The sequence below is a fragment of the Felis catus genome, chromosome F1, assembly GCF_018350175.1.
Source record: "Felis catus isolate Fca126 chromosome F1, F.catus_Fca126_mat1.0, whole genome shotgun sequence".
NCBI lineage: Eukaryota > Metazoa > Chordata > Mammalia > Carnivora > Felidae > Felis > Felis catus.
Window position 1 is genome coordinate 56,761,930 of NC_058384.1, and position 243,793 is coordinate 57,005,722.

The window sequence follows — 243,793 nt, forward strand, 5'->3', positions numbered from 1 at the left end:
TGTTTTCATGAAGCCAACCTCCCACATTTAAACTCACCCACTAATTATGGGCACAGCTGAACAACTTCAGAGAGTCGAAAATGTGTTCAGTTAGCAGGAGAGAGGTGTTCGAGATGTCTCAGCAGATAAGTGTCGTGACCGGTAAGATTAACTTGGCACCAACGTACAGGACGAGCTCGAAGTCGTAAATACCAACGGCAGGAAAAACTCTTTAACAAGAGATAAGGGCATAAGTAAAAGTAATAAAAACGCAAGGGATTAAATGCAAGAGACTTCACGGAGAGAAGCAACAGAATTTAGCAATTGGTACAGTGTTTTTCAACAGAGGAGGGGCGCCTGGGTGGCTCAGTCGCTTAAGCATCCCACTTTGGCTCACGTCATGATCTGGCGTCTTGTGAGTTCGAGCCCCGCATCGGACTCTGTGCTGACAGCTCAGAGCCTGGAGCCTGCGTTTGTCTCCCTCTCTGTCTGCCGCACCCCCCACCCCCACCCCCCGCCCATGGTCTTTCTCTCTCTCTCTCTCAAATGGTAAATAAACATTTTTTTTAAAAAATTTTTAATAAAATAAATAAAAAGGGGAAGAAAAGAGGATGGAGAGGAAAAGGATTTCACTATAAGGCAGTGGTTCTCAACTGGGAGTGCTTTTGTCCCCTCGGGAATATTTTTCAATGTCTGCAATTATTTTAGATTTTCACGACTGGATTGGTCGAGGTGCTACTGGTATCTAGTGGGTGGGGGCCAGGGACGCTGCTCAACATCCTCCAATGGGCAGGACAGCCCCCCTTCAACGAAGTATCCAGCCCCAAACGCCAACGGTACCCGGGTTGAGAAACCCCGCCTTAGAGGGATAGGAAGAAAAGTCGTACCTTTGACCAAATTAAGAAAGTGAAAAGGAGAGAAAGAATTTTTGAAAGAATGGGATGAGCTCTGTGTTCTACACATTGCGTTCCAGGAGTTCAGAATACATATAGGCTGGAATGTGCAACAGCCAGTAATGCAAAAAGTATGTAAACATAAGCTTCTCGACTTGGTTGGCTACGGCACTGTACGGGCAAGACCTCGGATTTTGAAACCTTAACTGAACACCAAGCGCGGCTCAAAACTTGGCTCTGCTTTCTCGTATGACCACGTAGGTCATACAAAGTATTGGGTAGTACGTATGTCCTTCCCCTTCCACCCACCCTCATGCCCCAACCAGCTTTCCCCGCGTCACCACCACCTTCAGCCTCTGCTGTGATCTTGGGGCCTCTACCCTGCAAGACCCTCGTTCATCAAACCCACCAAGCACTGGGTTGTCTCTGCACAAAAATGGTTGAGGAAGAAAGACTAGAGATGATCTCTTGGGCACAGAGAGTTTTCAATGTTGGGAATAAAAAAGATAGAAGACCATGCACAGAGAAACACATGATGGTCGTGACTTGGCTGAGCTCCGTGAGCGAATACATGGGCAGCAGAACAAAAGCCTCTGCGCCTTCTTCCTGCTCTGCCTAATTGATTCTTCCCCCAATAATCAAGGAGCTTCTTTGATATCATGTTGGATTCACAGCAGAGCAATTCAAAATCACTAAGTAAAAACGGTAGCAAAAACAGCCGCTTCCAAGGCACATAAACGGGGCTTTTCTAGCAAATATATCCTCTGGTTCTATGTATTTCATCCCATAAACTAATAGTGCAAGCATGTCTCCTGCCTACTGGTCCAAGAAAGAAGAGTCTTCTTGGAGGATTTGGACTCACCTCCGAGTAAGGCTCTGCGTGTTGGCCAGTCTCATCTTTTTTTTTTTTAATTTTTTTCCCCGAGACTTTTCTATTTTTATTGATATTTTTTCTTTTTCTTTTTTTGTGAATATAATGTATTGCCAAATTGGCTTACGTACAACACCCAGAGCTCATCCCAAGTGCCCTCCTCAATGCCCATCACCCATATTCCCCTCTCCCCCACGCCCCCATCCACCCTCAGTTTGTTCTCTGTATTTAAGACTCTCTTGTGGTTTGCCTCCCTCCCTCTCTGTTTGTAACTATTTTTTTCCCCGTCCCCACGGTCTTCTGTTAATCTTCTCAAGATCCACATGTGAGTGAAAACATATGATATCTGTCCTTCTCTGACTTATTTCACTCTTTAATGAAGAGGGTGACTGCCCTGGCAGGCACCCCCTCGAGACTCCCTCACCAAGAAACTGTTTGGCTTGGCTGATCTTCACCAGTGGCTTAGCCACTGCAAATCACCCACTGTTCGTGTCAGCACTGGGCTAGGCTGTTTTACATGCTGAGTCATTTGGGGCAGCCAACTCATTGTCTCCCGTACCTGCCATGGACATCTACGAGGCAGCTCTCCCACATCTGCTTCTTATTCGTGGCCGATGCTAAGTGTGCTGTGTGATGTTTTGCCAACCTAGAACCTCCCCGAACTTCTACACTATACCAATTAAAGGGTAAAAGTATTTCCCTCTTTGTAATGTCAGGGTCTAGCATTTACTTAGTGATAAAGATTATCATTTGACTAAGGATTTTCAGACTGGTGGCAAAGATCTCTATGATGAGATAATCTATCAATTGTGGTATGAATTGTGCTTTCAAATCAAGCCGGCCCAGCAGTCTGTCCCGACATGATACGCACCTGGTTTAGTCGCTTTAGGGTTCCTATCAGTTAGAAGGTTCCTATGCTTTCAGGCACCAGTCCTAAATCATGAACGTGACTTAAGTGTTGGACTTTTGAGTTACTGTTCTCCACTGGTTTGTTGCTTTCATCAGTTTTTTTCTCTTTTGCATGTTTTTTTGTATACGTCTTAGTTAAAAATGCCTTTTAGTGCTTGTTTATATTACATAGGAGGATTAGAGATTAAGTCAGTCAGTGTTTCATTGGGTCAAGTGACTGAAACAAGACCAGAACAAGACCTAGGAAAAAAGGAAATCATCAGAGAAGATTACAGAGTTGGGACAGAACCACTTCTGTGCATGTATTTCTGAATTTGAAATCAAGCTTGTCTTTATGTGAGTTTAAATTTCGCATTTTATCACTTGACCTGGACAACGTAAAAAGAGATATACTAGTAGTCATGCGTCTGTCCCTTTGTCCAGTCTTTTCTGGAATGGTTCCTTCCATTAGTTCCCAAGAAACTTGCTACGTGTTTTTATAAATGAAGAGCACATATTCCAATGAAGAAGGGTCCAATGGCACCTGCTTCCCATCAACACAACAGGGAGTGGATGGCCAAAATTTTGTTGGGGACAGTTCAGTTGGGGGTCCAGGAAAGCCTCAGATGTCAAGGATTGTCTGGCCTGCCTATTTCTCCAGCCTCATCTCACACCACTTGCCCGCACGTCCTTTTCTCTCCAGCCACACTGCCCTGCCTCCAGTTTCAGCCATCGGCTGTTCTTTCATATCCCTGAACCACTCTACCCAGACCACTGTCCAAAATGCCTTCCCCAGAGTCCCTTTCTCTGCTTGGTGAAGTCCTACTTGTCTCTTATCTGTAATGATGGAGATAATATTCACACATACTTCAGAGAAATGTTATGAGAATCCAAAGAAACCATCCATGATCCTCAGAATGGTATCTGGCCTATTGTGAGGATTAGGTACACTTCCGCCGTTATCATTACTGTTCTTTCTAGACTCAGTTCAGGTGCCACCACTTATGCGACAACTTCCATGAATCCTTTCCTGCCTATTCCTGTGTGTGCTCCCTGTGCACCGAACGTGCCTCTATTACAATGAAACAATAACAAGTATAAGGAGTGCTATTAGACATCCGAAGTTCTTACAACATTAATTGCCACCATAACACTCTGAGGGGGTTGTACTATTAGTCTCATTTTAGCAAACAGCAAATAGGTTGAGCTATTTTTTCCAAGGACTAACAGCCAGAAGATGACTGACTCAAAACCTTGAATTCCCTGGCTTGGCAGCCCTCTTCTACTTTATCGCACCGAATTTTATGGGCTATTTTTTTGTCGTGCTGTCATTTCTCCCCATCAGATTGTAAGTTTTTCAAGGACAGAGATTTGTTTGTCGTTACTGTTGTTTTTGCCAGATCCTGGCTCTCTGCCTAGTGCAAAGCACTTGTTCAATAAATGTTTGATAAATTAATACATATCCAAATTCCCACCACACAAAGAAGAAATGAAGAGTAGAGAATCTTATCAAATTAAGCTGAGCCAGGAGAGCCAGGAACTTGTAGTTCTCACTTCCTGCCTATATTTTATGGTTAAGACCAAGCTCTGGACCCCCAGAGATTCTGTCTGACTAAACTTCAGCTGCACACACAGTCTTATCCCCCTGTAAACAAGGTACCATGTGGTCCACTGCTGCATAAATCCAACAGAGGAAAGTAGTTGGACGGGAGATGGCTCTTCCCTGTGAAAAATCTACTTAGCAAGGAAACCAACCAGAGCATGACTCATGCCTGGATTGCCTTCCCTCTCCCTGCTGCCGATATATGTATACTACTCCCTTCAACTCCAAGCGGCCCTCCAGGTTGCCCCCTGACACCCCACACCCACATAAGAACACAACATGTTCTGCCTCCATGTTCCCGCAATTCTCAGGTGGACTATTCAGACTATGTTACTGTGTTCCTCTTCATACATTAGTTGCAATCTTCCCTCTCTGTTTCGTGGTTGTAGTTTGTCTCCCAGATTAGATTTAAAACCACAAAAACCCAGTTCCCTAGCCCAGACACATGATGGACCCTCAGCAGATCCTGGATGATTGATTGGCTGGGTAAGTGGATGACTGAATGAGAACAAAAGAATAGAACTAGTTCAACAAAACTCTCTCATTCTGTTTCCATCCTACCCAGATGCTGGCCCATCAGGAGCCTGCCAATAAATCCTGGGATCTACACCCATCCTAGCACAGTTACATCCACTGTAACTATTCAGTATCTTGTAATATAAACATAATTGTGTCTTAGTCTTCGTTTTGACCACCACAACTAACATAGAGCTGGGTACACAGAGATTCTGAATGAAGGGTAAGTGAAATCAATCATTCAACAAATATTGATTGTTCCAAGCTTTGTGCTAGAATACTGCAAGACCTACAATGACATTTTTGATCTCTCTAAACACCCCAAGGCCCCAAAGTCTTAGCTATGAGTTCCCCTTCTGCTCCACCGCCCCAGAAGGAAAGGCTCCCCACCTTCTAGGTCCTCTAGCTGGACCAGCTGCATTCTACCTAGTCCTCAACTGAATTGGTTTCACCTTCCTGCCAGCCCACAAAGTATTCAAGCAAGCCAATCCCACATCCTCCGGGGGAAAACAAGGGTCACTTCACCTGCTTGTCTCCACAAAGCCTGCCTCCCGTAGCCCCTGCTGGTTCCCCTTCCTGAGTGCAATCCCCACATGGCCCTGGGCAGCATGCAGTGTCCTGTCCCCTCCACCCCCCCCCAATGTGAATACGTGTAACTAATAAACTGCCGTCAATCTCACCTGAACAGTGTCAGGGGTTGAGTGTATGACTATCTCATACTATTTATGGCAGGCGATCACTCCTTTCCCAGTTGAGGTGAATGAGATGTGATTAAAATGATTTTAGCCATGATCTAGAGAACCGAGTCCCTGCCTCACTAAAAACTAGGATTCCTATTCCAACCAGAAGCCAAATGTACTGGCTCCTTCTCCTGAGATGAACCCTGAATTCCTAAGAGGGAAGCTAGCAGCGTGAGTGAGGAAGGTGAATAAACCTTTGGAGAAAGAGGGCTCTGGGGGGTGGGCAAGGCCTGCAGGGGAGGGAGGTACCACTAGCCTGGAGAGTCAGCCAGGCAGAGTTCTAGGCATTAATGATGGAGTTCCTGCTCCCAAGGTGACGGTGTTCTCACAGAGGAAAACAAAGGAACAAATAAGATCATTGCCAGCACTGTGAAGTTGAAGGATGGAAATATACTAGAGCTACAGTTAGCTCATTACAGCCATCGGGCCAAGACCTATTTGGGTGCAGCCCACAAATAACCTTTTAAACGATTGCAAAAAATCAAAAGAAGATTAATATTCCATGACATGTAAAAATTGTACAAAAGTCCAATTTTGGCATCCATAAATAAAGCTTTATTGGAACAGAGCCATGCACATTCACGTATGAATTGTCTACGACTTCTTCCACGATATCAGAGCAGCGGTGGGTGGACAGACGCTGCAGGGATTACAAAGCTGTAGATAGTTACTATCTGACACTGTACAGAGAAGGTTTGCCTCCCTCTGTGTTAGAGCCACGGGTGGGGACAGGGAGCGGAAGACTGGCAGGAACAGGCCACTCTGAGGAAGTGGCTTGAATTAAAGCTGAAGGATGATAAAGGGTGGCCAAGTGGAGGTCTGGAGGAAGAACATTCCAAATAGAAGAGAAGCAAACACAAGGATCGTGATACGGAAGCTAGGCTGGTGAGCCCATTCATTCGACAAAGCAGTTCTGAGGCCAACATCATGCCCAGCACTGTTCTAGCTATGGAGGATAAAACAGAGACTAAATAGAAGTTCCCTGCCCCCGTAGCCTAAATTCTAGAGGAAATGAATGAATGTATAATTAATTTCAGGGAGTGATAAGAGTTCATAAGAAAAGGAGACAACCGGTTATAGAGTGAAAGGAAAAGGTATCTGTTTATTGACAAAGGCCTGTTAAAAGCAGCACACTTGACATGAGGTGGAGGTAAAGAGGTGGGGAAAGACACGTCATGATCCACCGAAGTGTCCCAGGCAGTAGCCACAACAAAGTTCAGGGGTCCAGAGGCAGGGATGGGTTTGGCATGCTTGAGGAACAGCATGATCAGGGGCACCCGTGTGACAACAGCAGTGGGGAGAGGGCACCATAAGAAGCCGGAGAGAAACAAAAGCCAGACCTAGATGTTCTGTGCATCACAGTCATGTAATCTGATTTACATGTCTAAAAGAATGTGGGAAACTGGTGAGTGAGCCGTGGGAGGGCAAGAGTGGCAGTCAAGAGATCAGAGAGAAGGCTGGTGAGTCTGTGAAGAAATGACACCATTTACTGGAGTAAGAACATGGCAGCAGTGGTGAGTAGTGGGTGGATTGTTCCAACGTAGAACCAACAGGGCCTGATGCGAGACCAAGTTTTAGTCTTCAGTTGCTGCATAACAAATGGTCATACACCTAGCAGCCTACGAGCAACATACATATTTATGATGTCACAGTTTCTATAGGTCAGGAGTTCAAGCACAGCTGAGCTGGGTCCTGTGCTTAGGTTGTCACAAACCTGCAAAGTACCAAACTGGCGTTCTCTTTTCTGGAGTCCAGAGTCCTCTTCTAAGCTCGTGTGACTGTTGACAGAATTCACTGCCTTGCAGGCGTAGGCTTGAGGCCCCTGATTTCCTGCTGGCTGTCCAGCACTTACCACCCTAAACTCATAGCGGTTTTTGCAGTTCTATCACATGGCCCTCTCGCAATACCACAGTTGACTTACTCAAGACCAGCAGGAGAATCTCTAGCTTCCGTCTGGTAAGTCAGAGAGAGATACATAAAATGTAAAGAGATCACAGGCATGACTATCACCTTTGCTGGATTTCTTTGGCTAGAAGTAAGCCATAGGCTCCACCAGCACTCACAGAGGAGGGGATTACAGTTTCACTGGGACTCATCTTAGAATTCCTCCTATCACAGATTCCACCTAGAGGGTGACTCCAAGGTCTCATATGCTGGAGCATTTGGGTGGAAAGTGGGTTCATTTATGGAAGTGAAATAGGCTTGAGTGTGGGAGAACAGATTTGGTGGGGATAGGGAACGGCAGGGTAAATAGGTTGTTCAGTTTGGATATATTAAGTTTAAGGTGCTTACTGGACATCCATTAAATATGTCAGCTAGGCTTTTGGATATATAAACCGGAGCTCAGACAGGAGATCATCCTGGATATTTCAATTTGAGGATGATCAGCAAACGTAGATGGCATTCAGAGCCACACCCACACACATAAACTGGATCGTCCTGGTGATTAGGGGATGATAGGTGGATAAATAGAGAAGAGAAACAGAATAAGCAAGACCGCAAGAATCTCCAATTCAATAAAGATCTCCTTTCAATAAAAGGTCAGAAAGAAGAAGAGTGTTTTAAGGGCACCAGGGATTTATTTTAGTCAAGTATGATAAGACATATAGACATGGAAATGACTGTCAGGAAGAAAGAGGTTTGTTACACTCACAGATCCCTAGAAACAGGAGGTGTGGTGCACCATGCAGGACCACACAAGGAAGTACCAGCGTCAGTCAGAGGCAGAGGAAGTGAGAAGGAAAATGTAGATAGGCAAGAGTTTTCCTATGGTTTCCATGGGAAAGAATGAGCAAGGCAGAGTAAACCGGTTTAGGATTGGCTAGTTTGAATAGGTTCAGTAGACTCTGGGGTATACGAGGGGTCCCTAGTGGTCTGGCACATGGCCCTAGGTGATTACATCAGGGGAACATTGCCCTGAAGTGTAAGAGCTCTGTGAGACCCCAGTAAAGAAGTTGATTGGGGGTTATGGGCTTTGGATTGGTTGGTTTACATTTGAAAGGTACACTCAGGACTGAGTTGTTTATTATCTGACCCCGGAGGGAAGAGTCCCTTCGTTCTCAGCAAAACCCTGAATGCCAAAGCATCAATATAAAAAGACATGGTTAATACAAGGGATCATCCAAGGAGATGAGAAGTAACCAACAATGTGGGAGGAAGAGGGGAAGTGTGTGATGCCTAGAAGACTAAGGAAGAACATGTTTTCCAGAGAAAGTAAACAACTACACTCTAAGCGAGGGATAAGCAAAGGTCGAAACAGAAAATCAACTACTGGATTTAGCCAGATGGAGTCATTTGTGGCTTTACCCAGTATCATGCATGGTGGGAGATAGAATCTATTTAGAATGGGTCGAGGGGAGAATAGGCAGATGGCAAGTCTAGACAATGGTTTCAAGAGGAGCTCTTAAGAGTAGCAAAGACATGAGGCGGTAACAAGAGGTGGGTGCTGGGAAATGGGGAGCCTTCTAGAAGATGGATCTTATTAAGACCAGCTTATGTGCTGACTGGAATGACACAGAAGAGAGACACAACGGATGGTGTAGAGGAAGAAGGGTAAAGGAGAAGCCAAGTCCTTCAGAAGGCTACAGACAATGGGATCCCAGAGGGAATGGAGGGAATATTACCTGTAATAAGAGACCCATTCTTATGCAATGATCTGCATCACTGTGTAAATACAGACACAGGTACACAGGGGGAATTGAAGTAATTCTCACCTGGTTCCCCCTATACTGTCTGCGAAGTGTGAGATGAGATAACCACAAGAATGGGAGAAAGAACTTACCAGATGTTTGGTAGGATGATCAAGCAGAAAGAAGTGCCCTTCGGAGATTTGTCATCATCACAGGTTAGAAGTATAATGGGTAGACTACTACCCAGCAGTTGCACTACTAGGCATTTATCCAAGGGATACAAGTGTGCTGTTTCCAAGGGACGCATGCACCCCCATGTTTATAGCAGTACTATCAACAATAGCCAAAGTATGGAAAGAGCCCAAATGTCCATCGATGGATGAACGGATAAAGAAGATGTGGTATATAAATACCATGAAATATTACTCAGCCGTGAAAAAGAATGAAATCTTGCCATTTGCGACTACGTGGATGGAACTGGAGGGTCTTATGCTAAGTGAAATTAGTCAGTCAGAGAAAGACAAAAATCATATGACTTCACTCATATGAGGACTTTAAGAGACAAAACAGAGGAACATAAGGGAAAGGAAACAAAAATAATATAAAAACAGGGAAGGGGACAAAACAGAAGAGACTCATAAATATGGAGAACAAACTGAGGGTTGCTGGAGGGGTTGTGGGAGGGGGGATGGGCTAAATGGGTAAGGGGCACTAAGGAATCTACTCCTGAAATCATTGTTGCGCTATATGCTAGCTAACTTGGATGTAAATTTAAAAAAAAGATAAAAAATAAAATAAGTTAAAAAAAAAAGTATAATGGGTAGAAATTTTTTTTAAAAAAAGGAGTCTTGGCTTCAAATTTTATAGCAAATCATTTTAAAAAACGAACAGACGACATCTTCTAGCATCTGGTTTAGGGGTCTGTGAATTTTGTCTGTCAAGGGACAGATAGTAAATATTTAAGGCTTTGCAGGTCACGCAGTCTCTGTTCCAAGTGCTCATCTCTGCCACTGCAACGTGAAAGCAGGCTTGGGGGGGTGGGGGGGTATAGAAGTGAATGAGTGTGACTATACCCTGATAAAACTTAATGCATCCACACTAGAGTTTCGATCTCGTGGCATTTTCATATGTCATGAAATGTTTGTCTTCTTTTGATTTTTATTCAACAATTTTAAAAACGTGAAACACATTCTCAGCCTGCAAGCTGTAGAAAAGCTGGTGGCAAGCTGGATTTGGTCCGTGGGCTAATTAGGTACTCAGAGCTGGGGGTAAACTTATAGCCAAATGAAAACAAGCATGTTCAATTCACGTCAGCTCAGCAATTATCGAGCACCTGATATGTACACAGGCAGTACGCCCAAGGATTCTAAGTTATTTGGAGCTCATGTGAATTCACCGGATAAGAGCTGAAAAGGCAATGCAACTGGATTCCCGTGTGACTTATAAAATGATCTCACATTTGCATCAGTTGAGTATATGCTATTAAATTCTCCCACCCATGAAAGTTACCAGCTTCACGATATAGAGCGTGTTTTCAAAGGCAAAGGAAAATAACACACAGTGTCTGCTCAGTGCAGTGTTTTTAAACATCCATAACTTTGTTATTTCAAAACCAAATTTCTTCAAACAAGGCAAAGCACACGTCCCTTACTCAGGGTTATGCACCAGAGATGCCAAGTTTGAAATTTCCAAACAAAGCTGCTTTTGAGTAATCCAAAGACAAAAAAGTATTTGAAAAATCTCTGAACTGCTGGACAAATAGCATTTTTTTCACCTTTCGGTAACTCTGAAATGGGTAAATGGACTTTCATTTACTTTCCAAAGTAAATCCATTTGGGAATGAAACTGAGAAAGAAAAGCCAGAGAAATCTTCCATGGATTCCATTAATTGCTATTGATGCCCAGGGCTTTAGAGGAAGAAAAAAAAAAAAAAAAGTACTGGGAATCAAAAGATTTGGATTTCTAACTCTTAGTTGGCTGCAGCCCCTTCTTAATATCACACATTCCCTATAAAAATGGGCTCCCAAAAGATTCCTGGTAGGATATAGGAACATCACCATGAAACATCTTTAATAATGCAGTGTCCCCATCAACCTAGGGTGGGAAGTCGGAGCTTAAGCAGTGAGGAAGGTGATTTGGCATCTGTTGGAGGCCAAGCAGAGTGGGGAGATTACCCACATGGGAAGGGGTGTGAGATAGGACTGATGAGCGAAGTAAATATATTGGGATGAGAGCCAATGTTCTAGTGCAAGAGAGAGGATTTATAAATACAGAAAGAGAGAAAGCAACATATACTCTGTGGTGTTGAATTGGAATTGGAGATACCAAAGTAAACTCATAGTTTTCTGTATACATAATAGACACAGATACAAATAAAGACGTGTGTGTCTGTGTCTGTGTATGTGTACATTCACACATGTATCCTGTAGCTCTGACCACCGAGAGGGTTTGGGAGCAGCCACACACCCAAAGCAAACAGCACACCAAGTACTCTAGCCTTCTAAATACCATTCTCCACTAAGAACAGTTAGGGTCCCTTGGAGAACTGGTGGATTCCATGGCTAGAGCGGAAACAAGGAAAGCTTAAGATGAGCCTGAGCCAGAGGCAAGGAAATACTCAAAGAATGCCAGGGACATGGTAAACAGACATGGAAGCCAGATTGAGGTTGCCACTGGTCCAATCTGGGACAATTTGAGTGTCAAAATAATTACAACAATGAATGATAACTCATTGGATAAATAGAAAACCATGAGTTGCTTCAGATCTTAATTAATTACAAGTCTAATGAAGAATGGGATGTTTACATAGTTTCAAAGTAACTCCCTACAATATATTTATCAATTACAAAGTGGGGGAGAAGTTGACAGTGGAGAAGTCTGGCCGATGCCAAGATGTTCATCAAGTTGTCAAAATGACTGCCATCAGTAAAGGACAAAATGAAATTGTGCCCCACCTAATAGGGTGCGGTAAAAAGAACAAATAGTCTTCCTCCTTCCCAGCACACAGTACGATTGTTCTTCCTCAGTTTCTTCGTTAGGCATGACCCTACGACTTGGCCAATGAAATGGGAGCTGAAGGTACATGAAGCATTTCCAGACAAAAGATTTAGGAGCCAGATTCATTGTTCCCACCCTCCCCCCTCCCTTTTTTTTTTGAACTCGGTCTTGGTAGGTGGGAGCATGTGTTAAGATAGAACCTCTATTGGCCTCAGTCCACCGATTACAATGAGAAGAGCTCTGTGCTTCCCCCAATCTACCCCACCCTGTCTGCTTCGGACATGTAACAGGACAGGAAAAATAAATCCTTGCTGTATTAAAACACTGTTGTGGTGGTTGTTTGTCAGCTCAGCATAATTTACTGACCAGTACATGCTTGGTTGATAAAGTGGTTTGATTTGCGTGTTTGTCTCCTCAATAAAGTATAAATTTCATTAAGGGTAGGGATGATACCATTTAATTTGCACCCCCCAAAATCTGTTTTCTCGTGTCTTACTCCCAAAATCAATGGCAACAGCATCCACCCAGTTCTTGAAGTCAGAAAACTGACCCCACGCGTCTATGTCCTTCTAGATCTTTCACCTGTCCACCTGATCCTGTCCATTGTACCTTCTTAATACCTCTGGAATCTCGCCATTCATTTCCAACCTACTGCACTATCTAAAAGCAGAATAACACCTTTTCTTGCACCAACCTCTCTAGTCTCTTGGCTCCTGGACTACCCTGCCCCCAGACATTCTCCACACTGCTCTCAGAGCTGTGATTTCTAAAATGCAAATCCAGCAATGTCACTCCCCAACTTTGACCACTTCAAAGGCTCCCATAGTCTTTAGATAAATAAAGTCCAAGCCTTTTATATTATGATAAACGAGGCATATTCTGACCAGGTCCCTGCTAAAGTACATGTTCCCTGGGGGCAGAGGTTTTTATCTGTCTTGCTCACTGCTGTATCCCTGGCATAGCACAGAGCCTGGTCCATCAAAGGGATTGTATAAGTTGTCGTTAAGCGAATGGTCTTTGCTTATCTCCAGCCTGACTCAAACTGTTCTCCCTCTCCCTCTCTACCTGGGGCTGTGTGAGCCCCAGTCACAGTCAGTCCTCTTTAAGATACACTTCCTGCTCCCTTGGGCTGGAATGTACTTCCTCTGGCAGCACCCAGGACTGACATCTCAGGTTCCAAGTCTCAGCTCGAAGTCACTTCCTTTCAGAGGGAGGAAGTGACTTATTCCTTATCCATCTTATCTAAAGTAGCCCCCACCCCCACCTCGTCCCTCACGTACCATGTCTTCCTTTTATATCTTTCTTAGCACATTTCACAATGTATTATTACCTATTTGTTTATTTTCAAGTACTGTTTATCTTCCCCCTCTAGGAAGTAAGACCTCGAGGACAGTACGTCTTGGTTTTGCCTGACATGTAAGAGGCACTCAGCAGATAAATGAATGAATGCCGATTTGGCCCCCGTATCTCCCTTCCTAGCTAATGTGGGGCTGCACATCCTTTTCTACGAAGTGATCCATGTGAAACTTCAGATTTTAAGATTTTAGTGGCTTTTCTCACCTTACTACCAATTACCACGCAATATAGCTGTGAATGAGATTTCTTTATTAAATATCACTTTTAGCTACCTCGAATATTCTCCTGACACTGACCTTTCCTCATTACCAAGCCCTTCTCCAACACATAAAACAAAGCTTTTGCTATAAACACCACATACTGTAATGGAATTAAAATGTCACCAACATAAAAAAAAAAAAGGCAATATTTTAATGAACTATAAAATTTTCCGACAAAATTTTGAAACGGTTAACCATTGATAAATCCAAAACTCTACTTAGAAGTGTGCTGGGGGTGGTGGGAATGCCTGGATGGCTCAGTCAGTTAAGCATCCAACTCTTTGATTTCAGCATAGGCCTTGATCTCATGGTTCATGCGATCCAGCCCTGCGGCAGGTTCTGTGCTGACAGCACAGAGCCTGCTTGGGATTCTCTCTCTCCTTCTCTCTCCTCTGCCTTTCTCTCTCTCTCTCTCTCTCTCTCTCTCTCTCAAAATAAATAAATAAACATTAAAAAAAAAAATAAGTGTGCTGGGAAGCATTTGTTGTCCACAACTATGGCTTGAGGCAGTCAGGTTCCCCCCTTATTTCCTGAGGACTCACCCCACCCTGCCATGTTTGCATTTGACTCTTTTGATCACAAAGAACAGAGAGCTACTCTAGTTGCCTCAGGACATGAAAGCTTATTGTAAGAATGTACCTGGTAATAAAGAAAATGGGAATGTCAGCCAGGAAGCTGGCCTTCAGTGCCATTGAAGAGAAGATAACAACCAGACTCCTTGGAGAAAATGGAAGTGGGGAGACAAACTTAAGGACTGTTCTAGATCCAAAGCAATTCTGTAGATCTCAGTAGAGAGATTTCTAGATTTTCACTCTAAGGCTCTGCCCTCAATTCCACTCACCTCCTCAGTTTCTGTTTCTTTGGGCATTCGTCTGCCTGTCTTCCCACTACAAGTGACTCATCACCTCTCTTCTCTCTCTTAATAGATTCTTAGATTCAGCTTCCTCACAACCTCAGCTTGCTCCAGACATCTCATGACTATAACACTAACTCAGAGTCTACTCTTTGCATTTCTTCGCCTTTCGTTCCCAGCCGTACCTGAAATCTGTCCTGCCTTCCAACCGAACTTACCTAAGAATGACCTGCTGACTGACATAGCTCTTTTGGTCAGAGCATCTCAGTCGTTCAAGATGGAACAGCAGCCTCCAGGTCAGCGCTTCCCTATCTTTGCTCAGCTATGCCTGGGAGGAGGACCAAGACGTGTGGCTCAAAGCATGGCTGGCTAGAACCACCCCAACAGCAGGAGCTGAGATTGGCACAGCGGCCCTGAGGAGGAGCTGTGAACACACATGGACCATGGTTACATGTCCAATACTTAGCACTTAGCACGGATGTATTTGTTTAATATTTTGACAACTGTATTGTATTATAACTGGCTTCCTCTGTAATCTCATGTGCTTATTCTATGCATCTAAAGCTATTATTCTGAGAAGGCTTCCATAGACTTCACAAGACTGCCAAGAGAGTCCACGTGAGGGGGTTTTGGAGGGGTGGGGGTCCAGAGCGCAGCCGACGGCCAAGAAAGAATTCTTGAAGATGTCTTTGGTGCAAAAAGGTGATTTTATTATAGCGTGGGGGACAGGACCCATGGGCAGAAAGAGCTGAGCTGGGGCTGTGACTGCTTATATACTGTGGAGCTGGGGGAGGGAAAGTCAAGAGGAAGTTTCTTAAAGAGACTTCCATATGCTAAAGAGGATTTACAGATTACTGGAGGACAAGCTAAAGCAAAGCATTGTCTTTAAAATAGTAGGGAGTTCCTGGAGATTGGGCTATTGATAAGATTGGCTTTTCTTGTAATATTACTAAGATGTTTGTAAACTGCTGGAGACTCTATCAGTTTAACCGTTTGTCTTCCACCCTTTCCTTTGTTCTTGGGTGGCCAGGACCTCCTGAGGAATATTGCACAAATCCCACCTGGGGGTGGGGGAGGGTTGTGCTAGTTTGTGCTTGGCCCTCAGCTTGCCTTATGGTCCCTCGTCACGTGGCAAAGGTTAAGATCCCCTGCCCTAAACCTAGATCACCTTGAGAGCACACTGTCTCCTTCTCTGCTGTGCCCTTAAGGGTCCAATATAATGCCTAGCATGGAATAGGCATTAAAAACATGCGTGGAAATAAGGAATACTTACATTCCCAGTATCCCTAGTATCAAAAACCTTGCCTGGCCCATGGGAGGCACGCGAAGGAAGTTTTTAAATGAATGACTCACCATCTGAAGCTCCAGCTTGCTGGCCCTTGGCCTCCCCACCCCAGTCTCACGCAGCTGCCTCTGCATTCCAGCATACTGAAGCAAGGAATCATTTATCAAGTAGGCTGGTACACTATCAACAATCAACTTTTACCACAATGCAAAATCCTCAGTCGCTCGTAAATTACTTCAGGATAAACACCAGGCCTTGGAGTGAAGTGCGGCCATATTAATGAACAATACCCGAATCTAACGAGTGGTTTCTAACGTCTGGAGGGCCTCCTCCAGGGAGGATTCTCCAGGACTAAGGATAGGCCTGTTACTCAGCCATCCGTGTTCCAGGCCCCACAGACTACAGTTTCTCAAGCCAGCTGGTGAGAGTCAGTGAGGCGATCTGAGGACTTGGATGGATTTCTCTGTCTGCAGAGTTAATTGGCTCATATGGAGACTGAACCTGTGGCCTTGATTTCCTTAGCCCCAGAGCCTAACCAGCTGAGCTCATCATCTTCACCACCTGAATGGATTCAGAGCCTCACAGAAAGGAGCATAGCCCAGAAGAGATACACAGGAAGCCAGAGTGATACAGAATTAAGCGGAGAGAGAACTCTTGAATGACATCCTTGATATTTCACTTCCTGCTCGTAGTAACGGCAAAGGGCTTCAACATTACCACCCCCTTTCTACACCACCCAAACCCTGACCCTTGAGTGCATGGCAGCAAAGAACAATGAAGGTCATGTCCTCAAGTATCTTGCAAGATGGCTGGCAGTGATACCAAGAAGAACTAATCCAGATTTTTTGCTACGATATATTTTGAGTTTTCTTTTGCCAACTTTTTATGAGCGTTGCTTTTGATCCACCCAGAAGAGTATAGGAAGACCAGGGTTCACATCCTGCCCTCCTCCCCAGGAAAGCCCTTCCTGACTCCATGCAGGGACTTCCCAGGGCTGTGATGTGCTCCAGGGGATAGGAGTTTACCGATGGCTTTGGATGCACCAGAAATAGTACTGGGAATTTTACATCTATTACTTAATTCAACTCAGAGGGAATTATTTTCAACACCTTCCTTCTAACCTGCCTTTAGAATTAGTCCTTAAAAGTTAAAGAGTAGATGAGCTGGATACATTCATAAGTGAGGAGAAGCAGGAAGCTAATAGAATGACACATGTGCTACTTAATTCTTACTAGGGATCGATTTATCAGGCTACCCATTGTCATTCTGGCCATGCAGGAAAAAACTGTCAACGGGATGCTGAGATTTTAGGGTTTTCTTTATTGAGATCTTTCTGCCAGGAATGAAGTTAACACTATTAGAAGCATAATAAATTTTGAAGTGGACAGGAGGAGACGAGAGTTCTGGGAACCATACCACCACCAGGATGTCATCACGTGGGCTGACGAGAGGGCACACGAGAGGATGCCTGTACATCCCGGAACAGTCTGGGCTTGTGCTGGCTGTCCTTGAATAATTTTTACAGCCTCCTTTCCACTCTCACATGTGTCCCAGTTTGCATGATCGTGGGCCAAAAGACTCAATAGTCTTAAGATGTCAATTCTCCTGAAATTGATGCACAGAATCCACAAAATTCCAACCAAAATCTCAGCAGGCTTTTTCGTAGAAACCGTCAGACTGATTGTAAAAGTCATATAACCACACAAAGGGCCTAGGAGAACCAAAATGGCTTTGAAAGAGAAGAACAAAATTGGAGGACTAACAGTACATTGGTTCAAGCTTCTTATAAACCTACAGCACAGGGTGATATTGATATAAATGTAAACAACAAAACAGCAACAACAAAAACAATGAAAATAATAGAAAGGCCGGAAGATGCATTCATGTGGACAACTGATTTTTTTAAAAGTACAAAAGCAATCTAGTGGAGAAGAAATAGTCTTTTCAACAAAAATGCTGGAACAGTTGGCTGTTCATATGCCAAAAAAACTGCACTTTAATCCACACCCCACACATCATACACAAAAATGTACTCAAAGTAGATCATAAGCTTAAAGGTCAATCTAAAACTGTAGAACTTCTAGAAGAAAAAAGTAAAAGGAAGCCCTGACTTTGGATTAGGCCTTAAAGAACAAATCAATAAATCAGATTTCATCAAAATTTAAAACTTCTGCTCTGGGAAAGACACTGCCATAGAATGAAGAGGTAAATCACAGGAATGGGGAAAAACCTTCACAATTGTGTATCCAATAAGGGCGCTGTTATCCAGCACATATAAAGAACTCTCAAAACAGAAGAAAACAAACCAGTGTCTTTTTAACGGGCAAAAGGTTTTCACAGACACTGGATCTGAGGAGATACAGGGTGGCAAATATTCACATAAAAAAGATGCTCATCGTCAGTCATCATGAGTAAAAAAATTAAAACCACAATGAGATACTCCCACACACCTATTTAAAATAATGACCATACCAAAATAAAATGAAATAATAAAATAAAATACAGTCCATAACAAGCATTGAATGGGATGGGGAGGAGCTAAAATCTTTGTCCTCTACGCTGCTGGTGGAAATGTAAACTTTACTTTAGAATTTAGAGCGTAAAAATACTTCAGAAAATGATGTAGCCGTTTCTTGAAATGTTAACGGAGATACCTACCTTAGGAGCCTACCATTCTACTATTTACCCAAGAGAAAAGAAAGCACGTATCAATGCAATGAATTATGCATAAATATTCAGGGAGCTTTATTTGCAATATCCAAAAATTCACAAACAACCCAAATGTCCAGCAGCAGGTGGACAAATGAGCTGCGATGTATCCATGCTCTGGAACACCAGTCGGCAACAGCAAGGAATGAACTATTGATACAAAACACAATGAATCTCAAAATAGTGATGCAGGGTAAAAGGAGTCAAGCCATAAAGAAAATCTACTGCATGATTTCATTTATGTGAATCTCTAGAAAATGCAAACTAATGTATAGTGACGGAGAAATCAGTGGTCGCCAGGGGGGGTGGGGGGCGGGATGGGGAGGCGACTATTTGGAGGGGACGTGCAGAAACTTTGCCAGGGGGGTGACGTACAGGTGCATCGTCCTGATTGTAGTCAGAGTTTCATGGTTTCATGGGCATATGCATATATCAAAACTTAAAGATTGTACACGCTGAATACGTACAGTTTATGATGTGGCATTTGTGCCATAGTAACACTGCCAAGAAAATGTATGAGTAATTTGGCCAGATCTCATGTGAGTAAGTGATAGGGTTGGGATTTGAACCCAGGTTTCTGGCTTCAGAGTCCACGCTCTCAAGTCTAAGCCACTAAATATATAAAGTGTGGCTACTACTACCACGATCATTATCATTCTCCAGTCCTAAGCCTCTCTTCCAGAGATACTGACCCTTAGCCCCAGAGAAACAAAATGACTTGGCAAATTTCCCCCATGAGTGAGCAACAGACCAGAGTCTGTTCCTGCATTTCCTGATTCCCACCCCGGAGACGGGGCCCTTCTTCTCTGTGATGAAACCCCTTGCCACAGTCAATGCGGGACACAGGGTGCTACACGCAGCGAGGAAGCACCCCCTTAAATCCCGGTGCCGCCACCGGCTGAGTAAGTATGGATTGCTCATGTGATGTCTTACTGGGAGTTGAGAACAAAAAAGGCCTGGTTTGGATGACAAATTATAAGGCCACTTCAGCAATATATGACCCTGGGACACAGGAGATCGCCAAAGAGGAGCAGAGGACATTAAAAGGAGAGGTGAAAAACTGAAGACCATTGTCACCACTTCAGGACTTTGCCCAGCCTGGACTCTGAGAACAGTGTCACGGGTCGGAGGGCCCATCACCCCGTCAGCCTGTCCCAAGGCGCTTCCGGAACCCCACCAACAGGTGCTGAGAAACACAAAACTCCAGTTACCATGGCTTTCGTGTTGACAGGCAGGGAAGTGTCCACCTTAGAAAGCCTTCGAGAACTTTTCTCCCCAGGACTTCAGGGAGCCAATACTGTAATAACAAGATCCAGGTTTTATGTTTTTAACAACACGGTGACAGGAAAAAGTCTTTCTGGCATCTCAGGTATTCTCCTTCCTGCCCTTGTATTCCGTTCACTTCCTTCATTCCAACCACCAAACAGCTCTTCAGATGGAGACAGTGAGGAGACCTCCCTTACGCCCTTCCCAAATCCGTATGATCAATCTCCCCACCCCGCCCCGCTCATACATGCACACACACACGCACACACACAGACATACACACACACACACACACACACACACACACACACACACACAAGGAGAACTATGTAGGCAAGTTTCTATTTTAGTTTGGAGCTCCTCCTTAAGAAGATCCTAAAACACAAAATCAAATGTAAACAGTTTATTTGAGAGGAAATCGCAAGAAACACTGTCAGGGGAATGAGGAAGTGAGATGGGGAGGGGAAGACAGCCAGTTATAGGGTTGTTATCAAGTAAGTCATCGCTGCGGACAATTAGAGCTTAACCCCCCTGCCGTCTCTGGGAGCCAGAGCAGAAAATGCACCTCCCGGTCGTGCCACCAGCTGAGTAGTGACGGGGCTGAGCTATTTATACACTAAAGCCCAGCAGTCATCGACTGAGTCGATGCCGCCTTTAACAAGCTGAGTCTAGTGAGGGAGACAGAAACGTAAACAGTATAAACTCCTCGATGGCTGCTCTGTGTCTTATTCAGCCTTAATCTCAGCCTGTCATAGGGTGGCTTCCTGGCACCGAGAGCCTCTTATGCTGAAGGCAAAGCAGGAGGCCAAAGCGAGATCCAGCGACCCAAGAGAGACTTCAGGCAAAGATATGCAGGTACGCATTGGGAAGCTGGCCGTCGTGCACCGAAGCGGTAAGACTAAGGGTGGGACACAAAGAGTCGCTTTCCTAAGGTATTACAGCATCACTTAGCAAGCACTGACTAACATATTTAGTGGAGCATGCCCACCAGATACTCATGGGCTCACCCACATTTCCCAGCCATGTAGCCAAAAGACTGTGAACAGAAGTGACATGCATCATTTCCAGGCAAAAGCATTTATGAGTCAGTGTGCAGCCCTTTCGCCCTCCCTTCCCCTAGAAGAGCAAGCCCAAAGCTATACATTCCAGGGTAGCTACAGGATGCGGTCATACTGGATCCTGGTGTTACCACTGGGAAAGGAGCTGATCTAGAAGGCATCGGGATCCCCAGCCAGCTCTGTGGAAAAGAGAAACAAACCTACATGTGTTCAGCCTCTGAGATTTCCAGGGTTATTTGTTACTGCCACATAGCTTAACTGAACCTGTCTAATATGCCAAGATCTTTTGTCCTGATTTCAATTTTATGTATTCGTTCAACAAATAATTACAAAGACATGAACTGACATGTGATTACTATGTCCCAGGCAATATTTTTGGTGCTGGGGAAATAGCAGTGGACAAAAGGACAAAAAAAATGTCTGCCCTTATGGATGATCATAGATACTAGTGAGAAGTCCCTCTTGCCATAAAGGAAAAAAGTTTGTTTCTCTTCACAGGAGTTGTAAGAGGTGCAATAGGAAATAAGCATCTAGAGGGAAAGATGTTCTGGTATTTTGATAGGAGGAAATCCGTCAGTTGATATGCATGAGGCAAGGCTGTTAGAGAACAAGAAAGGAAAATCTCAAGGCGAACTGCTTTTTGCATACTGTTTCAACATTTGTTAAATACCCATCACGGACCAGGCTTGATGCTGGATGGCAGAGATCAGAAGATAACTGAGAATAACACCGTGCTTCCCAAGCTGAGTCTAGTGAAGGGAGAGAAATATACACCACGTATAAATTCCTCAATGGCTGCTTTGTGTATTATTAAACTTTGAATCTCGGCCTGACATATGGTGATGCCCAATAAACGTTTATGAAATCTACTAATGATGACATACTATTGTTTCACTTGATCTGAAAAAAAAAAAAAAACGACATTAAAAGAACAAATCAACCCACATCTCTGCATATCCTTGCCCTCAGCTTTGCAGAGCAGTCCTAACGAGACCAGGGCTGTGACTTCCTACGTCAGTCCCGGAGTTCATGGCACATGGCTCTGCAGTCAGCTGAAAGCAGTCAGCTGAAAGATTGGGCTCTGGGGATATGAGCATCAAAGGCCTAACAGCTGTTCAGAGCTCAACATGAACTTGAAAGCTGGACACAATAATCCATAAGATGGAATGTTAGCCCCCGGGACTAAAACTCAATCAGCAACGTTCCATTTGAGGCATGTCCCGTCTACATACATCACTGCAAATCCCAGCACTGCGTTGCAAGGACTTGCGAACATTTCAAGAAACTAATACCTCTAGCGTTGCCCCAGTTTTAGAGAGAAGTAGAGACGCTGTGTGCATCCAGAAAAGAAGTCAGACGGGCGCATTTGTTATGTCTCGGGATCCCTTGTTGCCATATTCTCACCTCCAGAGATGTTCTCTGCCATCCACACGCCTCTGTCCTGCTGGGACTCTCTTGGTTTCTGTAATAGGTAAGCAGATCCTGGGGAGAGTCGCTGGCAGATTGTGCTTTGGGGAAACTGCCAAGCTTCGGAGCTACAACATCTTTTATGAATTACCACAATCAAAATAAATCAAAGTTGTAGAAACGTGTAAACATTTACCATTGAGCAACACAACTTACAGCAAAGTTGTTCTTCCCCTGAAAACAGGGCACCCTCAACCTCTTCTTTTCCAGGAAACATGACACGTTCAGGAAATCTCCGACCTAGGAGTCACCGCTCATCCAGGGGTCTGTGAAGAAGGTGAGCACTAACGCCCCCTGATGGACCCCGTCCCATTACCCAGATGGTCTGCGGTGTATCACCTCTGGCCATCCTTGTACTCACTGGCCCCCATTTCTTGATGACTGTTTCACTGCTGGCAGATGAGCTCTAGTCAAGATACAGAATACCTGTAAGGGCCTGCTCCGGGTCACCAGCCCCTTTTATCCTCAGGTGAATTCCTCTCACTTAGCTAACAGCGCTGTCTAGCCAGTAAAAAGCTCTGTGAAATCGAATCCAACGCACCGTATAGCTTAAGCCACCCCTTGCTGCTGGATATACAGCCTACCCTGTATCTTACCCCAACAATTGGAAATCATCTTCCCTGACCCACTCACAAAGCATCCGAAACCAGTTGCTTCTCACCACTAGTCGTCTATTTTTGGAAATAACTGCAAAGTGAGCATATGGTCAGTCACAGTTCTGACTCTTTAAAACAACGCCTGTTGAGTTTTCATCTTCTCCCCTCCCCGCCCCCACCCCCGCACCCAATGACTCGATTCTCTTTCTTGGCCACCCACCCCCTCCCGTGACTTTAGCCCTAAGGATTGTTTTTCCTTCCTTCATTCCCTCCCCACCCCAAATCCTTACCCTGGTACCACAGCAAACCACATCTTACCTATGTGGAATGCAGAAGAAACGTTTGCCTTTGGAGATTAAAAAGTCCTCCCGCCAATTAAGTAAACACTGGCCACACCACAGAGCTGGTATGTTATTGCAGAGCGCCAGAAAGCACAAAGCCAGAGTTTTGGGCAGAGTTGTGTCAAAAGGAACCTCAGGCTTTGGCCTGGACTCCAGGGAAGAGACGAAAACGCACTATGCACACGTCAGAATGCCAACTACACGTGCATGCGTGCATGGCTACGGTGTCAGAGGACGTGATCAAACAACAGGATCTTCTTAACGAATAGCTTGTGGGATTCCCTCTCCTCCTCCCAGAGGGGATCCAGGCTGAGATCAAACACGGCATCTTTGGAGGCTCCTCTCCGGCAACAGCAGGCCGACGCTGGAACGATGTTGTCAGTCGGGCATCTTCACAGTCCGGTGCTTCGGGAATTGCTGCACAAAAGGCCGCGAGCCAGATGGTGCCACAGGGATCAGCCAAGTGCACATCTTTCCCGAATTCTTAGGGTTGTGGCATTCTTAGCCACGACTGTACAACAGGACGGTGGGACCGGGGAAGGGTTACATGAGTATTTTCAGTGCACCTGCGTTTCGGTATGGACAACTGGCGACTATCTAAGATGAAGTGTTAAGTTCAGATATGCATCGTTGAGCTAAGGCAGGCCGTTCGGAGAGGGAATGCGGCACGCCGCTCCCATTCTGTGCTGGATTTGCCTAATGGCAACAAGAGGGTCATTTCAACTCCCCTTCTCCATTTCCCCATCCTTCAATTCTTCAATAGAGCACCTGAGAGGACCAAGAAATAAGAAGGTTCCCCTGTGAAAAGTGCCCCCAGTATACCCATGGAAATTTACTCAATTATTAATATTTAAAAAAAAACACCCCACTGAGAGTTTCCATTTTTCCCTGGGTTCTTAATATGGGGTTACTTTTGCCCATGGCATCCAAAGGTGAGTTAATTTTATTAAGAACATTTTGAGACAGCTAGAATGTCAGAAGTTGACACTCCCTTCCCTCCAGTCCTCCATTCCTGGTCACACTGTTAAATGGCAGCTGGCCCCAAAAGCCAACCGTGCCTTTTTTCAATATCTCAGCCATTCTGTGGAGAGCATTTGTTTCCCATGGCTGCCAAGGAGACAATCTGGCTCTAATTTCCTTTGAAGAAGAGCCCGTTCTGATGAGTCAGGTCTACATTGGGAATAATTAGGTCAAATAAAGGAGGCCTTCCAGCTGCCTGTGGCATCACTCAACACCCCCATGTTGCAGATAAAGGAGACAACGCTGGAACAAAAGCAGAGGTTATCTATTGTGAGTTATACCTACCTCTTGCCCAGGGGATGTTATCAAAATGTATGCAAGGTAACCATGTCTCCTCTCTTTGCATCTGGAAAAGTGAACACTGATCCACATGATCGTGTGCTGGTCCCACTGCCTTCCCAGCCTACGAGAGAAGGCTCCTGTCCCGTGAGGCACTACCAACCAGCTGGAAGTTCTCAAGATGCCTTATGTCACATTTGCCCTTCTGCCTTATGTCACATTTGCCCTTGTGGTCTCCCCGTCACCTTATCCTGGGCTGCCACGACCACTGGCAGGAGAAAGAGGAAATTCAGTGAGGTTGGAGTCATACGCCAGGTCTTGTCAGTTAGTGTCAGTTCATCATTCAGGCAAGACTCTCGGGTAGTTTACCAGTTCGCTCAACAACCCATACACACAGCAGATTAACCCGGGCTCAGATTAGAAATGCCAACCTGCTACCCGGATTCAGGAGCTCCCCCCTCTCCCCCAGATCTGAGTGGCAGGAAGTGGGGAACGGAGAGAAAAACCATTATAAAATAAGCTAGCCTTTCATCCAAGAGTCTCATTACTTAGGGGGGTGAGGGGAGGAATCTTTGTTTCTCTTTCTCTCTCATCTCTCTCTTTTTCTTTAACTTTATTCAACTATTGAGCAATTATTATAATGGAAGGGCTCTCAAAGTTTGCACCATGGAATCCCCCCAACCCGGGATTTCGTACCCAATGTTGATGTAGGTCACGGTCCTCCTGCAAGGGCTGATGATACATCCCACCCTCCATCAGGCTGACCAGATCACGTGCTCTTTCCAAGCAGCCTGGTCTCGCAAAGATCCCGCCCCTGTTTAAATCGAAAGCACCATCGGAAGCAAGTGGATTATCTTGAGATGTGCTTGGCGTGTCTCCCCACGGGTTCCATTATTTTGGGTTACACCAGCTCTACAAAAAAATGAGGAACTTTCTATCTCTTAAAAAGTAAAACGAGGAATTCAGCTTACATCGAAGTAGCAGGAACAGAAGTACTGCCTCCCAGCCCGTCCTTCCCAGCTGGCTATGGGACTTGAGGCATCTCATGCCCACCAGATGGTACACGGTGCCTGAGGAGAAGCCCAGGGAGGACAGAACAGCTGTGAACCTCAAAAATGAGCCCGGTTTCAACTCCGCTGGGGCAATAGACTGTCAAAGAGTGGCTCATAAAATAGCTTTTTCATTTAGTCACTCAATAACTAATTACAGAGTGACTGCTGGGTACAAGGCATTTTTCTGCCCCTGCTCCCCCGCCCCAGGTGTGAACACCAGCCCTGCAGTCCCTCCAACGTACAGCAGACGCTAAATCCAGGAGGCGGCTCAGGCACCAGAGTAATTCGCAGTTATGGGAGGTGAGGAAGCCTGGCCCCGGGGGGCTCCGTGGAAAGTGGCAAAGTTGCTCACAATCCATAATCCAGCTCCTACACAGTCCTCCCCCATCCCCCTCACCCCCACTCCCACCATCCTCATTTCCGCTGACATGAAATCTCCAGGTCTAGGCTGAGAGCCCTAACCCCACACTGCCTGCGCATTCACCCAAGAGAGAGAACATCACAACCCTAACTGAGGAGGAATTGCTTTTTTTTTTTTTTTTTAATCTCCTTGCAGCCTTTAAACAATCTCATTCACTTGCCTTGCCCTAATCTAACTTCCTCTCCCGGGATATGTCTGCAAGACTCATTACTAAGAAATGCTGGCCTCGGCCACATCATAGGCTTAAGACTCCAGCCCCTCTGCTGCCATGAGCAAACCTCAGCTGTTCCAAAGCGAAGCCGTATTTCACCTCTCCCAAGAGGCCAGATCGAAGCCACACTACAGATTCCAGAAGGATGGGCAGATGCGGGGTAAGAAGGGAGACTCCCTCACTGGGCCAAGGGAGCCGCCTCGGGTCCTCTGTCCTCCAAGAGCACACGGCTAGCTTTGTTCCCGTGTCCCAAACAGGGTGCAGCATGGTTCATGCACGCACCAAGTTCGGTGTGCCGTTCAGGTCAAGGGCGGGAGTGATGTGTGCGCCTGTGTGCAGCCACTATAGACTGGGGCTGGGCTCAGCGAGGTGAGTAGAGGGAGGCGAGGTCCAGCAAGGCCCATTAATTCATAGGAGCGTTGTCTTAGCTGGCTGGACTGGAAATGAATTCATAGCCGGGCAGCCTCGGGGCCCTGCTGCTGCAATCTGGGGTGGGGACCACAAAGAGTTTTCATTGCTGGTCATACAAATGGAACAAAACTTTCAAACGCAATTTCCTCCTGTTTTTTCCCCCACCCTGTGTCATCTTTAATCTGTGTTGGGGAGGATGTGAAGATCTTGGGTGGATCAACAGCACAGAGGAGAAGGAAAATCCTGTGATGTGAAATATTCTCCAGCAAGAAAAGCAATCGGAGAAGTGACCGCGAAGCCACTTCAGCTGTTTGTGTGCTCTCTCTCTCTCTCTCTCTCTCTCTCTCTCTCTCTCTCTCTCTCAGAATCCCTCCGGTAAATAGTTAAAAAAAAAAAAAAAAAGATGATGGCTTTGGAGCGCATGTTTTTACTGGAATTGGAAGGGGTTTTATCAAGAGAAGTCCAGAACACTCCCTTCTCACCTGAAGGAGGACAACACCATCCGCCCTCCCCTTTGCCCCCATTACAGCACCAGCTTGGGGAAGAGAGCTCATGAGCTCTTCGCAATTGCCCTATTTGCAGACTGAAGCTCCTTTGCTCAAAAACTGATGAATACGTTTTCTTTTGTGGCATGAGAATAGGTGACCTTTTCCCCCTGAATTCCCATCCTGGGGGCCAGGGAAGAGAGCCCAGGATCCCTTCTCTTGGCCCTTGCACCGTGGGAAAGAGTATCCAGAGTTGAAAAGCCTGAGAAATGCCCTGGAACAGCTTTGAAAGTCACTCAGCGTGAGCGCTTGCCCTCTGAAAAATCATCCCCGTTGTATCGCGACAGGCACGCCTCGGGGTCTGTGACCCGGTCCCAGACACAGAGCTGATTCCCTGTGTCAGCAGATTCACACCACTTGTCTCGCTTCTGAAAACAGTTTCTAAAGAATTATCTGGTGAAGTCAGTTTCCTAGGAGAATCCATCACATCTCCCCAGCAGATATTTCCACCCTTGCAAACCATTAGATAAACTTAAAGAACAAATTAGTCCTCACTGTCGGCCCCCCCCAGCCCTCTCCAGGCCACCACTTAAATCATGCTACTTTCTCAGTGGATTTGAAGCAAGCTTTCAGATCGGAGCCCTCCAACCAAGAGCCCAAGGACATAACTCATAAGAACAATCGCCCAACAACTGTCTCTTCAACTTCTCCCATCTGGTATCTGCTCCCTTGTGAATGGGGCACCCACCAGCAGGAAGGGTTAGGGCTGGGGTGAGTTAAGTCTTGAAAAGAAAGGGGTGACAGAAAAGGAGCAAGATCAAAACGGTCCCAGGAGGCAAGTGTCGGTCAAGGGCTTTGAAACCCTTCAAATAGCTACTTCTGCTCTGTCTTGATTTTGTCCCACTCTCCAGTGTTACATACCTGCCACCCTAGAAACCATGAGCTGTGCGTGGCCACTGGCAATCGGCTGCTGGTCACTTTATAAAAGAATCTGCTCCTGGCCAGAATCAGAACAAAATCTACGTTGATTCACTTGGTATCCCTAAACTGAATTAAGCATCAGAGCGGCACAGTAGGCTGGGAGAAGGACAAATTTCGATGTCAGGTAAGCCCGAGTTCCACGTTTTGCCTCTGACACTGGTGGTCAAGGCAGGCAAGGTGGTCAAGGCAGGTTAGTCACAGAGTCTCTGCTGTCTGCTCTGTAAAACCGAAGTGGTTACATTTACCTTGTATGACTCAAATAAGAATAAAATGGGGGGGGGGGGGGGGGATGAAATGACAGTAGCTATTTAACACACTTGATGGAGTGTCCTAATGAATAGCACCTAGTTCCCTGTGTCTTTGATGTACATACAGCCATAACTGGGATCCCATCATTAAAGTGGTTCCGACATTTTGACTTGGTCTCGGTTTCCTTTATAAGTTAACAAAAAACGCCAATAGCCAGCCCGGGTACCCATAATCGTTGTAACATTTATGCACCAAGATCATAACAAGGTAAATCACAAAGGCAAGTTATTTCACACAAAAAAGGTAAAGGGAAGGCTGCAAAGAGACGAGAAATAAATTCATAACTTTAGCTGCACATTCTCTCAGAGAAAGAGGTCTTACTGTATTTTAATATGTAATTTTAACATATTTTTATACAGTATAGAATATAATATTATAGAGAACATTTATTGAATTGTAGAATTTCAGGGTCATTTAAGTCCAAATTCTTCACTGATACCCGCATACCATGTGAGATACTCTTTACTTTTAATAAGTATTTTTATGTTTATTTATTTTGAGAGAGAGAGCGAGAGAGCAGGGAAGGGGCAGAGAGAGAGAGTCGGAGACAGAGAATCTCCAGCAGGCTCTGCATTGTCAGCACAGAGCCCAAAGCAGGGCTCGAACTCACAAAGCATGAGATCACGACCTGAGCTGAAATCAAGAGTTGAATGCTCAACCGACATGAGCCACCCAGGTGCCCCCAAATACTCTTTACATTTAATTTACTCTTTAGAATGTTTTTTTAAAAGGCTATCTGAAGATTCCCTGAGGTAAACAAGATAGTCACAACCCAAGAATAAGAGGTTAAAAGCGATGAGGGCAGGTAACTTGAGAGAATCCTCTCGGTTCATAGGTACTGAGCTGTAACTGGATATATGCCCTATAATTTCTCTTCAGAAGAGATGGGTTGGAAAGAACTTACAGATCTAAATGTAGTGGTCGTTCCCTCGTGAGCCATGGCCACTGCCGACTGACCGTGCGGTGAAAGGCGATGCTCAGTTAGTTGGCCCACTCCTGTGTTTCCCAGAGCGTGGCCCATTGCGTCCAAGTCCCCTAGGGAAGATGCGGTGGTGGGGGGTGGATATTGAAAATGGGACTCCAGCCCTGAACTCCTGAACAGAATCTTTGAAGATGGTTCTGAAATTAGCGTTTTGCACCAAAATTTGCATTTTTAATAAATTCTGTGAAACCCTATCTGTCATGTGAAAAAAAGGGATGAGACAAAACATCATAGTCACTATTGGAAAGAGGCAAAAGCAGCTTACGTATTAATGGAGAGAAAGAGGAAAAACAGAAAGCCAGTCATCTTCTTAATGTGTGGATGTGTCATAATGTGTCATTTAAAAAGCACCCCTGTAACTCATTCCCATTTCAACTGCCTCTGGGAGAATCCAACTAGAAATATTGCCCTACGCTTCTGAAATGACTCTCAAAGTTTAGTCACATTTAAAATAAAAGGGTAGACACAGAAAATATTCATTTGCCTCCATGTATTACTCAAACACTCAATATTGCATTTTTCTAAAGAGTCCAAACACGAAGTTCTTTAGAGAAAGAAAAGACTACTGGGGAAAAAATATTGTTTTGTTGGGTCTGAATGCATCTTTCTAGAAAACCAATTATGCTGCATTCAGGCACAGGAGGATAAATTCTTCAGAAAGATTCTTAGGAGATAATAGTAGTGAATTGTTGAATGTAAAATCACAAGCAGAATTTTTTTTAATTTCCAGGAAGAAGAATCAGCACCCTCTTCCAGTTCATGGAGAGATGGGGAAAGCATGAGTAATATTTGCCAAAGGATAAGTGCCTCCTATTCATTCTATTCTAACGTAATCTCCTGAGAACCAAACTGTAAAACTCTGTCACAAGTGAAAATAAAAAGAGTAAAAACATGATAGAAATCCAAATCCACACCACCCATGAAATGAAGGTTGCAATTTCACCTTGGTCATTAGGCCACATAACCTTATACTTACCAACAGTCCTTTTCACTTTCCTCGTTCCTATGCCTCTGTCACACCCTTAACCACATGCCATCTGCCTAAAAGCAGACTGAGGAGATTGTCATGCTAAGATAATGAGATAAAAGTCAAGATATACAAAGCACTACAGAATCCTTAGAAATTAGAGGTAATATCCACCTGGGGTGATAAAGAAAGAGTTCATAAAAATGATATTTTCAGAGATAAGAAGAGTGAAGTTCAACAAACAGAGATGAGATGACTGAGAAAGGACATTATAGAAAGAGAGAATATGAGTAAAAACGTGAAGGTCAAAAATGAGGGACACAAGTAAGAAAGGCTATGGCTCTCTTCCGCTTTCCCTCCACGTATTTCATCAACCTTTAATCGTCTCTATTAGACTCTTTCAATATCTCTCCAACCTGCTTAACATTCAATTCTCTGTATCATTATTCTCATTTATACCCTCAGTACCTTTCTCCACCTAGACTATTGTGACAATATTCTACCCACTTCCTCATTTTTGGATAAATCTACTCACTGCTCAGTTTCACATAGATTAAAAGCAGGATTGGATCTCCCAATGCCTACTGAATAAAGCCCTAAACCCCTACTCTAGTATTTAATGTTCCACTCTGTCATTCTAGTTTTTGGTCTCAAAGTTTCCCTTCACACAGGTACACAGAGGTCAGATAATAAGTGAAGAAGATAACAAGAGGACTGACTCTCAATTAAATAGCTATGGATGACCTTTGAGAGCCCACTCTCAACAGAGTGGTGGAAATAAGCCACAATGGATATGGCAAAAAAAAAAAAAAAAAAAAAAAAAATGAGGCATAACAGTGAGCTAAAGAGGTGGAAGTAGCTAGCTAGTGTAGATAATTTGGGGCGGGGGGGAATTTGACAATAAAAATAATATGAATAATAGGATGTTATGCCGGGAGAGTTCGGAGTGCCAAGGAATGGCTTTTTGGTGCTGATGGTAGTAATAAATGGTGATGGGAGTAGTAGATAGTGGTGGTGGTGGCCCTGTTTGTGCTGGGTAGGAACTGGAGAGAGGAGACTGAGTCCCAGGTTTCCCTCTCCAAAATCACAGCAAAAATAAGAGGTGTTCACCCACAACCACAGAAAAGTGGGGAACAAGTCAAAAGCCCTTACCAAGCCAACAATCTACAGAAAAATCTTAAAAACATTTATCAGAACCATGACTTTGAGTAGCAAATTTATTTCAGCATATTTGGGGAGAGGAAGAGGCAATGTCAATTAAATATAAACTTATTTATGTATTTGCTTATTCCCCAAACTTGTTCCGGAAAGAATCTAAGGCAGCCACAAAATGCTAGGTGCTGGATAAAAGCCACCACAGCCTGGAATATGAGCTAAACTCCCTTGGCCACCAGGGCTATAAGACCCAAGCAAATAGATCGTAAACAAAGAGCTCAAAGCACCAAGCTCTTAAACAGAAGGAATAAAACTGAAGGACCATGATGAGAAGGGGCAGGTCCCCCAGGTGTACCTGAGTGCTGAACTGCTTCCCACCACATCAAAAGCAATGGCACAGCCCCTAATTCCAATTGCTGAAACATTTTAACAGCTGGGAATTAAAATAAGCTGTCAGCCAGCTCAAAAAGATTTTTTAATTCAAAATAAATCAGGCTAACAACCTGCAGATGTTTGGAAAGAAAATGTTTGGGTGACTCATTTTCAAAACCCAGTTCCCTAACTTTGCCATTTCAGGGTTTCTCAATGACTGCTACCTGCCCTTGGTGTCTAATCAGGAGGCAAACTTATGCTGGCGTTCTCAGACTCAACACCGGTCTAACATGTTGATGATCATGGATTCCAACTGGTAAACTCAGCTGAAATCAGGACCCAAGAGCAGAATCGGTCAGATTACTGAACGTGTTACCAAGTCTCTGGATCTCCAGGGATCCTTCAGCCTCTAATGATAGACAGAAATACTCAAAAGTTCTGCCCCAAAGTCTTTGTACTCAGGTTTGCATTAACCTTTGTGCCACATTTCTTAGAAGAAATTGGGGATAATATCAGTATGGGTTGAACAACAGAATAGAAACAGGGAGAGAATAAAAGGGAAGAAGAGACTGTGGGAGCAATGAACAATATTGCGGACTCAAGATAAATGACCCAAGACAAATCAGCTCCTCAGAGCCTGGTCTGAGGACAACATGGGAGGCGTACACATCAGTGAGCTGCCCTTGGAGTAAGAAGAGAGTTTCAGCTTCTCCACCTGAGGACCATCTAGGTCAATTCCATTTGGCCCCTTTCAGCTGGTAAATATAAAACAAACCATAATAATACAGTGATAAATCTGGTTCTAAAATCTGGGAGCTGTTGGTTACCAAAGTGATGAGGTGGGAGGTATTAGATTGCTGCCAGGGAGCTGGGGGACCCTTCACCCGTTCATACCCAGCAGGTGAACTTGCCCCTCCAGGAAGACCTTTCCTTCTCCTTTATGTCCCCTGTCTTAGTTCAAGTGGCTATAATGTAGTGACACAGACCAGGTGGCTTGTCAACAACAGAAATTTACTTCTTATAGTTCTGGAGGCTGAGAAGTCCAAGATCAGGGTGCCGTCACAGTCAAGTTCTAGTGAAGACCCCCTTCTGGGTTGTAGACTACCGACTTCCCATGTGTATTCTTACCTGGATGAAAGGGTAAGAGAGCCCTTTTGGGTCTCTTTTATAAGGGCACTACTCCCATGCAGGAGGGCTCTGCTCTTATCATAAACTAGTCAGCTACCAAAGTTCCCACTTCTTAATTCCATTACATTAGACGTTAGGATCTCAACATATGAACTCTGAGGACAAATTCAGTCTCTAGCACTCTCCTGGCCTCAAGTCACCAGTGATGGGAAGTTATCTGTGGCCTCTGTTCTCACCTCTTTTGTACACCCATAGGTGTTTGCATGTTCCCCGCCGCCCCACTGAGGGTCTTGCACACGGCAAGTACAACAATGATCTGCCTCCGATTCTATTTCCACCTCATCCTTGAAAGCAAGAGCTGTGTCTTGTCATCTTTGTACCCCCAGCACCCAACACGGGACCTCACATATAGTAAGCAATCAATAACTGTTTGCTGAATTATTCAATCAAGTCCATTCGGAAGAAAATTATTATTTTTAAAAAGAGTAAACTGAAAAGTCCCAAAAAATGTTCTTTCGATAGGTACATTTTCCCAAAATTCTTGATGACCTGGCCTCAATTAAAATTATCTCCAAGGCCAACAGCTGAAAAAATAATAGAACCTCTTCAGCTAGAGGCTGTTTGGTCAAACTAAGAATGAAAAGAAAGATTTCTTAGAAACATGATACATTTATTTCTACCTTTGGAGCTTCTTCATGTCTCACTGCTACAGCAAATATTAGTCTCCCTGAATCCTTTTGAGCCAGAATCCAACACAAATGAAAGGTAAAAGGTCACAGAGACTTAGCTATAAGAGAAGAAAAGGGAAGCAGGAATGATGTGTTTCGCATTTCATCCTATTTGCTTTTCTCATCACATCCATGTCAGTGAGAAAGGGGTAAAGGGTCTTGACCGTCTTACATACCACTGAAGACTGTCTCACCAAAGACTCAACCTCCTTGAGAAATGAAAATCAAATTATTACCAAGGGCCTATTCCTTTCTAGAAAGGGTCTTTGGCCAAAAAGACATATGTTGAGCTTGATTCTCTTCTATATTATAGAAAATAGACTTTCTCCAGCCATGATTATATCAAATCTAAGTTGTCAAAATCAAGTACCTTTGTGTTGACCCCACCACTTACTAGTGATACCACCCGGGGCAAGTCATTTCATTTAGTTAGTTAGATGTCACTTAAATTCCTGCTGTGTACCAGGCGCCATGCCAGATGCTAGAGATATAATGGATAGATGGATTAGAGATCTTCTTTGACCAGGGCGCATGGGTGGCTCCGTCGGTTAAGCGTCCGAGTTGGGCTCAGGTCAGGATCTCGCAGTTTGTGAGTTCGAGCCCCACATTGGGCTCTTTGCTGACAGCTCAGAGCCTGGAGCCTATTTCAGATTCTGTGTCTCCCTCTTTCTCTGTCCCTCCCCCACTCTCTCTCTCTCTCTCTCTCTCTCTCTCTCAAAAATTAAAAAAAAAATGTAATGTTCTTTGACCTCACAGAGCTTAATCTGCTTCTCCCCATCTTGGCACCCCATAATGGTAAACTTGGGTCCCTGATGCAAAGGGTTCTAATTAGGAATAAATAAAGTGCCCTGTGTCAGGTGCCAGATGCAATACCTAGAAAGTAGTATGGGCTCATTAAACGGAAGGAACTATTATTATGATTAACCAATAAGTTAATGTCAAAAGTATTATAAACTAAAATATAGTACAATTATACAAAATATAATGTTCCTGTTATCATTCCTATTATAGAGAATTTTTAGAACAAATTGTTAAAACCGGTATTCTGTTTCCATCAATTAAAGATACAGCATTTTACACACATTTAAACTTCCAATGTGGCTGTTCTGATAGACGAGGCACACCCAGACCTAGAAAACATTTTGAGGAACCCCATCTCCTACCACTCTCCGTAAGTCCTCTCAGTACCAGCTACCCCAAACGGCTTGCAATTCCCTGATAAAACAGACACATTCACCCTGTATCCAATGGGATCCTGTACAGACCCCAATTTTGTGGCACCATTTTACAGTATGTGGCCTCACCCAGAACTCAGGTGTTTGAGGACAGGAATCATGTTCTATCTTAGCTTTCTGTGCCTCGTGGATTCTCACTCAGTTCCTGGTACGCGGTAAGGATTTGGTCCCTATATGCCCATTATTTTAAAAGTAATGATTAGGGGCGCCTGGGTGGCTCAGTCGGTTAAGCGTCCGACTTCAGCTCAGGTCACGATCTCGCGGTCCGTGAGTTCGAGCCCTGCATCGGGCTCTGGGCTGATGGCTCGGAGCCTGGAGCCTGCTTCCGATTCTGTGTCTCCCTGTCTCTCTGCCCCTCCCCCGTTCATGCTCTGTCTCTCTCTGTCTCAAAAATAAATAAAACATTAAAAAAAAAAAAGTAATGATTAAATGAATTACCAAGAGGGAAAAAATAGAATATGTTATTTATGCCTTACTCATCTTCTTATATGTAAAATCAATCACATTAGAAGAGTCTATTTCCTATTCATCTAGAATTCAAAAAGCATTTACTAAGGACACAATTAACTGTTGTGTGTGCGACCATATGCGAGACCACATGAGTGACATAAAAATGACATAAATGCTGCACACAGAGTACACAAATTGTCAACTTTGGGGGCTATGAGACACTTTGGAAGTCATATTATTCAAAGCTATCATTTTGTTGGTTTGGAAACGGAGGTTCCCAGAATTTGATTTGCCCCAGATCAAAAAAACAATGTCAACTGACATATCTTATACACTTCCCACAAACACTTCACAGGTATTATTTCCTTTAATTCTCAAAACCACACTATGAAATAAGTACTAGTATCCTCCCCATTCCATTGGTGACAGAACTTAGTATTAAGGTGACTCAGTGACTTGCCCGACACAAAGCCAAGTCTAGGAAGGAGGCTGTGTGACCCACTGTCCATTTCTCGGGCCACCTCTCCACATTGACTGAATAACCTGAAATGATCCAAAAGCAATATATGAGCAGAATTCCAAGCAGGAACGCTGCTAACCCGGCACCTGTCAACACTGTGGAGAGTTACATCAGCACATGACAGAGACCGCTGGTTCATCCCAGGAAGGCTCCCGACTTCTCATCTCTCTTGTTATTTATTAAATGAGATGTTGGTTATTTTCATAAAAGGAATAAAGAAGGTGCTCTTTCTCTCTCTTTGCCCCCACCTCCCTTCCTCCTTCTCTCTCTCCCAACATCCTCTTTCTCTCCCTTTCTTTCTCTCTCACTCTCTTTCCCTCCCCCCTCTCCTTCCCTCCCTCGGTCTCTTTCTCTATCTCTCCGTCTCTCTCTGGCACAAAAATGGAGGCAGAAAGAACATGTGTGGGGCCACACGCTTAGAATCAGACCATCTCCCAAGCCACGCATTCACTCGCTTCAGCAGAGTAGGACACGCCAGAATCCACTGTAAATAACTGCCCTTTCGCCGCCCCCCTGCCTGCCTCCCCAGATGCGATCAAAGTTCTTAGTTAGGGAATTAAACTCCTCTACGAGCCACTCCTGCCACCTAGTGTGAAGAGCTGCAGAAAAAATAATTTGGGTTGATAGCAGAAGAAACACACTATAACCTCCAAATTGCAAAACGTTTTCAAATAAATACCGTTTAATTTTTATATGCTACAAAACCAATGAGCATCTATAGGTCAGCTGCAGTAAGTTGAGGCCATGATTTTAAACCCGCTGAAGGCTTTTTGACAAAATATTGCAAAAGAATGCATCATGAGCATAAGTTCCAAGATACGCCACGGTCACTTTGACATCAAAATCACGTGTACAAGCTACAAAAAATTTCCAGCCAGCAGGGTTCAATCCAATGAGATTGTACTTATACCTACTACAAAATCGTTTTCCCTAAGAAACCCCAGCTCAGGAGAAGCACATTTTCCCTGATGCTGAGACATCAGAGAATCATCTCTACACTTGTTTGCTGTGTTGCTGTTATCCAGATAGAAAGGGCACTGTAAGACGTAAGATAACATTTTCCAAAACTTCCTTACAAGAAATAAAATGTGTTTTGCGTGGCTTCCCCAGTATCACCTGTCAGTATAGGCTGGAGACAACCTCTTGGTGAAATTCAGTGACAGCATCTTTTGCAAGAGGCCAAAACACCTCCCAAGCACACAGCTTTCTGGTAGTGTGGTTTTACACAAAGGTAAAGTGAGATCGTGGAAAGCCTGATTCTGTCTTTCAGGAAATCCTCAGTAAAAGCTTTTCCTCACAACTGGCCACGGAAAAAGATGGGACAAGAGAGAGTTCAGGTTTATAACTTCTGGAGACAGCCTGGAGTGCAGACAGTTCATGATACTGATGAATGAAACACTGATTTCCTTCAACAATCAACCAGGAAGAGGGTAGGGCTACTGTCCCCCGTGGAAACTAAAGAGCCAAACAAGTCTCATGCCTGTGTGGATACACAACCCCCCTCCAAGAAAAAAAAAAAATAGAACTAGTATAGTCACTCTGAAATCAGAGTGAAATTCGGCAGCTGAAACTCACAGCACTTGGCCCCACCTCAGCACCTCCCCCCTCAACCACACAAGCACCCACATACAAGCGGCGTGCACTGTCCTCTGCGTCTCTCCGGTTATCTAGAGTAGGAAATATAGACCTCGGTGGGGGGGAATCGCCGGACACCAGAGGGACAGTCGGATCCGGTTCACGGGCTGGCAAACCATCGGTGACTAGTGTGGGCACAAGGGAGCATGAGAAAGAAACAGCCTCTTCAGCGGATCCGGTTACATCACAGAGGGTGAAACCACTTCAAAGCCCAGATATTGGCAGCCCGAAGCCCACTAAGGATTGAAATGAAATACTACCTATTTCACCAGGCCTGGAGCAACGAATCAAACAACTTAATTCCTCCGCTGAGCCTCGGTTAATGATCAAGAGGCTCGTCTCTCTCTGGCCCGCTCGGCATATTGACTGTAGTTTGTCTTTATGTGCGTGTTTCATTTTTTGGAAAGCTGCACGAGATGATGGAAAGTCATAAATTAAGGAGGTATTTTATGGGGGAGAAAGGCTATTTTTTTTTTTTTTTTAGTCCTGCCACCTGCAAAGTCCCGTTAGAGCCACAGCCGACAGAAGCTGAAATGTCAGAAAGGGATGGAGGCAAGAAGCAAGAGTCCGTACTCGAGGAATGTGGCTCTAGGCCCAGGAATCCAAACGGGTTATCGCGGACAATAATTCTTTAAAAATATTTTCCAAGAACGGAGGCTCGTATCCCTAATCTGAGATTGTGTCGGGGAGCTCCTAAAACTCTATTCCAGCATCTTGCCTTGGAAGGGTCTAGAAATATCAAGGAAAGATGAATTTGAAAGCGCACAGAAGTCCTCTTAGACAGCTATCCAGCATTTCTTCCACTTTTCTTTACCTCCTGCTGTCCATTGGGGCTGTTCCCACTTCCACGTCACTCCCGTGTCCAGATTAGAGCGCTATTCCTCTTTTCTAACAGTTCCTGAAAGCCCAGTTCTGCACCCAACACCCACAAGAAAATTTCTCTTGCAAGTCACTTAGACTTGGAAATCTTTTTCCTAAAGCCCCATCAGGATTATAAGCCACCTATCATGTATGTTAGTTTCCTCATTGTTCATGTGTTGGCTCTATTTCCAAAAAGATGATTCATTCTTTAAAAGTGTTATGTTCAGGAGTCCCCTAGCACCTTTTTAGCCCAACAACATAGTAGCCACTAAGTAAACAGCTGAGAGTTGACTTTAAGTTCTAGATAAACTATAAAATTTAGCTTGAACTGGGGCACCTGGGTGGCTCAGTCAGTTGAGCGTCTGACTTCAGCTCAGATCATGATTTCACAGTTCGTGGGTTCGAGCCCCACATGGGGCTCTGTGCTGACAGCTCAGGGCCTGCAGCCTGCTTCAGATTTTGTGTCTCCCTCTCTCTCTTCACTTCCCCCACCCATGCTCTGTCTCTCTCTCCCTCAAAAATAGATAAACATCAAATAAAAAATTTTAAATTTAGCTTGAATTGGACCTCATACCTCTACTCGGGATGTGACCAGGCAGGGATGTGCCCAGCAAAATAATTGCTTCCTCTGACACAGAAGTGAGTTTGCATGGTTTTTTATCATTTACCATGGCCCAAGCTAGAGATTTTTCTTGTCTTTGTGCTCGAAAATGACAAATTGCACCTTATATATTTAGAAAGAAAACAACAGCTGCTTAAAGAAAGGACACAAGAAATTGAAATAAAGGACTTTCCACCCCGTTTTCATCAAGTCCTCAAAATTGGAGCCACCAGCCAAGTTCAGTACAAACAGCACGTGTATGAGAAGGGCTGGCAGGATCGGGGCAGTTTTGAGAAATTGGTGCCTAAGGAGAGAGAGAAGGCTTTTCAAGGCATGAGCCTATGTATTTAAGATGACACCTGCCCCTCGCTATGGGACCAAGAACTTTGCTGCAAGAAGAGAATAAGCTCAGGAGAAAAACTGACGGGGCTAAGAAACCAGACTCAAACTGAGGCAAAGCCAGCCCGAGGCACAATTTGCAAGCAGGCAAGGTTGGCTGAGAGCACTCTTGTGATCCCCCTTTCTGCACCTGTCTTTCCTCCTTCCACCAACTCTCCTCCAGGTAGGTCCTCAGACAAACTGCTGGATTCCAGGACGCTCGGCTCTGGAATCCAGCCCTCCTTTTGTAAGGATCCCTCACACTCTGGGATTCTCATTCCACGTATCAAGTACCTGGTTTGGAAAGCAATCTAATCAACTCACAGAACTACAAAATTTCTAATCCAAAAGCTTACTTAGAGATGGTTTCATCTGACCCCCTTACACCAAATGGAGGCCGCAGGGCTGGAGTGATTAACCCAGTCTCCCATAGCTAACTAGTAGCACAACTGGTACCACCCCGGAAGCAGTCCTTTGTTCTTCCTGCCACACCATTCAGTAACTTATCCAATAATATTATCCAATAATATCCAATAATATTATCCAATAATATTCACTGAGCACCAAGCATGTTCCACACCCTGTGTTAAACGCCAAACTGAGATCACCAAAATGTTATAGAAGAAAGCTCAGTATCATTGTTTAAATCATTTACTCATTCAATAATAATTCGTTGCAACTTCTAGAAGAAAACAGAGGCAGGAATTTCCTTTACATCGGTCTTGGCGATGGTTTTTTGGATTTGACACCAAAAGGAAAGCCAACAAAAGAGAAAACAAGTCAGAGAAACTACATCAAACTAAAAAGCTTCTGCACAGCGAAGAAAGCCATTGAGAAAATGAAGAGGCAACCTACTGAATGGGAGGAAATATTTGCAGATCACATATTTGATAAGGGGTTAATATCCAAAATATATAAAGAACTCATACAATCCAATAGCAAAAAAAAAATCTGATTTTAAAATGGTCAGAGGAGGGGCGCCTGGGTGGCTCAGTCAGTTAAGTGTCCGACTTCAGCTCAAGTCGTGATGACATGGTTTGTAGGTCGAAGCCCCGCGTCGGGCTCTGTGCTGACAGCTCAGAGCCTGAGCCAGCTTCAGATTCTGTATCCCCCTGTCTCTGCCACTCCCCTGCTCACACTCTGTCTCTCTCTCTCTCTCCAAAATAAATAAATGTTAGAAAAAATAATTTTTAATGGGCAGAGGATCTGAACAGATGCTTTTCCCGAAGAAGGCATACACATAGCCAACATAAATCAGTATATACACATCATTATATACACCTATCTAGATATGCCATCATATAGATAGGTAGATATATCACTAGATAAATAGATACACATACACACAATGGAATATTATTCAGTCATAAAGAAAATGAAATAGGGGCACCAGCGTGGCTCAGTCGATGAAGCATCTGACTCTTGATTTTGGCTCAAGTCATGATCTCGTGGTTCATGAGTGTGATCCCCACATTGGATTCCACACTGACAGTACAGAGCCTGCGTGGGATTCTCTCTCTCTCTCTCTCTCTCTCTCTCTCAAAATAAATAAACTTTTAAAAAATGAATGAAAAATTGTTATTTGTGACAACATGGATGAAACTTGAGGGTGTTACGCTAAGTGAAATAAATCAGACAGAGAAAGATAAATACCATATGGTCTCATTATATGTGGAATCTGGGGTGGGGGGGGGGTAGCTAATAGATACAGAGAACAGATTGGTGGTTGCCAGGGGTGGAGGTGTGGGAGGATGGGCAAAATGGGTGAAGGGGGTCAAAAGGTACAAACTTCCAGTTATAAAATAAGTAAGTCATGGGGGTGTAATGCACAGCACAGTGACTATAATTAATAATACTGCATTGCATATTTGAAAGTTGCTACCGGAATAGATCTTTAAAGGTCTCATCATCAGAAAAAAATTCTGTTAAGTATATATGGTGATGAATGTTGACTGGACTTACCATCATTTTGTAATATAGGCAAACATCAAACCATTACGTTGCACACCTGAAACTAACATGATGTTGCATGTCAATCACACCTCAATTTCGGAGGGGGCGCCTGGGTGGCTCAGTCGGTTGAGCATCTGACTCTTGATGTAGGCTCAGGCTACAATCCCAGAGTTTACGATCCCGGGGTCTTGGAATCAAGCACCGAGTCAGGCGGAGCATGGAGCCTGCTTGAGATTCTCTCTCTCCCTCTGCCCCTCCCTGCCCCTGCTTGCTGTCTCTCTCTCTCTCTCTCTCTCTCTCTCTCTCTCTCTCTCTCACGCGCTCGCTCAAATATATATCTATATCTATATCTACCTCAATTTTAAAAATGATTTTAAGATAATAATAATAACTTACCAAATATACACCAGGTGGTAGATTCTACTTCCAAGTTCATTCCAAGAACGTCTGAAACTTAATTATTGTGATGACTTTGTACTGTATCGACTCAGCTAGTCTGGAACTAAGTTTCCCAGAACTCCCCCCTCACTATGGTGCAGGTTAGGGTTGATCTCTCAAGGGAAATTTGCCTGGGATTCAGAAGGCAGAAGTGAATTCTTGGCCGTGATGTTCTGAAAGTTGGTGTAGGTGCCGGGCACGGCTGTAGGGAGCTACAGGCTCATCCTACGGGGGGGGGGGGGGGGGGGGGGGGGGGGGGCCACACCTGCAGGTCTTCTAGCTTCCACCAGATCTGCAGCTTGAGTTTCCTCCCGCCCCGTATGCAGCCCTGGGGTGAAGCGTCCGGCTCGTTCCACGGGTCACGCTGGTTTGTTCAAGTTTGCAGGTGATAGGAAACAGCGGTGAGTTCAAGGTGTTCCTTGCCGGCTGCAGTGGCCCTTGTTCTACTGTGCTATTTCTTGGCCAGCTGCTTCCCCCGCTTCCAGCTCTGTAGAACCATAGGTTTGCCGTCAGACCAGACACAGAGACGACAGCGGTCCATAGACCCCTTCGCCAGCTCCCACAGGCGTGCAAGGTCCCTTCAAATCCCTTCAAAAAGTAAAATAAAAGACTGCTTCATCTCACGCATGGGGGTGGTGGTTCTCCTTCCCTATCTGAATCCTGATGCAGAAAAGCATCCTTAAATCTCCTTTAATCCAGTGTTGGTGACACACTAGTAATATACAAACTCCTAAAAACAAACTTGTAGTTTCCTAGTGTTGACAAATTATTTTTATTATACAAAAATAAATATGAATATATATTTATATGTAAATATATATAAATACTGATATATAACTACAAACTAAAATAAACCTTAAACTTTAAATACAAATAAAACTAAAAAAAATAGGGGCACCTGGGTGGCGCAGTCGGTTAAGCGTCCGACTTCAGCCAGGTCACGATCTTGCGGTCCGGGAGTTCGAGCCCCGCGTCAGGCTCTGGGCTGATGGCTCAGAGCCTGGAGCCTGTTTCCGATTCTGTGTCTCCCTCTCTCTCTGCCCCTCCCCCGTTCATGCTCTGTCTCTCTCTGTCCCAAAAATAAAAATAAAAAAAAAAAAAAACGTTAAAAAAAAAACTAAAAAAAATAACCACGAAATTCAAGTCAGTTTCACTGATTTGTGCCTCGCAATGTCATTTTGCTGAAATGAAGTCATGAGTGAACCTTCAGCACAGGTTATTTTAATATCTTGGGACTGCACCACCAGGTGCCATGTGATGATTTAATCCTTGTGACCCTTTCTTCTATTCAGATCATCACAAAGGTTTCTTTTTATACAGTTTTCTGAGTTGTCACATGCCTGTCATTTGGTGCAAATGCATCATTCGGTGATAAATTTAAACTCGAGATTCAGGAGTAAATAAGAAGTTAACTTTGCCACTGTCTGGGTCTCCCTCCTCGATCCCTCCCTCTCCCTCCAGTTCCTCCCTGGGGACACAATCTTGTCCAGGCTTAGCTGGATTCCTCGTTCTGGCTCCTCAGAATCTGACTAAATCAGTCTTCCCCAAGAGAACAAGGCTTTTAGCCTCCTCCATGCAAGACCTCTGGCCAAGGGAAGGCTGATTCTTTATTGACGACGAGAGTAACACACCCAGTTTCGCCATATGTTGGAAAATTCCAATGAAAGCCTCAAGGATGTTTTCTCTACTTCTTCAGAATAACTCGTGTTATTAGCCACTGACACACAACTTCCAGTCGTCTGGAAATTTCATCCTGGAAGGCCTAACCCGAGTCCACAATCACACTAAGAAGCCTGCAAGGAGTATGAAAACGTCAGCCCCCCTCCCCTGTCCCCTCTCCTGCCTGGAAAGCTACTATGCGCCTAAGGGCGTGTCCGCCACACAGAAGAGTGTGACAGCACAACTCTGAAGTTGGATTTAACCTCCAGGCACCACTGAATCCATATGATTCTAGCAGAGACTCTCGCCAAGACTCAGACACACAGTATATTTGCGATAATGGTTATTTCTAAAGGCTGGCTTCTTTGTTGCAGTTCTACATGTGAAGTGTGATGAAAATCTGTGTTTAAACCTAAAAATTGTTTCTTCCTTTGCTTCCCTGGGTCCAACTGATCATCAGTGAACCAGTAAAGCAGCTTATGGTCTCACCTCCCTAGATAAAATTTTAAGCAAGAGCTAATCTATTCAGATGACGTCATGGATGACAGATGCATAAGGAACTTTTAACAAAAATTGGAATGGCGCCCAACGTTGGTGGCAACTAGGCCACCCCCACCCCCATCCTCTAGTCTCACCCCCAGACACAGGGAGGCACAGCTGGGCTAGGACTCCCAGAGCTGCCTTGTTAGGTGCCCAGACCAAACAAGCATGGCTGTTTCCCTGGAGAATTTCCAGAACATCCAGGCACCTCTTCCAAGACTTGTCCTCACTGTGGGAAGTTATCGAACTTGAACAAGATGAAATCAAACACAAAAAAAGAAGGATGATTACAATCATTGTGACAGCCGCTATTTCCTGAGCCTTCTCCTGGGCCAGGTATGGCCCTCAACCTTTGGCCAACAGTCTCCTATTTAATATTCACAGAAACCCTTTATTTTTCAAATAGGAAGCTAGAGCTTAGAAAGGTGAAGTCCCTCTTTGCCTGCCCTCCCACATAGGTCAATGAAGAAGCTGGCCCCGTCTGACCCCAAAGCTCAGCCCTTGGCCATCATTGCCCCCTCCTTCACTTGGCATGGCTGGGATAGTATGATTCCACTCTTCTCTGGGCTTTCTGAATTTTATTATAACTTTGATAATTTATTTTTATTTTTTTAATGTTTATTTATTTTTGAGAGAGAGAAAGACACAGAGTATGGGCAGGAGAAGGGCAGAGAGAGAGAGGAAGACACAGAATCCAAAGCAGGCTCCAGGCTCTGAACTGTCAGCACAGAGCCTGATGCGGGGCTCAAACCCACGATCCGTGAGATCATGACCTGAGCCAAAGTCAGACACTCAACCGACCGAGCCACCCAGGCACCCCTATTATAACTTTGAAACCTCTTTCACCTGCCCATTCCCAATCGAATGATTAACAAAACTCCCTGCGTATACTTTCTTTTTTTTTTTTTTTCAACTTTTATTTATTTTTGGGACAGAGAGAGAGAGAGCATGAACAGGGGAGGGTCAGAGAGAGAGGGAGACACAGAATCGGAAACAGTCTCCAGGCTCTGAGCCATCAGCCCAGAGCCTGACGCGGGGCTCGAACTCACAGACCGCGAGATCGTGACCTGGCTGAAGTCGGACGCTTAACCGACTGCGCCACCCAGGCGCCCCACTTTCTATATTTCTTCTTAAATGTCTTCTTAATGCTGACAGCCAAGAATTGTTTGAACCCCAACATGTGCCAAACAAGGTACATCTTCCCTTGTCCTTTAGCTTCAGACTAGCATTTCCTAGTTTGACAGGTGTGATGGTTAATCTCACGGCTGTTAGGCAGACACTTTCATTTGCTAATAACCAAAACCTTATTTAATTTGTGAACCCAGGTCAGCAGGGACCGTGTGCTCCCTAATGCCTTGCCTGGTGCTTGGCTCAATAAACTGCATAAATGAATGAAGAAAGGCAGGGAGGGGAAGAAGAGAAGAGACAGATGCTTAAAACTCCTCCACTCCTGGGGTGGCTCGGTCGGTTAGGCGACCGACTTCCGCCCAGGTTATGATCTCACGGTTCGGGAGTTCGAGCTCCGCGTCGGGCTCTGTGCTGCCAGCTCGGAGCCTGGAGCCTGCTTCCGATTCTGTGTCTCCCTTTCTCTGCACCTCCCCTGCTCATGCTCTCTCTCTGTCTCTCAAAAAATAAATAAATGTTAAAAAAAAATCTTTTTAACCTCTCTCCTCCTGGAATGCCAGGTATAGAGATGCACGGTAGCCGCCCAGGATCGGGGAAATCTGGAAGTCTTCTCGGAGGAGTGGGATCTGGCATTGAAGAACACGGAGCATCGGCCATCGAGGACCAAGGGCTGAGGGAAGCTGGCAGGGAGCCGGGACACGTGCTTTTCCGTGCTCTTTGATGCAAGCCCCACAGTAAGCCCGGGCGATGGGCAATCTCAGTGAGCCCGTTTTTTACAGAGGAGAAAATCGAGACCCTTTAGAAGGGTTAACTGACTTGCCAAAGATCACAGCTTGTAAACCATGAACCCCAAAGTCCTCTGTTTTTACTGCGGATGGTCAAGCTAGCAGGCTGGCCACTTAATGCATAACACTCCTCTATCGTTCTTAAAAGTTGCCAGGTTTTGCAGATCCTTGGACGATTTGGCCTCTGTGTGAACAAAGAGGAGTTTGTTTTCAGGTGCGTTTTCTTTTCATTCTTTAGGCTCTCCTGCCCTCCTGTGGTTACACCGAGTTATAGCCACCTGGGCTTTCTTCACACATCGCAGGGAACACTGATCTAATAATGAGCAGGAGGGGGAAGAGGAGGAAGCATGGGTATATTAAATTATATTTATATACAAAGAGGCAGCGCACGCATGTTTAGAAAGCCCCGCTCAAGGGGAACTGAATGTCGATGTAATTCATGGAAAGTAAGGAACAATGCAGTGGGGGAAAGCACTGGTCTAGACAAAGCTGCTATTTCAAGTTTTGGACCCCGCTGACTTGTCTACCTCGCTACAGTTTTGCCGGTTAGAAACAATGTCTTCAGTCAGTTATGAAACAGACAACAGTCTGTCCCCAGAGAGAGGACATCTGCATGAACCCTACAGGCATGTGAGAACCAGACCTCGTCCTTGGTCTCAAACAAGTATTTGAGAAATGCCTGCAAACAGCAGTAAGCACCAGTTTTGCCTTTTATTCTTCAGAATTCTTTCTAATTTCAGAGGAGTGCCAGTGTGAAATGGACATCGCCCCATCCCAGCAGAGGAGACTATGACATACGGCTAACTGAGAGCATTCCATTATCTAAGACAAAAGACCTTTTATTGCCAGGAAAAAAGGCCAACATTCATTGCTCTTAGTAGAGACGGTAGGAAACTGGAATTAGAGCACACAGTGAAAAATTTACATCAGATGCAAAGAGGAGATTTCCAAAGGGAACGTGAATGGTAGGGTAGTGGGATGCAAAGCAAACTGAACTCAGTATCTAGAGGGCTGGAGGTTAGTTCCCACTCTGCCACAAGCCAGCAGGGTGACCTTGAGAGGGTCATGCCACTGTTCTCAGTCCCCTGCTCTGTGAACAGAGTCACACTCGGTGATCTCTCACTGTCCATTTAATTCTAAATGTTCATAAGCCTAAGATCCTATGATGCTCCTCTTAGGAGGCTGCCAAAGGGAGGCAGAGGGGAGTGGCAGCGGGGAGAGAAATATTTTAAATTGTTTCCATTGGTTTGGACACAGATGTACTTGCAATCAAGGGCATGACCACAATGACCTTTTCAGATGACCTTCTATTCCAAAATCGAGGGAATTTGGGGATGCTTCTCACAATAGAAGCATCTTGCCTGATGAATAAAATCCCAGCATCTCAAGATTTTTAAACCTTAATGGTCACCTACTGCAACCTTCGGACTGATATTTAAATCCTACCACTGGCATTCATGCTCCTTCTTAAATACTTCCAATACCAAGGAACTGGTTCTTTTCAAGCAGGCTTTGAAAAGCTGGTCTTTTTTTTTTTTTAAGTGTTTATTTATTTTTGAGACAGACAGAGACAGAGCATGAATGAGGGAGGGGCAGAGAGAGAGGAAGGCACAGAATCTGAAGCAGGCTCCAGGCTGTCAGCACAGAGCCTGACGCGGGGCTCGAACTCATGGACCGTGAGATCATGACCTGAGCCGAAGTTGGACACTTAACTGACTGAGCCACCCAGGCGCCCCTGAAAAGCTGGTCTTTAGAGGGAAGTGACTTCCGCATCCTTAGCTAACGTCTGCCTCACTCTAGCTGCCAACCATTGGTCTGAGTTTTGTCCTTGGAGTCAGAGAGAAAAAAATCTAATTCTTCTTTGTCTTAATAGTTATTCAAATATTTAAAGGTATTTATCAGTTTCCTGTAAGTCTTCTCATCTAGCATCCACAATACGTTCAACAACTAATCCCCGTCTAGCTTGGTTTAAAGTCCCTCTGCTGTCTGGAATGTTTTCTTCTGACCACATTTCAAGAGTCTGATATGATAGTTCGGGAGTTCGTGCAGCATGGTGGTCAAGGGCATCGATTCTGGAGCCGTACTACTGGTGTTCAAAATCGAACTCTAGTTAGAATTTGCTGGACATCAGAGAAGTTACTATCGGTATAAACCTGGGCAAGAACTTAGACTTTCCAGTGTCTTCTTTTCTGCATCATAAACTTTGGATTAAATAAGTTAATATGTATGAAGCACTTAAAATGATGCCAAGCACAATGAAATTGCTCAACAATTGTAGCTGGTATTATTATTATTATTACAAAAATATGGCTTCACTCAATCACCTCCCTCACTGTAATTATATCACTTTATTAATAAGCACTTAAGAATTCATTAGGTTTTTGGGTACCTGGGTGGCTCAGTCTGTTAAGTGTCCAACTTCAGCTCAGGTCATGATCTCACAGGTCATGAGTTTTGAGTCCCACATCGGGCTCTCTGCTGTCAGCCCAGAGCCCGCCTTGAATCCTCTGTCTCCCTCTCTCTGTGCCCCTCCCCTGTTTGCACTCTCTCACACACAAAAATAAATAAGCATTTAAAAAAAAAAGACAAAAAAAAAAAGAATTCATTAGGTTTTTTAGTGCTCACCTGTACTCTAAAGGAGGTACAACGAACTTCCTATCGATTAAATAAATCACCTATCACCTAAAACCTCTAAACTATTTTTATAGACCAGACTTCTAAACTACACTTTTCCCATATTGTACTCAGTCAGAAGGGGCTCTAAGAGAGATGTTTTCAACCAGGTGAATACAAAAGAATACCTTCTGTATTTCAACACACTGAGAGATTTTGACAGTTGGGGTAAATCTTTGGGGTTGAATTGGTGATATGTAGACAAAAACCTAAGCAAACCAAAAATAGAATTTTACCAAGCCTAGGAAAAATAAAACATCATGCGAGAAAAATACTTGTATTTGCCACCATTATAGGACCACTCTGTTTTGCATTTATTTTGTGACCAGGGTATGGAAGAATTGGAATTTCAAATGAGTGGGAAACAAACAAAATTTTTTACATCACATTTTATTCACACCCTGTCAAATCTTTTCTTCCCTGCTTAATAATAAATCCTTTAATACGTCGAACAGGTCCCATAACTTTCCAGCTGCTTGCAGTCATTAAAACTCAGGCCCATCCTGTAACAAGTCTGGGCTCATATCTGATTCAGAACTTTCCTTCTCCCTCACTGCAAGTCAGGCCTATAACATGAGGGATTGGAGTGTGAAGGGAGCTATGCTTTTATTGTCACGCCACCTCCTTTGGGGAAGGGAGGAGGGGAGTATTGGTGAAGGACAAACATTTCTTTACTTAACAGGAGTCATGGAAATCCTCTCTCTGGCCAACCCTGACTGGCCAGCAAGGCTAGGCATGTTGGGAAGTGCCCAAAGTTGACCCTCCTGTGGGGTTCACGAGTGTATTGACTAGAGGATACCAGAAGTTCCTCCCCACAATATGGCTCACGCTACATGGATCCCCTGATATGGGGGTCCTACTCTGGCCTACTCTTCTGTCCTCGCAAATCCCGTCATAAGAGGTCCATCCAACAGCCCTGGCCAATGGGGTCCCCGTATCGTGTGGGTGGCCCACGTATATGGAGTTTCAGCAAAAGGGCTCGGAACCAGCCACCTCCCGTGGAGTACCCTCAACCCACTAGAGACTCAAGTGCACCTCCCAGGCCAGTCGGTGCTTGGAAGGCCAAGGCCTCCTCCTCAGCTCTGCGGGCTCCTTCCAATCCCTCCTCCTTTCAGCAAGTCTGAGGCCCAGGGTGTGAGATGCCAATCTCCCCACCTTGCAGGGAGCTGCACACCCAGCTTCACAAATGATTGTCCGAGGGGTCCTTTCATTTGATGTGAGGGAAGGAAAAGCACCCTCGTGCTCCCTCGGGGGAGGTAGCAATCCCCTTGTACCGTGAGCACTGCACTCCCGACAAGGCCAATGACCAAAACCTCCCCGTCTCTTGGCACCTTATGGAAACTGACAGCATCCCCCTTTCAGTGCTTTCATCCTGTGTTGATGTGGTAGCAGCAGTGGCCAGGAAGTCTACCCCCTCCTCACAGGCCCCGGAGGGAGGTGCCTGGCTTCCCTTGGCCCCTTCTTAAAAGGTAGTAGGGCTTGTAGTCACAATTCTGGGACAGCATCTGCTCCTGTGTCTGTCTCCCCAGCTAAACTGTGTGCTCCTTAAAGACAGAGACTATGTCTAATTCCTCAGTGTATCCCAGTCCCTAGCACAGCCCCAGATGTATGACAGGTCCTCCATAAGTAGAGACTGCTTGAAGTGGGATTGAAAGAATAATTAATGGATGGATGGATAAATGGACAAGTGATGATAGATAGATAGATAGATAGATAGATAGATAGATAGATAGAATTGATAGATATGAGATGGGTGGATGGATAGATAGATACATGCATACATATAATTGATAGATATGAGATGGATGGATGGATGGATAGAGATAATTGATAGATATGAGATAGATGGATAGATAGATAGATACATATAATTGATGGTATGAGATGGATGGATAGATGGATGGATAGAGATAATTGATAGATATGAGATGGATGGATAGATAGATAGATAGATAGATAGATATAATTGATAGATATGAGATGGATGGATGGATAGATACATATAATTGATAGATATGAGATAGATGGATGGATGGAGATAATTGATAGATATGAGATGGATGGATAGATAGAGATAATTGATAGATATGAGATGGATGGATGATAGATAGATACATATAATTGATAGATATGCGATAGATGGATGGATGGATAGATAGATATAATTGATAGATAGGGGATGGATGGATGGATGGACAGACGGATAGATAGATAGATAGATAGATAGATAATAGGACCTCTTTCCAGCTCCCATTAAAATTCACAAAATAAACCACTGCTGGTCTTGTGCGTTGATCTCAGCCTGAGACAACACAGGCCACCACGGTGAGAACTTCATTTAAAAGCCACCCTAGAATTGATAGTTTCAGCCTCTTATCAGCCTTTTGTATTCCTTTTCCTTCTCATTCTCTCGGGCTTTATTAACCTCAGATACAAGGATGTTTACATTATACAAAGAAGAAGAAAAAATGAAATACTCTCTTTTTCCATCTAAAATATCTGAATGATGGGGCACCTGGGTGGCTCAGTTGGTTGAGCGTCCAACTTCAGCTCAGGTCATGATCTCACAGTTCGTGAGTTCAAGCCCCACAAAGGGTTCGCTGCTGTCAGCACAGAGCCCACTTTGGATCCTCTGTCCCCGTCTTTCTCTGCCCCTCCCCTGCTGTGCTCTCTCAAAAATAAAATCAAAAACATTTTTAAAGATGTCACCATTCTGGGATGGTATAAAATAACCCTTGAATAACTGTCAGAATTCCACCTTAGAAGTGCTTTCTAGAAGTCAGATCTGGAGGGGGACAAGGACATAAAACCTGGCCTGCCCATTGCCAAGGCTTTTCATTTACTTCTTCCTAAAGATCCACCTTCCCAGGAACATAATCCATCCTGAGCCATGAAGAAGGACCAGAAATCAAGAAACAGGATGCACTCCTGATCCTCCCACCGCCTCCTGTGAAACTAAACAAGTAATTCTATTTGGTTTCCTCATCTATAAAATGAAGAACTTGAACCCTACGAATCTTAAAAGGTATCCACTTCTAAAATTCTATAATTTTAAACTCTAGCTACTTATGACAAGTCTGACAACAATAGAAGCTCGTCTCGAAAGAGAAAGTAATTTCCAAGCCAAGTGTGGTAGGCTGAATAATACCACCCCCCCCCCAAAGAGGCCCATTGTCCTACTCCCTGGATTCTATGAATATGTTACAGTACATGATAAGATAGACTTTGCAGATATAATTAAGGTTACAGACCTTAAGGTAGGGATAGTTTCCTGAATTATCCAGGTGGGCCCAATCTAATTAATTAATCTAATTAATTCCCTGTGCCCTGAAAAACAGAGAAATTTCCTCAGCTGAGATGTGGCAGAAAGGGAAGTCGGGGATATTTAAAAGGTGAGAGGGACTCCGCCCGCCCCTGAGCCACACGGAAAGCATGGGGAGCATGACGGCAGCCTCTAAGAGCATAGCGGGCAGCCAGCAAGAAAACCGGGACCTCAGTCCCACAACCACAAGGAACCGAAGTAGGTCAGCAAACCTGAAAGAGCTTGGAGGCAGATTCATCCTAAAAGTCTCCGAAAGAGAAATACAGCCCTGCCCACATGTTGGATCTTTTAGCCTACTGGCAACCTTCATACTGCTCCCTTTGAGAAACTTCTAGCATTCTGGGGCACCTGGGTGGCTCGGTCAGTCAGCTGAGCGTCCAACTTCAGCCGAAGTCATGATCTCACAGTCTGTGAGTTCCGGCCCCACTTCGGGCTCTCTGCTGTCAGTGCAGAACCTGCTTCAGATCCTCTGTCCTCCTCTCTCCCTGCCCCTTCCCCGCTGGCACGTGCGTGCACATGTTCTCTCTTGAAACTAAATAAAACATCAAAAAAAAATTTTTTTTAAGAAACTTTAAGCATTTTATTACAACTTCCTCTGACCAAAGAATTAGGACTCAATTACCTATTGCATGACCCTATTCCTTCCCCAGTACAATGCTTGTTCCTTAGAGAGTGATAACTGTGTGCCAGTCACTATGCTGTGCTAGGTCTGTGTTTTTCAAACCGTGGATCATGACCCACTGATGGGTTTTTAAATTAATTTAGTGGGTCATGACCAAGATTTTTAGTAATATGAAATAGCATAAAACAGAAAATAGCAGTGCATTGCACATAGGAAGGATAACTATTGTTTCATGAAAGTCTTGGTAAAGTGATGTGTGTCTCTCTCTGTGTATATTGAGGAATGCCAACCAATAAAGTAAAAAATGTATTTCCGGGGCGCCTGGGTGGCTTGGTCGGTTAAGCGTCCGACTTCAGCTCAGGTCATGATCTCACAGTCTGTGAGTTCGAGCCCCGCGTCGGGCTCTGTGCTGACAGCTCAGAGCCTGGAGCCTGTTTCAGATTCTTTGTCTCCCTCTCTCTGACAGTCCCCCGTTCATGCTCTGTCTCTCTCTGTCTCAAAAATAAATAAACGTTAAAAAAAATTTTTTTTAATGTATTTCCTACTACAGACTATGGTTGAAAAAATTCCAAGTGCTTTCGATTCATCCTATCACTTAATCCTGACAACTACATATAAGGTAGGTACTGTTATCGCCCTCAGTTTGAAGATAAGAAAACAGGCTGGGGGAAGAAAAAAAAAAAAGGTTGAGCAACATACTTAGGATCAAGCAGCCAATAAATAGTAGATCTTGGATTCAAATCTAGATCTGGTGATTCAAGTCCATGTTCTTAACCATATGCTGTCTCTCTTTAACAGAATTAAGAAACAAAACAAGAGGTCTTGTCCAAAGCTATGTTCACACCTGTTGGCAAATGGCTTACTACGAAGGGAAGACACATAAATATCCTAGACTAAGGTCCCACCTGCAGAGATCAGCTCTTGAAACCCTTCCACGTAAACCATATTTAGGATGAAGACTGGTTCGTAATATTTACGGAAATTGGACGTGCAGAAATGATGGCAATGCCAATGAAGTAGCAGCAATATTTTCCCCCATTGTTGCAGTCAGCACTTGGCAGGGAATTAGCGTCTCTCTCGAAGGTGTTTGGGCTCCCCCAACACTATTCATTTCATCTTTCCATGACACATTGATTCTCCCAAACCAAACCCTACCCCCCCCCCCCAACTCCCTACTCCTACCCATCTGGGCAGACAGCGGGCATGCTGAGCCATGCAGTCTTTCCAGCGGCCAGCCACTCTGCCATGTTCAAGCTGTGCGCTCACGACCTCCCCGAACCCACCCGCACACGCGGCAGTGGAAACGGAGACGTTCACTCCAAAAGCCTTCACGGTGTCTTTCGTAAATTGTGCACATCCTTAGAACTAGAATGTGAGCATTCTCTAACATTCCTCTTTCTGTCCTACACTTCCATGTCTGTCCCCCCCCCCCCCCCCCACACAGTTTGCTTCTGGCAATCTGACTTCATGAGAGCATCATGGAACAAATCAAACACATAAAGCCATCAAGCCATACTTGGATTTCTTCTTCATAATTTCTTTTTTTTTTTTGAAAGAGAGAGAGAGAGGGTGCAAGTGAGTGAGGGTCAGAGAGAGAGGGAGAGAGAGAAAGAGAAGTGGGGCTTCACCCGAAGCAGGGCTTGTGTTTACCTGATGTGGGACTCAAACTCACAAACTGTAAGATCATGACCTGAGCAAAGTCAGATGCTTAATGACTGAGCCACCCAGGCACCCTCTTCCTCGTAGTTTCCAGTATTGGCATTAGAAACATAGGTAGAAAAATATTTTAAAGAAATGTGATTTATTTTTCCTCATATCATCTTCTTATCTTTCCTACTTTTTTGTGGCAAGAAATCTGTTACGGAGGGACATATCACAAAGAAACTCCTGAGAATCATTAGAAATTATCCAGTCTCAACTGGCCAAATGATACAGATGCTATGGAAGTTAAAACCAATTCTTTTCCCTGCGCCATGTGGCGGGTTGAATGGCCTGTCGGCTTTTCGGGTGGTTTTGCAGATCAGACCCAGGCAGGTAAGAATGATTACGATTCCCTTTACACTCCAACATGAGTTCTGCCACTTTGCGAGGATGGAAGAAAAAATGAAAAGCTTAACTGTGCAGCCAAGGCTTGGATCACGGTGACCAGCCAGACGACCTCACCCCTGCAATTACACCCTGTGAAAATCTGCACAGGAATAAAAACAGATCGACCCAAAGCACCGCATTTGGCACCTGAGTGCCGCGCATGTAAAAGGAGTAGAGTGTGTTCCTTTAAATTACATTATGATAAGTAAGGCCCTGATTCCTTCAATCCTTCCCATGGAGGTTTGCAGGGGACAAGCGAGTCCCTTTTATATAAACTGAGGAAGTCTTCATTCACAGCCAGAGACAAAATGCAGCCCCTCTGTGGAGCTGAAGTCTGGAGCCAGTCTGGAGGCCAGAGTTCACCACCTCCCCCGTCCCCCAAGACCCTTAGAACTGCAGTTAATGAGGTGGCCATAAAAAGCATCCAAAAGTCATCACAAGCCCTCATGGGTTTCTCCCCTGGGTAAAGGGAATCTAGTCCTCGAGCAGAATGCCTGAAGAATGCCGGGTTGAGAGAACAGGATTCTTTCTGGGCCTCCGAGCTTTCAATCACAATCCCTGGGTGGCCGGGTAATGATTTGGAGTTACCTTCAAGCAACCAGTTCAATCATTTTGACCGACGCAAGGTAGATTATTTGGCCAAGCATAAATCAATCAAATCTGATGTTCACATTGATCGGCGAGTTCCATCACCTCAGCGCGAGCCAGTTGAGAACAAAGGCACATCCTTGGTGGAATTCAGAAGGATAACAAATTTCTCAGATAGGGGACAAAACCAGTTTCTGACACAAAGACTAATGGGTCGTTTCTGGCAGCCAGACAGCCGGCAACCACAAGCCTCCAGACCCAGCAATTGCCCTGGGTGCTGCATCTGGGGATTCCTCGGGCCTGTGCATTTTCGGGAGCTCCCACCCCCCCGCCCTAACGTACCGACTGTACTCTGACCTCACCCTGGGGCAGCCTGGACCACTTCATTTGTTAAAAATACCCCAGAACCGTCCTAATTTCAGAAAAAGTGGCCCAGTTGTAGCCAATGGTGATGTTGTCGAGGAAGCCAGCAAATCAGGCAGCACAGATTCTGGCCCAGCAACGCAATTAGCTGGAAGAGCCTTCTGCCCCTGGAAAGGCTTTCTGAGCTTCTAGGCATAAGGGACATAAGGAAACATGCCTAGGGGCCTTCGTGGGGACCGTCTAATCTCTTTGTGGCAACAGAGCCCCAAAAAGAGAAAACAAAATGTAGATACACAGAGGGTTCATCCCGCCGATTCCGCCTTCTTTTCTCAACCAGCCTCCCCACCACATGCCGATGGAAACGAGAAACATAGGCTTTCTTAGAAAAAGAGCTAAAACTCCAGTCTTACCCATCACCTATCATCTTAGCACTACCCTAATTCTTCCAGCAATGAAGCATGACAGTTGAATCTGCCAGCAACCTTACCCTCCCTTGACCTTGGCAACACTAAAAGAGCACCACTTTCCCACTGATCTGAGAGTAACTATTTGAATAATTACTCTAGATAATCACCACAAATAAACTTTCCCTCTCTAATAGTAGCTGTTCCATTTCTGGATTTAATGTTATTCACCTTCTTCCAAATAAACATCATTTCCCAATGCCTGGAAAGTTCCAATCTTGTTCCAAATTTACATATTACTTTTCCATTATCTCAGGGCAGCAATAATAATAATAATAACAGTTACAACATCTTCCTTCTCCTAGAAGAATCCTGGCCACTTCGTGCACTTTTCTGGTTTGGAATTCTCTTATGGGCTTATTTTTTTTCTTTCTCCTCCTCCTCCTTAGTGGAAAATGTTACTTCTAGCTGCTGGATTTAATTTAATTTAATTTAATTACAGCATTTTCCACACATGCCCACAGGCTCTTGGTAATAGTTGCATTTTTAATAAATCTAATATATAATAATGACTTTGTTTTTAATTTTCCACTGAGAGTTGGATCCTAGGTTGAATACAGAGCTCCAGACAGGGGCGTCTGGTTCACTCCATGTGATTGAGTTTCAGGGAACCGAGGGGCTCCTAATTGGAAAATGGCTGTGCCTTCAACCTCTATCCACACACACCTGTGTTTAATGTCCTCCGCAAACATCCCATAGGATGTGAAATGACCAGTCTTGAGACAAAATGATCAAATAGGTTGTGCAGGCACTCCTCAGGCTGGACTGTGAAAGGAAAATGGAGGCGTGTAGACGTTCCCCGGCCAAGACCATTATAAAAAATGATTTTGTGAACAGCACTCCTCGATGAAGGCCTTTACTCAGGGACCTGCTGCTCTCCACCTGTAGCCACATCATTGGGCCTGTTCAGAGAGGTAATTAAATATAATCCAACCAAAAGATGAATCCTATGACCTTCACGAAGACCATTCCATAAGCACTGTCAATGTTCATTGCTTGGCTGCTTGATGACTGCTGGGCCATGCTCAGTTAATCCAGCTATATGGTAAATAACAAAGCTTAGGGTGTTTCTTTCCTTGTCTTCCTGCCCTATCCCAGGTGCTCGGTAGAGAGCCCAAGACCACAATAGGCTCTCGATACTATAGAAGGTTACTTTTATTGGGTGCTTGCCACGCATCAGACCCCATTCTGAGCATGTCACCTGTATTACTTCATACAAGCTTCTCACTCTACAGATGAAGAAATGGAGACCTACAGAGTCTAGACGACTCGCTCAAGTTCGCCCTGCTGGTAAATGTCAGAATCTTCCAACTGCAGAGTCTAAGCTGTTAACCACCGGGCTGCGCCTACCAACTAAAGCCCAGCAGAGCAAAATCTGTAGCAAAACACTCAGAAAGTCCTCCACTGTCTTAATAGACAGGCGCCCTCTCGGGACCAAGCATAACAGACCCATACTCTCCTAGCCAGTAATTGAGATCTGCTCATTGAAAACTTCGCTATGGATTCCAAGCAGCTCTTAGAAAACTGAACAAGCGAGACAGACCAGAGCTTCCAAATGAAGCTAAGAGGCTGTTGTAGCCTTTCTCACTTACCTACCACCGGGGAGCAGTTTTCAACAAGATGGCGTAGGGGAGCAGTTCCCCCACGGTACCCTGGCAACCTTCTGTGGGTCCACTAGACCATGCAGTTAAAGGCTTGAAGCACAGGTCGTCTGAGTCATCTCAAAGCATCTCACGATCTTCCCAGAACACAAGAGCACGGGAGGCCCGTGAGGAGCTGCTACCAGGCCATTGCCCACTCACCTCCCTGCCTCCCCTGGGAGGCTGTCACGAGACAGCTCATCATGGCCTCCCAGGGTCTGATGAGGTATGGGGTCTTTGGGAGTGCCTCCCTCAACGCGGAAATGTAGAATATAAATCTACGTGGCTGCACTCTAGGGTTGGCCCTTGGGCAATGGGGGATCCATAACTCCATAACTTGCGTTGCCCTTCCTTGTGTGAGCGGTGAGGAGCTGCATACCTATTGTCCCTTTTGTTGTATGTGTAAGTAGCAGATGGTCTGAATGGGAACATGGCTTGTTTTATCTGTAGCAGCCTAATCAGTCAGGCCTTGGCCTTACGTTGTGTCTGGTGTGTGTCTGACAAACCGTCCCATCCAATGTGTCACCTGCTCAGAGAATGTAATGGAAATAAACCAAAAAGAATGTGTAAATAAGTGCTCTCGTTTCAACTGACAGTGAAAACTAATACCCCCTCCCCCAGAAAATTTATATATATGTATTAAAGACGCACACACCAATTTCTCCTAAAAATATCCCTGAGAGAAATAAAAAAGCTGCTAACCTAGGGGCATTTGCCTCTGTTTGCCCTTTGTTGAGCAAGCTAGCAGTAATTGGGGAAAATAAATGCAAATGCATTCAGCTCAACAAAATTAATATTTATTTTCTATAAACAAACTCAGTAGAATTCTCAGTGGGCACTTATTTCCACAGCAGAATTTAAAATTAATTCTCCATCCTGGATTTCAGAATCTGTGTGAATCCAAATGCTAAGATGCGTCTAAGGACAGATCCCATTTACTCATCAGGTCTCACATGGGCCATAACAATAAAAAGAACGCAGGGAACTCCCTGTTACATGGCAGGATTTGAGAATGAACTGTTCTGGTTAATAAATACAAAGATTGCCAATTTTCAAACAGCTATGTTCAAAGAATATGTGGAAAAAGGATTAACATTGAAAGTGCCGTGAACTTATTTTGAACTACTTTTGGTGATTCAAGAGTCACTTACAAGACAAAGGAAATGAATAATTATTAAGTGACCTAATTACCAAAGAATAGAGAGGAAAGAACAGTAAGGGAGACCATTCTTGTCCTAAAGACCCAGACAATCTGTTGGAGACAAGGCTTTCATTAATCGCACTAGAAAACAAAGTAGCAGCAGCAAGAGCCTCAGAATTACCTCTGGGAAAACCAATTCTCATCCATCAGATAGGCTAGGGGCGGTTGAAGATTATCTGATGAAAGAATGGCCACATTTTCGCTTTTTAATTTTTTCAAGGGCCTTTCCAGTTCGCCACATTGATCAGCTGGTATAAATCCCAGGTATAATTGGCCTCATGGACAGCGTATACAAAGGAAAGTTAAATCACTCCCTTCTGCAAAATATAAATGTGTCTGACACACCTAATCTCACTGGGATACTCACCCACAAAAAAAGTTACTACGAAGTCATCAACCTTTCCAGTTGGACTCCTTAACTTTGTTTTATTAAGAATGATGTCATGCACTACTCCTTAGTTTCTTTAAAAAAAAAAAAAAAAACTGCATTTCTTTCCCCATAGAAACATCTAACCATAAAGATAGTCTTCAGGCTGCAGCCATTTGAAATTTATCCAGTAGTATTCAAACACACGAGGGAGAAGGCCAGAGAGGGGAGAAGGGGTGGGGAAGAGGAAGATAAATAAACAGATGCTAGAAACAGGAGTTCTCCTTATGAAGCCCTTCAGAGGGAAGCCGCTCTGGTAAATACTTAACAAACACCTCATTTCATCTCATTTCACAAGTTCAAGTCATAGAGTTTATTGTCTCTATTTAGTGATTGGGAAGCTAGCTTTGAAAGGTGTGAGTAAATGAGCCAAGATCAAAATGGCTCACACCTTGGCCTACGTCTCTTGCCCTGCCCGGCCCCAGCCGCTGTGCACTGGCACCCAGAACCGAGTGAGCAATTTGCAGACTGCGTATAATGCCCAGGGTCTTCAGCCAAGACGTCAACACCTCTGAGCTCCTGACTCTCATGGCAGGACAAGGGGGCCTGAAATGGGGACAAAACAACAACCGGGAGACCGGGAAGAGCCAGGCTGCTACAATGGACCAACCTGTTTCTCCTTCCCGCTAAACTCCTACCAGTGTAAGGACAGATGTCCTTTTTGCTTAAGTTTCATCCCCTAAGTTCCTAGGTTGCTGCTTTGGGCACAGGGGGCTTAGAAAAGCTTCGTCAAACTGACCTTCACAATTCTTTCTGCTCCTAGAACAGGTTTATCCAGTGAATGGGAACACAATCGGACGTAACCAAAGCACACCTTTCTCCATTTCCCTAATGCCTCCCAAACCCACCCTGTAACCAAGTCCTTTCTCTGTCCCCAGATGTCACCTTGGGCAGATCCCACGCCTTTTCCCGAGCACTCTTAGAAGATATAACATGTAATTGATAAGCACCCAACACCAGTCCAGATTAACATTACATCCAAATTTCTAGGTAGTTGGAAACTGTCCCCCTCATCTCTGCCTGCCCCCACCCCCCACACACACACTGGCCCAATCACTGAGGCCATGGGGGAGGGGAAGGTGGTTCCCATTGCTGATCTACTTTCTCTCCAATCTGGTACCTGCTGTTCCTCTAGTATCAGGCCCAGGAAGAAATAATAAGAGGACTGGAGCAAGAAAGTCACATTTGAACAGTTTCATATTTGGCATCCAGCATACTCTCTTTTTCATAGATCTTTGTGGGTTCTTTAGAGACCTCTCTGTTGGGACACCGGGGTTCAGCCAGTTAAGCGTCTGACTCTTGATTTCAGCCCAGGTCATGATCTCACGGTTCATGAGTTTGAGCCCCGAATTCTCTCTCTCTCATTCTCTCTTTGCCCCTCCCCCACTCACACTATCTCTGTCTCTCTCACATAAATAAGAACCTTTAAGCAAATAGTTTAAAAAAAAAAAAAAAAGACCTCTGTCTCCTTAACAAGGGCCATGCTTCGCCTCCTGCTGTTCCCCTACAACAGGTCCATAGACATGGGGTTGCGAGCATTCAACCCCTCTGTGCAGTTCCTATGCCTCGCCAGCAGGTTCTACCAGGAGGGATACCTATAAAAACAGTCCCTTGCGTTGGCTCCCCACTGGGTTCCCAGAAAACCTGCCCATTTCCCACTGTTTGTGTAGATAGAAACTATTCCCAGAACCTCTTCTGTCTCCTACCAACCAGGTGCAGGCCCAGCCTCAACCTGCCGGCTGCACACTTCCCCCGGAGGGGTCCTGACCATGTCTTTTATTTTCTGTTTTCTGATGCTCAAGCATCTGAGGACTTGCTGACCCCTGAGAGACTGAGCCTCGTAGCGTTAGCCAGTTCCTAGAGATGGTAAATAATTTACCTGTGGGGGCAACTTTCACATGCAAACCAACCAACAGAGCCCACATCTCCACACACCTCCTCCATCAGACCCTTATCCACCAGACCACGATTTACCTGCCCTAATCACACCAGAATCAGGCACCAATCAAGTAGAGGCAGCCTCTAGGCCCAGAGCCCACTAAAATTATTCCTACTGGCTAATTCTAAACCTGCTTACTCTGCCTCACCGTTCCTTCCCGCAGAAACCGTGAAAAAGCCTCCTACCCATAGTTTGTCCTTGTGCCTGTTGACTAATCTGGTGCCTCCCTGTGTGTGCCCACCCCCATGGTGTAGCATGCCCTGTCCTCTTGGGAACTCTGAGTAACAGCCTATCTTTTCAATGACAAGAGTCTCCTGATCTGCTAGCCTTTTTATACCTCGCATTTTCTATTGATACCCTATATTTTACACAGAAGGGCATCAAACACCAGACCCTCTGTTTCCCAAGCTCCCGGGAACATTTACTCAATTCCCTGAGGCCCCGTGCTTGGCTTAAGTTGCAGGGACTCATGCTCAACCCACTCCCCTGGGGAGGAGTAAGGACAGGCTACAACCCTCACCAAAGGAATTCATACCCTCCAGCCTCTCTTTGAACAACCTCCAATGTCTTTCATAACCTTGAGGTAAGTGATAAGTGAAAGGTAACAGAATCATCATTATCAGCTCCGGGCATTGGCTAAAATGAACACGAAAGGGTCTCTTTTTTTTTTTTTAATTTTTTTTTTCAACGTTTATTTATTTTTGGGACAGAGAGAGACAGAGCATGAAGGGGGGAGGGGCAGAGAGAGAGGGAGACGCAGAATCGGAAACAGGCTCCAGGCTCTGAGCCATCAGCCCAGAGCCTGACTCGGGGCTCGAACTCCCGGACCGCGAGATCGTGACCTGGCTGAAGTCGGACGCTTAACCGACTGCGCCACCCAGGTGCCCCGAAAGGGTCTCATTTTAATATCCCCTCACACAGCCCTCTTGGCTCCATGGGTCTCTCCATTTTGGAGCCTTTGGAGAGTCAAAGTTCTCAAAGTTATGTCTAGAAGGAGCTTCAGTCATCAGCTACGAACTCACTCTCGTTTTACACATGGAGAAACTGAAGCCTTCGATTAGCGCAGTTTTTGTTCCAAAGTCTCACAGGAAATTAGAAGAAAGCAGAAAGAAGGAAACAGACAAATAAAGCAAAGCAAAGCAAAATAATCCGAGGGCAGCAATAATAAAAACCCCACCTAAAAGCTGGCCTTGGATTAATGTACCAAGGTAGACATCAGCTTCCCCGAGTGGGGGCTCGGTCTCTGTGTTCCAACGGGCCCCTGTGCACATGTCACTGTGACCCCTTGTGGTCGCTGTTGTCTTGCCCCTTGTCTCCTTCCTAGGCCCTGAGCTGCTTGAGGACAGGATCCACCTTGGCTTCAAAAATCCATCAAAAATTATGGGGCACCTGGGTGGCTCAGTCAGTTAAGCCTCCGACTCTTGATTTCAACTCAGGTCATGATTCCAGGTCATGAAATCGAGCCCCATGTCAGGCTCTGTGCTGACAAACCAGAGCCTGCTTGGAATTCCCTCTCTCCCTCTCTCTCTGACCCTTCCCCCCTCATACTCCCACGCACACATGTGCTCGCTCGCTCCCTCTCTCACTCTCTCTCAAAATAAATAAATAAACATTCTTTTAAAAAAGATCCTGGAATAAAAAAATGTGAACAAGATGTGGTTCCTGCCCTCAAAGAGCTTGCAATCTGATTTCAGCAGGTAGAGGATGAGGGGGGTGAAAATAAACAGATAATGTCAATATAAAGCAGTAAAAGTAATCCCTGCAGGATGTCCAAGATCACGTGCGAGCGTAAGAGGATAGCCAACCAGGCGAAGGAGGTCTTCCTGCAGAATGACAGCTTTGTCTTAAAGGATGAAGAGGAATTAACATGTAACACTTGGAAAAGGAAGGGACGTCAGAAGGTGCTTGGGGCAGGAGGCAGGGCCTGAGACTAATGTCACACTATGTGCCCAGAACCACCAGTTACTTGATCTCCTGGAGAGTCGAGTTCAAGGCCAGGAGCAATGGCAAGTAGGTGACGAGGCAGCCTGGGTAGAGGAAGGGAGCAGTGGGCCACCTGAAAGAGAGTGCTGCAGAGAGGAACACAACTGCACACGTGTAGACTCCTGACAAGCTATGCTTTTCTAAATGTATCAAGTCAAATTCCCATTCTTGGTCCCACTTCATTTAGCTCCGTGGATTCCAGAACCTGCAACACCGATTTGATCTGGTTTAAATTAAGACAACCTCCGATGAATCAGGCCAATTGGTTACCCTAATTGCTCATGTCGCCATTATTCCAGCCTAGTGTTGTATGTGGGCCTCCTGAAGGCACCAGAACAGAACCAGGAAGAACTCTTTACCGAGTTGAGACCTTGGCAAATCCTTCCTGTGCTACGTTTTATGTGGCGAAAAAGAAAATGGTTTTAATTATTTGCTAACTATGGTGCCTCCTCCTCTAAAATGTAATGCGGATTTAATCCGGGAAGTTCAAACTGGCATACGTTTATTTCATCACATTCCGTAGGGATCGATTTAGGGAATAATTTTACTCAGTGGTGGAAACAAAAAAAGTACGCGGGCCTGAAAATTCAAACTCCACCGGCCAACAGGCAACTGGTTTACAGCATGCAAATGCCTTAGCAGGCATCCCCACGGAAATCATTTTCCCTTCTCCACTTTGAATTAGTCCTTTGGAGCTTTAAAACTTAAAATCAGAAGTTTCCTTTCACCAAGGGTCAGCCCTGGAAAATTGTTCCCTACCCCACAAAACATACTCCCTTTTGGGATTCCCAAGCTGAAGTTGATTTCCTGAATTTACCAAATGCTTATTCTCATTACTGTTTGACGTCCTCTAATTGAGGAAATTCTCTCTTTCCAAAGGCGTAACTATTTCCAACAAGGTCCCACTGTTTCTCTGCAAGAAGCACGCCAGGAGAATCACGGCTATACATTTCAATGCTTTCTTATTTCTGCCAGCCAAAGGAAGGAACTTCACCAACATCATCCCCTCCCTCCATCAAGATTTACTTATTTCCACATCGACACAGGAACCAACAGAGAATAACCTGATGATTCCCTTGAGGCAAGAGGCTTGCAGGCCAAAGTTTTAAATTACTGTTATTTATTCCTTCTTCCATCTATTATAAGACATCTCCACAATTATCTCTATCTCCTCACCCACCCAAGTGAAAAACTTGACTCAGGGCCAAAGGTTGGGGGCGGAGGTTGAGGGAGGGGTGGGGTAAGCCATTTTAAAGGAATGCCAAATAACCGAAGCAGTGTATCGAAAGTCAGCAGGATGCTTCTGGAATGGTGTCATAATTACAACTATTATCTCATTAGGTTTGCATAGAAAGCATCATGCTTGAGGAAAAGAAAAGCTCAGAGTTAAAAGGACTCTCTCACGGTTATAAAACTAGAAAATGGCAAATTATGGAGCTGGAGTCTTGCAGTCTTTAGGCTGCCTGACTCCACACACAGCTCCACAAGGCACAACGTTCTTGCCAGTGTGCCTGCCATACTAGAGAGGAAGTGAACACTTCCCGTGCTAAGATCCGATGGGAGCCGTGGTTGCATTTCAACGATATGTGTCCCTCAAGACATAACAACTGCTGGCCTGGATGGAGAAAAAAGGGAACACCTGGGCACCGTTGTTGGGTTGTAAATTTGGGGAAATTGTGTTGGGGAAACAGTGCGGAGGATCCTCAAGAAATTAAAAATAGAACTGCCACATGATCCAGCAATTGCACTTCTGGAAACGTATCCATAGGAGATCAACACACTAACTCGAAAAGATGTCCTCATCCCCACATTCACGGTGGCATTATTTACAATAGTTAAGACCTGGAAACAACCCAAGCGTCCATCGATAGATGAATGGGTAAAGAAATTGTGGTGTATGTACACGAGGGAATATTATTCAGCTGTAAAAAATGAGGAGAGCCTACCATCTGCAACAACATGAATGGACCTCGAGAGCATGCTGCTAAGTGAAATAAGTCAGAGAGAGAAAGACAAATATTATACGATCTCACTTACATGTGGAATCTAAAAAAGCAAGACAAAGCTCATAGAAAAAGAAATCACCCTTGTGGATACCAGAGGGAAGGGCTGCGGAGGGAGAATTGAAAGGAAGATCATCAAAAGTTACAAACTTTCAGTTAAAAGATAAATAAACACTTGGGGCGCCTGGGTGGCTCAGTCAGTTGAGCGTCCGACTTCAGCTCAGGTCAGGATCTCACACTCCGTTGAGTTCGAGCCCCACATCGGGCTCTGTGCTGACAGCTCGGAGCCTGGAGCCTGTTTCCGATTCTGTGTCTCCCTCTCTCTGACCCTCCCCCGTTCATGCTCTGTCTTTCTCTGCCTCAAAAATAAATACAAATTTAAAATAAATAAATAAGCACTAGACACGGAATGCACAGCATGAAGACAAGAGCTAACACTGCCGTATGGTACCTGGGAAGCTGTGAAGAGAGTAAATCCTAAGAGTTCTCATCACGAGGAGAATAATTATTTTTAATTTTCTCCTTTCTTCTTTTTTATTATGCCATTTTGAGATGATGGATGCTAATCAAACATCAAACCGGCTGCAACAAACATTTCACAATATATATAAATCAAACAATCACGCTGTATGCCTTAAACTTATACGGTGGTACACATCAATTATTTCTCCACAAAACTGAAAAAAAAATGGGGTCCTCAATAATCAGCACTATTAAAATTATATAAACCCCACATTTGTAAAAATCAGCTCAGCCGTTATACCTTATGATACTTTATGACTTGCTAAATAAATTCTTCCTGAACTGAAATGCAGCCCTTCTGTAGCACTCTTTCCCTACTCAAATAATTGCACTGACATCCCATTAGCAGATGATGAAGTACAAATGCTTTAGTGAGTATCAAAGCCCTTCATTTTCAAACAGGGACTCAAGGCACTGAACCCGATGGGCCCTTCCGCTTCCCTAAGCTGGAGTAGATTGTGGTGGACCAAAGCTCAGATCTAAGCAGTCTGCTCTATAACGGTTGGAACTCAAGGGTAGTTCCCTTGTGTCTACTGTTGGCATGTTTGGAATTTTACCATAATAAGAAGTATTGTTTTAAATTATAGTCTCATAGTACACTGTCTCCCAAACTTCATAATTTTGGCCTAATTGTATATGTATAATAATACATATAATATTACATATAGTCTTTTTCTTTTCTTTTTTTTTTTTTTTCAACGTTCATTTATTTTTGGGACAGAGAGAGACAGAGCATGAACGGGGGACGGGCAGAGAGAGAGGGAGACACAGAATCGGAAACAGGCTCCAGGCTCTGAGCCATCATCAGCCCAGAGCCCGACGCGGGGCTCGAACTCACGGACCGCGAGATCGTGACCTGGCTGAAGTCGGACGCTTAACCGACTGCGCCACCCAGGCGCCCCTAGTCTTTTTCTTTATATCGACTTTAAACTGACCCACTGTTTTAACAAAACTTGTGCTAATAATAATATTCATGAAATCCTAGGTTTAATATGCTAGCGATATCATCTTCTAATATACATTAAAATCTAGATGTTGACTATCAAAATAAAAATACCTCTACATATGACATCAACAGTAATCATTCATACTAACAACGGTATACAAATCCTACTTCAGGAAATGCCAATAGGAGAAAAGTATTGAACCTTGGCCCTTCCTTATTAAGAACATCAAGTTCTTGGGGCACCTGTCTGGCTCCGTTGGTAGAGCATGTGACTCTTGATCTCAGGGTTGTGATTTCAAGCCCCATGTTGGGTGTAGAGATTATTTTAAAATAAAATCTTTAAAAAAAAAAAAAAGAACATCAAGTAGTTTAGTTACATTGAAACGAAAGGGGAGTTGTTGAGGAGAAAAGTAAATACTGCCTTTGTGAAGGCTGACTGGGGCCAAGCTGACAAAGATCTTGAATGAAACTCCACTTTGGCAATTTCTCGGTTATTCTGTGTTTTTTCATGACCTCAATAGTTTTGAGAAGTACTGGTCAGGTAATTTTTTAGAATATACCTCAATATGGGATCATTGGGTGTTTTAATCCTAATTAGACATGGGTTGTGGGGTTTGGGGAATCCACAGAGATAAAGTCCCTTTGCCATTACATAGCTGGGTATGTGACAGCAACACGAAATCACCAGGGGTGTTCACCTTGATCATTTTGGTTAAGATTTATTTACTGTAGGGTTACTGGTTTTTTCCTTTTCTATATCTATGGCTTATAGATGAGTCACTAAGTCCAGCCCACACTTGATTGGGGGTGAAAGGGGGCAGGAGAAATAGGTTCCATCTCCCAAGGGGTAGAATAGCTACATATATTTGGAATTCTTCTGTAAGGAAGGTTTCTTTTATTTTTATTTATTTATTTATTTATTTATCCAATTATTTCTAGCACTACGGGCTCACGCATATTCATTTCATACTTCAGATTACAATTGAGTACTCTATGTATTTTTTTTACTTATTCGAATTGTTCCAGCTCTGGCCATCAGGAGCTCTTTCAGGCCTGTGCTCTTGTCCCTTCGTCATGCCTCTATCCTTTTGTGGGTTTTTTTTTTTTTTTTTTTTGAGCACTTCTTTGCCTGCCACTACAGGGTTCTCCAGGTAAATCTTGCATTTTCCCTGCTCTATCCCTAGAATCAGCCATTTCTCCAAGGAAACCTGGTCCATTTTATTGGAAAATGGTACTTAGAAAACAAGATCGGGATGCTTGGTGTGCTCATGCTCGTGCAGTATCACTGCTTCTAGATCAAGACGCTTCCTTCTAAAATATAAATAAGAAAGAGCGATGGGGGTCGGGGAGGAGATCAGACCAATGGTCTCTGGGTTTTTGTTGTGTTGATCCCAGTAAGGAGCGGAGCAGTGATTTACATTCTGGCTTCTCTTGGAAAACAAAATAAATCCTCCAGTTTAGTTAGTTGGGAGGGACAATGAAGGTAGGTGACCCAGAGGATGCCAGAATTGGAGTGAAATAGAATATGGGGCAAGGGGGCAAGCCACGGATGACAGTTCACCCTTCACATGGAGGACAGGCCGGCTCTATGCCCATTGTTCCAGTATAATTATTAATAGCACCCTTTTCACTTACAAAAGTGTCCCAATTTGGACAATTACTAATCTGGTCACCCTAGAAACTGCCTTTGTGATGGCTAAATCGCTGACAGAAAATTGAGGGTGTTTTACCAAGTCAAACAACATAACCATTATTTTGTACCTCTTATAGAAATTTCCATGAAGATTTAAACCATTTTTTCAATATTCCTTGGATTTCAAACGTGCTTCTGTTAAACTTTCTGGCACCCAACTGGCCTCCCTGGGCAGTGGCCTCCAAAGAGGTGAAGAGTGTCTATCTGAAGAGCCCATTGTTTTCTAGGGCACCTGGGTGGCTCAGTCGGTTAAGCGTCCGACTCTTGATTTCGGCTCAGGTCACGATCTCACTATTTGTGAGTGACAGTCGCACCATGGGCTCTGTGCTGTCAGATCCTCTGTCCCCTTCTCTCTCTGCCCCTTCCGTGCTGGTTCTCTCTCTATCTCAAAAATAATAAGTAAATTAAAAAAATGAAAAGTCCATTGTTTTCTGAATTAATTAACCCCAGCAACTTTGCTAGATTTATAATCTCTGAGCTGCTTCCAATCAAAGGCCCATTTGGTGCCCTAAAGAGCAAATATGACAAATGGGAAGGAAACAATGTACTTTCTAATGATCTTTTCTTACTCTCGCTCTCCTTGTCAGCCAGCTGTGTGGATTACACGTTCACCTTCTGGCCACGCCTTCCTCCATGATGTGTCCTTGCCATCCTCCAAGGTGCCATCTTGAAGGACAGATGGGGGGCGGGGGGGGGGTAAGCTGAACTCCATCCTCTACGATTCAGATTTTCAGATTTGGAATTGACGTTTCTATAGCAAAAACTGTTTTCCTCTCACATAAAAAAAAAAAAAGGCAGAGAAAATCGTACAATGTAATCTGAACACTCTACTTGTCCACCCAACAAGTAAAAACTTCCGGTATTTCCTGGCAACGGCAGAATGCGGGGAAAATGCAACGTGCCAAATTTGGAATCTAGACGAACACTCACTTTTAAATAGGTTTTATAAAGCAATACTAGCTCCAGGAATTGTGGTCCCAGAAAATTTAATCAACTGCAAAAGAGCCATAATCATTTGGGCAAGTTTGAGAATTAAATGGTTTGAAATATTTGGACTAGAAGGGTCTCCTGGTTTCTTTCAAACTAAGTTGCTCCAGCCAGGGTTACCTAAGTGCAAGCTAGCCTAGGTGACATTTTTATATTTCCAGGAAGCTCTTGTGCCAAGATTCAGCCCACAGAGAATGATCAGGTCTTCATTAAAACTCCCAGAAGTAGGATTTGAGACCAGGAAATAAGACATTCTCACTGCACCAACGTGTTTAGCACCAGGGCTCAAATTATAAGAGCTGCTCAGGAACTAGGCCTCAGTCCTGGCAGAGGGTATGTTATAAAACCCGAAGCTCCTACCGCGGCTTCCCTACTTCCTGCAGTAAGGAGAGAGGGTCGGCCTGGAGGTCAGAAGGCAGGTGTGAAACAGCCTTGCTGGAGTGGCTCCCTCGGCCTGGCCTCCTGAAGAACTGAGAATGAATGCGGGCCAGAGCCAAACCCGGGAACATCTGGGGAGCCGACCTGAGGTTCCCAAGTGGTGACCCCTCCACCCCACTCCCACCCCCACCTCTTTCTTCCGCCTCAAGGTCAGGCATCGCCCTGGGATGATCTTGCTCAGGGTGGGTATCAGAATCACCTGCAAAGCCTTTCACACTTCACATGGCCGTGTTCACAACTCAGATCAGTAATTCCAGCAAGAGTTGCATCAGCCACGCACATCACTGATGCCGTCCTCGCTGGGTTTTGAGCAAAGCGAGAGAAGATAGGGTGTCAGTGCTGGGCTGTAGGTCAAGGAGGCTGGCGCTCTTGTTCTGATATAGCTCTTAACCTACCACGTGATTTGAGATACATTGCTTAGCCTCATTGGGATCCAGTTTTCTCAAGTGCAGAATGAGAGTTTAGAGTAGGTAAGTATGGTGTGATGGGAAGTACACAGGACCAGGAGTCACAAGTCCTGATTTTAAAACCAGAGCACATAACTTAACCTCCCTCTGTCTCAGTCTCCTTTCCTTTGAAATGCGGGTGATGGATGCCAATGTCTTTATTCCAAGGCTATTTTGAGGGTCAGATAAGATGATGGGAGAGGCCTTTAAAAACTATTGGGGCACCTGGGTGGCTCAGTCACTTAAGCATCCGACTTCAGCTCAGGTCATGATCTCGCAGTCCGTGAGTTCGAGCCCTGCATCGGGCTCGATGCTAACAGCTCAGAGCCTGGAGCCTGCTTCGGATTCTGTGTCTCCCTCTCTCTCTGCCTCTCTCTTTCTTTCTCTCTCTCTGTCTCCCTCTCTCAAAATAATAAACATTAAAAAAATTGTAAGTAAAAAATAAAAAAAGCTATTAAGAGATGCATAAACATACAGCTTGACTCCCTTGTCGCTGCTATTATCATCTAAGCTTTCTGCGTTCTGAACTCATGATTCCAAAGATTTTCAAAAGGGAACAATAGTTACTGTCCATGACACTTCCATGGCTTGTCCACGGTCTTGTAGCTATTCTTCCTTGAGATGGGATCTTAGAATAAAAGAATGAACCAAAGACTAGTGCCAATAGCCACCCCTGCTTTGCTTTAAAAAAGTCCCACCTGTCCACCAGCGGCTGGGTATTTCAAAGCTATTTTTCTCATAGTAACCCTCATGGGATGCAGAGAGGACACAGAAAATACTTATGTACTCTGCAAGTGTAAGGAATGGAATTTGGGGTTGGGAATATTCTGCATGTGTTTTTCTTTTTGTTTGGGGGTTTGTTTTTCCTTTGTTGTGTTTGTTTTTAAATATTTATTTATTTTGAGAGAGAGAGAGAGAGAGAGAGAGAGAGAGAGAGAGAGTATGTGTGAGTGAGTTGGAAAGGGGCAGAGAAAGAGGGAAAGAGAGAATCGCAAGCAGGCTCCACACTGTCAGCACAGAGCCCCACGTGGGGCTCCATCCCACAAGCTGTGAGATCGTGACCTGAGCGGAAATCAAGAGTCGGTCACTTAATCGACTGAGCCCCCAGGCACCGCCTGCCCCACCCCGTGTTGTTCTTAACCCCACCAAAAGTGTCACCCTAGACACTTGTAGAGCCAGAGGTTCCAAGTTGGTGTTCCTGCTTTTAAACTTTGGGGGATGGGAGATGGTTCGTGTGGCAAAGGTGTCACAGGTGTGGACATTTGTCAAAACCTATCAAATTGTGCATTTTAAATATGTGTTGTTTATTTCGTGCCAGTTTTATCTCAGTAAGGGTATTTTTGAAAGAGGATGTACGGTGTTCGACACAGACAAAACATCGTAAAAGATGCATTCCAACTGTTAACCGTGGCTGTGGGACTAGAGGGTCTGGCTGGGCACAAGGGGAGCAAAAAAGAAAGAAGCTTTGCTTTTTACTTTCAGACGCTTCTGTGTTGATTGATTCTGTTACATTAATCGTGGATTCCAAATTCTATAAATTAATTTCAAACTTTGCCATTTAAAGTTGAGAACTTTTTTTTCAAATTGCTTATTTTAACATCTTACTTTCCAACTGTATAGATTTCTGAAAGGGAACGAGGCATAGAGAAAGCCATGTTGCTACAGGGTATGGAATGGACAGGGAAATTGTACTGCAGAGAGCCAGGCGGTGAGGGGCAGACCCAGGTGGAAGGCTCCAGAAGGAGGCTGTGAACACCCAGGAATAGCCTGAAGCACTGCTTCCTAGCAGCTTCAGGAAGAATGGAGAGGCCACACTTCCACATAGATTCTAAATGCTGATCTGATTCCCAGGTCGGCCCGGGGTAGGACCCAGGAATCGTCATTATGACCCTCAAAGTGATTCTGATGTGTGGCTGGGATGGGGAACCACGGCCTACCATGGTATCTAATGATGCTTTAAGTTCCCAAAATCTAGACTGGTGATGCTCAGTTTTATTTAGAGTAAAAATGGTCCAGTAGATGGTGCTGCTGTCTCTGAAACTGAACTCAGGAACCATCCAAAGTGCGTGCGTCTTTCCCATACAATGAGAGCTCGGCACAAACACGGAGGCCAGGCTGTGGAGAGATCTGACTAGCAATCAAAGAGGTTTGAGTTCATTGTCTATCCACTGTGTGGTCAGTCCTGCTGTGAGCAGGAGAAAGGGACAATGAAAGGCATCTAACAGAAAAGTTCATTTGAGGGACACCTGGGTGGCCCGGTTGGTTTCAACTTTGGCTCAGGTCATGATCTCAGGGTTCGAGAGTTTGAGTTCCACTTCGGGCTTGCTGCTGTCAGTGCTCAGCTCACTTGGGATCCTCTCTGCCCCTCCCCCACTCATGCTTGCTCTCTCTCGCTCTCTCTCTCTCTCTCAAAAATAAATAAAAACATTAAAAAAAAAAAAAGAAAAGTTGGAAATGCCAGCTGGTGCAGCCACTCTGAAAAACAGTATGGAGGTTCCCCAAAAAACTAAAAATAGATCTACCCTACGACCCAGCAATTGCACTACTAGGCATTTATCCAAGGGATATAGGTATGCTGTTTCGAAGGGGCACATGCACCCCCATGTTTATAGCAGCACTATCAACAATAGCCAAAGTATGGAAAGAGCCCAAATGTCCATTGATAGATGAATGGATAAAGAAGATGTGGTATATAAATACCATGAAATATTACTCAGCCATGAAAAAGAATGAAATCTTGCCATTTGCAACTACGTGGATGGAACTGGAGAGTATTATGCTAAGTAAAATTAGTCAGAGAAAGACAAAAATCATATGACTTCACTCATATAAGGACTTTAAGAGACAAAACAGAGGAACATAAGGGAAGGGAAACAAACATAATATAAAAACAGGGAGGGGGACAAAACATAAGAGACTCATAAATATGGAGAACAAACTGAGGGTTACTGGAGGCGTTGTGGGAGGGGGGATGGGCTAAATGGGTAAGGAGCATTAAGGAATCTACTCCTGAAATCACTGTTGCACTATATGCTAACTAATTTGGATGTAAATTTTAAAAAATAAAAAAGAAAAGAAAAATAAGTTAATTCGATAGAAAACTGAAGGATGGGTTGTAGAGGACAGTGATTTTTCAAGAGTGAAAACTCAGGACCTTGAGCTTGTAGAGTTTACAGACAAGTAATAAAACTAATAAATATCGTGTTGAGTAACTATCATTGTATATTATTGCAGATAATAATCAGTAAATTATTCATATAATGTAGTATTACTTGTTTATTATTACTATAACTACAAGCACTCTGTGACGGGACTTTTTTCTTTTTTTAAGTAGGTTTCACACCCAGTGCACAGCACAGTGTGGGGCTTGAACTCACAACCCTGAGATCAAGACTTGAGCTGAGATCAAGAGTCCAATGTTTGACGGCTTCACGGACTGAGCCACCCAGGCATCCCCTGTGCCAGGACACTAAAGCACTCTACATAATGTTAACTGTTTAGTCCCCACAACAAAGCTATGAAGTAGGACTTCTTAGCCTCCCAGTTTTACAGATGAATAAACAGGTTGAGTAACTTGCCCGGAGTCACCGGCTGACATATACGTGATGGAGCTGAGGCTCAACCCCACGTGGTCTGGGTCCACAGTGTGCTGTGATCGCCTCCGCCACATGGCTTTATGTTGTCCAGTCTCAGCGGTAAATAACAGCCACGACGACAATAATAATACCATGGTGCAACGAGAAGGAATTCACGTAATGAGTCGGGCCTTCCTTTCATGGAATTGAAGGAGAGCACAGGGCACATGGCATTTGAACTCCCGAGGTCATGTGGGCCATTCTTATTCAACACAGAACCCCCTTTTATAACTTTCGTGAATGGTTATTATAAAGTCTAATATGGGCAGTAGGATCACCTTCTCCAAAGATCCCATCTCTTCCTCATAAGCACGTCTTCCTTATTTGTCAGAATTTAAGACAATGTAAAAGTTTCCTCTCTGTGTCCTCCAAGTAGGAGAAACAGAGTGTTCCTCCATCTCTGCCCTCCCACCTGCCCTCTTTCAACACGGCCACATCCTGACTTCCCACAGAGACAGGGACAAATCGGAGGTAGAGGAGCGTGGTATTTATTCTTTAGATAAGAATGCGTTTGTCATCGTTCATTTGTATTTGCATTTCATTGCGAAGTGTGCAAGTCACTTTTTCCTGAAGGCTAGACTCTCTAGCTGACCATCGTTCGGTAAAGTACAAAGGTGTAGTGAATGGCAGAAATTTGATAGTAAGAGAAAAGAGAGAGAGGAACCACGCATGAACGGAACTGTCACTAAGCGGACCAAATAACAAGATACAAACAGGAAGTTTGTGGAACTTTCCAACTCCCAAGGGCTGTTCCTTCAGAACCATCATCAAACAACATGCTAATTAGTGGTAAGCTCCTAAATGAAGATCAAAGGGATCACTAGACTTCCCAATCTATTTAACTTGAGACTTTTCTGTTGAAAAATTACACACACACACATACACACACACACACACAAAACGCATTGTCATTTCGTTTAAGTCCTTGCTAGCTATACGACCTTGGGCAAGACACTTAAAGTTTCTTTGCCTTAGTTTCCTTATAAAGAGTATTGCCCACCTTGTAGGAGAGTTGACAACAATAAATGAACGAACACATGTAAAGTGGTTAGAACCATGTCTGATACATGATCGATGCTTCATACATCTTAGCTCTTACGTTTATGTTACTTATAACCTCATTTGAGTCACACAACAACCTCATAGGGAGGTGGGTACAGAGCAGTATTTCCACTAACAACTAGATTTCACAAAGGTTATGAGGCTTTCCCAGTCACACAGCTAGCGATCTGCAAGAGAGGAAGAAAAGCAATCGATGTCTGGTAGACAGTAAGTCAATGTTCACAGCTGCTGTCGCTGTCATGGGACAGTTCTGGGTTCAGTCACAGATTTTCTGACTCGAATCCCAAGTTGTTGTTCCTGCTTTCTTTCCTTTGTGTTTTTTTTTTTCCGCAGTCAAGTTTCTATGGTGCATAGGAACATAGTTTAAATCTAGAGTCCTAGCCAGATAGCATACGTGACTCCTTTATTTATAAAGGAATTTAAATGCCCAGATTATCCAAGTATTAATAAGGCAAAGTAAACTTAATGCCTCCAGTTAAAATGAAGGCTTAAAAATTCCACTCACACCAAATTCATACTCACACCCTTGATCGGCTTCATTTTTTAAATTTTTTATTTACAGGCAATGCGTTGTTGTTGGGTTTCTTTCTCTACGCTTTCAGAAGCAGACCCAAAATGTTCATACTGATAAATAATGCATTGTTACTTTTTTTAATTAGATTCCTTTAGGATGTCCACAGGATGGAAAGAAATAAGATCGAGGGGTGTGGAAGAAAGAAGCAATGGAAACAAAGCCAAGTAAGTGAAAGTTGGGTTCAAGACATCATCACTCCTTTCCATAATTTTCAGAAGACACACTAGTCTCTACATCATGCTACACTCTGGGACTCTCATTTTGCAATTATGTATGTGTTTGAAAGCTGGATTCTCTGGGTTTCGGTAAGAATCAAAGGGGGATATGTATTTATATAAATCTTGATGTTTTAACTTCAAATCATTAGAAGCATAAAGAACTTCCTAAAATAATAATTACAATAAACACTTAAGTCCTTTGGTAGGCTTCTTAAAAATAAATGCAATAGTAAAAAATAAAGAATATCATCTGTATTAGGCATTCCATGTAGCAGGGATAAATATCATAATGTACTAGGTACTCAGGGAATACGATTTGACTCAGATCTCTGAGTTTCTTTGTATGAATACTTCAATGTATTTTTACGTCGGTGAAGAATTTGGTCCTTTTTAAAAAAAAGTGCAAATTGAATTTAGGATGAATACTTTTTCCTCTGGTGACAATTTTTGTAGAAAAATAGATCTACATCCTCCATTTTCTATCATTTTTAAATGCTAGATTATGGGTTTTAATCTATGCACAAGAATCCAGATGCAGGACAGGTGGGTGCTCTTGGGACAGACGTCCCAAGATAGATGGTATCTGAAGACTAGGATTATGGAGGGTTCAGAGAAATCCATCTTCTTTCGAGGTTGGTGATGAAGGTGGAGGAAATCAAGGCAAACAGCCCAAAGTACATGAGCTGGGAGAGTGGGTCCCAACCCCACCTCTGATGCGACAAAAACCTGACCACTGTGCCGTCTGCCACTTGGCTACAATTCTCCCCCATAAGTCAGCCGTGCGTGCTCAACACTGACCTAAATGTCTCCAGATAGGAAAACACGGGCTCATTCCTTTCCCCTTTGTGGAGGGAAGAGGGATGTGTTTGTTTGTTCATTTGTTTGTTTGGAATTTTCACAATTCAGCCAAGAAATGAATCTAAACATGCCACTGTAATGAAGTAGCCACTATTTGTATTCTTGCATTCAGCAAAAATAAACGAGAATATTCTTCCCCTTGTTTCTAGGTAACCTCGGAAGCCAGCCTTGGGAGCAGAGGAAGCCTCCCGTCCTATGGTGCCCGCATTCCCTTTCGCTGGCCACAGGAGGCCTCCAGGCAATCGAGAGCTTTCCTCTGCTGACAAGGGTCTCCAAGGGAAATGGCTGCAGAAACAACGAGTTGTGTGAAATCAACAAAGGCTGTGTGTAGACTGCGTTCCTCCAATTGCCAACAAAGATGAGAGAAAGCTTGGACGCTTAAAATGACCCTCTTCAAATAGGTTCAGCTGTGACACAGGTGTACGAGGCTGTCCGTTCATAGGCTTCTCGTTGAAAATATTTGAGAGTCACCAGACAAAAGGAAAAGCCTGAGAATTGTCCTACTTATCTGTCCCTTCTACCTGAGTATCCCAGGCTTACTCCTCCTTCCCCAGAGAATTGCTTTCAGAGAACACCCTTAAGCTGAGGAAACTGACCGCCAGACTCTCTCTCCTGGGCAACTCCAATTCAGCAGCTTTTCTGGGGCTGTTATCACACTGGGGTCTCATACCTAAGGTCACCAAGTTTGTGTGTTATCACCCCAAGTGTTTGCTTTGGCAAACCTTGGTTGTGAGGTTAATTTAGCTACACATAATCACAGTATAAGGGGCCTGTGTGTGTGTGTGTGTGTGTGTGTGTGGCAAGCAAAGAGGAATTCACTCTTCACAGTTAAGGATCATAACCACGGTAATGGGGCGCCTGGGTGGCTCGGTCGGTTAAGTGTCCGACTTCGGCTCAGGTCATGATCTCACGGTCCGTGAGTTCGAACCCCGCGTCGGGCTCTGTGCTGACAGCTCAGAGCCTGGAGCCTGTTTCAGATTCTGTGTCTCCCTCTCTCTCTGCCCCTCCCCTGTTCATGCTCTGTCTCTCTGTCTCAAAAATAAATAAACGTTAAAAAAAATTTTTAAAGGATCTTAACCACGGTAATATCCCAGAAGACAAGACCCAGGGCTCGTATGTCTTCACAACGCCCACACACCTCACCACCATCTCCAGCGTGCGACGGCATTTTTCACACAGGAGGCGCTCAATCCATATGCAGAGAAATGTTGAAGAAGTGAGTCTGTTTTTATAATTAAAAAAAAGTACTCATTTTTCTATTTCCATTTCATTTGGTTGCTAAACAGATAAAACTGCAGAGGAAATCACGTTTTGTGGTGACTCATGCATAATCCTGCCCTACGATTTTTTCGAAACCTGTATCCATAGTTGTAGAGGAGGAGCTGTGGTTGAGTCGCAGTAGCACCAACGAGCCAACGACTACCAGGAGGAAGCATGGGAACCAACGTTGAGTGAGGAGGAAGAAGAGCCCAAGATGTGTGGAAGGCAGAGAACACGCTGCCTTTGGCATCAAAACAACCGAGAGCTGGATTCCAACTCGAGCTGTTCTTTGGACAGGGTGATCTCACTAAGCCTTAGTTTCGACATGTGTTAAATGGGGAGTCATGATGCCTGGTCTACAGACATGTCGTGAGGATTCAGTGAGCAAACTTGGGAAGGCATGTGACCTATTTTCTGCGAGCAAATCTTCGGAAAGTTTGGATTCCTTCATAGCGGAAAGCTTGTGTGAGGGGCAGAGTGCCACGTGAAAACATGAAGGTTCATTTGCTTTAAAAATAGGTTTCAATTGAATGCAGCACATTTCCTTTTGACCAAAAACATTCAGTTTTTGCTACTTTATGCACCCAGTCCCAGAATTCAAAGGCTCCTCCAATCTGCAGTCTTGGCCATCTCGTAATACGCTCCCTTTCCTTTCTTCCAGCAGTAGACCCTCCACCCAGGAGACAAATCTTCTGCGGCCACAACCCATACAGTACCCCGAGGATTAAATTCAGTGTGTTCTGTGCATTTTGGCCCACCCAAAGCCAACCTTCCAGAGTTTTCCATCTACTGCAGCCATGCTCACTGCTCTGGGCGCCCCTTGGAGCCCTGCTAGGCTGTGCCATCCCAGGACTAGCTTCCCCAGCATGCTATGGAAGCTGTGTCTGAGTAACCGAAGCACCTTATGCATCCTCTACTTTTTCTTCCTGGTCCCTTTATTTCCAGCGATGCGGTCTATTGCCCGTCTTAGGTTGATGTGATATCAAAATCCCAAAAGTAACATCACTGGATCCTCACTAGAGCTCATAGAAATGTCGTCCCAGTTTATCGTGGCTCAGGAAACAGAGATGAGTGTCTTGCTATCTTTCTGGTTAGCGGTCCCCAACTTGAACTTTACAGTCTAACAAGAGCTATTGCTTTAGCCGTTCTCAAAATTAGGGGATTCGAGCCAAGTCCACATGTCAGTCCGGCAAGTGGAATCTCTGTTAATCTGGTTGACCGTAACATCAATTTATCCAGAAAGTACTTATTATCATGTATGAAATGGAACTGCCCATTTATCTCATTCTGCAGTTTGTGTGAAGGAGATGTCTAAACACACAGGTTCTGGTTTTAGGCTGCCTGGTTTTGAATTCTGGTTCAGCAAGAACTGGGTGACCTCGGGGAAATTTCTTAACCTCTCTGCCTTAATCTCCTAATTTGAATTTAGCCCATGCCTCATGCATAATAAGTGCTCAATAAATATCAGCATCCGTATCATATTCATATCAATATTGCTTTCCTTCGTATTCTCCTTCCCCTGGTTAATGGGAATAATGGTTTGAAAACATCTTTAAATTCTCCCACTCTCCCTCTCTGCCTGTCTCTCTCTCTCCCTCTCTCTCAAAATAAATAAATAAATTTAAAAAAAAATCTCCTTTAAGTAAATATTGGTCTCTCTAGGGAAAACTGGCCAGTCACTTAGATTTCTTAGTCTTTCACGCCCTCACCCCTTCTCCTCTCCAAGGCAGCCTCATGAAGAGGTGTGGGTTGCAGAGCCTATGACAGAAGGGTCCTAAGCCATGGGGTCCTTTACCTCCTCTGGCCTCCCAGGAGATTTGTCTTCCGTGCAGGGGCGAGAAGCCCTTACTGGGTGCATTGCTGCGTGTCCTACAATTTGCAACTGGTAAACTCAGAGTCATTTTGTCTTGGTTCAGAGACAGGCCCCGCTCCCCGGGAGCCAGGACCACCCTTCCTTCCTGATTCTAGCTCCTCTCCATGCCCCCTCACACGACAGACCCCCTCGAGGTCCAGGCGTGACTTCCATCTTCAGCTCCAGCCTGGATCACCTGCCCTGCAGGTGCTGCTACAGACCCATCTTGCGTTCCCCGCTCTCACTCCCTCTAGCCAAACCCCCAGCACGCCTTGGCACCATTTGGTCCTACGCTTGCCCTATATAGACCAAGAGAAACTCAGGAAAGCTAAGGCTAAGGATGTTCCTCTGCCTCTCAACACAGTGATAGTGAGCTGCTACCACATTTCATGTTGACGCCAGGGCAACCTGGAGACTTTCCTATTTCAGACGGTGAGGACAGTCCCCCGCGGTCATTGGTGTTCTCTTCGATTTAGCGAACACATCTCTTCTTTCCAAGGCGAAACCCAGAGAGGGCAAATAAAAACCACCCATCCACCACTGTCCTCACTCTCTCCCCTTCCGTCCCTGCTTAATCCTCTGAACTTTGATGTCATCATTATGGCAAAGCAAGACCAGTGGCCCCGGTGGGTAGTGTCTCGCAGCTGGCCGTTAATAATTTTTAAAGGGATAACAAAAGAATCTAGGAATCTCACTTTGATGGCAGAAGCTGAATATTCTTTCCCCTACAGACAGAAAGAAGCCCCAGGCCAGTCAGGGAGGACAAGAATTCTGAACAACAAGGCAGAAAAATGCCTAAATATATGCCAAGATACGCTTTCATTTTCTGTGTAGGCACAATGTTGGAAGAAAGAGTCCACACGAAGATAGATAAAGAATGTTTCTTGCTAACATTCTGATCACCAATTACAATTCTGGTCACCAATTTCAGTGCGGGGGAGGGGGGGCGTTTCCCACCACCAATAAGTAATTCCAGCTGTGTGTCCTACAATTTAACTCAGTTCTGACACTATCTACCTGGAGCTGGCGTCAGATCCCACAGGTTAAGGGCTCAGTCCTACAAGACACCCCCTGCCCCTCCATTTCAGATGCCCCCAGGTTGTCACCTGTGCTTCTGACAGGCTGTAGATTGGAGTTTCCAGTGACTCCTTCCGTGGGTTCAATTTATCTGCTAAAGCAGCTCACAGAACTCAGAAACATTTTACTCACTAGATCACTGGTTTCTCATAAAAGGATATAACTCGGGCGCAGTCAGATGGAAGAGATGTGTGGGGAAATGGTGAAGAGGTTCCATGCTCTCAGAGAATGCCATTCTCCTGCACCCCCGCCAGTTCGCCAACCAGGAAGCTATCAAACAGGCCTTTTTAGGTTTTGTGGAGGCTCCATCCCAGACGCATAATTGATGAAATCGTTGCACCTGTCTCCTCCCCAGATCAGGGGAATGAGAAAGAAAGTTCCAATCCTCCTCGGGAGCCTGGGTGACTCAGTCATTAAGCATCTGACTTCGGCTCAGGTCATGATCTCACTGTTCATGAGTTCAAGTCCCGCTTCAAGTAAAACATGAGCCCTGGGCGAGCCCTGCTTCTCTCTCTCTCTCTCTCTCTCTCTCTCTCTCTCTCAAAAAAAAAAAAAAAGTTCCAATCCTCTAATCTCCTGGTTGGTTTCCCTGGCAACCAGCCCCCCCCTTAGGTGAGAGCCAAAACTCACCTCATTAACATAACAAAAAACACCTGCATCTCATCTCTCCAGAAATTCCAAGGGTTTTTAAAGCTCTGTGTCCGAACGGAGGAAAAAGACCAAACATATATTTCTCCTTATAAGCCACAATATCACACTTGCCCTCAAAAGTCTCCCAATAGAGTCAAGTCACCTGGTCGACTCACAGCTGACCTTAGGTGTTTGAGCCCTGCCGAACCCACCGCGGGCAGCAGACCCACAGAGCTGGAAGCAAACAGAAATGTTCCTTGAAGTATGCCCTTGGGGTGGGGGATGGGATGGTTGTTTATTGGCAATAGATCACCGGTTCGGAAAGTGATACCAGAGGGCAGAGCCGCCACGACAGAAACCTAAAATATGTGACATTGGCTTTGGAGCCTGGAGAAGAGCAGGAAGAAAATAGAAAGGCCAGCGGGGAAACCGCAGTGAGCAGACCTCGAAAATAGAACCCCGTGCTGCGTGGTGCAAAAAGCAATGGGTGAAACGGTCACTTTTGGCAATTTGGAAAATAGGAAAAACCTCTGCATTTGAGCACGATGATTTCCAGGGCAAAATGCTCAGAGTGACCGCTGGTCACTCCCGGGCGCGTAAAGTATTGAAAGAAAGAGATGAGCCGAAGAAAAACTAGCCTGGTTGCAAGAACAGTTAAAAGGAACTATAGAGAGGTCAGAACTTGCTGACTTGGAAAGTAAGTTTCTCATCTCTGGCCTCCCCAGCTCGCTAAGATTCTCACAGTAAAAGAAGCCCTGATAACAAAGATCAAAATAAGGCCGTGACTCTAAGCTCCCTTATTAAAACCCACTGTAAGAGTTCAGACAGTGCCTAGGGAACCCTCTCACCCAGACAAAATGAGTTATACAAATCTTAAGACTATCAGTCCCAGAGATGCCGAATCCCTAAATAACAATAAAGAAGTATTCAGAGGCCCATCTCAGAAATAATTGTGAATATGGCCTTTATTCTACGGAGTGATCTTGAATCATATTCACAAGAAGGCTACACTATTTTTTTTTTAATTTTTTTTTTCAACGTTTATTTATTTTTGGGACAGAGAGAGACAGAGCATGAACGGGGGAGGGGCAGAGAGAGAGGGAGACACAGAATCGGAAACAGGCTCCAGGCTCTGAGCCATCAGCCCAGAGCCCGACGCGGGGCTCGAACTCACGGACCGCGAGATCGTGACCTGGCTGAAGTCGGACGCCTAACCGACTGCGCCACCCAGGCGCCCCGGCTACACTATTTTTAAGGGAATTGTAACAGGTAAAGTGTCACCAGCCTGAGCTAAAAGTGAATGAATTTGCTCAAAACACAAAAAGGTCTCAGGGACCTCACATTCTTAGGTCGGGGTGAAAAAACTGCTGAAATGGCATTTTTTCCACTGCCCTCTTTAGAGGTGGCAAGTAGGATACAAAAGAAAGTATGTCTCAGAGGGCAGAGCTTAAGGGCCAAGAGACATACAGGACGGTGCTCCCTGCGGAGCCCCCAAAGAGCCCAAGCAGGGCCTATCAAGGCACACTCCTCACTCTGAGAGGATCTGTAAGCATCTTCCCAAGGAGATTTCAGAACCTCCATGAACCATTGGCTGCCATGTGCCTCCGCTTTTTGAATGAGTGTTTATTGCCATTATCCCGTCCCCTATTTCACTGTTGAATTTGGGGGGTGGGGCACAAGGGACAGCGTTATCTTTTTATTCAAAGATCTTCAGATTGGGGCGCCTGGGTGGCTCAGTCGGTTGGGCGTCCGACTTCAGCTCAGGTCACGATCTCACGGTCCGCGAGTTCGAGCCCCGCGTCCGGCTCTGGGCTGATGGCTCGGAGCCCGGAGCCTGTTTCCGATTCTGTGTCTCCCTCTCTCTCTGCCCCTCCCCCATTCATGCTGTGTCTCTCTCTGTCTCAAAAATAAATAAATGTTAAAAAAAAAATCAAAGATCTTCAGATCAAAAGAAGATACACCTAAGAGAATAATAAATAGCTATGATATAGACAATAAATGGCCCAAGTCCATTTCACAGTGGGTCCAGGGAAACCATGGCCTTACGGCTGGTAGAACCTTCACACTGGTTCCCCGATTTATGGAGCAAGGGACAATAAATGGCCCAAGTCCATTTCACAGTGGGTCCAGGGAAACCATGGCCTTACAGCTGGTAGAACCTTCACACTGGTTCCCCGATTTATGGAGCAAGGGCCTTGTGGTGGGAAGAACAAAGCGAAAGCTTCTGGCAGTGAAGGACAATAAATCAGTAGAAATTCCTCAGGGCATCAGAGATTATCGCCACCATCAAAACCCTGAAGGGCACCTGGGCGGCTCAGTTGAGCATCCAACTCTTGATGTTGGCTCAGGTCATGATCCCAGGGTTGTGGGATCAAGCCCCACATCAGGTTCCGCACTGAGTGTGGATCCTGTGCGGGATTCTCTCTCTCTCTCCCTCTGCTCCTCTCCCCTGCTCACTCATGCTCTCTCTCTCTAAAAACAAAACAAACAAACCGAAAACCTGAAGGATACGGGAGCATAGAGCCTCATCATACCCTCCACCAATTTGCCTGTCTGACCTCTGTAAAAATGAGATAGACAGTGGCAGATAATGATGAACTACCACACACTTACTGGATGATAGCCCAAACCACAGCTGCTGGGTTAATACTGTGTCTGAACAGGAGCAATCAGCAGCCTTCATCACTCAGTATGTGCCTAGTACTTTGGTGAATGCTTCTTATCTTTTTTTAAAAATTTTTTTTAATGTTTATTTTTGAGAGAGAGAGAGAGAGACAGAGTGTGAGCGGGAGAGGATCAGAGACAGAGGGAGACACTTTTTTTAAAATTTTTTTTAATGTTTATTTATTTTTGAGAGAGAGAGAGAGACACAGAGTGTGAGCGGGAGAGGATCAGAGACAGAGGGAGACACAGAATCTGAAGCAGGCTCCGGGCTCTGAACGATCAGCACAGAGCCCGAGGCGGGGCTCCAACTCACAAACCGTGAGATCAGACCCGAGCTGAAGTCGGACGCTTAACTGACTGAGCCACCCAGGCACCCCAGTGAATGCTTCTTATCAACAGTAATCTGTAGCAAGGATCGAAAGCAGTTTGCCCTTACATAGAGCAAACACACTGTCTTGCATCAAGGTACAGATAATTCTCGTACTCTTCATCATGGCAAGTTCTGTAGGAATCCCAATCATCTTGACATTTTACGGAACTTCATTCTACTCCAGTACATGTATAAAACCCTGGTTGGCAGGAAGTGTCTACCACACTAGATGCTTTCGTACAGATCCAACATTTCTGATCTCAGAGCTCTCTTTACCCTCTTAAAAACAATTGTAGATGCCAAAGAGTTTATGTAGGTTATATCTTTCAACAGTCCCCATATTAGATATTAAAATTTAAGATATCTTTACAATATTTATTAATTCCTTGAGAGATAATAAACTCAATACATATTAACATAAAAAACACATTTTTTAAATGCTTTTATTTATTTATTTTGAGAGAGAGAGAGAGCATGAGCAGGGGGAAGGGCAGAGAGAGAAGGAGAGAGAGAATCTCAAGCAGGCTCCGCGCTCTCAGCAAGGAACCCAACATGGGGCTCGATCTCACGATTCGTGACCTGAGCCGAAATCAAGGGTCAGATGCTCAGCTGACTGAGCCCCACCCAGGCGTCCCTAGAAGCCATATTTTTATTAACAATAACCGTGTTCTCCAAATAACAACAAAAAAGGGAGAAGAGTGGCATTTACAGTTTTGCAAATGTCTGGCTTGATAGAAAACAGCTGCTTCTTCATTCAACAGATTGTTTGGGTTCAAGTCTAAAGTCTATGAAGAATTGTAGTTGGAAAAAGGAGTATTTTGATAGACATTTAAAATAATCATGTATATTCTTCTTTTTTAATTTTTTTTAAGTAATCCCTACACCCAGTGTGAGGCTCGAACTCACGACTCCAAGATAAAGTATTGCATGCTACCAATGAAGCCAGTCAGGCACCCTGGATATTCATTCTTCTTTGATACTGTACCAAAACACAAGAAATGACCACTTCTTTAAAGTTAGTTGCATTGAAGAATATGAAACCATATCAATGAGCTTTTACTCTGTAACATTAAAACTCATTGGTCTGTCTCACATTTTATTTTTTTTTAATTTTTTTAACGTTTATTTATTTTTGAGACAGAGAGAGACAGAGCATGAACGGGGGAGGGTCAGAGAGAGGGAGACACAGAATCTGAAACAGGCTTCAGGCTCTGAGCTGGCAGCACAGAGCCCGACGCGGGGCTCGAACTCACGGACCGCGAGATCATGACCTGAGCCGAAGTCGGCCACTTCACCGACTGAGCCACCCAGGCGCCCCATGTCTCACATCTTAAATTAGTCTTTTACTTACTGTGATTTTATGGTATCATTGATCATTTGGAAAATATTAATTCTTTGAGTTATGCAGGTATTCAAATATTGAATATTGTATTGTATTATACAATATCAACAAATTGAATTCATTAACATTACCACCACTCTAATCAGGAAAATATCGAAGTATTGGGAAACTTTCACTCCTGGGTAAAGTGGTCTTAAACTGAGCTCATTTTGATATCATGGGGCCCATGATTCTCTACAAGGCTAAATCACAAGAATCCGCTCATTTGAGCATAAGCCAAAGGCTGTGGGCAGAGCCGGTAGCTGGGGCCGGGAATATGTAATAAAAAGAAGAAAACATTGTTATTATGATACCAGCATTTAACTATACTGAGGAAGATAGATTCAATTCATAAATATTACCTATTCATCTTAAGTGTCAGTGTTGATTAATGGAAAGTTTTATTACAGAAAAATAAGACAAATGGGGGGCTTTTGTAGAAATACTTTTGTTACCTTCTAGACACTTGCAATTACATTATTATTATGCAATTACATTATTATTATGAAACTCTAAGAGTTTCACTTTGCTTTTCCTAGGTGGAGGTGTTGTCTAACGGAGATGCTTAATTGACACATTTTAATGATACATTCTGATCATTACTTACGGTTATTATGAGCCTGTTTGTGTGGCAGCTAAGACTCTTTAAACCAAACTGTTCTCTCAACTTTAAAACACTAATTCAGGGGCGCCTGGTGGCTTGGTCGGTTAAGCGTCTGACTTCAGCTCAGGGTTCAAGCCTCGCATCGGGTTCTGTGCCGACAGCTCAGAGCCTGGAGCCTGCTTTGGATTCTGGGTCTCCCTCTCTCTCTGCCCCTCCCCTGCTCATTCTCTCTCTCTCTCTCTCTCTCTCTCTCTCTCTCAAAAATAAATAAACATTAAAAAAAATTTTTAAACACTAATTCAAAAGTCTTGTTAAATAAAGTACAGAGATTTTTAGCCAAGTTCCTATCCAATTACAATATAGATGATTCAAGCTTAGAAAGATGAAATTAATTAAACCCGTATTTAAACCATATGTATCCAAAAAGAACCCTTTAAAACACACAAATGTTTCCTGTGAAAAGGGTATAAAGAAAAGCAATATCTATTACAGTCTAGCCTCTCATATATGATAATGCTTTTTATAAAAATGACAGGAAGTTATTTCCTAATATAATGCTAAATTATTTCTTTTCTCTGGCTCCTGTGGAAGTAGAAAATAAGGAACATGCCTGACTGCCAACGCTGGTGTTAATTAAGCCTGTGTCAACTATGAGACTGGTTGGGAAAAAAAAAAAAAAAAACTATGACTGGTTTATTATTTATAGCCAGATCTCTTCCACCATGAGTTCAAGGCAGCTTTTAAATAAATTTATTAGGCCCTGACCCTCGAGATTTTAACTCCTGGTAAACACAGTGATGAAGATGTCCCAGTCATGTTGAAATGAACATCTATATTAGGTGGAGATCTATTTTCAGGTATAAACGCAAAGACCTAGGTGAATTTAAAACTCTCGGTTTTTATCAAGATCATCCTCTCTCTAGCCCTGTCGTCTTGCCCAGCTGCAATTAAAAGCTTTCTGGATTCCTTATTTTGTTCACACCAGGAAAATTTGATCTGTGTAAAAAAAACAAACTCCACCAAAACGTATTATGTGTTCAACTCAAGAAAAGACCACCTCTGGATCCTAAGGGCTGCTGAACGCGGCTCAACCGTTCTTCCCTGTCATCAGCCTCCAAAGTGCTCAGAGTACATTTCAAAAGTTTCAGACGCTGACCTTGGAAGGCTGTGCTGAGCCTTGGCAACCACGGGAAGCCCTCCTTTGCGCTCTTGAGGAAGTTAATATTAAACCTTATGGTTTTAGGAGATGCCTTTGCTAATCTGGTTACATCTATTTAATCCTACGAGAAAATGCCAGGCATTTGAAATGTTAAGAATAATGACTACTGAAAACTTGGCCACACAAAGGGAAAGATCGTTCCAGGACCTTAGATAACACCGTAATACGGCAGGTTCTTTGTTTTTTTATGAGAGTAGCACAAATGTCATACGACTTTATTATTTTATGATCCTTTGAACTCAAGGACCTGCTCCTCCCTTCTTGCATGAACCCATTAAACCCTTCTGATATCACTGGATTGGTGGCAAGGCTTTGATTCAATTTCCTTACACTGTACTTCTGATAGACACAGCGAAACTGCTCATTCACTGTGGTCATCAAGTTCAACGGGAAGGTGGAGTGCCTGGCAGGCCCCATAGATCACTCCCTACTGAGTGGTTCAGAACCAGGGTGAGGCAAATAAAGCACTGGGGTGGCGGGGAGCAGAACTGATGTAAAAAAACCCTTAGTAGTCAAGATAAATTATATTTCTTGTGAAATATTTTTGAAAACAAAAATTGATGCAAAAAATCCATGAAGAGCAAACTGCCAAAATTTTAAATAAAGACAGAATTGGACACGTCCTTGCCTAATTTGGCCTCATTCACCTCATCCCAGTTCAGTCCCTTCTGTACCTTCTGGCCCTTTGATTCACTCAGTGATCCCCAAAATTCCACACTTCAGAACCCCCCCCCCCCTTTTTGTAATATTGTTTGCAATTAAAATGTAAATCTCCCAGAGGGAGCAACATATGAAATCTCAGCAAATTATATCCTAGCGTCAATCGGTGTACCAAATGCCTTCCAAAAAACAGATTTGGGGAAGGCTGGAAAGAAAACAAGAGATTATTCGATCTGGGTATTTGGGGACAGCAAGTAGGACCCAGCAAGTTAAAACCATTTTTGTTGCTGATAAGTCAAAAGATTGAAGCATCATTTGTTGTATATTCTAGATCCTGGACATAAGGGGGCGCTACCAGGCCATTGGTGAAGTTCTGCCTATAACTTCCAAAACTCACTAGAATCTGTTGTAACCCTGGGAAGAAAAAGCACAGAATTTTTCTCAGCAGTTACACTCGGCACTTACCGACTTTTTGCAGCTGCTGTGAATATATCTAACTACAGAGGCTTTGTAAAAACTCATACAATTCAAGAGGACCTATAGGAACTTTCTTTGGGCCACAGGGTGAGTAATATGCAAAGCCAGTATAAAAATGCATAATAATAACAATAACAATAAGGCTACCAGTTTTCTTCCTTCATAGTCATCAGTTGCAAACAAGGTCATTTTTAAGATTGGTTGCAGTATTTTACATGAATCTGAACTCCCTTAAAATTTCAAAGATGTTTATTTTTATTTATTTTTTAATGTTTTATTTATTTTTGAGACAGAGAGAGACAGAGCATGAACAGGGGAGGGGCAGAGAGAGGGAGACACAGAATTGGAAGCAGGCTCCAGGCTCTGAGCCATCAGCCCAGAGCCCAACGCGGGGCTCAAACCCACGGACCCGTGAGATCATGACCTGAGCTGAAGTCGGACGCTCAACCGACTGAGCCACCCAGGCACCCCTGAAGCTGTTTATTTTTAGTTAGGTGTTCAATAGGTTACTTTCTCAAGCAATGATAGACAGTATCTCAGGCCACCGATGCCCCAAAAAATATGCAACAAATAAGAATTTACTCAAAACATCCCTGTAGCTTCAGTAGGATTCCCCCTCTATCTGTAGATACATATTCTCTGTCCTCCAAACAAAAAGTGATTGTTTCTTTTGCTTTTAACTAAATGCAGCAAGTACATCAAATTTACATGAAAAAAGTGCTTTTTTTACCAAAAAAACAAATAGTCTCTTCTTTGCATTTGTGGTGATTCTTCCCCTTTTCAAAGTGTCTGGTGATGGATGACCATGGTGTTCATTCCTCAACCTTTCCTGTTTTCATTGTCCCTGGTCCTACCAAAAAAAAAAAAAAAAAAAAAATGCAAATGTACACAGAACACATAAAATACAGACCTTCTGAAACTAAAAGCTAATTTTCAGGGTTGATACTTAAATGAGGGGGAGTCCCTTTCCTGGAAGACAGAAAATGGTTAAATCAATGCCAGAAAACTCATAGACTATCTCCAAAGTAAGTGAAATAGGCAAACTCAGGTAGGGCCAATAGGAATACAACCACCAATGGCCGTAAATCAAGGAAGCAGAGAACTCGGCAGATCAATCATCATCTTACAAAACTAAACTTTTAGAGACAATGTGATTGGTGTACAACATTAAGTTTCATAGCAGAAAGTTGCAAATAATATAGAGGAAAATAAGGTATAAATTCAGAGGGAAAGAGGAAGGAATGGTGAGTGTCTTCTGGAGTGAGAGAAATGAACTTAAATGTCTGTATTTTATCTTTAGTCTTAAGGAAACTAGAGATAAAATATGGGCATAATATACATGTTTCTTACAATGTGAATTGGGTGAAATTCACAGGATGTTTCAAGTTGATGAAGATGAAAATAGGTATTTAACAAATATCAATAAGTGTAATACACAAAGAAGTAAACGTTTAAAACAATAGGTTAGCAAACCTCCAGAAAAATGATTTCTTAGAAAATAATTTAGTGGAGGTGGGGGAAGTCTTATTCAATTTAAAATCTGAGAAGATCTTGGGCAGTTTTTAATATTGATTTTCAAATCACCTCTGGTGTGTTCTCTTTATTCTAGAAACTTAGCTCGTTGTAAACTGCTGCATACTAAATTTATCCATATCAAAAAATTATTAAGCTAATTGCTAATTAGTTATTTTTCCAAATTTTCTCTTTCTTTGTTTTTACACGTAGGCATTGATAAACATGAATGGCTGTTTGGACAAATTAGAGCTCTATTTAGACATGCATTAAACACAGCCTATTCCTTTGAAAGGCGACTTTGGAAATCCTGATTTTGCTTGGGTAAAAGCATCTTGACACACCTGTAAAGGAGAAAGCATGACCTTAGCTCACACACAGTACCTAATCCTAGGCTGGGTTTAATTAAAGAATAAGCTCTTCAAAATTGTCTGCTCAGCCAATTGGGGGGGGGGGGGGGAATTTTTCTTTGTAGCTCAAGGAATTTCAAGTTTCTAAATATTTAGAATATTTAAAATACAGAAATATTTTATTTACTAAAGGCTAACGTTTGAAACGTTAGCATTTGATAATAAAGAGTCTTTTTTTCTTGACAATTTGAAAAGCATTAACTCTTCATTGGGTGGATAAATTAATATACTCAAGTATCATGTTACAAATATATTTTCATTAAAGGTTACAAACAAAACTATAATCATATCAGAAAGATTATTTTTTTGTCAAATTACTAAATAGCTTTTCAGATGCGCTTTTTTCCAAGATCAAAAAATAGTCAAGAAATAAGAATATTTCATTGCACTCTAACCACCTAGGTAAGCTGGTGAGAGATGTTCACAGTTCAAAATGTTGAGCTGTTCAGCCATAACTGGAAGGTCATTTAATTTTGACTAAGCCATTTTCAGAATAAAAGCAAGTACAGCCCCATTACACAACTCAAAAACATTAAATGAAAAAAGTCAGAATGTGCTAAAAAAATTTTTAAAGGGTCCCATTCAAGTTTGTAGGGTATATAAATTTAATACCTCAGGAATAAATAAATAGAGAATTACCCTGAAGGGGAAATGGAGAGGTGTTGATACCTTTGTTTCACCAAGCTTATTACAACTGATCATTCCTGAATTAAGGGAGAGGTGATTTTAAGGATTAAATATTTTTAGCCTTTAAGATCATGCTAACTTCTTCTGGATGACATGAGATTCCTAACGGGAGGTAATAGATTCCCAAGAAAATAAACAGGATTTTAGAAGGTTTAGGAAAAAGACACTGAATTTTATATTCTTCAACTTGTTTCTATTCCATTTTATACATATAGGAAAAAGTACTGAACTCCTAAAGTTTATGTCATCTAAATGCTAGTTTGATGTAAAGTTATCGTGGTGCAGATATAATAATTGATATTGAGAAAATAAATAAACGCGCACAAGTTAAATAATATTTAACCTGTAATCTTATTGTGACCAAATGTGTTCTTGATTCTACAACAGAAAATTAAGTCACTAAGTACATTGTAAGTTTGGCAATCAAATGAATGTTTCATTTTAAAAACATTTCAAGTTGCACACTTATTAGTGAGTGTCATATTTATAACTACATATTGAAAACTGTCTTCTTAAAATCCTTAGCTTCCAGGCAACCCCTTATACACTAAAGGTTTTAAGAAATGTAACAAGATTATTGTCAGCAGGAAATTTGGAAGTAAAAAGTTCATCTGTTAAATGTAATTCTCCCACAAGCCGTTACTACTATCAGGGATTTCTTTTCCCTTAGCCGCTGTATCAAAATGTTTGGTTGATGTTCTTGGCCATTTTGCAAATCAAAAGTAAATATCTAGGGGCGCCTGGGGTGCCTCAGTCATTGAACATCCGGCCTTTGATTTCAGCTCAGGTCATGATCTCACGGTTCATAGGACTGCGCCCCGTATGGGGTTCCGTGCTGAGTGTACAACCTGCTTGGGATTCTCTCTTTCCCTCTCTCTGTCTCTCTCAAAATAAACATTTTTTTTAAGTAAATATCTAAATAACATTGCATTGGTATCAGTTATCTTACTGTGTAACCAGTTACCATATATAATATATTCATTTTCTCTAATATTCTAAAATAATGAAATGTCTGCCTTATTTATAATATTTGTTATTTTGGGGTAACTTTTTAATGGCATCTGCATCCTTACTATTTTATGAGTGAATTAAATTATGTGATATAAAAAAAAATTAAATGTGTCCAGGAACTAGTTAAAGCTAAATGGAAATTGTCTGTATTCTGAAACATTAGGTAATCTAATAACCAAGACTTCTGTCTATCACTTGAAGCCTTTTTGTAGTCTTTTTGGAATAAAACTAACATAAAATTATTTGTATTGCATCTGATAATTCTTCATAGCCGTTACTCTAGCTGATCTTTGACAGAAAAAAAAAAATCAAACAGCATAGCCTAATTAATAATGTAGCAAAAAGTGCATGCCCATGAACTTTGTGCCCTTTGTATGGGTTTTTTTGGTGGCAGAAGGGGTTTGGTTCTCTCTGTGTCTGATGCCGGTTTTTTATTGGACTTTTTACACGCCCCTTTCTGTGTGTATTTACAGTATAGACCAGCTGCTAAAACTCATCAATAATAATGGTCTCTCTGTGTTTAAACTATAACAAGCTAAAAGTATTTTACTGGCCTTATCTCCTGAATCCTCTCTGCCTCTAGAAATAAGGATAATAAGAAAGACTCTTTCAGCAATGACAGCAGTGTTGTAATTTTTTTTTTCAAAGCATGACTGTGAAAGCTGGGCTTCATTTGATATTTGAGGATAAACAGCATTTGATATCCTTGCTTGCCATCTCTGGAGAGGCACTGTAGCATCACGGTCAAGAGCAGGGGCCACCAATTGTTCTCATCTGTCAAACGAGAATGAATACGTGCTCATTATTTTTTACATGATTACATGCTTTTCATGAACTTGCATTTAATCTCATCAAAGTGGTAGTTTTATTCTCCCAATTTTGTTGATGCTGGGTATCCCAGCTCTCCTTCTGTGGTCATTTATCTTCAATACCTTATTGTGGCAGAAGGCAACAACTTGGAACTCCAACTTTTATTTCAAATCTCTCTTTTTTCCCTTTGCAACTGATTTACCTGTTTAAGTCTTATCGTGGCAAGCTGTCAAGTACTAACTCATCTGTATTTGTGTTTTCTATGTGACCAGCCACTGCAATGGAGATAGGATGACTATTCATTTGTGATCAAAAATAAAGATGCCTGATTCTAGCATCTTATTAACAAATTGTGCTTGTTAAAGAATGTACATTTTTTGTGTTATCTTATTCACCTGTTACGGGAAAAAAATCCAAATGAGGGTTTTTCAAGGCATGAGGTATCTGCCAATAAATGGTCAAAATGGAAAAGTATATTCCCCTGTCAAATAATAGGCTGAAATAATGTTTATTTGAAAAGTATCACATGAGAATAGAAGGTCATTCATTAATTTACTTAAAAAATATGTAGTGATTATCTCTTATTTGCTGGAATAAACTAGAATTCAAAGCAGGTCCTATAATAGTGGTGAAAATTTATTATAGTATCAAGGAGCAATTTTATGAACCCAGATTAAACCTTTTTTTCCTCACCAAGGCGTCATTCTAAAAGTCTGTAAAAGTGACATTCAGTTTTTGTTGCAACCCTTATAGAGTTGTCGTAGGGTTATAATAACAGCTAACTCCCTGCACCAAAAAGTCGGGTCCACACCCTTGCTAAGTAAACCAAGAATAGGAACGGATACATTAGGAGGCAATAAAAAGATCCCTGGCCAACTTCATGCAGTCTGTATCATTTGGTTGCCCTTGTTTTTAATGTCTTCTGCCATCTCGAGTGAAACAGATCACTGTGTCTACTCATCTTTTTTCCTCTAAGGAAATACACGTGGCAAAGAGACGGGTGTCTTGTAAATCTGTAATCATGAGTCGAAACTGCACCAAGTTTCTTTAAGAATCACAGTGCATTCCCGCTCTTCCTGAACCAAAAAAAGCCTGCCCTGGGAAGTGATTGAAAACGGAGATTCTGCTCCTGCATTTCTCAGTTACCTAGGCAGCTGGAGCTTTTTCAGCCCAGTCTCTGAGAGTCCCTCCAATGAAGTCTTTTTAGCCAGGGTGAGAATAATTCTTTTGAGTAATACTATTAACTGCTCTATACAAGCAGAAGACTGGTTAATGCTCAAGAGACTGAGGAGAGAGACAAAGATCCTCTTTCTTCCGGAAAAGAAAAAGAGGTTAAAAAAAAAAAAACAAACTACACCCATATGTTTTATATTCGAGTAATAGATAATGAGAATATCTCAAGAGGAATTTTTGAAGACGAGAGGAAAAAGAAAAGGAAAAAAAGATTGTCTTCAAAAGAGTAGAACAACAGCTGATATTTCAACAGAAACAGCAAAAGACAAACGACAAAGGAATAATATATTGAAATTCTAAAAGAAACTGACTGCTGACCTAGAATTCTGTAGCTGATACAAAGACTTATTATAAAGCTATAGCAATTAAGACAGCGTGGCACCACTACACGGATAAAAGGAGAGACCAATATAAAAGGACAGAGTAATGAAACAGACCTACGTGTACATGAACACTTGATCTATGACAAAGGTGACCAGTGCAAGAGCACTGGGGTATCTGATGTCCAATAAATGGTACAGAGTCAATTGATTAGCCGTGTTGGAAAATGAATAACACTTAACCCCAGCCTCACCACATATACCTATACTAATTCCAGGAGAACTGCATACCTAAATGTGAATTGTAAAGCAGTCTTTTGAAAATACCATAAGACAGTCTTTGAGATCTTGAGGTGGGAGAAGGCTACTTGAATAGCAACTGTATAAAAGAGGGAAAACTGACAAATTGAATAACATTGAAATTAAGAACATCTTTTTAGCAAAAGACCTCATTCAGAGAGTGAAAAGGTAAACCCCAAGTGGGAAAAGAGGCTCTTAGCACATACAATTAGAATAGCTATTGTTTGTTGATTAGGGAACGGCCACATTTCTTTACCCCCTTCCTCTGTTCCAATGCATCGACATGCCAGCCAGCCAGAAGGAAGGGGGAAGGATTCGCACACCCTACTTCGATAGACATTACATTTTCCAGACCCGTCACAAGGCCACGCCGAGTTGCGAGGAAGAATAGGAATGTAGACTTTATTCTGAGTATCTGTGCGGCCAGCTACCCCTCTGGGTTCTAGTAGTGAGGAGAGAGAGGAGAATGGCTACTGAGAGGTAACTGGAAATCTCTGCCATGTTCTTTAAAAAAATTTTTTTTTAATTTTTTTTTTAACGTTTATTCATTTTTGAGACAGAGAGAGACAGAGCATGAACGGGGGAGGGTCAGAGAGAGAGGGAGACACAGAATCAGAAACAGGCTCCGGGCTCTGAGCTATCAGCACAGGGGCCCGATGCGAGGCTCGAACTCACGGACCGCGAGATCGTGACCTGAGCCGAAGTCGGCGCTCAACCGACTGAGCCACCCAGGCGCCCCTCTGCCATGTTCTTGATTGGACAGATACTTTCTGGTGAAATTTAAGTTAACAGTCTCAAATTCCAGGCAACTGACTTGAATTTCCTAAGACTTTGAAAACCTTAAATTCGTGTTTCCTTTCCTATTTTTTTACATGTTCCTTTACCAAATACAAGAGCTTTATGAACAATCTTAGGAAAAATCTATTTTCACAGCTGATAATTGGATCATCGATGTGGAAGATTATAAACCAATTGTTACATAGTACTGAGTCGGACAAATTTTGATTTCTAGTTTGGGAAATGCCCCTAAAAGAAGGAAATTGGTGCTTAGATCATAATCTGCCTCAGCAGGCAGATTAGATTCTTGAATTGATTTATTTCATCTTTAGGTGCTAATTTCAAGAGCAAGGGAATGGAGCTGAATGTTGGCTGTCTTGAGAGCCTTCTGGGACTTTAGAAAAATCAGATATATGATATAAAAGATAAGCTGTGGAGTCTGCAGCAATACCACACGAGAAGAACTTTAGTCTCTGGGTAGGTAGCCAAAGCAAAACCTTTAGCCCCAAACACAAAATTCACGGAAATTTTTCTCAAAACAAATACAAGGCTTCCATTCAGGAGATTATAAGACCGGAGTTAAGACAAGTTCAAACATCTGATAAAATGCACAAAACCATGATTTGGCTGACTTAATCCTTGCTAAATTTCACCACACAATTAAAATGACAAGAAATTGGGGCGCCTGGGTGGCTCAGTCGGTTGGGCGTCCGACTTTGGCTCAGGTCATGATCTCGCAGTCCGTGAGTTCAAGCCCCGCATCGGGCTCTGTGCTGACAGCTCAGAGCCTGGAGCCTGTTTCAGATTCTGTGTCTCCGTCTCTCTCTGACTCTCCCCCCTTCATGCTCTATCTCTCTCTGTCCCAAAAATAAATTAAAAAAAAACGTAAAAAAAAATTTTTTTTTAAATAAAATGACAAGAAATTAAGGCCATCTAAATACCCACAAAGCAAGCAGAAAACACATCCATTTTAAGAATGACATTGTTTTGATTTAGAAATATACATAATTTGTGTATATCTGTTATGTACCCGTTAATCCAGGTTATATACTTATGAGTAGGCTTTGGTGCCTGAATGCCTGGGTCTATTTCCTGCTCTGCCATTTAACACTTGTTTGGGGCAAATTACTTATGTCACTGGTTTTTAGTTTTCGCAACTAAAGGTAGGAGTAAAGGGGATACGTAATAAGAATACCAGCTTCATGTGATCATTTGGAGGACTCAATGACAGTACTTGTAAATTGCTGGGAACAATAACCCTCGAGAAGTATTATGATTATTGTTATACATACAGAGAGCTTACTCAGGCCCCACTTAAGACCAAATAAATACGAATCTTTAAGGATGAGGCCCAGACGTAAAAGTGCCCCAAATGACTCCAATTGGTAGCCAGGGATTAAGGTGATATGACCATGAACGGATCGTGTTATAATGTAAGCCTTCAATTGGAAGCTCGCATATTAATATGTGAGCAGTCTTATCTCTAAACGCTATAATGACTAAGGATTTTTATTTCTTTTTTGTGTGTCTGTGTGAGATGATGTGCTTTTCGGTGGTTTCCAAGTTTTCTACAATGAACACACTCATAAAAATGTTATTTTACAAATAAAGTATACACAGCTATCATATTGCCAAACGCCAACAAATGGCCTTGCACTCAAAAATGGTGCACCATTGAGATCAGTTGCACGAAGCAGACATTGTAAAACAAGACACATGTCACAGAGGCCAGAAGGGAGATTGAAATAAGATTTTGGACAGGAGTCCAGGGAGAAACAGCACCTCCAGCTGGGGGATCCATGTGTCAGCTTCGTACAGCATCTGGCGGAAAGGGAAGCCAAGTCATTCCAGTCGAGAGACAACGGGAGCAGATAAGTGCACAGAGGCAAGAAAGAGATGTAGACCATGGAAACAACATGACGGGTGCTGAGGCAGAGAATGGCATGATCAGGTGTGTTCTTTGTAGAGACAGCTCTGGTTGCTTTGTGCAGGACAAACATCTGGAAGAATAGAGGTAGAACAGGCAGCAGAGCATCCTCATGCTTCAGTAATGCCACCTTTTCATCGTCTCCCAGTCTCTGCCCTCACCATTGTTTTTTTTTTTTTTAACTTTGCCACCTGTTCACCTTCTAATCTTGCCATCATCCCGGTAAATTCCACTATACAAGCGGATTACCCCTCCGACAGGCTGTGCTCCAGTTCTTTGACCCCAAAGACTTTCACCTGTGTTCCACAACAGCCATCCACTCTTGGGACCACTTTCCACCAGGAACTGTCCCACTTCTGCAATCGTAAACTTCCATTTCCCGCTCCTAGACATTCATCCCTCATTCCCTGTGCACCCTGGTCCTCCTCTTTGACCTCTTTGAGTCTTCCCTCTGGGATCACATCCAGCCGTTTCGTCCTTCAGAGCAGCTGTGTCAATGTTCGCTACCTTCCTCTGGCCCCACCTCGAAGCTACACCTTCTCAAAAGCATCCCACTTCTGAGTGGAAGAGACCACCGTAAGGGGACACTTTCGATGTACTTTCCCTCTGCTACCAATTCACCTGCTCTTTACTGCTTTCTGACCTCAAGATGTTTTTCCTCCTAAGCAAATGGATATTCTTATTCCCATTTTACACACCAGGAAAACGGAGATGAAGTCACCTTCCCAAGGTCCCCACAATTAATCGGTTGAGGAGCTGTTATTGGGAGCCAGGCCTGTTTGACACCAACCGTCAACTAGGCATGCAGAAAAGGAGGAGCAGTGAAATCAAACACCCTACTTTGCAGGTTCGGCTAAGATTATGGAAACAACATAAGCAAAGCAACCTGAAGTTCTCATGACATGAGACCCTGTGTTATTGTGGTGCCTAGGTGAGTTGGGGGTGGTGACGTTATCAACAGAGTTACGGAGATCGGGAAGAAGAGATGATTTGGCACAAGGGATAATGTTTTTAACATGTTGAGTTTGAGGTGCTGATAGGGTCTCCACACGGAATGTTCAGCAGGCAGTTAAGAGCAGATCTCTTGAGCTTAGGAAAATAGTGAAGTGTGTGGAGATAAGATTTGGAGCCATCCATGGAGTGAAAACCACTGCACAACCAAGTGAAAGCATACACTGAAAAACAAGAAGTGGGTGTCTAGCTGGCTCAGTCGGCAAAGCATGTGACGCTTGGTCTTGGGGTCATGAGTTTGAGCCTCACAACCAGTGTAGAGACTGAGGAAAGAGTCTAACTCATCAATGACCTGCAGTCAGGTCATTGAATTTCTCTGTAACTTTTCGCGTATCTACAAAAAGGTGAATAGTGATTTCTGACCCTCTACTATAGGTCATACTTTGTCTTGTATACATGATAGCTTATGCCAATAATTTATACTTTGTTCAAGAGTATTTTGCACACTACAACGTTCTATTCAGATTTACTATTAGCATCAAATTGTTAACCCCACAATGTGGTCTTTTTTTAAGTTTCTTTATTTTGAGAGAGAGAGAGAGAGAGAGAGTGGGTGAAGATGGGCAGAGAGAGAGGGAGAGAAAGAGGAAGAGAAAAAATCCCAAGCAGTCTCTGCACTGACAACACAGAAGGACAGCACAGGCCCTACTCAGGATTCAAACGCATGAACTCTGAGATCATGACCTGAGCCGAAATCGAGTCCGATGCTTAACCGACTGAGCCACCCAGGCCCCCCAAAATTGTCTTAAAAGATTTTGGTAATGGCTCAATGTCTTGCATAGATAATTCTCTAAATGGGAATATTTTCATTATGTTAATGTCTTTTTTTAAGAGAAAGGGGAAAAATCCATCACTGATTAATTAATACCAATTTAGAATGAATAATCATTTGACTTGGGCTAAGCTGGTGACCACTTCTGCATTAGCTTTGGAGAGTTCGTTTCACACACACTTTAAAAATGATAGTACTCTCCAACTTTAGAAAATGAGATTACTCTATTTACCATGCCAGTCCTGCCCTATACTCAACACTTGGCTAAAGTCACCCCTCCAGGGAGCCTCCACTCACTATTATAGCCTCAAACTATCCCCTCTGCCTCCAAAATGGCAGGAACATTTGAGTCACTTATTTGATAACAAGACATTCCCACTCTAGAATCTGCGGACTCAGTAGACTTAGATTAATTGCCAATTAGACCAGCCAAAGATGAGATTAAATATTTTCAACAGGTGAAGGAAGAAACCAAATTCCCACTGTTTTCAGGAGGTGGGGGTTCTAAGTTTGATTAAGGGATTTCCCCAGTGTCTCCCAAGGACAAAGTTTCACAGGTGGGATTTGAACCCTGCATGGAGGGAGGGCTTCCTGACCTCTTTCCACTGCTCCCTTTGCCTCCTGATTCCCCAGTCAGATAAGTACGTGATGAGTGACAACTTTTAAATTCTATGCATGGAACCATCCACAGAATAGGGACTCAACAAACGTGTTTGCTGAGGCAGCAGTTGAGAATGTGGAATCCGTAGAAAAAGACCTGAGTTAAACAGTGAATTGACAGAAAGGAGGAAAAGGGATCACGTGACCAAAGATTCCACTAACACCATTTTCACATTTACTCCTTTTTTTTTCCTTCCCCCTAATGATATAAATTTGATTGAACTTCACATTTTATTCAGGGAACTTTCAAAATGTATTGAAACTGAAGCCTGATTACTAGATCAAACAGTTAAATTAGGAGTTATGACTATTGTGATTTTCTAAAGCTTTCGCAACTAGTGAAGTACCAGATGTTAGAACTTTTTACTATAATGGTTTGCTATACTTAATACATTAATCTTATCTACCCATATGAGCAGACCCAGCAGCAACTTGTCTTAGCTCAGGGCCTGACGCAGTCATTCTTTTTCTTTTCTTTTTTTTTTTTTCAACGTTTATTTATTTTTGGGACAGAGAGAGAGCATGAACGGGGGAGGGGCAGAGAGAGAGGGAGACACAGAATTGGAAACAGGCTCCAGGCTCCGAGCCATCAGCCCAGAGCCTGACGCGGGGCTCGAACTCACGGACCGCGAGATCGTGACCTGGCTGAAGTCGGACGCTTAACCGACTGCGCCACCCAGGCGCCCCTCTTTTTTTTTTTAATGTTTATTTATTTATTTTTGAGACAGAGAGAGAGAGAGTGAGCAAGGGAGTGGCAGAGAGAGAGGGACACAGAACACCAAGCAGGCTCCTGACTGTCAGCCCAGAGCCCGATGCAGGGCTTGAACCTATGAACCGTGAGATCGTGACCTGAGCCAAAACCGAGTCAGATGCTTAACCGACTGAGCCACCCAGGCACTCCTTAGTCATTTCTTTTGAAAAGTCTTTTCTAAGTTCACATAATGATCCACCTGCCATGAATCTTTATTTCAGTCTGACTATCTGCATTGTAGCTGTGTTCTCTGTCTCAGTTCAGAAGACTGATTGATTGAATGATTGATTGATTGATTGATTGATATCACACATCATTTGAAGCCCTAATGAAAGCTTTGGGCACTCACTACAGAAAGTTGACACATGCACATATGTCCAAAGCTTGACATGTGATTCCAAGGACCCTCTGACAACCCATCTGTAGACCTCTGAAGAAGCTGTGAACCCCCAGGTAAGAGTGCCTTTCCTTATGCATTTGGAGCATCACAAACCCAGACACATGCTGAACTAAAGATCCATCAAAAGCTTCCTTCATATCTCATCTAATATCTAGGTGAGCACACATGGTAGGCACTTAAAATTCTTGCTTTCATGGAGAAACATAATAAAATAGTCTTGGTATTTTTAATTACTCCTTGTTTCCCACCCTCCTATTTTCACTAGCTTTCCCCCAAATGAATGAGATTTCATTTTGTGTTTGCAAAACAAAACAAAAGCGAGCAAACAAATGACTGTTCTTCAGTGGCCATCAAGGCTTAAATTGGACAAGCAGGGTCTCACAGTGTCCCACTTTTGTACTGTTTTGGAGTTAAGCTTTAGGGAGGAGATAGGAAAGGCACATGGAGCTTGGAAGGGGAAAATGATCCGGGGTCTGATTAGAAGACAGGGGATAATAGAATACCTTGCATTTTATGGCATTTCATAGTTTTCAAAACACTTTCACATCTATTATCCATCTATCGTCTTACACGACAACACCCACCGTAACCCCATAAGGCAAGTGGGGCAGGCATCGTTACCCTTCCCTCACTTTACTGATAAGAAACTCAGGTCCAGACGGTTTCATGAATTACCCAAGATCTTAAATGAAAGAACAGGGATTTGAATGTAGAGTTTTAGACCCAGACTCTGCTTTTCCCTACAGTACAGAGGAAGAAAAGAAGAATGAGATATTATAATTTTTTTTTAAGTAGGGGTGCCTGGGTGGCTTAGTCGGTCAAGCCGACTTTGGCTCAGGTCATGATTTCATGGTCCGTGAGTTCGAGCCCACGTCAGGCTCTGTGCTGACAACTCAGAGCCTGGAGCCCACTTCGGTTTCTCTGTCTCCCTCTCTCTCTGCCCCTTCCCCGCTCGTGCTCTATCTCTGTCTCTCAAAAATAAATAAACGTTAAAAAATTTAAAATATATACATTCATGAAGGGAGAGGGAGGACTTAAAAAACCCTTTCAACCAAGAAGCATGAAACTTCATTTCCAGTTATGATATCAAGGCATCTATTTTCTAAATGCTTAACAAATCAATATTTTTCCTTAAAATGCAATTGCCCTTGTATTAGTCACAGAGGTTTAATCATTTGTGAAGAATAAAGTGGCCCTATCTTTACCAAACGACATTGTAATCACTTGGGTAAACAGTCTGGAGCCATTACAATTCCTTACGGGATAATGGGTTCAAAGTTGTAAAAGCTGGAAATATTTTACCACACGAATGCTGCTGCAGGCATTTCCCATTTGGAACCAAAGTTGGCCCTCCCCGCGGTTACATCTTGCAGGTCAAGAACCTCACTTGATGAAACATACTGACTGAGTCACCCAGGTGCCCCAGGAAGACATGTAGATTTTTACAGACACCTACTGTGCCTTGATAACCGTTAATTTTTCTAATACTCTCAATATTCCCTGGTCCTGATGTTTTGCAAATGAGAGAGCTGAGAATCACTGAGAGGGGAGAGAATTAACACGTGCTAAAACTTACAGTATGATGGACCTTTTACATTTCTCTATCATTTTGATAAAGGTTTAGTGATGTGTCCAGAAATGTGTAAATGATCAATAACGAATCTTGCATTTGAGTTTTGTCTGACTCCAAACCCTTTATGTTTTCCATCACGTGACTACCTCCTAAACTTCAGTCATTCAAACGCCATCTTCATGAGTTTTTGCCAAAATCTTATACTATATGCTCTATTATTTCTTTAGAGGCAGTACAGTTCAGTGGTTAGGACACAGTCCTGAAGGCAGTGTACCTAAGTTTCAATCTTGGTGCTGCCTCTTACCAGCTTTGTGACTTTAGGTAACTGACGTGACCTATGGATGTTTCCTCATATTTAAAATGGGGGGGGGGTGAGTAATAGCACCCACCTCATAGGGCTGTTTTAAGGATTAAATGAACTAATACATGTTAAAGTACGAAAGCCAGTCCTTAATCAAAGTTAGTTAGTATTATTTCAGAATTTCCTTTATTTAAAAAAAAAAGTTTATTTATTTATTTTGAGAGAGAACACACGCATGAGCGGGGGAGGGGCAGAGAGAGAGGGAGAGAGAGAATCCCAAGCAGCCTCCACGCTGTCAGTACAGAGCCCAACGTGGGGCTCAGTCCCACAACCATGACATCATGACCTGAGCTGAAATCAAGAGTCGGACATTTAACCAACTGAGCCACCTAGGTGCCCCTCAGAATTTTCTTTAAATCGGGCTTTTGCTACTTAAGCGAATGTATTAAAGGAGAGATTTCATAGCACAACTGTGATATTATAAGTTTCATGTAATAGTTATACTTCAATAGACATTAAAATAAATACATAAGAGTCAAAGAAAAGGGGTGCCTGGGTGGCTCAGTCGGTTAAGCGTCCGACTTCAGCTCAGGTCACGATCTTGAGGTCCGTGAGTTCGAGCCCCACATCAGGCTCTGGGCTGATGGCTCAGAGCCTGGAGCCTGCTTCCAATTCTGTGTCTCCCTCTCTCTCTGCCCCTCCCCCGTTCATGCTCTGTCTCTCTCTGTCTCAAAAATAAACGTTAAAAAAAATTAAAAAAAAAAACAAAGAAAAGATGTTTGTCCATGTATCACCTAAAATCATTTCCATACCTAGGTCCTACTTTAGGAATATGTCCCCACTCCACACTGTTTCCTATCTATAAAGAAAAGAAAAGAAAAGAAAAGAAAAGAAAAGAAAAGAAAAGAAAAGAAAGAAAAAGAAAGAGAGTGAGAGAAGGAATGAGGGAAGAAGGGAGGGAGGGAGAGAAAGAAAGGAAGAAAGAAAGGGAAAGAGACAGAGAGAGAGGAGGAAGAGAGGAATAAGGGAAGGAAGAACATAGAACTATATGATAAAAGATGTGTTAAATAGATTAAATATGTGCATTTCTGTAGACCTACCCATCCACATTTCAAGGTATTTTACAAACCCCAGAAAAATAAGTCTAGAACTTCTAGGTCCTGTTAAGAACTTAAAAGATTAAGGAATGCTTGAGGGATCCTAATACAATCCAAAATTTCTACTATTCCCCAAAGTCTGATGCTGTGAAATTTTATGTAAGAGCTTTTACTATTTCAGTCCGTTTTTCCACCTATAAACTGGATAGAACTCCAGCCTCCCACCTTACATCAGAGTTTTAGGATGAAATGGGGATTTATATTAAGATTGTTTAGCCTCAAGTTTTGTTTTGTTTTCTTTTGTTTTGTTTTGCTTTGTTTTGCTTTGCTTTGTTTTGTTTTTAACAAGAGAACTGAGATTGAGGGCCAAAGGACAAACAGAATGTAATTTAACATTTCTTCAAAAAATACTGGATGTTTGAGGTCCTTTACCAGATTGGGAAATGATATTTTCCAGAATAAATTCCATCTTCTTTGTATATGCTTTCATAGTCTGACCACCCATGCCACAAACCACTTTTATGACTGAACTACGTTAAGTTCGGGGGAAAATGTTTATATCGTAATGTGATTGCGAAGTTATTTTTCTTTTTTCTTTTTTTTCCAAATTTTAATTTAAATCCTAGTTAGTTAACATATAGTGTAATATTGGTTTCAGGAGTAAAAACTTACATACAAGCCATTGCGATATCAATAACCAAGTCTCCATAGTAGCCATTTGTTCTGATCTACTGAGCTACACTCTCTGTCTTACAGCAAATGTTCTTGTTTCCAAAAGCCACTATACCCTTTCCCCAGTTGCCTCTTCTCCTTCCATGTCGTGATATCTCAAGTCTAACGTGCTGAAGAGAATTGAGTCGCTAATGCCGTCATGAAAGGAATTCTTAGTGGAGACGCATGTGGCCAGGTCCTGTTGTATAGACTTGGCCTTTGAGGAGACCATGGCGGCTGGGGTCTATCTTTAGAGGAAGTATTGTCTTCCACATTTTTAAGCCAACAAGTTGTAATTACGCGCATATTGTGTGTCCATCCCTGTGCCAAATGCTGCAGTGGATTCTGAAGTAGGAGACAGCTCAAGATAGTGAAAACAGCCAGGCACTGGAGTCAAAGAGACCTTGGTTCGAAACCCACCCCCACCACAACTGAAATAAGTGTATCATTTCAACTCTCTGAGTTTGATTTTCCTCACTACTAAAAGAGTGAACTGACTTTGCAGGAGTTTTATGAAGATTACATGAGACCATATATGGAAGTCAAGTACCTGGCACATAGAAATGTTGAGTCAATGTTGTTGTTAATAAGATGTAATCCAGGGGCACCTGGGTGGCTCAGTCGGTTGGGCGTCTGACTTTGGCTCAGGTCATGATCTCGAGGTTCCTGAGTTCGAGCCCCGCATGGGGCTCTGTGCTGACAGCTCAGAGCCTGGAGCCAGCTTAGGATTCTGTGTCTCTGTCCCTCTCTGCCCCTCCCCCACTCATGCTCTGTGTGTGTCTCTCTCTCAAACGTAAATAAACACTAAAAAAAATTTTTTTTTGAACTTTAAAAAAGATGTAATCCATGTACTCAAGGAACATACTATCTATTTGAAGAGATGAGACACGTAATCAAATATTAGATGGCGTAGCATTAACAATAGGTTCCACTGAAATTCAGAACTAAGCAAAATACTTTTGAAACAAATGACTACTTTAAATAACTTTTCTCTGATGTTATATGAGTATCACACACTCATTATAAAAAAAAATTATCGGGGGTGAAAAAAGTAGAAACATTGTAGTGACATTAATTCCAAATTCACACACATGTAATACCCATACAGTGGTAGAGTAATGCCAATGGAACTTAGGTTAAAGTCCGTATGATTTTCTAAAGGAAGTAAAATTCATCAATAAGAGAGTAGATATTTAAGTTGCTATGGTCTATGGTCATGATAGAATACTATCTAGCTATTAATAAAAGTAGAGTGAATCTTGTATGTCTTGACTTGGAAAGACAGCCAGAATATATTGCTAATTTAAAAGAGCAAGTTGAAGAACAAAACATAGGGTGTGAAGACATATTTTATTAAGCATGCTTTCCTTGGAGGTTTGAAATTATCTCAAATACTTTACGTGTATCTGTATTTTTTGTTTGTTTGTTTTAGTACCATTCAGTAATTTTTCACAGTGTTCTAAAGCAAAAAGAATAAAGTCAGTCTTCACAATGGAGAACTCTTGGCCAAAAGTTTGGGGGAGGAGGGGGAAGAAGCTGGTTGTGGTCTAAGTTAACACTAGATGGTGCCCCTCATCAGTGTCTTTTTGAAAAACACCTACTGTGGTCTGATGGGATAGCAACTGTACAAAGTGGCTAAAATATATTTTAGAATCATACATTATGTATCTTGGTTCATTTCAAAATCAACTGATTTTCAAAACCAGTGGTTTTTAACCAGAGCTGGCCGTACAAGAGGAGTATAATGGATGCATGCTGTTTTAAACCGGTTAGCGTGTGTACGTGTTTTTGTCTGATTCAGCCCGTTCATCATAAATCTAAACTCATTAGGATTGATGTACCCGGGCAGAGTAGCTAAATGGTATGTAGATGTGATCTCTGTTGTCAATAGAAAAATCTGATTCCATAAACCCTGTATTACTCCTCAAAACAACACAAAACAAAAAAAGGGAGGCAAGGGATAAGGAGGAACAAGAGACATCAAGAACCCCAAAGTAGCAAAGGACCCTATCTTATCAAATGAGCAATGGGTCTCAAAACATCTGTTTCAGCTGAAATGACCGGCAGAGGATGTGGGTGTGACAGCCCTACCCCCAGGCACTGGACACAGGAGATAAGAGATCTGCTCCCCCAAACCTGTTGACTCTTGGAAACCACAGATATCTCGCCAGTGCATTCTTTTCACGGAAGACTGGAGGGAGAATTCTAATCTGTACAACGGAGCCTCGTTTGAATGTTTGTGTCAAAGGACAGAAAATACCTGCGTGATAGACCATGAGGTGAAACGACATTTCACCGTTTATTTTCATTCATTCATTCATTCATTCATTCAACAAATATCTATTGACGGTTGACAGACACCCAGGTATTTGGATAATAGTCTGGCCACTCACAAGTCATGTGACCTCACGCACATTAGCCAGACTCTCTCTAGTACTTATTATTTGAGACTGTCATGGCAGTCATTTGTACCTTCTGACCCCTTTTACCTATTTTGTCCATCTTCAAACCTCTGCCTCTGGTGGCTATAGTGACATGAGAGTATTTCCTGTGAATGCCTACAAAGAAGAAATAAACGTAGGCATCTGCACGTCTCCTAATTATGATATTTAAAGGGTTTTTTTTAATAGTCCCGTGATGCAAGCAGATAAAATGAGGCAAAATGAGAGAGTGAGTGCATTTGATTCATGTCCTCAGATGGACAGTCACGGAGGCAGACATACACAGAGGGACTCAACAAAAACAGACGACATTCTGAAATCACAGACTCTTTGCCGGGAACGTGCATGATCTCGTGTAATTTTCCCAACACCCCAACAGGAGGTATCATGCCTCCTGTAGAAGATACGAAGGATACTGATGTTCCAAGAGGAGGTAACTGGCTCAGGGTCACACAGCTTCAAAGTAGCCTTTTAATTGGGATTTAAATGCTCACAGCCTGCTTCATTAAAGCACACAAATACATTAAGTATCAAAAATATAAGAGGCAGGAGGCCCCTTGATATCTAGAAAACGGCACCTAGAGTTCAGCCGTGGTGTTGCCAAGGACTGCGTTGGAACTCAACGCAAAGCCAGAATGTTCTTCTGGTGAGCACAGTCTCTCAGAAAACCAGCACCAGATGCACTGGCCTTGCTGCGATGGGCACCGAGTAATGTGCAGACTGTCGAATCACCATGCGGTACCCCCGAAACCTCAGGACACGTATGCCAACTACACTCCAGAAATGACAAAAAATAAAGACGGGAAAACAAACAAACAGAGAAGAGTCCACTCTGTGCTCTTGTCTGAGCACAGATGAGAGGGAAAAAAAGCACTCTGCTAAGCACAAAAATACCAGTCTTGGATACTATGAGTGACTGCTGCTTTTGTTGTTGTTGTTGTTTTTTTACCAATTAAAACGTGAGCCTTGCTTTATTCCTGCCACCTTATGGGTAGGATTTATTAAAATACCCAGTCACACAGGGAACAGATTGGTGGTTGCCAGAGGCAGAGGTCTGGGGAGGGGCAAAACAGGTAAAAGGGGTCAGAAGGTACAAATGTCCGGTTGTAAAATACATGAGTCCTGGGGATGTCATGTACTGCAGGGTGACTGGGGTTAATAATGCTATAGTGCATATTTGGAGGTTGTTGAGAGAGCAGATCTTAAAGTTCTCATCGCAAGAGCAAAAGATTTTGTAACGATGTGGGGTGACCGATGATACCTAGATTTGAGGTGATCATTTTGCAACACACACAAATATTGAATTGTTATGTTGTACGCCTGAAACTAACATGTAGTTGTAGTACAATTATACTTCAATTAAAAAAAAAAAAAAAGGACCCCGTCGCAGAATTATCCCCATTAGGATAATGCTGGCAGCATCCTATCCCGGATGAAGCCCCATTTCCTTGAATCTTCCTCCAAATCACCTGACACAAGCCCAGATGTGATACTAAGTCCTGGGGGACACCCTTTTGCTGAAATGCTGGACGGTTCCCCCAGGACATACAGTCCTCTCCGCATCGAGCATGGAGCCCACTGGTCCAACCACAGGTGAGTCCCTGGTGGCCTCGGGCTGGAAGTCAGGGACAGAAATGGACATTCAGCCAGATTCACACGAAGCCCTCACTGCCTCTGCCCAGAACCCTGGACCCAGTAAACCTGTAGCAGTAATATGCTGTTGAAGGTGCCACCCTGCCTGAGAGTTGAGGTCTTTTGGGACTGGACCCTGGTGTTAGGATGAAGTCCTTCAACACTGGGTCTATTTTATTTTCCTGGGAATAAGATGTCCCAGGATTTGGGGTCATGTGATCAGGTCTGTGTTGTTCTCTAGTGACGTCATAAAATATGGCCTCTGCCCTCCAGGAATTTTTTTTAAGTGTTTTTATTTATTTTGAGAGAGAGAGAGAGAGAGAGAGAGAGAGAGCGAGCATGAGCAGGGGAGGGAGAGAGAAGGAGATTGAGAGAGAGAGAATCCCAAGCAGACTCTGCGGGGTCAGTGCAGAGCCCAATGTGGGGCTCGAACTCATGAAACTCTGAGATCGTGAGCTAAGCCAAAATTAAGGGTTGGAAGTTTAACAACAGAACCACCCAGGCAGGCCCTCAAGGAATTTTAAATCTGAGTACTGACACTCAGGTTGGTCTACCCTATACATTCTTGGCATTTCTTTTGTGAGTCGTGAGTTAAAATAAGAGTAAATCAGCTTGAAATCTTACCTCTTAAAGTCGGCATTTTAAAGATCTATCATTCTTCCAGTATTTTATGGAGCTAGGCCCTGTGCTGAGCCCCACGTGGGCCACCTCCGTTGCCCTCACAACAATCTCAAGAGGCAGGAACTATCATTTTCTCCACTTCTGTAGATGGCAAAATTGAGGCCTAGAGAACTTTTTCTTACTCACGAACAACATTCTTCCTGAGGTCAAGCAGCTCATCGGTGATAGAGCCAGGGTTTAACAAGCAGGCCACTCCCGAAGCCACCATGCCCAAATGTTAAGCTACACTTCATAGTGTATGTTAATTTATATAATAAAATCTCTCTGTAAAGCACTTTTCTATGACGCAGGCTTAGCGGTACCATGGGCCAAAACATGTTTCCCCCCTTAGGAAGTACCGTGCGGTCCAAGAGTCAACGGTAGAAAGCAAAAGCTATAAAGCAAGCATTAAGCATCACTCCTTCCAAAAGCGTCATAGTTGTTTTTCTCTGAATACCTTGGGACATCGGAATATGGTCACAAACTCACAGCAGGCAGAGGAAGTCAAGGAAAAGAATTAATCCAACATTTTTAAATGTCATTGAAGTTTTCCATGACGTGTTGATTCTGCAGCGCAGAAATTGGAACTTCTTGAGCCCCCTAGTTCTTTTGAACTTGAGTGTTTCAATCTCTTTTGTTAATTGAAAACAAAAAATGCTTGCTTTCTTCCAGGGATGGGGGGTGGGTGGTATAGATATTTCCTATGCCCTCTGTTGGAAGAGGGTAATAGTGAAATGTCCCAAAGAAGGACACGTGAAAAGAAAAGCCCAAAACAACACAAAATTAGGCAAATTCAGTCATGAAGAAAGAAGGAACAGAGGTTCTTAATCTGGGACCCAGGGATGCAGGTCAGGATCCCTGCAGGTGTGGGCAGGGCATATGCATGTATGCATCTGTGAGAAAAGAATCTGTATCTTTTATCAGATCCCAAAGGGTCTGTGGCCCAATGAATACTACTCTACAGGACTTAAAAATGAAAATCAATGAAATTATGAGGCAAACAAAGCCATCTGTTTACACAACAAATATCTTAAGACACCCATGACTGTCGTTAAGCCCAGTACAGCGGACAGGGTCCAGCTTCCTGGGGCAGATAGGAGACCTGGTTATCATCGTCCCCACTACAAGCCTGTATCAACACGGCCACTCTGAGAATTTGCTCCCCGCCCCCGTCCCCTCCCTCCCCTGAAACAATGCAGGCAACAATACCACCAGCCCTTGGTTGTGAGTCCCGTACCAACTTAAATACCACCAGCCAATTTCCTCCTGCATCTCCAAGCCTAAAAGAACCGGTGTGATGTGCCCGATATTTTTTTTTTAAGGTTTGCTTTATTTTTGAGATAGAGACAGAGCATGAGCAAGGGAGGGGCAGAGAGAAAGGGAGACACAGAATCGGAAGCAGGCTCCAGGCTCCGAGCTGTCAGCACAGAGCCCGACGCGGGGCTCAAACTCACGGACTGTGAGATCATGACCTGGGCTGAAGTCAGATGCCTAACCGACTGAGCCACCCAGGCGCCTCAATCAGATATTTTTACTCTATATTGGAGCTCAGTGTTACGGCACAGCCGTATTTGTGACCATGTGGTTGAAACTATGAGGCGACAGAGAGTCTGTTCTCCTTTTGCTTCACAAAAAGATGAGAAAATCACGGCTGTGCTTCCAGGCACAGGACACGTCCATTTCCGAGTGTGCTCCTGAATCAGGACCCCAGGCACAGAAGGGTTGTAGTGTGTCATCCACAGGAAATCACCCTGTGCGGCAAAGTGAGACACTAACACAGAAAAGGAAGAAACTGGCAATAAAACAGAGAGAGAGAGAGAGACAGACCAGAAAGGAAGTAACTTAGTGAATGCAAGTTAAAACTCGAAAAAGTAAAATGTCTTTTGAGCATGAAAGGAATAGGTATGATGATATTCACCCCCCCGACTCCCACAACCCTCTATTTACTAGTCTACACAGCCACCGTCCTCACACCCTCTGCTCGTCTAACTTCCGTGGGTTTCCTTGTGCTGGAGAAGATAAGGTTTGAGGACCAGGCGGGTGAAGGAGCTTCAGTGACAGGCTGACTCTGTCCTTCCTCCCGGAGCAGAGGGAAGCAGGAGGGTTGACAAGAAGTTTGCAAGTGCGGAGGGGCTGGTGGAAAGGCCTCTGCTACAGCACAGACGTGAGGTGATCCAGCCGAACCCGAGAGATGGGGACAGGAACAGAGAAGCGGGGACTGACATCGAGTCCTTGAAGGAAACGTTCACTGAGCACCACGACTAGTTAGACCCAGGATGAGTGAGAGGAAGGCAGCATTAAACACGGCAGCAAGGTCCGAGCAGAAACGCAGCGAGGAAAGCTGAGTGGAGAAGTGGGAGAAACTCCCTGGGAACTGGGAGCATCTGCAGACCCGGAGGACGTGCCCAGCTAGTGGAGCTCAGGACTCCCGGCAGGACAGGAGATGAGAAGGCAGAAGCTCCAAACACAGAACAACAAAGCAACACAAAGTTTGGGGGGGGAGGGCGTCTGGATAAAACGGTCCCCGTGAATATTCTAGTCCCGGTGTTCCCCAATCGCCCCTCCCCCAAAACCACCACCCCCCCGCCACGCACACATACAGAAGCTTTGGGGCCAGCTGCCTAAAGAATGAAATCTAAGCTTTCAGGGCGGATTGTCCTTTCCCTCTGTCTCCACCCATGGCACTACTCCAAGGCCAATTTCAGTGCCAAGTCTCCTGTGAAGCCTTTCCTCTTCACCCTCACCCAGGTTGATTGTACCTAGTTAGCTTTAAGGCTAGTTAGCTCTAACCGGTGGCTAACCGACAAAATGGAATTACAGAGATGGGAGGAGGCAGGAGAAGAACAGGAAGAGTGTGAATGCCCGCTGGAAAGTGTAAGAGAACAAAATCAATTGACGTTTAGCTCGCTCTCCTATTTCCTAAGGATTCCTACAACAAACCCCCAAGAAGGGGAACACAGACCATCATTTAAACAAAAAACAACCAAGTGCAATGGAGTTAAATGATCTGTCCAAATCCTGTAACTGGTAACACCAAGAGTTGAACCTCTTCGTTCATTCATGTGTGTATTCATTTATTCATTCATTCAATAAATATTTATTGGTGCCAGGTCCTGTGGCACTGTTTCAAGCACGGGATAGGGGCTGAAGAACACAGCTGTGGATCATCCATAGCCTTATTCTAGTGGGACAGACAGGAAATAAAGAAGTAAATGTCTAATAGAATGTTACAAAGTGACAGTGCTACGGAGAAACAGGGAACGGCGGGAGACATCGAGGAGGCAGGGTTCCCCACTAGATGGAGTAGTCAGACATTCTGTACTCTGAGCCCTGAGCTCAGCCCTCTGTTCCTCTTCGTGCTGACAGAGTGGATGGTCACGAAATGTATACCTCCGTCTCATTTCAAATGCTGCCCAGGGCTTGGCATGTGCACCCCTGAGCACCAGAACCATTCAGCACAAGATCCCCCCCCCCCCACCCACACCAGGCTGTAAGTAGGTCTCCTTAACCTCCCCCAAAGTTGTACTGCCTTACTTAGCTTCCAGTGTAGACGACAAACCCCCTGGAGGCAAGAACCCCTCGCACAGTTTCCAGTAAGGGTATGCTGGTTATCAGCTTATCAGATTAAATAAAAAGCAACTGGAAGAACTGGAAGACTGTTCCCCTCACTCAATATTCATAAAGGTGACAGTCAGCTCTTTGGAGAGCTCCCCACATCTATAGGACTTCTCCAAAACAAGCCCAGCCTCTCCACCATTCCCTAACCCCTAGGAGCTCCCCTCCTGCACAAGCCCTATTGAGTAGCCCCGCCCCCAGGAAGCCCCCCTAGAAAACCAGATCAGTCCAGGCTGCAGTAAGTAGGCAGCTGGGTCAGTCTGGGTCATTTTTGCCAACATGGGCCAGGTGACATTGCAGGTGGTGGACAGTGGCAGAGGGGTATGAAGAAATCACAAAATAAGGATGCAGAAGTAGTCCCACTTTACTAAAACCCATCTGAAGTGTTACTGAGTGATAAACCAACTAGACTCAGGGACAAAAACAAATGAGTTCAACCACTCTGAGCTTTCCATCTGATTTCCACAAACATCTCAGTCATGTGTTGTTGTTGTTTATTTATTTACAGCACCATTGAACATCTTTCGCTTTTACAGGTATGTGTATGTGCATACAGGGGGAGTTCACATGCAATTAGTAATGCGCTATTTAAACTTGACATCTTCAAGTCTGAATAGTTCCCACAAATGTGACAATTACACTTTGGCAAAATCGCCTGTGAGGACAGAAGGAAGACTTCAAGCAACAAAACTCCATAATACTGTAACATAACTTCGGACCTCCTGGAAGGGTCACTCTCCCTCGAAAACCATCATCCTTCCTGGATTATCCCCGCTAGACAGCAGGTTCATCGCCTCTGACCTGGCTTTGTACCAAGAGGAGACATCCAGCAATATCGATCCATTCAGTGATATTCAAAAACGTTCCATGTAAACAAAAAGGTCCAGAATAAAACACCTGAGAAGAGACGCTCCTGAACATGACACATAACGCATTAGCTAATCTCCAAATTCATAAGAACATTTAGATTACGGTGAGGATTAGGGTCTGATGCAATTTCCATTTGCGCCACGGTTTCCCGATTCAGTAACTTCATTCCTACCTGCGACGACTCACGTGCAAATACACTCAGAAGCACAAATAAGTAACAACCGATCAGGTGAACAGCAGAGTTATAAAACAGGCATAATCATTATTCAGTCTAAATTCAAAACCCAAATCAGGTCATGTTTCCTCATTATTTTTCTGGGACAGTCTTTTTTTGTAGTCTTTAACTGTAACGGTGTAAAGATACATTTAAAAGCAGGAAATATATTTTGTCCTCCTGGGAAAAAATGCGGTAGGATTTGGCAAAGGATTCAGTTAACCACAAATAATACAGATTTTTTTTTTAACATCTGAACTTGTCCTTAGCACCAAGATGAACTGCTTGTCCTAGAACCAATAAAAGACTCATCATCAAGTTTAAAACTGATGGAGAATTAAACACCTTAGCCCCAAGAATCAATCATACCAGTATTTTCTGGTCTCCTTTTGTAGTTCCATCATCAAACTGAAGACATTCATGAGTTGAAGAGGTCATGACAGAATAGTGACAGCAAATGCTTTTTTCTTCATTTCCTTCACTGTTACATTGACTGATCTGTATAATCAGATTTGTAAGGCCTTTTTTCCCCCAAACTATATCTTTTTAAATGTTCAAAATTCCTATGTAGAGATAACTGTAATTTTGATGAGCAGTTTGATCTCACCTTTAAAAATATTTTTTTAAGTTTATTTATTTTGAGAGAGAGACAGATAGCATGAACAGGGGAGGGGCAGGGAGAGAGAAAGGGAGAGAGAATCCTAACCAGGCCCCACACTGTCAGCACAGAGCCCAATGCAGGGCTCGAACTCAAGAACCATGAGATCATGACCTGAGCTGAAATCAAGAGTTGGACGCTTAACCAACTGAGACACCCAGCCTAAAATTCATTTTTTAAAGAATGAATTCTGCAGAACTGATACTATTAAAATGAATACAGGGCTCTCGAAGGACTTTTGTCAGCAATAACTCTCACCTACCCTTAGTTTAAGTCAGTAACTCAGAAATAGAGACAAATTTGCCCCCAGGGGCTGTAGCAATGCCTGGAGACCCACAGAGGACACCCTAGACTTTTAAAAAATTATTTTCATTTCAAAAAAAAAAAGAAGGAAAGATTTCTGGAATGAACCTGAGCACACAGGAACACTAGAAAGTGAAATGACAGCATTTTTCTAAACCCAGAGGAAAGCAGTGTTGGGTAAAGCCACTGTTCAGCAGGCCCTAGAGCCACCAGGCAAGACTGACTCAACGAGAAGAAAGTTCCTGCATTTCCTTGGGAGACTTGAAATGCAGGACAACTAAAGAGAGAGTAAAACTCAAGTAAAAATATCGTACTGCAGGCATCACGATGACAGAGGATGTCACGATGACTGCCTGAGATGACAGAGGAAACCACTTAACCCCATACAAAAATATTGCACTGAATGAGCTTGTTTGAACTCATTAAATGTGCTCTAGCTGTCTTAAAAGGGATTAGTTCACAATGACTCTACTCCATAATGCGGTATGTGATTAAGTGGTCGTCAAGCTACCTCTGTGGTAAATTTGTTACATTTAAATTGAGTGCCTTTTCCTTTCCTAAAAAATACTTTAGAGAGTAGAGAACATTATCTGGATGTAAACTAGTCTGCATTTCTTTAGCCAGGGGCACAGAAACTAGAAAATTATAATCTTTTCCTTCTAATAAAAAGCCGAATGATGGGGACCAATTGGAAGTGAGGGACAGATTTCCTCTTTGGCTCCAGTCAAGGCATCTCAACCAACATCTGTCTAGATTTTGGTCCACTTATCACCGTGGTGAGTTTCAAAGAGAATCCCCTGGGTTTTTTTTTTTGTGAGTGCATGCCATACTTTTAAGATTAAAGATAAAAATGTTGTCTTATATTTTACCCCTCTTTTGGCTATACACTATCTATAGACTAGTCCAACAAACTCCTAGGGACAAAAACGTATTTGACTAATTCATGGCCAATTTAAACTCAGATAATAAATTTTCAAGGAATGAAAAAAAATTCTTATCCTACTGATCACAGATGCTTACTTATTTCAGCCTAAGAACGGACACTAAGACATTTGTTTAAACAGCATTAATGCTGAAAAATGTGGGTGCTTTTTGCGTTACCAACCCAGGATTTCTGTTTGAGTACCGCACAGATTTACAACAGGACTCTGTGTCTAAAGCCTAAGAGATGATCGTTGTCAGTCAATTTTGCAACCCATCGGGGTCTCTCTACACATAGACTTTTCCATGAAGTTACTAGTTGGCAACTCTACTAAATACTTTAAAATATGTCTAATGGAAGAAAAGTCAATCCAGCTTATTTTTGGCAGGAAGGAATACTCAGTGTCATATATTATTCTCTCCCAGAAATATCCATTTTCTCCTGATAAATGCTACATATATCCACATGATCATATAAAAGAAGACTCAAAGGAAATTTGGACAAATAAGTCATTAAGCAATAAATGAAAACAATCCCAACTGGACTGATTCTACAAGACAGAATGTAAGTATTGTGTCATACTTCAGGAAGTAGAAATATTCCCACACTTCCAAATGAAAAAAAAAAAAAGCATTTGTGTATTAAACATTTGAAGCACCCTATAGCTGTAGTTCAGTTCACAGCAGAAAGTAAACACTAGTTTTCTCTCCACCCTGCAAAATGAAGAGGTAGTCAGGAGGCATTTTCTTCCTGTCTTCCCCCAATAATCTCTCCTTTCTTTGATGTTCTGAGACTATTTTCTACTTTAATAGGTATTCATTTTGCATTTATTTGAAAACAAGTCAAAGAGCAAAAATTCTGCAGTGACAGGACTACCCAACCTTCCTCTTTTATGATCTTATGATGGAATGAAAAAAACATTAGCTAACATGGTTCTTTAGTTTTTTCGATGTACTTGGCTATGAGCTCACCTGAGAGTCAGCCACAAAATCGAATCCCTTTAAAACAAAAACTACTTTGAATCCTGTGTCCACAGCCATTGAGTCCCAGCCTTCAATGTCCCTGATACGTATGCTGGCATGGTTTGCTTTTTGAAATAAATGTTCAAACTAAAACAGTGAGTTTGTTGAAGAGCAGCATGAGATACCCAGGACGACGTAAAGGAGTTCACAGTCACATAAAAATTAACAGACACATGCAATTAACATCCCAAACAACCAGCCCGTTGATGAACACAGAGCGTGCACACCATGAATTGGACCAGTGCCTACAGCCAGCAGAGGTCCTTCCACAAGCCCGAACACCTCGTCTATACTGTCTGTGTACGTCAGGACAAGATTAAAAATGTGTGCTGTTGACATAATGTTGGTCCTCCTGAGTTTTGCTCAGAGCTTGTCCGTGGTCACTCAGACAGCTGTCCAAAGATACTTCAATAGCCACTTCTCTTGTTACTTGTCCACGGAGACCATCACTTGGGTACGTGTCCAGAGGGGGACAGCCATTGTGCTCTGCGCAGCCATTGACGTGGGCCAGAGGCAGGGCCCCGGGCGGGCAGCACAGCTGTTTCTCACAGCCCTTGGAGATGCAGGGTGAACTACAGAGCAACAGCAGATCCTTCTGCTCCATGGTCTCCTTCAAGTCCACGTGCTCAAACTGGATGGTCACATTGTGGATTCCCGCATTGTGGAAGATTTCTCGAATTTTCATACTGGCGTCCTGATAGCCCCTGTCCTTCCGATACTTGATGTGCAGGGTGGCGATGATCTTTCCACTTATAAGTTCCCAGATGTGCACTTCATGTACACTGCTAACCCCGGGCACGGCCGAGAGTTTACTCACTAGAACAGAGGAGAGCAGACAAACACTAAGGCGCGTGCTGTAGTGGAAACATGCATGGCACCCACCACGGGAGGGACGTGGGCCCTGGAAGCATTCTCAGCACCCCGATGGATTTCAAAAACACAAAGAAAAATAGCCGGACCTGGACGGGTACGTTTTCTAGTAATCTTCTTTCTCCATTCAGAATCCCTGTACCATCCCTCATCAGCCCATAAGAGGTAATTCAAGAAAGTAAGTTTGAGCACTGGGTGTTGTATGGAAACCAATTTGACAATAAATTTCATATATTAAAAAAAAAAAAAAGAAAGTAAGTTTAACAACAACCCCCCAAATCCCCAAGGTTGTTGAGTTTACCAGGGAATAGACACCCACATGGGCTGTGTTGGGAGCATGAAGCAGGATGCCTTTCTGAAAGGGGAGAACTTGGCAATAGGGACCAAAAACTTCTCCAGCATCCCTAGTGCCAGGAATTTAACCTAAAGGGAAATACCCACATGTTCACGGACAAAAATGAGTTGAGCGATGTTCTTTGCATTAATGAAGAAATGGAAACAAGGGAAGAGTTAAATTGATTATATAAAATATGATACAGCCATTAACAAGTAAGGTGCATATTTAAGGATATGAGAAAAGGCATATAAGCTATCTGTAAGTGAAAAAAAAACAAATAGTTTTACTGTGCATATGGCATGATATTTCTTCTTTCTTTCTTTCTTTCTTTCTTTCTTTCTTTCTGTCTTTTTTTCACAAACATCAGTGTGTATACACACACACACACACACACACACACACACAAACACACAATTTTTTTAAACAGGAAGTAAGCTTCACACCTAGCACAGAACCCAGTGCGGGGCTTGAACTAATGACCCAGAGATCAAGACCCAAGCTGAAATCAAGAATCGAACGCTTAACTAGCCACCCAGGCGACACCCCACACACACAAATCTTATGCAGATAAAGGCTTGTTTTATTGAATGATTGATACAAGATATTAAAAGTGGTAATTTCTGGGTAGCAGGATTACGAGAGATTTCTAGTTTCGTACTTAGGCTCTTCCATATTTTCCATACTTTCTCAAATGAGCACGTATATAGAGAAATGGTTTTGAAGACGGATTATGAGCAAAGACCCTGTAGCCAGCTAGGGTTTGAATCCCAGTGTAGTCATGACCTTGGGTAATTTACCTAGCCCCCAGAGCCTCAGTGTCTTTATCTATAAATTAGGAATAATAATGATAGAATCGCATAGGTTTACTTTAAGAATTAAAATGGGGGCACCTGGGTGGCTCAGTCGGTTAAGCACCCGACTTCGGCTCAGGTCATGATCTCACAGTCCGTGAGTTCAAGCCCCGCATCGGGCTCTGTGGTGACAGCTCAGAGCCTGGAACCTGCTTCAGATTCTGTGTCTCCCTCTCTCTCTGACCCTTCCCCGTTCATGCTCTGTCTCTCTCTGTCTCAAAAATAAATAAACGTTAAAAAAAAAGAAGAATTAAAATGAGTGAATATAAAGCACTTAGAACATTACCTAGCATGTAATAAGTACCTTACAAGTGTGTTATTGTTATTACTATATTTTTTAATTTTTTTTTAATATGTTATTTATTTTTGAGAGAGAGGGCATGAGCAGGGGAAGTGCCAAGAAAGGAAGAGACAGAGATCCGAAGCATGCCCTGTTCTGACAGCAGAGAGCCCAATGCAGGGGTCGAACTCACGAACTGTGAGATCACGACCTGAGCCGAAATCAGACGCTCAATTGACTGAGCCACCCAGGCATCCCATTACTATCTAATTTTTAAAAATGTGTTTAAAAAAAAAAAAAATATATATATATCATTATATATCATTATATATCACTATATATCACAAATTGGTTTTGATATGTGTATCTTTTTCTTCAACTGGAAAACAACCTTCTAGAAAGTAGAGACGATGCTGTGTATCTGTGCCTGGATATCTCCTTCCCCATCTCCTACCTCCTCTGCCTGCGGCATCGGGCAAATAGTAGGTTGCAGGAAATGAAGCCTGACTATTTTAATTCTGCAGTAAAGCAGCCAGAGAGTTGACCGCACCTACCAACTCTGAGATTCTAAACCAACAATGGTGCCAAAGAGGCCCCCAAAGGCAGAAAGAACATCCAGGAGAAAAGACTGCAGGAGAAGCTCCAGCTATTAGCAATGGCGCAACCAACTGGTCCCAACACACGCTATTAAACGTGGGTTTGGCAGGGCTATGGCCCTCATCAGACAGTCACACTGCAAATCACACCTTCCTTCATAGAGAAAAGCCTAGCCATGGCCATAAAATGTATTAAGACCCATTCAAACCTCATTTCAGGAGCTTCTCATGAAGTAAGGTCTTCTAAGAGGCCTGGGCTCTATCTCAAGTTTACGGGCTCACTGGTGGGGCAGTGAGTGTATAACACAAATATGCACGAAAAATGTTTTTTTACAAAAACATAATCTCCGTTTAGAAACACTAGAGATGAAGCTGCAAATTCAGTTTCTCACCAACATCTGGATAGTTCCCATTTAGAAATTCTGCCAAGTCTTTAAAATACGTATCCTCAGATACACATAACTAAGAGGAGAGTTTGACCTTCTGTTTGAGCAAAGCAAAGAAACAGATTTCATTACTGAACGAGGTCATGAATTCAGGTTAAAACATGAAATACGGTCCTTTTTACAGCGTTACAAGAGACCCGGTGACTTGCATGCCCATAAAAATCAATTAAATAGAATGCAAGATCTAGAATATAAAGGAATGATTTATGTTTTCAGAATAAGGAGAGTAAAAACCAAGTTCTTGGCAGGGTAGCCTTCTTTGCATTAAATCTTTGACACAAAGGTAAAAGCTGAGGAATAGTTACTGCCCAAGCACCATATTCTCAAAAACTTGCAGCTGAGTCAGAGCGCCATGAGTCGTAAAGGACCTTTGGTTCTTGGAGCTGTGAGTCATCTTACTAGGCTACAAAACATATGATGGATGTCTCTATTGCTTGGTGATTTGAAGTATTTCAGGACACATAAATCAAACACTACTCTGAAATAATCCTGGCCCTTTGGCCTGAAGAACATCAAGTGGGCATGGTTCTAGATAAGAATCATCTGACTTACTCAGCTCCTCCGTGTTGACTCCTTTGGGGACCATCTGCAGCAGAATGGCAGCAGTCTCCTTGATGAGTGGGAAGGCAGATGACAAAATGATGGCGACCATGATGACGGTCAGGCTGGGGTCTATGTAGCACTGCCAGTTACATGGGTCCTCGCCTTTCAGGGGACGCACGTAGAATATGATGGCCGTGACCACCACAACCACTGACCCCAGGGCGTCGCCCATCACATGCAAAAGGACACCTGCCAGGAAGAAAGAAAGACCAATGAAGCACAGATCCAAATTTGGGGGCCATGTGACACTCAGGGACCTGGGTTCCCAAGTCTATGAATACCAGGTGCTATTTGCTTTCTTTTTGGTTAGAACAGCAGGATGGGTTTGAATGGAAAAAAAAAGAAAGGAAGGGCAACTACTTCACAGGAAACAAAACCCTAGGCCACCATCCCAGGACCCAGAGAACCTGGAACAGCCTAGGAAGATTCTGAGCCGCACGCACATCTGGGGAGAGGGGGAGAGGGACTGTGCTTGTCCATAGTGCTACATCATGGCCATCTGTCACCCATCAGAAGGCACCGAGCTGGCAAATGGAGGCTGTGCAAATGGTTTCTTGTTCTTTCAGACAAGTATCTGTGATTTAAATTGTTTTAAACATTTTTAAGAGGAAAGGGAACAAAGATATATCACGAAAATGGTTCCTTTTATTCCTTGTCTTGCCTCTCCCTTCATCCATTTTCTCCCTTCCCTACATGACTTTGCCTACTGCTCACTTAGCCAGGGTCATTCAAACTGGATCTGGTTCAGGAGATCCTTAGGAAGACCCTCCAGCAAGGGCACCTGGGTGGCTCAGTCGGTTAAGCACCAGACTCTTGGATTCACCTCAGGTCATGATCTCTTAGCTTCATGGGTTCAAGCCCTGCATCGGGCTCTGTGCTGACAGCATGGTTCCTGCTCGGGATTCTCTCCCTCCCTCTCTTTCTGCCCCTTCCCGACACGTGCTGTCTCTGTCTCTCTCAAGATAAACTTTAAAAAATTTTTTTTAAAAAGGGGCATCTAAAAAAATAAAAAATAAATAAAAATTAAAGTAAAAAATAAAAAAGGGGCACCTGGATGACTCAGTCAGTTGCGCATCTGACTTCAGCTCAAGTCAAGTTCTCGTGGTTCGTGGGTTCGAGCCCTAGAGGCATACCATGTACGCATTCAAGAAAACACTATTTTCTGGTTGGTCAGTCATAACTCCCATGACATAGAGTAACTTCTGTCTTTTACTTAATAATAATTGTAATGCTGGCTAACATGTATGCATCAGATGCTATTGTAAGTATATTACACATCTTTACATATTAAGTCCATTTAAGGACCCTCTTAAGTGGTGATTCTCTCCATTTTACAAATGAGGAAACTGAGGCATGGAGTAGCTACATAACTTATCCAAAATCACACAACTAGAAAGTGTTAGAGTGGGGATAGAAGTCTGGGTAGTCTGACGAGAGAACCAGTATGCATCCTGTCTCATATAACTCTTGCATTTCAATTCCGGGTTTTCCTTCTAAGAAATTTCACTATCAGCTCCTAAAAATTATACAAAATAGCTTTCAAACTTGTCTTTCCCATAATCCATGGTCGGATGCTTAACCGACAGCCACCCAGGAGCCCCCTCCTCTACCCCTGAGGTCTTTCTTACTGGAAAAAACAATTAGAAAGAAACATCTCATCAAAGGAGACTTATTTTCAAATGATGTTAGGATTGCTGTTCATCTATTCATATTTACAATGAAATACAAAAGCTAATAATCTTCCTGACACTCTGTTACAACATTTTTTAACGTATCACGGTTGATCCCATTAAATAAAATCAGCCACTACGACTGATGAGAATTTTTAAAGGATCGTGCTTTCACTGTGCTTTGCGGAAGCTGGAGCATGTTTCTCAGAAGACATTTGTTTTACTCCATTTAAATAAGAGAAACAGTCATGAAAATCTAGAAATGATTTTTGTTCACAAGAATCCTCATCAGTTGGTGTTCCCCTGCAGATCTGGGGCGGGAGGGGTTTCTAAAGAAGTGGTTTAAAGGTCAAAAATGTGGGGTGCCTGCACGGCTCAGTGGGTTAGGTGTCCAACTTCAGCCCAGGTCATGATCTTGCAGTTTGTGAGTTCGAGCCCTGCGTCAGGCTCTGTGCTGACAGCTCAGAGCCTGGAGCCTGCTTCGGATTCTGTGTCTCCCTCGCTCTCTGCCCCTTCCCTATTCGTGTTCTGTCTCTCTTTTCTCTCTCAAAAATAAATAAGCATTAAAAAATCTTTTTAAATAAGTAAATGTGAAAAATGTAACCACTCAGTGGACCGGCTACGGTGGTGAGGCAAGCCACTGGGCGTGGGGGTGTACAGGCAGTGTGGGGCACTTGGAAGGGGCAGAAATGTGAAGTAGGAGCCCAGGAAGCCAGGCTTGCCTCCGCTTTGAGCCTGGGTGACTTGGGAAGTCACCAGACTCTCTGGATCCTGTTTCCTTATCTATAAAGTGCGCGGGTAGAGTCCACTCCTACTGAGGCCTTTCCAGCTGTCACATTCTGTCTGCCTTCTCCGAATCGTGGCTCCAGACGGTTCAGACACAGGCCCGAGGGGAGGCCAGCCTTCCTCATGGCCTGAAGGATGGAAAGTCTCCCGCCAGCCACAGCACGGGCACTGACGGGCACTCACCCTCACTCAAGAGGTGCAGGGGTGAGCCTGGCAACTCCACCCACTGCCTGAACGACAACAGCTCCCACCTGGTGGGATTCTTACAAGTGCCAAGTGACTCCTTCAAGAACGGGGCCTGGCACAAAGCAGGCACTCCACAAACGTGGTGGCTGCTGTTCCTCCCGCGTCGTCGCCCAAGCACTTCACAACAGCCTCATGAAGTAGATATTACTAGCCTCATTTTAAAGATGAGGGAGGGGCGCCTGGGTGGCGCAGTCGGTTAAGCGTCCGACTTCAGCCAGGTCACGATCTCGCGGTCCGTGAGTTCGAGCCCCGCGTCAGGCTCTGGGCTGATGGCTCGGAGCCTGGAGCCTGTTTCTGATTCTGTGTCTCCCTCTCTCTCTGCCCCTCCCCCATCCATGCTCTGTCTCTCTCTGTCCCAAAAATAAAAAAAATAAAAAAAAAAAAAAAAAAAAAAAAAAAAAAAAAAAAATAAAGATGAGGGAATTGGAGGCTTCGAGAAGTCCAAACACTTGCCTATGATAGGAGTCAAGACCCCAAACTGAGGCATCTTAAGCCCAAATCCCAATCCTTCAGCCACTGCATCATTCACCCCTGTCAGAGGCTAGAGGCTCACAGTCCTTGTGGACCACAGGGCTCAGCCACGTACAGCAAGGTACGTCACCTCTGACATCTTTGCACCCAGGATCTCCAACAGCTCTAGACCGAAGATCAGCCACATTATACAAGTTTCCCATACATTATGCTTCCCAAACAAGGTCACGATATCTATCAGTCCTGCTCGTAATTCTTCGGCATCTTTCCACCTACCTGTTCTCTTTCTCTGCAACATAAGCATGGATAATTAACACAACGCGCTTTGAAAAGTTAACGTGCTATGAAAAACCTATGATATATAATATATAGCATATATTTGATGGATATTATATATATGTGTATATATACATACATACATACATACATACATACATACATATATATATATATTTTTTTTAAACCGAACCTAAAGAAAGATAAAGGATAATGATTTTTCATTACAGATTCTCTCTTTCCAAAAAGACTGACCACCAAGCACTTTAGAAAATCCCCTGTTGCGGTTCAATTTTTTAAAACTGACCCACTTAGAAATGTTTAGGAGCTCATGTGTGGTTGTTACTATTGTTTGGGGGTTTGGGGGCGCTTTTTTTCTGATTTTCCTTATCGATCCATCCTGGGTACCACTTTGTAAAAGAGAAGGGGGCCTCTCAAAAATGAAAGTGTCTCCTGGATGATTACTTTTTCTGTGTATTATTTCCAACTAAGTCCCATCACAGGCTTCCCCAAATCATCTGAAAGTAAAGGGTTGCATAATCTTTGTGGAAATACTCAAAGCCAAGATCGGGGCTTCTCGAATCACTCTGGAGCCAATTCTCCGCCCAAGAAGGTGAAAGAGAGAAATGCTGGGTACAGTGTTGGTGTCTGGGTGAGAAATGCACCCCTGAACTCCCTGACTAACCTTTGCCCAGCAGTACCTGTGACCTTGAGCACATGGTAGAGGGAAGACTAGTAACATGCCTTCCACGTGCCTCACCAGAACCTCCACTTTGGGCCTGGAAGTAGAGATTCAACTGAGCCAACAAACCCGTCCCAGACACGGATTTCTGGCAGAAATAAATGAGGTCCGAGGGTCACTCGGCAATGCCACCTTGGATGCAAGCCACCCACTCTCCTCTCACCGTTCTCAAAATATATTCAACTGAAATAGGTCGCATTTGACATTAGCAATAGCCGGGGGTGGGCAAAATCAAGCAAAGTAATAGCATGCTGCTGATCTGCGAGGCTCTGGAGCAGGTGGCATTAGCATGGCTCTAAGTGGAGCAAAGATAAATCATTAGCGACCAGTGTGTCCCTCAGAATCGATGCAGTGATTAGGCAAGAGACGAGGGTCATAGTCTATTCATGCAACTGGCCTACTTTCTAACACACCTTCTTAAAAGGCAAACAGGAAAGAAGGGCACAGCACTGCACACTCCTTTGACCCAAAAGTAATCCTACCTCTGATATTCAGGGCTTCCGACTTTTTCTCCTTTTTCATAGTCTCTTCTGGCTCATTCTGGGTGTTCAGAGAATCACCTGCATTCAAAGAAGAAACCTTGTGTTGTGTATAAGTTCTACAAACAAAAAGAACCAATGGACTCAAAAAACAGTTTTTGTTATTTTAAACTCCCACTAGCTCATCAGACCCCCTACCTCTCCCCCCCCCCTTCCCCAACACACACGCACACATATACCAGAATGGTACATTTTGGCCTTGACATCAGCCTTCATTCACACTCCTATTCAAGTTAAAAAAAAAAAAAAAAAAAAAGAGGCAAGTGGGAGCCTACCCCCATCCCCAAACCCGGTAACCCCCAGGGGGACAGAAGAATGGGCAAAAGGGGAGGGAGAAAACAAAGTGCAGACAGCATCTAAGGAAGGGGCAGGGCTTGGGGAGTGTTATCTGTTGCCCAATGATAACGGATTTTCAAGACAATCAATACTCCAAAGCAGATAGAATAAGGGGAAGGGGAAAGAGGCCAAAAAAGAAAAAAAAAAAAAAAAAAAGAAAAAAGAAAAAGAAACTGGAGAATACGATAAGTTAGAGGCAGAGAATTAAAGCCGGGCTGCAGAGGAAGGGAATTAAAAAAAAAAAAAAAAAAAAAAAAAAAAAAAAAAAAAAAAAAAACATGGAAGCAGCATCCGCAGCCAAGCCAGAAGAAGAGGGCGTGAATGCGGAGGAAGGGACGCGCCGGAGGAGGGAAAGGCAGAGAGGTGCGGAGGATGCAACCGAAAGGCACCTGCTACGTTGGAGAACACCGTCGCCCCCCGCTCCTCCTTCCGGTCCGCCGAGGCCGCGCCGCGCGGGGACTGGCCGGGGCCGGGGGCGCCCCGCGGGGCCCCGATCGCGCGCGGGGTGCGGCCCTCGGTCGGCGGCGGCGGGCGGCGGCGGCGGCGGGGGCCCCAGCAGGCGAGCCAGGCGGCGCAGTCCTGGAAGATGAGCAGCCCCAGCACGTTGACGGCCAGCCCCAGCGCGCCCACGATGAGCACCAGCTCGGGGTCGTCGATGCGCTCGGGCCGCGCCAGGCGCAGCACGGCCTCCACGGAGATGGTGAAGCAGAGCGCCGTGAGGAAGACGGCGTTGCTCAGCGCGCCCAGCACCTCGGCGCGCGCGTAGCCGTAGGTGGCCCCCAGGCCCCCGCGGGGTCGCCGCGCCACGTAGCCGGCGCCCAACCCCACGCACAGCGAGATCAGGTCGGACAGCATGTTGAAGGAGTCGGACAGCAGCGCGATGGAGTTGCCCAGGTAGCCCGAGACCAGCTCGGCCACGAAGAAGGCGACGGTGAGCACCAGCATGAAGAGCAGCCGGCACGTCTTGCCCGAGTAGCGGCCCATGTCGCCGGGCCCGCCGCCGGTGGGGGCGCCCCTGCGCGGCCCAGCCCGGTGCCCGCCTCTGGCCTCGCTGCCTGCCCGGCGCCGGGCTTCTTATAAGGCGGAGGCAGAGCGCCCCCGGTCCCGGCACGTCCAGAGTCTAAGGGAGTGGCCGCGGCGGCAGTCTCTGAGGGCCCTCGGGCCGCCTGCGGGGCCCCTTCCCCCTTCCCGCGTCCCGGCCCCACTTGGCAGGTGGCCACGGGCCAATGTCTGGCCTTCTAGGACAGCGCGGGGCAGAGACGGAGCTGCTGGGGAGAGGGGGCGTGTCTGCAGCGCCCTCCTCCCCGACCCCCTGAGGCCTGGGTGGGATTCACCCACCGACCCCGCTTCCCCAGTCCCTCCCATCCCAGTGCGCCGACTGTTGACTCTGGGCGATAAGGACCTTGAGCTGCGGGGTGTGTGCTCTGCGGCGAACGTGGACACCTTCGCGTAGGTGCCCAGACGGGGCTGGCATTGTAGATTCCACATTAACCCAGGGAGGCCCCGGCCAACCCTGCCCAACCTTCAGGGCGCGTCCTGCTTTGCCTGTCGTAAAGCTGGAGCTGAGCCCTCACGTAGCATCCCCACTCCACTACAGCCCGTGGGCTATTTTATTCTCTCGACTTGCGCATCGCCTTCGCGCCAAGAGCGGGTTATCGGTGCTGTCACCCCCTCACGGCACAGTGTCATCCCTGTCCCCCCCCCCCAACCAGCACCTTCACTCACAAGGCCTCCCACCAGGTGAACTGCGGGTGGCCCTGGAAGAGAGCACGGATCATACTTTTGTACGTTTTGTTAAAAAAAAAAAAGTCTTGAGGATCCAGGAGAAAACAAAAGAAACTGGAGAATACGTTAAGTTAGAGGCAGAGAATTAAAGCCGGCTGCAGAGGAAGGGAATTTAAAAAAACAAACAAACAAGCATGGCACCCTACAGCGCTCAGAAATGCGCTTTCCCCGTGGTGGGCACAAGTCCCTTGACCTCCGAAGAAGCGAGGCCAGGCCTCCTCTGTGTACTTGCCTCATTTTCCATTGCAGAGAATATTCTACTCACCCCCATGTGTCCCTCAGAGAATGACCTGGTACTCAAAGTTCAATCGCCTGCCCTCCATGAAGGTTTATTCCAAATAAAGCCTTTCCTGTTGACCACAGGCTCAGTTCCAAGTAAAAGTTATCCAGAAGAGAGCTGTCCCCAGGACTCTGGGAGAGGCCGAGCACCAGAATCCTTGACGAAGGGTGTTTGCTGTTGGGTGTTCAGGGAGGGGTGGTGGGAGAGCCCACGATTTTCTTTCTTGGTTTGTTTTTGTTTTATGTTCTTTTCTCATTCCCAAAAGGATCTGAATGTGAAGTCTGGTGATCTCTATTCCCCCTCTCCTGTTCCTAAGCCCTGAACTTTAACCATTCCTGAAACACATCTGGTTTGGGCTTGGAAAGAAATGTGTCCATTTAGCAGCACGCTCTGATTCTAGCCCCGGTCATTGCCTTAGCCTTATGAAACATGATCTTGTCTTTTAACATTCTCTAAGGGTCTCTAACAAGCATCCTTGATCCGAGGGTGCCACCTTACACAAGATGAGCACCCAAACTCAAGACGCCCATTAAGCATTCCCTCCCCGCCTCCAGGAAAATATCCCTACGCTGAGAACTTGAGGAAACTGATCATTTAAAGTATCTCTAAAAATTAGTATTAAAATGGTCAATAATTTAAAAGAAGCAAAGAGACACAGGTTGATGAAAGTTTTGAAGCTGTCTGGCCTTGGACAAGATCCTTAATTCTTTGGGCTGGTTTTCACTACTGTAAAAAGGGAATAATAATGGGGTCTTCTCATATGTTTGCGAGGATTAAATGGGTTAATAAGTATAAAGTGATTATAACAGTGCCTGGCACAGAGTAAGCACTCCATAAATTGCTAGCTGCTTATTAAAAAGAAAAAAACAACAGGAAGAAAAAGAAGGTGTGGCATGAGGGGGAGGAGACTGGGCAGGAGGAGGACGGAAGGGCAAAGTGGTTCAGGGGGCCACGTTTCATCGTTAGCATGCTAGTATTGACATTAGCATCACGGCAGACGTGTAGCAGACTGTTGAACTACAGATGTCTTACTCTGATACGAAGAAAGATATCCCAGTTTCTGGCTTATACTGTCTTCAAACTATGAAGCCTTTGACACCCGTAAGGCGGGACAGCAAGCAAAGCAGTCAGAACAAGACAGAAGCCTTGTGCAAATCCCTTGAGAGTTCTCCCACAGTCCCTGCTGATTGCATTTCTTTGTCATTCACAACTGAAAGAAAAGCCCGAGGTCAGCAGAAATATATCACTTGTGCCTGTTACCCAGTCGTTCTCCTAACTGAAGGCAGATAAGAAGAATCATGTCGCTGCCCCAGGAGGTCAGTTGATGGAACTAGAAAGCCAACAGGCAACTGAGGAAGCCTTGGGCTTGGAAAGCTGTGTCTGAGGGCCCCTGCCCAGGGCTGGGCCTTCGAGACAGGCTGAGAGTGGCAATAAAATGCACTTAAGAAAAATGTTTTGACTAGCTAACTATGATTAGATGGATGGATAGGTAGGTAGGTAGGTAGATAGATAGATGGGTAGACAGATAGATATAGTTTATATACAGGGAGAATATATATAATCTAAGTTAATTGACAAAAATTTAGGCTGTGTCTTACACTTTCCTGTATATGATGAGGTTTTGAAAGGTTTGTTTAATGGGCTTTGACTGTCCGGCCCTGTGCTGAGCACTTTATAGGCATTACCTCACTTCATCCTCACAACTGACTCATCAAATAAGCACTTATTTTATTGGTGAAGAACCCAGAACCCAAAGATTTTAAGTCACTTGTCCAAGATCACACAATATGTAACTGATAGAATGGAGATCTGATCTAGGCATCACACTCTAGGGCTTACAGTCTTCACCCCCATATTATCCTGATTTGATAATTTTCCACACTCCTTTTGTTCTTTTTAAGTTTTACTTTTATTGGCATAGAACTTGATGCACTACAATTTACGAAGTCAGAGATTGTAACACTAAACGTTCTTCCTACACTGGTATTGACTCAGAAATTAACAAACTTTTCAGGAAATTGAAAAAGCAGCTGTTTTTGTTTTCGTTTTTTTTTTTCTTTGAATTTTTTTAATGTTTATTTATTTTTGACACAGAGAGAGACAGAATATGAGCAGAGGAGGGGCAGAGAGAGGGAAACACAGAACACGAAGCACGCTCCAGGCTCTGAGCTGTCAGCACAGAGCCCGATGCAGGGCTTAAACTCACAAACCTCGAGTTCACGCCCTGAGCCAAACTTGGACGCTTAACCAACTGAGCCACCCAGAAGCCCGTTTTCATTTTTTTTCTAGTTGACAAGAGATGATGCTAGTTTTGAGGAGGAGAACGGACATCTGGTCCGAGGCACCAAACTCCTACTCTTATAAAAGAGGTAGCTCCTTTGTCCCCTAGCTCCTGCCTCCAGATTTTAAATACATCATCAGAAGCTGGATGCTCCTCACCCTTAGCCCAGCTCCAAACCCGCAGAGCATGATATATCATGATGACTTCCCAGAAGAAAATTGCCTCTGTCTCTCAAACAAAACAAAAAGGGGTGGGGAGGCACCTGGGTAGCTCAGTCCGTCGTTGAGTGTCCGACTAGATTTTGATTTCGCCCCAGGTCATGACCCAGGGTCATGAGATGGAGCCCTGGGCATGGAGCCTGCTTGAGATTCTCTCTCTCTCTCTCTCTCTCTCTCTCTCTCTCTCTCTCCCTCTGTCTCTCCCCAACTGGCACTCTCTCTCAAAAAAAAAAAAAAAAAAAAGGAAATTACTTCTCCAGGCAGCTGAGAGATCTTGTGTACACATCAGCTCCTTTTGGCAAATTTATATAACATGTATATTTGTAGCACTTCGTGACACAGATACTTTTTATACCCCAAGATGCACATTTTGCATAATGCACATGTCTCTCGAAGTGTCTTAGAATACAATTCCACTTACGAGATTCTGTACTTGAGGTGACCGCATTGTTTTTGATGATAGAGGCATGCGGTGTGAAAGAGGTAACAAGTAGGTGAGTGGTCAGCTCCACTGTGCCCGGGGCCGTTCGGGGAGGGATTCTCGGCAGCACCGTGAGCTGTGGCCCACTTGGAAGGGGCAGCTCCAACGTGACTCTGGAGCGTGCCCGTCAGCCAGCCGTGGTCTCTCCAAAATGCCGCTTTCTTGCAGCAGAGTGATGTGTCTGCTTCTAGCACTGGGCCCGGAAGTGGTAAGAATGCAAGCCCCATCATAACATCAATGATACAACCTGCTTATTGAATGAACAAACAAGCTCTAGATAATTTTAAGTTTGTATTCACTTTAAGAAAGCTTGAAAGAGAGAGTAGCATCGCAGTTATGACTTGACCTTTGGAGTCAGACTTGGAACCAAATCCCAGCTCTGATGTTCACTCGGGTGACCCGGGGCAAGTTCCTGACAACCTCCCCTTTCCTCGTGTGTGAACTAAGGGTAATAATAGTACGCATCTCACGGGGTTGCCATGAGGCTTAAGTGACCAAACATCTCAATTGCTTAGTGCAGTGCCAAGTTCATAAGAAAGGCTCACTCAATAAGTGTTAATAAAAAATAACTACCACTTTGATTTGTAAATCCAAGTGTAGGGAGGGAGAAACATTTCCTTTCTCCAAAGGATCCACACAGAGTTACTTTTAGAGAAAAATGTGTTTAAGGAATGGTTTGCAACTTAATCTAAGGAGCAGTGAAACTTATGCAGATATAAGATAAACTATTGTTGAGTTCCTACAGCTGGAAGGGGAGTGCCATGGTCCAAATGTTTGTGCTCCCACCCCAAATTCTTATGTTGAAATCCTAAACCCCATAGATGATGGTATTAGGAGGTGGGGCATTTGAGAAATGATTGGGTTGTAAGGTGGAAACCTCAAGAATGGGATTTGTGCTCTTATAAAAGAGACCCGACAGAGCTTTCTAGGGCTTTCCGCCATATGCAGACACAGCAAAAATGCTCTGGCTATGAACCCAGGGAAGAGCCCACACCTGACCGTACTGGTATCCTAATTCCGGACTTTCATCCTCCACAAAGGTGAGAAATAAATTTCCGTTTGTTGTGAACTACCCAGTCTGTGGTATTTTGGTAGCAGCCCAAATGGACTAAGACCTAGTGTAAGAACCCAAGTTACTAACTGTTGAGTGCATGGGTATAAACGAATGACTTTGATTTCTATATCCCAGGGATGATGGGGTTGAGCTGTTTGACACATTTGGCCGGAACAATGCCATGTTGGTTGGGGTCGGCTTGTCTTTGTGGGCACAGCGGCTCTGGTCTGTGTGCTTCCTACCATCTGCAGATCTCAAGGGCTCACCCGGGTACTCGTGGGACGAGCTGTGTGTGAGGTTTGAAGAGGGAAGGGAAGGGAAGTAAGAACAATCACAAGAAAGGGGATCTGGCTATTGGGACGAAGGGGAAAAGGATCAGAGGCAGAACTGGGGATTCAAGAAGCACATCATCCAAAACTCATCACTCACTGACAGTATTTGGGTGTGATTCCTTCTACTTGATGAACAGGAGGAAAAAAAATTTTTTTTCAATTCAAATGGAAGCAAAACCAAAAAACCCTCAAAGTTGCAAGAAACAGGGAGAAACTCTCCCTCGATGTTGATTCCAAACCCAGTAATAGTTTTAGTTCTAAGTTATGTCCGCTGTCACTTAATAATTTACAGAAAGCCTTTACGTGTGTTATTTAATTCCATCTGAAATATTCTCACACACACAGACTTCTTCACTGCTAGATTCACCTTAACTTTTAGACCATAGTCGTTCCACTTTCTACAGACTTGGTCACCTGTGGTCAGCTGTGCTCTGGGAGGTGATCCTCCTGACGCGAAGGTCAATGGCAGCCTGCCACTACGTCTTGATGCCTACGTCATTTACCTGCCTTCATCTCATCACCCAGGCATTTTATCATCTCACATCATCACAAGAAGAGAGAGTACAGTACAGTGAGATATTTTGAGAGAGAAAGAGACCACATTCACATAATTTTTATTACAGTTCATGTCTATAATCTATTTTATTATTAGTTATTATTGTTTATCTCTTACAGTGCCTAATTTATAAATTACACTTTACCACAGATACATATGTAGAGGAAAAAACACAGTTGATATAGGATTCGGGACTATCTGTGGTTTCAGGTATCCACTGGGGGTCTGAGAACCATATCCCTCATGACTACTGTACATGAAAATGAGAAAGTCCATTTGCCCGAGAAGTCATAGGAATAATTGTGGGGGTTTAAATAAAACCTATAAATAATACCTTCGCCTTTATCTGCCAAACGGGGTGGTTCAATATTCAGGGTTCTGTAGTGGAGAGGTGTGGGTTTTGGAGCCACTCAAACCTGGGATACAATCTTGGCTCCATCAGTTGTTGGCAACTGGGCAAGTCACCTAACTTTTCTGAGGTCTATGTTCTCCTCTATAATCTGGAGGTAGAGATATCCTCTCACACAGTGTCTGTGAGAATTAAAAGGAGATAGCATAGAGGAGACACTGCATGATGCTCTCATGGTAGACAGCTGGCAAAGAGCGGATCCTCTCCTTACCTTCTGGCTGTCGTCATTCCCAGGACTACTGTTGACTTCTGACGGGTGCCAATGGGGAACCCCCTTCCCAGTTATTTAGATTACTATTTTTTATAAGATCGTCTATTTCCCTTTGGTTCCAATAATCCATTTAGCTTACAACTAATTAGCTATTGATTAATAAAAGGTATTATGAATGTAAAATTGATTTAATATGATTAAATAAAATATTTTAAGACTATAAACATATTCAAAACAAAATGTTTCATAAACCTAAAATTCCAAACTTCGCAGCTATCATTATTACTACACTTCTTTGTCCATCATGGTTCTATCATCTCTTATCATGTGGCAGAAGGTCAGAGAGAATCAGCATGATGGAGAGACATAACTTTATGACTATCAAAAAATCAGAAGCTATGTTAAATATTACAATGAGGTCTGGAGGAGAACTAAGATTCTTGACCTCTGACACTAAATTACCGTACAACTTAGTCAGCAACTAAACTTCTGAGCCTTAGTTTCCTAATCTGCCAAATGCAAATAAGAACCTCATACTACTTAGGGCATGTACATGTTTTAAACATCAAATAAGACAATGAAGATACAAACATGAAGACAAAGAGAAGGCATAGCTGTTGTTACAATTGTGGAGCCACAATCACCATAAGTTCTAGAAAGCGAGCACTGTTATCTGTAACCACCGGTAATGTACAAGGGTCAGCCAAGGTTTTAGGTTGCCTGACCCCCCCCCCCCCCCCACCACCACTTCCTTCTGGTAAGAAGTTCTGTCCTCTTGGACACAGACCTAGGCATATAACTGAGGCTGAGCCAAACATAGTTCCTCATTCCCTGGCCACCATGCGTGATTCAAAGGATGGGCGCTTGATCCAAGGTGGACGGACCACAGTTCTTCTCTTGAGGTTTTCAAAATATATCAGAGACAGAGAGAGAGAGAGAGAGAGAGAGAGAGAGAGAGAGAGGTTCCTTTTCTTGACTGGTTACTAAGCAGTGAGGAGGTGACTCAGAGCCCCTAATAATCATGTCTCCCCCATGCTGGGCTCTGCGCTGACAGAGCTTGGGATTCTCTCTCCCTCTCCTTCTGCCCCCCCCCACTCGTTCTCTCTCTCCTTCTCTCTCTCTCTAAGTAAGTAAACATGTTTAAACAAATAAATAAATGGCAGACTAAATAGGATTCCTCCCCCATGTTGGAAATTATTCCCACTCCATTTTTCTGTTCTCTCCAAAGGAAAAACTCCTGAAAACACTGTCAGTCTTTACTTCCTCAAATTCCATTCTCTCTGTCACCCATGCAATGCCACCTCCATCTCCATGACACCACTGGAAAGGCTTTGTGAAAGCCTGACTCACGACTTTCTCCTGCCTGAATCCACTGGTTTTCTGTGCTCCTCTCTTGGAACTCTCTGCACCAATTGTTACTGAAGACCTTGCTTTCCTTTTTGAAGACTTTCTCCATTTGATGGCTCAACAATGCAGCCTCCTGGTTTCCCTTCTATCTCACGGGTAGTTCCTCCTCCTCCTCTAAGTCTCTAAATGTTGGTGTGTCCCAGGATTCAGCCTTAGGCTCACTAATCCTGTCTGCCTATGCTCATTCCTTTGGTTATCTCGCCCAGTCCATTCTCCAGGACTTGGCTCATGCTATTCCCACCTCCTGGAACAGTCTCTGCCCTTCTCCTCCTCATGCCTTAAGCCTCAAAAGCCACTTCTTCAGGGGGTCTCCCCTGGTATCCACTCCGTCTGTGGCCCACAGGATGACAGGAAATAAAATAAAGAATAGATTAAATAATAAAAGAAAAAGGGAGGGAGGAAGGAAGAGCATGAATGAAGGAACATGGTTCACACTGGAGCTCACAGCTTCTTGTGTTAAGGAGACTCTCCATTCCCCAAGCTGTGCATCTCCACAGAGTCACCTCTACAGGAGTAACACTCCTGATCTCCTTCTGTCGCTTACCCAGCTTTTCTTGGAAGCAGGGTAACTACTCCGGATTACTAAGTGTGGGAGAAAGACTGGCGCATGCTTGGCTGACCTTTTCTGGCCTTTCTTTTTCAGATTCGCCTTCCCGCAGAGACCTGCAATCCTGGTCTGCAGGTCCAGGAAGGAAACTGCCTGGGACAGACTCTGCCCCGTGGAGGGAGGTCTGGGATGGGGTGGGTGAGTTTAGTTCTGGGATGAACTATTAAGCCTTTTGCTGCTATACATCAAAGCCATAGTCAAAGCCAAAGCCATACCTCTAATAAAGTTGGTATTATGCTCAACTGTCACCTATATCTTACGTAACAATGGTCTCCAAACCTAGGAGAATAAGAAAGGGGTATTATTTATTACTCCCTAAAGCCTTAACATACTGGTGAGTGGGCAGGAGCCTGGAGAAGGATTAAGCTAAGAATGTACAGGCCAAAGTAACACAGGGTGACTGAAGCGTCTGGAGGGACAGAGCGGGCGCTGTAAGGTTTTAAGGCTCCAGTAAGTGTGAGCCTGGCAGCATTTGACCGTGGCAATCACAGGAGCCTATTGCCTACAGAAAAAAAATGGCTGTTGTTATAGCTGCAGGGCTGTTTTAACAGGTCCTCGTGAGCGTGAGTTTTCAAGACTGGTTTTACTCTATGCTTCAGACTTAATGTACAGTGAGTGAGAGGGAGAGCATAGTTTGCTCTCACAAACAGTAAGGCTGCACCAGAGGAAGGGAGTTTTCCTGAAGTGAGATAGATGCAAAAAAGAAAGGGAAATGCACACATATCTAAATATTCTTAAAGAGGGGATTAGCTCAGATCAGGTTCTTTGGTTCCCAAAGAAATCCTTCAGTTCAGAAGCAGAAAGGCAAGATTTCAGACAGCTGACTGGGCTCTGGAATGCTTCCATCACCACCAGAGAGAACCAGATCCAGGGAACTATTAAAAGTCCTCCTCTTAAAGCTGTCAATACTGTCTGAAATAAAAGCAACTGGGGAATATAGGATCTATGTGATATTCCTCACCCACCCCCGTTGTGTGCTGGGTGTGCGGAGAACAGGTCTTTTGTATCTCTAGTTCACAGATTTTCAGATGGAGGGGAAGACACTCAAGGAACTTCATCCGAGGAACCCCATTCACTCGGGCCTTGAGTAAGATGGAAGGAGCCAGGGCCTGAAGCTGATGCCCCATGAGATGAGACTTCAGGGGTCCTGGGGAGTGGATTTTGTACATGGGAAGTGACATGAACTGTTGACCTGAGGGCAGTCTGTGCAGGTTGCTCCTTCCAAAGATGGGCACAACCATATCTTCTATTCTACATGTTTTCCCACAGGGTGACCTTGATGCTCCTTCCATCAGAAGTGGGTTCACGGGCTTGACCTCCTTCTATGTTATCACTTGCACGTAATCTATAGAATCTGAGGTTGGACCAGAAAAGGCATTGAAGCGTCTACCTTGTTTGATGGGACACTCGTGTTTGAGACCCTGAGATGCCACATACAATGTCCTGAGGCCACCCCAGCGTGAGGAAGCCAAGACATTGAGACCTTCCAGCCCACGAGCCAGACAGATGATGGTGCCACCACCTGCCACCAAATCACTACCTCACTTCGTAGTCTTCCCAGCTGAGGCCCCAGACATCATGAGGCAGAAAGGCTGTTCCCACTGGCTCCTTTGCAAGTGCCAGGCCACAGAATCCCAAACATCATAAAATGATTGTTATTGTATGCCACTAAATTTGTGGTGGTTCATTACACAGCAACAAGAACAAGGAACCACTGGGTAAAGATTGGCACAGACTTACAAAGCTTCCACAAAATTCGGAACTATTTGAGAGGAGAAGCCTAGGAAGATTAGAATAGAATATTTAAGGCATTGTTAGATGAGCTTCAAATCAAAACGGTTACTGTGGATGCAAGGGTTTGCTTGTGTCCTGTGGGAACGGGTCAAGAGATAGACAGTTAGGACTCCAGGACAGGCACAGGGAGGATGAGACACACTGAAGGGGACTTAGGGAAGATATGATAGTTTGACCCAGGTCTGGGTTACATTTTTTGTTAAGTGGAAAATGCTTTTCAAATGAGGTGATCCAACTCAGAGAGGTGAGAGTTGACAAGATTTATTTGGACAACAGTTGCTTTTGGCAGACCCAGAAAACAGTGACTTCACTTTCTCACTGTGCTAAGAAAAAAAAAATCTATGTGGGAAAAACAAATGCCTGACCCAAAAAACAATGGCAAAGTAAAAAGAAAAAAGGTCAACAAAAATGCCAGCCTCACATGTGGTAGAGAAGGAAAGGGAACAATTTTAAGCAATTGATTAAACCATTTCATCACTGACAACTCAACTGAGCCTTTCTGAGGAAAGAACACAAAAAGGAAGCAAAACCCCAGAAGCACCTCCCAAACTTCAGAACAGAAGATTCACGGGATGATATGCCACTCAAGGCCTGAAACATCCCACAGCTGTGGAAAGACAGTATCTGCAAGAGCATGAAGTAGGAGCTGGAGCCATGGGTCGATCTTCAAACCTTCAAAATAGCTTCAGCTCAGAGACCCGCTAAGACTGACACTCAGGCTGAATCACAGGTGGAATGAGGGAGAAGCTTCCTCAGGGAGCAGGATTCGCAGGTCTAAGTGGTTCTGAAGCTAGAGGCAGCGGCGATGGTCCCTGAGGTACAGGATGGGAAAAAGCCCACTCACAGGAGACTGAGTGTAAACAGAGCCAGAAACCGGAGGTCAAGATGGAAATGGAATTCAAAATCTTCTTCCCACCCTTCCTTCTCCTCTTTCTTTCTTTCTTTCTTTCTTTCTTTCTTTCTTTCTTTCTTTCTTTCTTTCTTTCTTTCTTTCTTTCTTTCTTTCTTTCTTTCTTTCTTTCTTTTTCTTTCTTTCTTTCTTTCTTTCTTTCTTTCTTTCTTTCTTTCTTTCTTTCTTTCTCTTCCTTCCTTCCTTCCTTCCTTCCTTCCTTCCTCCCTCCCTCCCTCCCTCCCTTCCTCCATTCCTCTCTTCCTCTCTCCCCTCTCTGTCTCTCTCTCTCTTACACACACACACACACGCACGCACACACACACGCGCACACACACACACACAGATTAGGAAGAAAAAGTGCCACAAATAAAATATGGAGCCTAGGATGTCATTGCTGCAAATTTCTAAACTCTGTGAGTAGGCAGTAATATTTTAAATGTCACTCTCTGGGAAAGGATGCAGTGTGTTTACCAGATATGGAAATTTTAGTACATAATTAACCTCTTGTTGTGAGGTCTCTATTAGTGGAGTTAGGTATGCAGGTCTGGGTCGTGGCCAGTCTGGCACCATCTCTTTGGCATCGTGGAGACACAGAAAACAGGAGGGTGCCCTCTGTCTGCCGTCCTTTCATCTGACAGCCTTGAGTCTCTGCTATGGTCCTTACGTGCTAATAAGGGCCTGGTTTATCCTAAGTATTGAGTTCTGAGAACCTGAATCTATCTATATTAAGGGCTCTAGGTTTGGGTTCTGTAGTTCCATTATGTAGTTCTGTCAGACTTCTTTGAACTCTTCAAAAAGTGTGGCAGGAAATTAAGAAAATACTCAGAGGCCAAAAATGTAGGAAAAACCAAAATCCAACCAGAAGAGTTGAAGCCAGAATCTGACTTAAAGATATCTTTCTGACAAGAACAAGTGATTTTAATAGCCATATAGACACAGATGGCATAAGAGACAGAACTTACATCCATGCAAATGGGAGAGTTGGACCAGAGATCCCCTCAAAGATCAATCACTTGGTGAAAGGTTGAAGTGAAACAAAACCATCAGACAAACAAAAACTCACCCCTTGCAAAGAAGACAACAAAGAAAGGGCATGTTTCAGACTTGGTTATGGGTGAAGAGGAAAAGTGGAAACCACACCGTGGCCTTCATGTGAGAATGCAGTCTGAGTTTACATTACCTATGTTGATAACAATATCTCAAGCAAAGAACTTTTTATGTTCTCTCAAGTTGGTAATACCCTCAGGCACCCGACAGAAACAAATGCATATTTGTGTGGAAGAATGTACATCATCTATTCCTCAAAGAACTCCCTCAGAGAAAGTTCCATTGAACATGAGTGAGTTCACACTAAAAAATAATGAAACACTTAAAACACAAGAAAGGAAGCCACCTTGAGAGAAGCAGCAAAAATAATAAACAGCAAAATGAGACATGTAAAAGTTGCCAATGTTGAAATATCAGATACAGAATATAAACTAAGTATATTTAATACACAGGAATAAAGGAAGATATGGAAAATGCGAGTAAAGATAAAAGCACTATAAATGAAAAATAGCTAAAATTAAGAACTCAGTAGAAGGTGCCCTTCTCCTCCCAGCCAGAGTGTTATCAGTCAAAGTCTAATGGTGATCCTGGACTCTCACCCCTGCCCAGTGTCAACAGAGGCCAGGTGGGAATGTGGATTTCTATTCCCATCTTATAATGACAAACCCCTTCTTCTACCAGCACAGTGTCAGAGGACTGCTCAAACAGAAATTTTATTTATTTTTGTACTGTTTGCTTTTGAGACAGAGAGAAACAGAGCATGAGCTGGGGAGAGGCAGAGAGAGACACACACAGAATCCGAAGCAGGCTCCAGGCTCTGAGCTGTCAGCACAGAGCCCAACACAGGGCTCAAACTCGTCAACCACAAGATCACGACCTGAGCCGAAGTCAGACAGCTCAACCGACTCAGCCACCCAGGCGCCCCACAAACAGAAATTTTAAATAAAATCCACAGTCTCCTACTACCCCAATGTTCAGGAAGGACTCAACTGAGAATATTTCATTATACCAACACCAGGGAAATTTGTGCTTGAATAAAAAATAATACCAATGCTTGGATAACACAGATGTTAGTATGAGCTGACAAGGATTTTAAAGCAGCCATCATAAAAATACTTCAACAAGCAATTACAAATATACTTGAAATAAATGGGGGGAAAAAGGAGTCTCAACAAATAAAGAACTAAAAGGAAATTTTAAAACTGAAAAATACAATAACCAGGGGCGCCTAGGTGGCTCAGTCAGTTAAGCATCCAACTCTTGATTTCAACTCCAGTCATGATCTCATGGCTCAAGCGATTGAGCCCCACGTCAGGATCTGTGCTGACAGCGTGGAGCTTGCTTTGGATCCTCTCTCTCCCTCTCTCTCTGCCTCCCCCCTGCTCATGTACTCTCTCTCTCTCTCTCCCTCTCTCTCTCTCTTTCTCTCTCTCAAAATAAATAAGTAAACATAAAAAAAAGAAAAAGAAAAAGAAAAATACAATAACCAAAAGTAAAAATTCAGTGGATGGGCTTGACAGCAGAGAGGAAAATACAAAGGAAAAACTCAGCAAACTTGAAGATAGAATAACAGCAATTACCCTACAACAGAGAGAAAGTAGGGGGAAACTGAACAGGATCTTCTGGGTTGGTGAACACATCAAGATGCTGGCAAAATGGTGCACCCCAAGAGGGCATGGAGGTTCTGCACACCTTCCCCCATGCCTTGCCCTGGGCATTTCTTCTCTTCGGCTGTTCCTACATTGTATCCTTTATAATGAATGGGTAATAGACCAAAAAAAACAAAAGACAAATCTCAATGACTCCTGTCTGTTTGCATCTGCTGAAGAGTTTGACCACCTACTGGATGAAAATGTGGAATCAAAGTGTGATAATGGTGTGAATGCCATGGCTAACAAAAATAATGCAAGTCTCAAACAGCTCAGAAGAGAAGCTGAATGTAAATACTGGCCACACAACAGAGATGGGGGGGGGGCGGGGGAGAAAGACACTTCAAAAAGAGGAGACTGAAAACCACTCAAAAAACTAAAAAGAGGGGCGCCTGGGTGGCGCAGTCGGTTAAGCGTCCGACTTCAGCCAGGTCACGATCTCGCGGTCCGTGAGTTCGAGCCCCGCGTCGGGCTCTGGGCTGATGGCTCAGAGCCTGGAGCCTGTTTCTGATTCTGTGTCTCCCTCTCTCTCTGCCCCTCCCCCGTTCATGCTCTGTCTCTCTCTGTCCCAAAAATAAAATAAATGTTGAAAAAAAAATTAAAAAAAAAAAAACAAAACTAAAAAGCAAAGAAAATAAATGTTTTCAAAATAAGTCATGGATTAAAATTCTATTCACTCCTAAAAAAAAAAGAGTGAACAAGGTCTCAGGAACTAGAGTAACTATATCAATTATAAATGGGGGGTGATAAACAGAGGTTAGGTTTGTACACTTCACTCAAACTGGTAAAATGCTGACACCAGTACTGACACACTGTGATTAATTAGGTATGTGTAATGTAATGATGACTATTAGGTATGTATAATGCAACCACATTAGGTATGTGTAATGCAACCACGAACACAGCTATGCCAAGATGCCCTCAAAAACTCAAAACAATAGGAAAATCAAAATTGAGTTCTAAAAAATGTTTAAGGAAGATAGGAAAAGGAAAACAGAAATGAAAGACAGAAAGAACAAACAGAAAATAAAGATGAAATGGTTAAGCCCTAACCTCTAATAATTGCATTGAACATAAATGGTATAGATATAACAATTATAAGGCATAAAATTGGCAGAATGGCTTAAAAAATATCCAACTACATCCATGCCATGGAATACTACTCAGCAATACAAAGAAACCAACTACTGATATGCACAACTTGGATGATCTTAAGGGCATTATCCTGAAAGAAAAAGGCCATTTTTAAAGGACAAGTATGTATGATTCTATTTACACAACATTTTTGAAATTATAATATTATGAAAATGGAAAACAGATTAGTGGTTTTGAGGGCATAGAGTAGGCACTCAGAGTAGGAATAAAAAAATAAAATAAATAAAATAAAATAAAATAAAATAAAATAAAATAAAATAAAATAAAAGGCAAGAGGGGTATCTTCATGGTGATGTAATCATTCTGTATCTTGATTTTGGCGGTCACACAAATCTACACATGTGGCAAAATGGCAAAGAAGCACACACACACATGTTGTACCAGTATCAGTTTCAGAAAAAGTGAAGACAAATCTTAAGAATTACCTAGAATCTAAGAATGCAACACAGAACAAGAAGAAGTGGGAAATATGACAAAGCATATACAAAATAACGGAGGACAGAGTAAGAAGATCTGATATTACGTAATTAGTGTCGCAGAAGGAGAAAATAGAAGGAACAGGGGAGGGACAAAACTAGAAGAGATGGTATCTGAATGTATAAAAGATTAAAATGCTTAGATTTGGGAAGCACAGTGATTCTCAGGTGGGATAAATGAAAAGAAATTCACGTAGGGAAATATTGTAGCAAAACTGAAGAAAACCAACGATGGAGACCTTTAAAAGGCGGAGTACATGGAAGTCTTGGTGCCAAACTTACCCAACTTGGATGTCCTGAAGGAATGACATCCACCCCAGTGGAAAACAATTCAGGCTGAAACTACTGGAGGAGCCCTGTGTCTACCAGGCAGGACTACACTCAAACAGAGACTGAGCTCAAAGTGAAGAAGATTCGGGGTTTTATGGTTTCATTTTTTAAAAATTTTTTTTAATGTTTATTTTTGAGAGAGAGAGAGAGAGAGCATGAACGGGGGAGCGGCAGCGAGAGAGGGAGACAAAGAATCCGAAGCAGGCTCCAGGCTCTGAGCTGTCAGCACAGAGCCCGACACAGGGCTCAAACCCACGAACCATGTGATCATGACCTGAGCCGACGTCGGACGCTCAACCGACTGAGCCACCCAAGCGTCCCAATTATGGTTGCATTTTGACTTGCCTTTGGTCTGTCCTTTAAATTAATAATCACAAGCTTTGATTTCTCTGAATAGTAACTCAGAAGGTCAAACATACCTAATATGGAATTTTAATTTTTCTCTCATAATTTGATATTGTGAGGAGAATCATGTTTAAATTGGGGGCATTTTTACATTGTTGACATTGAATTCTTAAAATATCTCGATGCTATAATTTCATGTCACAATGTAATTTCTGAACACCTGTGGAGGCTCAGAGTTGATTTCACTAATATGCTTATTCTTCTAATCCACTTCAGTCATTGGGGGCAGGTGGGATCAAAATTGCCAAGCCTTTGTCCCAAGAAGAATACCCAAAGAAAACATGGTTGGTATTGGGAGCACACAGCTTAAGAAAGTGGGCCACACAGACCTGTTCATCTAGTCCTTCAAGGAGAGTCATGAGTGAAGAGAACACATAGCAGCTGAGAGTAGGGGGAGACCTCCATTCCTCTTGTCTCATGTTTCCATGAGAGACACTCTCGGGTGGTCTATCTGACCCCCTTCATTCCCTCTCCAACTTTCAGGTAAGAAGTCACTCCTGGAGTGGGAAGTTCTTCTCTCAGTGGTAGGTTTAGTTGAAAGAATGGAAGAAGCCTGGCCCAGCCCCTCCTGGGCTTTACCCTTCCAACTGTTTGCCTTCAGAGAATGTACATTCTCTGTGTGTAGGGGCCCACCTCTGCTCCCCAAGTTGTTGAGCTCTGCTTGCAAGAGGAAGGGTATGTTTACTACTGAGATGAGTGCTAGGAAGTCTATTACGATACTGAAGGTACCTTCTCCCATCCGGCTTTTATCAAGAACTGGACTACTCTTTTTATTGCTATCTGACCATCTTTGATTCCTTCATCCTCACCTAGCTCAAGCCTCAAGGTAGAAGTTATTTATTGGCTCTATAATGTCCAATCTCCTCAATTGACTCTAGTCACCAGCTATAGAGCTGGATGTTGGTTCCGTTCTTACTCTGTCCTACGAAATCTCAAGGCAGTTTCTTCAGGTAAAGAATCCTACAGAAAACAAGTGGACCCTCCAGACAGTACCTCCTTCAAACCTGACTTCTGTGCCGCTCCCCCATAAGGAACAAACCTCTAGTTCTCATTGGTCTGAGTTAGGATCATCTTTTTCCTATTGTCTTTTGGGTTGATACATTTTTAGTGTTGTCACTGCAGATAAAGAGCAAGAGCATAGATAGGCTTCCTCAAAAATTACTTCCGGGGCGCCTGGGTGGCTCAGTCAGCTAGGCGTCCGACTTCGGCTCAGGTCATGATCCCACGGCTGGTGGGTTCAAGCCCCGCATCGGGCTCTGTGCTGACAGCTCAGAGCCTGGAGCCTGCTTCGGATCCTGTGTCTCCCTCTCTCTCTTTGCCCGTGCCCTGCTCATGCTCTCTCTCTCTCATCCTCTCCCTCTGTCTCTCTCTCTCTCTCTCAAAAATAAGTATTATTAAAAATTAAAAAAAATTACTTTCCTCAAAATTCTCTCAAGACACCTTCTCAAAGGTAAACAATAAATATCAGGATGTGGACTTTGGAAAACATTCTAAGAAAAAGGAGTCACTAGATTTATGGCCACTTATAAAAAATGATGGCACGTCATAGTCATCAGAGACAGTTACACATAATGTTTTCTAAAAACTGTGTTGACTACTGTCTCTGTCAAAAGCCTAAGACAAAGGAGAAAAATAACAAATATGTCCTTTACATCCTGTAAGCATCTGGCAAAAGAAAACCAAAAGAGTAAGTTTACTCTCACCCCACCTTCTTGGAAAATTAGGCCTATGAGCAAGGTGAAGGGGTATGTCATTACTCACTAGTCAGAACTGTAGGGCAATGTTTAAAAGGCAAATCACCTTATGGCAGGATAAAGGTATGGAAATGCAAAGTCCTGGTTCCAGCATCAACTGTGAGCTAACATTAAAACATTTGGTGCCTCGGCTTCTTCATTTGCAACTTGGAAATATGAACTACACTTGCATTATTTTCATGAATGTGATAGTCTGATGTTAATACCATTACAAAGGTTTAAAATATATAATTGTTTGGAGCACCTGGGTGGCTCAGTCGGTTAAGCATCTGGCTTTGGCTCAGGTCACAAGTTTGCGAGCTCGAGTCCTGCCTTGGGCTCTGTGCTGACAGCTCAGAGCCTGGAGCCCATTTCAGATTCTGTGTCTCCTTCTCTCTCTGTCCCTCCCCAGCTCATGCTTGCTCTCTCCCTCTCTCTCTCTCTCAAAAATAAACATATTAAAAATATATTTAAAAATAATATAATTTTTAACAGTTGAAAAATATAACCAATGCCCTTCTACAAAGTGTTATCTTGAACACTGAAAACGAGGAAAGTAACATTTACAAGAACCCTTTGAAAAATCATGCATCATGAAGGTATTACTTAACAAAAGAAAAGCATATTGATTCTTTAAAATCGGTGTAATGATACATGAGATGAAGCTCAAAATGGTTAAGTATCTTCTCCATTATCAGACCCAGTACATGAGGGAAGAAGTGCTAGAACACGTGTTTTCCAGTGACTGGTCCATGTTCCCTTTGGTTCATCCTAGTAAGGATGCTACTAACTTGTCATCAGTAAGATACATGTTTTGTGCGGTTTTCCAGGAGTAGTGATGGGTCTGTATTGGTCAAATGCATAACTAACAGCAAACAGTTATGAGTGTTGGTCCAGGATAAGGTAGGCTCTGTGTCATGGTGTGAAGTAAAGCAAGGGACTTGTCCCCAGGGGGGTGTTACTAATATTTCATTCATTCTTTGCCCTTCAATCCTTGGACAATCAGTACCATCCACTACCACCAAGCACTATGTCGACAAGTTCACACACACAATATAATTTCATCCTTGCAACATCTTAAAAGATAGACACTACCCACTTTACAGACAGAGAAACTGAGGTTTAGAAAGTTTGAGTATCTTTCTAGAGGTCAGTCAGCTACTGGGATTCAATTTTTAGTGTATTAATTGGCACTTTTTGACATGTTATTTTGTGATTATTGCTGAGCAAATTTTCAGTGTTTTTTTGTTTTGTTTTTGTTTTGTTTGTTTGTTTGTTTTGGTGAAGCAGAGTAGGTCTTTAATTAAGGGTCTAGACTCAACCTTGTAATTTCTTTGTGCCCTACCATGAACTACCTGTATGACCATGGACCTGACTCAACCTCTGTTTTCTTGTCTGTAAAATGGAAATAGCAAATATTCTGTCACAATACATACAATTCTGCAAATCAATGCAATACGTTCTAATTATTTCATAAGACATGCAGCTCTCCAAATGTATGCCACACAGTGCCGTGACTATTGTCTGTACACTTCCCGAGTGCCCGACAACCCATGGATGTCAATAAACACTTGGTTTTCATTAACATTTAACTCAGATATCAGAATAGCCTCTGCATGTTAGAAGAAAATGGCTGAGAACAAGGAACTGGTTTATCCTTCTTTTTTTTTTCCCCCTTCAGTTGAATTTGACTTCACAAATGTGAAATAGCACCTATTTTTCAATCTTTTGTTAATCTTTCTTATTCACTCCCTAGAACTGACCCAGAACGCTGTAATTGGGCAAAAAGAGAGAGAAGGGGCTCACCAAGCTGTCATGAACACATGGAAAGAGATGTAAGGGAATATAAGGAGCATCTAGCATGGGAGAGACACTGTAATCTACGATAGGTGTGTGTGTGGGGGGGGGGGGTGTACACTTACCACTGAACCCTCACATGGAAGTTAATTGTTCAAAATCCAACACAGTGCTTGGAAAACAACAGCGTCAGGTATGGACAAGTGGCAAAGTAACAGGTTCGGGAATTAAGCATGATTCTTAAAATGATGTAATAATATTGTAAACTCCCAATCATTCCTGTGAACTAGACAGAGAACTCAGGGAAGCTCTGCCCAGAAAACTTTCCCTTTCCAGTTTGAAAAGCTGTGTTCCACGGTACAGTTTCTGACCTCTTATTCACTCCCCGGTATTCGCTACTGGGAGATAGGAAGCCGATTCCCCCTTGCCTCTCCTAAAACTCTCAGAGCCTTGCTTATTTTGCTGGTTTCTGGATCAAATTTGCTCTACAAGGAAAGGAAACCAGATTTGCTTTCAGGGTCTACAGGACTGTCCATGTGAAAGGTTCCCATCAGGCTATGGTATTGAGTCTTAACTAGTACTGAGTCTAAATTAGAAGCTTGCGAGAACAACCAATCAGCAGTGTGTTACAACCTTCCACAACAGCGTGTCTGGTTGATTACTGTGCTGTCACTGCCTCCAGCGATTTGGTTGGAGAAACATAATGCCAGAAAGGTGGCTAAAGGGACAGGGACAGAGAGGGTGGGAGGAGGAGGCTGGGGGGTGGGGGGAAGAGGAGAGAGACAGAGAGAGAGAGAATGAGCACAATTTGGACTCAAAACGAAAACAATTTAAATAAATTCAAAGCAAAGGCATTTTGTAAAAAAAATAAAATAAAATAAAATAAAAGTAATAAGCAGATATTTCAGATATAAATTGTTCCCCTATAAATTATATAAATGGCAAGCCTAATATATCCCAGACAGATCTACACAAAATTGTCTTTGGTTTAAAATAAGGCCAATGTATATAAAGGTATCTGTTCAATATAGGGCGAGTGCATAGAGAGTTACAGTAGTTATATTTTAAAGAAAACTCAATTTCTAAAAACAAAACAAAACATAAAAGACAATGTGAAAGTCAAGGAAAATCAAGGAAACAAGGAGTAGGAAAAACTGTAAGCACAGCAGATTTAGTCCTTAAGTCTAGAGAAAGAAAGCTGGTGTCACATATTTCTTGGGATCTGAACCTACATGTTGTTTTAACCCCTTGCTCTTTCCCCAAACACACACGTAACCATCTACATTTCAGACTTTCCCCCTTGTTTGTTTTTTCTTCCATGCTTGTGATTTTTACTTTTTTCATTTTTGCCTTTTACTTTAGCCAAAAATACCTGCTCCCCTATCACTTTTCATGTCAGGGATGGACTCATGCCAGCGAGGGATTGACTCAGGGTTTCCGGGGTCCTTCAGCTGAATCTTCTACATTCTTTTCTCCCAGGGTTTTTTGTTTTGTTTTGTTTTGTTTTGTTTTGTTTGTTTTATTTCATTGTTTAATTTCTGGCTCCATCTGTCTGATTTTCCAAACTTTCTTATTCCTTGAAACTCACAGATATTTTAAAGTCTTAACAGTTTAGACAGTCTATTCTATTAATATTTAGAGTTAGTGATCTTATGTTTTACTTTCCTATGACCTCAGACAGCAGATGTAACTGATACAATTCCCACATCAGACGGATCCAGCAGAACCAGTTAAAGATCCACAGAACCAAAAGAGACTGAAGACTTGCTAAGTAAAAACCCTTTCTGGCCACAGATCCCACAGAAGCAGTGATAGATTATCCTGACTCTGATCACTAACCCAGGAGGGACCACAGCACTGCAAGCTAGAGTTCTAGGCATACAGAAATCCTTTATCCTAAATGGACGTCAAATCTTCTGAAGTCAAGAGTCATTGTTCTCTCATATTGTATACCTCCTGGTATCAATTAATGTGTATGGATTAATCAATTTCTCCTTGAAATGGAAGACAATTAAAATGGGTTAATGTCAGTTTCTGAGATTCATCCAAATGTTTACTTTAAATTTATTTAGGTAATGGGAAAGATACCAAAATGTATGTTTTACTAAAAGTGCTAAGTACATAACTCAATAAATGCAAAACAAAGTAGCTATCCTAAAATTACTTGGAGGGTTTGCACATTCTAAAATCTCTACCAGAAGAATGCAATACCAAAAGCTATCAAAAGAAAGTGAACACAGAATGTGGTTCTTAAATCATTAGCTCTATGTGTATACCTATCACTGTACTTAATTATATAAAGTAGAATATTGTATAGCATCTAACCCTTCAAAAGAAGGTAGATATTCTGGAATTTAGGCAATAGAAACTGATATGATCAGGGTGAAATATTTGTCTTAAGCCTCTTTTTGTTGTCTTAGCATGGACATAAACATTAGAAAGCAGCACTTCCCAAACAAGAGCTAATCTAAGACCTATATGACAATAATTCAATTTATAATAATAAAATTATACTTGTCTGTCAATTCTCACATTGGTGAGAGTCAAACCTTTTGCCTAAAATTTTTTTATTGTATGTATATTTTTGCCTAAAATATATCATATGTCTGAAACACAATGGTAAGTTTAGTGATGATGACAGCTGAAACTAACCATTTGTTTGAAATCCACTTCCTTGCCTTAAAATTATACTTAGCAATAAAAAATATATTTTTCTTACATCAGATATGTGAATTTTAATAATCTGGAGTCTCAAGTAATAATTTCTACATGATGACTGATGTAAACAAGGCTTAGGGTCTCAAATTAACTAATTGTCTTTTTAAAAGGATAAGGTTTTAACTGATTCATTAAATTGAATAAAGATATAGGTTCTATTTTCTTCTTTGTTCCCTTTTATCCTTAATAAATGCTATAGGTGCTCTCATAACATACATTCTACTAATCAGGAAATTTAGACAGAGATAGCATAAAAGACTGGACCTAGTGGACATAATTTACACTGGGAGCAAAGGCAGAAGGAATAAAATGAAAAATGCAAACCCAGAGAAAACTGATCAGCATCAAATAAGGAAAATCTTAAAATTTCTTCAAATCCAGATGAGCAATTAGAATTCAATAATACTGGATTATTACATAATTCAAAGGCTTGCATTGTGATTTTTTCTAAGTTTATTTATCTTGAGTGAGACAGAGTGGGAGAAGGGCAGAGAGAGAGAGAGAGAGAGAGAGAGAGAGAGAGGGAGAGAGAGAGAGAGAGAGAGAGAGAGAGAGAGAGAGAGAGAGAGAGAGATTCCCAAGCAGGTTCCACACTGTCTGCACGGAGCCCAACACAGGGCTTGATCTCACAAACCATGAGATCATGACCTGAGCCAAAACTGAGAGTTTAACCGACTGAGCCGCCCAGGCGCCCCATGCATTGTGATTTTTTAAAAAAACAAGTTATTCTTTACCAAGTGTCTGTTAAGTGCTAAACACTCAGGATCTCACTTGGTGCTTCCTACTTTCATATTACCTGTGGGCAGACAGGCTAGCTGAGCTAACTCGAATGCTGCCCTGGGGTAAAGCCATGATTTGAACCTGGTCTGTTCACGCTATGGGACTCTTAAAAAGCACTGGAAATTTCTCTCTTCTGCAAGAAGCTCTGTTTAATTCCTACTGTAGGAATAAAGAAACATTTTCATCTAATGATTTATCATTTGGATTCATTGCTTTAGAGTCAACTGCTCTCTCCCAAGATTTAACTCCATTTTTTGACAGATGGCCCAATGAGTGGTACCCACTCTTAAGCTCTTCCAAAAGTTTCATGTGTAAATAGTTTTTCTTTTTGTTAAATAGAATGGATGCATACAATAAGTACAAATATTTCCATCTTGAAAAGAACTAAGTTCACTAGATCATCTCCTTTATTTTTTCTCTCCCCATTTTCTGTAAATTCTTCCAGTATATAGTCCTATGAATTTGTCAGCCAAGACACTTGTTTGACCCTTTGCTTGATATCAGCTGGTTAGAGGGCCCAGTATTTTCTTAAACATATTTTATGGGGACTCTAAAACATTATTTTTAAATTCAAACACAGCCGTGTCGCATCTGGCCACTAATTAAAGGAGACTGTTTTCAATGCCACATCCACTTTCTTTCAAATTGCTCCCTTCATGGCCCTGCTCAGTACCTTTACTCCCTGTCTACCTCTCTGAACACTTTTCATTCCTGGTGACTAAAAATTAAAGCCCCCAAGATGAAAGCGGCTTGTGGCCACCCAGCTCACCAGCAAATTTGGCCTGGAAGCAACTCCTTTGAGAAAGATCTTTTGTGAAGTCATGGACACGAGGCCGACCAAACGAGCTGGGCCTGTCTCAAAAGCACCATCAGAGGCCCCCGCAGACAGCACCAGCCACAAGGCCGACCACATCTGCTATAACATCTAAGGAGCTATTTACCTGTTTCAGTGTCTCCCTGGGGCCTGTGTGCCGAGCAGTAACAGCAGTCCAAGGTGACATAGTTAAGGACACTGAAGAAGAGGCCAATAACTCCAGCACTGAGAACCAGCAGTGGCTCCTCTGTCTTCTGGGGATCGATATACCTTTTGACAGCTTCCACCAGGATGCTGAACATCAGAGCCACGGCAAAAATGGAGTTGCCAAACGCTCCCACCACATCTGCCCGGAGAAAGCCGAAAGTGCTCTTCCTGTGCCGTTTTATCCTGCTGGCCCTCACGCCAAGCCAGGCGATGATCATGGAAACAAAGTGGGAGAGGACGGCGAAGGCATCGGAGGCCAGGGAGAGGGAGTTGCCTATGTGGGCGATCACCAGCTCCATCACGAACAGGAGGACGCTCACCGCACACAGGAGGACTAACCGGAAGCTTCTTCCCGAGTATCGCCCCATGGCGCCCCGCTCTCGGGCAGCTCCTCACCCCTCTCTTGGGAAGGGTAACTCTCCCCTTCAGCCTTGCAGCACTTGTCATATTTGGAAATCACCTTTTATAGGCTGCTATAAAGCCATAAAACAGTTTAAAGGGCAATTAAGCAAGAAACGTCACGTGAGCTGGGACTTACGGAAAGTGAAGGCACGGGCTTCCGATGCAGACTTGAGGGTCTTCTTTCATTCATTGTGTGTTTATGCACAAAAGCCAGGAGCCTCCAGATCTTTGAATTGGGCAGAAGTTCATCTGTGGCTTTGGCCTTTCCAGCCTCGGTGTGTGCAATAGCTACTGTGGTGGGTCAAGCCGTTTGTCATAAACAATCGGGTCTTGTCTGCCTGGTGGGTAAAAAATATGAATTCTGTTAACCACATGGAACAGGGAACATTCTAGGGGTCTCTAATCCACAGATCAGAGCTACAAGAAGTCAAAGCCAAAGAGGCAAGGGTGATTTTTCCACTGTCGTGTCCACTAATCTGGAATAACAAGCACCCTACTTCCAAGCATTCTCCACAAATAAGACAAGAAAAACATTCCTCGTGTTCAGAAAAGATAAAACACCGTTAAACCGAAGGAGCTAAAGCCATGATCCCAGTTAGCTTCAGGAAGAAAGCTAAATTAGAATAACTCAATTTAGCCGATGCAAGCAAATTTTTTTGTGTTTAATCTTATCAATGTGTCACTTATAAATCATAACGATTTTCCAGGTCCCGAATATCTAAAACAGTAGCGGCCTCTATTGTTTTGAGTCGACTCCCTACAGTCAATCCTATAGAGGAACGCAGATTAAAATTACTACACCCAATCTTATCTGAATTAAAAAAGTCTGACTGTGATGGTTAATTTTATGTGTCTGTTTGACTGGGCCACCAGGTGCTCAGACATTTGGTCAAACATCATTCTGGCATGAGATTGGTATTCCAATTGGTAGACTGAGTGCCACAGATTGCCCTTCTCTGATGTAGAAGAGCCTCATGCATTCAGTGGAAGGAATCAACAGAACTTCCCCCCTACAAGTAAGAGAGAATTGGTCCCGCGACTGTCTTCAAGTGGGAACACTTGGCTTTCTCCTGCCTTCAGGCTTAAACCCCTACATCAGCTCATCCTCAGTCTTGAGCCTGTGGTCTTTCACTGGACCTGCTCCAGTGAGTCCCCTGGTCCTCGGGCTTGCCGACTCACCTTGCAGATCTTGGGACTTCTCAGCCTCCGCCATCGCATGAGCCAATTCCTTTTAATGCATCTTTCTATTTATATACACACCATATTGGTTTTTTTTTCATCTGGAAAACACTGACAACTTAGATGCAGCCCTAGTAATTTCCTCAGCATCTCAGAAATAACCTCCTGGTCAGCTGATACTCTACCATTGGGACTTTGAATGAGATTATGAAAATTACTGCACTAAGACTACCTCACTCGTCCATTCACGCAACAGATACTAAGTTCCTACATGTCACACATGATTCTAGACCCTGGGGAGACGGCAGTGAATAAAACAGAGGAAAGTCTCTGCCCTCATGAAGCTTACATTCTAGTGGGGGAGGCAGATTAATTAACAAATTAATCATAAAATCTACTGAATGTCAGATGGTAATAAGAATAATGGAGACAAATGAAGCAGAGAAGAGGGATACAGTGTTGATATAGAGGTGGGGGTGTTATTTTAAATAAAGTGGTCAGGGAAGAATTGACTGAGATATTCTCGAGTAAGATCTGAATGGGGAACATGGGTGGGCTGTAAAAAATAAATAAATAAATAAATAAATAAATAAATAAATAAAGGAAGAGACTGAGCCATGAAGATGCCTGAAAGCAGTTCTTTCTTAGGCAGAGGAAGCAGAGAGCATGGGAAGTTCAAGGAGCAGAGAAGGAGCTCAGTGGGGTTGGAGAGCAGTGACTGAGGGAGAGAAACGGGATGTGGGGTCTGAGAAGCAATGGTGGGGGTGGGGGGGAGGATCATGTAGTATCCTGAGATGGGAGAGCTGAACAATGACAAGGCCGAATTCACGTTTTAAAAGAATCTTTGGATCCTGGGTTGAGATGACATGAAAGCCAAGGAACCTGTTAGGAGACTGTGGCAATAATCTAAACAAAAGGCCGGTGACCTGGACCACGTGGGAAGTGGGAAGACCCAGGCAGAACTGGCCACATAATCCATGGGCTTGGGTACCAAATGAAAGCGCAAGGCCCTTTGTTGAAAAATTACTAGGAAATTTTAAACGGTGTGGTCACTATGAGAAATAGTATGCCAGTTCCTCAAAAAATGAAAAATAGAATTGCTGTTTGACCCAGTAAGTCTACTTCCTGGTTATAAAACCGAAGGAATTGAAAGCAGGGTCTGTGCATCATAACAGCACTACTCCCAGCAGCCAAAAGACGGAAGCAGGCTACGTGTCCATTGACAGATGAAAGGATAAAATGTGGTGTGGGTGTGTGTGTGTGCACATACATATACATACAATGGAATATTATTCCACCTTAAAAATGAAGGGAATTCTAACACGTTACTATATAGACGGGCCTTGCGGACACCAAGCTACGTGAAATAAGTCAGGCACAAAAAGACAAATATTGAAGGAGTCCACTTTTATGAGCTATCAAAGGCAGTCAAATTCATAGAAACAAAAAGTTAGAATGGTGGTTGCAGGGGCTGGGGGGAGGGGGACATGAGGGAGTTGTTTAATGAATATAGCTTCAATTCTGTGAGATGGAAAAGTTCTGCTAATTGGCTACCCCAAAATGCAAATATACTTAACACTGAAACATACACTTAAAAATGGTTAGGATGGGGGCGCCTGGGTGGTCCAAGTCTATTAAGGATCCGACTCTCGATCTCGGCTCAGGTCTCGATCTCAGGGTCATTAGAGCCAATAGCATTTGCTGGGCAATTGGATGTGAGGTATGAAAGAGAACAGTCAAGGTGACATTAGGGCTGTGGCCTGATGTTGCAAGTGAGATGGAAGTAGGACAAAGGTGACAGCTGTAGGATTGGGGGTGTAGAGGAGCAAGGAGCAGAAATGACATTGTTTGGTGTATCTATTAGCCGGGCTGAAATGCTACATAGGGTGTCGAGTAAGAAAGTTTGGAGTTCAGGGGAGATGAATAGGCTGGGAATATATGAACTTGAATGCTGACAATATACTGCAGGAGGTCACCAGGGAAATGAGAGAAAATTGTAAAGAGAAGACAATGCTAAGAGATGAGAGAGAAGGACCAGAGAGGCGGAAGGGAAAATGGGAGGGTATAGTATTCTCAAGGCCAAGGAAGAATGTGTTTCAAAGAAGAGGAGGAATCAGCCGGGCCAAATGCTGAGAGTAAACGGGAGGAGGACTGGAAGTGATGGCTCGTATTTCACATTACGGATGCCACTGGTGGCCTGAACAAGAGGGCAAATGATGTGGGTTCAGAACAGACAAGGGAAACAGGAGCTGGCAAGTACAGACAGCTTTATTTTCAGGCTAAAGGGATAAGGGAATCGACAAGTTGGGGAAGATGACAGCATGTACCCACACAAGAGGGTAGATGCAGTGGTGGGAGGTCCTGGTGGGTCCATTTTTTTTTTTATTAAAAAATTTTTTTTAACATTTATTTTTAAGACAGAGCATGAGTGGGGGAGGAACAGAGAGAGAGGGAGACACAGAATCCAAAGGAGGCTCTAGGCTCTGAGCTGTCAGCACATAGCCCAATGCAGGGCTCGAACCCACAAACTGTGAGATCATGACCTGAGCCAAAGTCTAACACTTATCCAACTGAGCCCCCCAGGCGCCCCTGGTGGGTCTATTCTTATTGTCTCTATCTTCTTGATGAAATCGAAATCGAGATGACCAACTCGAAGTCAGAAAGGGGAAATCTGGAAAAATTGAGGGGAAAAATGTAGGAAATAATTGTCCAGGAGAGTGAGAGAATGAATAAATGAGGGAAATACAGTATAATGACATTTTTACCACATAATTCTGTTGTTAGCACCGTCACCAGCCTGTATATCCCCCAAGCTCCTTGCTCATTCAACACATTCTTCCCAGTCACAAAGTTTGCTTTCGGGAACATAACTAAAATATATTGTGAGATATCCCCATTACATGAGACTCCTTTAAAACAGTTTTATATCATTTCAGCACTACGGATGTTTCAAAATCTCGAATCCTCCAGTAAAGTGAAACGGAGGCACCGTTTTCACATCGTCTGCTGAGCCAGGGGAATGTGTTTGTCTCTGTGATTTCAAGCCTGAGGTGTGGCAGGATCGGGTGGACCTCATTCTCCAGCTATTATCATCTTGAGTACAGGGGTTGTTGTCAGCACACTGCTGTGGGCAGGGATGATCCTGCCATGTCTCCGTGAGGGTCACCAAGGCAATGCCCCCCTCTTCACAGTGCTCAGCCCCAGTTCCCTGCTCCACCTCCCTGTCCACTCAATTGCCTGCTTTTGCAGCTGAACTAGAAAACTTCAAGGAGATAGAGCCAAGAAGAGGAAAACTCATGTTTGGCTCTACTCGCTGCTGTCTGCTTAGGCACTTTGCACAAAGCAGGCGCTCAAATTTATTAAATAAATGGCTGGAGTTTTCTAGACACGGCGAAAGTAACAAGCAAAAGGCCGAAGATTTGGTAGCGGTAGCTGCCTCCCCAAACTTCTGATGCTCCTGACACCCCCTGAAAACCACAGCTTTATGACAGATGACTAATATTTATAACTACAATCAGATACCAAATAGGGGGACAGGCACAGACTCTCCAGTCAAAATGCCTTCTCTCTGCTTGTTGCTGATCTCAAGCCTCAAAGCCTCCCCAGCAGGAAGCCAGAGAAGTTGCTGTTACTAATTTTCATGAAGGTGTCAAATGATTTACTGGCATTAGGAACTATTTTGAACAGCCATGGATGAACCTAGAAATTGCTATCCTATAATATACACTAGCAGGTCCTAGTGAGCACAGCCAGCAATAATATACCTTGACCTATTTGTTTTCTTCTTGTTGGAACAAATACAAGGCACACGATCACTTTTGTGACTGTTGGTCATGTATCTAATTAATGGCTGTCATCTGCAAGTAAAATACTGATCATTTCTTAAAGGATATCACTTGGATTCAGGTTTAGCACCCTCTTGAAAAGCACCACCACTCTTCAGATGTTTGAAAAAGTTTTGGTATTTTAGTTGAACCTCAGTTTGAGAAAGAAAGCAATTTATCACAAGCAGATTTTGGAGGAAGGATTCCTTCCTCAACATAATTATTTGGAGGTTCCTTTAAATAGTGAATACCTTTAAAGCAGCAAACTTCAAGCTTTTCTGTGATAAGTTCTACTCATCTGAAGCTTCAAAAAATAGCCTGGGGTTTGTCTTTGCTTCGATGATTGCCACTTCCTCCAAAATGGCCTTGGGCTATGGGACAAAATGTGGTTATTAGTTTCTGATCTACTTTTCAGGCTTTTGTCATGGATCCACTAAAAAAACCTTGTGTTTTAAAGCATTTATGTTTGCAGGACAAAAAATCAGAGGCTAAAGTAATTATTGTTAATTAAAGCTACAAATTAGGAGCAACTTCCAGTTGATTCTGTAAGGTCATTAACTAACATTAGCTATTATTTTTTAGTGTGTGTTAGGCATTGTGCTAAGTACTTTATAAGGTAGAGTAACTCTGGTGAAGCTATTAGACGTCTCTCCATTTTATAAATGAATAGGTGGTTTACACAGCTAATGGTAGAAAAACAAGATAAAGCATTCTGTATTGCCACAGCTTAATAAGAAATTGATTCTGACAGAAATGTGGCTTATGTATTTATCTCATTAATTTTTATGAATACATACTCAAAACATCAGTCTTGAAGATATGCTATATTTAATCTGCTTTGATAATTTCCTACCAACTTAATAACAGTTTTGCTGTGTTCTCACACATAGCATATACCAAAACCATGAGGTTTTGCATATGCTGTTCCCTCTGCCTGGAATGTCCTTCCTTTTCTATGTATTAAAATTCTACTTATCCTTGGCACAAGAACAGACACTCAGATCAATGGAACAGAATAGAGAACCCAGAAATGGACTCACAAACGTATGGCCAACTAATCTTTGACAAAGCAGGAAAGAATATCCAATAAAACAAAGACAGTCTCTTCAGCAAGTGGTGCCGGGAAAACTGGAGAGCGACATGCAGAAAAATGAAACCGGATCACTTTCTTACATCATACACAAAAATAAACTCAAAATGGATTTAAGACCTGAATGTAAGACAGGAAGCCATCAAGATACTCGAGGAGAAAGCAGGCAAAAACCTCTTTGATCTTGGCCTCAGCAACTTCTAACTCAACACGTCTCCGGAGGCAAGAGAAACAAAAATGAACTACTAGGACCTCATCAAAATAAAAAGCTTCTGCACAGCGAAGGAAACAATCAACAAACTAAAAGGCAACCGACAGAATGGGAGAAGATATTGGCAAATGACATATTAAAAATAGAACCTACGACCCAGCAATTGTACTACTAGGTATTTATCCAAGGGATACAGGTGTGCTGTTTCGAAGGGGCACAAGCACCCCCATGTTTACAGCAGCACTATCAACAATAGCCAAAGTATGGAAAGAGCCCAAATGTCCATCGATGGATGAATGGATAAAGATGTGGTATATATATACAATGGAGTATTACTCGACAATCAAAAAGAATGAAATCTTGCCATTTGCAACTACATGGATGGAACTAGAGGGTATTATGTTAAGCAAAATTAGTCAGAGAAAGACAAGTATCATAGGACTTCACTCATATGAGGACTTCAAGGTACAAAACAGATGAATGTAAGGGAAGGGAAGCAAAAATAATACAAAAACAGGGAGGGGGACAAAAATGTAAGAGACTCTTAAATGGAGAACAGAGGGTTAATGGAGGGATTGAGGGAGGGGGGATGGGCTAAATGGGTAAGGGGCACTAAGGCATCTACTCCTGAAATCATTGTTGCACTATATGCTAACTTGGATGTGAATTTAAAAAATAAAATTAGAATTAAAAAAAAAAAACATTATAAATGGTATGCCTAGTAATCTTAGACATGTAAATATGCAATACTCAAATAGTAATTTATCTGGGTTTTAGAATTACCAATTGACTTTTATGGTCTTATTTTAATTTATATTTTCTTTTTTAGCAATGAGTATGTATGACTTTTCAATAAGCAAAATTATTTCTTTGAAAAAATAAAACAAGTTCACCCAGAAAAAAAATAATAAAATTCTACTTATCCTTCAAAACATGATTCAAAATTCAAGTCCTTTTGAAGCTTATTCCTTTTATTGGTGTACTTATTACTACAAAGTGGGAAAGTGTTTTGGAATGGAGCCCCAGAGAGATTTACCTAGTTGACTAGAAATGAGTAAAAGGCATTCCAGGCAAAGGGACAGAGACAGAGACGGGAAATGGCGCATTGTTCACAAGAAACCCCAAATGGTTAGGTTGCATAGGACTTTGCTGGATTGGTTGAAGAGGAGAGACTGGTCAGATAGGCTGAACCAGACTTGGCTATAGCATTAATATTTTATTCTGTTACTGATGGTGAGCCATGAAAAGCCTTTTAAGGGGAAGAGAGACATCTTGGTACATTGTACATTAAGGAAGAAAACACCTGTGGAAATGTGGGGCCCGCCTGAGACAAAACTCCGGAGGCCAGTGTAAGTAACTGACGTCAGAGGTTAACAGGCATGAGGCAGTAGAGGCATCTGTGAAAGGGGAGACCCAGGAGACACGAGTGGGAATGGCGGGATGTTGTGCTGGCCAAATGAACACGGCAGACGGTGTGTTGGAGAGGCTAAGATGACTCCGGTTCTGGTTTAGGTTACCAGGTACATTTTGGAAATGTGAAGCCCTTTAGCAGGAAATACTGTAGGGAGAGCAGGTCTGGGAGTGGACGGTGAAACGAGGGTTTGGGACAAATAGCCTGAAAATATGATGGGAACATTCGAGAGGCCTGAGGATGCAGCTGGAATAAGGTCTAGAGCTGAGACCTAGAGAAAGAATGTTGGCTGGAGTCATCCTATTCGTGTTCTCTCAAACCATGGGATTAGAGGAGGTAGACTAGGCAGCACCAGAAAAGGGCCAGGTACAGAAGTTTAGCCTAGGAATGCCTAGGGAAGAACTAAGAAAAAGAATCAGAGTGGGAGGGCAAGTCATAGGAGTAATTTTAGTAAAAAAAATGTTTTATAGCAGCAGAAACGCAGCAGAGTGATATGGGAAGACAAGAGACTGAGACGTTAGCTTGGGTCAGAAGTGGCATTAGGGGTCGCAGGGAAAATGGCGGTGGGGCGGAGGCAGGGCGGGCGCAGACAAGTGCAAAACAAGAAGCGGAAGTGAGGGGGTTATGCCTCCTTCAGAAACCATGGCCTGTTGGTGAAGACCCCACAGAAACTAGCAGTAACGAGAGGGAGGAAGAAGCTCACGGGAAAGGTATGGGGTTTCTTTGTTTTTCGGTCCATTTGTGGTTTTGTTTTGTCTTCTAAACAGAAAGATTTAGCAGAATTTTAGATTCAGGAGAAGGAGTGTAGGAAGAGAAGGACTTCAACATACAAGAAACGAGAGGACTGCTCGTTCGAGGTCTGAAACATGAGGGAGACTGGGTTCCCAATTTTCTTCATCTCTTTGTAAGGACGTCCTGTGGTACATAAATCATGTATTTCAGAAATAAATGAATACATAAAACAGTATTAATTCATGATATTTATTACTGGGGTTGTTTACAGAAAAGCCTTTTTCCCACTGTTAATTTAGGCCTAAGAAGAAGGGGTCTGTGTCTCATGTGACCTCCTATTAGAACTTTTATTTTAAAAAATCATAAAACTGTCTATATCTGGGAAGATATTAATATCAATTTTTTTAAAAAGTGGGGAGGGTTGGAGATAGGAGTTTTGCTTTATCCCTTAGTAACTACGACCAAACAAGGTATAGAACTTGGCAGGGTTCTTGCCACAGACGCATCTGGCTCCCGGCTGCAGCTCACAGAGCGGTGTGAAGGGGATGCAAAGACTTTTAGCTCCCATGGATGGAGCCCCAGGTTCAAGATCTTGATCTCTGAAATTAAAAACAAATTAAGAATTCCACTCATTTATGCTCTAAATTCCCATTCTTTTTCACTGCAATACTCACAAGTTCTGTTAACTACATTTACCTAGCAGTGGTCTTTTTGATCCAGTCTTCACAGTCAATTTCCCCACAGAATGGAATCTGAGCAATCTAACAGAAAAGAAAAAATATTCTGGGTTTAGAATTCCATTCCGTAAAAGGAATACCTGAGTTGAAGCAAAAAGGACACGTCTCCCATGGTACCTGTTTCAGGCCACGGTACCTTTCCAAACCTGCAAGAAACTCTGCTCAGAGGCGTAAGGGATGGGAAAATGTTTTTGTCCCTCTATCCAAAACCCATACACTGTAAAGCAACACGACAAAACATCTTTGCCATACACGTCAATGTCCAAATAAACTGGCTACAACACAGTGCCCGAAGAGAGGAAAGAAAGGATCGGTAGACCTGAGTCCAGCCTCTCACTGTACTGCTCTCATTTCAGATCCGGACACTACCTGCTCTGCCTCGGTGACCAGTTACAAGTAAGACAGAGGAAAGATGACGAATAATAAACTGATTTTTAAACTGCCGTTAACGGTAACAATGAACAATCAGGTAAACCTCGCTTTATGCCATAATGCGATAGGCAAGTGAATCACTTTTAAAGTCCAAGGGTACTCAAAGTCAAAAATAATTTGTATCAGAAAAAAATAACTTCTCAAATTTTCTTTTATAGGTCATACAGAATAACGGGCAGAATCAAGAGAGTTGGGATTTTACCCTAATTTTGAAATTCATTGCATATTTGAAACTCTCTAGCTCTGAATCTTCTTCTGTAAAATGCGTGTTGGACTAGACAAGAATTAAGAGTTCTCTCAGCTGTAAACCCTAAACTTTTCATAGCATGTCTACTTCAAAGTGAGGTTTGTATGCAAGAACAATTATGTAACAATCCTACAGAAAGTTCCTGGAGATCAAGATTAGCAGCGGGGAGATCAAAGATGCGGACAATCCCCAGACATTAGTTTAAAAACAGAAAGTTATCCAGCTCCCTCATCAATTTTTTTTTAATGTTTATTTTAGAGACAGAGACAGACACACACACACACACACACACACACACACACACACACACAGAGAGAGAGAGAGAGAGAGAGAGAGAGAGAGAGAGTGTGTGTGTGTGTGTGTGTGTGTGTGTGTGTGACCAGGGGAGGGGCAGAGAGAGAGTGGGGGACAGAGGATCTGAAGAGGGCTCTGCAATAACAGCAATGAGCCCAAGCTCAACGCAGGGCTTGAACTCACGAACCGCGAGATTATGACCTGAGCCGAAGTCGGACGTTCAACCAACTGAGCCACCGAGGCGCACCCCCTCATCAATTTCTGATCAACTACTTTGAGTCACACATTCCATACTCAAATCATGACCCTCTTGCAAACCCCTTATAAGGCACTGGGAATTTAGTTAAACATACTTTAATATTTTATTTTTTCAACGTTTATTTATTTTTGGGACAGAGAGAGACAGCGCATGAACGGGGGAGGGGCAGAGAGACAGGGAGACACAGAATCGGAAACAGGCTCCAGGCTCTGAGCCATCAGCCCAGAACCCGACGCGGGGCTGGAACTCATGGACCGCGAGATCGTGACCTGGCTGAAGTCGGACGCTTAACCGACTGCGCCACCCAGGCGCCCCTAGTTAAACATACTTTAAAAGGTTTCTCTAAGAAGTAAAGTGAAAGTAACAGTAGGAAATTATAAAAAGAACAAGTAATTCATCAGGTGAACATTCTGCAGGATAAGGAATAGTTATCTGTCTCTTATTCAACAAAATGTGTTAGCCTAATTCCCAAAATTGATCAACTGTTATTTTGATAATCTGCCTTAAGACAATAAAGAAGTGATAACTTGCTAGGAAAATCCCGGCAGGGTAGTGGGGGGGGGTGGGAGGGAATGAGTGGGTGAAGAGAAGGTGTAAGGAATGGTATTAGTAAGAATTTTGAAACATTTTAATAAAAATTGTTTATGCGATGTAAGTGGAAGCAAAATAAACTTAGATATATAAGGGCTGAAATAACCCAAAGTTACCCCCCTGTATTGAAATTTGGTAAATCATTAGCATTTGTACAAACAGAAAGCATGAAAAGAATGTACATTCATAAAAGTATTGTTTAAAATTCATTACAAAAAACAGAATGGGAGGAAAACTTGGAACCATTGTCACTGTGCAATGATAAAAATATTAAGACTTAATTACAAAGAGGGTCTTTGGATTATAAATTTAAATTTGGTCTCTTAGAAAATTTTGCTTTTATTTTTAACCCACAACACAACTATATTTTCATTACTTTAACAAATTCTACAGTAAGTGGTCTTATTTTCTTTTTCCCTAAGAAAAAATTACTGAGCCTTGAGAAGGGATTTCTAAAATAATTTTTAAAATTTAAAAATGCCATAGTATGGAAAAATTCAACTGAAGTTATTTAAACTCATAAATGATAATTTTTAAAAATGCATGTTTTAATTCTTTGTAGCTTCAAAGTAAAGTGTAGGTGATAAGACGTGAAATTTCTGTTTATGCATATAATTCATTAATATAAAAGGAAAATATATATTTTTAGCCTATTTATTCAACCACAGAAAAGTTTTTAACTTTTATTTTTTATTATTTCTATATGCTTTAAAAAGATACAATTTTCCACAATGTATAATATTTTGAATTCTGAAGCAGAAAATGTTAATGATGAGAAATAGCAATACTCAAAAATCATAGTGATCAACAGATGAGTAACATACATCAAGACTAAAAAAACTATATATAAATAACATTTGTTTTTCATTTAATTATACTTTTGAAAAAATTTACTGAAGTTCTATAAATCAGATCTAATTTTTTTTTCATTTATACCAACAAAGAGTAGAAAATCAAACTTTCACCTACATGCAAGTTCCAAAGATCCCTTTCTCCTTCTCCCCACCTAGCAAATACAGTTTTATTTACAAGAGCCTCAAAGGTTGCTTGACGGTCAGTCAACACACAGAAGGTGACCAACATGAGGGGAGGTGGGGGATAGAACTGGCTACTGACACAAGAAACAAAATCTAATCTCTACGTGCTCTTTGGACATACAACTAACATCCCACTTTGTGCTTTAGAATAGATGTTGAAATCTCTAATCTGATATTAGAATAAAAGATATGACTCTACTGATATCTGCTGAGATTCCTTTCTTTGAAAGCAATGGATTAACTGATAGTTACTCTATTGATTTATTAACTCTTACATAATGTCTTTACCAGACTGGACTACAAAAGTGACTACTATATTTCCATAATAAATGAAACATTATTTTATTTTTTTTATATATTTAAAAAAACATTTTTTTTTCAATGTTTATTTATTTTTGGGACAGAGAGAGACAGAGCATGAACGGGGGAGGGGCAGAGAGAGAGGGAGACACAGAATCAGAAACAGGCTCCAGGCTCCGAACCATCAGCCCAGAGCCCGACGCGGGGCTCGAACTCACGGACCGCGAGATCGTGACCTGGCTGAAGTCGGACGCTTAACCGACTGCGCCACCCAGGCGCCCCTATTTTATTTAATTTTATTTTTTTTTAATTTTTTTTTTTAACGTTTATTTATTTTTGAGACAGAGAGAGACAGAGCATGAACAGGGGAGGGTCAGAGAGAGAGGGAGACACAGAATCTGAAACAGGCTCCAGGCTCTGAGCTGTCAGCACAGAGCCCGACGTGGGGCTTGAACTCACAGACTGTGAGATCATGACCTGAGCTGAAGTCGGACGCTTAACCAACTGAGCCACCCAGGCGCCCCTATTTTATTTTTTTTTTTAAGTTTATTTTAAGAGAAACAGAGAGAGAGAGAAAGCAAGCAGGACAGAGAGAATCCCAAGCAGGTCCTGTACTCTCAGAGCAGAGCCCGACGCTGGGCTCGATCTCACAAACTGTAAGATCATGACCTGAGCTGAAACCAAGAGTCAGATGCTTAACCAACCGAGCCACCCACCCATGTACCCCAATAAAGGAAATTTTAAAAATTCAGTAATTAATGGAATAAAAACAAAATCATAAATAAATTACAGTGAAAGAAAAAATAAACATTGAATCTTTAGCCTTCTATCGGAAGTATGTAGTCTGAGGGGCTCCTGGGTGGCTCAGTTGGTTAAGCGTCCGACTTCGGCTCAGGTCATGATCTCACAGCTTATGAGTTCAAGCCCTGCGTTGGGCTCTGTGCTGGCAGCTCAGAGCCTAGAGCCTGCTTTGGATTCTGTGTTTCCCTCTCTCTGCCCCTTCCCCAGCTCTCTCTCTCTCAAAAATAAACAAATATTAAAAAAAAATTTTTTTTTAATTAAAAAAAAGAAGTACGTAATCTGAATCAAGTGACAACTTCCAGAAACCAGAAAGGTGGAAGATCACAAAGGCAATAAACCAAGAATAATAGAAAACTACTGAAGAATCATGGATCTGAAGGGGATTTTAAGATTATCTATCTTGTACTCATTTACAGATTAGTAAACTGAGAGCCAGAGAGATTAACACATTGTCCCAGCTCATGCAATAAAAGACATATTAAGAGGTTATGACCTGGGGCACCTGGGTGACTCGGTTAAGTGTCCCACTTGATTCTGGCTCAGGGCATGACCTCACCATTTGTGAGTTCAAGCCCTGCATCAGGGTCTGCGCTGACAGCGCAAAGACTGCTTGGGTTTCTCTCTCACCCTGTCTCTCTGTCCCTCCCCTGCTCTTGCTCTCTCTAAAAATAAACAAACTTAAAAAAAATAATACATAAGAACAAAAATATACAGAAGTGCATTAAACTTAGTCAAAATGACATCTAAATTTTAGGACCAAGTTTGCCTCTGTAGAGCTCGGGGTAATTCATTTAGACTCTGGCCCATGGTTTTCTCATTTATAACCTGAGAACACAGGATTGGTTGTAAAATCAAGCATGAATACCAGAATATTAAAGTTCACAAGTGATTCATTGCAATATTAATAATTGTGCAAATCAGGACACCTCTTTTCTTTGAAAATTAGAGAAGTTTCAGCTAGGAACATCTGCATACTCACAACACATAAAACTGATAAAATTCGAAAGAACCACTATGTACCCACCTGATTAGAAAGACCTAGGTTTTTTAAAGGAGCGTGAAGTACCCATTCATTTTGAAAAACAGCCTTAGACATGAGCAATCTTTTCCCCCTTATTATTCAGAAAAGCTCAATCAATTAAGATCAGGGAATTGAAAATTTTGACATGGATTTTTAACCTTATTTTAGGAACATGCACATTATATTTCAATATTACATTATGTTAATGCTTACTTCAGGAACTTAATTCAAGATGAAAAACACCTTCCGTAATTAAAACATTAACGGTCATACAGAATGAATGCTGTTTAGCCAGTGTTTAAAGTGAGAGAAAAAGTTTCTACATAATCAGTTCACAGTGTTATCCAGAAATGATGTAATGCTGTAATGCTTTAGGAAAGCCAATGGAAAACAGGATAAAATGTGGAGTAATATATAATCCTGTTGCGTGACTGGCCTTATAAAAGGGATTAATATCATGCAGAAATTCAGTGAGTCTTAAAATACCATTACTGAAATATTTTATATTCAAAACTTTCCAGAAGTCTCTTACCTTCCCAGAATCTAGCATCTTCTGAAAGTCTTCCATTGTATTAGCCACGACCATATGAGTCTTAAGGTCTTCAGAAGCCCTATCAAAACATAATTGAAAAAGAATATATTTTTTCTTACAAATATGACAAAGTTTTCTTTAAAAAATAAGCATAATCTAACAAAAGAGCAATTACCTGGAAGTGAGAACTTCTCAATTTGAATCTCAACTTTGTCACTAACAGCAACACGCAGTAAGTCTCAGCCAACTCATCATTGCATTACTATTAACACTAAATGAAAGGGGAATTTCCCAAGCATACAACAGGTAATACTTTTTTTTTTTTTTTTTAAGTTTGATTTATTTAAGTCACTTCAACATGGGGCTTGAACTCATGACCCTGAGATCAAGTCACAGGCTCTCCCACTGAACCAGCCAGGTGCTCTAATTACTTGTTACTGCCATTAAATTTCTACTCACCAACATTCTATTCCTGTCTATACCACTACCATCTATGAGAGTCTGTATCATTTTTTAAACCTCTTTGGTCTTAGTTTTCCCTTCCACAAAACTGGAAAAATACTCAAGTAATCTAACTACCATATAGGATTATTGTAAGAATCGAACACAAAGGCATGAGCATGTTTTAAAAAAAGAAAAACAATAAATACACAATATTCGAGCGGTTATCGTATACTACGTAACTTCCTTATAAGAAATTCTACACTACATTTAGAAATGGAAATAAGTATTTATTCTCTTCCACATTCAAAGCCACACAATACATGAGGACCACTCATGGGTGGTGACAAAGAAAGAGAAAGCATACACTTCTTTTCTGACTCTCAGGTCTAAGACCATGTGAACTCTGTGCCAGTACCTGCTAGCTCTCCACCAAATCCCCTCCTGTGGGCTTCTTCATATTGAGATAAGCTTATGTGAGTAAGTTATAGCCAATGAGATCGAGAAAAACGAATACACGCTTCCCGGGCTTAAGACTTAGGTGGGGAAAAAATGCACCTTTATGCAACCTACATTGTTAACAAATTTACTGAATAAAAATGCCAATGAAAAAAACTGCTTTTTAGCCACTAAAGCAGTTTTCCAACCAGGCGTGTGCATCTGAAATCACACAGAGAACACTTTAATACTACAGATAACCAGAATCTATCTTAAAACCTGTGAGGCTCAGGTATCTTTCTGTTCCCAAAGTTCCCAGGTGACTCTGAAAAGAATCCCTAGAAAAGAACCACTGTCCTAAATGCATTACTTACTTACTGACTTTTTAATGTTTTATTTATTTTTGAGTGAGAGAGTACGTGTGCTGAAGTGGACGGGCAGAGAGAGACTGGGACAGAGGATCTGAGGCGGGCTCTGCACCGACATCAGAGAGTCCTATGCGGGGCTCGAACTCACAAACCGTGAGATCATAACCCAAGTCAAAGTCAGACACTTAACCAACTGAGTCCCCGAGGCACCCCCAAATGCACAGCAGCATTAAATGGCAGCAACAGAGACAGGCAGCTTTGTGATCTTTCACCTCTGACAGTATTACCTGTTCTGAGTTCAGATGGACTTCAAATGCACTATTCATTAGCTGGTTAAGTAAATCCTTGAAGTCAAGAGACTCATTATCATTCCATTTTAGGGCAAGCAAGCCCAGAGAAATGAAACCACTTGCCCAAAAACGTAAGCAAGCACCAATGCCACAGCTAAAATTAGTTCTTTCCTTAAATGCATGATTTATGGGAGCCTAATGAGTCCGGCACAAGGCATCAGAAGATATAGGAATAAACAAGATGCAGGCACTACCTTCCCCCAAACTGAACCTCTATCCCCAGGGGCAGTGGGCCTTTCTCTCTGCCTCGGGTGGGTCGGAGAGAAAATAAGGCGCCACACACACACACCAATCTTCTAGTGCCTCTGACTTGAAACCCCTGATTCTAGAAGACCCCTCTCCACAGGTCAGGGCAGCCCTGAAGCTTCCTCTCATCCCGGACCTACAATCTCAATCGAAAGGTTCTTAGCCTTGGCTACAGGTCATCATCACGTGGGGAGCTTTTAATACTACAGCTGCCAGGCTCACTCTAGACCTACTAAATTAATATTTCTAGGGAGGGTTCTAGGCACTGGTATTTTTTAAAGCTCCCTGGCTGCTGCTAATGTCTACCCACACAGGTGACAATCAGTGCCTTAATCCCCCAAATTCATATGTCATAAAAGCCTGCATCTAAAGTTAACCCCAATTAGTCCATGGGACAGAGAGGTCACTGCTGCAAACCTATTAAGCAGAAAACTCTTGGAAAAATCGTCATGCTACCAGTCAAAAACACAAAGAGAAACGTAAATGAAGAACCATGGGAGCTCAGAGGGAAAGATGGCTTCCAGTTGGGGCGCTCAAAAAACCCTCAGTAAGTTCTCAAAAGCTGAACAGGATTTCAAGATCAGAGACAAAAGCAGTTCTAAGGACTAACTTTGTAAAAAGGTTCACATGGATGTCTTCCAAAACAGCTTGAAGTTTGGTCTCAGCCTCATTATCAGCAAATGTCAGCTTTTCTCCAGTATCTCGTCTGACAGCTACAAACTGATGGCTCTTCATATCACGTGGCCCAACTTCAAGTCTGATCGGAACTCCCTAGAAAACAAAAGACAGTTAAAATGATACATGCATGTCTCCACTCGAAGATAAAGAATTATTTCATGGCTTTATCTACCATAAATCATAAAAACCCCAAAATCAAAGGCATTAACAAATAAAGGCAGCAGGCAATATTCCTAAGATACTAAGGTGGTCTCCAATAAGAACGTATGAACCTAAGAAAAGATGTAGTGCCCAAGTGGTTTTGAGCTAATAAAGTGTTTAATGGAGAAACAGGAGGGTAGTGCTGTCTAGATCAGTATTCTTGACTCTTCTCAAATGACAGCACGCACAGAAAGTCACATTTGTGTGGCACGAGCTGGTAAACAGAGAAGGCTTCTTGAACCTAAGGCCACCAAACCATTGATTAGCATACCTTGGCACATCTGGGACTCTTATGGGGCACAATGGTATACTCTGGTTGGTCTCAGGTCTGGACACTCTACTGTGCAGCAGAATCTCTGAAGGCTTGTTAAAGCAGAGACTGCAAATTCTCTGCCCCCCAGAATTTCTTATTACACTAGGCCCAGGAATGGGGCCTAAAGATTCATATTTCTCACAAGTTCTCAAGTGATGCTGGCACTGCTGGTCCTGGGGCTACACTCTAGGAACTACTCCCCTATTCAATACCTTTGGATTTTACAAAGACGCTTAAGGACTAAATGCAACTTTAAGCCTGTGAATGTTCAACCCTCATGAATGCTCCAGGAGGGGATTAAGGCTCAGGGAAACCTTATTTTTAGGGTAGAGTACCTTACTTGATAAACAGTAGGGTTTTTTTTCAAACTTTTTTTTTTTTTTTTGAGTAAATGAGCTCTAAAACTAATTTGGGGTTTTCAAATTTAAGTTAGGCAACCTTTACATATACGGTTTTGCTGATAGTAGTCCTCCAAATCAAAGCCACAGGAAAATTTTAAATGTTATTCTAGAAAAAATGATTTACCTTTAGAGAAGACTTGTTTTATAAAATAATGAACACCATCAAATTGTTGTATACTAAGTATGACATTATTTCATTGTTTTCCTTTATTTACCCAATGTACATGCATGTGTAGCAGTGTTGAGTGTAATGAGATTTACAAGAGGGATAAAAAACAGATCCTGTCCTCCAGGAGCTTCCCAGTTGCCAGGCAAATAAGGCACGCATACAAACAGTAAGTACAGAAAATCAGAAGTGGGAGACCACCCTCAGCTGGAAGAGAGAAGAACGTTACTACAGAAGGCAAAAATTAATGAGGGATTTCATCAAAACTGAGGAACATTCTATGAAATAACTGACCTATATTTACAAAAATGCCCATTTCATGAACGGCAAAGAAAGGCTGATGAACTACTCCTGATGAAAGGAAACTAAAATGACACTGACAACTAACAGCAATAGATGGATCCTATACTGGACAAGGAGAGCCGTGGCAGCCCAGGGCAGGGCGTCCGAGCCTGAGTGGGGCGAGAGGGCCTGAGAAGAGCCTGGCATGGAGTGACGCCACCCTTGCGGGATGGGAAGGGCATTCACGTGGGGAGTGGGTGGCAAAGGCAGAGAGAGACTGGTTGCATACAGAGGGGCTGATCAAATAAATCAAGGTATTAAGGATAACTGGAGCTAGGTGTTTCACTGTCAGAGAAGGGAGTGAAAACCTGGAATGGGAGAAAACTAGAATGAGTCCTGTTTTTTTACTGGAATTGAAAGTATTAATGTGAACTCCCGGTTATCAAATTACATAGATATAGAAACACAGACGTAAATTTGTGTGTGTGTGTGCGTGCGTGTGTGCGTGCACATCCCCAGTCTGCAGCCCCGTCTACTGAGAAGGTTTGGAAAGAGGGACAGCTCAAAAGTGATGAGTGCATCCAGCACGAAATACCATCTCTGCTCAGAGAACCAGGGCTTCTGTGAGATACGACTAATTCTAGTACCAGACAGCAAGGAAATGCTCAAAAGTCAGCTTTAAGGGATTTTATGAGTCGTATCAAAGATACTTTGAGCCTCAAAATAATGATTGTAATAGATTATAATCCACTGAATGACATGAGAAACCATGGCTCCACAAAAATATTTTTTTAAAAACAAAAATATGTATTATTTAATTGATTAAAAGGTGAATGTGGAATGTGCTGTGTCAAGATCGTGATAATCAAAGAAAAGCCTAAGGAATTATTCCAGAGTAAAAAAGACTAACAAGATGTGGTAACTACATGTAGCTCAGTTTTGAACCAGATCCTTCTGCTATGAAAGACACTAGGGGACAACTCAGAAAATTCAATGGGGTTCAAAAACTCACTGGTAATGGATCAATGTTAACTCTCCAATTTTATGTTCATAGAGTGAAGAGGCATCAGGCTAGAATCTTACTTTCAACTGGTTCAGGAAGGAAAAATTAATTTTTTGTACTATACATGCTTGTCACAAAATTGAGACTGTCTGGGGTGCCTGGGTGGCTCAGCTGGTTAAGCGTCTGACTTCGGCTCAGGGCATGATCTCACGGTTCGTAGGTTTGAGCCCCGCAGCGTCGAGCTCTGTGCTGACAGCTCAGAACCTAGAGCCTGCTTCGGATGCTGTGTCTCCCTCTCTCTCTGGCCCTCCCCTGCCCGTGCTCTGTTGTTCTCTCTCTCTCTCTCTCAAAAATAAATTAAAACATTACAAAACACATTAAAAAAATTTATGATTGTTTCATGATAGCAAATTTTACAACCGAGGTGGAAGAAATAGCACAAGCAAAGACACAGAGGTGGAAAAGAGACTGTCTGAGAACAGAGACAAGGATGTATGGAAAGGAGGTTAACAAAAAAATAACAGCTAGAAAGATAATATGAGGCCAAACCATAGCAGAGACATAGATTTTGTTAATAGTTTTTTCTAAGTAACAAGTTACGAATTTACTCATAAAAGGCTGTTTGCTTGTTTTTCTTTTCAATAGCAACACAACATGATCCAACACAGTAAAAGCAAAAGTACTTAATTCACTCATATTATTTTCCCCCTTTCTATTTTCCTACTACAGGAAGAGGTATTAAGGAAGTTGTGGGGGGTCGCAGGGTCTGGTCTCACCACCAAACCGTATCCCCAGTTATTCAACTGAGTCTCACAGTACATATCCCGCACCACCCCCACTGCCTCTCTATATAAAATTAATTACTACCAAGTGAGTATGAATCTAGATCTTTCAAAATACTTTCTTTTCTCAGGAATTCTAGGACTAAACGGAGATTAAAATGGCATTAAAAAGTGCCATCAATACTTTTCACTAACTGGAGAACTCTCTTGGTGTTCCTTAGTTTTCGGAATCATGTTTGGAACACAGGGGCTTTGTTTTCTTTCCTGAGAACTGTAGACAAGGAAGCTGTGGGGGAGCCAACTCCTACTAAGAGGTCCCCTTCACGGTACAGGTTCAGCAGGATATGAAAAAGAAGAGTGACGGGGACAAAGTCAAGTCGGTTCTAAGAGAAGAAGGGAGACGAAAGGGGAACAACACAGAAGGGAGAAGTGAATACGGATGCCTTTTTTTTCCCCTTTCAATCCAGCCAGCAGCAAAGAGTAAGTTTCTCCTCTAAGTACTCATGGGCTCAGACGAGCTGCCACCAGAATCACACAACAGTTACTTCTAAGTAAGCAAAAAACACTGCAGGTAAAGGCAAGTTATGCAGAGAAAACATTTATCTTTAAAGTCTTCATTAAACGGAGAGTAAGTAAAGGAAAAAGCATTTTACACAGAAGGGAAGCAGAATGAATATAACTACTAATTTTTAGCACAGAAGATTTACCTTAGGGGCCAGTTAAAATCAACTGGGCCATTAATAGCAATTTGGGGAACCCTATGTGTGTTCACACCGAATAATCCCCATACTGCTGAGCTTCCACACTTGGGACCAGCTTGCAGCTGCAGTGTCACTACATCTTCTCGCATGTTTCCTGGATTGTAAGTTTATAAATTCTCGACTCCTCACTGCTAAATCTAATATGATTCCCTTGTTAAATAAAGCATACGAAATCAAGTTAAATCCCAGAAGTTTACAAAATGGAATTAACAATATAGATTATTCTACTAATGACAATGTGCAATAAATGAAATTCGTATTAAAACATTAAGCCAGAATTTAGCCTTGAATATACAAAATAAAAACCAACAAATTGGTGTTGAAAAACAATGTGGTGTGAAAAACCAAATACGATAATAATCTCTGATGTTTTACAATGTCAGCTAGGTGATAACCATGCACCATTATTCTGACAGTCTTACTGTTTAAATAGCTTAAATATTTAAATAGCTTATTATTATATGAATTCTTGGTGTAAACATTTTTGTATAACAGTCTTAAGTTTATTAATCATATAGAAGGTCTTTCAGATCATTTTTATTCTAACATAATAAAAATAAGCTTCCACAGAAAAGATTTTAAATTTAGAAAATATGTAAGCTTTAGGTATCCCTTGCTGTAACAAAGACCTGGACTTTGTCTAAGTGAAGTTTAAGTGAAGAAGAAAAAAAACAACTATCCAAACAGAGAAATGTAATGAGAAGCCTTATGTCTCACAAAAGCATATGCATAAAGCAGCTCTAACTCCAAAACTGGGAGTGTGGAAGGGAAAGATACAACTGAAGAATTTACCTTGAGCTCCCAGTGGTTGAACTTCCAACCTGGAGAATAGTTATCTCGCAAATCAACTCTAACTCGAATATTAACACTCAGTAACCGCCTTCGATAATCGTTGCATTTCGCAATCAGAGCATCTCGGTCTTCTTCAGAAAGTGCATTTGTAATGCCACAAGGAATAACCACCACCTAGAACCAGCACAATGTCACAAATTTTTACAAAGCAACAGTGTACAAAGGTAATGAAGTCTTACCACTGTGGGACACCCAGATGTCAAAACCAACTAGGGACTATAAATTTTAACACGGATCAACTTATGTGATTTCTCATCTCCACTGAACGTGTAGCACTCAGCTGCATTACTTTTCTATGCTAAATGCATTTTTACCTGACCTACTATATTTCATTAAACCTATTGTAAGTCATTTCAAAAAATGATTTCTAAAAGAGTTTTACCTAAAAAGCAGCTAAAAATTAAGAGCAAAGAAAACAATAACAGAAATGATACACGTAGTTACACAATACTAACAGATCATACTCTATGTTGTTTCTATATTAGCAAAATCTACCTGAATGAAACTCAGAAAATCACCCTTTCAAATTTCCTTTAGTAAACAGGGCTTGTATTTTATAAAAGGAATGATAAGCAGAAATATTTTCCTTACCTGAACACAAGCTACACGGGGTGGTAATACTAAGCCCATGTTGTCCCCATGAACCATGGTCATAACACCAATAGTGCGAGTTGTCAGGCCCCAGGAGTTCTGATAGGCAAACTGCTTCTCTCCTGGTGTCTTTGGATCTTCAAAAATAATTTCAAACATTTTGGAAAAATTCTGCCCTAAATGATGTGATGTTGCTCCCTAAAAATAGAAATATAAGCTTTAATTTTAATAACCCCAATCACGCCTCTGAAAATGATTTCTATAAGATCACACACCCAAAATGACACTAGATATATAAACTTAGCTTCCTTGATTTTTTTCTATTAAGTAAATTCTTAAAGCATAAATGATACAACAAAGAGACTAGGATTAGTCAAAAAACCACTACAGAAGTGTATTTGCTGGGAGCAGTCCCTTTCATAGGATTAATTTCAACTACAAAGGCTAAAAAAAGAATCCATGCTTTGGTAATTCAGGATACAAGCCTTTGCTTAACTAAGTGACCTCAGAGATTTAGAGAAGAATGGGACAGAGAAGCCTGAAATTATATGGTCTAGGAAGCACATGAAATGTACTGATTTGTTAGAAAATGGTCTACTTCTCTGACGACTTGCAGTCTGTTGGATGTGCCCAGAGGCTATGCTCATAGTCCCTATGAACTGCTTGTGCACTTTGTTGATACCTGGATGGCTCTTCCACTAGCAGATATAAATGCTTCTACGGTAGTTGTATAGTCTCCTCCTGCAAATTTTTCTTTTTCAGTCTTTCTGCCTTTTACAACAGGAATTGCCAGGAGTTCTTCGTACACCTGAGCATATAAGTCAAGTATCTGCAAGACCTGTAACAACATTTTAAATGTGAAAGCGATCAAAATTCATGGTGTATTTATTTCTTAAAGGTCTATAAAACTGTACTATTTAAAACTAAATGTGGTGGAACAAGCATCTCAAACAATAAATACCTTTTTTTTATGGGAAGGCTAAAGCAGCTAGTGTGTATTTATTATGGAAAAACATTCAACCAAGTAGTGTAAAAGAAACTGAATAATTTTTTTAAGATGTTCATAAGTTTAGAATATAAGAAAAATAGGGGCACTGGGTGGCTTAAGCTTCCAACTTCAGCTCAGGTCATGATCTCACAGTTTGTGGGTTCGAGCCCCGCGTCGGGCTCTGTGCTGACAGCTCAGACCCTAGAGCCTGCTTCAGATCTGGATCTCCATCTCTCTCTCTGACCCTCTCCTGTTCATGCTCTGTCTCTCTCTCAAAAATAAACATAAATTTTTAAAAATTAAAAAAAAATAAACATTTATGAAAGATAAAAAAATATATAGTAACCAGGGTGAAAATCTTCTGAAGAATAATTAATTTCACCCCTGGGATTATAATTTCCTCTATACATGGAAGTCCAAAAATACTTTCATTTGAAAATATAAGGGCTGCCTGAGTGGCTAGCTGGTCAAGCATCTGACTCTTGATTTCCAGTGAGGTCATGATCTTGCAGATCGTGAGATCAAGCCCCACGTTGGGCTCCATGTGACAGCACCGACGCTCCTTGGGATTCTCTCTCTCTCCCTCTCTCTTTGGCCCTCCCCCACTCGTGTTCTCTAAATAAATAAGTAAATAACTTGCTTTTTTTTTTCTTTTAACAATACATAAATTTTAAGTAACAAAACAATTATACCAGGAAATTATCTTTTAAAGTTATTTTGAGATCAGATTATATTTCAACTTATATTTATTTGTTGAATGATTTCTATACAAATAGATAGCACTGTATTACTTACAGCTGGGGGAAAATAAAAGCACAGCCTGGACAAAGAAATGGAACATAATTAATATGGAAGATAACTTTTTATACCTCTTCTGCTGCTTCTTCAAATGTAGCAAATGCACTGTGCCCTTCCTGCCAAAGGAATTCACGAGTACGTAGGAAAGGTTGAGGATGTTTGAACTCCCAACGCTGGAAGAGGCAGGAATATAATTTCATCATTATGGAGAGCATTTCAATTTTTATTAACAATTTCATGTGGTAAGTAATCAGAAATCATAATTGTAATCCATAACTGTAATAAAAAAATACTTCCATTCTCCCAATCCCTTGAATATAAAAATCAGGAGAAACAAAATGTGCTTTAAAAAAAATGAGTTAAGAAGAAGAATGAAAGAATAGAAGAAAGAGTGTGTACCTACCACGACATTACACCACTGATTGAGCCTGATGGGCAGATCTCTGTGTGACTGCACCCATTTTGCATACGCAGGATACATTACTAAAAAGATACAGGCAAATACAGGCAGAGTTAATCACTGAAGATTTTGTTTCTCTTTGAAGGCTGCTAACAGTTACACCAACAACATAATTACCAGAAATTAAAATGATGTTTGTGTAAATGTGTATCTGACGTGAGTAATGGTAAGTAAAAGGTATTGTTATATTTTGCATAAAGCAGATTAGTCAAGAAAATCTATCTAAACTTGACCTTATTTTATGTTCTTTTTACATTGGGATTTACATTTGACATTAAAGTTGACTGCTTTTCAGCTGTTTTATTTTCAAAAACACTAAGTGAAGATCTTAGAGTATATATCATGTTCTATGTCATGTTCTTTGCATCATTATACTGTTCAATTCTCATTCAATCCACAAAGTAAATACTTGAATCTCATCATTCAAGATGCAGAATCTGAGCATAGAGAAGTTAAATAACTTGCTGAATCCAGCAAGTTAGATTTCATCTATTTAGAGTAAACCTATTCAATGCATCTATCCAAAGTATGGAAGCTCTTATCATGAACTGCTAATTTAAGGGAAGGTGTCGGTCTTATTATAGGTACTCACGACTACCTATAATTCCTAAAATAAAACTCTGCCTATCTGAAAACAGTTGGGGTCATAATTTCAATAATGCATCCTTATATTATACAAGAGTTATCCCTAGAAGTATGAAATAAAGAGCAAACAATCCCTCATTCTAAAGATGGATAATCACTTCGCAAAACACTGACAAGCCCCAAAACTCAAAACCTCCAAGTGGCACTCCTACTCACTACATGTAACTTTAGAAAAACCACTCAACCTCAGAGACCTCTTTTTACCTCCACAACTGAGACAACAGCTGCCTCCACCTCTCCCACTCACTACTTTAAGAATAACACACCATGGAAATGAAGTCACTTAGGAACCTATAAAAACCTATACAAATATGAATGTCGTGTTAAAATGACTAAAAATTCCTAAGAAAATATGGAACATTAGTGCTTGCAAATTTATTATCAATTCCAAGAGAGGCGCATGGGTGGCTCAGTCGGTTAAGTGTCGGACTCTTGATTTTGGCTCAGGTCATGACCTCATGGTTCGTGGGTTCAGGTCCCATGTCGGGCTCCGGACTGACAGTGAGGATCCTGCTTAGGATTCTCTCTCTCCCCCCTCTGCCCCTCCCCTGCTCATACTCTCTCTCAAAATAAATAAATAAACATTAAAAAAATATTCCAAGAATCAAATTCTTGGCAAGTTCTGAAAAGTTACAGCATCAAATAAAAAATGATTAGTGTTTTTTATTTTTAAAAAACCACCTTCGTCCTAATGACTATTGCACACAGAATAAAATTCTACGCAACTTCAGTATACATTCACCTTTATCAACATTCGTTCAACTCTGTACCGTCAACAAGAATTATCACAGAATAGACACTGAGATTCGACTCTAGAAGCCACCTCTAGTGTCCCAGTGAGTGCCCTCCTGCTCCAAGGTCCGTCCTCACCTGTTTCACTAGTAGGACGAACGGCAATTGGTTCTGCCAACTCTGTTTTGCCAGATCGTGTAACCCAAGCAACCTAAGAAGAGAAAATCATTTTCCACACATTTTTTAAACAGCAGTTTAGAAAAACAGCACTAATGCAGGCAAATCTCTACTTCAATTTTTGCTAGAGAAATTAAGGCAAGTTAAAATAATTCCCACTGTTCATGGCAAGAAAAGTAGACACTTACTGTCCTTATAAATGTTTAGCAAAAAGTAAGAGCCAGTTAATGTAACAAACAGAACTGTAACTTGCCCCGAAGACAGAAATATATATATATATATATACTTTTAAAAATGGCTGTATATTTATCTAAACTGGTTGTTGTAACTTGCCATTTAGATTACCATTCAAGTGTGAACTGAAAATACACTTTCGAGTTGATGAGAAAACTGTAAAAATAAATAAAGCAAGCTGACTTACCTCAGGGGCAAAGTCAGCTACATGAGTCTTCTCTTTCTCTAATGCACCTTGAGACACAAACATGGGGAAATAGCAGTTTTCAACACCAAGTTTCTTGATCTCAGCATCAAAAAAGTCCTTGATGGATTCCCAAATGGAATATGCCCAGGGACGGAGAATATAGCAGCCACTTACATCATAGTATTCAATCATTTCTGACTTTGTGATGACCTTTTTAAAAGAAAATTATAGTCTGTGAAGCCTAAATTAAACCAAAATTACACTATAAGTGCCAAGTGAATGATAACCAAGCTTCAAATCTGAAGGCTTCCACTGTTACTGTGTCCGTAAAATGGACTTTCCTCGGCTGAGAAACACCAAGCCCTAAACTCTTAAGATCTGAATTCCAATCTTGCTTCTCCTGTTTACTATCTTTGTGACTTTGGATTAATCCCTTTACCTCACCATTAAAAAATAACAACAGGGGCGCCTGGGTGGCTCCGTCAGTTAGGCATCCCACTTCGGTTCGGGTCATAATCTCACGGTTCGTGAGTTCGAGCCCCACGTCGGGTCCTGTGCTGACGGATCGGAGCCTGGAGCCTGCTTTTGCTCCTGTATCTCCCTCTCTCTCTGCCCCTAACCCACTCGCATTCTGTCTCTGTCTCTCTCAAAAATAAATAACATTAAAAAAAATTTTAAAGCCTAAGTGCCCCATGGGGCGCCTGGGTGGCTCAGTCAGTTAAGCATCCAATCTCAGCTTAGGTCATGATCTCACGGTTTGTGAGTTCAAGCCCTGCCTCGGGCTCTGTGCCGACAGCTCAGAGTCTAGAGCGTGCTTCAGAATCTGTGTCTCCCTCTCTCTCTGTTCCTCCCCCACTCACACTCTGTCTCTCAAAAATGAATAAACGTTAAAAAAAAAAAAAAAAAAAAACCTTGAATAATGACTATCTCATAGGGCTACTTCTCAATTCAATGCTTTATGTGAACATGCTTTGAAAACTGGGACACGTTAAAGGACTATACTATTACTAATGACATTACACATTATTACTTTGTCTGAACGTTAGAACCTAAATACAACGTAGTCTTTGAGAAATTTAAAACATAAAAATCAACTGAATAAAATACTCACTTGAGAATACCAATCAGCAAGATTTTCTTCTTTTTTTGCCTCAAGGCCCAACCTGCAGGCATGAAAAATAAAATATGAATCCCTTCGTTCATCAATTGCTTATAGGTTGAATGAAAATAAGCCTCAAAACAGATTAGTTTCTCTTCAGTATGAGTTATTTCCATATGTATCTCTCTTGTATATTCATTCCCAAAATAAAGTTTTTAACCTAGAAAACAATTTCACCATCTCTTAAAGGTGGTAAGGTACTGTCCACAAAGAACTAGGAAAGTCAAGCCCAAGAACAGCTATGATTTTAATGCAGACATCTCTTTTACAAAGTCCTTTATAATTTATAAGGCAATGTATCTGTAATAAAGAATCAACTTACATGGGATTCTCTCACTAAAAAGAAGAATCTCTGACCAACCTCAATCCAGAAAAAAATTATAATTAGCAAGATCAGTGTCCCACTGAAAGTAACATACAAAAAGTATAAAAACCAATAGCTGTCTGGGTATAAATAAGCTTTACATGGTCTTTTTTTTTTTTTTTTTTTTTTTTTTCAAAGAGACAGAGCACATGAGTGGGGGAGAGAGGCAGAGGGAGACAGACTCTTAAGCAGGCTCCCAGCTCAGCACGGAGCCTGACACGAGGCTCAATCCCAAAGCCCTGGGATCATGACGTAGCAGAAATCAAAGAGTCGGACACTCAATGGACTGAGCCACCCAGGTGTCCCTACAAATTTTTCTTTTAATTGCAGTAAATAAAAGTTGCAGGGGTGCCTGGGTGGCTCAGTTGGTTAAGCATCTGACTTCAGCTCAGGTCACGATCTCGCAGTTTATGAGTTTGAGCCCCGAGTCAGGGTCTGTGCTGACAGCTCAGAGCCTGGAGCCTGCTTTGGATTCTGTGTCTGCCTCTCTCTCTCTACCCCTCCCCTGCTCATGCTGTCTCTGTCTCTCAAAAATAAATCAATGTTTAAAAAAAAAAGTTGCACAGACAGATGCTTCTAAAATAAGTTAGATCTGAGATTTAAAAAAAAAAAAAAAAACTATTCCAGATGAGAATCCTTTTCTTGGAACATCAGTAATTATTCAAGCACTGTGGCTTATGATCCACATAGGAAAATTCACCCATTAGTTACATTTTAGAGTTACCAACAAAGCTTACTGGCTTAAAATCTTAATGTATTTATATCTGACTTCTCTGCTGTTTCACTTTTGACACAGCTCAACAAGATGCCTACATGAAACTTGACCCTTTCACAAAGAGGTAAAAGGTGAGAGATTCTGTTCTCTCTTCTATTATTTTATAATCTATAAATCTGACCACCCAGTCAAAAGGCAAGAAAAACCACCGTTATATTCTGTTTAAGGAGATACTGCATGGGGGCGCCTGGGTGGCACAGTCGGTTAAGCGTCCGACTTCAGCCAGGTCACGATCTCGCGGTCCGTGAGTTCGAGCCCCGCGTCGGGCTCTGGGCTGATGGCTCGGAGCCTGGAGCCTGTTTCTGATTCTGTGTCTCCCTCTCTCTCTGCCTCTCCCCCGTTCATGCTCTGTCTCTCTCTGTCCCAAAAATAAAATAAAAAACGTTGAAAAAAAAAATTTAATTAAAAAAAAAGGAGATACTGCATGTATGATGTGAGAGCTAAGAGGCAGAATTTTAAAATCAGCTAAACAAATCTAAAACCAAAAGATCTCACAATAGCAGTTGCTAATGGCAGCTTTCTCCTTTTATTAAGCCATGAAAGGAAGCTGGCACAAAGTTCACTCTAATTTTGCCATGGGGATCACAGACAGGGGCATCACATTATTCCTACGAACTGGAACATACTGAAACACCATCTATGCCACTGTTTTGTCTTTAAAACACCTTCGTTTTGTATTTAACCAACCAAATTTAAAATCCTATTGAGAATGATGTTGTCATTCCATAAAAGATTTTCATTCAAAAAATTTGCTTAAGGTAAAAAGCAATGACTACTGTCAGGCTACCAACTGTGTTAAAAGGGAGGAAAAAAGGATTGTTTATATATACTTGTTTTTACTGTGTGACCAAACGAACACTTGTCAGTGGTTACAGAAGAGACTAGCTGTGGTTACCAACTCGTTATGGCAGTAGGAGAAACTGGGAAGAAAGGACAAAAAGTGTAAGAGTGAGACTTCACTGAGCTTTCTATATTCTGAGATTCCTGAACCAAGCAAACGAATCTGTTACCTATTTAAATAAACAGAAGATCGACAATAGCTATCTGCTGGCACTATACTTCTAGCGTTCTCCAACCTCATGTGACAGTTAAACTAAGCAAAATTTGTTTTTTAAAAAAGCCATTTAAGAGCTGAATTCATTCAAAGCTTTGCTTCACTCCTACTGAAGCTTCCACGCTTTATTACCTGGTCTGTTTCTTAGGCCCTTGCCCTTCTCCTGCTCCACTTGATGACAGTCCACTTCCTTGGTTTTTTAAGGAGTCTTTCTTTGGGCCGTCACTTTGTTTCTGAGGTTTATTCTGCTTTTCAGATTTATTTTCTTTTTCTTTCTTTCTCTTATCTTTGTCCTCAGCCCCAGTGGCAGAGACAGGCTTATACTCCACTCCTGTCAGAGATCTGTACTGTGCCTTCAGCTGAAGGAGTTCTTGGACAGCCGTATCTACCTGCTCCTTCAGTTTAACAAAAGAGGAAAAGAGAAGATAATATTTAATTCAAATCACTGACTAAGCACCCATCTCCGAAGCTTCATAAGCAGATTTGAAAACACAAGTAAAGGTAGAGGGGAATAGGGTAGGGGTGGCGAACATTAAATATGCTAACTACTGAGAACAAAAAAATATGATAAACAGGAACAGAATTATGCAAAAGAGGGACTGAAAAACAGTATTATAACTGCACTATCTGAACGGCAGTCACCAGCCACACACGGCTATTTAAATGTGAAGTAAATAAAATTTGAAACTCAGTTCTTCAGTCACAACAGCCGTATTTCAAGTCTTCAATGGCGACACACGGCTAGTGACTGCAGTACTGGACAGAGCTGCTACACAACACGCCCACCATCAGAGAAAGTTCTGTAAGAAAGCACTAGTAGGTAACAAGCACTCCACTGCAATTTAAGTTAGGAGCCATTAAACTATACATGTTGAGCATTTCACAATCAGAAAAATAACAGTAATCAAGTTTCTGTACTACTGGTTAAAATTCAAAACCTGTAATGACTTACTGTTTCCCACTCACAAATCTGTACCAAAAAAAATCCTACTCCTAGGAAGTGAATATAATTAGCACAAACTACACCAGAGCTCAAAATAAATAAAACCTGCCATCTGAGACTGATTCAGCTTTAGGAGAATGAGTAAAACAAAGAGCAGACATCAAGGGCCTACAATGGGCCAGGCACTGCTAGAGTCTAGGGCCCTATTCTCCAGGATCTCACAACCTAGAGAGAAACGGACAATTGAACCAACAGCTAAAATACACAGGGTTTAAGTACTATGCCAGAGAAAGGCAGAGTCTTATATAAGAGACTGTCCAGTCAAATCTAGTTGGGGAGAGAAATGGTCAGCGAAGGCTTCTCTACTACACAGAATTGAGAACTGAAATACATGAGCAGAACTTAGATTTGATGGGCCAGAAAGTGTTCTGGGCAAAGAAAATAGCCTGTAATGTAAAAAACAAAAATACAAACTAAATATCCCACGAACCTTAGAAGCTTTTTCAGCTTTAAGTTTTCGAACTACTTCTCCTTGAGAAGCTACTTTGTCAAAAAGAACTTTGGCTTCTGGTGTTTCTGGACCCCTAGGCTCGGAGCTGTTGGTTGCACTTGAGTCTGAACTTTGAGATAATGGGGGCTGACCAGGAATGTACTCCTTCCCAGTTTTTTCCTTGTACTGAGCTTTCAGGGAGAGTAAGCATTCTACAGCTTCATTTACTTTAGCCTGAAATGAAAGACAAAAAACAATTATTTGAAACTTTGTGAAATTTCTGAAAATTTCAATGATTATTAAAAATCATTTGTTCTATCAAAGTATTCCTATAAATAATCATGGAGAAACCCAAGCAACAAAGGAGCTCAATCATAAAGTAACAGATCAAAGCTAAAAAAAAAATGTTGAAAACATAAATCAAATTATAATCCTCTATACAAGTCATAAAAGTAAACACACACACATATAGTACCATAATTTCTCATTTTACATATGTAAACAGACAAATAAATAATAGAATATCCAAGCAAACTGGCAGTGTCCAAGCCCTGGGTCTATAAATAGTGGAGTCAGCATTTACAAAATCAGAACAAAGATCAGCTCAACGGCTTTGCTACACAAACCTTATTTTCATTAGCCTAGTAAACAAACACTAAATACAGCATTAAAACAAACAAACCAGTTTGGGCCCAAGTAAAGAACAGTTACATTATTCTTTTAAAAATTTATAATACAATGGGAAGGTGTGCTGAGGTTTTAATTAGACATTAACCTATATACATCATCCTCTGATACTTCAACATAATCAGAATGAAAAAGAATGAAACACTCAGCCCAACTGAGACACTTGTGATGCCAGCAGAGGACAACACAGGCAAAGGGCCCAAGCTGGACGCCTTACCTGAATGGTAGTACTGTCTAAACACAGGCCAAGATACCACTGAAAAGGCAAAGCATCTATCAATCAGAGAGAAAAAGGGCCTCTAAATTACCCTAGCCAAGTTTCACGGCTACATTATGACAATGCTCCAGACAGCTAAAAGCAACACAACAGAAACCAGGAAACTGCCACAACTGGGGTCAAAGGCGTACAGGAAGCACTGGGATACCTTTAAAGAATTTGCATCTATGAATCAACAAGTGACATTTCCTCGTCACTTATGATGCAACGTTTTGGTAGTCTGTCACACCCAGTACCACACAGGAGGAGTAAATGGAAGAGGAGAAATCACACAAAGAGAAGCCGGCAGCTTGCCTGATTTGTACCCCTGACGTGTCTCTTGCTTACATTCTGTCTTTAGAATTAAAAGCATCTTGGGGGCACCTGGGTGGCTCGGTCAGTTAAGCGTCTGACTTTTGGTTTGGGCTCAGGTCATGATCTGACAGTTCACGAGTTCGTGCCCCATGTTGGGCTCCACACTGGTGATGCAGAGCCTGCTTGGGATTCTCCTTCTTTCCCTCTCTCTCTGCTCATGATCTCCCTCAAAATAAATAAATAAACTTAAAACTAAAAAAAAAAAAAAAAAAAAAAAAAAAAAGAGTTAAAAGCATTTTCACAGCAGAATCTACCTGTCCATAAGAAGTAAGACACACTTAGTGATACATAAAAGAAGCAAGAAAAAGAAACTTCCATCAGCTGAAAGAAAGAAAATGGGAAAAAAGTTGAGGGACTTTCCTGCAACCACTTCTACAAAAAGAGGCCTTTGAAAGAAGTTCCAATCTACACCATAAGCAAGTATTGACCAGAGTCTGAAGTCAAATGGCACACACTTCATGAAGAAAAACAAAAACCTTGTTGGGCAAGATTACAATAAAACCTTGTTGGGCAAGATTACAATTCAAAATATTATAAAGAAGAAAATTCTAACGTGTCCATCACTTCATTATTATATGATATTCTAAAAATAGACTAAATTATATATACTTATATCCCCTCCAACTGAGAAATGGAATACTGTGGGTAACTAAGTTTTCTATTCAGGTTATTTTTCAAAACAATGAAATTATACTACTCTCTATGCAGTTTTATCTGATGACTTAGAAGGTATCTAAAGATTCTTGAATTAGAATTATCAACATAAAAAAATTAGCACTATCATTTGATGGCCTATTTATTTACTGCGCACTAGACATTATGCTTAGTGCTTTACGTGGATCATTTTATTTCTCAAAACAACCCTGACTCATTTTATACAAGAAGTAAAGCTTAGAAAGACTAGGCACCTTACCCAAAGTTACACACTAAGTGGCAGTGGAGCCGGGATTTCATCTAGGGTTTATTCTAGAGTCTGTGATCTTGACCCTCACAGTTTGCCAAGCATCACAGAAGGTATGAAACAATGATCTAAGTGTCCCGTTCACTCCTGCCATGCCACAAAAACGGCATTTTCAAAAGATATCTTTGATTCTTACTTGATGATGACTCCTACAATGAGGAAAAAGTGTCTTTTAATATTCTAGTTTTCTGGAATAAGAGGCATTTACAAAGGGAAATTGGATGGTACTACTCCATACAAGAGTAAACAACAGAACCCTACAAAGCGTATGCTGATAAATTTTAAGTTCTTAGTAGACAAAGATCATTTTAAACTTATCTAACGTGTGCCAAATCAAACACGAAAAGTTTTCAGTAAATAATTGTTGATGCAGATGAATGAGAAAGGAACAGCCTACACATGAACACTTCTGTGAAAAGTTTAAGATGGGAATTGGAGGAAGTAAACATGATCTGCAGATGAGAGCTGACTGCAGATTGAGAAGTACCCAAACAGCCATGTAGGCAGCAGCCACTAGATGGAACCTTTCTCCATGGGGAATGAAAGAACTTTAATAAGAAAAACCTAGAACTTTACCAATTTAAAATTCTAAGAACAGAACCTTTCGAAAGGGCCTGAGCACTTTAATTATCAGCGAAAACAGTTTTTTAAAAAAATACTTTTTTCCAACTCTATAATAAACGTTTTCCCACTTTTTGTTCCTTTCTAACATAATTCGAGAGAACTACACCTGCACACATCAGTGATAATGACTCCGGAAGCAGATTCTCACTTGGTGGGGGAGGATGGATGACAATCCAAAGCAGGAATCCTCCCAAGTTGAGGAGAGAAAGAAATGAAGCCGGTCTCATACAAAAAAGTCTGCTAGGAGAATTAGCAAACTAAAAGTTCACAGGTTTTCAAAGAAGGGTCTTTTTTTCCTAAGTCAACTAATTAGAAACCTGTATTTAGCTTAAATAAATTTTATTTAAATCTACTTAAATTTACTTAAATCCCAACCAGCCCAATTATGGAACCCCAATCCCAGGAGCCAATCCAGCACAACAGAGGACCCAGACTAGAGTCGGGTTGGAACACCTGTTCTGCTGTTTCTCAGCTAATAGTTCATTTACCTAAATCACAATGTATCTGCTACTTTTCTCTGACACAAATCAATCAATACAAACTCCTCAGATTTTCCTAGACGATCCCTAAGCTGCAGTCAGTCTTGTGAAGTGTCAGGTCTCACAGACAAGATGGATGGTTTTATATTTGTTTAGAGCAAAAGCAAGTTTGCATCAAGTACCAAATACAGATATAGCAGAAACCCACCACATACAAATCCTAAACAAGAAGCTCAAAATCTGTCAAGAAAAAGGATGGGTTTGTTTCTTCTTATATTCTCCCCCTTTAATCTTTATTTTTTGGCCTTAGAATTCTTAAGGCTATTTGGGGTAGGGGTGAGGGGCAGTGGTTTCCTAGAATAGCCTGTTTACCAGACAAAGGGGTAGAATGATAGGGTTTCCTTTCCTTAAGCTAAATACAGATAAGCTATGATTTGGGTTTTAAGACCACAAACACTGGTGTAAAATATAAAAGAGCACAGATGGGTGGGATATTGAAGATGAATTACTGGGGGCATAAAAACATGCCACGAACTGAAATGCTGTAAGTGCAGAAGTAAAAGACGATCAACATCTGTCCACTGGGACGGGATTGGACAAAAAGAGGCTGTCAATGACAAGATGAAACAACTGTGAATTGTTTTTGTTTTTTTAAGTTTTTCTTTTATTTTTGAGAGAGAGCATGGGCAGGGGAGGGGTAGAGAGAGAGGAGGACAAAGGCTCCAAGACAGGTCTGTGCTGACAGCAGCCAGCCCAATGAGGGCTTGAACCCACAAACTGTGAGATCATAACCTGAGATAAAGTCGGACATTCAACCAACTGAGCCACCCAGGTGCCCCTAAATTGTTTTTATTTAACATGATAATCACTTGATTTTGCTGCCATTTATTACTTCAATTAAAAAAGTCATTACCATAAAGCTTCTCAAAACTCTGTCCTCTAAGAGATGGGTCAGCTGACTTTCCAATAAAGGGCCAGGTCAATAAAAAATACTGTAGGTTTTTGAGAGTCTGTTATAACCACTCAACTCTGCAATTATAGCCCATAAACAGCCTTAGACAATATGTAAACTAAAACGCATGGTTGCGTCCCAGTAAAATTTCACTTACAAAACACAGGTGCAGACTACAGTTTGCCAAACCCGGTTCCAGAGTTTAAAGTGTTGTTAAGTATTCCATAAAGCCCTTAATTTTCTGACTCTCATTTCAAGCAACACTGTAATTTCATGTTCAAACTGCATTCATTTAGATTTCAAATTAGAGAAATGTGTTTTATTATTTATTAAAGTTTTATTTTTTGAAGCTATAACTTTAGAGCTTTAAAAGTTAGTATTTCAAATCTGAAAAGTGACTTCCATTTTTAAATAACTCAGCATGCAGAATTATTTTATCTTTGGTGTATTCTCAGACATGCAACTCGCACTGTATCTGCCTGATCCACTGTTTTGTAACAACCTACTGAGCAGGAGAGAAAGGAAAAGAGGAGCAGAAGGTGGACTTGAAGGAGAAACTGAAGGTAGGTTCTTCCAGGTTTTCATTCCTTGCCTACCCGTTGCTTATACTCTGCCTTTATGCTTACAAGTTCCTACACAGAATCACGTATCTGATCCTCAAGTGGGGGGAGGGAGGCGGGGGAGGAGAACAGATGGATGGACAAACAGAAAAGAAAAGTCTAATTGAAGCTTGTAACTATCGCTTACTTAGCCACTGAACATGACTAACAGAAGAACTACTTTTGTAGGAAATGGAATTAAGAGGCTTAGACAAGTTATTAATGTAAAATGTGTACGGACTTGCTTAATAAATTAATAAACTGGTAAAACCAGAACTCTCTAGTGTTCCTAATGCAATACACCACTCCCATCACCTCTAAAGGGAAGTAACTTGGAATTTGACTGCCAAATTAGAATCCAGGCTTTGTAAACTTCAGGAAGTTACTTTCAGATCCAGTTTCTTACTGGTTACTAAAACGAGCCAATAAAAAAGGGAGCATTATCTAGACACTCTTGAACAAAGCTGTGGGGAGGAGTCAATGCAAGAACAGCACCAGTGTGTAGTCCACAGTGCCAGATGTGGTCTAAATAACACCGTCCGTTCCTAGCAACTGGGCTGATTCTCTGGAACAGGAAAGAGCACTATGTGCCACTGTTAGCATTTAGAGAAGAAAAAACACAAGCAGTATTTTAAAACACTGCTATGGTGCATTTTAAGCATTCAATTAAAACAAGGTTAAACTAAAGTCAGCTTAATTTCAGTATCACAGTCACCATGATCAAAAAGCACCTAGTAAAAGTATCTGACTAATTACCAAAGACACAGATTTTTTTACCCATAGGTGGACTTTTCATAAGCTTGACAATGCTGTGTCAGGAAAGTATGCCATAATCCATTACTCAACGAGATGGGAGGTGTAGCTGGCTGTTGCCCTACATATAACGGTTACTGCTGTTACTACCCCACACATAATTAGCTGTCCAAGAATCAGCACAGAATCTCAATATACTCTACTCAGAATGAAGGAATTTAATTTTTTTTTAACGTTTATTTATTATTAAGAGACAGAGCATGAGCAGGGGAGGGGCACAGAGGGGGGAGACACAGAATCGGAAGCAGGCTCCAGGCTCTGAGCTGTCAGCACAGAGCCCGATGCGGGCCTTGAACTCACAAACCGCGAGATCATGACCTGAGCCGAAGTCAGACACTTAACCGACTGAGCCGCCCAGGAGCCCCTCAGAATGAAGGAGTTTAAAGACCAACGCTCTTCCCCTCAAATGACATCTAGAGAGGGGTCCACAGCTTGTGTCTGATCTATAGAGTGGATCACGTACAGAGTGGAAATACTCCTAACCTTGCCAGAGGGTGGGAGATATCAAGGATTTACATCCTAAGCTCCAGGATTTATTCCTAGGAGCAGAGCTATTTTAAGATCGTCATGGCTCTGCAGGATTTCCAACAGGCTCACTAAAGAGAAAAAAGAGATTTATCACACTTCACAATAGAGAGAAAAACATTAACTTCTGGACCAAAACCCTAAGACTTCCCTAAAGCATTTTCTCTCTTCAGCAGAGGTCAAATGTCCATGAAAGAAAGAAACTTAGGGGGACAGTTTCCAGTCAGAGGCCTAGCAACTGTTAATGAGGTGAGGAACCTCCTATTCCATTCTTCTCCAACCAAAGCCCAGGACACTGATGGGACAACAAATCCCCTCCAGTACCAGAAGTCAAGTCCAAGGGTTCCCCATACCTCTCTGTGTTCTTGTCACAGCCCAGAGCCTATAATTTTAGAAGTTTAAGAGGGACTGAATTATATCCAGTTACAGCACTACTCATTCGGTCACGTTTTAGAACTACACTACTGTTTGAACAGAACTGTACATCTTGATTATTAAATATGGCCCTTTTCTACCACAGATGCCACTCCTTTCATCTCTCACAGCAAACAATCCTGTTCCATACTCAGTGCTACCATCCATTTGGCTAAATGTTTTGCCTAAAGATATCATTAAAACAAGAATAATATGTATACTTTAGTCAAAACTTAGTATCACTTTAGGGTTCCCCTGAGAAGAATGAGAAATAGTCACTGGTCCAAAACCTCTTGACAACCCATTACTCCCCTGAAGACACCTTGAACCTTCATACCTCTCTGCCTCTGCCAGTGTGTGTCTTCCACACCCGGCCCCAGGCCAGCAGCACGAGCATCCCCTGGACAACTGTTTACAAGTGCACATTCTCTGCATACCGTGAACTTCCTGAGGCAGAAGTTCAAGAGGTGGGACCCTGCAATCGGTGTTTTAGCAAGCTCTCCAGGAATTCTGATGTACAGTGAAGCTTGAGAAGCACGGACCTACACTTAAAGAGTACCTTCCCTGAACTTTGTTCATCCATAAAGGGCTTCCTCTACCTCAGGACTATTTTAAATATCCTTTATGAACTGCTTCCTCGTTCCCTGCCACTTAACAACCACAAACACTTGGGAGAACAGTTTACACGTCATACAGGACTACAGTCGCGTCACATGAGATACAACGTGTATGTTTCTTCCCTGACACCTCTCCCAACTAGATGGTGAGCTGCTGCTTGTTAGTTATCTCGAGCTTGGCGCACAGCAGGCATCAGTAGGTGTTAACCGTTCCGCCAAAATATTCAAGCAGAGGGTCTATACACAGTATGTCTTCAAAGATGAGACGCGACCATCCTAGACCATCTGAATTCATGAGCTTCCTCACAATGCTGTCTCGACTCATTCCAGCATACTGACCTTGGGGGCTTTTTCAGCTTTCAGTTTACGAACCACCTCTCCTTGGGCAGCAACTTCATCATACAGAGATTTACTCTCCAGAGGACTTGCTACTGATACAGAAGAAACATTCTGTACCACTGTGGCAGGATTTCCAGGCTTGTACTCCTGGCCAGTTTTCTCCTTATATTCAGCTTTCAAGGCCAAAAGTTGTTTTACAGCCGCATCTATATCTTCCTTGGCTGCTTTCTTGGCTTTTAATTCACGAACCACATCCCCTTGAGCAGCCACTCTGTTGTAAAGGACCAAGGAATCCTCAAATGTAGCACAAGTATTATCCAAAGAAGGACCTGGTCTTTCCTTAAAAGGAATAGTTGGCTACAGAGACAGAAAACCAAAAGTGAAATAGTTAATTCATGTTAAATGTCTTCCCACAAAATTATACACATTGTCTTATAACATTCCATGCTAAAAAATTTTTAAGTTTTAATCCCTTAAAAAGTTTAAGTAAATAACCTCACTCCTAACAATTCATCTTAATGAAAAATGACAGAAATAAAAACAGAGGTAGGTAGATATTTCACTGGAGCATTTTTATCACAGTAAAAAACTGAAAATAACCTAAATCTTAACCATTAGAGGATTAAAGAAATTATGACACATCCAATATATCTGAGAATAAATCATTGTTCCACCACATACTGCGACCCTGAATTACTTACAAAAGCTGTTTCTGATTTTAACTAAAAGACAGGAATAATTGTACTGAACCCAACAGTGTGATGGGAAAATAAAGGTAATAAATATGTGTAAAGCTTTTAGTTACAAAGCCTGAGAAAAAGTATCACGAAGTTTTAGGTATTAATTTTTTAAAAGAGGAGACAATATCTCGATTACTGACAAGGAAGACTTCCACGAAACACTGATACAAATTTAACTCAGTACTGTGGAACAACTCCATTTGTATCAAATTACATACTTATGGGCAAATGGTTATATAAAGGTGTATGCAATAAACCTAGAGATATGTTCTGGATAGTGAATAACTATGCTATTTTTATTCTCAATGTCATACTTCTGCCTAGGATGCTTTCTACCCTACTGAAACCTTTCCAAATTTAAAACCCAGCTCACATCATACCTTCCCCATGACTTTTTTCTTTAATGGTCTTCCACTTTTCAGAATCTCATTCATATTCATGAGTCACATGCATTACCTCTAAAATGTTTCATCTCTAGGCCAGGACTCTGTCCTGACCCCAGACCCAGCATTCTGAATGGTCTTTAAGACATCTTTACCTGGATAGCTAAGAAGCACCTTAAGCTACATCAGAGTTGCATTTTACATGGGGGCTAAGTTCTGAAGTTAGCATGTAAGTCAAAAACCACATACACGTGGAGCACCTGGCTGGCTCAATGGGTACAGCATGTGACTCTTAATCTCGGGGTCACACATTGGGTGCAGAGGTTACTTAAAAAAAATAATAAAATCTTAAAAAAAAACCTACATACACTCAAAACTACCCCTTCAAAATACACAACCATGAACGTTAATATACACATATAAATGCCTATTATACAGTAAAGGAAAATACACAAAGGGAGCCACTCTGTGCCAAAAATACATACATTCTGTTCTGTTCTACTTATTTTTGATAACATGAACTAACTCAATCATGCCTGGTAAACAAGGAAATAATATTAGGGTAACACTGAAAAATCACACCACCTGGTGGTCATTTCTCCCAGTGTGTTCGTTCATGTACATGAGACAAAGAAGCATTCAGGTCAGGGAAAAGCTTTCTCACTATTAAAAGAGAAAGCTTTAGAAGTGGCTTGAGTGCAGGTGGTACTTTAAAAACACTGTTTACCATAACATTAAGCCATCAAATGAAGGTGCAAGTGTAAATGAAGAAATTTCAAAAAACTATCCTCCTGGGCTTTAAAAAAAAAAAAAGAAAAGAAAAGAAAAGATGAAGCAGGGTCCATGATGAGTCAGACTTTATTTTTGATGACACTGATCTCTACTAGAGGCAAATACCCTCAAACCTACATATCAAAGGACAGGGCATTAGCTTTAAGATTTAAGGCTGCAAACAATGGCTGACTGCAGTGTTGGACACCAATGCCAGTCAACTGTTCTTGAGTTTCTATGAGGGTCTGTGCAGGTTCCAAAGCATATCCACAAACGTTCTGACACTCCTTCCATCAAGAGGTGGAGTCTATGTCCCCTCCCCTCGAAATGTGGGCAAGCTTACGAGTGCTCGGTACAACAGACAACAGCAGAAATGACACTGTGTGAGATTTTCAAAGTTAAATCATAAAACGCAATGGTGTTTCCACCGTGTCTACTGGACATTCACTTCTGAAGCCTCAAGCTGTCATATACAAAGTCTCACTACCCGGACACTACCAGACTAAAGAGGTTTCTTGCAGCTGTTCCATTCGATACTTTCTGAGTGAGCCACTGTGATGTCCAGGCCTAGCTGAGCCTTCCATGACTGCTAACCAGCCACCACTTGACTGAAACTACATGAGATGTACAGGTTCTTATTCTTAGTGTTTTGCCCCAACTCTATTTTCCCTAATAAAGCAGCCCTGTTATTTTTAGTATGCCATTTTGCAAAACATAAAGTTTTTCAGGAATACACAAATTTCTGAAACCAATATTACACTATATGCTAGTTAACTAAAATGTATATAAAATTTTGAAAATAAAAAAGGAATACATAAACTTATAGCATAACACTAGCATCGTTATAGGATATGTAAAAGGTGAGAGGTACAGGTAGAAACTGGGACCAATGAGAGAACGGGTAGACACATTTCCCAGTTCATGTTTATTTCATTACAGATACTAGTGGTTCTCAAAGTGTGGTCTACGGAACCCAGAGGACTTCTTCCTTTCTTTTTTTTTTTTTTTTTTAATGTTTACTTTTGAGAGATTGAGCACGAGCTGGGAAGGAGCTGAGAGAGAAGGAGAGATAGAATCCCAAACAGGTTCCATACTGTCAGTGTGGAGCATTGCGGGGCTTGAACCCACAAACCATGAGATCATGGCCTGAGCCAAAGTTGAAGACTTAATTGACTGAGCCACCCAGGCACCCTGAACCCAAAAGAGTTCTGAGATCCTTTTGAAGGAGGGCTGCGAGCCCACAGTTATTTAATAATAATACTAACACGTAGTCTGTCATTTTGAGTCAGTCCTTCATGTGGGTACAATGCAATGTCTTGGAGGCTGTTAAGTCAGACACTAAAGAGAAATTTAAAAGTGCTGGAGCGCCTGGGTGGTTCAGTGGGTTAAGCACCTGACACTTGACTTTTAGCTCAGGTCATGATCTCACGGTCATGGGACTGAGCCCTGCATCAGGCTCTGTGCTGACAGTGCGGAGCCTGCTTAAGATTCTCCCTCTCCCTCTATCTCTGCCCCTCCCCCGCATGTGCGCACTCTCTCTCAAAAATAAATAAACATTTAAAAACAAGTAAGTAGGGGCGCCTGGGTGGCGCAGTCGGTTAAGCGTCCGACTTCAGCCAGGTCACGATCTCGCGGTCCGGGAGTTCGAGCCCCACGTCAAGCTCTGGGCTGATGGCTCAGAGCCTGGAGCCTGTTTCCGATTCTGTATCTCCCTCTCTCTCTGCCCCTCCCCCGTTCATGCTCTGTCTCTCTCTGTCCCAAAAATAAATAAATGTTGAAAAAAAAAAATTTTTTTTTTTAAATAAAAACAAGTAAGTAAAAGTGCAAAAACCACACCATTCTAATTCACAATTTTGTTTTGGAAAACATAGTTATTTTTCATAAAAAGTGTTATTTATATAAACATATAATTGGGTTTATAATTGTCATTTTAAAATGAATATGTTCTTTAAAAACTTGTCAATTTTATTTTTAGTGTAGCCAATACTAATAAACATAACTCACATAAAACAAAAGGGGTCCAGTTTTAAGAATGTAAGGGTCTTGAGACTAAATAGTTTGAGAGCTGCTGGTATATACTTATAAAAAACAGAACGCAGATACTGCCCCATTAAAATTCTTATTTTTCGGGGTGCCTGGGTGGCTCAGTCCATTAAGTGCCTGACTTCGGCTCAGGTCATGATCTCAGGTTCCTAAGTTCGGGCCCCGCGTCAGGCTCTGTGCTGACAGCTCAGAGCCTGGAGCCTGCTTTGGATTCTCTGTCTCCCTCTCTCTGCCCCTCCCCCACTTGCACTCTGTCTCTTTCTCAAAAATAAATAAACGTTAAAAAATTTTTTTAAAAAACCTCTTGTTTTTCTTCCTTTAATTTTCTTTTGGCTGAGATCCCACAATATTTGTGTAAATTAAAAGCTCAAGCCACGACATCATCACTGTAAACAGTTCCAAACTCACATCTAATAAACTTTCATATTTCTGTCTTCCTTAGCTCAGCTTATTTATCTTTATTTACCTAGTCAACCCAACAGAATTAGAAATTACTGTCTCAACAATTCTACTTCCCAAATTCATGTCTTCCTTTACATCCTCCATGCTCTCACCCTCTGGCTTCCTTACCACTCATAACATCTTCTAATCCTACTTCCAGTCCACCCTCCAAAGTATCTTCTACGCTGATACCAAATCATCAGTGTTTACCCAATTGCCAACATCTATGGATCCCAAACCAGGTATCAAGGTGCTCCAGGGTGCCACAAAATATTTTATGTATTTGAGGTAAACAGTAATATACCCAACATCTCTCAAACATTACATGTTTGTAGTTTGCATGTACTACAAGCTCAAAGTGGTTCAGTCTTTACAGTATGCTACATTTTTATCAATGATGTCATATCTTCGCAAAACTAAATTTTCCACAACTGCTGTGTGAAAATCAAGTACTACAGGAAAATCACTGTGGAACAGTAAATCAGCATGGCAGTGTCCAATCTGAGTCCAAGATTCAAGAAAGAAACCTATCGCCCACAACATGGCAACTCCTATCCATGTTCTCTTTTCTGAACCTTGGTCTATCAGGAGCTCCTCTCTCAGAGGCACTGGAGTCTGACAGAAAAGTACAGATAGGGAACCATAAAACCGCTTCAATGTCCTAACTCTGTCAATAACAACTTTTGTTATCTTGGGCAAGGGATTTTTCCTTTTCTTTCCATGTGTAAATGAGTAGCTAAGAACAGGTAGTCCTCTAAGTACTCTTTAGCTCTACACAACGATCCTAAAGTAGACAGGTTATTAAAAAAAAAAAAAAAAAAAAAAACAAGGGGGGCGCCTGGGTGGCTCAGCTGGTTGAGTGTCCAACTCTTGATTTCAGCTCAGGTTGTGATCTCATGGTTCTGAGATAGAGCCCCATGTCAGGCTCCACGCTGGGGGTGGGGCCTACTTGATTCTCTTTCTGCCCCTTCCCAACTGGTGTGTGGGTATGTGAGCTCTCTCCAAAAAAAAAAAAGAAGAAGAAGAAAAGAAAAGGATTTGGGGCACCTGGCTGGCTCAATTGGTGGAGCATGTTCTTGATCTTGGGGTTGTGAGTTCGAGCCCCACATTGAATGTAGAGATTACTTAAGGTAAAGAAAGAGTGTAAACCCTGGGGCAAAAATATCATCGACTAGAGCCATATCCATAAAAGTCAATATTTACCTCACTTTTTGTTGTTTCTACCTTGGTCTTTTCCTTTGACCCAGATGTTGGCATTTCCTTAGTATGTCCATCTGGAATGTATATCAAAACACATGGGGCTTCTTTGCAGCTATAGGGGCTAAAGAGAAAATAGAGGGTCAAATAAAGTTTATTTGAACAAAATTATCTGACATCAATTAAAACTGAATTCCTAGATTAATTCAATGGTACCATCTACGTTAATGTTTTTCAAAGTATAAACAGTCCATTCTCTTATTATTCAAATCGGAAGCTCTTCAGAGTAGTTTAAAACCGATAAATACACAAATAAAAATTTGCAGTTCTAAGTGCATGCTTCCAATTTAGGAACTTTTTATAGATATAAACATGCTAACTCCTGGACAAAAGCTACTCTGTGACCAGAAATGGCACTAGTGGCTGCTAATGGTCTCATTCTTGATTTAGAGCAAGTGCGTCTACATACCACACCTAATCTGCTTATAAACAAGAATTTCTGTAAAACATTTATAAGAATTTCTCAATTCTAAAAGTATAGTAATTAGCAAGATCCACTGTCCCCGAGACTATTCATAAGCAAATGATTTCTTCAAATTTTATAGGAAAAACAAAAAGAATTCAGTAACAATAGGGTCCTGTATCTCTGCAATGTTTTTAAATAGTCTTATTGAGATATTATTATAAATCAGCCTTCGAAAGTACACAACTCAATGATTATACGAAACTGTGCAACATCACCACCCTCTAACTTTAAAACATCTACATCACCCCAAAAAAGAAATCCTGTGCCCTTTATCTACCACTTCCTGGTCCCCCATGCCTCTAGCATCTGGCAGCGACTAATTTGTTTCTATGGATTTGTCTATTCTGGTATTTTGTTTAAATGGAGTCACACAATACATGGTCGGCTGTGACCAGCTTCTTTCACTTAGCATACGTTTAAAGGTTCGTGCACGCTACTGCATGAAGGGTACCTCATTACTGTTTAGGACTGAATAATGCTCCCTTGTATGAACATACCACATTTTCTTTATCCATTCATCAGCTGAGGAACATCTGGGTTATTTGTAACTTTTAGCTATTACAAATGAGGCTACTCTGAGCGTTCCTGCCAAAGTTTTTTATGAACACGTTATTATTTTTCTGGAGTACACAGGCAGGAGGAAATTGCTGGCTCAAATGCTAACTCTATGTGTAACTTTTTGAGGAATTGCCACAGTTTCCAAAGTGACCAGATCATCTTAAAATTCATAATCCTATCAGCAGTGTATGAGGTTTCCAATTTTTCCACATCCTCCACCACTTGTTACTGTTGGTCTTTTTGACTATAGTCATCCCAGTGGGTGTGGAGTGACGCCTCATTATGGTATTGATTTGCATTTACCTCATGACTAATGATACTGAGCATCTTTTTGTATGCTGACTGACCATTTGTATATCCACTTTGGAGAAATATCTATTCAAATCCTTTGCCCATTTTTAATCTGTTTTTATGAGTTTTAACAATTCTTCATTTATTCTGTACACAAGTCCCTTATCAGATACACGTGTAAACATTTTTCTCCCATTCTGTGGGTTTTTTTCAGTTCCTTGGTGGTATCCTTCGAAGCACAAAATTTTTTAATTTTGATGTAGTCCAATTTATGTATATTTTCTTCGGTTGCTTGTGCTTCGTTTAAGAAAGCAATGCTAAGGTACAAAGACTTACACTTAATGTTTCTCCTAAGTGGTTTATAGTTTTAGCTCTGATATTTAGTTCTTTGATTCATACTTAATTTTTGTAGATGGAGTGAGGTCCAACTTCACTCTTTTGCATGTGACCATCCAACTGATCCGGCACATTTGTTTAAACTTGGCAATTTTTTTTAGACTAAGTTAAGAACCTACTCTGTTCGGGGCATTACTCTAATTGTGGTACCGTCACCACCCACACCACTACCACCATCATCACTAAATGTGTGACAAGGGTTAGTAGGTACCAGGCACTGTACCACACTGTTTACATGTATGATGTTATATGACTGAATGCAATGTGGCATCAAGGAAAAAAAAAAAAGTATCTGTCCCTGATGAATGAATTCCAGTAGCGGAAACAAGACAGATTCAATAGCGTGTGATAAACACTCTAAAGAGGAAAAGTGCTAGATACTATGGAGATACATAGGTTGGGTGCCTATCCAGACCAGAGCTCTGGGAGAAGTAACACCTGAAAGGTTACCCAGATGAAGAAAAAGCAGGGCCGTTCCAGCAAAAGGCAGGACAGGAGGTTCAAAAGCATTTGATGCCTTTGGAAAGCTCCAAGCTATCCAGTGTCTTGAACAGAATGGATACGTGAGAGGGTAATTACAAAAGATATGGCTCAGGGGGGTAGAGAGGCCACAACATAAAAAAATCCTACAAGTCACACTAAGAAGTTTAGATTTTACCCTGAAATCGAGAAGAGTTTTTAAGCAGGGGGGAAATGTGATAAAATTGTTATTTTGAAATTTTTAGAGTTGGGCCCATGTGAAAAGTGGATTAGAAATGGACAGAACTGGAGGCAGGGACGCTACTTTAGAAGCTGTTTTGGTAATCAAGAAGAAATGCCCAGGAGGGGCGGGCAGGAGCGGAGGGGCTAACACAGCAGAGCAGGGGCCACACAGAGATAGCCTAGCCTAGACTGGCAGTGCAAGCACTAGAGCTTACCAACTGGAGTGAGGGGATGAAGGAGCAGAGCAGAGATGGTACTAAGGATCTCGGAATTTTGAAGATATGGAGTTTGACATATCTATTCAAGGATGTCTAAAAGGCATCAGATTCCCAAGTGTAGCGCTCAAGAGAAAGGTCTGATCACGCAAGAGATGACAATGAAAAAACAGCAGAGACCAAAAAGAAAACCAAAAGGAACACGGACAAAAATTTAGAAACTAAAAGTTTTCCTAATAATCCCATTAGTTCACAATTTAAAAAGCAACACAGGGAGGGGCACCTGGGTGGCTCAGTGGGTTGAGCATCATACTTCTGTGCTCACTGCTCAGAGCCTGGAGCCTGCCTCAGATTCTGTGTGCCTCTCTCTCTCTGCCCTTCACCCACTTGCGCTCTGTGTCTCTCTTAAAAATAAATAAACATCAAAAAAAATTTTTTTTAATAAAAAAATAAAATAAAGAGAAACACAGGGGCACCTGGGTGGCTCAGTCGGTTAAGCATCTGACTCTTGATTTCAGCTCAGGTCATGATCTCATGTTTTGTGAGTTCAAGCCTGGATGGGGATTCACTCTAACAGCACAGAGCCTGCTTGGGCCTCTCTCTCTCTCTCCTCTCTCTCTGCCCCTTCCTCAGTTCATGCTTTTTCTCTCAAAATAAATATTTTTAAAAAAAATTTAGGGGTGCCTGGGTGGCGCAGTCGGTTAAGCGTCCGACTTCAGCCAGGTCACGATCTCGCGGTCCGGGAGTTCGAGCCCCGCGTCGGGCTCTGGGCTGATGGCTCAGAGCCTGGAGCCTGTTTCCAATTCTGTGTCTCCCTCTCTCTCTGCCCCTCCCCCGTTCATGCTCTGTCTCTCTCTGTCCCAAAAATAAATAAAAAAACATTGAAAAAAAAAATTAAAAAAAAAATTAAAAAAAAGAAAATACACTATGAAAAAAGAGGTAAGAGTGATAATTTTCACCCAAAGGTAAGATATGATGAAACTTTTTTGTTTATACTTGGACTCCATGAAGATGAATTATAAGATGGTTTAATTTTAGAAATGAATAATTTGTTATTAGTAATTAATGTTTCAAAGTTACCCCTTATTACTATAAAGCCTGAAATACTAAATATAAAAAAAACAAATCGGACCGAATAGAGAATTATCAGGGATGGTACTTAAGTAGAAACTTGATTTTTAAAATATTATTTACTGTAAGAACTTTAAGCATTTTCATTTAAACACTCAAAGACAGGCGTGCCTAGGTAGCTCAGTCAGTTGAGCATCTGACTCTTGATTTTGGCTCAGGTCATGATCCCAAGGGTTGTGGCATCGAGCCCACCATTGGGCTCCATGCTGAGCAGGTAGCCTGCTTAAGATTCTCTTTCTCTCTGCCTCTACCCCTTTTTCCTGCTCACATGCTCTAAAATAAAAAAATTTTTTAATTAAAAATTAAAAAATAAATAAACACTTAACTACATTTACTTACCTAACAGGTTCATATGGTTGATCACAAATAAAGAACCCTCTTCTCTGGAGTTGTATAATGTCTCCTTTTTTCAAATCCTTCAGGCAGGGATCCCCCAGCATTAGTTCCTCATGCTGTAAAGAGGACAGAAGACGAAAATACACCTTCTCAGAAATCAGAGCACTCAAAAGAACTCTACAGTACAAGCTGTTTTTCCAGAGGCTATTTTCAACAAATATGTTAAAAGCTTTACTACTTAAGCAGACACCGTGAAACAGTGAAGAATTAAACAATTACATTTATTGTATTTTCAAAAGTCAAAATCTATAAATTGACAAATTTCAGAAAACCTTTCAACTAACTTGATTGGTGTCCCTGAAGATATATAAGTAAGTTTCCCACCATAGGTAGGAGCCACAGTGCAAAAAGCACACTCAGACCTGGCTGAAACTCACGGCAGCCCTCAGCACTTAGGCACAAGGGCTCTGCCTGTCCTCAGGCAACTTACTCACCTTCAGTGTGCTTCAGCTTCTATCTTCCGTAAAATGGAAACATCACCCTTTTACATCTTTTCATTTTAATAAAATTTTACAGATCTTTTCTCCATTTTGTTTGAAAACCAAGTACTTAAAAGTAATTTTTAAAAATTCTTAAAAAAAAAACAAAAAGCTTATATGACAGGGAAAAAAGAAATACGATTTCTTTCAGGGGTCTACCTTACTGTTCTTGTTGACATACTGCTTAAAGTCTTCATCTTTTCCTAGCACGGGCTTTGTGATCAAGTGCTCATAAGTGACACAGACTGCCGGGACAGGAAGAGCTTGCGTGGTCTCTGCAAGCCAAGTGATCTTAGTGGTTTTCTTATAGTCTTTGTTCTCCAAATTCAATTTTGCATCAAGAGACACAATTTTTCCATCTGCATTTCTAGATGTAAGATTGAAAAGTGTTTAGAGAAAACAAACCATAATTGCCATGAATGCATTATTTTGTTCTGTGATCTGCAATAAATGGCTAGAAATTTTCTTTGGAAGAGTGTCAAACATGTATTTGAATGTCTAATATTTGATGAAAAACAAGAATATATTTACAAATTTTAAGGTCACCAGCACCAAGTATTAAAAAATGTGAAGAATTTTAAAACATGTAACAATTACTTGAAATCATATGCAATGACTGGACAATTAAGATTTCTGAGTTCACATAAACTAATTTTACTAGCATGCTATGTTCCATTTACATAATCTTAAGAACTGACAAGTGTAGCACACTATAATAACTGGACAGTAGCATACTCATCACAAAATAATTTTAAAGCAGATTTTAGGATAAAGATTATGTTACATATACAAATTCTGTCCAAAGGGTCCCTCCCGCAGGCAAACTGTATAATGAGAATTAATGACAAAAAGGGACCCTGTAAACATTAGAACTTTTTTATATTCAGATGTAGTAATTTTCAACATCACAAGCAAAACATATCCCAATATCCAATTAATTAATTGGAACACATATGTAAAAGAAATTTGTTATGTGTCCAGAATTGGCAGTTTCTACACCTGAGCAAGTTAACCAGTTGGGAAAATGAATGAGTCGAAATTAGGTAATTTTTAATAATGAAGAAACTTAAGAATTTCCTTTCACATTTATTTGAAAATAGATGAAAAGTTCTTACTTGTTTATTTTAATAATGTTGATGTTGCCCCAATTTATGAAGGTAACCATCTCACCCTCTGATAATGTCTCTGCATCAGCACCTTCAATGAAAACTTTAGGACTGTACCACACTGGCTTTAAGCCAACATCAGGATTCTGATTTAAAAAAAAAAAAAAAAAGAGTGTTGATTGAAACAACTTATTGAACCCAGCATGCAGATTTATATATTCATTCATTTTATTCTTTAACCAAATGTATTACCTATGCTAGTCCGAATCCCAGCTCTATGACAATGAGTAAGCCATCTGACCAATAATGCTAAGGGGAGTCAGAGGAAGTGACCTGTCCCTCTAAACTTACTTCCAGCCTAAAATTCTTTGTTTTTCAGAGCTAAGCCCATATTATTTGTCCTTGGTGTCCCTCCAAACAGAATCTGCTTTGCTATCCTCAGAATGTCACTAAAGCTTTTTCAGCAAAGGAGAAAATAAAGTCAGTCCTGATCAGTGACTACAGAGTATTACAGGACAACAGATGTCCCCACAGCAGGAAACTGTGGACCTTTCATATTTTAAAAAACAAATTTTAACAAGTATTATATTTGCATACAGATAAATTTTCTGCCTTGTCAGAGAATGTGTTATGTAAAGAAGAAAAAAGACCTAAGGAATAAAAAGAATGCTGTTAACTTTCAGTTGTTTCACTTCAAGAGAAAAAAGTATAAGAAGATCCTTTGAAATAAATCTTACACAGCATGTGTTTAATAACTGTTCAATGAAAGTACCAATATATCTGAGAAAAATTAGTATATTGTATCAAGCTATATTCTGCTGGGCTCAGAACAGGATGCTAACAGGCTAAATCTATAACACTTTGTGAGGGTAATAATAATGAAAATTCCACATATCAAACTGAGTAATCCAGTCATCATTTAAAGTGTATTTCCAAATCAATTAGTTCCTAACTTATTACTTTCCTTTATCACTTACTCTATTAACTAAGCTATCTGAATACATTTAACCATCATTTTAAAAGCAGCAGCACCCTTAAAAAGTTTTATCCTCACCATTCAAATTTCAAAACATTCAGTTAGCTTCACAATTAAGCTAACAGTAGTGATATATCAGATACTACCACTCACCGGACTGAACCAATAAGATGTAAGATAAAGGCAAAGCCAAATCAATAACAGACACACACACTTTCCACATCTTATCAGGAATCTCCTTAAAATAACTCAAATCTTTAAAGTCAAAAATAGCCATGTCATAGAAAGGCAATCATATTAAGGCTGCATCTTAGAAAATCCATAGCTCTTCGTGATGCATATTGTTATACGTGAGTTAGTCTGTGAATGTAACGTAATTATGAGTAAGGCTATGAGGGTAGTGAATCGGTCTATGAATCTCCATCACACAATGAAGGTATTTATAGACAACCCCCAAAGCTGCAATACATGGACCTATTTTTGCTTCATGACTGTCAACCAAGCAGTCATAACTATCTAAGACAACAACCATGCTTTAACTTAAGAGGAATTCCCCACTATCTACATTTAAGATTTATATTCTCTCTTTGCTGATACTTTCTACAACAGAGTAAATGATACTGTGATAGATCCTGGACTAAAATCGTAATTCAAAGGGCGCTTGGCTGATTCAGTTGGTAAAGCATGTGACTCTTCATCTCAGGGTCATGAGTTGAAGCCCCTTATTGGGTGTGGAGTCACTGGGTGTAGAGACTACTTTAAAAAAAAAAATGTGATTAATATTACTAGGTCTAATGTTTGGCTTCAGGACAAAGAAAGGTAACGATGAATAACCTCGTTAACAGTGAATGCACCTCATCTTCCCTACAAAGATAAGAGCATGAATTGTAATACCTCATCTTTCAAAATGACTCCAGAAAGATCAATCTTATTTATATACTTCCATACTATCTCTACAGAATAAGAAAAAGAGGCACAGAGGGTAGTAGTTCTCTGAGAGGTGTTGTGGATTATTACTAGAAAAATTTTCTTCAGCAGGAAACCCACAAAAATATTGACTTCAATTAGTATCAACCCCTAACAAATAAGGTTGAATAGAAAATGATCCCCAAACCACACTATTACCACTAAGCCACATTGTCCCCTCTTTAATCCTGCTCCTTCTGAGAATAACATTGGTGGAAGTGAAGGTGACCTTTGGGTGTTTGGCTACTTCCTTCATCTCCTCCTGAGCCTCAGGGACATTCACCGGAATCACTTCTTTCTTCAGTAATGCAACATATCGCGGAGCCACCGGGTCAATAACCTGCAACAAATGCACCCTCGTTTTAAAACATTCAGACATTTTAAAAACTTCATAAATAAATAATAGCACAGGAATACTAACTGGCTTTCTTTGTTACTGCATTTACTAATTTTTTGGTTTACCTGCTAACTCTTCTAATATTTAACTGTCAAGTAGAAAGAAAGAAAAAAAACAATCATGAAATTTAGAGTTCCTTTCCAAGAATTAACTACTAACAGGTAAAAAAGAAACCAATTAGTTAAAGCAAAATACTTCTTTTGAAAGTCATGTTTTACTCTAGTATAAGAAGGTGAGGAAAAATTATCCTGTGGGGTTATGTATCAATCCTACAGGTAAATGTGTTACGTAATTTTGTATTGTTGGGCAAGTCCATTTTGAAAGAATATAGATACATGTGTTTTAGTACCGTTTTCAGCGTTTGGCAACACAACACCATCAAAAGCAAAATAGCATTAGGTCACTATAATAAGGCAATTCTATAAATCTTAGTATAAACAAGACATTTCTACTGGTCTGCAAGCCATATATACAGGGAACGCTGTGTTCCCAGTACTCAGCAAGGGCCTGGCACACACAGGTAATGAACAAGCATTTGCGGGCTAACTGAACAAATGGTCGTGCTCCCGAGGCTCTAAACTAACTCCACCTCCAAAACGTGAGTAGCCTGCCCTTCTAGGTCTGATGTCTTTTCTTCACTTCACTGTTCAAAATTTAAAATGATCCATGATGACCACATATAACAGCAGTGTTTAGACACTAAATAAAGCGTATGGAAGAAAATGTAGATAGAGGCATGTGTAGAGTCAAACAGCTAAGTAGAAGGATGCAGGAAATAGTGGTATGGCTAATTAAAGTTGGCTGTTTGGTTTGTTTTGTATTAACTTTGTCGTTGCCACTGTTGGGTTGGTTTTTGTTTGTTTGCTTTGAGACTATTTTTCAGCTTCTGAAAATTATGAGTGACTCGAAACATCCTTAGAGAGTCCCTCAAAGAAACTAGAAAAGCTACTGAACTTCCCCTTGTCTGCTACTCCTAATGGCTTATATTCCATGTCGGTAGTAGATCAACACCAGCCTCTCAATTATTTCATTCTTTGCTTCCCTGAGTTAGCTTACAGGTCATTCTTACTCGTTTGGGATTTCTTCATTCAGCTACAACTGGGCTAGAATGATCCAAGATTTAATTAGTGACTACTCAGTTCAGTATTTAAGCCAGGAAGACAGATGAAATTTCTTTAAAGTTACAACCAGACAAGCCAACCTGACAAGTCAGTTTCCTCAACTGATGAAAGGAGTAGAAGACGGCCTCCCATAGCTGACTACCTGAGACGCTCACTCAGGGCACTGGCCGGCACTGTACTTGGGCTACTCGACACTAAAAGATTATCAAGGTAATGGTCTGAAGTAAAGTCTAGGAATCTACATATTTTTTAAGTTTATTTATTTTGAGAGAGAGCATGAGCAGGGGAGGGACAGAGAGAATCCCAAGCAGGCTCTGCACCATCAGCACAGAGCCTGACACGGGGCTCGAATTCACAAGCCGTGAGACCGTGACCTGAGCCGAAGTCAAGAGTCAGATACTCGACCGACTGAGTCACCCAGGCACCTCTAGAAATCTATTTTTAATAAGCATTCCATAGATGGTCAGGATCAGACAAGTTTGGGAAATCTTGGATTAAAAGATTTAAATCTTTTACAGCTCTAAAATTATAGTTTTATTTATCTAAAGGTTTGTAATTCTAAAACTTTCTGGATCAAATTACTCTAAAGGGTCCCAGGAATTTCAAGGAGTTGCTCTAGCAGACACCACCGAGTGGGGGAAGGACAGGCCTCGGACTGGGCAGAAGAGGACTCCAGAACCCTCGACACACTTCAACCAGGACACCCTTTCACTGACTGGGGTTTACTTGAAAGTTGTTCATTTCAAGGAAGACTCTGCTTGTTTCGGGTTGAAGAGGGAAGTCTTTACGTAAATTTTCTAGCTAGGAGCACATGAGGGTAAAGATGAGATTTGGGGAAAAAGCTATTATATTATCATACCACTGAAATACTAACACAGATTTTAAAATTAAAGCACTAGATAAAATTTGATGGAAGTAAATACTATTCTGAAATGAACACCTTAATAAAGCTTGTGACTCTTCTGCTTTGACTGAAGACTTCAAACCTTAACATGTAAAACCAAGAAGGAAGTTAGAGAGGAGCTGGTGAAATGTCTATCAGTAATAAGGTAGATCATTTAATGGAAATGGATTCTATTTAGTTATTCTGTATTAGTTTCCTTCTGAGATGAAAAGTCAGGCTAAGAAAATACAGATTATAGTAGTTGCAGAGGGATACTAAGATTATTACCACCCCACATGTCGCTGTCTCCTTCATCCATTTCTCCTCTCTTCTCTTTACTATATATACCACACTCTGTAAATAAAGCTCTTTCCCCAAAGGAGAATGTATTTAAAGAGTTCCAGCTAATCCAGAGTTAATCCACTTGTCTTGTAGCAGGAGATGCTTTAACACAAATGCTAAGTTACTAAGAGTGGGAGAGTGTCCAAAGAATGACATTTTCTTTGTCCTTAATAACTGCTTCACAATGCCAGAGCATTAAATTTAGTTCACTGATGCTTCACTTACATTTTATTTGCAGAACTTGGAAAAAAAGAACAAGCCACAAAAAAACAAAGCAGTGATCAGACTGAATGTGACATGAGCCCTAAACAAGAGATCTGTACCGCAAGGGTCAGAGAGAATGGCAAAGTGAAGGACATGTGGGAAGATGTCAGGAAGGCCAGCAGTAGAAACAAAAAGGAAAAGAAATCCTCTGGAAAAACTGCCTAATCCAAGAAGTGAGATATAAAGTTACTGACACAGAGGCTGTCCAACTAACTGACTCAGCCAGGTCATCCTACAGTGAGTCTCAGCTGAAGGTCCAACTCCTCCCTTCAGGGCTTCTAACTGCTCCCTTAGTCCTCCATGTTACACGTGCAGATGACCAAGACTAACCAGACATCAGAGATGCCTCTGATACGCCTTTAACAGCAAAGAATAAGCCTAAAGAAACAATCTGCAGGAAAGAGAGGTCATGAGAAAAATACTCCTAGTGATGTTAGCATTCTAAGCAGGAACAGAACAAGAAGCAGAGAATAAAAAAGGAATCTTAGAAATATGATACATAAATGAAAACCTCAACAAAAAGGTAGGAAGACAGAGTCAAGCAGATCTAGCGGAAAGCAAAGGCAAAAGAGAGAAAATAAAATTAGAGGACCAGTCCAGGAGGCCCAACATCTGCTCAAGAAGAGTTCCAGAGAGAAGAAAACATAGTAGAGAAAAAATAAAGCATTCAAGAAAATTTCCCAGAACTGAAGGAATGAGTTTCCAAACTAGAAGCCACATGTTCTTCTGATGGATAGGGATGAAATCAGATCCCCAGCACAGCACATAATCATGAAATTTTTTAAGTGAAAAAAAAGTCAGGCGCCTGGATGGTTCAGTGGGTTAAGCATCCAACTTCAGCTCCGCTGATGATCTCACAGTTCATGGGTTCAAGCCCTGCACCGGGGCTAAGAACACAGAGCCTGCTTCAGATACTCTTTCTCCCTCTCTCTCTGCCCCTCCCTCACTTGCACTCTCTCTCTCTCTCTCTCTCTCAAAAATAAACAAACATTAAAAAAATAATAATTAAAAAAAAAAGGCCATATACAAGGTCTCAAAAATCTTCATCCCTTGCCCCCTTCTCAGGGAGCTACCAAAGGACGGAGTACAGCAAAGCAAGAGAGTAATAAAAAGAGAAGGGAGATCCAAGAACCAGAGGATCCATCACAGAACAAACACAAAGGGGATTCCGGGACGATGATGACTGACCTCAGAAGACTGCTTGCTATGCTTCAGAAGCTAACGGGCCCTGATCTAGATCAGAAGGGAGTAGCACAGAAGGCTCTGGAAGAGATGTCTCCACAATGAAACTGAAAGTACACTGAGGCATAAGAACATCTTGTCAGGAAATTTAGATAACTTGCAGAAAGCTGCAGACAGAATTAGAAAACTAAACAAATGAGGGGGAAAACAAAACAATCAGCTACAAGAAAGCCAACAAGATATAAGAAAAAGAGACCCGCATCCCTGCTTTCCACTGTAGGAAGTCAAATAAGGATGCCTGAAATTAAAAAAAAAAAAAAAATCAAGTACGAACACACATCTTATTTAGAGATACAGGCAAGAAAAATACCAAAAGAATTACCCAAAAGAGCTGAAAGTGATTTCTCTAGAGGGAGAAAATGTAAGAACAGAAGACAGGAAAATCTGCTATTCACTTTAACAGACCCTACAGAACTCTCTAACCATAATGAAATATATAGTTCATACAATTGAACTAAGTGCACATGTATGATTTTATTAGAACTGAAAACCTGTAAAATTTGGTTAATTAATGAAAAGTACTCCAAATTAACTTTACCTATAAATTCTACTTGTACTTATTATTAGTAACTGCAGCAACAGAAAGAACCAATTAGTTCCGTTATGTATCAAAAAACACACAAGACTAAATAAAACAAATTCAAGACACATGCGAGACAAGCAAGTATTTCTTGAGGCAAGGCATCAGCACAATCAAGCAGCAATAAGAAAAAAAAATTACAGAACACAATCACAGAGACTATAGTTTAAAACATGGCATTTTAATGATTTGCCTTATTATAGTGTCTAAGCATCTGCTTCCAATTAGTAATTAATAATGTCCATATGCAGTATTCCTTGACTTTAAGAAATAGTTAAAAAAATAAAAGCTAGATTCAGTTAAGACACAGTGAACCTTCAATACAACTCAATGAAACATACAACTTTAAAACTCTGTCCTCTCAGTACACAAGGGAACAGGAGAGTGGAGTTAGCCCAACCTTCCCTTTGCCGCTAAGAAAACTAGAGGACATGTTTTTTTGAAACTAGGAATAATGCATTTTCAATGGATTTGTATAAGCAAGTCTTTTATATAAATGTGATTGTGCTTCAAGGCTGTATAACATCTCAGGTTATAACATGTATGCTAAAAGCTATGTGCTAAGTAAGGCAGATAAAAGCATTAGGTAATACCTTCTTACAGAGAGCTCGCAGCTTGAAAGCAGAAAAATGAAATGCAGTGTTCATAAAAGATTGAACGAAAAAACTGTTACCGTTCCCCACTAACTCCAAGTTTGTTTGTTTTAATCATGGTTACTTGCTTGGTATAGCTAATAGGCTTAATGCTCTTTTTTATGTTTAAGAAAGGAAAACATTCCATTTTCCTGAAGGTCTGCAAAATGACAACATCCTTCACAAAATTTTCTCTACAATGAACACATTAATGAATTCCACACATATTACATTATTCGGGAGTTAGGCATGAGAAAGGGGGACCAAGAGTCAAAACATGTACCTTTTTATTAAATGCCCAAATTTTGTCCCATTCCATGTTCACAACTGAACGTGAAGAGCCCTAGAAAAACAATAAATAAAACGATTTAAAGGTCAATAAGTGTCCATTAGAATATTTAATTAAAGCACGCATGTTAGAAAAGAATACACCCAATAAATACTGTTGACTTCCACTGGGATATAAAACTGAGTGTGCACAAACCAATCCAGTTGCCCTGAACAGCTACAGTCAAGAGCACATATTTCAACAGGTAAGCATACCATGGCTGCCTCTGTCCCACTCCAGCTTAAGGGTTTAGGACATTCTCAATTTTCCACTATTAGAAACATACTCCTTAAAAAAAAAAAAAAAAAAATCCTACCCTTACATTAGAAGGAACAAATAAGGAACAGAACGGACAGAAATAACAGAGACTAAAGGGGTATTAATGAGACATGTAAAAACACCGAGAAGCCGGAAAACAAAGCGTAGGTCACCTGAGCAGCAATAAACTGTTTCAGCCCTTCGACAGTCATCCCTCTTCTGAGCACACCACGAACTGTGGGAAATCGGGGGTCATCCCTGGGAAAGAAGGAAATGTTCAGTTACCAAGGAGAACTCTTTAATGTATAATCACAAGGAGTACAAAATGCCTTAATGAATAATAAACTATAAACAGCTTGTGAAAAGACTTGTGACTAACAGTTGCTTATAAGAACTGGGTTCCCGTGAGCCCTCGTTCATGGAAGAGCAAAACTCCTCTCTGGTCAAATACTGCTCAGTAAAATAAATGTACTAGAAAGAGTAAAGTACATTTCAAAAAGACACAAAGGTGACAGCTTCAAATACAGAAAATCCATGCACTAAGACATTCTTATTTGCTTTTTATTTTACAATATTCATGGTCTCTATTCTATACATGACCATGAAAATCAGAGAAGAGATGGTCTCATGTCATCCACATATGAATATACTTCACAAAGCCCTTTGGGTTATAAAAAAAATATACACATTTGGGTTATAAAAAATATACACACTGCTTATTAATATTCTGCAGAAATTTGCACACTTTAGTAAGTATGCAATAAAACCCTTTGCCTGGAGCCCAACATTTGCCTTTTGTCAAATATAGCTTCACAATAAACCAGTATAAAATACATCTTATTCAACATATAATACTTAATACATACTGTCACTATTATGTGATGCCAACAGAAACTACTGAATACATTCTTATTTAGATAAAAAATATTCATGACTTATCAGCATGGTAACCCATCTGAACAGGTTTTGTTTACACAGATACATGGCTACAAGGTGACTTTAATTTTCATACTCTTCTTCCTCATAGAAATCCCATATAGGTTATTAATATGCTACCGAGATTTGCAAACTTTTCCTAGGTGCTGAATCCTCTGGGCAACCAACTGCTCCACAAGGTGGATCTTCACCACCAAGGCAGAGACCATTTATGTCTTTGCTTCAACTCAGGGCATTTTGGTCTTCATGGGACCCAGCTGAAAAGAAAAGCCTCAGAGCCTCAGCAGTGTGGAGAGTGGTAACCAGATCTACAAAGGACCAGAGTCACAACTATTTTTCTAAACAATGCTGAGATTTGCAGAGGCTGTGCCCTTGTGTGTTTCATTCCCATGCACCAGGGTCCACAATGGGCACTCCATGTTTGTAGCATTAAAATAAAGGGGAGGGGAAGGGGACCCGATGCACTGGATGAAATAAAGACAAGGACCAACACCCCTAGAGACCCACCCATTCCACCTCTTCCCATTCATCCTCCCCACCACTCAAAAGTTTTAAAATCACTGATATACCACGTTCTTCCTTCCTCTCAATTCTAAGTAACAGTAAACATACCATCCGTCTACCAATCCTTCATTGACAAACCATGTGAGTTTTCTCTTGGATAGCACTGTGTTGTTGAGATTTAATCGACTATATTCCCAAATATACGGCTTCCTTATGCCTAAGGCTTCAATAATCCAATAAAACTGTTCATCTCTGTCATGGTATTCTGTTGTTCTCAGGGCATGTGTAACACCTTCAATACTGTCTACTATGGGGCAGGCAAAATCGTATGTCGGATACACACTGGAAAAAAAGAATATTTTTAAAAGCAAAATAAAGCATTTTACCCTTTCCATATTAGATCATGCATTATAAGCAGCAACAATAATTTGAAATAATTCCTTACAAGTTAGGAATTTCTTAAAAATAATAGGTTTTACAACCCATAACATTATCAAAGCATATCAAAACATCAGTCTTTGAGGAAAATAAATCAGTTAACCCACTCAATATTCAAACCAATTCACAGCAAATTCCACAATCACATTTCTGTAATGGCCAATGTATACCATGGTAGAAAACAATAAGCAATATACATACAGTTGACCTTGAACAACACAAATTGGAACTATATGGGTCCACTTACACATGAATTTTTATAAATACAATACAGCACTATAAATGTATTCTCTCTTCCTTATGATTTTCTTAACAACATTTTCTTTTCTCTGGCTTATTTAAGAGCACAATATATATTACATATAACAAACAAAATATGTGTTAATTGTGTTATTGGTAAGGCTCCTGGTCAATAGGAGGCTATTAATAGTCAAGTTTTTGGGGAATCCAAAGTTATATACAGATTTTTGACTGCACAACCCCCTGCATTGCTCAAGAGTCAACTGTACTTAATAATTCAAGGGAAATTTTAGCTTTCCAATATCTTAATTAATCCCACACTCAAGTAAATCCCTATGCTTAATCTCCTGTGATTAAATGAATTCAAGAACAAAGCATTTCCTTCTCTGACAAGTAAAAGGGAAGAAAACTAGGTTAATTAAAATTCTATTTAAGGTGGAATAGTCTCAAAAATAATTTCTGATTAATATAATGTACATAATGCACAAGTACTTTTAATTTGAATTTTAAAAAATATGCCGTATTATGCCTTCTAATTTTTAGGCTACAACTTCATTAAACTTCTACTTCATTATGCTTAGCAATTATTTCATACTGAAAAGGCACATCCAAATTAACTTTTCCAATGTATTCAAAGTATTTGCCTAGTAAAATGAGTAAGCACCCTGTTAAAAATGAGACTTACTAAAAAAAAAAAAAACAACGAAAGATTTGTGTATACATGTGTAACCACACCCATAATGTGTTTGTCTACATACGGACACACAGATCTATACCCACAAGTTTAAAGAAAGTCACGTTAGCTAAACAGGTTATCATTTACATTCACTAATCTCTTCAGAAGTTATGATTCAGCATTTATCTATAGTGGGTTTCTTCAAAGTATAAAAAAATACATTCTACGGTTGCTTTATATGGTAAATTAATGGAGAAGGGGAACCCATTTAAAGAAAAAGAATCTTTTAACTGAAAACCCACTTAGAAAACTAATCAAAACTAGAAAAAAAACCCCACATATTTTCTTATAATGCTCACATTTCTGTAAAGTTTCAAGTCTATCACTTTTTTTTTGTGAATCAACTTATGCCCAGCAGAATCCAAGTTTATAAGAGGAAGAAAAAGATCTTCTAAAGGTACACACCACAATACACCTAATCGATACGTAAAAAGCAACTTTAGGCAAACTGAAGGACCTTAAGAAGTACCTGAGAAACAACCTAGTATAACCTTAATCAATAGGTGAGTAAACAGCCCAAGAGATTAGGTTACATGCTTTACCAAAAGCAGTTATTAATCTATGAGTGAACAAAGATCCAGGTCTCTTGACTATTCTGCATCTACTCTGTGTGTAGAGGCAATCAAAGTGAAATCAGAGTAGGCTGCCTAGCATAATGAAAGAGATACACCTACTTGTATTTATTTCCAGTTCTTGGATGTGGCTGAATTTTACAGCGATAAAGCGTTGGGTCTCTCATACATCCATTGTTACTACTCATGTCGATTTTTGCTCTCAGACAACAGGACTGACCAAACTGGCTCCCTTTTTTCATCTCTTCCCACATTTGTAGATTCTTCTCAATAGCTGTAAGATTAATTATATTACAGTTTAATATATTACTAACCTAGTTGAACTGAAATTATTTTAATGGTTTACTTTTATATTATAAGCACACTCCCCTAGTTTAAAAATACCATCATAACTGTATGTATGTAGAGAATGAGTTGTCAATAGAAACGAACGTGGCCTCTTAAAAATAAATAAATATACAAATTAAAAAAAATAAAATAAAAAATAAATTAAAATACCATCATAGTTTCAATATCTGATACGAAGAGTAAATGCATCATTTTTTATGAAGAAGTCTCACAAAAAACACTTAGGAAAAGTACTCTATGAATACGCTTTCAGAAGTCAAAGCAATACATTTCACTGATATAGTACTCATTTAGGGTAAGAGACCTGGGGCACCTGGGTGGCTCAGTCAGCTAATTGTCCTACTTCAGCTCAGGTCATGACTCTTGGTTCATGAGTTTGAGCCCCGCATCAGGCTCTGTGCTAACAGAGCCTGGAGCCTGCTTCAGATTTTGTGTCTCCCTCTGTCTCTGCCCCTCCCCTGCTCGCACTCTGTCTCTCTTTCAAAACTAAATAAATTTTTTTTTCATTGAGATAAATAAATAAAAGTAAGGGTAAGAGACGAAACATGAGACTTGAAGGTTTTTCTCGCCCTGTGTTTCCTACTTGCCGATCAAGGCACAGCTAGCCAGCCCCTGAGCGTCTCAAATTTAATTCTGCTTTTGAAGCAGAAGCATTCTGTTCCTCTGACTCCTCATGCTCAGGGGACAGACCAGACTGGCCTGATCCACAGGGCCCACAGGCATCAGTGCTGCAGCCTGTGCCCATGTAAAGAACATGGCTTGGGCTGTGAGCCTGAGTCCATGGGCTACCAGAAAGCCCTGTCAGTCATTCCAGTGGAAAACAGGAGACTCTTGGATCAAAAAAAAAAAAAAAAAAAAAAAAAAAAAGAGAGATCACAGAAAACAATGATACAAATTTCATCCCAGAAAATTCTGTCCCAAGTAGCTATGGTTCTATCTTGTGAAAATACTGAAAACCTGCCCCATGCAAGTAAGAAAGAACTATTAAACAATGACTTTCTGTGGAAGCTCCTGAAGATATGATGGACACTTTGCCCTCAAAAAAAATCAAATGAGTCTAAAAATACAGTTGTTAACTATTTTTGAAAATGTTAGGGAAACCTCAAAAAGAGGGGAAAAAAAAAGACTTTTTAACAATTTGACAACAATTCACTATACACTTCCCAAATGTGACATTATGGCAACATAAATGCAGAATAAAAACAGCCCCAATCAGTAGCTCAGGAGACAAGTAATGAATAAGAAATATGCTTTTTCGTTAAGTGGTATCTCAGAGGTATAGAGTTGTACTAACTAAGCTTACATATTACATTCACATGCTGAAAAGAAGATTCGGGTACTAATAACATGATCACTGAACCTCTTAGAAAGGCTAAGTATTTAAATTGGGAGAACTACAAAGAAATGCAGAAGTACTCACTGCAATGGAATGAACACAATGCAAAGGACCAAGTGCAGTGAGACACTATGGGCACAACTACGGGCACACACACTTCGCATGCAGTTGTGACATCAACAAAGTAGTAACAATGTAAAGATGATAACGAAAGAAAAAAAGAAACCTGTGATGAACGTATGGATCACATTCCCAAATGGGCCTCAAACCAGCATCTTTCACAGAAATCTTGTTCTACTAAAGAAGTAGAACACAAGACCGCCAATTAAAATATAAGACATTAAATGAGCCTTACAGTTTTTTCTATGCTTGGATTCTATCCTCTGCTCACGTTCTGCTTTCATCTGCTCAGCAGGAGTATCATCCACATAAGCCTTCCCTTCCTGAATTAGCTTCTCTGCGTATTTCATTATAGTTTCAAAATGATCCGAGGTATAAGTAAATTGATCCGGTTTGATATGCAACATTGCAACATCCTCCAAGATAACCTGCAAAGAGAATCCAAAATAACCATCAACTTATCTTTTGCATTTTCTTGTGTATTTTCAATCCTTGATACTGCATTTGGGCAAATGTAATAATACACCATCAGTCAAAAAAAAAAAAGCCTGAAAATGGTTGTACAAGTTGTATATTAGGTCAGAAAAGAAAAAAAAAAGATAATCATTATACTAGTCTCCAAATTTTCAGCTGAGAAAGCTGATTTCATGATGGAGCTTTCCATTTACTCTGGAAAACTGGTTATTATTGGTCATACCGACAATCATTTGCCCTCTCTTTGAACATATTGCAGTGCTTCTGAACAAAGAGGATAGAAGAGGCCAAGAAACCTCCCCATTTTCTGATACCTACTTGGTGTTTGTTTCATTCACACACTTACAATTATATGACAGAAAGGAAGCCTGTCTCTAGTGACCAATTCATTTAAGAAATTGGTACTTATAGGAAAACATAGCACTTTGGTAAAATTGTACAATTGAGGAAGAAAACAGTAAGTGGAAGTTTTTTGCTATAGGAGCTCAATATTGCTTGCCTTAGGTCTCAGACACAGAATAGACAGATGAGGGAAAAAGGCAGCTATGAGAACAAACTTCATTTATTTTCTTACCATGAAGGTATCCAGTCACCCTCTAATTTTAATTAACTTTTCTGACAAAGGGTCATCACTACACCTTTAATTACCTTCTCAAAATCTTCCTTTTCTTTTTCGGGATTTGTGTCATCAAATCTCATGATCAGTTTCCCTTTAAAGTTAACCTGGTAGTGCTGGTTCAGAAGAGCAGCTTTTGCATGCCCAATGTGTAAGTAACTAAAACAAAAACATTTCACAAAGAAACTCATTAACATGTTTTACCTAAATACTTGAACTTAACCTTCCTGAGGAGATGAGAACTAAACAAAAATCCTTCTAGTTGGTACTCCCGTCATAGTTTATTTTCTAACAAGAAAGTACTCTGATAGAAAAGCTGACCCTCACAGGAAGAAAAAGACACTACAACATTTATAAAGTCATCACAAGAAACAATTTCACATGGAACATCTCACAAAGAGACAAGTGATTTAGTCACGTTACCACCTTAAGGAGAATCTTTTTCTTTTTTACAGAGGAAATGAGTGGTCGTTTAGTTAGGGGAAACCTGCTTCCTGGAAAACGGTGTCCAGGGTTACACGGGAGTGCGTCTGCACAGAGACCTGACTCTGTGGTGGACGGAGCACCCACCTCGTGCACGCCAGCGAGAGGCGCCTCTGAGATCGCCACTGCCACATGCTAACTCGTGGACGGACACGCGGGAATCGGGAAGCTGCAGAAGAGCCACTTATTCTCAAGGCTTCGATTTTCTCAAAAGCCAAAATACAAGGATTTCAACTAAAGGACTTTACAGGTCTCATCCAGGACCAACGCTCCATGAATTGCAATCTGTGAAAATACTATTCTGTTCCTATGGGCAGTTGGCAATTACAAGGAATAAAATATATCAGAGGCCCTGTTGATATAATAAGTCACCATTTCCCTTGATCAGTGAAGTGGGTAAAAAGCAGTATCTTGTACCACTAACGATGAAAATACACTTTCCCGGGCAGCAAACAGGGCATGAAGTGAGGAAGTTTAATAATCCGCTCTCACGAACTTTTATTAGTTGCCACTGACAATGGTAGCCACCGTCTCCCTGCGCTAGTCTCCTAGTTTCTCGCCCACCTCTAATCTCAGCTGGGGTCAACAGGGGAGAGGAAAATACAACTCCTTGCATGTCTTCACACCAGTTTTTAAATCAATCCATGTTTTAAAAATTCACGCAGCATTCTAGATCAATGATTCAATGTTAAGAAGGATTTATATGCACCAGTTAATGCAGACAAGTACAAAGCAATGCATTTACGGCTATTCAAAACTTTCTATATAAAATAAAATATAAAAATTATTTTATATAGAAATCTCACTGGTATCCCAGATGAGATTCTAAAACAGAAAAAGGACATTAGTAAAAAACTAATGAAATCAAAAAAAGGTATGGAGTTTAGTGTTAATAGTAATATACTGATATTGGTTCACCACTTGTGACAATGGTACCTTAGAGTAATGTAAGATGTTAAGATCATGGACAACTGGGTACGGTATATGTGGGAACTTTCTGTACTATCTTTGCTACATTTCTGTAAGTCTAGAACTATGCTAAAATAAAAGGTTTACCGAAAGTAAAATAAAACAAAGGACCGTAAAATAAAACAAAGGACCGTGAGTTCCAAGAAACAGAGACACCTACTGCAGTTTTCATGGAAAGTGTTATACTTGTATCATGTTATACCTATCATTAAAAACAGAAAAAAAAAGACAACTACTAATCACTGACTACTCATACTATATGATAGTTAATGTGCTAGGCTTTACACAAAAGAATTAATTTAAGAGGAATGAGGAAATCAAACCATTCTCTTACACTTAAAGATATTATTTCTGGGGGCACCTCGGTGGCTCAGTAGGTTAAGCGTCCGACTTCGGCTCAGGTCATGATCTCACGGTTCGTGAGTTTCAGCCCTGCGTCAGGCTTTGTGCTGATTCAGATTCTGTGTTTCCCTCTGTATCTGCCCCTCCCCTACTCGCACTCTGTCTCTCTCTCTCTCTCTCTCTCTCAAAAATAAAGATTAAAAAAACAAAATTAAAAAAAATTTTAAAGATATTATTCTGAACCTGAAATAATGTGTGCAGTTCTAACAAGTCTAAATGTCAAGAAAGCTAACAAGACTATGAAATATTCACAAGGTAACTAAAATAGTAATCAGCTCAAGAAACAACCTAATTGGAATAGCTAAAAAAGTGAGATTCGCGCTATGTCACAGTTAGCACTTGTGCTGAATAGGGCTTCTGCCACCCATAACAAACATAGGCAATAGAACTTTAAGTCAAATGGATTCTAGAACCAGATAGCACAGGTTTCAGTTTGGCAAATTACTAAAATGTTGAATGAATCAGTTTCCGAAACCATCTGTAAAACGGAGATGTTAACAGTGCTTTCTTCACAGGGCTATGAGGATTAAAACGCTGTGTGTATAGGGTTTGATAGTACCTGTACATAACAGCTTCTATATACGTTAGCTAGGAATAAGAAAAAGGGCTGGGGTGCCTGGGTGGCTCAGGTGGTTAAGTGTCCAATTCTCAATTTCGGCTAAGGTCACGATCTTACAGTTTGTGAGTTTGAGCCCTGCATGGGGCTCTGCGCTGACAGTGCGGAGCCTGGATTCTCTCTCTCCGTCCACCCCTCCCCAGCTTGCGCACTCTCTCTCTCTCTCTCAAAAATAAACCTTAAAAAAAAAAAAAAAAAGAAAGAAACAGGGCTGAAGCCGTGCCTTCTGGCTCTTCATGAAAGACATAGAAAAATAAAAAAGAAAAATTAAAGAATTCTTTAGCAGTATACGGGGATAGGACAAAAATTATGAATAAGAAAACAAAACAAAAACCCACCAAACAAAAAAGAAGATTCCCAAAATACCTGAACATTAATTTATATTCCAAATCCCAAAATTGTATTTGGCCAAGACTATGGTCTCTGAAATTGACATGACTTATGGCAGACAAATGTGTTTTACAGAGTAAATTATGTGAGGCACTCACTATTCCAAGAAATGATGGTGACAAAAATATAAGAAGATTCTAAAAGGACAAATGTCCAAATGCCGCAGCTATAAACAGCCACTGCTTAGAAAGTGGCTTTTTATCAAACCATTAAAGTCACTCACTCCCAACGGGAAAGCATGACCTGTCGCAGTAAGCACACAGGAACAGAACACAGGGCCGCATGGACCCAAGATGTCAGTAGGAATTAAGTGTGTATGAGAAGTCTTATCTATGAGATTCCACTTAGTCAACTATCCATCAATCACTTAATGATTTAGTCTGTGAATTTTCCAAAATCCTTATTTCTCTTTCATCCCCTTCCATCAATCCTTTATTTTGACACCAAAATCAGCAAACTTAGAAAAGCAGAGAGAAAATGCAGAATTCTAAAACAGATTTTCTTGTCAATGGTGTTTATGAAAACTTTGTGGAGAACTCTTAAGAACAACTAAAATAAAATGGATTTTTCCTTATCTGCCACTTTCTGTTATCTACACATTCCACTTACCACAAATGGGTAAGAAAATCTGAAATTAAGCAAAATTCTGGCATTAATAAGAGGTATTTTACTGTATTACTCACTATCACGGGAAAGGGGCTATCACAAAGCTTGTCCGGTATGCTCACAGAGGCTGGTGCAAAGGTGGACTCCCCCTGACCTTGGGTAATGCTGGGCAAGGCCTGAGACAGCCCCAGGCTGGTGACCACCAGCCAGAACAGTCTTCTTCTCTATTGCACCCTTCAAATATTATTTTCTATTGGTGCCAAAAGTGAAAGGGGTTGGGAAACATGCTAACAACAGAAAGAATTCAATAAGAATAGGCTTTTCAGGATGCCATTTTATTTCGTAAAAAAGTAACTTAAAAATAATTCTACCATAATTTCTGCTCACCAAACGAACTGCTCAGGATACAAAACAAATCCCTATTAAATGAGAGCCTAAAAATCTCAAAATGCAAATAAAACTTAAGGGTTTCTATTTATGGAAAGTTTCCTATTTATAGCTAAAATTCCATCTGGGGCAAAATAACAATGTTGTCTAATTGCTTTAAAAAGCTAAAACTACAAATTCAATACATTAACATTAATTATAACAGACTTAAATGTTCAGAAATTTGACCCCCCCAACAATTAAAACCTTACTCATTTTCTTCCATATTAGTAATCTAGTAATATTAAAAGCATTTAATGGTCTTTAAGCTTTTCCACTAAATATATTTCATTGTAATTACAAGTTACATTTTCTTACCCACTAGCCTCTGGAGGAAATCTGACAGTAACCTTTCCCATCTCAGCACCTGGAAGCTCAACAAATTTCCCAACATCTTGCTTTTTCTCAGATGTCTGAAAAGCAGAAGAAAAACAACATATAAAATAGTTACATCGTTAGATGTTTAAGAATACACTCATTCAACAAATACTCAATACCCACTATGTGCCAGGCACGGTTACAAGACAAATGATGAATAGAACGTCATCCTTGCACTTAAGGACCCCAAATCTTGTGAAGGACATAAATAAAACTAAACACTGGCAACAGACCATACATATGTATGCATAGAATGCGTTACAGCAGTGAGTTGAAGTTAACCAACAGCATCTAGGGTCATCAGGAAAAGCTTAAAAGGAGGTAAGAACCAAGCTGGACCTTAAAAAGTACGTGGAGATACATCAGATGCAGAATGTAGAAGGTACTCATTCTAAGAAAAGGGGTAACAGCACAGGTAAGACACAAAGACAATGCAATGTCTATGAAAAGTTAGAAATACATGGGGTGGGTGAATGAGCAAAGAAGCTGAAGCTGTTGACAAGGTCCAAAATACGAAGCCTCTTATGAACTTGCTTTTAGGTTTTAGGCAATGAGGAAATCTCAGGGGGTAATGGGACCATTTATTTGTACTTTCTAAAATGATACCCAGCCCAGTGCAGAAGCTAAACTAGAAAAGAGAGAGACCTTTGATGAGATTATGGTATTAAATCAACAGGGGGTAATGAGGCCTCAATAAAAATCAAAAGCAGTGGAGACAGAAAACATAGATATGAGAACACAACTTGTTGACTGATTTCATGGGAAAAAAATGGTGAAGGATGAATGAAGATTTTTAGCCAAAACAGCTGAGTGGACTGTGGTGTCTTTACCCAAGCAGACAGTAGTTTTCAAATTTTACTGTGCCAGAAAATCTTTAAACTTTACTACGCATGCCTAATATGTTAAACAGATCACAGTACAGAGACCTTGGGAAGAGAATCTTTTCTACTGTACTCTACATCACACATCCTAGAGAATCAACAAAAAGGCTCTGCAGAAGCCTAGGACTCAATGGTTAAAAATCAACAAACAGGAGAGAGTCAGGAGGAAGAAAATATGGTATAACTATAAAAAGGAGGTTTTAGTTACTTGGAGTTTGGATTTCCTAAGGGACATACACCAGATGACCATAATATTTTAGACATATAATTACAAAGATTAGGCTTTATGTAGTTAAATAATTAAAGGTAAGCTAAAACTTGATAATCGCCTTGGCAGATTTTTCCAAGAAGATCCTTTTTCATGGATGGAAAGGGGAAAAAAAACCAAACTATTAGTAGGAATAATTTTCTTTTCAGATCTACAGTCTCAGCATTAAGAATGGCTTACCACTTTAGCTTTAGTCGTTGAAACGTTCCACTTGGTACCTACGGACTGGAAGGCCTGGTGGGCTTCAAGGAAGCCAAACCAGCGTTTGACATGCACTGGAGTTTTGTTCTGTTTCAACTGTTCCTGCCACGCCGGATTTCCTGTTAGCAAACATAATTTTAAAACCATTCAATAAATCTGCGACTTTGAAAGCAAAGTTCTAGTTGTAGTTAATTTAAATAAACAAGATGGCTTAAAGTTGTTCTTCTATAGGGGTGCCTGGCTGGCTCAGTCGGTGGAGCATGTGACTCTTAACCTCAGGGTCTTGAGTTCAAGCCCCCTGTTGAGTGTGGAGTCTACTTACCAAAAAAAAAAAAAAAAAAAAAAAAAAAGATACACTTCCATAATGAAACATTTTAAATGTAAACACACATTGCAATGTTTTCATGTAATTCTTTAACATACTTTACAGAATTCACAAAAGGTAATTAAAACTATTTCTGCAGTTCAACTCAATGAAATGAATACTAAATCCTGCTCTCAACACCACCACACACCCACTGTAAGGCCAATGCCACACTTTTTTTTTTTTTTTTTTTTAAAGTTTATTTGAGGGGAGGGAGAGAGAAAATCCCAAGCAGGCTCTGCCCTGTCAGGGCACAGCCTGACGACACAGGGCTCAATCTCAAGAACTGTGAGATCATGACCACAGCCCAAACCAAGAGTGGGTCACTTAACTGACTGAGCCACCCAGGCACCCCAACCAATGCCACATTTCGTAGATAAGGAAAAACTTTAAGTAGATCCACTAGAAAACAAAATAGAAATCAAGATCAAGAAGTAGCTCATTTCTTCAGATGTAACATCAAAAGTAGGCACTGAAGGAAAATTTAATTAACATCACAAAGCTACATCCTTAAGATATTATCTTCCTTTTCACACATATTAAGTCAAAAATAAAAAAAAGACAACAATGTCAAACCTATACATGAAAACATTTAATTAGAAAAGGACTTCATTTTATGTTGGTTATTTTAATAATAATTGAATTTGGAGAAAAGTTTTAGCCACAAAAATATTACACATAATGTAAAAAATGCCACATAATGTAGAATTAAACAATGATAAAACCTTCTGGCGTATTTGCTATTTTTTTTTTAAAGAAAATAACAAAATTCAAGTCCCCTTTATACCTCTCATCAATCCCATAATCTTACCCTGTTACAAACTAGTCACAGAAGAGCAGATCAGTGACCCCCAAGAGAAACAACTCCAGATTACCCCCCAAACACATATACACCCATAATCAGAGACAACAATGCCTGCCTGGAGTAAAGGAATGGCTGAGACAGGAGAGGTGCTGACATAAATGGGATGAGGGCTTCTTCAGCAGGGCCAAGGTCAGCTTCATAGCCAGCAGGGAGATGGATTAGTAAGAAAGATGACCTCTAGGGACAGCAAAGGATAGGGAATCCCTGTGACTTGACCGGCATAAAGTAGCAGGTGGTCATTCCTTTGCAAGGAAGTCCTAAGTGACTCTTTCTATGTGGGTATGTTTGTGTGTATGCACATGTATATGTATGTACATATTCACATATGCAGAAATATGTACACTTCTTACTCATCAAAATATCAATTAAAATAGAACAACCTTCAGGAAGAATAATTGATACCTTTTAGGGTAGCCCAAACACATAAATCTGCTAAGCTCAAGGAATTTCCAACTAAGTATGTTCTCAGAGACAGGCAATGATTGAGCTCGTTGATTGCAGAAGTAAACAAATTACATGAAGACAATTTTGTGGCACTAAACTCCAGCCAGTGATCAATCTGTGAACATAAAAGATGGAAAATAAATGCACACCATGGTTTAGATTTAAACAAACAAATGGCCTTAGTTAGAGACATGCCTATCTTATCTCCAATTACAGAATCTGCCATTATGTGGATTTAATTCTGGTCGCCTGGGAACTAAATTGGCATTAAAATAGACAAATTTCATTCATTCATTTTTCATTTTAATTTCATTCATTTTTCTGTTTTTTCTTTTTGCAGGGGTGTGGAGGGGCACTTCGAGGAAGAAAAAGATTTGAAAACTGGCAGCAGCAGGAAGGAATAACCAACTTGATCAAAACCGGCAGGTGATTATCCACCTGCAAAATTTAAAAGTAAATTCTTAGGAAACTATTCTTTATACTTCAAATTTTGCAAATTTAGGAAAATTAGAGCTGACTACAAACAAAGAGAAAAGCATCTAAACAATTGTACAGGAAGTTAATCTACTGTTGCTATAATTAATCAAAGTATATACCTAGAAAGGAAAAGAGAATCCAAACTATGTGTGTGACCCTGGGAAAACCTCGTAATTCTCTAGGCCTGCTGCCTCATCTGTAACATTAAGGGAGGTGCAGGAGATGATCTATACAGTTACATCCAGGTATGAAATTTTAGGACTCTATGAAGAAGACAGCACTCACTGACCCAACAGGACTGCTGGTGGGGATTAAAAGTTGAAATTTAGGAGCTAGGAAGTTTTTTCCTGAAAATAAAAATAAGATGAGAATTCCTTAGCTAGGTCTGTAACTAAAACTCCATCAATAACCTTAAATAGAATAATCATACATAAGTCAACAATAAAATGAAGTTCTCAAAAGAATAGAAGTATAAATCAAAACAAAAGAAAACAAACCCAAGGAAGTGTTCCTTCCTTACCTCAGTATGTTCCAGCAGGTTCGAGCCATAGAGCCTAGCTGTAGTCGCAACTCGAGCCAAGTAGCGAAGTATGGAATTTATGTCTGTGAATACCACATTTCTAGAATACAAGCAGGAGATAAAATATTATCATAGCTCTAGCAAATCAGTAGGAGTCATGAGACTTACGAAGAACTGTAAAAATAGAACCCTTACATTTACCATGTAGTTTCTACTACAGTTTAAAAAAAATCTGCCTTAAAAAAAACAATCTGCCTAATTCATTCTTTACTATCAAATTCCTATATGTTCTGAATGTTCAGTTAAATCTGACAATTCAGTTAAGAGTGGACTATCTATACTGCTTTGTCCTTCTAACTATTGTCTATTCAGTGGTGAAAATATGAAAATATAATTGGGATATCAAGAGTAACTGATGTAAAATAAATCAAGGCAGAGAAGTCAAGGATATACAGTCATAAAGATGCTAGTTGTATCAACTTCCAAGTAAAGATGACAGATCAAACCATATAAAAACTGTTCTGTAAAAATTATTTTTTAAAAAGACACACACCCATAGGAAAAAGAGACTAAGGAAAAGAAAAGAATAACAATAAAAATTCAGAAGCTAGAGAGATGAATTTAACAGGTCTGAAGAAAACGAATCTTAAGCAGACAGTGGACAAAGCTGAAAAACAACCTAACTTCAATTTTAGAATCCACAAAAGACTTAGGAATGGAAATAAGAATGAACTGGGGCTAAAATTAGGAGGGCTGGTAAAAAGTCTATTTAAGAATCAGTTGGAGGACACACGGGTGGCTCAGTTAAGTGTCCAATTCTTGATTTTGGCCCAGGTCATGATCTCATGGTTCATGGGGTCAAGCTCCAATTCAGGCCCTGCACGGACAGCCCAGAGCCTGCTTGGGATTCTCTCTCTCCCTCTCCCTCTGCCCCTCCACCACTTGCACACACACATACTCTCTCTCACAATAAATAAATAAACATTAAAAAAAAAAGAGAATCAGCTGGAAATAGATACCATCAAACCCTATTCTGCACAGCTGGGCTGCTTCTCTTATTCAATCTTGGCAAAAACTGGAGGTTTATTCTCTAAGCACTAAAACAGAAGGTCTCTCAACTGGCGGAAATTGGTCACTGCTGAGTTGGTTTATGCAAGTAACTGGGTAAATGAATATACATATACTAGATGCTGAGGTCTTTAGCCTTCTTCCCTCTCTTAGCTCCCAAAATATTCTGGTATGAACTCTTTACCTTCTAAACAAGAGACTGAAAGTCTTCATTGAATAATCCCATCAGCTTAAGAAGAAATAACTAAGGATACTGACATCAGAAGTTCCCACTAAATAAACTGCTCAATCAGACCAAAGTATGCTCAGAGCTGACAAGCCAACCCTTGAGGTCAGAATTTGCAAACAGCTTTACATTCCTACCAAAATCTAAGAAGGTCATCAGGAATTACCAAATATTTGAAGAAAGCTTTTAACTTAAAAGATAGTAACCAAAATAAGCACATAGTAAAATGCAACCTGGACAAATTAGGAAAAAGAAAACGAAACAATATATTGCAATCATAAAATAACAAGATACTGTTAAGAGAAGTACCCAAAAAATAAAAAACAGCTCTTAGATACTAAAAATATAGTAGCAAAAATAGAAAAAACTCAATAGAAAAAAATGGGATGATAAAGTTGAAGAACACTCCAGAAAGTAAAAAGAAAAAAATAGATGGAAAGTGAAGGTGATACTTAATCCTAATATCCCTATAAAGAACAGAAAATGGAGGAGAAAATCATCAAAAATTTTTAAACATTTTCCAAAACAGAAGGATTTCCATTCCACATTTAAAAGAGACCAAGCACCCAGTGGAAGAGATTTTTTAAAAGGCCCACACGGGGCACGTGGCTGGCTCAGTCGGTAGAACATGTGACTTAATCTCATGGTTGTGAGTTCGAGCCCCAGGTTGGGGGTAGTGATTACTTTAACATCTTAACAAAAAAAACCAGACCCACACTAAAGCATATCACTGTGAAATTTCAGAATACTGAATCACCAGAAAATATTCCTGCAAACTCCTAAAGTCACACAGAACAGATCAGGAATCAGACAGGCTTCAAAAGAGAACAAAGCAAACAATTATTCCATGGAAAAGTAAAAGTTGTACACAAAAAGTAATCATAGTATGTGGCTCAGCAGTGAGTAAAACTTACTAGGTCATTACAGTGTAAACACTGAAAGGTGACCTAATCAAAATTACGATACAACTACACTAGGAGGAAGGAGGAGAGGGGAGTGGAAGAGTGTGTTTGAGTATGTGTTTTTGTGTATCTTGCCCCTTTCCCAAAATAAGTCTTTCTGTCAGTTTATTATGAACCTTTCAACACTTTTCAAATCTGCACCTTGCTGGAGAATATCCTTGAAATTTTCTTTCAATTTGGTCTAGATTCTACTATCTGGTGAAATACTGTTAAAAGAATCTGAAACCAGGTTGTGTCCATTTCTTAGTTTCATTAAACAAAAATTAAAGAGAATAGTATCTCCCTTTCCAGTCCTTTTTATTCTTTCCAGTGGGTTCCAAAAGAAAGATGTTTAATCTTCCATATATCCCAGGATGCAAATGATTCACTTTAATCAAAAACATATAGTATATGCTCATTGTAGAAAACTTGGAAAACAGAGAAGGAAAAAAAAAAAACCCAAACACCCATAATTCCATCACCCAGAAACAGACACTATTGAAAGTGCTGCAGACTTCTCAAACATATTTTTCTATGCAAATATGTGATTTTATCTTTACGTTCTGTTTTTTTAATATTGTAAATATAACCCACCACTAAAAGTTTTTCATAAGCTTTTTCACAGATGCCTAACATTCCATGCTGTGGATTTACCATATTTATTTATTTGCTATTACTACTAATTTTGAATATTTCCAATTTTCTACCAGAATAAATCACAGTAGAATTAAAAACCCTTATGTATAGGGGCACCTGGGTGGCTCAGTCAGTTAAGCATCTGACTTTGGCTTAGGTCGTGATCTCATGGCTCATGGGTTCAATCCCCGCATTGTCATGTCAGCTGTGCTGACAGCTCAGAGCCTGGAGCCTGCTTCGAATTCTCTCTGCCCCTCCCCCACTCCTCCACTCTGTCTCTCAAAAATAGACAATCATTAAAAATTCTTCACTCCTTGGGGGGCGCCTGGGTGGCGCAGTCGGTTAAGCGTCCGGCTTCAGCCAGGTCACGATCTCGCGGTCCGTGAGTTCGAGCCCCGCGTCAGGCTCTGGGCTGATGGCTCAGAGCCTGCAGCCTGTTTCCGATTCTGTGTCTCCCTCTCTCTGCCCCTCCCCCGTTCATGCTCTCTCTCTGTCCCAAAAATAAATAAACGTTGAAAAAAAAAAAAAATTCTTCACTCTTAAAAAAAAACCTCATGTGTAAATCTTTCTGTACATTTCTACTTTCTTTTAGATTATAAGTGGGATCAGATACCTTACTGACAAATATGTGTCTCTGGATATACTTCTCTTAAGAATGAAGAATAGCATACTTCTTTCTAGGGACAATCTACCAACTAGCAAGTAAAACAAGCACACAACATTGAATTCTGAATATTTCAAAAAATGCTGTTCAGTACTGAAAACAGAGATATAAAAGTACTTACTCAGACACATGAAGAATATTCTCTTTCCCTTCTTCAACAGAAATGCTGACATTGTCTTTCACATGTTCTACAGCCAACAAAGCTCCTAAAAATAATGACATGAAAAGATTTTTCTTTATAAACTTGAATCATAAAGCAGTAAGAATGACTCAACAAACCAGTGTTAAGTCCTGCAAGGAGTAAACTTTTTTCCTAATGGTCTATAAACAGAAAGTATGGTCTTCTGGTCTTGAGGAAATATTACATCAGAAATTATTCATTGGCACAGTCCAGCTGCTTTTGAATATGTTCAGCTTCCAGTTAAGGACACTGAAATTAATCTTTTCCTCCCTCAGAAGACAAGAAGAAATGAGAATAGCGCCTTCTATAAAAACTATTGTTAATAACATTTCAGTGATTACTATGTGGTGGACACTGTGCTAAATGCTTTACAGTCATCGGAATTTTCAACCTTTATGGTAACCTTAAGAGGTGGTCACCTTTATCTCCATTTTACAGAGGAGGAAACTGGGCTCGGAAGGATTAAATAATGAACCCAAGTTCTTGACTAAATATGTGCCACTCAGGAAGTGAACGCAGGTCTAAGGCAGTCCAGAATTCAAACTCTAAAACACGGTGTAATCTGCCTCTCAATACCTATTAAATATCCTAAATTGACTCATTTAGTCCTATAAGTTTGGATAACATGGGCCACCAACACCCAGATATTGATTTCTAAATATCATGCTCTACTGGAAACAGGGCTGCGGCAGGGAAGGTACGAGATAACCCTGGAAAATCTTGTGCTAGAAAGCAAGTACACAAATAGATATGCCAAAAGGACACAGAGGCCAGCTTGGAGGGGCTCCCACTGGCAAACAGTAGCAATGTAACCACTAAAGTAAATGACACAAGTTTTACTGTCTCCATACAATGAAATCCTAAATGGCAAATAAAAAGCATGAAGTACTGTTACAGGCAGCAGGATAGATGAATCCCAAAGCATTATCCTATGTACAAAAGAATATATATGATATGATTCAATATATATGTAATTCTAGAAAAAGACAACAGTGACAGAAAACAGATCAGTGACTATCAGGGATGAGAGATGGGGAAGGGAAACTCACTGCAAAGGGGCATAAAGGTACTTTCCGAAATCAGAGAAATATTCTCTATCATTATTGTGGTGGTTACTGTATGTTACTTGTCAATTTTAAATTGGCAAAGTTTAGTATATGCATGTTGTAAGTCAATAAAATGGATTTCAAAAAATAAAAATTTTAAAAGAAAAGTAAATAATACAGATTATAACTTTTGAGTACATTTTGTTATGAATTTTTTTTAATGGGAAAGAAAAATATCTTCTGACACAAAAATGCCAACTAATATAAAGAACAGCAGAATTGGAAGGTCACCTTTGGCACCTTCTTAATCATAATCAAGTTGGGAAGGAAGCATCAATGGATGATGAAACCAGTAAGTGAAGGTTTGAGTAGGATGTTTACATGGTCCCAAAGCATTCAAAATGCCTTTTAAATGCAAAGGGAAAGCTTTCCAGTGCGAAAAGCTGGCTGACACCATCTTAAGTAACTGAGATTAGATCACCGGTAATGGGAAAAATCAACTTCATGCACCAATTAATGGGTTGAAATGAAGAATACTGATTCACTTCTGTGCTACTCTTGCCAAAGATGTGTAGCTGAATCTAGCCACAAGGAAACATCAAACAATCTGATCAGGGGACATTCTTCAAGTAATTGGTCTTCAGCCTTCACAGAGGTCAAAGCTATGAAAGTCAAGGAAAGACTAAGACTATATTCCAGATTGAAAGAAACCGCAGAGACATGACAACTAGGTGCAAAGCATGATTCTGGATTTTGATTCCTGCACCATGGAGAGTACTGCTGGAACAATTAGTGTTGGAATATGAATGAACAGGGTCTGTGCATTAAATGGAAGAATGAAATCAATGTGTACTTCCTGATTTTGATGTTCCTGTCAGGTCACAAAGTTTTTCCTCACTTGAGAGAGCACTACACTGGCATATTCTGGATGCTGAAGCATCATTATCTGCAGTGTGCTCTCCAGTGGTACAAGGGGAAAAGTATTTTGTTCTATTCTTGTACCTTGAAGTTTGAAGTTATCTTAACATTAAAACTTCACATGCTGAACGCATATAAAATAGGGAAATAACAATAATGCAATCTGTTTTCCAAATGTTTCATCTAATTTTACTGATTTAAAGGTAAGATGTATTTTAATTAAGCAATGTGAAGAATTAAAAACAAAAAAGGAGAGAAGCAAATATATATATTCTATAACTGGTCTACCGTTCAAAATGACAATAATTTTTTTTAAGATTCTCTTCCAGAATTAAGTCAGAATGTGATTCTGAGTTCTACAATTCACTAAGGAAACAGGTCTATCACCTTCAAGGTGATTTTCTAAGTAACATTAGTAAAAACTACAGCTAGAAAATACATAAATTGTGTTAAGAATTTTACCTACAGTCTCATATAATTCTGGCAACCAACCCTATGTGGAAGATACTATTCCTCTTAATCAAGGAAACTGGAGGAGAAGCCAAACAAAGAACTTGCCAATGTTCCACAACTAGTAAGTGGCAGCCAGGATTGGACCTAAGTCTCCAGGAAGCAAATGTTTTGCTCTTAACCATGAGACCACACTGTCTAGTGCTTTCCAGCCCAAAAAGCAAAACCCATTTCTTCCGGAGTTCATGGATTAGGGTGAGGTTAGCCCATAATTACTGGAACCAATAGGTTCAAACACCAGCATTTTTAAAGTACTTAAAATGGCTATCGTGGGTTTTGTTCCAAAAGACTCAGAATGCCACCAAAGCTGAAAATGTAGTGAATAATTCTGTCAACCGTATGTGGTCAACTGCATCTAAAGATCGGCACTTCTCCCACATTAGTAAAGTATCTGTGAGTCTAGACTATGTAAACACATTACCAAATAGGAGATTAATAAACTACTTAAATTCTTTTGTGTAATTTTCCCAAGTAATAAAAAAGCAGAAATTCCAAGCTATCTATCTACAATAACCTCAGCCACAAAGAAAAAGCAATTCCAAATAGAACTTAAGATGTATTAGGTGTATGGAAACCAATATGACAATAAATTTCATATATTGAGAAAAAAATCCCTATCTAAAATAAGTGCCTATGAATAAGAAAAGTATTTACAACTGAATTCAAATAATATACTTCCTTTGATAATATTTAAAATGACTTCACAATATATCACATACTATGTAAAATGCAAAAAATAATTCTGTAAATAAAACTCTAGGCAGTTAAAAAAAAAAAAAAGATGTATTAGGAAGGTGACAGATCTGATGTTTATTCTGGCCTTGACTACATCCATAAGGATGTGTGTGGTAAAGCAACCCGATCAGTCCGCAGTATACTTGAGTGTTCCAGCAATTACCGTGCCACCATTAATTAAAAACAAGTGCAACCTCAGTTTTAATACAACCTCAGCGACTACGATCGTCTGCCTGGTTCCCTTTGAATCCAATAAAACATAAAGTAGTGAAGTGGACCGAAGATCTTTTCTGAGACGAGGGAGGAAGGGAGACGGGAAGGGGGATATGCTACAAGAGAGGCGAAGATAATGGGATTTTAACTTTCAAAATGATGTTTCTATGAGCAGTTGTAGGTCTCTAGGGAAAGCCACTTCAAAAAGGGAGAGGGGAGCTGGCTGAGAGTCATCCCTCTTAGAGAAAAGGACCGAGGCTGAGCGACGTGTCGCCCTGCCCGGGCTCACACCACGCCTCCCTCCACGCCCGAGTAAACCGTCTCCGGGAGCAGATCCACACGCCAAGGACGGAAGATGAGGGCCGCGCTGCTTACTTCGTGTACAGTTTCGGGAAGACGGCAGGCCTAATCCCACACCGCGACCGCCACTGCGCAACGCCGGGCGCGGCGACCTTCCCTGCCCCGCACCCTCCCCGGCTGATGCAACCCACTTAGGTCGGCGGCCTCGGTCCCTTACCCAGCGGAGGGTCTCCTGCATTTACGGTCAGACAGAGCGTCGCCATCCCCGCCGGTCTGCGGCTCTACCTGTCAGTGCGCCTGCCTGGCCGTCAGAACCACCCCGAACCCGCCGAAAGCGAGAAGCTGCAACGTGTGCACGCGCCTGACGCTGCCGCAGCCTTCGCCCCTCCCCTGCGTCGTGGCTGCCGCCGTCTCCGCGCACACCGTGATGCGTCATCGCCGTGCGCCGTCTCCGCCCCGCCGCGGGCCCCGTGGTCTTCGACCCCGCCCCTCTGCTTCAGAGGGAAGGAGGGCCTAGGGGCGTTTTGCGCGGCCCACGGAGGGTGCTGAGGCGAACGAGAGTTTACGACCCTTCGTAAAGCGAGAAGAGCAGGTGTGAGAGCGTTTCCGAGGTGTGAGGGCTTGCACGTGAGCCACAAAACGGAACACGCCAGGGGAGCGGTGTGTTGTTGATGGGCACTGTGTGTTTAGAAACACAGAGAAGTCGTGGAAGCACCCTGCACATCAAACCATGGTTACGCTGGGGATGGGGGGAGCTTTTCTGATTTTCCTCATTTTTCAAAAGAAGAATGCATTTCCAAGAGTTATTTTCATATTTGAAAATAATGCTTAAAAAGAAAGGATTTATTTGTAAAAGGCGTTACTAAAAGCCAGTGCCCGCGTTTGTCTTGGCTTTGTTTGCCTGGACGCGGATTTCTCCTCTACACCCCGTGGGAAGGGGTGGGGGTAGAGGTAGGGGCATTGTGTGTGCGTGTGTGTACTCCAAGGGCTGGTATTCGAGCCAAGGGGTCAAGAATTGATTCCAAAAAAATATCTCAACCTCACCACCCCACCAGTACCACCACCAATACATGCCCCACGTGGCCTCAAGTGGGGGTGGCATTAAGTGGGGCCACTTGGTGCTATTCAACTGGAGCCTGGGGTGGTCAAAGGTGCAGAAGGGCTTCACTCACCTGATGCCTGAGGTGGGAAGTCTGGAAGCCTAGGCTCAGCTGGACCCCACCCCTCTCCATAGGTCCTCTCCATGTGAAGCCTCCAGCAGGGGAGTAAGACTTCTTACAGGGTATCTCAGTATCAGGAAAGTGAAGGTTCCAAAAGACCAAGATGAAAACTGCTAGGGTCCTCCTGATCTAGCTTCAGAAATCACATAGCGTCACTTTTGGGCCACTTGATTGGTGACCAGTGAATCACAGGGCCCACCTGGATACAAAAGAAGGGACTACACCAAAGCATCAATACGAGGAGGTATGGTTCACTGGGGTCTGTAGTAGATTTCTTGTGTCTCCCAAGAAAAGTCCAAGTCCTGGCCCTCAGTCCCTCTAAATGTGACTATTTGGAAACAGACTCTTTGCATATGTAATGAAGTTAAGGATATTAAGATGACATCATCTTAGAAGGAGAGGGAAATTTGACACACTTTAATGAAGTCAGAGACACAAAAGGAAGGGCTCCAATGGGTCAGGTTGAAAGTCAGGATGTCTGCACCACCAATTTCAAAATCTTCTTACTGAATCAGAGAAACCCACTGATGCATAATGAACTGAACATCACCACCAATAGGCTCTATGGAAAAATGATGCATCAGTTTCTTCAGGACTTGAATAACGTTAACAAACTGTACCTAGCCAGTGTGGGTTCTGCTGATTAGGTAAATGCTGCTGAAGAACGTAAAGAAGGTTCATTCCTCAGTGAAAAGCCAAACAAATGGAGAACATCAAGGACTGCTTCCCAGTGGCTCTCTTAGCAAATCTGTTGTGCTAATCTTAACAAATATGGTTCTGGTGGACACAGTCTATTTCAAAGAGCAGTGGGACCAGGAATTTGATAAAGAGCATACTGAAGAGGGAGAATTTGGACTGAACAAGAATATGAGCAGATCTGAGCAAGGTCTTTAATTCTGCCTTCCTTAAGGATGCGCAAGCCAAGATTCTGAAATGCCATAAAAAGGCAAGCATGGCTTTGCTGATCTAAGCATGATTGATCATGCGGATCTAAGGAGGATTTTGCTGCTGCCAAATGAAGTAAATGGTCTGCAGAAGGTTGAAGATAAACTCACTCCTGAAAAATTGATAGCCTGGGCAACTTACAGAATGCAAGCAAGAGTGATGTAGATTTGTACTTATATCAGTTCAAAGCGGAAGAGAGCTCTGGTATCAAGGCCATGCTGGGAGCCATGGGAATAGTGGATGCGTTCAGTCAACAGAGCATGACCAGGAGCCAGGGTGTTGACGTGTCTAAAGTCCTACACAAGTCCCTTGGGGAGGTGGCTGAGCAAGGCACAGAATCTGCAGCTGCCACTGGCATGGAAACTTCCGACGTCATTGCCCTTTTATGAAAATTTCCATTGCGATCACCCTTTTCTGTTCTTTGAGCACATTAAAACCAACAGCATCTTTTTCTTTGGCAGAGCCTCCCCTCCCTAGATGCTGTCAGCCGGTCACTACTTTTGGTAAAAGCTCACAGAGTTGTTCTGGGAAATTGACTGCTAGAAATAACATGTTCTATTTGTTTTCCTTTCTAGTATCAGTCACAACCAAGAATTTAATAGTTGGAATATCATGTCTGCCTATTTCTCTCACTCCACAAATGTGTAAACCTACATTTTTCCCACTAAAGTTCCCTTTGGACATTAAGATAACATTCCCTTTGGACAAAATGTTCAGCTTCAAGATTAGGCAAAGGGATATTTCAATACTGCATCTTCTAAAGTTGAAATATTGTTTCTGAACTGTTTACATGAATCAAACCAAATTATACCTGCTCTTCAAACTTATTAACCCAGACTCCTCCATTTCTTTGAATTTAGCTAATATCTGGGACCCTTACATGTCTATTTTATTTTATTTTACTTTATAAAATACATTATCAGTAAACCAATGACTAAAAAAAACAAAAATAGTAGTACATCTTTTATCTGTTTGCACCACTTTCCTTTTGCCTGAAATTATTTTCCCCCAGATTTTCATGACTGACTTCTTATTCAAATTTCAGATCTGAATGTACCTTCACACGTCCCTTTTGATGTCTTTAGCTTTTAATTTTTGCTAATATTGCATTTCTTATCTATAGCCTTTCAGACATAATATTTACAGATTAAGGTCTTTTTAACTTGCAAACACAAAAGTGAGAAGTGGAATTGTTACCTGTTTAGCCTTGTAAAGATGGTTCCATACATGTTTAACCTCATATTCTCCATGGATGGTCCCTCTCGGCTGGTAAATCAGACAAAATGTTCTATTTGAAGTCAGTGTAGTCTTAGATCGTCTTTTGTTACTTCTTCTGTTTTATATTTATCCTTTTAAAATCGCTTAGCAGAGAGCTCCTTATGCTGCCACTTCAAGCTTCTATGTTTTGGCCCTTTTATTATATATCTGCTTTTTTTATGATTATAGACTCATAATTTCATTCAAACAAAACAATGGAAGAGGCTTTCATTTTTCCTGGTCACAATATCATAAATGGCCAAGGGACAATATGTAGCTTTTTCTAAATGTGTGGAAATACTTAAATGAGATAATGGTTAGAGGAGGTAGGAAAAAGAGAATTATAAAGTGCTATGTGATGCCATTAAGATAAGGAAACTTGTGGGGTGCCTGGGTGGCGCAGTCGGTTAAGCGTCCGACTTCAGCCAGGTCACGATCTCGCAGTCTGTGAGTTCGAGCCCCGCATCGAGCCCCGCATCGAGCCCCGCATCGGGCTCTGGGCTGATGGCTTGGAGCCTGGAGCCTGTTTCCGATTCTGTGTCTCCCTCTCTCTCTGCCCCTCCCCCGTTCATGCTCTGTCTCTCTCTGTCCCAAAAATAAACGTTGAAAATTAAAAAAAAAAAAAAAGATAAGGAAACTTGTATTGTCATGCTCAGCTTTTATTTTATGACTATTAAGAACTCCAAGGTGAAAGTCACATTCCCCCCTAGTTATGGGCCCCTCCACTTCATCAACCAATACCTCACGTAACTTTCAGGGAGCTGTTTCAGATTTGGTCACAGCTTCCATCTAGGTAGTAAGCAATGTGTTCACAGAGTGCTAATACTGTGATAGATTGCACTGATACTTTGAAGCTGCCCTCTTCTAAATATACTCCTCTTGGTCAAAGTGATTTTTAGGATTTTTTTTGATATTATTAAGTTTCACAAAGGGTCCAATAGACTTTCCTGCACATCACCGATGTACACTCACTAAATATTATGCAGTGATTGAATCGTATATGAGATATAGGGAAAAGATCAGTGTTTATTTGCTGAGGAATTCTTGGGTCTCTCTTAAAAATTCTTTTCATATTGAGTGTCTTTTTCCATATGATGTACTAGGGATACAGAGAATCTTGAAATCACTTCCTCAACAGATGAATAACCAAATAACCTGTTTTTGAACACCTTCAGTGATGAGAAACTTAATACTGCTCAAGACAGCCCCCTCTGTTTCTAAACACCTATTACTATTAGAGGCATCTAAATCTGCTTTTCTGTACATCTGCCCACTACCCTCAGAGGCTGTTCAGAACAGGTCTAGGATCCTCTACATGGCAACTTTTCATACACTGGAAGTTGTCATGATGCCTCCCATGTCTTTGTTCTCTAGGCCAGATGTCTCCAGACCTTTCAACAATCCTTCAAATGATAGTTTTAATCTATCCCACCTTCCCTCTTCCAAACATGCTTCTGTTACTCAATGTGTCTTTTAAAATGTGATACTCACAACTGAACAAAAGGTTCTGGGTGTGGTGTGATCAGGGCAGAGTGCAGGCAGAAGCACTGTCTTTTGTTTTGCCCATCACCATGCTAATAACGTACGCCACGTTAGCTCTTTACAGCCACAAGAAACTGTTGACTCATGTTAATATTGTAAACAACTCCAGGACAGAGAGCCCAGAAATAAACCCATACTTAAAAGGTCAATTAACTATGAGAAAGGAGGCAAGAATATACAATTCTTGAATATACAAGAATACACAAGTGTTTTAAATAAATGGCGTTGGGAATACTGGACAGCTACATGTAAAAGAATGACCACTTTCTCACACCATACACGAAAATAAGCTCAAAATGTATTAAAGACCTAAATGTGAGACCTGAAACCATAAAAACCCTAGAAGAGAACATAGGCAGTAATTTCTCTGACATCGGCCCTAGCAATATTTTTCTAGATATGTCTCCTAAGGCAAAGGAAACAAAAGCAAAAATAAACTGTTGGGACTACATCGAAATAAAAAGTTTCTGCACAGCAAAACTGCACAGCAAAAGAAACAATCAACAAAACAAAAGGCAACCTACAGAATGGAAGAAGATATTTGCAAATGATATATCTGATAAGGGGTTAATATCCAAAATATATAAAGAAGTTATACAAGTCAAAACCAAAAAAACCCACAAATAATCCAATTAAAAATGGACAGAAGACATGAATATACATTTCTCCAAAGAAAACATGCAGATGGCCAACACACACATGAAAAGATGTTCAACATCACTAATCATCACAGAAATGCAAATTAAAATCACAATGAGATACCACCCGTCAGAATGGCTAGTTGCAAAAAAAAAAAAAAAAAAAAAAAAAAAAAAAAAACAAGAAACAACAAGTGTTGGCAAGGATGTGGGGAAAAGGAAACCCTTGTGCACTGTTGTTGGGAATGTAAATTGGTACAAGCATTGTGGAAAAAAATATGGAGTTTCTTCAAATACTAAAAAGAAATATACCATATGACCCACTAATTCTACTACTGGGTATCTGCCACCAAAAAACAAAAAATACCAATTTAAAAATATATATGCACCCCTATGTTTACTGCAGCAGTATTCACAATAGCCAAGATATGGAGACAACCCAAGTGTCCATCCATAGATGAGTGGATAAAGATATGGTACACACACACACACACACACACACGAATATTACTCAGCCATGAAAAAGAATGAAATCTTACCATTAGTAACAACATGGATGGACCCAGAGGGTATTATGCTAAGTGAGATAAGTCAGACAAAGAAAGACAAATACATTTGATTTCACTCATATGTGGAATCTAAAAAACAAAATAAATGAACAAATGAGAAACCAGACTTTTAAATACAGGGAACAAACTGGTAGTTGCCAGAAGGGAGGTGGGGGAGGAGACAGATGAAATAGGTGAAGGGGATTAAGAGGTACAAACTTCCATTTGTAAAATAAATAAGTCATGGAGACAAGAAAAGTACAGCATAGGGATTTTAGTTTAAAAAAAGATTGTAAACAACTAAAATCCCTCGAGTTCCCCATTCTCTGCTTAACTAATGTAAGACGTTGCATGCATTAACTTAGCCTAGTCTTGATCCATAGAAGATTTGATAGAGCTAACATTTTCATTTTAAATATCATTGCTAACTTTTAACTTTTGAGATTGTTTTAGTTCCATCTATGTCATTCAGCACATTGACTACTGTCAAAGTAATACAGACGGTTCTGAAAAGACTTAGGTACAAACATTCCAAGTGCCCAATGACTGGATGAGTCCAGAAATGCCTTAACAATTCAGAAGAGAGTGGGAATGTTTACGGAGTAGGAAAGAGATTAGTGCTAAGAAGTAATGATAACTATTCTATTTGTTTATAGAGTTCTGCAATCGTATTATTCTTCCCAGTCGAAACCGTATCATTCTTGATTTTGAGAAGCATGGAATCATCAAGAAAATGGATGTCATCAATAGAAATGACAAAAAGAGTGTACAACTGTGGTACACAAATAGAAACCTGCTTTTGGGAAAGTAGGACTACAGCAGTAAGAGTCTCAGGTCTTAGGACCATTATCTTGTTGGATGATTTTATTAGTTCCAATCGTTTTCTTAGACATTTTGAATTTTCTAGGTACTTTTTTTCTTTCTAGCCAATATTTCTACCTCCTATTTCTTTCATTGTCAAAGGGGCAAGGTTTATGTTGAGCAAAACCATATTTCTCTTACTCCTGACTTTGTGGGAATGTAGCTGTTTCACTATCAAGAATAGTGTTTCCTTCTGGTATCTTACAGATACTCACTATCCAATTAAGGACAATTGCTTCTGTTCTTAGGTTAGCAGTATTTTTTCTTAAAAAAAATTAAAATGGGCATTTTCAGCATCTACTGAGATTCAAACAACACATTAAACCCTTCTTACGATGTAAATTAACAGGAAATACAGAGGTGAAAGAAAAAAACTCTGCCCTTCATAAAGGGACCTAGTCTTATACGTGAAAGAGACAAATAAAATTTGCTATACAATGGGATACATGCAGCAACAGAAATACATTCATCTTTTTTTTAAAACATTTATTTATTTTCAAGAGATGCAGAGTGCAAGTGGGGGAAGGGCAGAGAGAGAGAGGGAGACACAGAATCTGAAGTAGGCTCCAGGCTCTGAGCTGTCAGCACAGAGCCCGACATGGGGCTCAAACTCACGAACCGTGAGATCATGACCTGAGCCGACATTGGCCACTTAACCGACCGAGCCACCCAGGTGCCCCAGAAATACCTTCATCTTAAAAACATTTTGGAGGGGGCACCTGGGTGGCTCAATCAGTTAAGAGGGCACTTTTGGTTTCTGCTCAGGTCATGATTTCACAGTTTGTGAGTTCCAGCCCTGCGTCAGGCTTTGTGCTGACAGTGTGGAGCCTACTTGGGATTCTCTCTCTCTCTGTGTCTCTGTCCACCCCTCTCCGGCTCATGCTCACTCTCTCACAAAATAAATAAATAAACTAAAAAAATAAAAATAAAAAAAACATTTTGGAAATAAGAGTAATAACAATAAATGCATGAGTAAAAGCTTACACAAGGTACAAAGTAGCTCAGAAGATGGAAAATGATTATTCACGGTGAGTAGGGGAGGGAAGAGAGAATAGTAAAGGAAAGCTTCCAGTAAGAGATGGCATATCTAAGGGATGGAAAAAAAGAGGTCAAAGAAAGAACATGAGCTAAAGCCTGGAGTTGTGAAGCTGTGTGTATTTGGCAAACCGGCCAGTTCGTTACTGCCAGAATGTAAAATGTTTTGCAATGAGAGATTAAAAAGCTGGAATGTCAGCAGATACTAAATTATAAAGAGTTCTGAGGAACTAGAGTTCATCCTGTGATAGGAAGTAAGTAAAGAGTTTTAAGCAGCAGCAAGAGATATGATTAGGATTGCATTTTACAAGGACCGTTTTGACAACAGTATGGCAGGTGGATTGTTGTGTACAGAAACGGTGGCAGAGAGACCAGTTAAAAATGTCATTACAGCAATGTATCAGAGAGGAGGTAAAAGATGAAGGCCTAAACTAAGGCAATAAAAATCAGAATTGAGAACAGAGAGGAAGTTCCAGACATATTTGAGAGGTCGACTCAGTGGTGATTGAGGAGATGCTGAGGAAGGGGGTGGTGGGAGGGAAGAAGGTGTGCCTGGGTTTATAGCCAGGCTTCAGGTCAGATGATTGGGTGGATGGTTGTCATCGTCTAAGAAGCAAGACAGGAGGGAAAACAGGTTGGCCAAGTATTTGGCCCCAAACTGGTTTTTTGAGATGCTTCCATCTAGACAAAGGGGTGCCTGGCTGGCTCAGGCGGTAGAACACGCGACTCTTGATCTTTGGGTCGTGAGTTCAGGCCCCATGGTGGGCATGGAGACAACTTAAAAAAAAAAAAAAGGTATCTAGATGAAAATATCCCATAGCAACTGCATAATGTAATTCTGAGGCTTAGTTCAAACATCTTGCTGGAGTTGAGTGGTTGTCGAAATTGTGGCGATAAACCAGGAAGAGGATATGGAGCTGTCCTATGTAATATGATGGGCAGTAGCCACGCAGGGCTATTTAATTTTTTTCTAACAGTTTCATTAAAATATAATTCATACACCGTACAATTTACCGATTTAAAGTGTGCAACTCAATGGCCTTTAGTGTATTCAGAGTTGTCCAATCATTAACACGATTTTAAACCATCACTCCAGAAAGAAACCCTGTATCTTTTAATAGTCATTTTCATTTCTCCTAAATACTTAAAACTAAACAAAAAAAAATTTTTAAGACTGTACATGACCTGGCTCCTGCCTCCCCAACCTCATTTTGTAACGTTCTTCTCTCCTTGTTCACTTTATTTCAGCCTATCCTGGCTCCCTTCCTGCTTTGTTTTTCTTTCTTTCCTCAGAAACACTGTGCTCGTTATTCCTACTGGAAATCTCAGCTTGGACGTCACCTCCACAGAGAAGATATCCACTTTAGGCAAAAGAGATCATCTTCCAGCTCCCCATCCTGCCCCAGTTGCTTTCTAGCTAATCTTCCTACTTGATTTCCTCTGCAGCATTTACCACAATCAAAATAATTTCATTTACTTGTTCATTATCTGATTTGCTTCACAAGAACATGAGCTCAACAAAGGAAAAGATTAGAGGTCAGCGTTATGTCCACTGTTGTATGTACCTAGAGCAGTGACTCACATATGTACTCAAAACATACTTGTTGGGCCACCTGGGTGGCTCAGTTGGTTAAGTGTCTGACTTTGGCTCAGGTCATGATCTCATAGTTCGGGAGTTTGAGCCCCACACCGGGCTGTGCACTGACGGCGCAGGGCCTGCCTGTGATTCTCTCGCTCTCCCTCTCTGCCCTTTCCCACTTGAACATGCTCTTTCCCTCTCTCTCAAAAGTAAATAAACTTTATGTTTTAAACTTTATGTTTATTTACTTTTGAGAGAGAGAGAAAGAGACACAGAGCATGAGCAGGGGAGGGGCAGAGAGAGAGGGAGACACAGAATCCGAAGGAGGCTCCAGGCTCTGAGCTGTCAGCACAGAGCCTGACGCGGTCTCAAACTCATGAACTGTGAGATCATGACCTGAGTCAAAGTTAGACATTTAACTGACTGAGCTACCCAGGTGTCCCAAGGTCCCAAAATAAATAAACTTTAAACACCCCCCCCCCACACACACACACACACTTGTTGAATGAATGAATGGAAGCCAAGGTGAGAGAAAGCATGGTATTTGGGGAGACCTCTAAGTGGTTGAGCACAGCTGGATATAAGCTCGTGATCAGAGTTGATGCTGGAGAAGGAAGGCATCAGAGTTTACATGCTATGATAAGAAACTAGTATTTTATCTTGAAGGCAATAAGAAGCTCTAAAAGATTTTAAGTAAGGGAGTGGCACTACTAGATTTGACTTTATAAAAAATCACCCTAGAGAATATGATAAGTGGAGTGAAGAAGAACTACAGCACAGGCAGGCAGATTCGTCAGGAAGACGTCACAGTGATCCATGGAAGAAATAAAGGTGTATGAGGGTATAAATTAATGTATAAGCAATGGGATTGAAGAGAGAATGTAGACTTTCAAATATGTCTCTTGGATAACTCATTTTTAAAATTTTAATTTAATTTTTTATTTTTTAAAATTTACATCCAAGTTAGTTAGCATATAGTGAAGCAATGATTTCAGGAGTATTGGATAACTCATTTTTAAATAGGAGCCTGTAGGGGTGCCTGGTGGCTCAGTTGGTTAAGCATCTGACTTCAGCTCAGGTCATGATCTCATGACTCATGAGTTTGAGCCCCACGTCAGGCTCTGTGCTGACAGCTCAGAGCCTGGAGCCTGCTTCAGATTCTGTGTCTCCCTCTCTCTCTGCCCCTCCCCTGCTC

General features: G+C 41.7%; 2 protein-coding genes across 6 annotated transcripts; both read right to left on the minus strand.

The window, feature by feature from the left end:
* Positions 1-91,815: 91,815 nt before the first annotated feature.
* Positions 91,816-161,000, minus strand: SLC30A10 (solute carrier family 30 member 10). 3 transcript variants are annotated; one of them, XM_045049329.1, is made up of 6 exons: positions 160,889-161,000; positions 157,598-157,717; positions 151,862-152,681; positions 126,131-126,208; positions 121,407-121,646; positions 117,262-118,290 (listed from the first exon to the last, which is right to left on the minus strand). In XM_045049329.1, the coding sequence occupies exons 3-6, from the start codon at positions 152,307-152,309 to the stop codon at positions 117,791-117,793; spliced, it is 1,266 nt and encodes a 421-aa protein (XP_044905264.1). In that variant the 5' UTR covers positions 152,310-152,681; positions 157,598-157,717; positions 160,889-161,000; the 3' UTR covers positions 117,262-117,790. The 3 variants fall into 3 exon arrangements, with proteins under 3 accessions (XP_044905266.1, XP_044905264.1, XP_023103724.2); XM_045049331.1 differs by lacking the exons at positions 117,262-118,290; positions 151,862-152,681; positions 157,598-157,717; positions 160,889-161,000 and adding exons at positions 91,816-93,268; positions 126,913-128,211; XM_023247956.2 differs by lacking the exons at positions 151,862-152,681; positions 157,598-157,717; positions 160,889-161,000 and adding an exon at positions 126,913-128,206.
* A 25-nt stretch (positions 161,001-161,025) lies between these two features.
* Positions 161,026-233,370, minus strand: EPRS1 (glutamyl-prolyl-tRNA synthetase 1). 3 transcript variants are annotated; one of them, XM_019822211.3, is made up of 33 exons: positions 233,191-233,370; positions 229,192-229,276; positions 225,536-225,635; positions 224,497-224,653; positions 222,845-222,984; positions 221,456-221,550; positions 217,278-217,404; positions 216,391-216,583; positions 214,454-214,625; positions 212,474-212,707; positions 211,099-211,183; positions 210,623-210,682; positions 210,301-210,321; positions 205,108-205,218; positions 202,946-203,082; positions 201,990-202,197; positions 201,295-201,407; positions 197,143-197,260; positions 191,562-191,918; positions 183,921-184,154; positions 182,620-182,882; positions 180,247-180,298; positions 179,136-179,345; positions 178,676-178,748; positions 177,104-177,183; positions 176,772-176,873; positions 175,597-175,752; positions 174,915-175,112; positions 174,264-174,437; positions 169,495-169,655; positions 167,042-167,120; positions 161,487-161,551; positions 161,026-161,389 (listed from the first exon to the last, which is right to left on the minus strand). In XM_019822211.3, the coding sequence occupies exons 1-33, from the start codon at positions 233,234-233,236 to the stop codon at positions 161,239-161,241; spliced, it is 4,557 nt and encodes a 1,518-aa protein (XP_019677770.1). In that variant the 5' UTR covers positions 233,237-233,370; the 3' UTR covers positions 161,026-161,238. The 3 variants fall into 3 exon arrangements, with proteins under 3 accessions (XP_019677770.1, XP_011289446.1, XP_019677771.1); XM_011291144.4 differs by lacking the exon at positions 210,301-210,321; XM_019822212.3 differs by lacking the exons at positions 217,278-217,404; positions 222,845-222,984; positions 224,497-224,653; ... (1 more) ...; positions 229,192-229,276; positions 233,191-233,370.
* Between the last annotated feature and the right edge of the window lie 10,423 nt (positions 233,371-243,793).

Coding starts and splice junctions, on each gene's coding strand:
- SLC30A10 (XM_023247956.2), bottom strand. CDS start 127,507: ATGGGCCGCTACTCGGGCAAGACGTGCCGGCTGCTCTTCATGCTGGTG. Junction 126,209..126,912: donor GGTGTTCTCCAACGTAGCAG/GTGCCTTTCGGT, acceptor CTTTGAATGCAG/GTGATTCTCTGAACACCCAG. Junction 118,291..121,406: donor AGTCAACACGGAGGAGCTGA/GTAAGTCAGATG, acceptor CCTCTGTTCTAG/TGAGTAAACTCTCGGCCGTG.
- EPRS1 (XM_019822211.3), bottom strand. CDS start 233,236: ATGGCGACGCTCTGTCTGACCGTAAATGCAGGAGACCCTCCGCTGG. Junction 225,636..229,191: donor AATATTCTTCATGTGTCTGA/GTAAGTACTTTT, acceptor CTTGTATTCTAG/AAATGTGGTATTCACAGACA. Junction 184,155..191,561: donor AAGCTGAAAAAGCCCCCAAG/GTCAGTATGCTG, acceptor CTTTCATTTCAG/GCTAAAGTAAATGAAGCTGT.